At 40.9% G+C, this 288,358-nt stretch overlaps 2 protein-coding genes across 4 annotated transcripts; both read right to left on the minus strand.

Moving 5' to 3' along the window:
* Positions 1 to 10,826: 10,826 nt before the first annotated feature.
* CAMK4 (calcium/calmodulin dependent protein kinase IV) lies at positions 10,827 to 183,448 on the minus strand. 2 transcript variants are annotated; one of them, XM_054185910.1, is made up of 11 exons: positions 183,175 to 183,448; positions 107,695 to 107,773; positions 87,430 to 87,492; positions 86,697 to 86,779; positions 70,709 to 70,781; positions 29,349 to 29,439; positions 27,353 to 27,427; positions 22,169 to 22,244; positions 17,757 to 17,883; positions 15,606 to 15,758; positions 10,827 to 13,000 (listed from the first exon to the last, which is right to left on the minus strand). In XM_054185910.1, the coding sequence occupies exons 1-11, from the start codon at positions 183,351 to 183,353 to the stop codon at positions 12,836 to 12,838; spliced, it is 1,164 nt and encodes a 387-aa protein (XP_054041885.1). In that variant the 5' UTR covers positions 183,354 to 183,448; the 3' UTR covers positions 10,827 to 12,835. The 2 variants fall into 2 exon arrangements, with proteins under 2 accessions (XP_054041885.1, XP_054041886.1); XM_054185911.1 differs by lacking the exons at positions 107,695 to 107,773; positions 183,175 to 183,448 and adding an exon at positions 103,581 to 103,686.
* Positions 183,449 to 212,527: 29,079 nt separating this feature from the next.
* WDR36 (WD repeat domain 36) lies at positions 212,528 to 246,095 on the minus strand. 2 transcript variants are annotated; one of them, XM_054185870.1, is made up of 23 exons: positions 245,904 to 246,095; positions 243,888 to 243,915; positions 240,917 to 241,017; positions 240,305 to 240,422; positions 239,277 to 239,409; positions 237,585 to 237,639; positions 236,611 to 236,743; positions 234,786 to 234,961; positions 234,084 to 234,204; positions 232,527 to 232,592; positions 231,482 to 231,565; positions 229,522 to 229,676; positions 228,258 to 228,372; positions 226,805 to 226,970; positions 226,409 to 226,517; positions 225,533 to 225,612; positions 221,474 to 221,581; positions 220,207 to 220,304; positions 218,586 to 218,728; positions 217,819 to 217,935; positions 217,501 to 217,582; positions 214,950 to 215,137; positions 212,528 to 213,149 (listed from the first exon to the last, which is right to left on the minus strand). In XM_054185870.1, the coding sequence occupies exons 3-23, from the start codon at positions 240,971 to 240,973 to the stop codon at positions 213,000 to 213,002; spliced, it is 2,454 nt and encodes an 817-aa protein (XP_054041845.1). In that variant the 5' UTR covers positions 240,974 to 241,017; positions 243,888 to 243,915; positions 245,904 to 246,095; the 3' UTR covers positions 212,528 to 212,999. The 2 variants fall into 2 exon arrangements, with proteins under 2 accessions (XP_054041845.1, XP_054041844.1); XM_054185869.1 differs by lacking the exon at positions 245,904 to 246,095 and adding an exon at positions 244,966 to 245,165.
* Positions 246,096 to 288,358: the final 42,263 nt, after the last annotated feature.

Genomic DNA, 288,358 nt, shown 5'->3' on the forward strand with positions numbered 1-288,358 from the left:
AATCTATGCTAAAGATTAAATGTTCCCTAGGAAAGAATATGTCCTGAAGTCCTAGACCACAACTTAAACTCTGTAATATATTCTATTTTTTCCGATCCTCACCTAGCTGTGCTGGTGACAGGTTTACAGTACAGGTAGGGACTGATTATTGTGGAGTTAACCTCCCACAGGATTGTGCCACTAGCCAGGAGAAAATAGGCATAGATGATACCAGCATGTGACAGGAGATACCTGTGCCCGTTTCACAGCTGACCCACACAATACAAGATCTCACATCTGGGTTAAGGTGCCCCAAATCTCAACACGTTATCCAGAACAGCCTCTTCCAAAAGGGTTTTTCTCTTCCAGTGAAGCAAGTCAGTATGACTACCTAATGACCCTCGGAAAGGTTTTTTGATACAGGCAACATAGGTGGAGCTATTAGAAGACCAGTTACTGCCCAAAGCGTAATCAGAAACTGACTGTGCTCAGGTCTTCCGTGGACCAGTTTGGCTGTGCCCCAGGATGCCTGGAAGAAACTGTTTACTGAGCTCTGTCCCTGGCCCTGCCGACCTGTCAGCCAGCACAGACTGGGCTCTGAGGCAGGTTATGACCCTGGAGAGCAAATTACTATCCTAAATCAGATTCCCTGACTTTCTCGGCATGTCAATCTGAGTACTGCCTTTAATTCAGGTTACAATCAGACAGCATTATGGCTAGTGTGTTGGTGTTACTAATTCAAGCTCTGAGGCTCACTGGGGATGCAGGGCAATGCTCACGGTGGAGCATCTGAGCAGTTGCAAACATGAGCACTTTCTTATTTCGGTACCATATGACCCCTCCTTGTCCATATGCCTCACAGGATTTTGAGCTCCTCACAAGGTGGAGGAAGAAGGAAAGAAATGGCAACATACCTGTTCACTGGAGCATGAGCAATGTCCCTTCAAAACAGCATCTCTTACACATATAAGATTACGCATGGAAGCCCCATGTGCACAGCCATCTCCGCTGAATTTCATGGTCTCCCTGTCTCAAATGATCAGGCTAATTTAAAACATAACATCAAAGCATGAAGGTCTGTACAGCAATGCAGCCCGTTAGTGTTGAGATGCTGAAAGTTTCCCACAACCAGCAGGTGCAGGTCATCTTCACCAGAAGACGGTGGCACATCGAGGAGTTAGTGACCCACACAGCTGTTAACCTGAGCCGGGCCAGCCCCGCGCTGCGCCGCGCATGTCCCCTGGATGCAGGATAACTTCACCCTGCTAACAACGGCAGAGGAGCCCGCAAACAGCTGCCAGGCAGTTCCAGCCGTTACACCACCTGCCTCGCCTTCCCTGACGGTGCCCCAAGAAGTTGTGTGGACACCCTTCCTGCTTGATAGCAGAAATGATAGGTAGGCTGATGAATGAAGTGATGAATTGTTTTAGGAAAATCCCTTCCACAGGCAGGATGTGCACGGCATGCTGTGCCGGAGGCCCATTTGATGGCTTACAACTCAGGGTTCCCAGCATTTGAAGGGATGCAAAACTATCTGTACAACCCTTTGTTTCTTTATTGTGTTAACTCTAATAGGTAGCACCTTAAATGATTCTTTACAGAGGCTGATCACCTTTTTACTATAAGGAACCAACACTTCCTGGTGGAAAACAGCAGGCCAGATAAAGAATCCAGGGCAAAACATCTTTCTGTTCTGCCTCCCAGCCTGTATCATGGAAATTGAGCATTTGTGGAAGAGAAATTGAGGAAACCTGATGCCCACCACACGTTCTACCTGCTACTTTTCTTGCCTGAAGCAATGGAAGTATGGTAATGAAAAAGAAAAAAAAAAAAAGAAAAAAGTGAGGAAGAAGAAAGAGGCCTTTCATGCATTATTTTTTTTTAAAATGCCAATAAAAGTATAGAAAATCACAACGCATGTAAAAATATTGAATCTTTTCCCAAACCATGTCCATCCTTGCATATTTTAGACAAAAAGCTACTTGCACATGTACAACACGTTGAAGGAAAAACGTGTTTTGACTGCTCAGAAGGACATCAGAACTACAAAACCCCAGGGCTTTAGAAAGAAGCAGCCTGCACCGGGCATCAGCAGAAATGCAGATTTTTATTAGTTATGAGGCAGGATAGTTTTGTTTAACTCCCCAGCTACCCTAATTTATGGACAGTCCCTCTGAGTAGTTCTGTCAGGTTACAGACTTGTCAGTTCTTTCTTACATCCCATTTTCTTGTTCGTCTCAAGCCCGCTATAAAGCCAGTGTAATATTATGCTGTAACACAAGCTCCCACACTGCTGTTTCATGCGCTATTTTTAAGACGTCAGTCCAAAGCACAAAAATCTTGAGCTCCAGGGGGAACTCAAGGTCTGTAAGACCTGTCTCCTATATGTGCCCTCTTCTTTTGACTTTCCACTGCCCTTTTCCACTCTGTTGTGGAGAGGGGAAAAAGATTTCATGGAACTGTAGTAGTAACTTATGCCTTTCCTCAGCTTGGGAAAAGATTGAGCAGCATCCATGGAAGTGCCAAATTACACAGTTTTTCTGGAGCACTACTGCCATGTGGAATATCTTGCAGAGGTTTTCATCATTTATTTCTTATGTGCCCCATGGGTTTTGAAAAATCGTCTCCTACAAAGGGGTATGAAGGGACAAGGAGTCTGCAGGCCTAAGGAGTTGCAGGTGGCAGGAATAACAAGATGCACCAGTACAAGACAGTGGCCAACTGGCCAAGCAGCCCCTCTGCAGACCCGTGGCAGTTGTGACCCACAGTGAACTGATCAGGAGGGAACACCACTGAGGGTGCTAAGTGACAGATACAGAAACAGAGCAGAGAAACAAAAAATAACCCTTCTGACACCTCAGTCTTGCCAAGGCCTCCACTCAGGTACCACATACAGCTTTGGGCTTTTGGCTGCCATAGTTTAAGACAGAAACTGGTCAATTACAGGCAGAAAATCCGTATGCAAGCAAGAAGGGCAGTGAAAGACCTGTTGGGTGCGTGTGACCTGTGGGGAAGGACTTGGTTTGCGCCGCTGAGAGGGGAGGATGCTGAACAAAGGAGCATTTTAATAACCTTTGGATTCACCAGATATCGTTGCAGAAAACAGATCACCATGACAGACAAACCGTTAACAGCCACAAAAAGACTCAGAATTTTATAAAATACTTTCTAGTTATAAGAGTAGCAAAATGATTTTGTAGATTGCACAAGGAAGCGGCAGCGCCTTGATTGCTGTAGGTCTTTAAAACAAGTGAGACAAGTATCCACCTCACATCACCCTCCCCGGGGCACAGGGATAACCTGGACAACCTTACAAAGGCCTTTCCATCCCCCTACTTCTGTACTCCACCACTAATAAAAGATTTAGTTTGTTATCCAACTGCTAAGGTGTTGAGGGAAGAGGAGAAGAGGAAATGCTATGCCAAGTTGGAATATAAGACTGCGCTATATAAACAGATAACACCCATCAATACATCTCCCTATAATGATGACTATTGTTCCTTTCCCTACGCTGAGCATTAGCTGTCAGCAAATAATAGATGTAAGCATTTCTAGATGTACTAGTTTATTTAGCATCCGATCAGTCATGCAAGCTACTTATTAAAAATAGACTTCCCATCATCAAAGCATATTCTCATGGCTTATCAGCATTTCCATGCAAGCACACAAGCAGGTACATTGCTCCCAAATACAATACACTGAAACAACAAAACTGTCATTTTTTTTTTCTGGTTCAAATTTCTCTCTGGTTCATTTGCACAGTATCAGAAAAGGTACTACACAAACAGGCTTAGTCTGAAGTAAAAGTGTACAGTTAAACAAACAAGTGGTCCATAACTTCTATTTAGTCACTAACATCTTTGCTGGCACAAGCAAACAGTGTTGACAGTACAGGATTTCTTACACATCAAGCAGTAAAAGAAGGAGTCAGGTACACAGGACATGGAGCTAATTTGAGAAAGTCTAATAGATATATGACATTTTTGATTGTTATTGTTAAGACTCAAGCCGCCACTGCTCTGAGATCAACGAGCTTCTGTAACAGGCTTATAAAATACTTTGTGTTACAAGTCAATAGCACCATTTGTCTGTTTGCCTTGGAAGCATCAGCACTTACCCTAAACATGCAGCATATACTCCTCTTGAATTAACAGAAGCACAAAACTCCCTGCTGATGGTCTGGTCCTCATCCAGCCTCAAAGCCAAGAGCCACCAGGAGCGTCCAAACCAAGGCCCAGCCAGACACAAGCCCTTAATGTATCACATTTCTTTAGGTTAAAACCAGCATAAGCTGATGAGCTCCTTACTGTGGGTCTGGAGCAGCCAGCCAGACTCTGCTTGGTACCTCCCAGGCTTGCAAGGGCATGGTGGTATAGATCCTCAGGACTAACAAACTGCTTCCCCCAGGTGAGATGAAGTCAGTGACTCTTCCCCTCTTCTCCCACTCCCTCACAGGCTGGATCAGCCACCCTTGCTGTACTGAAAGACCATCCTTTCTATCTTAGTCTTTAGGGAGTAGGGTTCCTCCTCCACCTCTCCATCTTTCTTTCTCCCTGAGCACCTAATCACTTCAGAGTCAATTTTCTCACAAGCATAGGCCTCTCAACATTGTGTATTCTGGGGAAAAAAACCAACAAACCAAAACAATCAAACCCCAAAACAATGTCCCTTACAGAAAATTAAATGAAATTTCTGCTATTTAATCAGAAGCATTAGCATGACTTCTCATGAGCATGTGGTGTGAAGAAGGAAGTGGTTCCTGTTGTGCACAATAGCATGAAGACACAGATGGGCTTAGTTCTCAGCAGCTAGTGGTTTAACTGTTCTTCTTTCTAATTGCTTTTGGTAACAAACCTCTTTGTTTGTAATTACTGTTTCCCTGCAGCCAATATAGTAAAGATTTGAGCAGAGCAAACAAAGCACCCACCTCTAAATTGAGGGCAGGTTGTTAGCGGTGGCACCGGTCTGGGATCCTTTGCGGGGTACCATGGATCACTGTTATTCCCAAGGAAGATACTTCTCAGGGAGGTCACCACTGCAGCAGGATTTAGAAAATCCTTCAAAGGTATTTTTTTCTAAATACGCATGCAGTCCATTTGCTTAGTTTCAAGAATGTTTCTTGACAAACCCCTGCCCACCATTAAAGACTACTCCAGGCCCCATCGCAAGCTGAGGAAGAGGCTGCGAGCCATATTAATAATATGAACAAAACAGCTTTGATGTCTTACAAATGAAAAGTGGGGTCAGTGGTGAGGTTTTTCCATCGGGAGGAGGCTGGTGCTGATACATTTGTGCAGCTTTCAGAAACATGGCTGATGGTGATGTCTGGAAAATAACAGAATTCAGGGAACCTGAGACCTTGGAGGAAACACTATAGACACTTTTCACCTTACTCCTTGTCCAGACAAAGATAAGAAGGAACTCTCTTCGGTGTGCTCTGTAGCAAAATCCTCTGGTGTTTTTCTTGTGTGCATTTATCGCTTGACGTAGAGATTTGTGGTGGAGGTTGTGCTCATTCATGTACAGTTAGCATTTGTAAGTAACACAGTCATGCCTCGGGGTCTGGTTTTTCCTAGATACCCTGGTTCTTGCAGATATAGTAGCTATAATTTCTCACAGTGCAATGCAGCTATTTGGAGCTAACATTTGGAGGGGTTTGTGGTTAGCGCCTGTAAAAACCGTGTCTTAATCTGCAAAGATACTCTCTCACAGGTGCCTTTATTGCTGTGACTAGGTCAATTGATTTAAACAGGCCTAATCATTTTGGTTAACTTCAAGCAGAAGTGGAAGATGGAACTTAACAGCAATGTCTCAGATACATGGCTCTCCAACAGCCACGCGTCTCTGCACTTTCATCTTCATACACCCTGTTTGGTTAATTAAGTATGGTAATTTGACCACTGGACATTTGCAAAACCTACAGCTTGTCTGGCTTGTCCAAGGGGGAGAGAGAGAATTCCTGAGGCAGGATTAAAATAACATTACCTCATCACAACTCATGTGGTGCCCAACACCATTGCTTTGACAGGGGTTGGAAGCGAGCCTCCCTCGGGGCTGCAGTGTGAAGGAGACACGGATGAACAACTGTTGACTTTGCAGACAATTAATTTAAGTTTCCTACATAGATGAAAAAGATTTATTTTGGAAGGAGTACCTCAAAAGGACAAGGCAGATGATAGTGGGGGCTGATATGATAAAACAGACCCCTACACACAGTTATGTGGACGAATAAATGCGACTCAGCGGCTACCAGAGCATGTTCTCTCTGGGATATACCACATGCCATTTGCAGCCATAAATGATACCCAGTGGCTTGCCTTGGCTTTTGAGTTACCAGAATAACTGCCTAAAGTCTACGACAGAGTAATTTCAACTAGGAGAGCCATCCCAGATCCACCCAACATGGGGATAAGAATTACAGTCTTTTTTCTCTTTGATAGACTTTCCCTGTGTGTACATAGGCAGATGCAATGATTGGCTGCACACATTGTTGTATTATGAAGTAGATCGTTATCTGCAGTTCCAAACAACAAATGGGACCGAGTGTTATGAACTGACTTTGCTGTTTCTTCTGCCAACATTGCAAGTGGCAATGCTGGGTAACACTAAATACATCAACCAGTTTTAAGTAAATGGTATTAAGAAGGTCATTGGTCACAGCACACATGATATTTTTCAGAGTTCCTAAGCCTGATGTGCTTCTTTGGATTGACCACATCCCCCTGGAAGGAACAAGATGCCGTTGACGAAGGAGCTTCCCAGTGCTGCGGAGCAGAACCTGGCACGGTGCTGCTCTTGTGCCGCTTTGCTCTGAACCCCTCACCCCGACCGCCAGCAGCTCCTACAGCAACGCATCTACAGCTGCCCAGGCGCCTTCCTCTTCTACTGGGAAACTAACTCAAGCAGCTGAATTGTTTTCTGGTTCTGTCTGGCATTTGTTGCACAGCACTGGGCTATTCCTGTCAGTCTGGTACAGGCTCTTCAGAAAGGAAACGGGAGGTACCAGAAAACAACATGAGTCTAGAAAATGGGGAGGGAAAAGAGGAACACCTCTCCCTGGGTACTAACTGGCAATGACAAATCACACCATGGGTGGCTTACAGAGGAATATACTTATACTTGACCAGAAAAACCTAGACTCTTTTGGGAGCTCAAGCAACTCAAAGAGCAGGAGCGAAACCATCTGACAGACCCAAGGGAAACAGCAGATTTGCCCGGGCAGTGCTGCTGAAACCTGCCAAGCGTCAGATGGTTCTTCTCCCACTGACTGGCAGCTGACAGCTCTTCCTGGGTGCCCCATGGCATCCAGGGCCAGGAAAAAAGATGAAGCATGAAGGGGAAGAAAAACAACAAACCATTTGGCCGTGAATGCATGTTAACACTTGTTCTGGAAACCAGAGTTTCAAATGGAAAAACAGAAAAGATCCCTTTAAGCATTGCTCTTCATGTGTCGTCATGTAACACTGTGGAATGCTGTGATTTCTCAGGCGGACAGAAAAAAGTATCTGATACTGTGGTAGGAGCTCTACGCTACTTAACAGGAGCAAACACATGCTGTTTAATGTACCTTGGTCAGTAAGCATCTTCCTGATATACAAGTTAAAGGTTAGACTGTCAGCTCTTGGTCACACATGTTGTGGATGGAACATCGCTGGGCAGGGGCCTCTGGTGCAGCTTAGGGCAGCTCTAACCCATCGCAAAATGCTGTGCTTCCCTTGTGACACCGCTTCGTCCCATGTCCTGAGCACGCAAAAGGACGAGGGCACTGAAGCACTCGTTTCCCAGCTCTGTCTTGGTAAGAAGGAGCCAGACCTGGGGAAAACTCTGTACCACTGCATTTATTAATCTTTCATACCTTGATATCCATTACACTGAATTCCATCCAGCGATGATCCATGTATACAAGAACGTTAAACGCTATGGTTTCAGTTCCAGCTGAGTAATGCTGGCAAATGGCAAAAGATTGCAGATGGCTTAAAATGTTGCTGTGATTGTTAATGCAGACATGGCTCTTAGAGACTGTTAGGCACCCTCTTCCTCTCTTTTGATAAATTTATATATTTGTGGGTGCATGTACATACATATTTTAATATATAATTTTATTGGTAAGTTCAGAATTGGGCCACTTTGATGATTCCATTCTGTTCCTGCTTCTGTACTACGCCTATCCCCAAAACATCTGAAAGTGTTCCAATAATGACTAAGTTCATGACTCTGTTCATATTCTCTGCTCCGCTCTGAAGGGGTGGAAGAGCATGCGACATAGGGGGTTTTTTTTGGTTTTGACGGATTTTTAGTTATATGCATGTACATCATTCCATCCTTACACAAGTTAAAGGATTCACACGTCAAGGGATGCTCTCCATATTTGCACTGATCCTCCACCCGTCTTCACTGAATTACACTGGTCAGAAGTTTTACCTCCCAGACACAAAGCAAAATCTTTCTTATGTGGAGAATCTACAGTCTTGTCAGTAAAAGTTTATACATCTTCTGGAACTAAGATCCTTACATTCCTGATATAACTAGACTAGGTAATTATTTTATCCCTACTTTTCTCCTCTTTCTTCCTTATAATTTCTTTTTCTTGTTATTTCACAATGCAGCTGATGGGTTTTGTTGCAACTTGCAGCATGGTATTGTGCAGGGCTTATCAGGGAAGCTAAATTTCTTCATACAAAAGTGGAATTAACCCTCACTATTGTGGTTGTATGTTCTAACAGAAATTACCCTGAAAGGAAGCAAAGGACATTCTTTGAGTTATCATTGGTTTACATAGTAATTTTGAGGATGTTCTGAGCTGTCTCTCTTTGTTTACCTTTGGTATCTCCAGAACTTGCTTGTATCCCTGCCATTGTGCTCTATGTCTAACTGTGCATCTTGCTTGGTCAGCCTCATTCCTGCTTTTCTCCCATATAAGAAGATATTTTTGGTTACTTGAATGCCATGCCTACATCAGCGATGCACTCGTAACCTGCGCAGCAACAAGGTGGACTCAGTCACACGAAAATGATCTCTTCACCAGCAGAAACACACGGCCTCTGCACAAGCCAGGGGTCAAGGCACTGCGCTGAGACTCGTGAGGGTCCGTCACTCTGTTAAACAGGCGATACGCGGGACGCTGTGCACCCATCTGCTGGGAGTCCTCCACCCTACACTTTCATATGCCACTCTTAAAAAAATACCCCTTGGGAGCTGCACTGCAGGGCTTTGTGTAACAGCATCCCCCAGGATGTGCGGGAGCGGAGGGACAGTTGCCAATCATTATTTGGAAATGGGTGTTTATTCTCCAGAGTCCTGCATTTGCTGCTTAGCAGATACTGCTGTTCACCTGCTACGTTGGACGCTGACAACTCCCAGCATCTTCTTCCATTTCCCTGCTGCCGGGCTGCACAAAATGCAGTGTTGTCCTCACTTGCCCCACAGCTGCCAGCTGTGTTTCACCTGCAGCATGAGTTGTAGGAGAAGGATCTTTATCTGGTGATTGCCCCGTTGCCCGTGAGCCACGGCCTCCTCCAGCCTGGGACTCCCGGCTGATCTGAGCCCCTTCCAAGAACTTTCTTGTTGCCGCTTTTACACTGCTCTAGCACCACATGGCTTTTGAGAGCACTTTGCTTTATTCACCGAGTCAAACAGGTCCTTGCAAAGGGGATGCTGGGTGGTTTTTGTCACTCCTCTCTGCATGCCTGACAGCCTGCTCGCTCGCAGGGACAGGGCCCTTAGCGCCCTTCGTCTGAAGCACACGCTGTGTCACAAACTTTTGCCTGGATGCTCTTTTGCATTCAAAAGTTTGGTTACGGCGTGTCTGCGTCTCTACAGCATGCTTGCACAAAGCAAAGTACAAACTTCAGCTAACAAACCAGCACCGGGCTCGCGCAGTGCAATCTACCGTGTCATCCGCAAAATCGCTAGCAAGAGTTCTTGAAATGACAGGAAATCTGCTCTGTGCTGGAGTAAGTTTTTCAGAACTTGTAAAAAAACCTGTTGTTGTGCAAAGGCAGGGCATCGTTAGCCATTTAACAGCCATCGGATCCTCAGCCTAGCTCATAAATATTAGATTTTAATTGGCTAATACTACAATCTGCCTCTGAAGGAAAAACTTTGCTAAGTTCGAACGCTTCAAAAAGATGGAAAGGTTCCCCCTTTTGTACTTGAAGGATTTTACTAATATGTTGAAGATTTTAAAAACTTAAAGCTTAGGATTTCAACAGAAAAGAGCATCAGCAATTTTCTACTTAGTTTATAACCACAGATGTGGAACCGGTCCACCTCCAGTAGTTTTGGGGTGTGTTCATAGTTTTCAGCCACAGAGAGACACTGGTGTTGTACTCCCAAGTCTGAATTACAGCAGATGTCATTAGGACGTGATTTTTCAGAGAAAAATGATGCACGTAACACTCCTTTCTTCAGTTACATGCATACACCCCAGCGCTGCTCTTCCTTCTGTGTAGTACTGTCAGACATAAGACAGACATACTCCTTTACTGAGTATTGCTAATTCATTTAGCACAGACATCCTGATTGTTTCATATCAAGCATAATAGAAGAAAACTAAGCAAAACGAACAGAAGCCCAGAGCCTTTATGCGCAAGACAGAGCTGCCTCTGAGATTGTGCGGTCACAGAGAGATCTCCAGTTGCACGGCATCAGTTCATATTTATGATATGCTATGGTATAATTTAGCAAAGAATAACTTTAAGAATCATCTGGGACTACTTTTCAGCTCAACAAAGTGTGCCTCAGAAGAAGGTGCTTCTGCTCAAGCACTCACAGGTGCACAATGACTGTGCAGCCGGCTCCCCTCCCGCAGATGAGACGCGACTACCCCAAATGAAGGAGGGAAGGTTACAGAAATCCAGCCTCTCCCATCAAACCTCCCCCCGACCAAACTTGGATGGCTTCACCACTATATAACCAGGAGAGGCGACCTGTGGCTGAGAAATGCATTTGTCCTGCAGTCTCCTTGCAGGAGATAAAGAGACAGTAAAAAGTGAGACAGGTGGGTGCACTTGTCACCTTCTCCAAGTGGTCAGTCTAACTGTACTTGTTTTCAAGGGAAAATCTGCAATAAGTGTCTTGTTGGCCTGTTCACAGCTGCCATGCCCCCACCAGCTGTTTCAGCTGACCTCAAAGAGTGTCACCTGGGAAAAGGACAGATGCACGTACTTCCAATTTCAGCCACGCTTAATTAGCAAACCTTTTTGTACAAGTTCAAAGAGTTATAAGAAATGGATAAAAAATCTCAAGTACAGTACATTCATTAGCATGCATTCTCACCTAGTAAAGACAGTATCTTTAATCTTCCTTTTTATATTAATCTAGATTACATTTTATTTATCAAACCTACCATACGAATAACATTGTATTACCTTTTAATTTAACCAGGAAATGTAGCTACTGAATATTTTATTAATGACTTGTTTTTTCAGTAGCTGATGTATTTTTTCAAGGCAAGTTGTGCAAGGCCTAACTTAACATAAAAACAATTAAAGCAATAGAGGAATGTTGAGTGTATTAGGGTCTTAGGTAACTATCAGTATTCAAAAGTTTAACAAACACAAACGACATTATTGTACATCAGGTTCTTTTTGCCATTTCTGTAATATATCAATAACATTACGAAATTCACGTGCTATCAAAGTGATAACAAACAAATGTAAATGGTCAGACACACTGATGCATGTAAGTTTTTCAATTCCTATCGATTACATTCAACAAAAAAATCAAGATAGGTGAAGCGCCTGATCCTAATTTTGCAAGCTGATCCATGCACACAGCTTTTAACTTAAGACACAGGAGCTCTGAGTGGATGCAAGATCTGTGCTGGTGGATCACTGTACAGGAGGGGTCCTTTGTTAGGAACATCTGGACTAATTACGGTGACAAGTGGAAACTGGTTACTCATGAGGTTAAACTATCTGGGAAGCAACTAGATTACACTACTTGCTACCAGACCTTGTATAAGAGTGTTTCCCCAGAGCAAAATCATTAAGTTGTGGAATAGCTTCCTTCAAGCATTTACAACTTGTAAAACTGCAGATTATTCCCTTAGGCCCTATAAAAACATCTTCTAGCTGCACAGTTTAGAAATTAATGAATAAATATAATGGTATTTCAAAAATTTGCATCTACTCTAACCTTCTTTTAGTCTATCATTTTGGTTTGCTAACGCTTTACTAGAGAATGAAATGGCAGAAATCCGAGTGATTTTGGTTGTCATTAAAATACTGTATATAAACAGGAGAAGTCAGAATAAGGCATTCTCAACACAAGCTTGAGGAATGTACATTTTCATGCCTAGTTGAACTAACATTTCAATTTCTTCCCAGAAGTAGTGGAATGTTTTTTGCATATAAATCCCCAAATACTTTTTGAGTTTTACAGATAAAAAGCATTATTTCGTACATCAGTTTTAAAAGCATTGGCTTGGTATTTCCTTCCATTTCGTCTGCTGCAGCGCTATGAATCTGGAAGGAATCAGTTCAAAGAAACTCACGACATACAGAAGACACCTACTTCCATAAAACCAAATTAAATAGTATTTTGTTTCAAATGCCATCTAGAAACACTGGATAGATGTATATAAAGCATATGCATTATGGTAGGTAGTTATTTATCCCCATGTTTTCACCTGCCGGTATTACTGCAAATAACACTGTTTCCATGACATGCCTTATGGAACAGTTTACTATTTTCATAAGCAGTCACATGCATTGAAGGTAGGATCACCAGCCAGTGCATTTGGCACCCCAAAGCAGAACCAGAGAGGCCAAGCTTACGAATCTCTCTTGCTGAATGACAAGTTAGCTGGTGTATGAAATGATGGGTCTCAGCTGAAACAAGGAAGCACGTTGACTTAAGACATTTCTTCTGGAGCTGCTTCTGCTTCCTGAGTGGGTTTCTCTTCGGGTTTGCCATCATGGACAGGCGATGGGTTATGGCTGGGCTTGTTGCTGTCGTGCGTGCTGTGACCGCTGGCGCTGCCGAGGCGAGTTGACGCCACCACAGCTTTTACTGCAGCCTGAGAAAGAGAGGATCAAGCAAACATTCCTTAAAGGACACGGTCTGTCAGCACTGCAGCCTTAGCATCATCCTGTTAGGGAACGTAACCGCATTTAGTCTTCATGGTAATGTCACATTCAGATACCTGCATGGGCCTGGACAGATTTAGGCGGCCACCTGAAATATCTTATTGAGGTTTAAAATGTCTGCTTTCACAAGGTTACAAGTTGGCCAACATGAACAGATTTTTTTTTCATAAAGTTTAGAAACTATTTCAGATCTCCTGTGTTGAAGTTAGTAGAAGAAGTAAGTTATCTTCCGTCATAATAATAACAGTATTATCACTGATTATTCCATGAAAAGTTCACAAAGGGAAACAATATTTATCACCACTGCACTATTGGATATGCCACGCACAATGGTGCAGAGCATACGGGCAACTTCTTATGTATATACGTAAATACACATTGGGGATAGGCTCTCGTATCACATAAAATGTCACAAAGTGAAGACATGCATCAAGATGGTTATCTTAGCCTTTGCCTTGAAGAGTTTTATTGCCTGAAAAACCAGACATACAGAGGTGAGGAAAAGAAATACTAATCTCTGTAGCTTTTTTTTACTTGACTAGCTTTTTGCTTAGGCATCATGGAAAAAGCAGGTCTGCAGGAAGGGATGAGGAGTATAGCAAGTTTTGTGGATGGTTTGGAGAGGTAGCCATGAAGGAGAGGAGAGGAGAGGAGAGGAGAGGAGAGGAGAGGAGAGGAGAGGAGAGGAAAGGAAAGGAAAGGAAAGGAAAGGAAAGGAAAGGAAAGGAAAGGAAAGGAAAGGAAAGGAAAGGAAAGGAAAGGAAAGGAAAAAGGATGATGCTAATGAAAAAACAGCTAATATAGAATATGAAGTCAAAGTACGAGGCATGAGCCAATAAAAGTGGCAATAATTTTGGAAGTGAGAGTCTAGACCTCTTAAAGGAAAAATCAGACATCCACATTAGTGGTGAGAGGACTTTGGACAATAGATTACAAACAGAACAGGCCAGTCAGTGATATTATAACATATAAAGATACTTTTAATGTAATTTACTCTCACTAGCCATGTGGATATTTATGAAACAACTTCAGCACAATCTATGAAAAAACAAATCATGACTGAGAGCTTTAGAGTTACTGTATAAAAATATGTCTTTATGTAAAGAAAGCCTGCTGATGGATTTGTATTTTGGGAAAGAGGATAATTTTATATTATTCTTACTAATGAAACAACAACTAAAGCATGTATTCACTACCTGTTTTTTTACTTTGTTCTTATTTTTTGGACTGGAATTGTCTAAAAATTTATGGTTCATTTTATACATATATATGTGTAAAACAATGCTAACAGACGTGTTTAGTCAGTTCTGCGAGGGCAAAGCGTCACTGTGAATTATATCTACGCAGTCTGAGACTTTTGTAAATGACAAAACTTTTTCCTTTGCCCTGTGGAGATTCTCTGTCGCAGTTCCCTAAAAACACTGAAAAAAATGAGCAAAAACAAGTTTAAGGGTCATTGTTTGTGAAGCTGGTTTTGCATGGGCATTGTAAAGCTCTTGGACAAGATGATTTTTACTCTTATTCCCCAGGGCTACAAGGGCAGCTTCACTGTAGCTGTTGGTAATAATTTCTGTGCTGAAGTATCCCTGGAAGTCTCTCCCAAGCAGACACAAATCTTTAACAACTGAAGAAGGGATTAGGGGAGAAGAAAGTTTCCCAATGTTACGTCAGTTAGATGCCCATCTGGCTGCTATTTGCAGCTAAAAATATTTCCCTGCTTCTTCCTATGGTAGATATGTAGACTAGATGGTAAAGGAGCATACTGGTGACTCAAAACCTACTGTTATTTTCTGCGCAGGTCCCACCTGCACTCCTGCCTTGCAGCGTTTAACTTCTAGACAAAGAATGGTATTGCCATTTGCTCTCAGAGGTACTTGGAAATGCATGTTCTGGGCCTAGTAATCTCAACCCATCCATTTTATGGACCTACACGTCTGAAATGCTGACTCCAGATCATACAAAGGTATGGCTTAAGCTCCTGCTTTGTATTGATATGTATAGAAACTGAGCGTGACTTAGAGATCAAAATGTGCTATAGTAGATTAAATATCTTCCAGATTTCTGGATGTTCATGAAGAAACCACTTGGAATTTTGTTCCTTCTGGTCAGTACTCTACGGATGTGCAAGCAGTACAGGACAGACCAATGGACAGAAGCAAAGAAGGAAGGAGGAAGGGAGGGAGGGAGGGAAGGAAGGAAGGAAGGAAGGAAGGAAGGAAGGAAGGAAGGAAGGAAGGAAGGAAGGAAGGAAGGAAGGAAGGAAGGAAGGAAAGGAATTTGTGAAAGCTGTGTACATTCTCAGCAGTTCTGTCTGTGTAGATAGAGTTTTCAATTAGTCTCACACATTTTTATCTGTCTGGCTGCAAACATCAACTAAATCAGCTTCAACTTCTTCATCTTCAACAGTCATCTTAAATAAAAAGCTTCCATACCACTATGGAAGGTTGTCCTGAAAAGTGTCCAAGGTTTCTGTAAGGCTACTACTTTAGTTGCATGCTTTCATGGCCAAAACTGAGACTATCTACAGAGACTTGCCTTAAGTTTACGCCGGGCATTGAATTCTTGAAGTTTCTTTTGTGCATTGTCCATATGTGCAAAGTTTGCTGCCTTCCCTGTGACCCATGGGTGCTGCAAAGCCTGTAGAGTGGTGAGGCGTTTCTTGGGGTCTAAAACAATCAACTTTTTAACCTGCATCAGAGGGAAGAAATAGAGAGGAATGTTAACCCTATTCTTCATTTACATTTACTGAGCTTTGCATTTTTGGGAAACATCTTAGTGAAACACATTCTAAGAAACCAACAAGAATTTGCATTCAGGTCTTTGCATGTATTTTGTTTCTGGCATTTCCTGGTCCTCCATAAATAATATCTGAATTGGAAAACCACTAAGAGGGAAGAGAGAAGAATAATCCATGGTTACCGACATTTTTAAGAGTATGTACCAACGCTCCTGGCCTGTATCCACCATAGGCTGTTGTATGTCTGAATTGTCACATAAACTGTAAGAGATTCTCAAACTACCAGCAGCCAGGCAGTTCTTTTAGCAGTATCCCCACTTTTGGATTTGAACAACGTTTAAATTGGATTAGAAAGTTTAAATTCTAGTATATGTGACTCATGCAGACTTGTACCATGCAGTCACTGCCAGGTATATCACAAATGAAATTTTTCTTTCAGTCACGGTAAAACCTCATGTACACATGAACAAAAAATTATTGTACAAGTATTTCTCTCTTAGCCCACTCTGAAACTGATGCTGTTTACGCCATTGTTTCTGATACTGAGACCAGGGGAGCTGCATCTCTCCAAACACAACAGTAGGACATTTCTGGGAACAAAGCACTGCAGAGATACCCCTGGGAGTAGAGGTGGTACAAACTGCTGGGCACAAAGTGTGTCCAGTCAAGCTGGATTTCATGGGTTTTGCTGTTTCTCTGGACAAGGGGTGTTTAAAAAAAAAAAAAAAAAAGGAAGGTGAAGATGGAGTAAAGAAGTACATGAATGGTACTCAGCAGAGTCACACTTATGCAACCCTCCTGACTGCAGACGGTGGAGCACAGGGATCCACCACTGCTGTGTGTCCAAGTGTGAGGGGAGACACTTTAGGGGTCTCTCAGATTTCCCTACAAAGAGCTAGTAAAGAAAGACGGTGCCCTGAAGTGAGTGCAGGAGAACAGGCATCATGATGAACACTGGCTGTGTGTCCACAGAAGAGGTCAAGTTCAGCAAACCACTTCAACTGAACACCCCAGAACTGCACACAGCATGGGTTTTGAGAGCCATGGGCTTCATCCTTATTTACAACTTGCTATACAGTGTTCAAGCCTGAAACTCTGATCTTTACTGTAGCAAGAAGTCAGGGACCAGTCTGGACCAAAGCTGTCTACAATAAATCAGCAGCTTTGCTGCGGGCTGCTGTTTATCTTGGTTTTGATGACACAAGGCAGTAAATGATATGTTTTTGACCTTGGAAAAACGCCACATCTAATACAACAACAAAAAAGTACTTTGAATTTCTGCAGTCCTTTCTTCTTGCAAGTTATTGTTGACTAAAAATCAAACACAAGCATAACTATATTTTCAGATCAATATCTCCTGGATCCAATTTACTTTATCTCGTAATAAAAGAAAACAATTCAGATAGACAGCACGCCAGCCCTTGCATTTTGCTAATGGACTGTATTTAAAAGTAATGAGTCCTTACTCCTCTACTGAGAAAATCTTAAACAGACAGAAAAGGGACGTCAGCAAAAGTGGGGTGGGGGGTCATGGGGTTCACTGCTTTTTACATTCTTCCTCCAAAGTTCAGACTTGAACACTGCACAAAAATAAAAGGCTTGTTTCTATGTTCCCCTGAAGGTGGTTGCCCTGTAAAGAGGAATGGTGAAACACCTCAGAATTCTCATGAAAGGCAAGCACACATGAACACTGTGACAGCTTATTTCACAGAAGGACCTGAACATCCATGGTTCTGAGTGCAAAATTACAGCACTGGACTAACAGGAGATATTTATACAGGACCATAATATACCAGGGATAATAAAAAGAAAAGCAATGAGCCATATGAACAATCACTTAACCAATTATTCTTTCCCCACACCAACATGGACTCTCTTTCTCGGCGGAAATGACACTAGCCAAATACATACCAGCAAAGATACCTCAGTCTCATTTTTGCTTTACTTACTAAATCCTTGGCATTCAGAGAGACATCATCCCACCAGGGGGACACAAAGTCATATTCACAGTTCAGGATTCTCTTAAACATGTACTGATCTCCCCTTTCATCATAAAATGGTTCAAAGCCACAAAGTCTGCAAGGATAAAAAAGAAATAAATTTATCAAAAATTAATTAGTCTTGGGTTGTTACAAACAGTTCCTGGTATTATCTTTCCTTACTTTGTGTCTTGTGCACCACTTTGGGAAACCAGACCTGGACGTACTTACAAACTCCTAATTCTACAGAGCAGAGAAAAATGTGTAACTGTAAGAATGTTTAAATTCTACATGCCAATAAATATTTTCTATCAGCTCTTCGCTCTGCTGGTCTCAGGCCGAAGTCCCTTGCGCTGTTAGTCATTCCTCAGCCTGAAACCTTTGCTCATCCCTGCTCTCTGTGAGTTTCCTCCAGCTGTGTGCCTTTTTGAAGTGGGTGCAAACACCATTCAGTGTGGGCACACCATGGAGTTGCAAATTAGCGTAATGATGTCTGCTATGTTAATCTCCATTTCTTTGCTAACAATTCCTGACCCTGGATCTGCTTTTTTTGGATTATTTACAAGCACAGAGTTAACATTTTCATAGATCAATTATCTGAATCCCTGTAAGTCTTTTCTGAGGGATAGGAATTAGCTGAGGAACCACATTTCACCTGTGAAGTTAGAAGTTTTTATATTTCCAATTAGGACTGTTTTTTGGTTATGTTCCTCACTGTACATTCTTTCATCATATCATCCACAAAATGTAAAAATCTTCACCAGGTTTTAATAATCAGCCCTCATCTTCACTTAGGTAACCTACATGTTATCAAGAATTTTGAAATCTCATTAATGACTGCATTTATGAATATATTGAGTAACACGGATCCACACCCTGCCCTGGGGAACGCAAACTCATAGAAGTGTTTTCCATTTATATAATGTCCTTTTTTGTTGCTTCATTGCACTTTAATCATGCCTGCACACATAATCAGATGTTCTGAAGTGAATTTCCTATTCAACCAATAAGCATTCCGTGCTAAACAGAAAGCCTATCTGCTACTCTGCCTCCAGAAAATGCAACAAGCAACGAGATGATGACGAGAAAACAGCAGCAGACCATAAAGAAGTCAGCAACAAATCTAGAAAATTTAACCTTACGTTTTAACTTGGTTTTATGTTTTTAAACCCAATCAGTGTGCTTACTGTCCTGAAAAAGGAGACAGATGTTCAAGGAAGAAATGTGGTTTGGGGAGTGGTGTGTAGCCGCGGGTGGAACAGCTGCATCACTTCGCACTACTGAAGAGGAGAAAACCTCCACTGTAAGCACATTCTGGGCACGTTAGTGACTTCCAAGTCTGGCAGAGATGAATTAAAAACACATGGATCCAGCCTCCAAATACCATGTGCTTCAGTAGGTGGGAGAGGTCACAGTCCCTCTGCTGCTCCCCCCGCATTTGCCTGCTTCTCCCACCACCATTTCTGAGCTTGCTTCAGGTCGGACCAATCCCCATGGAGCACCTTTGCTGAGCAGGGCTGTTGGGCCACTAACTGGTTCAGCCAAAACTGGCTTCTGCATACCAGGTCACTGACGCCATACAGTGAGACCATGCTTAACGCTTGCTGTGAGTGTGTTGGAAGACTTCGAAGTGATTCTCTATTTACTCCTGAAAATGTTTTCATTGTAACTCACTACAGTCACCTATTGTTGTCTTATTAACAATTTCTATGGATACGCTTCTACCTAAAAAAGAAAAATTTCCTTTTCAGCAGACAGATATTTCGCTACATGCCAAATTAGATGAATAAAACCAGAGGTGTGATTTCAAATTAGATAAACCAGGGTAAGACCCAGCATGGCTGCTCTTGATTTCATTTTATTATGAAATTTCATTTTACTGTGCTGATCCATTTCAGATCAATTACCTACCAAACAAAGAAAAATCAGTGTAAACAGCTTCAAAATCAATTAGAAATGGCCAGACAGTGTTTTGTCCCCTTTTAAGTAAGTTAGGAAAAAAACACCTGTAACTAAATCCATGCAATTTTGACTACAGGCAAAGCCTCTGTTATTTGTTGACCACTATCTGCATCTCAGACGTGCAGCAGCATTTCTAACCTGCTGCAGGAATGCAAAAGGACCGGTCCTCTTTGCTGTTAAAACTGTAAATGTGGCTTCCCTGGAATTATGACAGTTATCATCAATAAGTCTTAATATAATTTGCCTCAGGAATAAGAGCTCCATTAAAATATGTGTCAAAGTTTTTCTTAATCATGTGGTAAGTCCACTTTGTATTGGTGAGAACACACAGTTTTATGCACATCTTCTGTAGCATGGTAGTTAACTCTTACATCCACTCTATTTTGGAGGCACATGCAGCAATGCATTTTTTTGACTGTACATATGTGCATTTCCTCTAGTAAACTATGAGACTGAAGACATGCAACACCATCCTTTAGGCTGCAGGATTAATGGACTAGTTACTGTACCTGTACCTTTCTGGTCTCAGCTTCTAACCCATCAGAAATGTTGTTCTACAAAGCTTTAGACTCAATAGAAGAGTTTTAAATGTGGAATATCATTAAAGCTAAATGGAAGACATGGCCAAGTGGATTCGACTAGCACCCTTTTTGCCTGGCTTGTTCCTGTAGGTCAAATTGCATTTCAAGAGGGGAGGAGGAGAGGAAGGACAGAGGAAGAAGTAGAGGAGTATCTGTACTTGTGGTGTCCCATCCAGACCAGAAGCTCTCACGCTTGTGGTTACACCAGTGCAGAGGCTTAATGTGGCTTGGGAGCATCTCCTGAACAGCTGGAAGGTATGAAAGGCTGCTTATAGCAAATGCCACTCCATATATTCAAAGAGGAATTTGCTGTACATTCTTGCTTGGAGCTTGCCTACACTTGAAAGCAAGTTCTGTGTTCAAGTTCTGCTTGCAAGCAAGGAAGGCACTCAGTCTGAAGTACAACAGCTATCCCTCAATCGTTGAAAAACTAGGCAAGCCCATAGCACCTCTCCAATTTCAGAGGCAACCCTGATGGCAAATTTCACACCTTCCTGCCTCGCAGGGACCGCTTGAACTGACAAGAAATGATCACCTGGCAGGCAACATCTGATCTTCTACAGACTTGGACCAGGCCTTGAGACAAAGGTTCACATTTTAAAAGGAGCAGATAACAAAATGGTAAATAGGAATATCGTGGCCTATTATTTATGGGCACCCGAAAAGAGAGCTGTGACTTATTTGAAGCGTATCTACAGAACAAAAAATATTTTCTGGTATTTCCATCAGACTGTACTTTTACTATAAACTCTAGAAAATATAATTCTTTCTTTGCAAAAGACATACAGAAAATAATTGCATTATTATACACTGTGCTTGCTGGACACAGTTAATGAGTCCTAGAAGCAGAAAGAAAATGGTCCAGATGTATAAAGTCCTCCTTATCTTTAATGTGTACGTGTAAAATCCCGTTTTCTTCCCATAAAAAGCATCCTGCCTCTATCGTATACAACCACACAAGCCAGCTTAGCATTGTTGTTGCCAAGGGAATAAATGAAGTTATTTATTCTCCCATAAAGAGAAGTGTCAATACATCAGATACAATTTTCCCTTCTCACTAATCTTCCTTTGGAAGATTCCATTGATACAAAAAAATAATTACAATGCTTACCAGTTGAATTAGGACTAGCCATACTAAGATGCAGGCACAAGTGCCTACCTTTAAACACAACTGTGTGAAAATTCTGGTCAATAGTTGCAACTTCAACTGTGTGAAATATGTATGGCCAGCATCACTCACACCCCCGCTGTCAACAGTGTCTCTGGTTACCCTGTAGGAAGTGGAACACTTCAACAGGAATCATTTAACCCATTGGACTGATTTGCAGACAGAGTCCAGGCAGTTCCCTGGCTTGAGATGCTGTGAGACACCAAGACTGATGTGCTGTCTGTGACTGACACAGAAGGGGCAGCTGCATTTGGGAATATTCACAGGCACTGTGAAACTACTGCAAGCACCTTGACTTCTCCTTCTGGAGCTGAAAAGCTACTTAGGATCATAGTATACCTCAGAGTTTGTGTGACTGAGAAAAAAGCCATATGATGCTTTCTGATGCTCCTATGCCTGCATTTTTGCTTTCAGCAACTTCGCTGCTATTCATTCACGTTAATAGCACAATTCTGCACAGACCTTGCTGCTGTTCAGGAAGAAGTGTTGCATTTATCACACATATAACCTGACTGTTTTGCCATGCTCTAGGATTTGACTTACTTAAATAAGATTGGGAATATCATAATTAAAGTTTGGGATCTCATGTTTTCCAACGGCACAGCTCATAATGTCATAAAAACCTGCAGGTGCTCACAAACGAACCACTCCGTGGCACTGTCTGCACTTACAGGATGTAGGTAATAATCCCCAGAGACCACATGTCCACCTCAGGCCCGTAGGCACATCCCCGTAGTATCTCTGGTGCTGCAAATGATAAAACACTGGTCAATAAGATGAAAGTTGAATGCAGAAGTAACAGTCACAAAGTCAGTTTAAACTCCGTGCACACTCGTAAGTGTCTGTTAAAAAGTTAGGGCCTGCTCCTTTAAGTCTTTAATTAAGCAAATTAGGCAAATGATTCCCTTCACTGAGTATAAAGCAACAGAAGTTGTGTCCAAGCACAGCCAGAATAAAACGAAAAAGCAGACTTTGGCTTCAAATCGCTTTTTAGGTTTGTGAAAGGAAGCACAGGAAGATGCAGCAGCACTGGAGCTGCAATGTGACAAAGGAGGTGCTACGCCTACTTCAGTGTTTTACTTATTTTCTTGGTACTTTATTTGGGCTTTATTTTTGGTATTTTGTTTTAAGGAAAGACAAGAGCATTCCAGGCAGCTGCTTTTGCTATAGCGCAGAGCAGGTGGAAAATACAGGCAGTCTCAGGGGACACGGTAAAGAGGAGTTAACCTCTGCCCAAGCAGCTGACAGACAGACCTCGAGGAAAGCTGAGCAGACCGCTGTACCCCTCAGACAGTCATCTCTTGCTGTTGTGTGTGACTGAAAACGCACAGGGTTGCACACTCAAACTGCGACGTGCCTACCTTCAAGCAACCCTGGCCCCGCAGCCCCAGAGCTCGTAGCTCCACGCACCCTGGAGGTTTGCCTCCCACGGGGCAAAACTCCCCGGCAAAGCTCCTGAGGTGGCAGGATGAAAACGCCACGTCTCCAGAGGAGGAAATGGAAGGGCTTGATACTGGGGAGGCGAGACCCTTCCCTCCCCTCGCCTTTCGGACACAGACAAAAATACCCAACTAATTTGGAAAAAAATAATTAAAAAGACACGGCTAAGCCACGTATGAGTAGCCCTTCTCAGCAGCCCTTGTATCTGTATTAATACCCATCAGATGTACGGGATGCAGCACAGCCCCCGAGCCCACCAGCTCTATGATGCACTTGGGATGGCTGCCACATTTCTGGTGCCCAGGGGACCTGCCGCACCTACGCGCACCACCGCTGCAGCACGTACCCATCTCTTCCCCTCCCCGCATGACACTTTCACAGCCATGAGCAGCAGGGCCAAGAAGGGCTGGGGCTTCCCTAAATGTGTGAGAGCTCCCTGCTCAGCCTGAAGCTTTGGTTGCCCCTCCGGACTGATTCAGGCTGCCGGCATGCTCCTGTTTTGCTCCCAGCCTCCACTGGGAGGTCTCCGTTGGGCAGCTAGCTCTCCCAAGGAATGTGCTGCCACATCCCGAGGGAGCGAGGGTCCCCCAAGCACGATTTTAATCAGAGTATACGCAACTTTCTAATGGCTGCCGGGCAGCTGGCTCAGACTTCTTCGACTTACCTGGAGGATTCACCATGCAGGAAACACATCAAGCTTTTTTACAAAGCATTAATATAGAAGGCAAAGGACATTAATCACTAGGTTTGCTACACACCACCGGTACTGCTAGCAGCTGGGCAAATGCTTGCCAGTCTAAGCACAGACTTCTCTGCCTCCTTATTCTTCTGCTTGGTAAACTGATGAACAGTGAGGGGCTGTTTTTGAGAAGGGACACTACATCCCATCTGATTTTAACACCGGCCAACCTGTAGCTAACAGGACAGCATACAGGAAAAGCGGCCAATGGCCTCAGAGAAGAGATGGAGATGGAACCACTGTTCTCCCTGCCATGTTTGTTAATGCCAGTGTGGGGTTCTAAAGCAAATAGGACAGTTTTTCTGTTTAATGGTCATTACGCTTCGCCTTCTAGAGAACGCAATGTTTTTTGGGATGTCTTCTTGCTCAGGATAAAGGCAGAAGACACTTTCTGCCCTTCTTTCGCTTTTCTCCTCCTTCCACCTCAGTATTGTAAAATGACCACAAAGGAGACCAGAGATTTGTATATACAGGTCTGTCTTGCTATCTGGACTGCAATTACACAGTTATACATCTTGTAAATATGACTTATTAATATTTCCAGAAGTTTGCTTTTGGTGAATGGATTTGACTGATGTGTTGGTGTTAGTTTAGATGTTGGCTGTAACAGACTGACCATGAATCACTGCTCTGCACTGGCTTATTTTTATGTGCGACTGTCAGAAATCCCGTATGCCCTTCTTGTTAAGTTCACTGAAAACACAATGTCTCAGCAAATTAAGTTGTTTGTGACCATCTTCTCGCTTTCAGTCCTCTGCATCACTTCACACGTTCCAGGGACTGTAGATTGGTATGTCTTGATGCCAAAGAATCCAGACTCCAGTATGGGTTTTTGCTGCTATGTCCTTTCTGGAGAGGCTGCTGATAGCTGGGTGGGCAGGATGTGGGAGTTGGCAGCCTATGGCTATCAATTATTCATAGTTTAATTTGGCATTTCAACTGTATTCCTCCTAGGTTTCCTCCACTTCTGAAACGTAATGCTTGAATATTTTCCAAGTACCAGGAATTCTGCATCGTCAGTTAACTCAGGCCATAAAGCAAGGATTGCAGGTCCATGTCTGTAGGCACAAAGCTCCTTTCTTCTCAGCACAGACATTCAGCCTCAACCCTCCGCACCAAATCATCCCTATGCTGAGGGCTCTTCTATGGGAATAACCCTATTTTTATAGTATACAACAACAGGCATAAAAAGGGCTAAGCACTAAGTACAGTTTTATGGCATTTGTAGTAAAACTGTCATGAGAGAAGACAAGCAGAACATTAATAGCTAATGCATGAAGTATGGTTTTATGACACTAAGCAGTCTGGATTCAGTGCTACTTTAAAGCAGACTTGGCATGTGTTTGTGAGCTTGGCAGAGAACGTCATACCAGGTAATGAAGATTCACTTGAATTGCATTATCAGCTGTGCTATGAGGTAACAGAGTAATCTTATGATCTTCTCCAATGTCCTCTTTCTTTTGCTTCTACAGTTATAAAAGCAAATGCCGAGTCTTTAGTTTCCACGTGGCTTGGCTCAGCTCTGTCCAAAACTACCTGAGATGTCTATCACCAAGCACACTGCTAGCAACTCACAGTCTCTTGTAAGAGCCCATTCAGGATCTAGAGTTCAGCAAGAATGGCAGAAATAGGTTTCTCCACAAGATCACAGTGGCTGCTGGAGGTAAGCATCCACCATGGGAAGCCCAGCAGGCTTGACCTGGTGTAAAAGAGATCACCAGCATCCCTGGCCATTATCAGGTTTGCTGAAGTGGAAGTGCCTCGCAATGAAGGGCAAGAAGTCTGCACAGGCAGCTGCAATCCTCTTTTGCTGGAGGGGCTCCTTCATTTGCTCCTTAATTTGAGGCCCCACCTCAAATACTGTGTCCAGTTCTGGGCACCTCACTACAGGAAAAACATTGAGGTGCTAGAGCAAGTCCAGAGAAGGGCAACAAAGCTGGTGAGGGGTCTGGAGCACAAGTCCTACGAGGAGCTGAGGGAACTGGGGTTATTTAGTCTGGAACAAAGGAGGCTGAGGAGAGACCTTATTGCTCTCTACAACTACTGAAAGGAGGCTTTAGAAAGGTGGGAGTTGGTCTCTTCTCCCAAGTAACAAGTGACAGGACAAGAGGAAATGGCCTCAAGTTATACCAGGGGAGATTTAGATTGGATATTAGGAAAAATTTCTTCACCAAAAGGGTTATCAAGCGTTGGAACAGGCTGCCCAGGGAAGTGGTGGAATCATCATCCGTGGAGGTATTTAAAAGACAGGTAGACGTGCTGCTTAGGGACATGGTTTAGTGGTTGTTTTGTCAGTGTTAGGTTGATGGTTGGACTTGATGATCTTAAAGGTCTTTTCCAACCTAGATGATTCTATGATTCCACGATTTCTGTCTCATTTTTTGGTTATGGGAGTCTAGATGAGCTTCTGCATGTGTCCATGAGCTAGCTGGACCTGCTCTGGCAGCGAAGCATTCGGTCAGTAAGGCATCTTGGCAGTGTTCCCCGGGATGCCCTGCTGAAAGCTGCCTGGCAGCCTGTGAGGCTCCATCCAGCTGCCGGCTGCTCCACCTCGCACGGCTTGGCACCACCACAGGGTAACTGAGCCAGAACCCATCAGGGGTCTGCCGTGCTCCACAGACCACCCGCCCCCGGGCAGGCTGGAGGCTCTCCACAGGGATGGAGCATCCTATAGGCCCATGTTGTCCCCTCCGACCTGGGGACGCTGCTGCTGAGGAAAGGTCTGCTGTGTGGAGGGGACGTCCAGGCTGGGCACGACCCCTCCTGCAGCAGGATGAGCTCCCGCTGCAACCCTGCAGGCAGAGCCAAATGCTCCAGACCCACGAGGGGATGGCCACTGGAGCTCCCCAGCATCTTTTCAGTTATTTTTTTTCAAGATCAGTTGTATGCTTGCTTTCTCCCTACTGTGGCAGGTTATGTGCTTGAACTCTGTTTTCAGATTTTGGACTTTTTGGGGCGTTGGTTTTAGTTATATCGTCTTTGGATTTCTGATATCTGACATACAGCACAGCTATAGCATTGTTTGCCAGATGTTATGTGTACAGTAATTGTACTGTTCACTCTCTGCTTCACTTATTTTCTTCCCAAAGCAATGGAGAAAAAATGCACATTCCTAATAATTCATGGACTGTTACCAGTACTGTATTTTTTTACTTGCTTATCAAAACCTCACTCTCCCATATGATAATGAGGGAACATATTTTTACCTAAATGTAACTCTATGAAAATTTGTTTTAATTTGAAGTATCAGTGGTGGCTTTCTTGTATTAAAATTTGATGCCTTACACTATTTACCTGGTCTAGTGGGGGGTGCCCCTGACCATGCAAGGAGGTTGGAACTAGATAATCTTTAAGATCCCTTCCAACCTAAGCCATTCTATGATTCTATGATTCTATTAAAATGTACAAGACTGAGAAGCAAGAACTAGCTGTGATTTTGGAAAAACCTGAAACATATAAGAACAGGACAACTGAGACAGAACACAGTTTCTAAACTTTCTGCACACCTTTCACAGTTAAACAAGTAGAAAGTGTCCTTACAGGCCACCAACTGAAAAATATTAACCCAATGTCATCAAATATATAATTTCCTAATGTCTAAATTACTAAAGGAATTAAAATTACCATCCTTGTGTAGTACAGTGCTAAGTTCACTATAAATAATAAAACAACGTACCACAGTAACCTGGAGTTCCACAAACTGTCTTCATGGTCACCTGATCTTCCACAATCTTGGAAAGTCCAAAGTCAGCTGTTAAGATTGTTTAGGAATATTAATGTTCTTACTTCCTTGTAAAATAACATTTTTTTTTTTTACATTGTGTATGTAATTAAATGAACATTTATGCATTAAATGAACTGTCATTTCCAGAGATGACAATCAATTTGAAGAATCTACTCAGACTGCAATCCAGAAGCAAAATTTCTCAGTACAAATGAGTATTCCTGGCTCTTCCTTGACAGAAATGTAGCTTGTATTTTATCCTGAAGACTGCACAAAGCCAATACAATAGGACGCCTAAGGGCACACAAGCAGCGATCCAGAAATGCATTTTAGGTATATATTCGGTTTTCACTCTGTGGGTTTTCACTCTGTGAGTAATTCAATAAAATTAACAGAACAATGTTGGGGTAAAAAATTGTGCATCAGTGATTTCTTGGATAAGGGTCAGAGTATGCAGTCCCTGCAAGACAAAATCCCAGCAGTATTTTGATAGGGGGCTTCCAGGGGCATGGAGGTTGTGCCAGAAGAAGTAGTGTTTTCACAGTGTTGCCACCCTTAATTACCACTCAGACAGCAAGAGCCTTCATGACGATACATGTCATACTTGCATGACTCATTTTCTAAAAGACATAAAAACTGAAATCTCATTTAGTTTTCACTGAGAATAAACTTCTTCAAATTTCAATTTAGATGATGACAATCTGGCCTTAAAAAGGTAAAATAAAAGTATTTTTGGTTTGTTATAGTGAATATAAAAGGGAATGTTTTGATGCCAGAGCAGGATAAAAATAGTTCATATTTTATTCTAGAAATGCAGTTAGGGTTCACTTGTACCTAAATGGCTATTATTATTTATCTAAACAGAAATATACTTTTATAAACACTGCCACTCATTGTAAATCAGATATTAATTTAAACAAGGCAATAATCTTAACCAGAAGATGAAGAATCACAGCATTTAGGAGAACACTTCAGAAGCCCCTACACCGCTCTGACCTTCAAACCAAGGATACTGGGTGCTGCATTAAACTACCACATTTAGAGCCCTTCCAGGAAAGTTAAGAACTAGGATAAATTGCAAAGTAAGATACCATCACCCCGAGATGCAAGGCTTTCCTTGAATTTTATATTACATTCCTTGACATCAGTTCGTGGAAATCTGGCTCCTGAAACCCACGATGAACACTGGCCTGACAAACATGGCAACACTCACTCCTGGCACGCTCCCACGCTCCCAGGCTCCCTGGTAAGGGAGCACAAGGTGGTATTTCCAAACTGGTTACCTACAGCTCACGAGTGTTGCACAGACCTACTCTTTGCTCAAGCAAAAACTGGGAATACACACCATTTTTGGAGGTCATGTCCTTTGAAACTGGCCACCATTCCCAAAAGAACTGGCATAATACATCCCAGTTCAGGAAAGCCTGGTCTCACCTTGTCCCTCCTCATCCCCCCATGGTGCTGACTCTGCTTCAGATAGCTTCCCTATGCTCTTTTTGAAAATCACTTCTTCTTATCCCTCAAATCTGCCTTCAAAACAGAAGTCAGCCTTGCTCAGTTTGCTTTCTACTGCTTACCTGCACATTTGTACATTCATGCCAATGAATCTCTCCTCTTAAAGTACCAGTTTAACAAAAAAAAAGGGCACAGAAGCAGTGTGCGCAGCTGAATGCTGATCTCATGATCCTTCTTGTTCCTCCTGAGCACTTTATTCTCTGCCACATTCTGCACAATTTTGGCAATAAATTCTCTGAGCAAGCATCTGGTTTTGTATTGAATTTAAAAACACCACGCACAGCTGTGCTGCGGAAGAAGTAACATGCTGTTCATTTGAGTATGAGCGTTAACTTCGAATAAAGTGGCGGTGAGATGTATATACTGTAAACATCAGTTAGCACATATTACCCGTACAAGGGAATTAGGGAAGCATGCATTTAATGCTGCTCACCAATTTTTAGTGGTGCATCTGGTGCTGGTGTTGCATAGAGTAGATTTTCTGGCTTCAAGTCACGGTGCACGATCCCATTTGCATGCAGGTACTAGAAAAAGAGAAAGTCAAAATACTTAATCACGGAATCATGGAATTTTTCAGAGTTGGAAGGGACCTCTAGAGATCATCTAGTCCAACCCCCCTGCTAAAGCAGGATTGCCTAGAACACATTACTCAGGACTGCATCCAGGCAGTTCTTGAAATTTCGTCTCCAGCGAAGGGGACTCCACAACCTCCCTGGGCAGCCTGTTCCAGTGCTCTGTCACCCTCACCAGAAAGAAGTTTTTTCTCGTATTTGATCAGAACTTCCTATGTTCCAGCTTGTGCCCGTTACCCCTCGTCCTGTTACTGGAACCACTGAAAAGAGTCTGGCTCCATCCTCCTTAAACCCACCCTGTAGGTACTCGTAAACGTTAATAAGGTCTCCCCTCAGCCTTCTCTTCTCCAGGCTAAAGAGTCCCAGCTCTCTCGGCCTTTCCTCATAAGGGAGATGCTCCAGTCCCTCAATCACCTTTGTTGCCCGATGCTGGACTCTCTCCAGTAGTTCCCTGTCTCTCTTGAACTGGGGAGCCCAGAACTGGACACAGTATTCCAGTTGTGGCCTCACCAGTGCAGAGGAGTGGGGGAGAATGACCTCCCTTGACCTGCTGGCCACACTCTTCCCTACGCAGCCCAGAATTCCGTTGGCCTTCTTGGTGACAAGGGCACACTGCTTGCTCAAGTGAGAATTAGATGTTATGGTAAAGCATGAGTTAACATCTTCCTAGTAATCTATAGCAGCAGAATAATAATCTGCTATGTGTGTGAGGTACACATTCACTAAACTAATTTTCAGCAGCTTTTTTTCTGGAAAACTGCTCAGCACAGGATCCTTGGATGCATATTGTAATCTGAGTAGGAAACTACAATTTGGGAAGACAAAGATAGCATCACATCCATTTGAGAAGAAAAACAACTCAGAAAGTATTATTGACTTTTTAAATACAATGGTAGCTTCTAGGAAGTAATCTAATAGATGTTGAGATATCAAAGTCTGTCTCAGAGGAAGGTAGTTTCTGTGCATTATAAAATTCTAAGAGATAAGAAAATGGTCATACAACTATTAAACTATTAAATAGACATCTTTGAGTAGTAAAATGTACTAAGTGTCTTGGGCCAACTATAAAATCCTTGAGGTCCCTGGAGCAGAATTCTCAAGGGTTTTAAAATCAATTGCAGAGTCTCAAAAATCCATCTGTCTTGCTGATGCGCGTGCAATCTATGTGAATTCACTCACCACGGAATTCCTTTAAAGATGCTATTCCTGCCTTCCACTAATGGAAAGAAGAATTTCTGGAATATATGTCTGCCTCTTACACTGTTACAGACAGACATAGAAAAAATATACAGAATGGTAGAATAGTTTGGGTTGGAAGGGACCTCTAAAGGTCATCTAGTCCGACTCCCTGCAATAAGCAGGGACATCTCCAACTAGATCAGACTGCTCAGAGCCCCGTCCAACCTGACCTTTAATGTTTCCAGGGATGGGGCATCTACCACCTCTCTGGGCAACCTGTTCCAGTGTTTCACCACCCTCATTGTAAAAAAAGTTACTTCTTATATCTAGATCTACCCTCTTTTAGTTTAAAACCATCAACCCTTGTCCTATTGCAACAGGCGCTGCTAATAAGTCTGTCCCCATCTTTCTTCGAAGTCCCCTTTAAGTCCTGAAGGGCCACAATGAGGTGTCCCCGGAGCCTTCTCTTCTCCAGGCTGAACAACCCCAACTCTCTCAGCCTGTCCTCATAGGAGAGGTGCTCCAGCCCTCGGATCATCTTCGTGGCCCTCCTCTGGACCCTCTCCAACAGGTCCATGCTTTTCCCGTGCTAAGGGCTCCAAAGAATTTAATATACTGATAGACAAAAAAGGATAAACTAGTGAAACAAATTCTGTATTTCTTGTTGGTAAAACATTCAGCAGAAACCTCTGAAGCCTTGGAAGAAAGATGCTTAAGGGTAGAATCACATTATCTCATTTGAAAGTCTCCTGGTCTACATTTCAGTAGTAACTCTCTCAGCTGTGCTTTCACTATTAAAAAACCACTGTGTGTGCACTGTCATGCAGCAAATGACAAATGGTTGAATGTTCATCTACAAAGCACAGCTACAGTGTGCACCTGAGTTAGCATCTGAGATGAATTCTTGACCGTGTTTCTCATTGGAATTGTAGTTTGTATAGGCTGCCAGTGATTAAATAACATTAAGTAACAATACACTGCTTTTTCCTTGGGCATTGTTTTAGTGGTACTGAGTGCTTTTTAAGTGTGTGTTTCTTACAGTGCAATAAATGCTTTGTTGACTTTCTCTAAAATCCTAAAGTCGCAGTATTTGTCATGACGTGGCTCATGGAGATCAGCCAAAGATTCTCATTTGCTTTACTTCACAGTGAAATCTAAGTGCTTGTGCCAGCTGCGCTTGCTACAATGCGATAGCTAATCAGTTATCCAAAGTAAAAGAGAGCAACAATATATGGAAACTGATGGATTGCACACTGCTACATCACTTAATGTGGTCACATCTGCCTGGCTGCACACAATCATGTCCAGCCTGGATGAAAATATATCTTCATCTGCCAATGAAGACATAACTGTAGCAAAGACGCTCCCACAGCATAGCACTGGTGTGTTTGACGTGCAGAGGTAACAGCGGCACACAGGGAGTGCACCAAAAGCAATCAAGCTGGAGTGGACAGAAGGAGATGTCTGAGCTGATCTGTGTTCATGTGCTGCAAACCCGTTTAGCTGGCTCCATAGGAGTGAGAAGGATCAGATGTTTCACCATCATTCAGTGGAAAGCAGACACTTCCGATTCATTCGTATGAAAAATCTTTGACCAAATTTGTGCAGAGAAATGTTCCAGCCAAGCCTGCAGTCTTTTAGCAGGTCCTTTTACACACTTGCCCATACTCTTAAAAACACTTTATAGTGTGAGGCTAAAAACAAGAAAATTTTCTTCTCTTCCCAGAGTCACATTTTTGTGGGAGGGAAATCTGTGAAAAACTTGGGGAGAAGCTGTTCAACTTTTCCTCCCTTTTAAGTCGTAAAGTAAGACTGGCTTGCAGGGCTCCTTCTCAGATATAGCAAGAACCATAACCAACAACACCTGCTAACCACGCTTGTGCCTCAAGACTGATTGACTTATTAACAGATTTCTATTGAACTTGTAGCGCGAACTTTTTTTTTATTACAAACTCATAAGACCCCATGTAGGAAAATTTCCCTCTGTCCATCTTCAGCATTGCTCCCTTACTTGGTTAATACCCTGGGACTTGTTTGCAAATTTTCACCAGTCTTAACAGCTCTGCTCCCCACAAAACGTAATAGTTCCTGGTATTGAAGACTGCTTGTAATTACCTTGTCTCGTATATATGTGAAGAGTATTCTGAGTTAAACTATCTTGATTTAGAAACAGATTTAGTTAAATTAGCACAATCCACTCTGTATAACACTTATTTCAATTTATATACACTTTGTTTTGATTGCGCTTTATTTCTCACATATTGATTTTAGTAAGCGTCATGTTCCTTGGCTGGCAGTGCCTCTGCAGCATTAGTTCAAAGTATCTCTGAGTCTGGAATACAGCTTTCGGCATTGCATACTCTCATCGTAAAACAGATAGCCTGTGCTCTGCTATTTATACGCTGTATCTCTTAATGACTAATGATGTGATTAAATGAGAAGATCAAGGCCCAGGTATCAAGCCAGAGCAAGCGTACTGACTCACTTTACAATCTAAGACATTGCTGCGTTACATCACTTTCCCCACCTATAAGATATGGATGAGACTTGAAAAACATCTGAATTCTATGGATGGATTTTTGATGCACAGTGCTGTACAACACTTCAACAGTTTTACATAGCATGCACAAAAAATGTGATCATGACATGATACTCTTATAGTAGCTAAAATGTCCTGTTTGCACTTTCTTCTGATTTTCAGTAGACAACGTGAACCACTATAAGGAAATAAAGGCATGGCAGTTCTCTGACTGCAGCTTTGCTAATCTGTGTTAGTGAAACAAGCTGGATACAGAAAATTTATATTTACACCAAAATGATGTATTTCCATGGCAACATTACACGGATATATTTAACTCTAGTTATGTCCTGTAACATCTACGGACTAAAATGTAAGATTTTCTTGTAGGATAACAGCACTTCATCTGGCCTGATGAGATGTAGATGGAAGAGAGGCCTCCAGGGGATCTCACAGCAAGGCCCACGGAAGAAGACCTAGTGGAAAGTCTTCTCCATGCACGGCAGTTTCATCCAAGCAGCTGTCCAAGGCATGGGGAAGAGAAATTATGCTTTCTCATCAACTTTCTCCTCTGATTATTATTTTTTTTTGAACAACACATCAAAGCAGGTGCTATAAACAAGGACAGTATTGATTTTAAGGAACATACGGCTACCTCATTTAGCGAAAGAGAATGAACCAGAAAAAGAAAAATGGAAACACTAGAGACCCTGAGCAGTCTGTATTAAATTAGTGAATTTAAATGCAAAGGAAATAAAATAAATAGTGCAAAAATATACTTGTGCATCCTATGATCACATTTTTTTTCAATTGCTTTGGCCCATGAGATGTAATTAGGCCAGGCGGGTGAATTGGCTGTGCTTCAGGCACACAGTGGGGTGCTGCGTTATTAGTGTAGAGCACCTCAGATAATCTGGAAGAAACGTATTCTAGCAAAATTGAGTATGATAGTCTTATTACTCTTCGATAAATGGTGAGGACAGACTCAGCATGACACTGAGATGGGAATAATATACAGGCCCTTTTCTAAAAGATTTATCAGTTAAAATAAAGGCAGTCTTCATCTTGGCCTTTATTCCCATGGTACTCAACAGCAACTCAAGACTGAACAAGTCCTGTGACTCTAATTGTGACTGCAGCAGCACGATTTTTTTTACTTTCTTTCTCTTTTTTCTTTTTTTCTTTCTTTTTTCCTTTATTTTTCTTTTTCTTTCTTTTTTTTTCTTTTTCTTGCTTCTTTCTAATTGCTGTGTGAGAGTTTCCTTTGCTGTTTATTTTATCCTTTAATAATTCACGTTCCTATATAACTTGAAAGATTTTATGACAAAAGAAAAAACGAAGACTGCTTAAAACTCTGGCCTTTTTCCTTAATTTTATTTATGGTACCTATTACGCAGAACTGTAGAAACGTAGGGCTGAAATGAACCTGAAACATCTATTCCTCTCTTTGCTCCTTGGCAGCATCAATTACATCTACAACAGTTGTTTCTCCAATTTACGCTTAAAGACCTCTGATTCTAGAGACTCCACAATTTCCCCAAGCAACTTATTACAGGGTTCTGCTACCTTGGCCATTACAAAGTACTTCCCTGTGACCTCCCTGGATCTTGACAGGGGCAGATGAAGTCCATTACTTTGTTTCTTATATACCATAGAGGCAGAAAACAGATTATTCCCTTTTTTTGCAATAGCCTTTTGAGTACTTGTTACCATTATTCTCTCTAAGACTAAAGGACTTCAGTTTGCTCAGCCTTTTCTTAGAGACCATCTTTTCTTGACCTGTGATCATTCTTGTTGCTCTCCTCCAGGCTGTATAGACTGACATCAATATGTTGAAAATGCAGAAATGTATTCCAGTTGTGGCCTGACAAATTTTACAGGATGTATTCATAAATCTATTTGCCTTTTTTGCAACATACCCCGCTCCTGTTTGCATTTTCAAGCAGTGTAACCTTCAGGTCCTTTCTGGTTTGTTCCCACTCTCATGTTCTCACTGTTGACTATTCAAGTTCATGTACAATTTTGTCCTTGACAGTACAGAAAGGTAATTGAATTTTACCAAAGTTATTTTATTTCTAATCCTACTGTCCAATACAGTTGCGGTTTTCCCCAATGTTGTCCAAAATTTTCATAAGTGTACCCTCTATTCCATCATCTGAGGTTGTCAACAAAAACACTAAAAAAGCAGACCAGAGAATATTTTTCCTGATCTTCCACTCCTGATCTTCAGATAAACTGATAGGCATTCTCTCAGTACAGACAACCAGTCTCCATCCAGCTTAAAATCACATCATCACGACCACATTTCCCTAATTTATTGCAAGACTGTCAGGTGAGACAAGTACCAAAAGCTTTACTCACGTGAAGTGTGATACCTTCTGCTGCTCCCCTACTAACAATGGCTCTTACCCTCCTTGAGAAAAAATCAGACTGATTTAGCATGACTTGATCTTCACCAAAACTTGCCTTGCTAGTGACCTCCCTGCTTTTTTATCTCCCAGGTGCCTCATATTCTTTTGCTTCATTATTTACTACAGATTTTTTCTGTGAAGTTGAGTTAAGGCATTTGGCCTATAATTCCTCACTTCTTCCTCTTGAAGTGAGTACTACATACATCTGCCTCTCTGCCCAGCCTCTATCAGAAGTGAGTGCTACCTGTTAAATCTATTTCAGCCTTAAAAAGCTTGCTCTTTAAAGACTGTACTATGAAGGTCACTGGGTATAACCAATTAAAAAAGATCTAAATGATCTCAATACACTCTGACTTAGTCTTTTCCTATTCTAGGCTTACATTTTACTGTTCAGTCACTGCTGTTAATTGTGCTAGGCATCTAGTTATAGCTGAACTTTTACTGAAAACTAGGGGGAAAAAAAAAGAAGACAAAAACACTGCTGCCTTCTCCTCGTCATCTTTCAGTAGGTCTCCTTCACCTGGGTTTCTTCTTATGAGGATGATTGATTTTGCTACCCTTCTCATCTCATACTAGATGCATCTCATTTTCTTCCCTGGCCTTTCTGACTTTGCCTTCAAACTCCTGCTATTCTTCCAACTCAGGCTTAAACAACCTGGCCTGTTTTCTGCTTTCTGTATACTTCGTGCCTGTGCTTAACTTCAGGATCATACAATCATAGAATCATAGAATGGTTTGGGTTGGAAGGGACCTTAAAGATCACCTAGTTCCAACCACCCTGCCACGGGCACAGACACCTCCCACTAGACCAGGCTGCTCAAAGCCTCATGCAGCCTGGCCTTGAACACTTCCAGGGATGGATATGCCGTCCCTGAGCACTGACCTTCGTTCAAGTGGACTGATGAGAAACCAGCTGACCCTCTGACCACACCGCTGTGCTGCGAGGGCCCTGCACTCTCTCTGGCAGGCAGAGGACCACTGCTGTCAGCGTTGCAACTTCCCTTCTGTCAGCAAGTAAGGGAAAAGTCCTAAAACACGTTTGTTTCCACTTGTAAGGGTGATTGTGAGCTGCACAGCCTTTGGGTTTCGTGATGTCTCCTCATTAACCAGGGTACTTTGATGTGAACTGGATCCCAACTCTGGACATGATCTCCAGCGTTGCAATGAACAGAGGCCATACAGCAGAGACAGCTCCGGCAGCAGCAAGTGTCCTCATGATTACTGTTGTGTGTCTGCCCTAACTCCTTTGTGAACCTGTCCTGTTCACCAGCCCTCGGTCTGGCTTACAGACCCTCCTGCCATGTATGAACCCAGCTCCTTCGTCAAGGTGCCTCAGATGATAAAAGAGTTGGTTAAGGGAGCTCCACCTGCACCTTATGTTCAGGGCCAGCTCACAGGTGCCATCCCGCGCAGCACTGCTTTGTGGAGTAGCACACAATACCTCTCAGGTTAGTGCCAAGCACTGCTGTGGAAATGCTCTGGGTCAAGGACCTAGCGCTCCTTTTTCTCCTCAGGCAAGATGACCGCTTTCTGTGTGCATTGACTTACTAGTGGGGAGAAACCTGTGGTCTGATGTGGCTGGGGCAGTGGTTTCATTACATGAATTTCTGTCCAGGATGCCTATAATATGGCTGCCACGTTCAGGAATACCAGATTCACTGATGTTTTCAAAAGGAACATTTCTACCAGTCTTATTACTCTCCAGAACATACGTAGGATGTGTATGTTGAATTTATTACGAAATCAAGCCTGTAGGATGCTGAAGGAAGAACCAAAGCCATACATCCCAATTCAGTAGTGGACATATTCAGCTATAAATGGAGTCACTACACCCTTCAGAAGATGAAAAGAGCATGGTTTTCTCTCCCTTTTTAGGCACGTCTAGACTTGTAATCAAGCGCTTTCTGTAATCCTTACAAAAGCCCTTACAAAAGTCTGTCATTGCATAATGAAAGCTACTGCACAGTAATTTAGTTTGATTACAGCTATATACTGTTTGATAGAGATGTGCTTAATTGATAAAGTTTCTAAAGAAGTCAAGAGAAAGTTTAAATAAACTTTTAACAATTTAACAGGACAAAGAAAAAAAATCCTGTTTTCTATTCCTAGGAAGGTAAGTGAGCTCACCTTCTATATGCAGAGTGGCAAAGCCCGTCTCCATATAATTTGTGTCTAAAATAATCACTCAGCTCAGATCTTATGGAGTACAGAGAAACAAATATGCATCATTCAAAATGTACACTTAGTCATACACTCCACATTGGTGTAGACTTTGGAAAACAAGACACATGCAGCTTGGGGGAATCAAGAGAAATTTAAAATTTCATAGTTAGCATCTATGCCCTATTATAATCTTCTGCATGTATCAGCCAATTTATAATTCACATGTCCAATAATTGCACAAAAATTACAGATTGATATGACGATATGACATGTGAGCTGGAGCTACTGTAGTCTTATCCTAGAGCAAATGATGCAGTTCCTCTGCACCTCAGGTTCCACATCTTTAAAACTGTTGTGACACATAAGCTGTGTTTTAGAAGTCTGAGTGACGAGCACAAAAGGGAAATGGGGATACTTAATAATCTGTTGTTGAAACTGTGCTGTCCCCACTGAAGTCCATGTAAAATTCCACTACTTCAACTGGTTCAGGCTTTATTTGAAAGCACAGTAATATGGCTACTATAAGCAGCCTGTTTCTGTGCTTCTATTTACCTCTCAGGCAGGACATAACTTGGAATGCAGAACAGGACCTGAAATCCTGTATGCTTTGGCTTTGGGAGTTGGATAGTTTGATTTCTGTTGATAACGGAAAAGTGCATTTTTATACTGTAAGCAAAAAGCTTACAGTATAAACAATTTATTTAGGGCTAAAATTATTTGTCTTAAAAAATAGAAAACAAAAAAATGAAATTATTTTGGAAATTCAGGGATTGTTTTGAAGAGTTGCAGAAGAGTATCTAAGAATTCTTGCTTAAAACCCTTTGAAAAAAAGACACTGTCAGTGAGAGTGTCAGAACCCAGCTCCACAGGAATCAACAAGGTTCCAGTAATAAAAGCGTGAAATCAAGTTATATACACAGCATAATCTTCCCTCTGCCACCATTCTCTTAATGCAGTCACATTGGCTTCAGGACTGAATGAAGGTAAAACCATTTTGTCATTGCAGAGGACAAAAATAACATCGATTTCTTTTCTGGATATATTTCAGCAAGTTTTGGATTTCTGTATCTGGATAACAACAAAACGGAGTCTTAGAAAGGCACCAAATAATGACAGCTTCTCCAAACATCTTGCAGAAAGCCTATTGTTGGCACTTGCTTTTACTCTGGGAAACTGCAGTATGCCATTATGTCTGCTACTTGATATACTGACTTCCAAACACTTCCGTAAAACTTCAATTAGTTTAGTTAAACTCATTTAACAGAATGCTGTTTTAGTGGAACAAAGAATATTTGCCTTTTTATTTTGTGTAAGTATGCATTAATGCAAGTAACTTGATTTATGATTTCAGATAATAAATTTGTGTATTATAAAAAGTATGAAGAAATGCATCAGCATAGATGCATAAATCCAAGTCTGTTTATTTTCTTTGCTGGCCTACTATATTAAAAGTTATGAGATAGCTCAGAAGGGAAGTTATAAATAAGCAATTAGGTTATGTAAAGTTTTAACTGCAATCTCCACAATTATTTTCTTTTACATTTGGAAACAGTTTTATCTTTTGAATGTTCCTGCTTTTAGAAGAGTGAAGCAGCCTTTGAGGATGACGACACTATACCAGGTGTGATCACAGCAAATCATGTACAGTCATTTCTGTACAAGCTGACACACGTAGGAGAGGATAACGCACACACCTTCCCACACAAATCCCGAACGAGCGGGCTTTGTGCAGAGTGCTAACTATTTGCAGTGGCATGAAATTCTCCTCTTAAACTGTAAGTAGGCCACAGCATCAGAGTAGGAAGAAGAGCTTTGCAATAGTGGCTTCTTCTTAGATCCATCCAGAAGAGCCGCCCACTTGCAGACTATCTGAATTCAGCGAAGAATTAACACACATTAACAATGTTCCTCCTGCAGCTTAAACACACATGCTTAAACTTTCTTTCTCTGCCTGGGGTGCAGGAAACAGACGTGGTTTCTCTTCCTGCAATCGCCCAGACCCCTTGTGCAGAAGAACCTTCCTGCTCCATTCTCCAGACCTATCGGGCACCTGCCGCGTCCCTGCCCTCTGTCCAGTTGGATAACGAAAAGGTAAAGGATATATGTTCTTTTGGGTAAAACTCAGTCATTTGTGATGAAATGATATTAGATGCAGGCTAATGCCACCAAATAACATGTGTGACTTGATCTGTTAGAGCTGCCGAGGTGCAGTACACCTTTTTTTCCCCTCCACAAAGAGGCATTGCAAAAAAAAAGAGGAGGGCTAAAAAACCCCACAAACAGTCCCCTCCCTAGAACAAACGCCAAAACCTAGCAATCCTGCCCTTGGTACCAGCACTGATTTTCTCTCTAGTTTAGCACAACTCATAGAACTTCTCTGCTTGACTTAACCTCACTTAAGAGTAGCTCTTATAACCCTCCAAAATGTGCTGAGGTTTTATTGTTTGTACAGTGGTCTGAAAACAAAAAGCATTACATGCACATTAAATAGCTACCACTTTGTTCTATTCACTCCCTGTCTTCAGCATTTTTTACTTTATTGAGCACAGCCACATTATAAACAAATAGGAAAAAAAATCCATAATAAGAAAGAGTTTTTAACTAGCTTCAAACTACGAAAAACATTTTATAAGTATTAGAGATGCAATTATTTTAAGACGAAGCTAAAAAAAGAACTCAAATGCTTCATAAATCCACTATATATGCCTTTGTAAATTAATGCCACTGTAGCAAACTTAAAAGGAAGCAGATTTTTGCAAAATCAGGCTTCTTCCTGTAAGCCAGCGGCATAAATCTGCAGTAGGTATTTGACCAATCTGCCATCCCTGTATAGACCACAAACTTCAGCAACATCACTGTAATTCCAGTGAATCTAAAAAAGAAGTATATTCTGTATTCTGAGCAGGGTACTAAAAAGCGAGTAATGTTTTTGCAAGTCAGTAATGTCTTTGGTTTTGCATTAGGAAATTATAAAAGACACAAATGAAAAACACCATACAGAATAGATCTAAAGCTGCTGTCGATGATACCTGGTGCTAGCTCAGGCCCCAATAACCTCCAGCATCGGAGAGCCGTTCAGCTAATGGAAAACTATTCCTGGAAGTGTTAGGTTTCACTAACCACAGAGATTTGCTAACTGTAGTTCTAGCACACCTGTAACGGGGCCATAATATAATGCCCTAATTAGCCACCGGTGCACATCTGTTCATTCTACACCAATATATTTTAGTTTTCTTGCAATAATGTAATTTTTTGTATTCTAATCAAAGCACTACATTTGATGGCTGTTGACTAACTTCTCTCCCTTTTTAAGAGGGATATTTCATAAAATAATGTATATCTTAAACGAGGAGTAGGTTAGAGTCTATACTACTTGCTTTTCAATAATAAGGTGATTTTGTCGTGCCCATACAGTACAGTTACACTAGTACATTAACCCATGGCAAGGAGTGTTCCTGGGCGCCAAAACTCAACTGTCTACCTGTCCAAATTTTTAGAACAGTCCTTTGCTAAATCAGCACTGATCAAAACAACTCTCTGTTAGTCAAGACAAAGATTCTTCCCACCAGGCAATTTGAAACTGGCCACTTGGTTCTGAAGGCTGGCACAATTTAATGGCATGGATATTGGCTGTTGCAAGCCACCTGGCATTGCTAACAGAGAGTGACCCCAACTAATTTACCAGCATGCACGGAGAGCTCATAATTAAAGTAGTGGGGTGCTCGTAAGACCAGACTGCTGGAATTGTGCATCGAGGGCGCACGCGACCACAGCAGGGCACAGAAAGCCTCACATGCGTGTTTCAGCAGAGTCAGAATTGTTATGAAGGTGAGATTTCAGAGTAATAAACCAATGAAGGAGGATGACGTTTCTCTTGCCCATCTGTGAAACTCTCTTCCCAAACTATGCGTATAAAAAGTCTATAATTTTTAATATGTCACTGTAGCTAATGAATACTTACATTTCTTCATTTGAATTCCTATTTATGCATAAATAACACACAGGTGATGTTCTGGGTTAATTTACTGCTCTCCTTGAATTGTGAAGCTTGACCTACACGTAAGAGTATCACTTGCTAAGCCTAATATTGATTTTACATTTAAGAAAGGACTGTCTAGATCATATTTTAAAAAAAAAAAAAGGAAAAAGGATTGCCTTTTTTACTTTTCTCACAGCCTTTTTACAAAACGTAATTCTAAACAGCACAGCCCTCACGGTCTACACACACAGAAGTGGGAAGTGTTTCCATTTGTTCATCTGCTAGAGGTGAGCCCTCTCCCCCTGCGATGCCAGGGCCCACCTACCTCCGTCTTCCAGGTGCCATTACATCAAACTACAGCGGTGGTGTAGCAAACTTGGACTGATCCCAGCCTCGCAGCACCGTGACACATGCACTCTCCTATTCTGAAGCAAGGAAGGAAAACAATATATTGTTTCTGGAGCAACGCCACACCTCAGGAACCTCCTCACTCAAGGGACACCTTGCAGGCTAGATCTGCCAACTATCCTGCCCCTTCATGCTTTTGCAACACAAAATCTACATTCAAAACCAGCAAAAGAAGTCTACTGCAGCTCTACCACAGTCACTCAGTGCCCTCTTAATCCGAAAAAAAAAGGATCCCCAGAACAGCTAGAATTCGTAAGATCCATTTCCATTCTACATTTCCAAGCCTGAGTTTGTCTCCAGGTGATGATATTAAGAATGATCATTTTTGTTATACATGACAAGGTATCAGCTATATTGTGAAGAAACCATATATTTAAAAAAAACAAAACCATAAAAATGAGCTACACCTGCAAGAACGTAACTGGAAGGAGTTAAAAAATTCTCATCTACTAGAAAGAGGAGGAGGTCAGAATGATTAGGCTGTGGATATCTCTATTATGTAGGTGACTGCTTCCTTTGAAAAGCTATCTCAGATTGCATATTAATGTAATTATGAGTTTTCTGGAAAGGAATATTACATGGTTTGTGCAGGCTCTTCAACGCAAAAGAACAATTCACATTCTGCTGGGAAATGTGATGACCTTATCAAGGCACCCGACATCTGTTTTTTGAACAACTGGAATTCTGAAATACCACGTACCACCAGAGAAATGCTGGATTGTAAATTTGAATTTGCTATCAGCTCGTCTGTTTTCAGAGAGATCAGCAACCGATCAAAATAGGATGTTTAATTTCTGTCTAACAAAGAAATCTCCCTGTGGATTTAGTGCTCTAGTCCAGAACTTTAAGCAGCACTGCTGATTTTTAAAACTCACGGTATTATTAATGTCTAATGTACATAAGACTAGAAATATTCTACTTTATGAGATCCGCTAATACTGGAAGACACAGTATTTTTTTCAGTGAAAAATTTTCAGAATCCTGTTTCCACACGTATTTTTCCTAGTTTCTACATGGATCTTTCTTAATTTAATTCCAAATTTTGCTATTATAATGGAGATCTCCGAAAGAACCTAAAAAAGTTAAATTTCTGTTTCTCAGTTATTGTGCCATACTCTTCCCAGGGTTCAGAAAAACCCTGTAAAAATATTTGAGTGGAACAAAACTGTTGTGCTAGGCAACATATTCTACCAAAACTCACAGCTATGGAACTGACAAGATAACCTTGGTATGTTGACTTTACTGTGCGGTCAGATTGTATTCCCAATGCAAATATGCCAGCTTTTTCCAAACTGCAACCCTCAGGGCTGTTTCTGTAGGAGAGTGACAAGAATTTGTGACAAACTCGTATAATACAAGCGCCTTCCGCAGTGAGCTGTGACAAAATACGGCTATGAATGTGTTGCCACCTCTGGCGTCCGCCTCAGGTTCTGTGGTCTGAAAAGCTGCTGATGGCAGAGGGCCTGGGGTGCAAAACCAGCTCAGGTGTGTGTCCTCGGGCCGCTGGTAAGTAGTAATTTCCAACTAGGACTTACAGCTAGAAAACCCATCAGCCACACATGACAAACTGCAACGAATCCTATGAAATCAGTGGAAATGTTTCTGTTATCTTCCAAGAAATCCAAGTGTGTGTGCTAGTTTGGGGTTTTGTACTGCACTACCATCATAAATCAAATATCTCTGCAGCCTCAATCAGCTTACAGTCAATGCTGTCCCCCTCAAACAGAGTTGAGGCCTCCTGTTTTAATTCTGTGGAATTCTGTGTGGAATTAAATGTAATGACCGTCACTCAGTCGCACGTTATCACAGCCCTCAGAGGGATGGAGGTAGGGTGGCAATGTATTTTTCTTTTTGTATTTTAATTTAGGATGTGCTTTTTATATCGTGTACAGGAGACTTAAAGATTAGGGAAAGGATTAAATTTATTCCCATACTAAAAAATTGCCCCAGGAAAATTAGGAATCTGTCTGGTCCACAGTTTGATCTTTATTGATTAGTCTGGCAATCATTATGAGATATAAAATGTATTTATTGTTACAGAGTAAATTCCAGATTGAGGGGATGATGGAATTAAAATCTTGTTTATAAATTTTTTCACTCCAAATCTCAGTAAATAAAATTAAAAGCATGTAATGAGAAAAAGGATGTCAACTAGGATGAAAAACTTTTTATCTCACACCTCTGAATCTAAAATTAAATCAGTGTTAAGAGGAATAAGCTATTTTGCCCTCATTCAAGTAAACAGCTAAATTCCTATTGATCAGAGTGAGAAAACAATCCGACTGAAGAACTATGAAGAGTCTGATCGAAAATTACATTCCCTCTTAACACCGCTGCCTTCACCACCTCATTCTGTATAATGCCATCATTCATGGGAGTTTCTAATCATAGAGGCTTCTGGCTTACTATGACCTGAATTATGAATGCAAAATATGATGAAGAGACATACAATTAAAAATTCATAGCCTTTCACTGTTTTGTATGGTATAAATAAGCAAGAGGAGCCCAAGCACCCTTTAGCCTCTGCAGGTTATGGTTGAACAGATTTGCTAGACTAAAAGGTGCTAATGGAAGATTAATAAATGTTATTTTTAACATACTTCAGAACATGGGGTGCCACTCATACCTAGATGAACCTCTTCCCATCAAACCACAACTGCACTGGGCACAACAGCAGATGTGAACGTAAACACTGATGCTGAAGGGGAAAACAACCCTCTGCCTATGGACTATTTACAGAGCACAAAATCCTCAATTTCAGAGGCTTTGATGACCTAAACTTCATGTGACAATCACAGACGTGAAGATGGCTGGATTTCAGTAAGGGATCTGATATTACTTCAGGTCAGTTACTGGTTTAGCTGATGGTTGCACTGAAGGAAACGGAGAAATGCAAAATGGGCAGGAAATTTAATCCAACGGCAAAGCAGGTAAAGTACTTCCAGGTGGGAGAGGAAAGTACTTGGTGCGGGGAAACCTCTGCTGGAGAACCAGCGATCAACGGGGAATGGAGAGGCTGACGTGCGATGAGGTGATGCCAAACTCGCCTTGTTCAGCAATGCAAAATAAAGGTTTGAAGGAGGATTTGACCGCTATAACTACATCACAGTAAACACCAGGCAGGGTGGAAGGAAGGTGTTTAAGCTAAGGGATTCTTGGCACATTAAAAAAAAAAAAAAAAAAAAAACAACCAACCAGAAACAAGCTATGAATATCTTTAGGCTAGAAATGAGGAAAAGGCTCCTAACTGTGAAAGCTGCAAGTATTTGGGGCAACCTTCCAAGAAGTCTGGGGAGGTCAAATCGTGAGCTGCTTCTAAGGTGATGCTCAGTACAGTTATAAAGAAGAATACAGGATACGGCTCCTGTAAGGGCAACGACTGGAGCAGAGAGCTAAGGGAATACGTCTTATCTGAGTTTGTGACTTTGTGACCCTGCAGAGAGAAACTCTTTCATCTTCCTTCAGGAGAGTTTGTGCGAATTGTCAAACCCAGCCAGATCATCTCTCTCAAAGCAGTCACCAGGGAAAACCACGCAACTTTCCCGTTCAGTCTCAGGGGCTCAGTGCTGGGCAGGTACCTCTGCTCTCTGCCAGCGCCGCAGTGATATAGACAGCCAGGTGCGCAGACCCCTGCTTGTGGGGCTAAGGAAGCAGACACCTGCATGAGCACAGCTGCCTATCCTCCTTCCTTTCCTCCTCCTCCCCATGGTGTCTCTGCTCCCCTGGCAGCCTGGCTGCCTGCCTGCTCTATAGCCATTGCTCCCATGGCCTGGGGCATCACCTGGGCACCTAGTGGTGGCTGCAAAGGGACAACAGGATGGGGCAGGGACGGGGGCACCAGGGAGTGGAAACGGTACATAAGGACGGGAGGCGGAGTGTTGCACTCTGCATGTCGACATGTTGCTGCAGCTCTGTTATCTACAAAAGGAAATTTGCCTTTAAGGTAGAGGTTAGGTTGCTGTAGTTCTCTGAAAATCATCATTTTCCTTTTTTCCACTTTAAAGATTAATTTTAGAGTGTAGTAGGTATTTTTCTTTCTCCTCCTTTTACACTATAGCTTTTGAATGTTTTTATAATTGCAGTTTCTAGTGGCTTCTGCGGGTTGTGCTGCTTAGCAGCAATAGCTCTGATGCATGGGGAATCTCAACCCATGCATCAAATCCTATTTCTTAGGTAAGAGCAGGCGGCAAGCATTTGTGCAGTGGGACTGGCGGAGGACACTCAGGCTGCAAGTAAGAAGGCCAAAAGAGAAACGATGAGCTAGGAGAACTTTGTTCCACCGATGAACTGGAAATGACAACTGCATCCTTATTTAAGTATTGATCTCAGTTCACGGTGAGCATCCTACTCAGAGACGGTCCCTGCTCAGCCATGGCAGCAGTACACAAAATGCTGCAAACAAGTAAGTGGAAATGACTTTCCTGTCTGCTCAGCGCTGCACTGGAAGAATTTCTGATGAGGAATGTCTTTTGTCAGGCAAGAACCGCTCGGGCTGCAAGACTGTTAACAACACGTCAAAGGGGAATGATTTAAGGGGCTGCTAGCTCCAGTTTAAGGGGGAACGTGGAGCAGAGAGATCTGGAAGCTCTGAGGAAGTGATAAAAAGGAAAGTTACTGCTGAAAATTGTCTTTCAATCTGTGAGACTCAGAGAAAACGGGCAAACATATGTTTCACTCTGACTTTTGGCAAACACCAAAGATAGCACTGCAGACTATGAGGCTGAGCTTCTGCATGGTCTCGTCTCTGACAAGGACTCCAGTTTATGTACATTCTTCTGCTTACATTTTAAATTTTGAATAATTAACCTTCTTTAACTTAGCCCTCATAATTCTGCGAACAGGTTGCCTATAATGCATCTTTGCTTCCATTGATGCCTTTTTTTTTTTAAGCTGGTTCCCAGGTAGCTTTTTTTCCGCTCACTCCTGTTCTTCATCCCACAGGGCTAAATAATCAAGCCATTTGTATTTTCTTGCCCATTTGGGGGCATGCCCCTCTTCTTTACTATCACACTGACTCTGTCTTAGCCTGTCCACCTCCTCCTGCTCAGGTCTCTCACGCTCCCTTGCACTGCTCCGGTTACACCAGATACTCTCTCACCGAGATCTGTGTTAAGCACCAGCTCCCATCCACCTTTATGCATCTTTCAGCATCCAGACAGCACACCCTGCAATACACACAGCTCTGCCATTTTCCTCGCTCAGCAAAGATAAACAGTTTCACGTGACTGCTGGAGACGAACAGCATTCAGTGTCGGCAGGTCCACTGCTGTCTGTAAAAGACCAACTTCCCTCAAGGGCAGCAATTATTCCTGTTACTGGATATCTGTACAGTGTTGCTGAGCACACAGATGGGGAGTCATCAGCTGGAAATGGAAGAGGAGAGAGACTTAGGTGCATTTATACACCACAAGATGTACTACTAGTACATCCCATGTGTACAAGGTGAATTCCTAGTGTACTGCTATTTTTGCAGCAGACAAATGCAGTCCTTGGATGTAGCAGGGGAGGTATTCCCACAGAGAGATGTGCTGCTGCACAAGGGTCTTGTTAGACCAGATGCCAAAACAGGCTGATTGCTGTGCTACCATATGCTGTAACACCAAACTTATATTTGAAGACTTTTATGAACTGAAGAACAAGGAGGGATTTTTGAAGAACATGAAAATTCTCATTTTGTCAAGGAAAAAAACACAACTGTGATGCAATATTTTAAATTTATAAGAGGATAGGCGTTAAAGATAAGGTCTAGCTGAGTGATCATGAGAATTTGTTCTGTTTTGAATTATTTTACCCTGAACATGGGTGCCTGCAATGGTATCTGGGATTGAAGTTCTCCCAGAATAGCTGAAATCAGGTTCAGATCTCCCAGTAAGAAATTTATTAACCCCGATGCCCATATCCTTATGAGCAGAGATTAAAGGTACAGGCTTATTTAGCTTAATAAAAGTTGCAGGCTGGGAGAGGAAACAACTGCTGTTTCTCAAGACAGCAGGTAAACATCTAGAGTAGAAGAGATGGAAGGAGGAATGAAAACCCACAGCTGTCCCCTAATCACTGGGACGAGAACAGGTTTCCAACAGGAATTCAGGAGCAAAAAGATGACTGGTCTATGATCGTGGCTCATCACTCTGTGAGAAGATATATCTACGATGGCGACACTGCCAACAAAAACTGGGACTGTGGAGAAGGAAAGAAAAAATTGAATTTCAGATTTGTGCATCCTTCCCAGGCTCCAAAAGGAAGCACACCTGTGAAGTCAGGGGTGCTTTTTTCCAAGCTGTGGGGCCAGCAAGGCCAAACTTAATGGCTGTGTTTGCTCCACTGACTTCAGTGCAGCATTGATAATCCACATGGATGGGGGACTGAATCATTGTAAAATTTGTACTTTTATGTACTGTATGCCTATATTTCAGTATGGGCATGTATTTTTTTTTTTCCCTGCTAAATCAGCAAACAGAAAGTTTGGGGCTTCAGCTGGTAGTTACATGCAGTCAGCATTCAGTTTCTGCGAGCTTGCAGAGATGAGAGTAACTGTGTTTAGACAAATATGATTAAACAAAGTCAGAATAGTTTCAGATAAACCAATGTTGTTTCCAAACAAGGAAAGAGACACTATCAGGCACACTGTCAAATGTAAGATTTAGCAGGAATAGCTCAAAAATATAACACCGATGAAAATGCCACATTTTCCACCATTAAAATGACATTTACTGCAGTTATTTCTTTGACAAACTTAATTATCTTAACTGCCACTGTGTTTAAGCTGTCTTATCCCAGGTTTTGGAAGCTTTTGTCACAGAATTGTAACAGTATGCATATAAACTGGGCAACAGCTGATTATTTTCCACACAAACAAATACTACAGAGCCTACTGAGAGCAGCCAATGTTAAGTTACAGACTATCACATTACATGGATGACATTATGTATATAAATATATACCAGCACAGAGTACACAAACTGAGTTAAACCAGACACATCCTGTTTAGGAAAAAAACCACATACATTTAAGCTGTTATAGATTAGTGCAAAATTAAGAATGCACATCACAGACATCGCTTCCGTGTGGAGCTGTGCATTTGTACCTGGTGCATCAGCCCCTGCTACAGATGATGGACAGCATCCTCCACCAGTATTAAGCTGTGACCATCTTGGAAGGGACACTATCATCTGGCTGCCTACCACATGGCTAGTCCATGCAGAGTTACGAAAGCAAAGGGAGAGGTGATGCAATGACCGATTCTCTGGCTGCCAGGACAGGATTATGTTTTAGCTGCTCCCTGCTGACATACCTCTTTTAAAAAACTATGAAAAAGAGATGTACAAAGATTTAAGCTGAGTCTTTGTTTGCTTTTAGTGGCTGGTGAGAGGGCACACACGTTTGTATTTCCCTATTCAGGGCATCTTCCTTCCCTGTGCATAAGATTTCATGAAACCCAGAGGGATTGATTCTGGCGGTACGATTACCCGCTGTGAACTAAGTATGCCACAATGAGTTAATAAAATCCCTAGGAAAAAGTGTAATTTTAGGAAAATGCTTGCCAAAACCGAAGTATTCTAAAATTCTGGAAATCTGTAGTCTAAAGGGCTTCAGTCTTTGAGACAGCTCTACCTGCTTCAGCCAAAGCCTATCGGTATATGACACTTGAGGCTATCATATTACATCCTAAAGACTGAATATACTTCTCTCTGTAATGCACATTAGAATAAGTGAATCTGCGACGTTTTAGTCGTTTCCTCAAGACAAGCTACTTCTTTCAGGAGAAATGCCAAAAGCAAAATACTAAAAAAACAAATACTAAAAAGAGGCTTTAATTTTAGCAGCCAAGAAGAACTGGGTTTTTTTGTAAATGGCTGCAGTACATTTGTATTTATTTTTTCCAGCCATATCTGAAGGCACCATTTTCTTTGCTTTAAGAACACTGTCTTCTCAAGGCAAATCCCAGGTAAAAAATTGCTGTTGCAATGGTGGTTGAAGGCAGGAATACGTAAGAAGAATTCAAACTAATATTCAGTCTTATTGTGCTGCTCTTTATTGCACGGCCTTTTAAAGTATTCCCTCTTCTGAGCTTCACTACATGGAGAGGAGACAGAAGCTCACACAGCTTGTGGTCAACAAATGCCTTTAATTCTACCAGTCAAGGCCAAAACAAGAGTTATACTCCCTAACAACATGGAAGGCACTATTAACCTTGCAGGGTTTTTTTTATTATTTATTTTATATCTGGGAAGATGGAAGTTTGAAGATTTCTTTCCTTCTTTTCTATTAACCAAAAGGGCACAACTGAGGCTCCAAACAACCCTCACTGCCCCAAGCAGGGCAGTGTGCATGGATGCTGCTCGTAGTACTCAGACCCTCTCTCTGGAACGGGCATATCCACCCCAGAATGATGCAGAAGCGGTCAGCGGGATGCTGTGGAGTAGCTGCTTGGTGGCACCTCATTTTTGCAACACAAGGTGCCTGGTGTGCACACCCTTCTTGTGGAGGAGTGTATTTTCCAGCCTCAGAAAGGGCTCCAGTAACCCAGCACGGCCTCAGCTTTTGTACCCAGATTTGATGCTGGGTTCATTCCAGTTTGTCCAGGTCATATCCCACAGCACACCCGTTTTCTAACACAGTCTTTTCCTCTTTATGTTGAAATAGGGCAAGAAAGCTTAATCAAATGCCATTTAAAAAAAATTTTAAATAAATTTGTTTCTAATATTGTATTTCAGTAGGCTGCATTTATTTAACATGCAGAATGCTTTGGTCTGAGCAGACTTCTTTGAAATACAAAATTGAGCTATATTGCTAATCACATTAAACAATTTTCTGAGTTAATTAAAACGTAAGTTCTGTACACTCAAAGTCACTGTTGATGCCTATGGAACAGAACAAGGCCACTAGCGTCATCAACAAAATCTGCAGCTAAATTCATCTACTTATTAAACTAAACCCACTACTTATCAGAAGGAACACTGGGGTATTGCCTGTTAGCAATGTTCCCCTGCTTAGAAAAAAGAAAATTAAAATGTGGGGGAAGCCCAATAAAGAAGACCTATGCTAGATCACCAGGAAGGGTGGCTAAACCAAGTTCGAAGTGCCTTTCCATGTGGTTAAAGTACATTCATTCACAAATATACTGCAACAGTTAGCTTTAAATACCATGACTATATTACATGTTAAGATGAACTCTGCCAATAAAGTGATTATCAGAGTTGCCTGCCCCAGTGAAAGATCCCAGGGGCAGAAAATCCTTTCAGTGTGACCTGAAAATATCTGCACCCTGCTCAGGCCACGGTCTTATGGTCAATGACAATCCTGCATTAAAGTGCAGTGGCACTCAGAAACTCCTTCTTGCCTAAACACAATGTGTGCTGTATTTACCACCTTCTCTAAAAAACCAAGCCCTTTAAAGCTTCTGTGATTTGAACTTGACACCTAATTGACTCTCGGTAGTCAGGATGGGAAAAGCAGAGCCTCTTCTTGTGGCCAAATAATAGCCTAGTGTAGAGACGTGAGTTTCAGTTCAAGCGTGTAACACTTGACTTACTGCAGCTTCTTTCTAGTCCACTGTGACAGGGATACCAGCTCTTGATTCAAAGCAAACATTACTAGGGCTAGAAGGCAACTAGGGAGTGAATCTCCCGACACTGGACAAAAAGCCACACAAATCAGTAAAGAAAGTCACAATATCTTTCACTTTGAAAAACACTACCTTCCCCATAAGTTGCAGCTGATGTGTGTGGTATTTTCCCGGGACAGATGTGCAGATAAGCATAGAACATTTCAGAGATATCACATTATCCTCTGGTCGCTAAATCATTACATTACTAAATTACTATTTACATTAGTAAATCATTATTTAGTAAAGCTACACAATGAAAATCAGCCAGTCATTCTTACTATAAGGTCCCATATGTCTATGTCATTACAGAAGCAGCAGTCCCTGAATGAAACTTTAAGTACGATTGCATGCATTGCCAAAGATCACAGAAAGAAATGTAACTTAACAGCTTCTCAAAAGCACAGATCTTGCTTGAATATTTCAGTCTTGTATACTTTGTTACTTTCAAATAAATTTCGCACATTTGGGTGTAAAATTAAGAGGAAATCAAATTGGTTAGCAGCTGCAGCTAAAGAAAACTACAGTATGTGAGGTGCTACAGCTTATTCTCAAATCTCATGCGGTTACTCCCACTGCAAATCTAAATATCTTAAAGGGCCTAATCCTGCAGGGGAAGGGAAGGACAACAGGCACAAAGCTAGATTCAGTTTTGTTTCAGTAGAAAACACTGCATCCAGAGAGGTGCTCAGAGCTGGGTCTTTGAGCATAGAGTCACCTAGGTTGGAAGGGACCTTTCAGATCATCTAGTCCAACCACCAACCTAACTCTGACAAAAACCATCACTAAACCATATCTCTAAGCACTGTGTCTACCTGCCTTTTAAATACCTCCAGGGATGGTGCCTCAACCACTTCCCTGGGCAGCCTGTTCCAGTGCTTAATAACCTTTTCAGTGCAAAAATTTTTCCTATCTAAATTTTCCAATCTAAACCTCCCCTGGTGCAACTTGAGGCCGTCTCCTCTTGTTCTATTGCCTGTTACTTGGGAGAAGAGACTGACCCCCACCTCGCTACAGCCTCCTTTCAGGTAGTTGTAGAGAGAGATAAGTCTCTCCTCAGCCTCCTTTTCTCCAGGTGAAACAACCCCAGCTCCCTCAGCCGCTCCTCATAAGACTTGTTCTCCAGACCCCTCACCAGCCTCATTGCCCTTCTCTGGACCTGCCCCAGCACCTCAATGTCTTTCCTGTGGTGAGGGGCCCAACGTTTTAGATGCATGCTTCTTTGCAGCTATCTGCTGGCCTGCTGGACTGTGTGAGGAAGGGTCCAGACTTGTAGGAACTGGAGAACATTTGCAGCTGTCCATCCAGCATTTTGTTTGCATTAATTGATCATCCCAAAAGCATGAATGCAGCTGCCCCCTCCTCAATATTACTGGAGGAATGAGAGAGAAGGTCCACAGGGCCTCTGATTATCTCCCTGCCCTGGCAGATAGCCTCTTTCCCCATGTGCAATTCAGAGCTCAGAATATTGATAAAATACAAACTACTTTTTCTAATCAGAAAAAAACTGTGCACTCCTCCTGAGTGCTGCAACATTAACAGAACAGCATTAAGCTACAGCAGGATAACAAGAAACACAGTCAAGAAGTCCAGTGACGAACACGTCTGCAGGCCCTGCTGGCAAGGGCACACTTCTGTGTACGCAATGCTTTTCTAATCATTTTTTTAATGAGCAGGCTTTTGTGGGCACTCTGGGATCTTAAGGGTCTCATGCTTGAAGGGCTGCCAGGCTCTTTTCATCACCACTGGCTGCAGATGAGACTTTTGGAAGAGGCTGTGTAAGGAATGTTTTTAGCTGATCTTTGGGGAAGGGCTATGAAAAAGGCTTTTCTTCTGTTCTTACGATCGCCAATGGGAGGGCCAGCAGTAAAGCATAAAGAGCTACCTTGTTTGGCTGGTGTCACTTCTTTTTACCTTTCCAAAGCTGCACGAAAGGATTACAGCCAAAGACCCTTGCGAAGCACGCAACATATTGGACACAGCTCTGAAACAAACTCCAACCCTCTGAGGAAGATCGTTAGCGTTTGAAAACAACAGTCCATTGAATTACTTATTTTCTTTGACTCAACTGTGCCCTACCATATTAAAGAATTGAATTTTCCTTGCCTAGATCAAACACATCAACTCTATGATTTTAAACATATCAATCAAATTGAAAATTGGCAGAAAGCTATGAACCACTCCATGATATTTCACTATTTAGATACATCAGTCTGTATTTCATGCGGAAGAAGACAATTCTAAGAAACAATAAAAAGAAAAGGTCACAACAGGAAAAGAAAAGTCCAGGAAAAACACTAATTAAAAGGTAACACAGAGGTGAATAATTTACTTTTAGAAAGTCACATGTCCATTCTGTGTAACAGTTTAACTCCATCAGATCGAGTACATCAAACCTGAAGGGCAGAAGAGCTTCGTGAATATTTGCTTTAATAGATTAAAGGTTTTCTGGGGAAGATAGAGTTATCCGAGTTACACGTCTAAGCCTATCTAAATCCATCAGGCGCTGGCATTTGTTTCGTGGGGAAGCTGGCAGCAGGCTGGAGCACGGGGAGCCACGCAGCCCAGGGTGGGGTATGTCTCGCACAACTGTGTGGTGGTGGGGACACCAGGAGCAGAGGTCCACCTGCCAAAGCCACGCGGCTGCCCATCGTCTCCACAGCCTGATGCGTGATGTGAGCCATAGAGCATGCTCAGAGCACCAGAAAAGAGCCCCAGCATCTGGTCCTTAATTTAGATTACTGGGTAATCTGCAACAGACCTTAAAAGGATCCCCCAAAGAGATACTATTAACTGGCTATTTCAATAGCTATTTCTCAACAAATTCTCTTGCAGCAATGTCAGCCCAACTATATCACTCTTCTGTTTACCTTGACTGATATTTTGGGAGGTACCTTTATTATATTATTTAAACATTTCTTCATATCACTAAAACACGATTATAAATATCTTCCATGCGTTCCTGTAACAGACACTCAAGGATCTGCTCAGACACATGCCTGCTTCAGTCTGCTGCTTCCTCCACAGCATTAGCAGAGATGGAGAAAAGGCAGCAAGTCTGAAAAGGAAGCAGGTCTGTATTCTGCCTAAACAGGGCATCCTTTGCAGACCCCTACTTTGAAATTTAGCTTAGGAAAGTGGCAGCTTGAACATCTCCACTGGTAGCACTTGTGATGGCCCAGCACAGGACAGCAGCAGTCTCACACCGACACAAGTGCAAAAACCTGCAGGGCTGGAAAAAAGGTTATTTTATATTCAAAAGTTACATACTGGAGATGATCCTTGCTGCAAGTTTCAGTGAGCACATGGGTATTTAAAGGCAAAACATACAAGATTTTGTCTTTGAGTTGGCTTTTCTGCATGTTATCAGATTTTTTCTTCACGCTATCCAACTACATAATTCAGAGTTTACTAGAGACTGGAGCTTTTTAATTTTATTTGCAGACTTAGTAATTTCTTTTGACTGGTTTGTCCTTCTAGACAACCACACATACATACAGATTATTGCGGGGACTCATGCTTGCACAGAAAACGAGATAAATCCTTCAAAATAGTGAGATCATCTCTTATTTGTTAAGAGTATTTTGTCTAAAACCATGCTGTTCTTATCAATAAAACTCAGCTTACGTTCACCTGTTTGATTTACCAATGGATAAGTGAACAGCAGAATTCATAATTTAGAAAATAAATACCGCCAAGATGTCAGTTTCTGGATGGACACTGAATGATGGCCCACGCTTTCAAACATATTTCAACCTTCTTGGAGAAGACAGACCTCTCTTTTACATTTCTCGCTCATCAGTTTTGCCACTGAATCCTTACATTCAAGCAAGGAAACAAGTGATGATAAATCGATTCCTCATGACAGACGGGTTACAAGCAGCATGAAGAGTTATGCCGTGTTGTTAGACAGAGCTGCGTCCCTTTTTTCTTTCTCTCATGTGAGTGCAGCCACCGTGGTTTGCTGCATTTGAATGGCACGCACGTGGCACTCATTACACAGGCACTGAAAGCAGCCTGCTGTGCTGCAACACCCAGGATGGCTCATCATGGCAGAGATCATTCTAACTGCTGGAGCATGAGCTAACCCTCACGTGAGCTACAGCAGTCCCTCCTGCCTGTTCCTCCGCGCTCTGCAAAAACCCAAAGCTGAGTATCGAGTACATGGCATCACTGTGCTGCATCGTTTGGAGAATGGGATTTCGGGAGAGCATCCAACGTGGAGGGGAACGACCCCTCCAGCAACCCCTGCAGAGAATCACAGAATGACAGAATGGCAGGGATTGGAAGGGATCTCTGGAGAGCATCTAGTCCAACCCCGCTGCCAGAGCAGGGTCACCTAGAGCAGGTTGCACAGGAACACATCCAAGCAGGTTTTGAATGTTTCCAAAGACAGAGACTCCACCACCTCTCTGGCCTCACTGTTCCAGTGCTCTGCCACCCTCAAAGTAAAGAAGTTCCTCCTCATGTTTAGATGGAACTTCCTATGCTCAAGTTTGTGCCCATTACCTCTTGTCCTGTCGCTGGGCACCACCAAAAAGAGCCTGGCCCCATCCTCCTGACACCCACCCTTTAAGTATTTATAAGCATTGATAAGATCCCCCCTCAGTCGTCTTTTTTCCAGACTAAAAAGACCCAAATCCCACAGTCTTTTTTCATAAGAGAGGTGTTCCAGCCCCCTAATCATCTTCATAGCCCTTTGCTGCACCCTCTCCAGCAGTTCCCTGTCCTTCTTGCACCAGTGAGCCCAGAACTGGACACAGTACTCCAGGTGCAGCCTCACCAGGGCAGAGTAGAGGGGGAGAATGACCTCCCTCGACCTGCTTGCCACACTCTTCTTGATGCACCCCAGGATGCCATTGGCCTTTTTGGCCACAAGGGCAAAGCCCAGCCATGCACAGGAATGGACAGGAGCTTCCCCTCTGCTGCTGCAGGGTGGTGGTGGGACCCCTGCACACCTGAAGCAGAAGCAGCGGCTGAGTGGTGGAAGCACCTCTCTGAGGGGACATCGGTGGCTCGCCACCAAGCAACTGCCAGTTCGTGGGGAGCTGCGGTGCTTTGGCTGCCTGCGGCAGTGAACCATCACTTATCTGCTTGTTGGTCCTCCCAACTTTGGATTTCCAGTGAGAAATTAAGTCAGAGGGAGGGTGTCAGAAGCAAAAACAAGGCTCAAGATGAAGATCTTAGGGAAGGGAAACCCCTGTTTCCACAGATCTGCTCTTCAGGACATTAGCGTCATCATATTTGTGTCTTCTAGCCTTTCTTTTTTGAGGAACAAGATTTAAAGAGCCTGTCTGCTCACTCTCACTAATAATTTTTCAGACAACGGACTAATTAACAGCCACATTTTAGAGGAAACTAACACCTTTGAGACTTTACCAACCATATCTCTCACTAGGTTGAAAAATTTAAGCAGCCAGGAAGAAAAAAAAGATCTTTTAATCCTGTCACCAAGGGAAGGACTACAAGACAAGATGCAACTTCAGTATACATCTGAGTGATCACGTGATGCTCAAATTAAAGACACTTCAATGAAGCGTGCTTGCAGGAAGAGAGAATTCTTATTTATGAGAGATATGGAGCTGTTAAGTTTCTAGTTTGTAAGTTTGTTCAATTATTCATCCTTCCAGACAGACACACATCCAAATTTATTCCAGGGTGTTATATCTGCACAGAAAACCATGTTGAATTTTTTGTTAGCAACAATGTTCCATAATACGTCTTATCACATCATAATGGAGTTTTAGATTAAATCTTGATTTTTAAATGAAGGACATAATTTTAAGGCTTTAAAACTGAGAGAGTTTTTTATTGCATGCCTTTCAAAGTTCTTTATAGCAACATAAAAACTTGCCTAAATGTGTCGCATAGAAAGATACAAAAACATCAGTGAAACAGGCACAGTCAGATGCAAGAAAAAGGACCGACTTGCAGACCTGATAGTTTATGGTACATAGCTCTGTAATTGCTAAATCTTGAACCCTAAAATAAAATCCAGAATTACCATATTTTATTACCATAAAGTATGATAATACTTTATAGATGGGGAACCACAACAGTACAAGAAAGTAATTTTAAACCCCAAGCAATAAAAGACGTGTATGTTTACTTCCTAACTGACAGCATACTGATTTTCTGCTATTCCTGCTTATCAAATGGACTCAGCTGAGCAGGTTATTTGGAAAAGCACATTCCAATAACAAAATATACTGTTTGTTTACACTCCATCTGCTGCCCATCATTACTATTGTACAAGGAGTTGTGTCACAAAATCCACCAAAAAACGCCACATCCAGCACTGTTTACCAAACAATCCAATTTCTCAGTGCCCAGAAACCAAACTACCATTGGCTGTGCACTACGTTCAGGCATCATGTAATAAATCTGGAAGGCCTACGCTCCTGAAAGCGCCCCTGACCACCCACTACCTGAATCAAGGAGACAGCCTGGTTCTCACATTTATCTTCTCTCATTATTTCTAGCTCATGAAGAAACATGCACCATCACACACTCCAAATCCACAGCAGTGAAGTGGCACTGACTCCCAAAAACATTAGCTTCACTATTCACCTCTATTAGAGTTTAGATCTTCAGACACAGGAGTCTATGAAAACCTCAACTGAAAAGCAGAGAGGGGTATGTGTGTAATTTAAAGCCAAGACATTCCCTGGTTTTCTTGATAGTCATTGAGAAACATTACAAATGGAGGTAAAAGAGTTCAGAAAGCAACTTGCATGTGCCAGCAAACCAGTATGAGAACATCATGTCACACAGGGACATAAAAAGTATCAGAAAAGAGTAAATGAAAAAGGAGAAAAACAGACTAATTACAAGTTCCAAAATATCCACAGTTGCTGGCATTTCAGGGGACCATTAAGGATTCTCAAGGGAATGAATAAGGAATCTTGTTTCACTCATGCTGTCAGGTCCACAGAAATGGAGCCACTTATCTGAAACAATGACTGATAAATTATTACACAGCCTGTTTAAGAGTGATCAATGTCACTCAGTCTTAGCTTATGCCACCCCCTTGGCACATCAGGAATCTCCCTCAAAGACAGCAGAAATTCTTTTAGTGTTTTTTCAAACCACAAGCATGGAGATTTAGGTAAGCTTCCGTATTACCTAATGAAAAAATGTAATTTTGTAAATAGCCATTTTGCTGAGAGCCTGCTATCTAGTCAGTCCGGTACAATAAAATTGGAGACTAAAAATTGCACAAGGCTGTAATAGTACTATTAAGCAATTTTTTTGCAAATGTCTTTTCTTTTTTTTTTTTTCCACAGGTTCACTTGCAATTTACTTCTGAATAATCAATGTATTTTTAAGATTACCATCATTACTGAGGAAGGAACAGCAAGACACAGGGAGACAAGCCTTTAGGTCTGCAGGCACGGCAGGCTTGGGAGACAGAAAACCACAGCCCTGTGGAGGGGAAGAGCTGAAGAAAGGGGCCTCCCTAGGCTTCAGCAAACCTTTTTGGGGTCAAAGCAGTGACTTCTGCAAAGCTGCAGAAGATGACAGCTCCTCGGGCACTTTCTGCCTGGCACCATACTGCAGGAACCGGGAATGCTCCTGCCCTCTGGCTGCGCAGGGGACGGGGGGGAAGCTCTCGTATACAGATGTGTTTAGGCCCTTCTCACTACACTGAATTCTCTAAAAGTCATTAATCCTCTATATGTTTCCTCGAACCTTAGAAAAGTTTTAGGGAATTCAATGTAGCATTTAACTAGATGCCTTTTAGCTTTTAGAGAAGTAATGCGATAATATCTGTCCACACAGCTATCACTTTATCCAGGCTGCACGGTTTGCATGAAGAGCAGTAGTTACTGGTGACGCTCCTGCAGTGCTAGTTAGCGTTTCTCCTCTATCTATTGATGCACACCTGAGTAGCTTTCTACTTTGATATTTCCCTGGGGCAATTTCTGAGGCAAAACCTCCTCAGTCTCTGTTGGGATCTGCCATGAATCCTTCCTGACCCTTTCTTTGGCATCCAATTGCTAGTTTTTTACTGTTTCTACACAGCATGTGGGGCTCTCAGGATGCTTTAGGAGCTTCTCCAGCTCAGAAGTTTCATGGCCTTGCCCAGCTCCTATATTTTGTATATTGTATATTTTGTAGATACAGCCTGTACACTATTTACATTCCCCAGGGACAGATATTTGGATGCCATGTCCCTGCATGACAGTTTGCACCATACATGCAATAAAAATTACAATAGAAAAGGAGTATTAGCAGGATAAACTTGAGATAAAGGCAGTCTTTTTCCTTTACTTGTGCTTTGTTAATTGCTAACAGGGTGCTTGCTAGCATACAGAAATGGCTGGCTGTCTAAAGCCAAGACTCAGACCCCATGTCAGCACAGAGCTTATTCCCTGTGCCAGGCGGTTCTCCCTTTAAAAGAGAAGGCCTGCCCATGGCCAAACGATTCCCCAAAGATCAGTTAATCAGGCAGACAGACCCAGCCTTTGCATTGGGTCAGCACTCTCCTCACATAGTATTTTCAACTACCCATCTTATAAATGAAGATACAGGCAAATTGCTCATCTGCCTGAGATGAACTGGGAAGAGGTCGAATCCTCGAGTCCTTAACCAGTTCTTAGACGACAACCTCCCTGTAAACGTCAGTCCCTTGGAATGAGAAACAACTGCAGGCACTGGCTCGAAAACAGCAGCATTTGGCACTGTGTTTGTGGTGTGTTGCGAGTTAAAACAAGAACTAACTAATCGCTTCCATTGCTATTTCCAAATATTTTTCAAAATTAATACTGTAGTAACTTGTTTCCAAAATGATTGAAGGACACCTTACCTAGATGAAAGCAAAATTTAAGATGATAACAACTTAGCGAATATGACCCTGACTTTTTGCTGCCCTGGACGTTAACTGTAATACAGTAGGTCTGCAGCATGATCATTAGTGCTTATTCCACTTCCTCTATTAGAGATAATAGCGAATACAATACCCTCATTTCCTTATTGCTGATGGCAGCATTGCCAGGCTCTTTTGACCGTAAATCTTTTCTGTGTCCTGGCAAAAAAAGCTTTGCACTCAGGTCTACAAAAATGCTTTTGACAAAATAATTCTGAATCAAGGTACTGATAAATCAGGCTGCTGTCATAACAAAACCCACCCTATTTCCCTTACAACAATTTAAATGCATCATTAACAGGAAAAACTAGTTTTAAATCTGTTTACAACAAACAGGAAAAAGGAATGAATGTAAGCTGGCAAAATGATGAAGCTACTCATTCAAAATCATCCTCTAAACAGATTATCCCATGTATGAAACCATTACTTAACGTTGCTTCAGAAATAGCACATTTAGGACACAAATGCAATCCTCTCCCAGGCAGTGGCAGCACTTCAATAGGTTTCCTACATAACCTGACAGTTTACCTACTTGCTTATTTATCTTGACAGCAATGTGCTAGAAAGGTCTCCCTGGGACACTCATGAAGCCCTTGTTAAAATGTTGTCACCAAATGGAAGAAAAGGCCGAGACGATTTCCCGGCTCCCATGGAGTCATCTCTGTATGTGATGTGTTAAATCACCCCTCTCTAAAAGGATTCACCTTCAAGCCTTAAAAAAATTTTTTTTAAGAAATAAACACTTTGTGCCTGGAATACATCAAATGGAAATTATTTTTTAATTAAAAAAATCCAACAATGCGTTAGGATGGACATTGTTAGTTCTTCCTACAAGTCATCCAGTTGCATGCCATGCCCATGGCAATGCAGTTCAGATTCAAGGGAAGAACGTATATAATTGCCCTGCAAAACACACCTTGATACCAACCCAACCATTGGTCCTGCTTGCCTACACTGACCGCGATTATAAGAAAGTATATGCACGCAAACGAAAAGACTCTCCCATTCTTTCATTCCTCCTCTCTGCCTGACACCTTGCCTCTATATATGCGGTTTATTATGCATATAAGGCATGTTTATTTAAAGAGGCTACAAGCAAGATCATATCAGACAGTATACGCTTCTCATTATGGAGACTAATCATGTTTTTTCTTGTGCTGTGATTTACCTACACAAATGGTTATAAACAGTATATTTATATATGTTCTCTTCCCTTACTGTGACTTCAAGTGCACTGTAAAACGCTTTGCAGTAAGCTATCCCTATAATAGGATCCTGTTTAGTCACTGTCTCATATCTTCCTTCAGGACAAGACTTCACAGGGAATTCAGAATACCTGTCAATTATCCAAATTTTGTTAAATCAGTTAGTACAACCAGTGTATCTGCTGTGACAGTCCTTGTATTAATTTGCGTAACAAAGAAATGTTGCTTTGAGACTTTTTGAAAGTGGCTTCACTTACATATTAATTTTCAAGCCAGGCATTTAACTCATGAAGTACAACTGTAATATACACAGTTAGTAATTATTATGACTACTGTCACATTGAATATAATATATTATAATAAGTATATATAATTTTGTCACATCCACAACATTAGCTTAATAGCAGTAGATAATACTGCCATTATGGAGGTTTACATATTAGAATATATTCTTCAGGACATCTGTTTGATCTGCAGTCAATCACACACAAGTTAAAAGGGATTAGCGTACTAGGTAAGCTGCTTTGAAGCTAAAAAAGATGTAAAATACAAAAGAAAGCATTTCTGTTGTGTTCCTTTATTAACTGAGTGAGGTAATAGGAAACGTATCATATGTTGATTTGTGTGGATGCAGGGTAGAAAGGAAATTTGTCATGTGACAGAGAAAAAGGCAGGCAGCCCACTGGAGGAACCCCTTTTGGGCACAGCCTTGATGGGAAGCAGAGGCAGGGGTCCCAAAACTGGCCAGCAGGGCTGATGTGGGACCTGCCAGTTCTCCTTCCACTCTTCCTCCAACAGCCTTTAGAATAATCAGGACTTCACAAAATAACATGCACGACATCGATTTCCGCGTACTTTGCCTAGAAAATATAACTATGCAACTATGCAGTTATGCCCTTGAATATAGGGAAGCCACTTGAGTGAAGTGAAGGTTGTTATCGTTTCCTAAGTCAGAGAGATGTACAAAGTTTTAAGCTCTATATTAATTTTTATTTTCAGAAAACAGAATATCTTTCAATTAAGCAAAAGAAAATATCAAAGACTAGTAATAATTTCAACACTTTAACAGATGACAGAGCCCAATTTGTAATTAGAGCTTTACATCTATTTTAGTAAATTTATTTGAATAAAAAGCGGATGCTCTCAGTATAATTTTCAAATTGCTCTTAGATTTATGTATGGCATGCTTGCATATCATGCAAGAATGTGCCAATCTCTTATCCACTTAAACATAATTCCAGCTAGGCATTTAACTGGAAATGGATAAAAGCATATATCTGATTTCTGCACAACTCTTCAGAGCTTCACATGCACAATTTGTGCAAGGCTTGCTGCCATGAGCCATGCAGATGCCCTTAACATGAAATTTTTGACATTTGCAATTTGTAACCAAAGACATTATTTTACAGAAACCCAGTTCTTCAAGCATGCTGCTGGGAGTTACCATAGCTGAAGATACTAGCTACAGGAAGTAATGAAACATGATGAATGAATGCACGAACAGTGCTGCAGTTAATGTTCAGATAGGAGCTCTTCAATTCTTGATCTAAATAGTTTCAAAACATTTGGTATCTAACCTAATTCTTACAATTAAAATTCAGAACCCTCCTGTATTTCTGTGTCAACGACTGAATATTTAGAAGCGGACTCTTTTTTTTTCCTGTAAATAAAGTGCAAAGTACCAGTAAAATATGTCAATAAAAGGAGGGGACTTGGAAAAAGTTGGATACCTTGTTACTTCAGGCCACATTTCTGAAATGAATGTCCCTACGACAAAATGGAAAACAGCTTATGTCCAAATACACATGGGTGGTTACACAGCACTCATGAATTCCCAAGATTAAAAGCCACCATGCTCTTCACCACATCACTACTGAACACTGTAAAGCAAGAATAAGTCCTAACCTTTTAATGGTATTTCAAAAAGCCTTTCCCCCGGTGTTTATCTTGAACAAGACAGGACAGGACCCACCAGTGCTCTGAAATTACGATGGCTTCGTGGATGAAGAGCACTCAGCAGTGTCAACACCACAGCTACTGCAACCTATCCCCGCAAGCCAGGCGGCATACGTGTCTGGTCACACAGAAGAGTATGTTTTCCTCTTTACCCTTCTCAACAAGCCAAGAAAAAATATTGCCCAGTCACAAAGGGTAGAAAGGGTGTTTTGGTTTGTTTTGTTTTTGCCTTATTCTTCCAGGTGACAGGACACCAAAGGAGGACACCTCCACGTGGAACAGGTTCTTCTCCTTTTCATGTGGTCCAGGGAAGTTCAGAGATTTTTGTCTCCCAGTCCTCTTCCTGAGAACAGGAGGATTATCTGAAATACCAGCACCTAACACTAACAGCTGCTATGAAGAAGCCCAGAAACACATACAGTTTTGTACCTATTCTTCTGGTCTTCCTTCACGGACCACAGCTCTGGGAGACCAGACGGACAGCTAGGGAGTGCACTGAACAAGGTCTGGTGACAGAAGAACATCGGACAGCAACGACTACTGCTGGGTAAATTTATGCTAGTAGGAGTTCTCCAGACACAGTTGCTGAACCGAGACCAAACGATCTGGCAAAGATGAAGACCACATTACAAGAAACTGGTCAGGAGACAGGGTGTCCATTACAGCCCCAGTCAAGACTTCACACGACGATAAGGCATTCCATAATCACATTCCATAATCACATCTTGCGTGTCATCCACCCGCAGCCCATTTGACATGACTGACGTGCAGAACCGCCCAACACATTTTAAGACAAAGTGTAAAACAAACAAAAAACAATAGCAAATATACAGGGAGAAATCTGGCAGGCAAAATAATGTATCCACATGGGAAGTTTTCCAGGATATTATACCTGATGATCTTATAAGGAAAAGGTATACTAAAGACTTCGTGTTTGTGTTTCACCCATGAAAAAGGGGTACCAAACACCCCAAGATCTGCCTCATTACGAAAATCAGAATGAACAGGACAGCTCTTGAACATTTTGGACCACCAGCACTAATTGCCCTGAACTGCCCCCAGCTTGGGGACATGGATATCAAATCGCATCGCCCTGAAGGTTCAAGTTCAGTTTCTGTGAACCAACCCTACCTCCCAGTACAGCTTAAGGTTAACAGTGCTCCACGCCACCTCAGCGACAGGAGATACAGGAAGAATTAGCACAAAGAAAGAAAACTGATTCAACAGCTAGGTTTTCTATGTTGAGTTTTTCCATGCATGGATTACCATAAAAGTAATACAGAATTTCTCCTGCATATTGAAACCCTTTTTTTTCCTAAAAGAAGACAACAGACGCAGGCGTCCTCGTTATACATTTCCCCAATTACATTGCAAACGGTGCTCTTAACTGAAGACAGATGCTGTGTCTCTTTTGAACTCAGTGTTCACCTGCCTCTTCTTCCAAAACGTCACTGTGCAAATTTCACAAAATGAAGAGTGTGACAGAGTGTAAGTGTTAAATGTGAAAACTAACAATCTCTGTGCTTTTCTTCCTGTTCCTGTTGGTGGGTTGGAAGGAGAATGGCAAAGCAGCCAAACGCTGTCAGCGAACACAATACGACATCATGATCCTTAGCACAGAATTGCAGCCAGAACAGCAAATTCCATCTTGTCTTGCAGTACCAAGCATTGGTCCTTTTATTAACAACTGTACTCAGTAAACACACTGAATCTGGCCTAAACCTGCAAGTTAATGAAATACCACTTGCAAGCAAGTATTCTGAAAATTTGACAAAATTTTACATTTCCCCTTCCTTCCTCCCCTACTGGAAAAGCAAAGATTGCTGGGTTTTGGTAGCTTTAGATCAGAACAACTGCTATTTCCTGACCGTACCCTGAACAACACTTATGCCAGGAACAGACTCAGAAAAGCACTCCCTGCTGCCGGAGGGAGAATGGAAAACACTCAGGATTCATCAGGGAATAGGGAAACATCTGAAGGTGCAAATGCCTCCTCTATTAAAATGGAAATCTTTTGCAAAACCTTCTAAAGAGAAGAAGTCAATGTTCTTCAATATCTATAATCATGCATTAGATTCCTCCTCTTACATACAGTATTCCCAAATTTTGGGGATTATTACTATTTTGCACAGGTCTGTATCCTGTGTTGTGATACCTATGCGTCCCTGCCATTTTCTTTTGTGGAATTTAACTTCATTTTCTACAGAATTGAGGCACAGGTTTCTTTCCTGTTTGTCTCAATACACTTACTCTTCTTCACTGTGTGCCTTCTTAGGCTTGGCTAAGTGTATATTGACAATATAACACATTTGCCGTGTTCAAATTTTCAGAACTCTGTGACATTAAATTCACCTCGTAACTGGCAGTGAAAACTAAAATCCCTTGGTCGCCACCATCTCCAGCACACACTAACTCAATGATTGTATAAAAAAAAAATGAAACCTTTTCTTCATCTTTATCCAATGTCCACTTTTCTTTGAATGCCAAAACCCCCAAATATTTTAATAAATTCATCTGGTTCTCAGCCAGTCTTTAAAAGTCTGATTACCTCATTTGGTCTAAGCTCTAATTGTTAGACACACCAGTGCCTCAGGGTCTGTAAAATACACTTGCAAGCTGCACATTCGTGGTAGGTTCTTACCTACTATCATACAGCTCATTATTGGACAGATCAAAGTTCACTGAAATGAATAGAATGTTTTAATCTAGACTTTCCCTCTCAAACCTGCAAGTGGCTAAGTGCCCTCAGTCTTTGAAATCGCAGCTGAGAATTCAGCATGCTGTCTGTGAATTTAAGCTGACAAGAACTGAATAGAAGTGCAGGCATACAATGATGCTTGAAGTGGTAGAAATCTGAAATAAAAAATAGAAATGAAAACTGAGGGGGTCCCACATATAGCTTCAGGAAAATGTTCCTATCTAGACAAGGTAATGGCCAGTCATAAGAAAACGACCTATTATAAAATGTGATGGGAAATTACTTAAAGACTACTGGATGGGTTCAAAACTACATATAGAAGGTAGTAACTAGTAACTACCCTAATTACAAAAAGTAAACTGTTAAAAATAATTTCAAATTTAAATATAATGAAAAGAGTAATTTAACCCTCAAGCAGAAACCTATCGCTTTGACACTAATGCAGAGTAGGCAAGAAGGAACATGGTTTATTTTTAGTGACAAATATAAGATTCTGAAAGTACACATTAAAAAAAAAAAATCAGTGTAATTTTCTTAAGTATGACCAGCTAAAAAGCAGATGTCTCTTACAGAAAAGTGTGTAAGTGTCTTTTTCTGACCGATATTTCAAGGATTCTTTGAATTGCGTAACATCAGTAAACTCATTCTGCAAGTCAGGCAGAGAATATCTGGCCTCAGGACCATTCATTAATTACACAAAATAGAAAAACTGCTACCAGAATAAGCATGCAAGAACACCTCACTGCATACAATTGATCCTCTGAGAAGAGAAAGAACAATGATGTGCCAAGGGAGACTGGCCTCGAATGCATCCTCTCTCAGGAACAAAATTCACTCTGTTCTGAGATATCGGGTCACAAAACCTCCCTACCTGTTCTGAAAAGCACAGCAAAAGCACTAAAAAGATGAACACTGGTTTGCCCTAGTTTTGTACAAGCCTTTTATCCTATGAATGACCCAGCTTGAAGAACGGAAGAATAATAGAAAAGGTGAAGGTGCGGAAGAGAGAAAAAAAGGTAATTCATTCCCACGAAGGGCAAATACAGTCATGGACTGGGAACACTGGATCAGATGTAACCAGCAGAAAGAAAAATAATGGAAACGGGAAAAATGGATGTGGTGGTCTTCAAAACAATACTGGTTTTGTTATTTTCTCTGTCCTTGGGAGGACAGATGTCTGATATATTTATGCTGGTTTGTGACCTGGAAGATTAAGATTCATATTCTGTGTGCTACTTTGCTTGCTTAATTCTTGGTAAGCCAGTTAGAGCTAGCCTTACAGGTACTCAGATATTACAAGAAACAGATATACCTCAAAGCTTTATGGGATTCTTTTTTTTAAAAAAGACTGTTAGTCCATTTCATTTAACAATTTCAAAAGGAATTGAACGAAACTGCATAGGTGCTTTGAAAATCCCACTTTACACTTTTGATTAAATCCTTTAGAAGTGTCTCAAAAAAACCCCCTTTGCTAAATGAAGACATAATGCCTCCTTAAGTCAATGATCCACTGTGAGGACAGATCCATTACTACAGTAACAGCCCTTAACAAGGGATTTATAAAACAAGTAGATAGACTAGTTCAAGAGAGTTCATCAAAGGGAAGGCTGAATGCTTCTCTTTCTAGGAGCAATTTCTAAAAATTGCAGAGGTCAAAATGCCTACCTGGTGCCAGGAGGGTATTCCTTGGCATGGTCTATTGAGGGGATTGTACAATTATTTCGTTTTAAGAATAATCTATGGATATATTTCCTTTCAATCTGGAAAGGCTACTCTGCTGCAGCAGTGTTTTCCTGTTTCTAACAATAACTCCTGTTCTGCTCACAAATGCCATTCTGTCAAGCTTACAGCCCCAATCTATCACAGCCTTTCAGCTGGCCTGCAAAGATCCGAAGTTGGGAACTGCCACTTCCATAGCTTTCCCAGCTTTGGCTTAGACATTCAGTGTCAGCTGTAAGAACAAAGGTCAATATGGTCCATCCTACCTAGGGATCTAGTACAAGGATCTACAAAAATCCAAATTATTGCATACTCATATAAAGGTCAGCTTTTTAGCTTACGTACATCACCCTTCCATTGATTTCAACCAAGCTATTACAATTCATAGAAGGTGGAGATCTTCAGTTGGTTCCTGGCTTTTATAATAAAGAGCTGAAACACCTTCTGAAATGTCTTTCAGCAAAACTTAATCATCATTTTTGCAAAAGAATGATAAATAATGTAGAACCGTCTTAACTGGGGCACTTCGATTGGAAGAAAAAATTGGTCATAAAATAATAATCTGACCCAATTTTAAGAAGTTTAAACACATGCATTATGCTGAGCACTAAACTTAGATGCATAATTTAGGTTACTTTGAATGAGAGTGACTCGGTAAGCGTCAGATCATTCAGAAAGTAGCATGAAAGGAACATGATGGTCTTGCAGTATGCCTGGTTACTGCAGTAAGCACCACTTCTCACATCTTATTTAGTGTGAACAGGTTTACAAATAACGCCAAACCATGATATATAGGAGTTCTTTACAATGGGGTGTTTCGTTACCATCCTAGTTAAATATGCCCAAATTGGCCTGTTCCTTCTGAGTAATCACATTACTGCTGTAACCACATCAACTCTTCCTCACCTCTAGGCACCTTCCACAGAGCTCAATCATCACCACCAGTCCCTTCCTCAGGACAGCTCTTTCGACAGTGCATCTCCGTGGATGATCTGTATAGATCCTGCCTCACCACTACCATCCTTCAAAAGAGCCCTTCAGGCTGACCTCTCTTTTTCCCATGTGATCGACAGTTGTTTTTTTGTTTGAAAAGTCTGACAGTCTGTAAATACACTCAAAGTCAGTCACGTCCCATCTGCACTATTTGCACACCTCTGGGCACTTGTGTCTGCTCCAAGATTTTTGCAGTCTTTCCGCTGCCTGGCTGCTTCACCCCAAACTTCTGCTGCAGACAACCACACAGTGCCACTGGATAAAATCCAAGGTATCTCCTGCTGACTCTGAAGCCAGACTGACAGGCACAGCAGAAGGCAAAATCTTTAGCACCTACCTCTCCTTAGGCCCTGCTAACATCTTAGTTCCACAAAGTAAAATCACCTCTATACTATTATTGGTCTGAAACACTCTGAGTGTCCCAGCTGGACCGTTTCTTTCTTGTCCAGCATGTCCCCTCTCTTCTGCAGTGGAAGTCATCAGTGTTAGCATATAGACTAGATGTTTGACAAATTAATTTCTTAAGTACTTTCCCAGCATCTGATTGCTGGTTTAGTGAACATCTGGTGTGAAATCGGATGGAAGAGCTACAAGTGACTGAGAAGCATGGAAAATGTACAGAAATAATACTGTATGTAGCCACTAGAAGCCTTCATCTTCTTGTCTCAAAAATCTTTATACCTTTCTTTAAGCAATAGAATGCGAAATAGTTGCACAAAAATTCACATTTGAAAACTGCATAAAAATATAGAGGAAGAAAGTATATTAGGAACTGCACAAAGTACTGGCACTAAACTTTATTCTATTGAGATATTACTGTCATTCTGTGTACGTACGTGCAATTTGAAGAGCAGTGAGAACTGATTTTTGGTTAGATATGTTGTAACATACACTATCTACTTTCCCAGAAGCCCACACTTCCTTGCAATAAGCCTTGTTTGTATAAATGCTCCTGCATTGTGGCAAAATCTGTAATGGGTGACCTTCAGGCAACAACTGCAAGTGAAACGTAACTATTTTCATGGCAATATTCTGCAGCAGTCTCTGACTCAAATTCTTCTAACTCTTTACACCAGCTAACATGTTCTGCCAATCTATTATCCTTTTAAGTTGAGAGGAAAAGTAATGCACTCTCTTTTGTTTAAGGTTCCAAATAAATTACGGTGACATACTCCACAAAAAATGAACGAGGGACTACACAAGTGCCACTGATCTCAAATTACTTTTGGGGCTAAAACCGATCAGTGCTGAACTCCACAGGTTTCTGAGACCGGACAGAGCACGCGCTCCACCGTAACAGATCACTCAGAGCATTAAATGTATTGCTACCTGCCATCCAAAGTCACTTCTTGCCCTTCAAAGTGCCACTACCTTAAAAAAATCAATACAAAATTAATTATAGGAGGGAAGTTGTGTGGACTGCCTCCATTGAACTCTGCTTCTTTCACACATAAGTATTTATTGACCCATTACAGGTGAAAGATTCGGTGCTGAGCACGTGATGGCAGGTAATACTCACAGCAACTGCCTCCAGGATTTGTTTAACAGCATCAGCAGCATCTCGTTCACTGTAGTAACCCTTTTCCACAATCCTACAGAAAAAGCAACAAGAGAAATTGTATTCAGGATTATGCATTAAGGTAAATAAACCGTGCCAGCAAAAGCTTCTTTTCAAAAATGAGCTAGAAAACAATCAAATTTAAATATGACCAGGACTCTGGAGTTCCCCCCTAAAAAATAGAAAATAACCCTTTTGCAATTTAAGTTACCTTTGATTCCCAGTTAAATGAAAACTTGGAGATAAAATGTCAACTAGGTCAGAAGCTCATAATATATACACATCCAGTTGAAAGGTTCTGGAATTTTCTAAAATTCAGGGAATCTTGAATCACTCTCAGATAAAACTAGGTATCCTTTAGGAACTGCTTTTTTGCTTTTACATATAACTTAAGCTTCCCCCCGCCCTTATTTAGTTAGTTAGTTATAAACAAAAGCACTGTGCTATGCACACACAGATTTGAATTATTCAAGTGAAAGGATTGGTGTAAAAATTTACTAGCTTCAAATTATCCCCCAAGCATAACGGGATGAACAATTTTCTTTTTTCCCCCATCAGTAGAAAACTGGGGGCTCTGTAGTTAAAGAAACACAATTTCATTAAAACTAAAAGTATGAGTTTTTTTCTTCTTAATGTAAATAGCCAGTAGGCCATATTTATTTTCTATACCTGACACGTAATAGCTTGATTTTGTAAATATGCTGACCATGTGCACCTTATGGTGAGTTTGGCAGCATTTATGAGTTCCGAAGATCCTGAAAATTTGGTTTTCTTTCTCCCTTTGCTTTTGCATCAGTTGAACCTTGTAAAAACAAACAAAACCTCAACTTCCCTCTTTAACACTGTTATCTCCCTGGAACCTTATCATGATAAAAACATTAAGAAAGACAATACTTTTCTGTGTTAAGATAATGTTCTGAAGTGGTGTATTTCAACATGTTGTATGCTACGCTGCATAGAAAGGGCAGAGAGTGTTAACACAGATTTCTGAGTTGGCCTCCCATAGCCCAGCTGTGCTACTGCAACTCTTTTGGAAGATGACCAGCAGTGGCACAGGGCCTGGGGACTGACTCCGGATTTGCACCACACGTTCTCCAAGAACTGCTATTACAGAATGAAACGTTATATAAATACATAGTTCAGCTAAACAGAGTCAGCAAAAGATACAGATTTGCACAATGACATATAAGAAGTTAATAAAAGAAGGATCTATCATTAACACATACTAAAGCTCCATTTAAGACACCCAACAGTCTTTACTACTGTATATAACTACACAGTGTATTTGTGAACTACAGTAACTCTCCCTCAGAGATTTACCTTAAAGGTCAGTTCTTTGACCCAACATTTTGATTTTTTTACAATATTCACTTTTCAAAGCTCAAGAAAATAAGAGACAGATGCTGTCTAGAAACAGAACCTGTGGTGCCTACGAGATATTTTATAAAATGACCTCCTGCAAGCACACAAGCCAGTTTGACCAAACAATGCTCTAAAAGCCCCATGAAGCAGGAGAGCAAGAAGCCTGTAATGTCTGAAGTCAAAAGTTGCTGGAAAGACTTTTGCCCCAGGGTCCAGAAACAGACTCTGCCTGTCACAAGAAGGGTATACTTCTTTCTCCCCATTTCCTCTGTTTTGTAGGATCTTTGAATCACTTCTCCAAAATAACATACTCACATTGAGCTACCATCAATTCAACTTCTTACAGCTTTACAAAAGCTGACAGGAAAGGTGTGGACTAATGTACATATGAAAAGCATTACTGCTTACTCATTAGAAGATTAAGCGGAGCAGGAAACAATGCAAAAATAATAATCCACCAGAAACAGATGTAACAAGCACGGCACTGCGGAAAATAGCCTGTACAGGGATATTCCAAACCAGCTGCAATGACTTTACCTTAACAGCCATTGTGTTCATGAATAACTAAGTCTATTCATGCGGCATCAGTAACAGTAAGCAATCCCTCTCAAGCAGGAGTTCTTCTATTTCACCATGATTTCTTGGCTGCATAATTATTTGTCCTTATTTCTAGAAGTTTTGTTGGTTTTTTTTTCTGGTAGCCCTTCAGCTACCATCCCATATGCAGTGCTTTACCTTCTTTGCATTTTTGTACTTCCAGCCCTTCCTCCGCTTTGGTCATCTGTTTAAACCATCAGGGAGAGCTTTACTTGAACTTACAACCACAAGGGTAAAACAAAGGAAATTTTACTCAATGGAACATTATGTTAGGCTTTTAGCCGCAAGTTTAGGAAAGAGGTTATGAAAAATCATAAATTAAACAATAAAATGCTACATTATGCTTGAAAGTAAGATTCTTCCTTAGCTATTTTAGGCTGAATCATCCTACTCCGGTAGATCACCATGGGAGACCTGAGCCCCACTGACCCTTCTTGCTTGGGTCTTTTTTCCCCCAAAGCTACTGCTTTGGCTTCCTCCTCCTTTTTAATTCCAATAAAGTATTTAGTGTCAGCCAGCAGGTTCCTGTCTGTAGCATTCACAAGCATTTCTGAGAATACAGACCTCGCCCTCATCCCACCTTCTGCCTTCCCTGCTGGTGTTTTGGGTGCTCACTTGCTCTTCTGACCATGGCACAAGAGAGATAGTAAAACACTGTCCTTTTACAGGATTCCATGTATTAAAGACATTCACATATTCATTCTGTCAAGCTTACAATCTTTAGTAGGTCACAGGAGATCGTAACAAAATTTCAAATTCGGTGACCAGTTAGTAAAACCAAAAAGTCTGCTGTGCTAGTTTGAGCCTCTGCTTTCAAACTGCCATACGTCTTAAAATATATTCCAGAATGCACCACAGGAAAAGGCATCGCGGGGCTGCTGCTGGGGAAGTGCTCCATGTAGGCCAAGCTCCGAGTGCGCTGTATTTAATTCCACCATCACTCAGGCAGGAACAGGCCACCCTGCCCCATGCCTTGAGCCTGACCTTGTGCACTTGACCTCAGAAATGCGTGAGGCAGAAGGTTTTACGGTTTCAACAGGATTTGAAATTCTCTGATTTTCCAATATATGTGACTAAGATCAGAGCAATATGCGTCAGTAGAGTTACAATTCAATTTACGTTTCTCCCTTCGTCCATCAAATTTCTAATTTTACAGTACGGTAACCCAGTATTTGTTCTATCCTTTCTTTTTCAAACAGATAAACCTGGGGGGCGGAAAAGGACATCTCTTAAATGCTCTTAAATACAGAACTTCTTTGTATTTTCCTCCACTCAACAAAATCAAAGAAAAGATGAGGTTCACAGGGTCCTGTTGATGCCCGAGAGGCAACGCAGGAAAGAAAGCCACCAATTACCTGACTGCTGGAAACAAGAGAAATCAAAGAGATGCTCAAGACTGCCCTATTGACCATGGCATGTAAAAACCAGCCCACCCTGACTTAGACAACTGTATGTTGGTAAGGACGGTATACTGCTCTCATTATTTACATTAAACATGTAACAGAAGCAGCGCATAGACACTGAGGATGAAGCCATTGTGAATTTGTGCTTTACAATAAATAAATGTAATGAAGTGTGGCCCCATATTTCAGGAGAGCAATAAAAAACAACTGTAGAGTTATTCTGCAACGCACATGACTCATCTGCTGATGTTGCATGTGAAGAACATGCACTGGCAAAGCCAATTACAGCTTATGTCACATGCAGTTAACTTTCTAGTTTTTCAGAAGTCTAGAATCTGACTTATTCAGAATACAAATCTAATTCTTAATTAATAATAATCTAGCAAGTAGGAAACCTAATCTTCTGTAACAGCAATAAATGGAAAAAGACATACTTCTTGCTAAAGACGAAAATTTATTTCTAAGGGCACTCTGTTTTAACACTACAACCTGGCTATTAGGCAGGAAGGAAGAGTACTGAAAGAAGATTATCCTGTAGTTTAGGTCCTGCAATAATGCTGAGGGATCGTTTGCATATCTATTTTTTGCATCCTCCCTGCAAGAGTTTTCATAAGACAAATGGTAGGTGTGCCAGTTTGCTTTATTATAACAACACTCCTACCTGAGACCAATGAAGCTTCTTTACAAAGATTTTTCAATTTCAGTCTGCAGATTAACAATGACTCATTGCCCTTTTTTCCATAATGGGAAAGAAACCTGCAGAAATGTCTTATTTTGTTATTATGGAAGGAAAACCAATTATTTATACCTAGTTTATAGAATGATCTTTAAGAAAAGCATGGATGAAAAAAGATTAAACCTTTGTTGAGAGGACATAAAGACAAGAAAAGCAACAATAAGGAACTAATTAAATACTCCCTTTGATATGCAAATGAAAAAGCCGTAGACCAAAAGAGAGCTGAGTGAAAAACTGTGAGGAAGACAGCAGGGAATCCAGAAGAAGGGATACAGAAATGCTTAAAGTCAAAGAACCAAAAAGCTTGAAAAAACACTGAATTTGGTGTTGCAAACATCCAGGAAATTCAAGACAGTGCTTCAAATCCAGGATGACATTCTCAAGCAAGCAAAAATGTGATGTGACGTGATGTGAAGAATTAAGATTCGTATTCTAAGTGATCGTAGAATCACTTTTTCATGCTTGTGTGTACGCATTTGTTGAAATACGCAGATTCAGTTGTTTACACTTGCACATGGCGAGACGCACATCTAACAGAGCATGCAGTCATGGACACCAAGCTACATGTCTCCCAAAACACCATCTGATTTAATCTTGTCTTTCCAAGCACACGTGAACCTATTTGGGACAAATTCACCTCTTTATAGAAAGAGAAGCAGGGAAGTTCCTTCCCACTGCCACCGGAGATGAAGATGCCCACTGGGAAGAGCCAGTGGTGCTCCCCATGGTGCCGAGACATGTCCCTGCCTGTCTGCTGGGTCCGGTCACCCGGCAGAGCCCACCCCACTGCGCATCCCCAACTAGAGCCCGCGGCCGCCCCACCAAAGCTGCTGCTGAAGCTCAGAGGTGGAGAAGCCTTGGGCTGCCGAGTGACGGAGCTATAAAAAATTTAGTACTGAGTGAAACCACCCTTAGCGTCACACCGCCCAGCAAGCCTGTGGAAATGGTATAATGTATTTCTTGTGATGCGTGCTCTCTTATACTCAATGGGTAGTTGAAATCTGGCAGCTTCCATGTGATCGTCAAACACACGTGTTTAATAATTTGCAGTAATGCTTGCCAGCTTCCACCCAGCACTTCTGCGCCCTCTGAGTACTGCAAGTTTTCTGGCAACATAAATCCTTTAGTTTTGCAGATGGTTTTCAGTGTAGCCTTTCTCTGCCACAGAAGTGGTAGAGACTTGCCATGTTGCTTACAGTGTTTCCATTATGCACATCTTCGTCAGAGATGAATAATCATCAGTAGATGCATAAACTCTTACCAGCGTCCATCATATTTCTGCAGCCTGCAGTGTAATTTGAGAAGACCATGCGCTCGATTTTACTGCTTTTGGGATGTTCTTAGGACTTGGAGCTATGCTTCAATTCACTACATCTGTATGAAGCCACTGAAAGCAGTGGGATATCACAGTAAAGGGAGGTAGGTAGTGGCCACACTTGCTCTGCAGAAACTTTATTACTGGTAGGAAAAAAATAAAAGGAAGAGCGCAGTCCTGCTAAACTAAATACTTCTGATCTGAAAATCAATGAGAAAGAGATAGGTAATCCCAACGTGTCATTTTAGAATCAATTTTCAGAGCAGTATTAAAATTATATTGACATACAATTTTACAGTTGACTGGAATACATGTATCTGGGGATTAATGACAAGCACGTTAGGCAGCAAGTGGAAACAATCAATCTTCTACAAAAACAAACAAGTGAACATTTCATCACAAAAGGAAAGGACTAGGCTTCGGGTTTGACTTTCCAATAAGTAACAAAAGAGAGGGCCAGATCTTTCCAAATCCAGCAAAAGAAACAACACTTGTACAGCTGCAGTGGTAAAAAAAGAATCAAAACAAAGAATCAAACACACCCAGCAACCCGCTGTGAACAAGCTCGTTCATTGCCAGGGGATGCTAGACTGGGATAGTCACTGATGGCACACACTTGATTAATTGATTGATTGCATGACTTGATTGGCAGTCAGTTGTACATCCTTCCCCGGGCAGAGCCACTCTAAGCCGTGCACAGCAACAGCTCCTGAAACTTGTAATCGAGAGTGCCAGGGGGCGAAAGAGGCAACATGGAAGAGGAACCAAATGATGGAAGAAATGGGTACTTTACCAGCTCCCTGACCCTGAAACCAAAGTCTCTTTCTCTTTTGTTTTTCTTGGGTATGGGAATCCAGTGCTATGACTATTCCTGCAATTTTAAACACAAGCTGTTCTCCTGCCTGGCTCCTTGTGATCAAGAAAATCTGAAATCTTACCCACTTTAACAAACTTACTTTTTCCTCCCCCACACTCTAAATGGCCTAGTTCCCCTATTTTTAGCTTTACTTCCCTGCTTCCCTCCCACATGGGCCACCCTACCCATCCTCCAGCCTCGCCTGAAATCTGAGCAGGTGAAGTCTGTTTCCTGCTTCCCTTAACTCAGACTGGTTTTATGCTGATCAATCTAAACAGTTACTCTAAGATTTGCAATATCTAGCCATCAGTTAATATTGCTACTACAAATACTATTTCTACACACTGTGGAGTTGGTTGCATTTCAGTATTAAGTGAATCTAGAAACATATCATGCAGCTTGCAAAAGGCTTGCTAAATCTATTTAGACATCCAAACAGTAAAATTTTTTATTACTTCATCAGTTTCCAACATTGTTTCTCTTTACTTTCTTCATGCTATTTCTGTGTTTGCTTTTTAGATCATTCTTTATAAATATCACAGTATCAAAAAAGACATCACTGTTTTTAGGGTCATTTCCATTCTGCCTCTAGCTAGAAGTTTTACCAGAAATTCTTGTATCACACCTTACCTGTGGGCTGCATCCTGTTACATCATGTACAGTCTCAGGCCCATATAAATACAAGATCTGTTCCAATGCCAGCATGTGCTAACAATTTTTTAAAATATTTGGTTCTGTATAATAAATGTTAATTTATCTAAAATTGTTTGGTTGTCATGGAGATTTTTCTGTACATATTTACTTAAGTCTTATGTAAACTCTTATATTTCATTAAAATGAAATTAAAATATTTCTACAAGGTACAGTGAGACTGAAAATTAGCAGGCACAGGGAAAGAAAATGACATCACTCTATTCAACAGCAAAAATGTTTCCACAAGGAACACTTTCTCAATGGATGATTCACAGATCTATTGGCTGATGCCTGTACTGAGGTGATTCCAATTCCTTGTTGCTTGGATGTATTTGTTTAGTTAAAAAGTAAGGTTTCTCTAAATATTTATGTATTTTCCATACTACAGCATTGATGAGTAATATGCATAAAAAGGTAGCTCTGATTCAGTTTGATGATTCTCCCTTATTTTACAACCATTTTCTAGTTCAGTGCAGACTAGCTGTTACTGTCACTAATGACTCAAACTGCCTGCCCATGATCTGAAGAAGGATAATGGGGAATACAGAACTGGGTTTGCATCTGACTCAAAGTCAAACAAACTAGACATTTTTCTTCGATACCTCGTTTAGAAATGAAATGTAGCATTGCAGTCATTCAGGAAAACTATTTTCCCTCCATTGTTACTAAGTACGAGGCAGTTTCTGATGAATGTGGCATGCAGGGGAATTTAGAGAAAGATTGCATATTTCTTATATCTCATTCTACGATTTGTTTTCCCCTCTCTAACTTTCTTTCTACTTCCTACTCAGCATTTCTGTAACACCCACAGAACCAGAAAAATCTTGTAGGAAAATCAGGAATTATAGATTAAAAGCCTGGGAAAGACTAAATAAATGGCTACAGCTTCAAAAGTAGCAATCACCCAGGTGTCTGCAGTGAAATTAGTAAGAACAGTTCAGTGCCCACCATTTTCAAAAAGACAGGTTCATCTTTCAGGAGCTTAATTTCAATAGACTTTTTTAAAAATAATAGTCTTTGTTTCTAGAGGCTGTGAAACCACAGTGCCCACGAACTAGCAGCTCCAACTTCTCTCTCAAACAAAAGCGTTGGTGTAACTGATTGTGCGAGGTAACGTGAAAAACTGAGGTATTTCAGCACCTCACAGCTCCTGTCTGGTGAGCAATAGCAAGGGCGCAAAGAGAAGGATCACCGGCAGCCGGCAAAGGAGGCAGTGGCCTGGGGAGCGGGAAAGAGCAGCACTGGAGGCACTGATGAAGCCGCCCTGCCAAGAACCGGTGAGGCTTTCGTTGGATTTCTTTGTCTAGCTAAGAGTCCCACTACATTATAAGAAAGATGTGGGAATGTGGAGGAAGTGCAACAGACAGTAATTGAGACGTAGGAAACATGACCAGGGACGAAAGATTGCAGGGACTGCGAAATTCATAGCTTTCTGCAGTCCTCCACTGCATGAAAATTTCCTACAAAGAAGGAAGTAATCACCTCCTCTCTACCTGCTGGGGTCAAGGCAAACTGATTTTGGCCAAATTTGCAGAAAGGAAGTTTTTCCCTGTATTGAAGCTGGATCTAATTACCAGGCTGGAAGAGCCACTGGAAGAGCCTACAAAAGGAGATTACAAAGGTGTTTAAAAAACAAAACTCAAAACCCTGGATCCCCCAAGGATGGCTGAAGGATACTGCCTGAACCTGCCTGCTCCAGCCCTCCATGCCAAACCAGCTGTAGCTGCCATGATGTTTTAAACACATTGCCCCCACGCTCACTCTGGCACATCGCTTACTGCCCAATAAGAGTGAAACAAACGGCCACCAAATTCTGAAACTTGGGGACTGCCTGCATAACATACGTTGTGCTTATATCCCTCTATGTCACAATTCGCAGGACTATTCACATTATCATTATCCAGTTCAGGATTATCTCAGGTTCATCTATTCCAGTCCGCCTTTTGTGCCTTGGCACCTCTTACAGTGTATGGATGTATGATACATTCCTTACTCCAGCAGCTAAAGCTCGACTTTGAACTGAGAAGTACATTATTTGAAAAGGATTTGCTTTCAGGCTTTCATCAAAAAAACATCATCAAGCATTTTGGTACTTTGAATACTAGGATTACTGTACTTTGCCCTAAAACATTTTTGCTTCCCTTCATGCTCTTGTCATAATGTACACAGAAAAAGCAATGAGAAACAAAATGTACAAAGCACTCACATCCTAAGTGACTTTATAATTTCAGGAAAGGTGTTGAATCAAGGCATAAACACACCATTAGTTCGTGGGTCAGTCAGAGACTTCCTGTATACAAATATTTAGGCTACAGCTATATAGGTTGTAGGTATATAGACCTCAACTTGTCACCTGAACAGAGCTGTTAAAACCCCTCTTCATTTCAAACAAATGTGAAAGCTAAATTTGTTAACAATTGAGGAAATCAGCTAAGGGCTTGATCAGTTTCCTAATTAATTTAACAGGCATGTCTCTCCTAGTTTGTCGGGCATCCAGACCATGTATGTCTATATTACTGCAGTGAGGCTGTGGCAGAGAACTGAGAATACGTGTGTCAGAGATGCTCTAATCACAAGAAGTCTTGGTATTAACAATACCTAACAAATGAAAAAGCTTCACAGGCACAGATGTGTCCTACCTCCAAAAGGCTTGCCCAGTTCCCAGAGTGGGCTAGCAGCGTACAGGCTGGTCCCAACTAGGACAAACCCATGCTAACAATTCCTGCGTTACCTCAAGCAAGAACAAAGAAAAGGCAAGAGGACATTTTAAATGAAAATGTTTTAAGTGAAAAGCCTTCCACAGTGGGGTTAAGAATCAGGCAAGCTTTAATGTCACATCAGTTCACATTTAGAGAGTGGCAGGACGCCAGACAGTATTACAACTGCACGATCATCATTGCTTGAGTTGTTCAGTCACTTATAAAGCTGTAAGCGTGTTCCCTCTGGCGCCTGGTGTTTCACCTAATTCTAAGTGCATACTTGACCACACCGTAAGTAGTATCTTATGCACAAACATTTACAAAAAATCATTCGTATCTTTCATCTTGAAGAGAATGTTGTAGCCGGTAGATACTGACTGACTTAAAGTAATTTTGTCCAGTGACAGAAAATAAGGCGCTGACCACAAAAAAGTGTAAAGGCATTATTACAACTCTGTACATGAAGGCAATACCAAATTACATTGGAAAGGCTACAAATGAGCATTAACGCACACATCTTTATTCTTAAATTACTGGTTTTTATCATTACTGCAGCTGAAATTGAGACGCTGAATGAGCTATTATGACATCAAGGAGCACTTTTACTAGAGCTAATTTGTGTGTTGTCTTCTCATTTCAGAGAATAGGGCACAGTTGGTGTAGTCAAGTCAGAACTCTTTGGTGTTTTGCTGGTCCTGAGTCAGGGGACTGTTACTTGCTGATGTGAAATAGAGAGTCCAAAGGACTACTCTCACCCCTTTCAGAAGACAGACCGCAACTGCATAATGAGACCAGAGCTCAGAAACAAATAAAAGATGCCACTAGTTTATAAAAAAGCCCCACTTTAGCGACTGATGACTGAGTCCTTGCCTCTTTTTGATGTCCCTTAGCAATTCTAACTTCCGTAAGCAGAAACAAGGTGTGCCTGAAGCCTGGAAAGGCTTCAGGAAATTTTGTCCGTAAAAGGCAATCATTCCCACATCTCTTAAAAAGGCAGGTTCTTTAGAACAAGTAATTCATATTTTTGTTAATGTACAATCCATAAAAGAAGACAGTATCAGCTTGAATCTATACTTCAGAGGAAATTACATGAAATCTGAAATGGAAGTGAGTCAAGAGACTCTCAGACATAAGCGGTATTTTTAGACAATGTTTGGCGCACTTAATAATAAGATGGAGGAACAAAAAGAAGAGTTTGTGGTCAAGAAGTCAAAGTACAGACAAGGAGAACGTATGGATTGACATTATCATTTGAATCTGAAAAAAGAAAGAGTCTAAAAAAAACTATTCTGATCAATCTGCAGGTATTCTGACTAAAATGAAGTAGAGCTGACATTTTTTGCTGAAATTAGTATTTGGAAAAGTGATATATTGGTGATTCAGCTGAAAGGCAATAGATATGAATAAAATCTGAATGGAAAAGACCAACTTCAAAAAAAAATGAGCCCATAAAAGACATGTATCAGACTTTACTGCACTGCAAGACTTATTACTGCCTGTAACAATAAAGAGGTTAATTGTTAGAAGCAAAGCCAGGTCAACAATGTGTCCAAGAATCTAATGAAATACACCATGTGACAGTAAAGAAAGTCAAAGTTAACAGTACCAAGAAATTGCATTGAAGTAAAGAGTGATGAAGGGACAGAAGGCAAAGGAAGAGGCAATAGAAAAATATAACTAAATCAAGCTTAAGAAGAGTCATAATTATTCCAAAAGGGAAGAACTATAAAGAAAACTGAAGAGTAATAATCAAAGGGGTTAACACAAAAATGTGAGACCACTGGCTACTTATCTAATCGAATCTTTGAACAGTCTAAGGTTTACTGATTACTAATAAAAATGTATTAAAAAAGCAAGTAGTTTGGCAAACGTTTTGTCTACATAAATGAGATGAGTCAATTTTTTTTCCAGGAAAACCACATCAATTTTTGTGGTGTTAATTTATTCTACATTCTCTTACGGTCACTGCATTTAAACTCTTTTTTTCCACTGTGATCTTCAATTCATATTAAAACATTTGATTCCATTTATTTGAGCTCAAATTCAGTCCCATCTATTTGAAACCGCTAGAGGGTTAATTCCATCAACTCCATCTCTATCTTTCTCCTGCTAAATGGAGAAGAGCTGAAATTGAGAGAAGCTTTCTGATTATAAATCTGCCTTTTAAAAGTACCCACATATGGTTTTTTATTCTGTATGCACAATATGATGTCATCCAAAAACCTAATAAAACCAAATTTCATCATGTCTTTCCATCACTCAAACTTCTCACATAAAAGGTGTGTAGTGGAAACACAGTCCTCTAGAGACTGTTCAAATGTTAGAGTGATCACCCTGCCACGCATTTGATCTGCTGTGCTGATTTCGGGTTTTTGTTTTTCACCTAGCTCCTGCCATGGTGAGGACCGGTGTGACAGCAGCCTGCCCCCAGTGTCATGGCAGCATGGGAAACACATCCACCTGCTGTTGGGCATATCACTGCTGGGACACTCAGAGCCATACCAGAGGGTGTAGCTCAGGACTTTGTCAAAACACTGCTGGTTTAAATGAACTTCAACCATGCATGTCTGTTTTAAACATTCAGGAATGAGTCAAAGAATCACAGAATGGTTTAGGTTGGAAGCAACCTTAAAGATCATCTAGTTCCAACCCCCCTGCCATGGGCAGGGACACCTCCCACCAGACCAGGCTGCTCAAAGCCCCATCCAGCCTGGCCTTGAACACCTCCAGGGATGAGGCATCCATAACTTATCTGATCAACCTGTTCCAGTGCCTCGCCACCCTTCATAATGAAAAATTTCTTCCTGATGTCCAATCTGAATCTACTCTCTTCCAGTTTGAGGCCATTACCCCTCATCCTATCACTACATGTCCTTATAAAAAGTCCCTCTCCAGCTTTCTTGTAGGCCTCCTTCAGATACTGGATGGCTGCTATAAGGTCTCCCTGGAGCCTTCACTTTTTCAGACTGAACAACCCCAATTCTCTCAGATTGTCTTCACAGGAGAGGTGCTCCAGCCCTCTGATCATCTTTGTGGCCTTCCTCTGGATCCTCTCCAACAGGTTCACATCCTTCTTGTGCTGAGGACTCCAAAGCTGGACGCAGTACTCCAAAAAGAATATTGAAAGAGTACATGAAAGAGGAGGGCCAAGCAAATGTCAGTCATGTGTCTGCACTGGGCTGGAGACACAGCATCTGGTAAGAACTAGAATATCAGTTAATTTAGATTTATTGCAGTTTTCTCTCTGACTTGGTCAGGTCATCCATCTGTCTGTCTTACTTCAAAAGCTCTTTGTCACTGCAAACTTACTGGGCTGGCAAAAACTATCATGCAAACTGGCAATAAATATTCTAATTTAAACAAACTTCTCCAATTTAGTGTAGAGTTATGTTTGTCGTGTTTGGGATGGCACAATATTGTATGTCAGGGTATGATCTACTATGTAATTTATGAAGTCTGGGAAACAGATTTCTTTTTAAAAACAACCAAAACCACACTGTTTTCAGCTGTATTAATTCAGATGTGTGTAACTGATACTTTTGTTTAAATTTATCTTATTTTGGGTAACATAACTGCATAATTATCATAATGAAAGTTCATTTTAGCAATAACGTGGATGACTTAACAGAAATATTAAATATGGCGAAAGAAGTGAAAACATTTATTGCCCAGAACTTTTATGTTAGACTGGCATGAAACCAGCAGCACATCAACAATACTAATAGGATTCTAGAAAACTAATTGAATCTTGGGTATTTATAAAATCATCTTCATGATAAGGGGAATGTGTACGTAAAAGAACTTACTCATCTGCAGCTCAAATGCTGTTCAAAATAAGATCGGACATCTGGGATGGCAGAAAACTAGAGCAATAAAAGAGTTGGTATAAAAACTACTGGCACATTACCAAAATTATCAGTAACAGTAACAGCAATGAAGATGTTTACAGTAAGAACAGATGCGTTTGTGTAACAGATCTAGTCATATCATTTGCTGACAGAGAATTTGGAAGAGGCATAAGAGCAACTCCTCCAGAGTACAGAAGTTGCTTTGCTGCCTGTGTATGGACAGTGGTTTACAAAGTCACGTAGCTGCGCAGCAAGCACATAAGGTCCTCCAAACCCTTGGGGTGGTCCCTGGCCACGCTGGGGTCCTGCTTGCCCACACACTCTCTGTACAGGGTCTTGTCTCGAGGACAACTGTAGGGTGGATCTCAAGACACGGTCACATCTCTCCCCCCACATCTGGCACAACCCCCTTGCCCAGCAGGAGATTTTCCAGGGTCATTTTGGTTTCTCCTGGGACGGGAGTCATGCAAGCGAAGAGGAAACAGTGCACAAGGCCTCTCTGTAAGTCAGGACATTTCCTTCATGCATGGTAAAAAGAGGTATGGATTGAAAAGATTAAGCATGAGGGGGGAAGTCTGCCCAAAGGCAGAAAGATAGATCTGCCCTCACTAAAACTCAGAGGGCAGCCATTGTATAGAAGAACACAAGTGTTAATCCTTCAGCCCAGCTGAAAGAGAGGAAAGGGAGAGATAACGCTGAATTGGAGTGACTAGCGCAAAACATCTTGGCTGCACATTTCCATTAAATTATTTTTGGTTTAAGGTCGAAGAGTGAAGTAATACTCCTATTGCTAGCTTAACAGCCGAAAATAGCTCTTTATGTTTTTTGTTTCATTGCTTGGGTCTTTTTTTTCCAAATCACAGATCAGAGAGGACTGTATTGTCAAAGTTTCCAGTTCTGTTGTATGTGGAGAAAAGGATGATGCTGAATTCAGAAGACCTCCATAGTATTAATGCTCATTCGTGGCATCACAAGGGGGCACCGCAATTCTATTAAGTGGCTAAACAGCTTTGCTTCTCATCAGGCAATGACAGACAGCTTGTCCTAGCCAAACTACTGGATTAAGCATACAATTTTGGGGAAAAATCAATCTGAGAGCTCAGATCCGATAATCACTGCTGAGTACAGATTACAGAATGTTGAAAATGTCGTAATATTAAATCCTAGTTCCACCAAATAATGCAGTTCTCCATCCTGGATCCCATGAAGTCTTTCGTCTTCAGTTCTTCTACCACACAGATGGTTCCTGCTCAGGAACCAACAATTTCAGTGGCATATTTGTGTTTTCCCTTTGCAAACTCTTCTCAAAGACTACTGCAGAGTATCCAGCCTGCCTGAAAACCTCCCAATCTGAAACCACGTGGAAATATAAAGGGCTACGTGAAAGGTAAGGCAACTTGCGCAGGGTCCTCTCTAGCTCAGGACTGGGCTCTCGCTGGTTGTCTGACTTGCAGCACATTTCTCCTGATTGCTTTGGCTGAGTCTTCAGAGAGTATGCACCTTTCTTCTGTCGAACTAAAGATGTTTCAGGAGGAGTTGCTTTTGTTGTTTTTGTTCAGAAAGAGTTCATCTCAAGGTTGTAGCTACGACCGCAGTACAAAAAAAAAGTATGCTTTTGTTTTTTCAAGTTAAAGATACTTTCAGACTGAGTCCTTGATGTGTATGTGTATAACAGTCCTCTAAAGTACTAAACTTTAATTACAGAAGAAGGAAGATCAAATAACCTGTCCTTACGTGAGCTGCAAATCGCCAATGCCAGTGAATTAATTGGTTTACTCAAACCAGTATCAAATGCTTTTTGTATCTTTGCTTGCTCTGAAAAAACAAATCCCTACCAGTAAAATATCACCCCAGCACTGTTGCAGAATTATTTTGCTTTATGCATATGCACCTACACCACAAGCACGTGCAGCCTTATAAACAATACCTTCAGAACTCAATAGTTGTTTTGCAGAACCTTTGTAATAAAACCAGAGATTTTATAAATAAAAAGATTACCAAAGATAATTTTTTTCTTCGTGTTCTGCTCACCAATTTCATATTTGAAATAATACTACCCTCCTGGCAGGCTGATTGCCACCTACCATATTTTATGATGATGTGTCAATGCAATTTTGCCAGGTCGTCCTTGCTTTTGTCTGCTCTAGTCCACTCTGATGCTATGCACCTGCTGAGCACCTTCCTTCAATACTGTGTGCTCTTCAGAATTTACTATTTCCTCCATTTTCAACTCATGTACCGTTTCAAAAAAATTTCACGATAATCACATTTCCAGACACATTTTTAAGCCAATTCCTACAGAAATTTACTCATGTGAATAAACCACATTCTGATGAAATAATTCCAATAGTTACTAACACAGGGATTATGTGCAGAGAAGGAATCTGGACTGTAACATCCTTGGGGAAGGTACTGAACGAGGTGTGTACAGGTAACTTACCTGTCAAATAGTTCTCCACCTGTGACCAGTTCCAGAACAAGACTGATTTCTGTAGGGGTCTCAAATATCTCCTTCAGTTTTATCTGGTAAAGATAACAAAAATGATTCGTTTTGCTTATCTGTCTTCTTGCTGAGCATATCCCAGGGCCAACAGCATGAAACAACACAGTCAATAAAGCAGAGGATGGTACCAACTGAAGCTGGTGCATCATTTACCTTGCAGTTGAGCAAGTTATTGCACATGTTCTCTCCCACCCATCCTTTTTTTTTTCGCTAGCCTTATCTCCTTTGCATTCCCTATTTTATATTTTTTTGTTATATTCATACTCTTCATACCTCAGCAACCTCTATACAACACAGGAGTTCAAGAAGCTGCTTTCATTAGTGTTTGTCAACACCTGTCTGACAACCTTTCTGAGTCACTGAATGCAAGACCTTCCCCACCCTCCAAGGGCTGACAACACCAAGCTTTCCTTTTATTTACAGAACTCCTTTTGCATAGTTTCTCAGTCAACTCTGTCAGAACCGCAATATTTTTTTTTAAAGTGTAAGTATAATTGAACAGTCTTCCATAATGAGCTGCTAATGAGCTCATGAGGAGAACCTGAAGTTTTAACCCAGGACTCTCCCAAGTCTGTACAGGCGAACCACACCAGTCATCTCTCAGGAACAGAAAGAACTTTTAAAAAAGCACAGGAACAAAGGTGGGCTGAAAGAACAAGGTGAAACTTACAATGTTTGGATGCGAAAGGCGAAGAAGGACTCCAATTTCTGTGCGGACAATTTTCTTGTCTACCTGGTTAAAAGTGGGGAGGGAAAAAGTGAAGAATTTATTTCTATGTTCATCACAGAAACTTCTAGCTGTATCACAGGAAAATATGTATGAACGGCATTTCTAGATCTCCTAGGAGAATAAGGTGATGTGAGACACACAAGTCAAATATACTGTAAGGAGAATTTTCCTTTAAGATGAGACAGCAACAGTAACAGAAAAACATCTGCATCTAGCAACATGACTACAAATGTACATGTTAGTCACACAAGAAGTAGAATATAGGAACGGCAACTGAAAAAAGGTGCAAAATTCCTATTTTTCCTCCAGTTCTGCCCTTGTCTGTCGCTACTTATGTTGGTTCAGTTTATGCCAGGATAAAGTGAACGAACTGAGCCAACTGAACTGCCAGGATAAATTCCTTTTGACATACTGTTCAGCAGCTGTACTGGAAAAAGGTTTCTGCACATAGGATGTGCGCACCAAAGCAGTGTAACATACTGTTTAGAACAAAAAAGTGATGCACAGGTCAAACACCCCCAAGCCACAGACAGGGTATAAGGTTTAACTTCCAACTTGCTTCAGATATATCTAAAGGTCTATTAATGAAAAAGACTATCTGTTTGGTTAAACCTCTGAGAGGATTAGCCCTTCCCTTTCCTTCCCTTCTCAAATTGCAGCCTTTAACAATCCAAGCAAAATCGATGTCCTGTTGGGGGACACGGATCATTTCTCACAAGAATGCAGACCTAGGGAATATTCCACTCAGAAAAGACAACGGCAGCTCTTCCAGAACTTGAATGCTTAAGCAAGCAAGAAGGAAAATGCTCAGAAGCAAATTATGCACAATTTTATGTTGCTAAGGTAATTAATACATTTATGATGAAACCATTTGGTTTGCAAATATTCTCACAAACCCTAGAGAAATCCTCCACTGATGGCAATTGCAAACATATTTCTTCTACAGCACTCTTCATCTCAGGGGTTACAAAATGAATGAGAGTCAGTGAGTTAAGTCACTACCTGTTTCCAAACTGATGACACAGATGACATCAAGCAGACTGTTTTGAGGGAGCTTGTGTGGGTTTTTTTAGCGGAGGCTTTTCATCAAACACAGGGTTTAGTCTTGGTTTTGTTTTTTTGCATCATATGGAAAATGAACAGTCCTAATACATAAATAAACCTTCAAAATGACATAAAACTACCTTCAAATTCCTAATGAGGAAGAGACATGCTTAAAAAATGATCCCTTTTTTTTTAAATCACCTGAAAGGAGAGATGTACTTCTCAGTATTTCATTTTTTCCAGTGACAACAAAATGCAAGTATCAGTCACATTGAGAACTACAGGATAGGCAGAATTTGATTCTCCCCTTGTGTCAATCAGGAATGATTCCAGGTTAGTAATGCCACAGTGCTCTGACAGGGGTACAAATGAGTGAACTACAGCCCTTGGGGATTTCTTGAAACTCATTGACATTTAACCTCTTTTAGTGGCTCTGCCAGAAAACAAAATGAAAGAAAGAAAAAAAAAACAACTTTGGACAGATTCAGTGTGTGTGAGAAGCACCAGAAAGCAAAAATCAGAGAGGAATGAAATATTCCATTACCTGAACATCTAACTGGAGGTAAAGAACATGGCCAGTAACTAAATCTTCACAGGCAAACACCTGCTCTAGAATCAAACACAGGAACCTTTAAGCTCCGCGACCATCACAGGCTTTCCAAAATTTATTGCTTTTTAATCCAAATGCAAGTGCTTCTTTGCTCTTGCCTGCTACATAAATACTGAGCGTCAGGTTTGAAGAATGGTCTCCTGTGCAGTTTTCCTAAAATGCTGTGAGCAGCAGCCCATGGTCTTACTTGATTTCAATGTCCCCTCGGCACCAGTGCTGTTACTCAGCTCTGGGTTACTTTTGTGGTGGGGCTCCAAAGCTCACTGCTGGGTAGCAAGGGGCTTTTGATGATTCAGAGAGTAATACGCGTCCGGACTGTTTTCATACACTTTGCACCTCAGATGGGATCAGAAAAAATAATGTACAATATTGCATGGACAGTCATTTCCCCAGGAGAGCGGTTCAGACTGAGCAATTTACCTTATCCAAAAGCACCACTACAAACTGAACAACCTACAGTTTGTTTTCTACACTTTTGAAAATGTTTGCGCATCAAGCATACCTGGCAACAAGCAAGGAAGAGGCTGTCCAAACTCTAAAGATGCTTCCTTTTGGCACTGAGTAGTTACAACTGAGAAACTATAGAAGCCACCTCTCATCTTGCACGTGGCAACAAATTAGGTGAAAAAAGTGAACTGAGACTCAGTTTCAGGTTCTTGCTTTCCTAGACGTTTACTCTAGTAAGTCCCTCTATCATTCATTTCCTGACCTGATACAAAACAGTAGACTTGCATCATACTTCCTCGGGTGACGGCATGAGGAAAAGGTACCTAAAAATTCAAGATGCTAAGATGCGATAGCAAAAAAGCCACAGAGAAACACTCAGGAGTGTTACATGTTTATAAGCATCTTGGAAAATGGCTATCGGGATAGATTTTACAACAGAAGCGTGCATGTAGAAGTCATATGAATCGTTCCAGAGTAAAAGCAGCAGCATATGCAGTCATGGCATTTTATTACAGACAGCCTGTTTTATCACTTTTATTTTCGTACCTTCTCCTACACTAAATATAGAGCTATATCAACACTTGTTTCAGCTCCTTCCAACAAAATGTACTTACTTATATCCGGGCCAAACTTGGCCTATTTTTAGTTTGGGCAGGAGTATCAGCAATTCAACTACTTATATTCCTGACAGAAATTATATGATATGATCACCGTCAGCATTTCACTGTACAGTGTATGTTGCTAGAGTAACAAATTTTAAAACTCAGATAATTTAACCAGAATAGCCTGTGACCACAAATGTTTGGTAAAATTAAGCATGTTTGGCTCCACAGTAAGCTTTAGTAAGCAAAAGAGGAGCTGTGACTGTAGCACAGGTAAGCATCTGCATGCTGGCTTTAATCTAACTAGACGAAGTACCTGCAGCAGCAAAGATCCAGAGACCTGAACTTGGGAGCAAGAGGCAGTCCAAGAACCCAGTGCGCTGAACCAAAACATCTATCTGTACTGCAGAAGAATGCCTGGCTTTGTGGTGTTACTCGAGATCACCAGACAAATGGTAGCATGCTGTGTGCACTTAAAACTGCAGTCATATGTCCTGTTTACAGACGGACAGACATAGGATCAACAGCATTAACAGAGTTATTTCACACAACCAAGGCCCAGGAAGTTAGGACAGCATTTGCAAGTGTGGGTGAATGAAAATATCCACCTCCTTAATTTATATTAAAGTATTTACATTAAAAAGCAACTGTTCCTGGATTATTCCTAGTATTTTGTCTCTCCAGTTATTTCACTTCTCTAGAATTAGGTATTTATCTATTTTATAGATATGTGCCTATGAACACCGTCTTTGAAATTTCATAATGGTCATGCAGGGAGGTAGGACTAGGTCTATAATCAATCCATTTCTGATTTATAAATTTCAAACTATTTTGACAAAGGAACGGTGTGGAAAAATCCTTAATGAAAGCTGAGATTCTTCCATGTTTTCATGCCCTGAGACGGTGTTGTGGAGCAATGTTACAGGCCCTTGATATGTGAAAGTGTTGCTTCTATCCAAATTAAATGAAATGAGATAAAATTAACTGTCACTGCAAACAGATTAATCCAGCTGCTGCCTTGCAATATGGTGTGCCATCCTGAAAACAGGTGGCCAACAGATGTACAGACCCCTCAAACTCAGTAGAGAGTAAGAAGAAGAGCACATTCCTCATCCTGCCAGTCCAGTCTCTGCTGCCCTCCTTCCCCGGGACCCTGTGGACATGGAGAGGCACATCTGGCCAAGTGCGTGACCACCACATGGCTTGGTTGACAACACTGTGCCTGGGCAAGTGGTATGAAGCAGCCCATGCAAATGGCTCTGGAAGAGCTTCACAGCACTGCCCACCTCAGGGAGAATGTTCACTACAGCTCTGCACAGCTCCTTATTTAATATCCCACTTATTGACTCACATGAACACCTCTAATTTGAACAACAAATGCTTTATTGAACCAGGAGGTCAGGCTCTGAGCATGTATTTCTCTGCACTTACAGGGAGCATGCTGCAAATCATTATTGGCTTGCTACCACACTCTATTAAAAGTGCTTCCAAGAAAAAATTTTTATGTTCATCTCAACTAAAGTAACTGCTCTGCAGCCTAACCCTTTCTGTATTTTATGGAGTTAATAGCTAATTACCATTTATAACTTTGCCATTATTGTGTCTTCCCACAGTTAAGCTGAAATATTAAAACCTATACAGATATAGACTACTCGCAAGCAGAGCTGCTGATTCCCTGGTAGTCTAAAAGGTGTATTCCCAATTGTCACAACTACACACAGGGCTGCTGGGTTACCCAGGTTCTCTTGAAAAGTTTCAAGAAAAAAAGAAATGAGCTTGAATTTAAAGCTTGAATTGAAATAAATCTTCACAAGAAGAAGATTCGAAGTACATATTTTCTATACAGTTTTAGGTTTTGCTTTTTAATTTCAGAATGTCCTGGGTAACAGGAATTCGAGTTTCTGCCCAGCTCATACATAGAAAACCTTCTCAGAATGTCTTTCAGTCGAGACTTCAAGATTAAGACACACTAAGGAAGACTTCTGAATGTGCTTCTTCACCTTTATAAAGCTGAGTAGTACTGCTGAAATCATGCACCTGAGCTGGTCTACATATCAATGCAAGAAACGGATGTCAGTTTTCACCATAAATGATAAAGAATCTTGGGGGATACAAAAAGTGGTATGACGGAAAAATCCCAGAACAAATGAAAATAGCTGCTTTATATGTGACCCAGTCTATGTCTCTGAGTTACTCTGGTGCAATTCAGTAACCAGCATGGCAGTGGACAGTGGGTAAAAGTAGAATTAAAAAAAGCTGACCCTTCTGAATAAAGGGTACTTCTTTGTTCCAAGTAGGGCATTTATTTAACACCTGTGATTTGATTCTTTGCATGACCTTTTTTTTTTTTTAATGAAAATAAGAATTTTTCAAATAAAGAATTCCTCCTATGTTTTAGGGGCTCTTCTTGCTGGGATGTTGCTTGACCTTCTCAGCAAGGTCAGCAACTCTTTCTTTGTATGGGAGGAACTTTGTACTCCCAGTGGACTAATATTATCTTTTTAGAAAAAAAAAAAGTTCAAAATCATCTTTTTTGTATTTTAAGCTTAGCAGACTATTCTGGCTCTATCTCCATTCAGGCTGAACATGAGGTCCCTGAAGAACACATCAAACAATACAATAAAGCACAGCGGTAATTGCACAGCCCTGTGGTATCTTCCATAAACCCAGCAGGGAGTTTTCACTCCGTAGGTTACTAAGGATTTTTATTTTGAGCCTACATAAGTAAACTTGTATTATTAATGTGAAGAAAATAGACTATTCATTATCAGAGCAACTATTTTCTGTGCACATGTCCACACTTGCAATTTGCAGCAATAATTCTTCAATTGATGTCTATTCTTCAGACTGAACACACCTGCACGGAGCTAGTACAGGTTACATCAACGTGCTTGCATTTGTCCTGTTATGTGCCTAAAAGTCTGCTTGTACACGCAAACCTGCTGGCTGCAAATACAGATTAGCTGGGCTTGTACAAGAATATGCTTTTAAAAAATGAAAGGGAAATGCACTATCTGCATATGACAGTACTGTTAATCTGTTAAATGTAAATCACTCCATCAAAAAAGCAACACTTCTATTTCTCAAAAAGCACAGTACATTTGCAGGCGAACCATCAGATGGATAGAGATGATTTGTGGAGTTGTAGAGACTTCAGCACAGTAAATCACATGCTGACATATCCGATTAACAGGCCCTTCATCTTGTAATATATGATTTCAGTGGTAAAGCTGACCAGATGCAGGTCATGTTCCCCAAAAACACACAAGCCTTTGTAAATGGGTTCTACTGCTCACCCACATTAACTTGGTGGTGTCACCAAAGGCTGAAGGATGGGTCCAACGGCACTTATAGCTTGCACAGCACTGGTCATTTGCAATAATACATTTTATGTCTGAGTTCAAAACAAGTTATATGTTCATTAGAACAGGCCTTATTATATGCTGTGGTCTAACTATCTGACTAATTTGGTTGTTATTTCTGTTCCTGACTCATTTATACACAGATTTCTGCAAATATGTTTCATAATTGTTGAATGGTTTATGCAAACAAATTTTAGGCTATTAGGTATTCATGAACTGCTCATTTCAGCTATTCACTATTTATAGTGTGTCACTGCCATTGCTGCTGTTCCCAAAGCTGGGTGGAGGAGGACACTTTTAAGATGCAAGAACAATGTGTAAAGCAAAAGGTAAGTACTTTTTCTTTTTTTTTTTTTTTTAGTTCAAAATAGTCGCATTTATCGGATTATTTAGAAAATTGTACTTGCCATTTTCTTGCCCATTCTTGCTTTTCACCTATAAAATTACAAATCCAAAAATTTCCTCTCTTCTCAGGGAAAATTTATTAATCCGGCTTTTATTCTAAGTGATGTAACCAGTTTTAGACATCTGGCATTCTGCAAAAGGCTTCGCATTCACACCATACCTCTGAATAAATAAATTGCCACATAACAGTAGTCCCTTAGAAATTGAGAGCTATTAGGTGATAGGATCTATCCTATCGTCCCACACAACATTTTATCTTAAAGCTACTCGAATTTCTTAGGAGTCCTCAGCTGCATGAAAAAGATCTGGAATATGTTATGTCTACTTGTATTATTAGCCAAGTGCAATGCTTGCTGCAATTTAAAAAATTGCACATAAAGAGTAAGCTAGTGTACGCATCCTTCTCTGAATCAACTCACGCTTACAAATCCATGTGAACTTTCACTGGTATCCAGCAAAGGTTTGATGCATCAGGGCTACCATTAGTAGGCTAATCCCCATCACAGATACCAAACTATTCCATGATGTGATCAATGTACTGGTTTGAGCTGTGACAGAGCTAATTTTCTTCATAGTAACTCGTATAGGGCTACGTTTTGTATATGTCATGAAAACATTGTTGATAACAGAGGGATGCTTTATCTATGGCTGAGCAGTGCCTACACAGCATCAGGGCCTTTTCTGCTCCTCACGCTGCCCCAGGCTGGGGCTGTACAAGAAGTTGGGAGGGGACAGAGACGTGACAGCTGACCACAAGGGATATCCCATACCATGTAACATGGTGCTCAACAATAAAAGTTGGGGGAAGAAGAAGGAAGGAGGGGGACGTTCGGAGTGAAGGCATTTGCATTCCCAAGAAACTCTTTCATGTGACGGAGCCCTGCTTTCCTGGAGACGGATGAACACCTGCCTGCTGATGGGAAGGAGTGAATTAATTCCTTATTTTGCTTCATTTGTGCATTTAACTATCAAACTGTCTTCATCTCAGCCCACGAGTTTTCTTCCGATTCTCTCCCCCATCCCACTGGGGGGGAGTGAGAGAGCAGCTGCATGGGGCTGAGCTGCTGGCTGGCGCTAAACCAGGACAATCGACTGTACGCTGCACCACTCCATTTTGTAAGCAATAACATAGGTGATGATTGGGGAAGACCTAGTTGTGAGTCTGATGATCAAATGAGACTATTTTGTTCAAAGTATTTCAGGTGGGATGAAATGACAATCTCAGGTGCAAATTAAGTCTTGCATGTTTTCTCTGATGAACCACCCTGAATGCCCGGACCTGCTGCTTAAGGCTACTTTCTAGTAGGTCATCCCCAACACTGATAATGAGGAGTCCTGAAAGTCACTTCAGTGTTGCTTGATAGTATATAGAACCTGTAACTCTACACTTACAGGAACCATACAAATGACCCCATGCCCTGAAACTGGTTAAAATTTACACATTGTATACTTTATAATCTGAGTAACACAGAAAACCAGTAGATCCTCAAAGGAAAGTTGAAACTTTTTAGGGACTGAAAATGAAAAATATTTGATATAGTTGGAAGAGGATACAGAGAAGCACGTAGAGATGGTGAGGTGGTTAAGAGACGTGGGCAGACATGTGAAAGCAAGGCCTTACAACTAATTTAGAGAGCTCACTTTATAGATTAGAAACTGTGAACCGAGTTTCTTGTTAACGCTATGTGTCAACAAATAACATTAGAAATCACAGGACCGTTGCTGTCTCTCCAATCCCTGTGGAGGATGTCTCAATTACATTAATGACAGCACATTAACTTGCCTCCTCTGCCAGGATCTATGAGCTGTGCTGGATAAAAAGGACAAGTGACTGAGCAGGCTGAGAGCAGCAGGAGCATACAGTGACTTCCATCTCCAACAGATCACCCCAACCTGTGAATTCTGCACAGAAGAGCCACAGGGTGCCTTCCATAATTTGATCCTGTGTTCCCTGACACTTCATACAATTTAGGAGTAAATGGAGGAGATGCTGAAAGGAGAGAATTGTAAGCTATGTGAACTTGAACGAGAACAGGTGAATATTTTAATTTCAGGAAGCTCATCTATGTCTCCCTTTGTGGACACTGAATTCACATGCAGATTTGGCAAATAACACAGAATCAGACCTAAAACCCACTTCTGATGCATAAAGTATGATTTGGGGTGCAATGTTGGTACTTAAAAAAATACACAGCCCCTGAAGACCTATGAAGGTTCTTATGCTACTGCAGGTAAAATCTGTGGCTACTTCAGCTTTTGGTGAGGTCTGTCTATTCACTGATGAGAAACAATTTGGGACCTTCAACCTAAGCTTTCTGAGGTCCTTATTGCAACTGTAATACTCTGACCATACTCTCATAAACTTTGGGATGAAGAAGTTTTATATGAAGCTCAGTAGTAATAAAGCCATCTCTCTTTGAATACATTTCACATATCCACTACGTGGGAGGAAGAAGACCTGGCTTATAACACACAAGTTCTTGGGTGACATAATGCACAAGTTAAAAGGTGACATTATAGTGTGTGCCTGCTACAGGCCACCTGACCAGGACGAACAAGTGGATGAGGCCCTCTACAGACAGATGGGAACAGTCTTATATTTGCAGGCCCTGGTCCTCATGGGGAACTTCAACCACTCTGATATGTGCTGGAAGGACAACACAGCAGGACGCAAGCAATCCAGGTACCCGGAATGCATTGATAATAACTTCCTCATCCAAGTGACAGAGGAGCCAGTGAGGTGGACTATATGATCTCCAGAGGTCCCTTCCAACCCTACCATTCTGTGATTCTGTGATCCTGTGAGACATGCTCTCCTGGACTTTATACTCACCAACAAGGAGGGGTTCACTGGGGATGTGAAGACCAAAGGCAGCCTTGGCTTCAGTGACCATGAGATGGTGGAATTCAGGATCCTGAGGTGCAGAGAGGAGAGTGAAAAGGAAGATCACAACCATGGACTTCATGACAGCAGACTTTGACCTCTTCAAAGGTCTCCTCGGGTCCCAGAAGGAAGGGGGGGTCTGAGAAAGCTAGTTAATATTCAAGGATCACGTCCTTCAATCTCCAGAGCAGATCATCCCAGTGAGTAGGAAGTCATGCAATAATCCCAGAAGGCCTGTGTGGATAAACAAGGAGCTCCTGGCCAAATTCAAACACAAAAGGGAAGCATACAGAGCATGGAAGTAAGGATGGGTGACCTGGAAAGAATACATAAAATTGACTGAGCACCCAGGGATGAAGTTAGGAATGCTAAAGCCCAAATGGAATTGAATCTGGTCAGGAATGCCAAAGGCAACAAGAAAGGCTTCTATAAGTAGACAGGTGACAAAAGGAAGGCTAGGGCCTCCTGCTGAATGAGGCAGATGACCTGGTGACATAGGGTTAGGCACTGAATGCTGCCTTCACCTCAGTCTTTACTAGCAAGACTTGCCTTCAGGAATCCCAGGTCCCAGAGATGAGGGGAAAAGGCTGGAGCAAGGAAGATGTACCCTTGGTGGAGGAGTATCAGGTCAGGGAATACTTACGCAAACTGGGCATATACAAGTCCATGGGCCCTGATGGGATGCATCCACAAGTGCTGAGGAAGCTGGTAGATGCCATTATGAGGCCATTCTCAATAGTCTTTGATCAATCATGATGACTGGGAGAAGTGCCTGAAGACTGGAGGAAAGCAAATGTCACTCATGTCTTCAAGAAGGGCAAGAAGGAGCACCCAGGGAACTACAGATAGTCAGCTTCTCTTCAGTCCCTGGGAAGGTGATGGGGCAGCTAATCCTGGAAACCATTTCCAGTCACACGAACGACAAGTGCCGTTCATCAGGATCATTTGCCAAAGGCAAATCATGCTTGACCAACTTGAGAAACTTCTCTGATGAAATAACTGGCTTCATAGACGAGGGGAGAGCAGTGGACATTGTCTAGCTGGACTTCAATAAGGCCTTTGACACTGTCTCCCATAAGATCCCCATAGACAAGCTGCTGCAGGATGGGCTGGATGAGAAGACAGTAAGATGGCTGAACGGCCAGACCCAGAGAGTCCTGATCAGCGGTGTAAGGTCTAATAGGAGGTCAGTAACTAATGGTGTACCCCAGGGGTCAATACTGGGGCCAGTCCTGTTTAACATCTTCATAAAGGATCTGGATGATGGGGCAGCGTGCACCCTTAGCAAATTTGCTGATGACACCAAACTGTGAGGAGGGGCTGATAGGCCACAGTGTCGTGCTATCATCCAGAGGGACCTGGACAGGCTGGAGAAATGGGCTGACAGGAACCTCATGCAGTTCAACAAGGGGAAGTGCAAAGTCCTGCACCTGGGGAGGTGCATACCCCAAGCATCAGTACATGCTGGGGGCTGCCCAGCTGGAAAGCAGCTTGGCAGAAAAGGCCCTGGGGGTCCTGGTGAACACCAAGTTGAACATGAGCCAGCAGTGTGGCCTTGTGACAAAAAATGCCAATGGTGTCCTGGGCAGCACTAAGAGAAGTGTTGTCAGCAGGTCAGGGGAGGTGATCCTTCCCCTCTACTCAGCACTGGTGAGGCCACATGTGGTCTATGGCAGGCAGTTCTGGGCTCCCCAGCACAGGAGAGACAAGGACATACTGGAGAGAGTCCAGTGAAGGGCCGTGAAGGTGATGAAGGGACTGGAGTGTTCCTCCTACGAGGAAAGGCTGAGAGACCTGGAGAGACCTAGCCTGGAGAAGAGAAAGCGGATTTTACCGGTGAAGTAAAGCTTGCAGGAGGTAGTTATTGATGTGTTATGAACTGTGGTACTAACTGCCTGGATACAAATACTTTACAGATCTAGCTCCTAGTCTCAGTTCCTCATGTACATTTCCATCCACAAAACATGGAAATGCTAACGTGTTTTCTCACTGTGGTGTTGTAGTTGTAACACAGTAACGGCCCAAAAAGAATAACTGAAATAAGTTATAATGGTGAAATTAATAATTTCTTGAAATTAATTTTCCCGGAATTCAGATTAATAGATTTTTGGCTTCTTATTTTCAGAAATTAGGGCTGTCATCTACAGGAATTAGGACTTTTCTCACGAGTTCCTGGAAGTCATGTCACGGAGTCCTTTTGACTTTGTATTTTTTCATATTTTTACATTCAAATACTATACCTACTATGTTTGCCACTCAGTCCAGAAACCTACAATTATTATTATGATATTTCTTCCTATAGCACTATTCTCTTATCGGTGTAGAAAGAGTTAAAATCTGTATGAATGTTATGTATCTTGCAGAAAAAAATCTTAATTTCTGCAGGCTGATATTCCTGCGAGTACTGCTTAGAGGTCCTCAGAAGTTAGCACATCATGTAATCTTTGCGATTCTAAAATAAATTTGACATCTCTCAAAAAACCCCTGTAAATGAAAGTGACTGTAATGCCACAGGACTGAAATACAAAACACTCTTATTTATGCTATTTCTTATTAGTTATGGAAATGCTTCCAGCTGGTTTCAACTGTATCTGCTGAAAACATGCCCAGCTGGGGTTTCAAATACGTGCTTATTCAATACACACAAAATATAATGGAACAGCTTATTGGAAACAAACAGTAGTATTCGAAGGCTGCTTAAAACAAAGGGGGAGGAATAACAAAGAAAGTGGGGTGGTTTTTTTTACATTTGTGGAAAACATGTTATTAGTAATTTTTTATTTATTCAGTTGTGGGTTGTTTTCTGGTTTTGGTTGGGTTTTTTTGTTTGTTTGTTTTGTTTTGTTTTTTTTAAGGAAGCCCTTATGTGATTCAAGCAGAGGGCAGGTTTAGTATGGCAAAGATTTGGGATGATCCTCACCCATAAACACTAGTCTTGCAGCCACCAATTGTCACAACATTCAGCTTAGAAAGTTGTACTGGACCTTAGTTCCAGTCCTAGGACATGCTCTGATGAGGCGACATATCTCATGGAGATCAGACAGCAGTGCTGGCTGGCTTCATGATTTCTCAAAGAAGCTTCTGTAACTGGAACCCACAGGTTGTGCCCCTTCCACAGATGTTGTGCTAATTTCCACCTTTGCTTTTCCATTCCTCCCTATATGTGGTCAGTCTTTCTCTTAAAGGACATAAGACGAAAGGAGACCAGCTCAGACAAAGAGGATATATTTTATCTTGATATTCACCAGTGTAACCAGTTTGTCAAGTGAGTACATGCTGATTACAGTGTCCTTGGTAAAATAAACCCTCTCTCTTATAGACCTCAGTTAGATTTGTCTCTCTGAGGGGCTACAGAGAGCTCAGCTTCAGGCCAGAGGAATAAACCCAGGATGTTACATCTTAAATTGTATACTGTTCCTGTTTTATTCCAACAGCTGAACTGCCAGCACTGGAGAAAATGCTCTGGCTTTTTATCTTTTGTCCTCTTCCCTTCATTTTTTTGTGCGTGGAGCCAGTTTTCCCTTAATTCTTTGCTTGACAGCATAGAACAAGCTCAATCTCTCTCCCCCAAAATGAGTAGCGGTCACAACTGTGATAATTGGATTGCAGCATACACTTCTTGAAAACAACAACTTCCCAAAACGCAGAGGGAGAAGACTTTCAGAGATCCCCAGCACAAGCCTCACAGACCATCCATCTATGCAGACTGCAGGTTTCTTCAACAGGCTGCAAATAATGAAGGGTTTCTGAAGAGGACTATAATCTCAGGATAGCCTAACACTTACCTCTGCACCTCCCCTCAGCCCTTTTGCAGGGTTGTGTCTTTGCTTTAGGCATTAAATATATCCTTGCACAGCAATACATTTCATTCCTATTCCCTGTCTTGCCTCTCTGCATTTATGTGCACCACAGTTTGCACCATAGACACACAAAGGTCCTCCAGGCTTGCTTAAAGTCATGGAGAAGACAAATCACCGCCTGCAGGAAGGGAGCAAAATGTGCATAAATGGGTCGATGGAAGAAAATGTGCAGCTCAGATCGTTTCGCAAAAGTTCCTGTTAAGTTATTCAAAGCTAAACGTGTGTCATTTATTTCTTTTTTACTGAATTAATCATCTAAGTGTTATTATTTAGTTTCTCAGAACTACTTGTTCAATAATGCCATGTATACAGTAGCTTGAGCTTCCTTGAACTGAATAACAATGAGTCGAGCTTTATGTTTTCCTCTTTTTACTTGCTGATCTTTGTGTTTCTGAAAAATAAGCTGCAAACACCAGAAATGAGTGTTAGCCAATTACCTATAAATTAAATGGAGTAAGGAAAAAAGAGACACAATACACGCTCTCTGTTCTTAAAATCTTAACCCAAGGTATGATTTACTTGGGAAGAGCATAGCAATTCAATCTAAATAGCGACAGGTAAAAAATATTGTCCTACCTTAAGTGGTTTTTACACATCATCTGCACTGCAATGTGATGTAATTCAATACATTGTAATGCAGATGACATGTTAAATACCTTTATGTATGCAGGACAGGCATTTTTCAATTGCAGAATGGGATTTTTTCCTTTTCTGAAGGATGTCCTGTCAATACAGAAAAAAGCCACCTCTTGCTTTCCAAGGACTATACCAGCATATTAGAAAGCTATTTTTCAATAAAATTTCCACTTTTACAAACTGGTGTCTGATTTCATAGCTTCTAAAGCAAAAACATATTGGTATCTTACTGCAGAAAAAAATAATCTCTCAGTTCTCTCTTCTTTTGTAGGGCATTTATGCAAAATAAATTTTCTTCTTCTTCTTTAGACATTTGATGGACTTAACTTTTACTTAAAAGCCCTTTCTTTTGAAAAGCAGTGAGTCAGACTGTGGAAGACAGATTCCCCTTACATATGAGGGAAAACTGGATTTAAGCAGTGCAAAACTCAAAGCTTTATTGCCTTATTTCTTTATTCAAAAGAATTTTGACTGAAATATTTTTTTCATCTTTCAGAAGAAACATAACAGTGTGAACTGCACATGAATGAGATGATGACATGGATGACTAAAAATGAGCAAACCAGGAAAAAATAAAGTAATCTACATATATAATAGCTAGTACTGCAGACGGAGTGGTAATTAAGAAATTACCATTTCCCAATAATTGCCAAGCAATACCATGCGTGGTGTGTGTGTCTATGTGTGTGTGTGAACGATTAACAGAGAAGAATGTGTGAGCTAGTTGAGAAAAATACACCTTTTTAATGGTGAGTACTGATGTGCACTTAGACTGTTTTCACACACTTACATATGACACTATTCTTTTTTCCTTTTTGAAAAATTTGAAAAAAAAATTACAACATTACAAATTAACACTATGTGTTAATTAATACCAGCTTTGTGAGGAAAAACTTGGCCTTAAATATACATAAATATGTAAATATATTCCAAACATTTGTAATCTGGCGAAAAAAGAATACTGTCGTAGCTCTTCAGACAAATTGAAGTATTGTGTCAGGTTCCCGCTTTCTCTGTGGACCAGGTACGTCTGCTAAACTTCAGCACTCTCAGATGTCAGTCCAAGAAGAGAACTGACAATTACTGCACCACAGGATAGAGATATATATAACTATATGTAGTCTCATCATAAAGCCTATAGAGAGACAGGCATATGCAGGCAGGAAGCACTCAAACTGTAAATCCTGTAAGGCCGCATGGCAGCAAATGGAATACAAACATACATCTTTTTCTCCACAAGTCAATAAAAGACCAATTTACTAACTATGACGATCTCCAAGATCTCCAAGTGCGACACACAGCCCCCACCCCCCGACTCTTGAGGCACTTGCCTTCTCAATCAACTGGGCAGGTTCAACCAAAAGCAGCACTCCTCCAAGAAAACAGATCAAACATTTGCATGAGCCTCACCTCTTGATTACTACTTAATACCCCCAATTCACTGCAACACAAAGTGGAAAACCCAGCCAACTATATTCCCTGTACAGTTGGGAATATATGTAATTTAAAATACATACGTATATATTATTTTGCGTGTGTGTATATATGTATACACACACACACACACATATATATATGTAAGTGCAAACATGAATGCAATTGTGACTTCATATATATGCCTTTATAGACCATTATAATTTCCTTCAGACTCTAACTCTAGATATCCAAGCCCACTTATCCAGAAGGGAAGCCTGTTACCTTTACACGTGTTCACAGTCCTCTCTGCTCCACAGACATAAACTATTTGTTGTTCTCAAACTGACTAACTGATTAGCATAATTAGATTAATCCCAGCACAACTATTTCCAGCATATGTGTTGCTTGAAAACTGTTGCTCTGTATCTGATCTGAGAAAAAGTTCATGTGCCTGAATGTCTGTCTGATTTTGAACATCAGCCAGTCTGCAAGAAGAATGCTGCTCCATAAATGCTCATTTTAATTAAAGTGCTGAGAAACTATTAGTTAAGCACCACAAACCCAGTGAGGGAGGATGCCCACACATGAAAAAAATGAAATAAAAATGAGAATTCTCCAAAATAAACTCTGTACCTGCATGCCTTATTGACTGAGACACAGAGGGCCTAATACTTCATAATAACTAATCATTCTTAGGGGACACTACCTATCAATTAAAACATAGGATTATTAACCAGGCTGTCCTTGAAAGCATTGCTGAGTAGCAAATCAAATAAGTGTTATCTCATTTTTAGGGATAAGAAAGTTGAAACCGAAAGAAAATACCTTGGCGAACGGCACAAGCTGAATTGGGAATACACCAAGACCCAGGCTCCAGACAACCCAGGTCAGCATCCCATTCTCTTTTCCGCAGAGCGCGTCGTTTTATTGCAATGGCAGCTCCCAAATTACCTCAGTTACAGTTGTTAGCACTTGGTAGACCTATAACGTAAGCAGGCACTCGGTGTCTTAATTTAGAAACCCTGGAACAGAGGCCATCTGTTCTCCTCACTATTTTTAAAGCAATTTGTCCAGACTCAGGTAGGAAATATAAGTCAGAGGCGGATCTAATTTCTTGGAAGGCATTCACCTGCCCAGACTCTGAGACAATCTTCAGGCTGGCCCTGGTTCATATGTTGCCTAACTTTCTCAAAACACACCAAAAGAAGGCAAAGGTCTGCAGATGAGAGGTTTCATTTCATAAATAGCAAAAAATATGTTTGCTTCCTTCAAGAATCCTGCGTTCTTCCCATATGATCCAGGTGCTACATGTTTGCAACAAAAGCTGTCCAGAACAACTGGTTGTAAATCTCACATAATTTTTAAGTTTTGGCTTAAGAGTAGTAACAATCATATTTGCAAAGCACATCTTAAAGATACTTCACTTTTCTTAAGGACTGAGTCATCAAGCAGAGGTTAATTGGATAGTGAAAAGCAAACCAATTTGCTTTTGAAATTGTAAGCGTAAAAGTTCATCACTGCACTTCGCTTATTTGATGATTTTTTCTGATGTGCTATATGATCTGCTTTTGCTTCTTTCTTTCTTCATGAAACGGATTTCCCCACAAAGAAATTACATTATTCAAACCTTTATATTTATCACCTGCATGCAATTTAAGTGATCTGCTAAACATAGCAAAAATCAAATAATGAGTATATAATACAATCCTACATTTCAATTATGATCAGGAACTGAGTGTAAAAGTTGGATGAGCAAATCAAAGGCATTAATTTAGCATGCTTATTCACCTGTCCCATACATGTTGTTTTATAATCATATTTCTTTTTGTATCTGTTAAGAACAATTCAAATTTAATTTCTTACACATTATCTGAGAGGTTTTTTCCCACTAATACATACATCAATATTTCTTTGGACCTCTTTAGCCCTTCTAACAGTTGTCTTTTAGCTGCTCTGGAAGTTATGGTCCTAATTTGCCTGTCAGTTGCCTAACTCTGACAGTCAGACACCTCAGGAGTAAGAATGAGAAGTGTTCTTTGGACTAAATTTTATCCATCAAAAGTGTAACTTAAAGGATTTAAAACTACTCCTAAACTTGAGCTGAATTTGACAAAACCAAACCAAAACAGGGAACTCATGCATCCTGTTTCAGTACTTTTGAACCAGCAAAAAAGCTTTTTTTTCCTCCTTTTGGAACTATATTAAATTTTAATTAATGATTAAGAAGGATTAAACCTCTAAATTGAAATAAAATATTCCCAAAATATTATTTAATTTTATTGACAAAAAAAGGTTTGTATAAACATGTTTTCTCCTGTTTCTCTTTGTTGGCTTATCTAGAAATCACAAAAAACCAAATAGAACTGAGCAAATAAGAATACTATTTTATTAAGCTAGATGGTGAAGAAATATTAATTACAGAATCTCCTAAGACCTCACATCTCTCCACAAGTGTGTATTCTCAGAATTGGCTGACATATCTTGCCCAAAATTTTATTTGCTCTTAAATAAGAATGCATTAGTCAGGCAAAATGAAAAATTAGTCTTATTATTTAAATGAAAAGAACACTGATAGGCATTTTATGTTTCCTGCAGTCTGTTCCTAGCACACTACTTCAATCCAAAAGGATCACCTGTTTCTTATCTGAGCTGTTCCCATGGGACAAAAGTAATAATTTCTAATGCTCTACTTGACATTACCGTACTGTAGTGATTAGCATTCACAAATCTGGAGCTGTCAGTCAGGCACCAGACTCCTAATCACACATCACTTGATAACCACTTCCAGAACAAGCTGGACCACCCTCTCCCTGACTCTCACCCTGTTTTTACAGACACTCCTCCTCAGCGAGTTAGTCTGGTTTGGTGCAGTGTTTAAAGTCAGTCAGTCTGAACGGAAAAATCAGAATATTTGCTCTTTCACCATCTTCCTTTGTCATCTTCTAATTTCCTGTGCTCTTCAGAGCTCCCTTATGTGCATTTATGAAAGGGAATTGAAGAAATGGGACTCTGCATCAGAAGCAGAGTCACAGGCTCTTCCTCGTTTTTCTCCCATCACTTTAACTCCACTATTGAACTGCCATCTGTTGTTTTTTTTTTTTTCTGTTTAAAAAAAGCCAACAGGAAACTTAAGCCGATCAACATTTTGGTATATGATTTGGCCCACACTTGGCTATTTTTACACTGAGATACTCTGAGCAAAGATCAGGCCTCCCGCTGTGGGAGCACTGTAACACACAGTTAGTTCTGTCTCTGTGATAATAATTACATCTCCAACTCGGAACGGAGCTAGAGTAGCTCATGGCACACAGACACAAGCAGCAGAACATCCTTACAGTATCGCCTCCCATGTTCTCAATTATACAAACAGGCTCAGTTGTGTAATAGAATCACTTGTTCTCATAACAAAACATCCCAAAGTGTATCAATTACACTGGGAAAATCTCAGTTGCGTGAACTGCTTCACCACACTGCTAATATCATCAAGGCTGCATTAAGCCAAGCTACTGCTGCTGTGCAAACAACTTATGTAACCATATTATTATATTCTTCTCACTTGCCACTTTTCCTACAGTTTTTATAAAAAATCTGTACTACAGTAAGTCCGCCAAAACTCTAAATCGAATAGTTTCAGACACAAATAGATGGATCTAGTATTAACGTTGCCATTCTGAACACGAATTAGTCTCCAAAAAAGCCCAAAAAAGGCGTAAAGAAATGTTTTAAAGTTATATCGTTATTCCTAGTGCATTTCAGAATGAGAACTATAAGAAAGACTACTCCTAAAGCATTATGGGAATCGTTGGCATAAAGGAATGATAAAAACGTAAAAATTAAGTTCTCCACACTTCCATTGGAAAGACAGAGTGTAGGCTGCAGCAATGCAAGCTCTTCACATGCCCTGCTTCCTCCAGTGCACCAGATGCAAATCAAATCCAAAAGCAGCACACACAACTGAATTTCTGTGCCAGTTTAAACTTTGGCTTACTTTCAAAGATGACAAATTAATGCGAACATTTTACTCATGTGGAACCCACTCATTGTGTCTTGCACAGAGACCACCAGTTAATTCAGCATTTAGACATGTTTACGCCTACCCACACATCACTGTGTTGCTACATGTGAACATCCCTGAACTTTGTGGAATAACGGATGATTTAACACTGGAATAAACTGAATCAAAACCACTCATGAATAAAAATCATGTCCATGCCCCACAGCTTGCTTGCTTCCTCTCAGATTTCTCTTCCCCTCTTAGGAACATGAACTGCTCTACCCTACCCCCCACACTCTCTTTCTGCTTGAAGTCTCTCAATCCATTACTAGCCTTTCCTCTCTAGTCCCTCTTCATGCTTTCCGCCGTCTATTTTGTAATACACACAAAAATAGCTGCGGTAGAAGTGTGACACACACGGAGCTCTAAAAATAAGTGGTGTCTCAAATGGGTCTCTTGCAATTTTGTAAGGGGGGAAAAACGTCCACGAAATATTTAATTTTACCTGAGTTTGAATTGGTGTTTTAATCAGTTTCTGAAAAAGATAAATCATGTGATGATATTTTTTGAGCAAAACAATGTATTAAAGCAAAATGAAATCACAGAACATTTAAATGATTCAGAACCTGCTTTTTTTTCCATAGTGAAAGAAAAAGACATTTCTGTCTAAAAAGTTTAGCCCAAATCTAAGTCTATACAGACAACACCGGATGAAAGTACAAGCAAGATTTGTGGGCATATGGCATTCCCAACAGAGTACTGTTACCTCTAAAAGCTGTTTTAATGACGAGGAGCAGAAGCAGCTCAGTCACAGAAAATACATGCTTAGCAGGGTCCTGAATCTAGCCCGTTTCCCCCACACAAAGAAACTGCACCGAAAAAAAAGCAGAAAATCCCAAACATGTCCCAAAGCAAAGCAAAGCAAAACAAACCAAAACAACTTACTGTCTTCTTCAACATTTTGACGGCGTAAGGTTTCTGGGTCCCTTTCTGCCTGCATCTGTAGACAATGGATGTAGCCCCACTAAATGTAAACAAAAAAAAAAAAAAAAAAGGAAAAATAGTTGTACATACGCCTCTTCAAATATGTCAATAAACAGAGTTGCCTATCTGAAACTACATTTTCTACTCCTTCCAGTTTGGGCAAAAATACCTCATTTTTCCCCTTAGGGTAGCCAGGAATGTAATCTTGCCCCAAACCTGGGACAACGTATCTTGTCTTTGTTAAGACAACTCATCTGCAACAATTAGTTGAATTGGGTTTTTTCACTAACTGCTGATGGCAGTAATGGGAAGTGAGACAGAAACAGTCATTGTGCTGTTCCCTGCCGAGTTGCCCAAACAGCCAAATTCGGCACCAGATGGAGAGAGCAGCACTTTTTGTTAATTTGGTGGAAACTGGTGGGGCTTGTTCATAGCAAGAATGAACTGGGCTTACATCTTCTGGTTGCCTTCAAGGTGTACTTACTTGAATGTGCTAAATCTGAGCACTCGTATCATAAAATTAGGGCTCTGCTGGTTGGAAGGCACTTCTGTGAGCGGGAGGTTGGGCTAGGGAGTCTCCAGAGGCAGGCTCAGCTGCTGAGGCTACTTGCTGTGCTCTCCTTGCTACTGTCAAGGAAGGGACCTGTACTCTATGAATTAGCTAGAGAGAGGAAAAACCTCTGGCAAAACCATAATGGTCACAAACAATTCAGGCTTTATATTCTTTATATCCTACCACATTTACTTTTAGACACCACTGAGCAACCCAGTGTCAGCCACCATCAAAATAGATGCCCTGAAGTGCTACATGTCAGTGCAGGATTTAAGGCATTTTTGGAAGTCTCCTGTCCTCAGGAGATTTGCCACCCACTGTAAGACTCGGTACTTCCAAATAACTGTAGATTTTTAAGCTAGATGGGACTCCCGTTATCATATACGACTTCCCAAATAACATACATTGCAGAACAGCACACAGCCCTTCTGCAGTGACAGGATTTCACATACACCACACACCAAACTGCACTGCAGATCTCTCTGAATCAGAAGAAACCCACCTCAGTGTGTCTACAGGAGACGACCACAAGCTGCAGAAGGACACAAGCGGCTTTCTTTTAAACAGTGGAAAGGCATAGCCATGTCTGACTATACGAATAAAGCTGTGACATGGGGTTTATTACTCTGGCTGCGCAAAACTGCCATGCATGCTCTGCATTTCTCCCACCTCAGCACGGGCACAGGTGCCAGATAATGTTCTGAGTAGGCATGTCATATTTTTATGAGTACATGAGTGAGCACAAGAATTGGCATTTGATTGAGAAGATTTATTTCAGAAAGACTTCTTCATCAGGAAAGGTCACCTATGGCAAGGGTTACACAGCTCAGTCATCTGAGGGCTTGTGTGCATCAAACACACATAAAGTAATCTCACTTCATCTCAAATGCTAAAATGATTTGTCTCTCATAAAAGTGTATTGATAAATGTGTGGGAGTACTGCAAGCCTCAGTGAGTCCCAGAATCATTACATGAATTTAATTAGATCTCCTCTCCTTGGCCAAGTCTCAAAAGGCTCCATTTAGCAAGCAGAAAAAAATACATCACATTAAAAAAACCCTCACATCTTTTAAGTACAACCAAAAAAATGTTAAAAGATAAAATTCTAAGGCCCTGCTGTGATAAGGTTTTTATCTCCAGTATTTCACTACAACACTGTGATGGGGAAGGCACTGCATAAACTGCAAATCATTCTTGTACCCTGCTTCACATACTCAGAATGCAATATAAACATTAAATTCATTAGTCTACATATGCTCTTACTAAGTAGGCAACAAGCATTCTAGAAATTATTTTACTTGGTTGAGGGCACAATTAGATAAGCTGTGCAGCTGATGATCCAAGTAAAGAGATGACCATTCCTGTGCACATCTCCAGGTGTTCACTGCTGCTGCGGCGACGGAGGGCAGTCACTGCCTCTCAGTGATGCTATTGTCAGTGTTTGCTTTATCAGCTCTGCAAAGTCTTCCACGTGAATAAAAACGCAGCCACTGGAACAGCTCTGATGATATAAACAGAACTGGCTTAGTGATGAGATGGACAGCTACACCAGCAGGGGTGGCACGGCACCACCTTTAACTGTTCATTTGGCTGCACCCAAAGCTGCAAGAGAGGCAGCATAACCCTCGAAAGAGGCATACGACAGCCTGGAGAGACGGGAATTCATAGAATCATAGAACCATAGGGTTGGAAGGGACCTCTGGAGACCATCTAGTCCAAGCCCCCTGCCAGAGCAGGGTCACCTAGAGCAGGTTGCACAGGAACGCGTCCAGGTGGGTTTTGAATGTCTCCAGAGTTGGAGACTCCACCACCTCACTGGACAGCCTGTTCCAGTGCTCTGCCACCCTCAAAGTAAAGAATTTCCTCCTCGTGTTTAGGTGGAACTTCCTGTGCTCAAGTTTGTGCCCATTACCTCTTGTCCTGTCGCTGGGCACCACTGAAAAAAGCCTGGCCCCATCCTCCTGACACCCATCCTTTAAGTATTTATAAGTGTTGATAAGATCCCGCCTCAGTCGTCTTTTTTCCAGAATGAAGAGACCCAAATCCCTCAGTCTTTCTTCATGAGAGAGGTGTTTGATTCCCATAATCATTTTGGTAGCTCTCTGCTGCACCCTCTCCAGCAGTTCCCTGTCCCTCTTGAACCGGGGAGCCCAGAACTGGACACAGTACTCCAGGTGCGGCCTCACTAGGGCAGAGTAGAGGGGGAGGATGACCTCCCTCGACCTGCTGGCCACACTCTTCTTGATGCACCCCAGGATGTCATTGGCCTTTTTGGCCACAAGGGCACATTGCTGGCTCATGGTCATCCTGTTGTCCACCAGGACTCCCAGGTCTCTTTCAGCTGAGCTGCTCTCCAGCAGGTCAGCCCCCAACCTGTACTGTTGCATGGGGTTATTCCTCCCCAGGTGCAGCACCCTACACTTGCCCTTACTGAATTTCATAAGGTTCCTCTTTGCCCAACTCTCCAGCCTGTCCAGGTCTCTCTGTATGGCAGCACACCCTTCCGGTGTGTCAGCCACGCCCCGCCCCCCCAGCTTTGTGTCATCAGCAAAGTTGTTGACTTGTTGAGGGTGCACTCTATCCCCTTGTCCAGGTCATTGATGAATATATTGAAGAGGACTGGGCCCAGTACTGACCCCTGGGGATCACCACTCGTCACTGACCTCCAACTAGACTCTGTGCCCCTAATCACAACCCTCTGAGCTCTGTCTTTCAACCAGTTTTCTATCCACCCTACTGTCCATTCATCAAGCCCACTCTTCCTAAGCTTCCCTATGAGGATGCCATGGGAGACTGTGTCGAATGTCTTGCTTAAGTCAAGGTAGACCACATCTACCGCCCTCCCCTCATCTATCCATCCAGTCATGCCACCACAGAAGGCTATCAGATCAGTCAGACATGATTTCCCCTTGGTGAATCCATGTTGAGTACTTCTGATAGCTTTCTTTTCCTCCACGTGCCTTGAGATGACACCCAGAACAAGCTGTTTCATCATCTTTCCAGGGATGGAGGTGAGGCTGACTAGCCTGTAGTTCCCCGGCTCCTCCTTCTTGCCCTTTTTGAAGACTGGAGTGACATTGGCTTTCCTCCATCCCTCAGGCACCTCGCCTGTTCTCCAGGACCTTTCAAAGATGATGGAGAGCGGCCCGGCAATGACTTCCGCCAGCTCCCTCAGCACTCTCGGGTGCATCCTATCGGGGCCCATGGACTTGTGAATATCTAATTGATCTAATTGATCCCTCACTCGATCCTCCTCAACCCAAGGGAAGTCTTCTTCTTTCCCCGTTACTTCCGCCAATGCCTGGGACTCCTGAGGGCTGGGCCGAGCAGTAAAGACCAAAGCAAAGAAGGCATTCAGTAACTCCGCCTTCTCCGTATCCTCCGTCACCATGGCTCCTGTTTCATTCAACAGTGGGCCCACAACTTCTCTGGTCTTCCTTTTGCTTCCAATATACTTGTAGAAGCCCTTCCTGTTGAGCTTGACATCCCTAGCCAGGTTTAATTCCAGGGCAGCCTTGGCTTTCCTTGTTTCATCCCTGCATGCTCTGGTGGCATTCTTGTAATCCCCTCAAGGGGTCAGTCCCTTCTTCCACTTATTGTAAACTTCCTTCTTCCACTTGAGCTTTTTCAGAAGCTCCTTGCTCAACCATGGAGGTCTCCTGTGTCCCTTGACCGATTTCTTTCTCTTAGGGATGCACTGATCCTGAGCTTGGAGGAAGTGGTCTTTGAATATCAACCAGCTTTCTTGAGCCCCTTTGCCTTCCAGAGCCCTAGCCCACGGGATCTCTCCAAGCAGTTTCTTGAAGAGGTTGAAGTTAGCCCTCCTGAAATCCAAGGTTGTAATTTTACTTCTTGATGTTTTGTGCGTGGTACCCATGATCCTGAACTCTATCATTTCATGATCACTACAACCTAGGGTGCCCCAACCTTAATGTCCTCCACCAGTCCCTTTGTGTTTGTCAGTACCAGGTCCAGAAGTGCTCCTCTCCTTGTTGGCTCCTGTACCACCTGTGTCAAGAAGTTATCATCAATGCACTGGAGGAGCCTCCCGGACTGTGCATGCCTGGCTGTGTCATCTTCCCAGCACATATGGGGGTGATTGAAGTCCCCCATGAGAACCAAGGCCTGTGATTGCGAGGCTACATTCAGCTGTCTGTAGAAAGCCTCATCAGCTTCCCCATCCTGATCAGGTGGCCTGTAATAAACACCCACAACAGTGTCCCTCATATTTGCCTGCCCCTTAATCCTTACGCATAAGCTCTCAACCCTCTCGTCATCTGCCCCTAGTGAGAGCTCGATGCATTCCAACCTCTCTCTCACATGGAGTGCAATTCCACCACCACGCCTCGCTGGTCTGTCTTTCCTGGAAAGGACATAGCCATCCATGACAGCATTCCCGTCATGTGAGCTGTCCCACCACGTCTCAGTAATTGCAATGAGATCGTGGCCCTGCGACCGCACACAGATCTCCAGCTCTTCCTGCTTATTCCCCATGCTGCGTGCATTGGTGTGTAAGCATTTCAGAGGGGGCGTCGTGTGTGTAGTTTTGACCCTTGAGATGTGGTATGCCTTCTGGCTTTCAGAAATACTGGCCCACGAGCGCTGAGCAACTATGCCCTGGCACCTCACCAGCAAGCCCAGTACCGTCCCCACCCCCTTTCAATTTATGAAGGCATGTCCAGATGAGCAGTCTGCCATCAGGCTCATTAGTCACTGTTCAAAACACACGGAGGGGCTAGTTTAGAAATTATTCCCTATTGTAAAGATTTCTGATACCACATCCCTGGAGTCCTAATTTGGGGTAAAAATGATGACAAGTATCACAAGACTCAGGAACGCTTTCAGTGAGTTCTCTTTTGGTTTGTGTGCCTACGCCCAGCTCTGACAGGCATGCTGCCACCAGCCAGGAAAGAGATCACGGAGCTACCAGCTAACACTGCCTTCCCTTCTGTGCCAAAAACCGGCACCTGGGATTTGGGAACAGGATGGCAACCTGCTTACACCATGCCTGCTGCAAAGCTTAGCAGACAACCATTACTAGTACAGACGTGACTCCTTGTCTCTTTTGCCATAACTGGATGTCTTTCTTTCTTCCCATTAAAACGAAAAAAAAAAGGCAGCAGGGGGGAGGGGGGAAGGAAGGAAGCAGCCCACAGGCCTTAATGTAAATGTGCAAACAGAACTGCCTTGTGCAAATAAGGGCATTTTTCTTTGCTTATTTTGGCTTCCTTCTGTGGCTCTGCGAGCCTTCTGCTGAATCAGCACATGCAGTTTTCCTGAGCCTGTATGATTTGGAAGGTCACCAATATAACTGGAGCGATTCAAGCTTTCACCACTAAAGAGCAGTGGGAAGCTTCAGCGGCAAAAATCTCATGTGCAACCCAAAAGCTCAGAGAGCTGCTAATTGTAACCTCCTGCCCTTAAGTTCTTTCTACATCAAACCTTGACTGCCATTCAACCAGGCTCTCAGAACCTGGCCTGGAATTTGCAACAACTAAACATTTCATTGATACATTTGGTCAGAAAACACAAATATGCAGGAACGAAAAATTCTTGTGGCAACATGCCACTTTCTACAGGCTTGACATTTATGGTCAGGTAGACAGACTGTGAGCCCCTCAACGTCCCGTTCTCTGCAGGTGGTGTTCCACTTCATCTGAATGATAAATAGTAATGGTGCTATTGAAAGAGATCACCTATACTCAATGGTTAAGGCACTTATTTGATAAGCAGCAGATACAAACACTAGGGAATATTTAAACCTACAGCATGAACAGTTTCAACAGAAGAAACTGAGAGGCCCCTAAGCCCGGGCAGCTAATAAATCACTTGCTGAACTACACTACAGTCTGTGATTCACAAGCAACCCATTCCCAATTCAGACTAGAAACCAGAAATGAAAGTCTCCCATACTCCAGATGAGTTCAACCACAAGATTACTCACTATATTGTGTTGGCATATTTAGAATTGATCCTGCCAGCTCTTCCATCTTTGTAGTTGGTGAATACATACATACATACACACATATATATCTATCTTTGCATATATACATACACTTATATTTATATGAAATATATTACTATACATATTTGCATATGTAAGTGTTTACTTATCTACTTCTAAAGAAAATTAGGTTTAAAGGAGCATCCAGCTGTTGCTTTTTTGCATCTCTGCCTAGAACAGGCTGCCTGAACTCAAAACATAAATTTTTTTAAATTGGTTGGAACAATATAAAAAAAAGGCATATTCTTGGAATATATAGTTGGCCAAGTCAGAGAATAGTAAAAACTAGAATTACTATACTGTTGAAAACATTGTCATTCTCTTTTACTGACATATGTGTTTCTGTCTGGAAAGCTGCTTAAAAATTCTGTTAAAGATGTAGTTTTAAAACCCAATGTACAACCGAACATGCTAAAGAACAAAAAAGAAAAACAAACCGCTTAACTAAGTATGCTATATGCTTTACTACAAAAATATGTTTCTATACCCAGTTTTGAACTTACAAATACCCTGAAAGTAACGCATACATCTTAACTATGTAGTCATTACGGACAGTAAAATACACTCACGTCCACATGATGCTTTCTACAACAAGGACAACGGCAACTCACGAGAAACCTCATGACATCCTGTGCATGGAACGTATCACCACTGCTACACACGCAACTCATTATTAGCACAGGCCTAGTCCTCCTGCAGTACAAATACTTGAGCTACATGATAAACTTGCTCAGCCGTTAGTCCAATGATTGCATGAAAAATTTAAAGTATTAAAAGTACCACTTAAAAACTGAAAGTAGACTAAAATCCAGTGACTGGTCCCTGTATGTGTGTTGTTTTCCACACAAATTAGAAAGATGTTTTAAAAATATTAAAAATGTATGCGTAAAACTTTTTTGCCCACCTAATACACACTTTGTTGATCATTCTGGATTATATTTCTTATTATTATCCTGAGGTGTAGGATTGTAGAAGGACAGTTATTTTAGAGATCGGGTGACAGCACCATAGCTCTCTGCCTGTACTAGGGAGTCCAGACTGCGAAGCCAAGAGGAAAGTCATGGTCACACTTCAAGTATGTGCAGTCAAAAATAGTGGTGTCAGCACAGATGGAAAGAAGGCAGGGACGCCCAGGAGGGGTGTTAAGGAGGTGGAAGTGATCAGCAGAATTTGCACATAAAGGAGAAAATGGAATTTGCAGGATCAGGCTGGACCTGCGGTGGAGATTGGCAGAAAGAGAGAAAAGCCAAGGAAAGAAAACACACAGAACTAGAGCCAGGTTGGAAAAAACCTTTTCTTCCCCACACCCACAAAAACCTTCTGCCTCTGAAACAGGAACGGGAACCAAAATGAAACACAGTCAGATGTTTATTTGGTCACAGGTAGGTAGGAAAAGTGAATTCCTAGAGCTGCAGTTTTTATAATAAAATAAACAAACAGTCACTGACAGTATTTTCACTGGAAGTAGGAAAATTGGTCCTTTCAAAAGTAGGTCAGCATCTCCATACCATGCCTGCTCACCCCAGGTTTTATACTGCATTTTTAATCAACTCCGTACAAATACAGTGCTCAATGTAATCGCCTGTAAATTTCATTTGGATTAAATTCCTTAAATTCTGAATTGATTTTTGAAAAATAAATTAGTTTGTGCTTCATGTAGTCAAAGAACAATTACACAACCTAGTTTGTCCAAACAAATCAGGTAAAAGAATGAACGGTCCCAAGAAAACTGTACCTACTACAGAGCCATGGAAATGTGTGCTGCCAAAACTGCATTAACAGATTACAGTCCAGTACTGGTTTCCATAAATAATACAGATCATTTTGTACAGTTTACAGAGGCATAAAGTTAAAATACATTAATTCACTCTTTCTTATATATATACTAGAAGGACAAAATGGATTTATAGGAATAAAATTATTATTCTTAGACTTCAAAATTAAATGCGCTGTTTAAAGTTAAAGACTGGACAGAACCAAAAATGATTGACGAAGCTACTGAAATACATACAAATGAAAATATTTTAAAAATGCATATTCTATGGCATTACTACTGCTATTAAAAAAGCACATACATGTAAATTTGGAAATTCTTACAACTTGCATTTCATTTCATGTGAAAGTGTATCAAAACAAACTTTCCTTCTACAGTGAACTTAGAAGCAATTATTAAATTATTCAAATCTGATCTAAAAACCTCTTCTAAACATCAGTATCTACATATACAGGACTTGCAGGCAATTGTGCGCAACTGCAGCCCTTTGTTTCCCCTCATTACTTCACAACTTGTAAAGAGAATGGAAAATTTCCAAAACTAACATAATGTAGGGAAAGAAAAAAAACCAAACTTGAACTTTTTTTTAGAAAAAAAGTTCATTTTAGAAGGAATAGAACTAACTTTTGAAAAAGGTAAGGCTGGTGGAAAAAACATACACAGGTCTGGAAAGGAAAGCTAATTCCATTGCGTTCCAGAGCTCTGCCTGGTTTGATTTTGACAAGAAAAACATCCATGCCTTTTCAGATTTTGATTCTATAACTTTCAACTGCTGTGCTGATTTTCTAATATTTGAGGTGAAAGGACTTTTTAGTAATTGATTCCTGTTCAGTCTGGCCTGCAAAGGCAATGCAATAGACCAAGATGTTTTCAATATTCGGCCTTCACTGCATTCAGCAGACAAACAAAAGGAGCCTTACATAAGCACATTCCCAAAAAAAGACATATGCTGTTTTTAAATAAAAGGGTAATCAAACTAGTGCTTGCCAATATTCTTGAACCTGTAACTTCCACAGATAACTATTTGTAGAACTGCAAGCCTTTAGATGTGGGCTAGGCTGGCTGGTGACACACTAATTAAAATGCAGTGTCCAAGCCATCCCTGCTGTGGTGGCTGGACCAGTAGCTGCTAATTCCTGCTGGGACTGCAGCAGCATATTTCTCACAAGCCTCCAGTGGGTCTCCTCCCTCAAGTATTGCAGGAAATTTATAGAAAAATACGTCTATCCTACAGTAAGTTTAAACACTTTATTACACCTAGCATTACCGCCTTTTAAAACAGTGGGCATTCAGATAGGGGTTAAATTAGCTGCATTCTGTAATACTCATGTTAACATTAGATTATTTCCCCTGCCTCAAATATGACTTCTGAACTCTCTGGTGGGTAAACATCAAGGACCAGAAACAGGTCACCAACACTGCACATCTGAAAGCATTTTGACGCATCTCGCTTCCCTGCCTTTTGTTGAGTGGAAGAATACAGCTGACCCAAACTTACTAAAAAAGCAAGAATCATTACATTATCTCAGACCTTAATTTGAAAACATGGAAGCAAAATTCAAACTACATTGTATTTCAGAGGTTACTGCTTTACTGTGCATACATTGCTCTCCTAGGTGTAACTCAACTTTCAGAAAGTTGGTTCCCGAACAAAGCTTCAAGTAAGAGTGCTGAAATGCAGACAGGAGGTGAAGATCATAGCACTTCATACAGCACTGTGGAAGAAAAATGTATAGAAAATACATTCACTCTTTCTTCCTTTTCCTTTAGGCCCTTTAAAAAATTGGGTTAGACCACACATAAGAACACCTGTATTTCTAAAACAGCAGGAGAGTTCTCAATGGGAAAACCAGTTTCCTTCCTACCAAGCCTGAAAAAAACTTGCAGCTGAAAGTTGGCTGAAAATCAACTTGTAGTAACATCAGGTTGATTTTTTTGACATGAAGCTCTTGCAGTCCGACAGATCCAGTAACTGATTTTGAATATTTTATTTAGAATGGAGTTTCCTTTGAGACGGCTCTTCTCTTTTCCAGGACAGGACAGTACTCACCTTCTCTCATTTAGACAGTTCAATTAAACAGGAAGAGCAAAGAAAAGGAGTAGAAGAGTGGACGGAGTGAACTCCTACTGCTTCCAGCGGGATGCAGATTTTTGTCCTTGGTACTGAACTTTGGAAACACTGGGTCAAATTTTCAAACCCAGGTACTTAGACTACTTGCGCAAGATGCAGACCCAAATCCTTGGATTTGCAGTCTCAGGCATATTCTCATGGCCACAGACTCTGTGCACCCGCCTTCTGTCTGTGTGACATGCTGTGTGGCTACCGTCCCCCCCTAAGCAGCACACAAAGCCTGACGACTAAAACAGTTCAGTGAAAGTAGCTCCCCTGGAAACACCCATGCCTTATTTTAAGTACCATTTAAACCATTACCTCATAAGCAGCACTTTTTCCCTCCCATCCTCTTAAGAGATACTAATGAAGAATAAACATTGTTTATTTAATCTTAATGAAGAGTACATGAGAGGAGAAAGTGTTGAGCAGTAAAAACTTGTAGAAAACTTCGAAAGCGTGGTGTGAGACCTTCCTTCCCGGGTCACTGCAGAACTGCCTGCCTGTTTTTCCTCTGGTGACACAATCCTTCACCAGGAAGTGTTTTAAGCAGTCTGTAGGTTGAGCGGATGTCAACATCACTGATTGCTGCTCTTCATGACAGTCCCCAGGTGCAAAGGCCAGTTTCACACATCACCGTAATGACCTTCACACGTCCCGTAATGACTCTTGGTTTTCCTTGTCAAGGGAAGTGACAAAGAAGGGAGTTTATGGAAGTTTGACTACTACCAGCTTGCCCTGTGTAGAAAAAAGTTACCTTTTAAAATCAGGCAGGGAAAATTTAATGGCTATTTGTGTCTGCATATGTAAGCCAAGCTTTGAACTACATTCACTACCAGCTAATTTAGGCCAAGTCATTTCTGGGTTTCTGCAAGCTCTTGTGCCCGTGCTTATCCTGAATAGCCCTCATTTTGGTAAGCTATACAACTTTCTCCTTGTATGTTCATATTGTGCTGAATCATCAACTCCAATGCAATGGCTTCTCTGAAATAAGTTGATTTTCCCAAGAAGTTTATCTGCAGTGTCAACCCAGGATCTCTTACCACAAGACAACAAAAAAAAATATTAATATATTGCAGTTTTAAAAGTTCTTTGGCTTTTTTCTAGTTACTCTGCATATTTTCTTCTTCAATTTAGGTGGAACAGCCATTGCTAATCATAAGAGGTAAGTCAGGCAATGCAAAAGAGCATGGAGAAGTGTACTATATTTTGCCAATGCTCCCTAAATAAACACTTTTTGTAATGATTTGCAAATTCTGATCATACTGACATATATTCTCCATTAAGGACACTATATTTTTCAAGTAAAAAGATAAACTGAAATAGCTGATTTTTCATACCAGGGAGCACTTTTAATCTGCCATTTCTAATATTTTTGTAACAGTCAGAAAACCTAATTTGCCATCATCACAACAATAACCTGCAGACTTACACTTGGTTGTAATTTCATTGGAATAAAAAAGCTACAGTAGAAAGAGGAAGCTGCAGCAGGGAGCACACTGATACTATACAAAAAAACAGAAAAACAAATTTCCTGAGAAACCGAAGATAGCATTAAGGCAATATATTCTGCTGCAGGTTGTGTCAGTAGGGGGTTATTTCCATCAGAGCGATAAGTTTTGCAGTCTTGGTTAAGTCTGATGACCAAACGCCAACTTACTGCAAGCACAGGGGTGATACCAAGTCAGGTCTAATTTTCCAAAAGTATAAAGTCCAGCCTTTCAAGCTGGGCAGACTTTGGTTCTGGTGGCTGGGAAAGACCTAAGTAGGTCTAGCCCTCCCCTAAATGTTGGATTTCCTCCATATGCACACAGGAACGGCACTGCATCAGTCCTGAGCTACCCCTGCCACGAGGAGGCAGCCAGCCTGGAGCACTCCCTGGAGCACCCACCCTGGTGCCACCTCCCACTCTCCCCAAGGGACAAAGTGGGCAGGAGGCTGGGGTCACCACACCTTCCTTCTCAGAGTTAAAAGAATGCCATGCATGACTGTGGTGGGTTGACCTTGTCTGGCTGCCAGGTGCCCACCAAGCTGCTCTGTCACTTCTCCTCTATCAGCCTACAGACTGTTTAAAATGCTTCCTGGTGAAGGAATGCATCACTGGAGAAAAACAGGCAGGCAGTTCTGCAATGACCCAGGAAGGAAGGTCTCACACCACACTTTGGAAGGTTTCTAAAAGGTTTTACCGGAGGGGAGAAAGTATAATGGAGAAGTTCTTTGGTTGAGATAAGGACGGGGAGATCTCTTACCAGTTACTGTCATGGGCAAAACAGATTCAGCTTGGAGAAATTAATTTTAATTATTGCCAATTAATAACAGAACAGGATGGTGAGAATTAAGAACATCCCTCCCATCATCCAAGACTCAACTTCACTCCCAACTCCCCTACCTCCTCCCCTTGAGTGGTGCAGAGTGGTGGGGAATGAGGGCTGCTGTCAGTTCGTTGCACTTTGTCTCTGCCACTCCTTCCTCCTCATGCTTTTCCCCTGCTCCAGCATGGAGTTGCTCCCACAGGATACAGGCCTTCACGGACTGCTCCAGTGTGGGTCCGACAGAGTACAGTCATTCAGGAACAGACTGCCCCAGCATGGGCTCCTCTCCACAGGGCCACAGCTCCTGCTAGGAACCTGCTCCAGTGTGGACTCTCCGCAGGGTCACAGCCTCCTTCGGGGCATGTCCGTCTGCTCTGGTGTGCGGTCCTCCACAGTCTGCAGGTGGATATCTGTTTTCACCATTAACCTCCATGGGCTGCAGGGAGGCAACGTGCCTCACCATGGTCTTCACCATGGGCTGCAGGGAAATCTCTGGTCCGGTGCCTGGAGCACCTCATCCCTCCCCTTCTTCACCAACCTTGGTGTCTGCACAGCTGTTTCTCTCATGTTCTTCTCACTTCTCTCTCACACTGCTGCTGTATTTTTCACCCTTTCTTAAATATGTTATCACAGAGGGACCACCAACATCAACATTGGGCTCAGCTTTGGCCAGTGGCGGGTCCATCTTGGAGTCAGCTGCAACCAAGCTACTGTGTCTGATGTGGAGGAAGCTTCTGGTGGCTTCTCACAGAAGCCACCCCTGCAGCCCCATGCCACCAAAACCTTGCCAGGTAAACCCAATACAACAACCCTGCGGGAATCAGACCAGAAATCAAGGTACACCGTATTTACCACGTCCACCTTATTCCCTAGGCCATGGACACTGCAAAAAAAGCCAAACCATACAAAAGGCATTCACTGAGTCACACACAGACTCAAGCCATGCCAGTATTGCCTGCCTCTCTCTTACCACTCTCTAAGCTCTTACAAATGAATAATTTAATAACTTGTTTCCAGGTATTGATGTAAGCCTTACTAAACTACAATCTATGGACTCAATAACCCTCCACCCTTTTTTCACTCACCACTATTTTGCTTTTTTCTAGACTTTTGGGACTTCAACTGCCTGGAGTTACTTCTCAAGGATAACAGCTGAAGACACAGGTTTTGCTCACGAGAGCTTCCTTTTTCAGTATTGTGGGATGGACATCACCAGCTCCCCACCAACATTACCACTCTGACTTACCTAAGTATTCTCACTGTAATTCTCTCTGCTGTAATTGGGCCTTTAATATTCTATTAACCTTTTACAAAGACCCCAGCTTTCTCTACACAATGTCTTATTTGCTTGTCTTCCCTATTAAATAAAGGACTAAACTTTTCCTTCTTTTTCCTCTTCCCTCTAGCACATTTCTCAAATCTCTTCCTTGGTAAATTTAATCAACGATGCACCTTCAGCTTTCTCCCTTCCCAGCACTACTGCTGTGTTCTCTGTTCTGTGTTGCTTTCTCTGGTTTTTGTGAAATTCCGTTTTTTACCTTCCTATCATTTGACAGTTCCTGATGCAGATATTTATACCTACAGGAACTTCAACAGGATGTTCAGAATGTCACAGAAACCATCCTCAGTGACGGTGATCACAGACCATTCTAGTAACTAATGACATACATATGCAAGCAAGTGCATGTACAGTAAATTATGTTTTCCAGAAACTGTCACTACTATTCAATGCTTGAGATGAAGGAGCTCTTTTCTGTAGTTATGAGAGTGAAATTACTGTTCTTCAGGAGAATATTCCAGATCTTCTAGTCCATGAACATCTTTTTATCTTTTCTTGAAGCTCTCTATACCAGCCGCTGACCAAGCCACTTTTTAATCAGCTATGTTAGAGAAAGACTGCAGTTTCCAATGACTGCAATTTCCATTTTTAAAGGACTGAGGCTTTTTAGCTATCAGAGCTGCTCTGTAATCCAGGATAATGATTCTAATCTAATCTATGTCAGTCTGTACTCCTGTACATAAAGGATTCAGCACAATGGTGTATTACATATTTAAAAACAAATTAATTCTTTCACATTCTCCCCATCGTACTGAAACTTCAATCACAGCATACTCCAGTGACACATCTGAAGACTGGCATTTCCAGTCTTTATTAGAATGTAAAATAGAATCACAGTTAAGTAATATTTGCAGCATAGTCTGTATAGGATTTACAGATTCACAATTTATTTTTTAAACATGTTATAAAAAAGTTCCCCGTGTACTTTCAGAGAGAGACTTGGAATAAAAAGTGTGGTCAGTTATGCCCGTGCCTGGTTCATGCGCTTATAAGCACTAATTGGGTTACAGCCATACAACTGGCTGTCGATGTAAGCAAATAGGCTGGTGCCTGCCCTGCGCAGCAGATGTCCTCCGCAGGCATGGGCTTCAGCATCCACATCAGCCACAGCCTGATGCCACCAGACCTGTGCAAAGAGCTGTGATGCACAAGCAGGGAGGAAGGCTTGGAGGCACACCTCCAGAGATCTTCATGAAGCTGGTGACAGACCAGAGGTTCTTCGAGAGGACTGACCAGCCACGCTGCGCAACACTTTGGGTCCCACAGAGAGACCATCAAGCGTTGCGTTTGTATGCAGAGCATTTTCCTCTGAATAAAACCCAAACCGTGAAAGGTGTCACGTACTCCTGCCACTCCCTCCCACCATTTATTTTCTTGATGTTTAAAGAGAATATACCCTTGATGAGACTTTATGTGCTGCCAACTACTGAAGTCAAACTCTGCAAGCTTAGTGAGCTTTACACGTGTTGAAATGCTGCTTCTGGGCTGGGACTTTCTGAGTTTGATTTACCAAAAACTCATCCAAAATTGAACAACAATTCTTTTTTGAAGATTTAACAGAGCATGTACTGTACTCATTGTGATCAATAGCCCATCCATCCAGATTGCTTAATTATGTATTTACAGTATTTTCATATGCAGTGCAAGTATCTAACGTTTTTTATCCTGCAAAAGATATATCACAAAATTTTAGCATATGTCAATTATATAAAGAACTTTAGTAAGGTCTGGCTCTCTAAAGCTTTGGCTTCAAAAGAAAAGGAAAGTACACATAAATTTAAATTATGTGTTACATCTTGGAAAAAAAAAAACAACATAATTTCTTGGGCTTCACTACAATGCTGAGAAGTTTATCCAGGCTTTTATTCAGAGATTCTTTCCTTATGCCTCCATCTGTAATCTTTGTAATCTTTTTCCCACACTGCCTTACTAAAAAACCTGTTAGCAATGGCAAATTTGGGAATCCAGTCAGGAAACTAATGTTTTTAAAGAAGCAACACTAATGCTTTTTAAACACTGAATGCACTGAGAAACTTGAAAAACTGTTGCAAGTACACAGATCACAGAAATTCATGGAGGACTATGTCCTATCTTGACAATAAAGCCAAGTGGTTATGGCTGACAAAATATTAATGATCGTGGCTAAACGCAGCCCTCGCCCTTTAGTGTGAGCAGCTATATACATCTTCTATAAATGCCCAAAGATCCCGAAAGTGTTGTGCACAATGCAGACTGCAGTCTCAAGGACACTGGAGGCTCTGTCCCACTTTTTGTCCCTCTGTCCCTGCAGTCTTCCGCTTCCTCCACCTGCCTGCTAGAGCTATCAGCAGTTCTGTAATTTACTACCCACAACTCGCATTGCTCTTCCCTAAGCACCTCCATATTTTGGGAAGACTGCGCACCATTTAACTCAGCAACTCTCCCAAAACTGTTCAGGGTCAGTTAGTAAACTCAGTAGGCAGGATGTAAACTAAAATGCCTCATAGTAAAAATGTTACAGCCTTAAGTTACAGCTAAATATCTATCCTTTCTGTAGCTGTATAAAAAATGTGGTTAAGACTGATGGAAACTAGGGTTTATCTACAAACTCATTCAGGTACTTTAAAATGTTTAGCCACAGAAGAGAAAGCAATGAACATAACATCAATATGACTTGAGGGAGGTGGTGGGACTACACAGACAGCCACGTGGCTGTGATTTTATCACAGGACACTGTAACATGCACAACATATATGCTCTGGTGCTAATGAGGCTTTAAACCCACTTCACCCATCTTTCTTCCCCTGGTAAACCCTTATTGGAAGAAGACAACTGATTGAGAGCTAGCTTGCGTAACACCATACCACACTGAAACCCCTTCACAGCGGTACAGCCAAGAGCAGCAAACACAACAGTGAACTCCAAACACTGCAAGGAGCTTAATCCGCTCTTCACTGCAGCACGGAAATTAAAACATCTCACCAGCACACAAGGACTGGAGGCAGCGCTTTGACATCTAGGTGCACGACTCTTACCAGAGATTCTTTGATCCTGCTTTTAACAGAAAGCAGTGCATGTTACATCGCATCACTGGACTGCAAGGGAAACAAAAATGCTAGTGGGGGCCACAAGAGGGTCAGAGAACAGAAGAGTACTACTTAAAGGAAGTAGAAGTAAGTTCACCATACCCAGTCAAAGTGCATTTCTTCTTTTAATTATTTCATTTGCACTTCTAAATACTGAATTATCCCCCCAAAAATGTAATCTAAAGAAAAGCTTCTTTCGCTTTGTTTAGTGGTAGTATTTTTCCATCATCATAATTTCTAGATGTTTTCTTGATTTGCTGAACATTCGCATTTACTGCAGCCTACTGTCTCCTAGTAAACATACATGAATTTCTGATGGAGAATGTCCCTTTTCATCTCAGATAACATCTTACAGCTTCACAACACCTCATGGATAACTCCTCAACCTCTGGTAATATCCTTATGCCACAATATTAAAGTACTGTAAAAGAATGCATGTTATGCATAAAAGAGTTTGCTCTGAATGCAGTTTATAATCAGTTGTATTATTTCTCTTGCAGGCAAAACAGAATCATCAGCCATATCACATCACCACCTTTTATTTGCCCAGTATTTGAAATTCAAAGGAGAAACAAATTGCCAAACCTAGGCTACCCTCAGGACCAGAAATCATGCTAGCAGAGGGCATGGCACAGCCAAGCTGATGTGTCTGCTGACGAACAGAGGATCTCTGAGGCTCGAAGACCTGCCCACACTCGGGCATGATACCGTTCTGAGGGAAAAGCACACCGTGCCCACACTGGCTCTTGAGGTTACTTGTTCAGAGTTGACTCAACCTAGCCAGTAAGTTTTTGACTATTAAGAAAACTGGGCAAACAGGAGGTTGTCTTAAAAGACAACTTAAGAGGCATTCAGACAATACTCAGCCGGTATCGAGCTACCAAATGTTGCACTAAGCCATGGATGGCAAAAGGGAAAAACGCATGGCATGCTCATTGCTATTTACAAGGTAGCAGAGATAGAGACTGTGCCTACCTTTAGGAAAAATGAAAGTCTAAACAGAGGAAATGCCAACCATTCAAATCTGAAGAAATATATATTTGCTCCTTGTTTGAAGGCACCATGACGAAGATAAATGATCAGAGTAATCAACCTTTCATAATACTGTTAATGCTATTCAGGATCTTAATGAGCTCCAAGCTTGTACTTTAGGCTATAATTGCACCATACATACGAAATATTTTTTACACAGTTACTGGTAACAATAATTACAGAAGTTATCCTAGATTAGTACACTATGGCTTAATATATGAGTTAGTTGAGTATATACCTTCACTGCAGTCATACTACAATAACATAGGCAGCAAAAGTAATTCCCAGTTATGGGGAACTTCTAGACTCACTTGTTGATTTCAGTAAAATAGCATAGATTTTGTGAGAGGGGACACAGAAAATGTCATCATTCTAATATTATTTTTTTTAAGCAAACTGTGGTTGGAAAAGACTCCAATTTCCAATGTCTCAACAAATGTGCTTAGCTTCCTGCTGAAACTAACAACTATTGCAAACCTACCACTCAACATAATTAAGAAAAACTAAAGTAAAAGCACAAACTTCCCATTTAGTATGTCACACAACTAACCACCCGAGTTCCATCTTCATTCCCCTTCTCCCACCACGGGCCTATGCAATTTTTTAAGAGCATCACATTTTGTTCCTAAAGGAGGAACACAGCACTCAGCACATTTTCTACAGTTGTCAGAAAGGTCTAGTGGCACTAGCATTAACAAAATTAAGAGTTCACGTGTTTCCTCCCAGTTTGCTCTATTAATCTCCCTGATTAGAATTTAAAGATGTGAAATTATTCCCTGAAGTTTCAAACCTGCTCCTATCAACTGCAATGGTAGAAAGTCAGAGCTTCATAGTTTGTCCATCAGAGGGAATTTAATTTGCAAAGAGTTAACAGTAATTACCCATAAGCAAAGATTTATGGGTAATTAGTTTAGGTGCCTAGTTTATAGCCGTGTAGTTTGTCCAATAATGAAAAACACTGGCTGTGATAAATGAAAGCCCCTTGCCTCTACTAAAGTAAAAGAAAGGAGGAGATTACGAAAAAGAGAAGTCTGGTTTTGTAATTTCATTACTCCACGATCAGAATGATGCATCCATTAGTCCGAGACAGGAGCGCTGCCCTCAGAGGCGGCATCCAAAGAGGGGCAGGCTCTGCCAACTCCCAGAGTTGCAGAGAAGAGGAGAGGCGATGGCGCAGCAGGCCAGCCCCGGGGAGGAGGACGGCATGGGACCACAGCGGGCAGCATCCTGCCGATGGAAGGACTGGAACTGCAGGGCCACCGCTGCCACCGGCAATGACGAGGGGCAGCCTTCCCATCCTGCGGACACCACTGTATTCGCAGTCCCAAAAGGGGACCTGCTTGGTCTTACTAAAAGCTCACCATCACACGGAACATTTCTAAGCACAATCACCTCAGTTACAGAAAACTGCAGAAGATACAGCTATTTATTTATTAGTAGTAGTTGTTTAGTGTAAATAAATATGTTTTAATTAGAATAAATCACTTAGGATTACTTATGGTGTAATTCGAGCTGTTTGCCTAGCTTTACTTAGCATGAGTAACTAGATTTGCTGAAGCCTGTGGATCACAATAGAGTTATTTTTCTTAGTCATTTTCCTAGCAGCTGGTATAGCGTTGTGTTTGGTCTTTTAGTATGGGGAAGATGTTGATATCACACTGATGTTTTGGTAGTGTTTTTCCCAAATCTGGGACTCTTCAGTTCTCCATGTTCTGCCAGTGAGTGCAGGTGCACAAGGAGAGTAAACCAAAAGATAAGGAGGTGACAGCCCTCGGCTAAAACTGCAGATCAACAAGATCTGTGCCTGCTTGGACACAGAAAAAGATCCAGTAAGATGTTAGAAGACCCCAGACCAAAAATCACCATTGGTCTAAAAGACACGTGGACAGCGAGTGAATAGCACGTGAGGGGTGGGTGTACAAATCACAAGCGTATAATTGCCCAAGGATTTCTTTGTTCGGGGTCCCTCTTTCTGGAGGCACCCAGTCCAGGCTGTCCTTGCTGATGGACCTTTCAATTAAATTACTTATTTTATAAAATCTAACGCCTGAGACTCTGCTGCGGAAAACCTAGGGTCGACCCTGAAGAAGGAGGGAGCGCGCCTGAGAGTGTGCATGTGCGTGCGCGGCACCATGAATGGTGTGTGAATGCTCGGGCAACAGCTTCTGCTTTAACACAGTCTTTTGGCTGAAGTAATATTTTTTTTACTCTTTTTTTTTTTTGCTTTGGGTTACTTTTGAAGTTTTGTTTTGGACGTTTTTTGTCGGTTTGGTTTTTTTTCCAATTTATCTGCAAAAACTTTATTTTTTTAAGGGCTATTACAAATGAACTCACAAAGTTATTTTTGTACTCCACAGTACTAGGACTGGTCACTACAGAGCAGTAATTTGAAATTATTTCCATTTACTCAAATACTCCTGCAGTGCTACACAGCACTAGAATGAAAATTGCTGTTCTGGTTCCATTTCAGAAATTTATGCATGAGTCAAAAAAAGGAAAAAAAGAAAGAAAACTCCATAGTTATTTCAAGCAATGTTTATATAATAAAGTGAACATCATATTCCGTATGGTAATTGTAAGAGGAATAATATTACTTTAGCCACGACAATCTAAAATGGCAAACTTTGCAGGCAGAGGTAGTATCTTATTAAATATACTGACATTGTTGAAAAAAACAGATAATCTCTTAGTTCTTTCTTCAGATGCTACATCAGTTAACATGATATTCGCGTACGATGAAAATGCCTGAGGTTTCCTTGTAAAGACCATTTCACTGAGCACTAGAAAAAGTTTAGCATATGGCAACACTTTCAAAATTGGCTGTCCTACTGATTTTTTAAAGCCTGTACTTCTCTAGTACATCTTAGTCTTAGAACAAACTGACTCTTTGCCTTCTCGTTGAGTTAAAGGGATTGAAGAGGTTATACAATCAGGACGAATTTGGCCAAAGCACGTAAGATGTCAGCACAATGTGTTCTGACAGACCAGTTAAAACCTTCACGAGCATCAGCAGAATAGCCTCAAAGTTAGCTGCATTCTTTTCAGATAAATCTTCTTCCCAGCCTAACACAGACTAAAATTCTCAAGTGCACCCAGGGAATTAGTTCTCTTCAGAGAGGAAAAAAAAAGACTGAAAATCAAACAATGTCAGTTCAAGGGAATTTACAAAGATGTGCTATTGCAAAGTAAGATCAGTAGCTGAGACATTAAGTATTAAACCTCTCTGTCTAATTTTAACTCCCCACAATATTTACATCAGCTCTTCTTAAAACACAGGACTTTGAGTAATTCTTCTTTATTAGCGGACTCATCAGATGCCTCATTAGCACAAACAGTCTTGCTCTACCTTGGTTTTATCTCCGCATTTGTGCAACTGTCTGCGATGCTACAAGAAGTGCTGAATACCTTTTCTGAACCACCAAATTACTTGTCTGACTCAATACAATTTTCTTATTTCTGTCTGAGTCTGTACAAAAACAGTGAGCAAAACTCATTTGATCCAATGTTGGTATTTACTTCCCCAATAATCATCTAAATTCCCTTTGCAGTTAACAGTGAGAAATGGACAATTCTGGTCATTCCATTCTATGGACATTTGGAACAGGTCAGGTGAGACGTGCTGAAAGTCATTTATTTTAACTCTGATCACCAAGGAAGCCTTATATAGGCAACTACAATAGTAACTGTCTGTGGTTAGGAGAAATTACTCCCACCCTTTCTAAGTATTGCAGCCCATATAGCAATGACTTGGTGAGTGGAGATCACGGCAGTCTCTTCTAGACACCATCACCAGCAGCAGAAACGTCACCCATGATGCCATTCCCTCTTGAAACACAGGCTTTCCACATCTCTATCAGAGAACAGTCAATAAAGCCAATACCAAAAAATTCATGGACCTCTCGATCCTCTGCCTCCTCATGTCCCGTCCCAATGAACGCAGACCAACATGTGTGATGAAACCATCCTGAGAAAGTGGTTACCTTGTGTTGGTGGGGCATACACCAGGGAAGGTCCCCATAGCATACCACCACTCAAATCAGAAGAAGAAAGAACACATGGAGGACCAACCTTTGAAAAAAAAGAGAAGCCATCCCAGATGGGGAAATGGAGAAGGACATGTATACATTTATCTATATCTATCCATATATCTGGAATTGAGATAGGCAGAGACAGCGAGACGCAGAGGGAAGCTGAGAAGCGAAGCATGTTGAAGTGAGAAGACAGGCAAATGAAGACAAGGTGGTGAGAGAAGCAGGCGGTGGGAGCACGCAGAGTGGGCCAGCAGACATGTCAAGTGAAGAGCTGGATAGTAAGAAAAAAGTGAGAAAAAGGACTTCAGAATAGAAAGAGCAGCAAATAGAAAATACGTGGATAGGCTTATGGTTTCAGAGTTTGGGGAAACAGAATATGTAACGACAAACACGTACAGCAGAGAACAAGAGCCGGAAAGCAAACTACAAGCAAAGTTTGAGGGGAACAACTGTAGTGCTTTTCAAGCTTTGAAAATGAAGAACAGCACAAGGAAGAAATGAAGAATAGGTAATAGCTTAAGTTCCCCTTTTTTCTTTCTTTTTTTCCAGCTTAGGTCAATCAATAATATCTCAGAGAAAACTTGCAGAACAGAATTAACTATGATGCCAATTTTTTAAAGCTCAATGGAGCATCAAAAGTGGTACGTGTGAAAAAACAGTGCTATAGACTTGTTACACCTGATGCCATTTCAAATGTTACACATTCAGCAATTGAGGGACAAAATCCACACAAAATACGTGATCTGTGGCACCTGCACCAAGCTAAAGCACCAACCCCCACACTTGCACATGAGCATAACTCATGACACGTTCACTAAAATACAGTCTAAATGGGACGGTGCCAATTGTACACTGCTCTGTTGTGCAACCCAGCAGTCTGTGGTCTGACGGGTGCTACTGTGGCTAACTTAAAGTGAACAAATTTATTTAAATCAGGTATGCCTGAACAAACCTGAAAAAATCACCATCCTTAAAGAACGTCAGCCTGCTTTTCATATAAAAGTGAACACATTCTGTAAGCTGAAAAAACCCCAACTTTTAAAGAAGAATGTAAAAAGTAACAATATCAATCTACCTTTAACAGGTTGCCTATAATCTTCCCCCTCAAGCCCCTCCTCTCTTGTACAAGCATAGAAATTCCCTTGTGCTGCCATACATAAATGTAAGTAAAAAATAAATGATCTTCTACTACCAACAACACATTTAGTAAGCAAATTTTTCCCTCTTGCACTGTCTTTACCTACTTACCTACTGCCGTTCTGTAAATGTCAGCTATTTATGCCAACCGTACCATTTAGTTTCAAGCACACTTGCAGCATGTCACTTAACATTTAAATAAAAAGGGAACTGCTTTTATTATTGCTTTTGTTATTATTGATCAACTACGGCTTTCTGGCCATGGTAATCAAAGAATAAATCTTACAGTAGCTATCAGTCACTCACAGCACGATGAGAACACAGGAGGATCTAATGGTTCTAAACCAAGCCTGGCTGCACACGACAGGGGTTCTACAGGCAATGGCTCAAATAAAGCAAATCCAGTCACTAAAAAAAAACAAAAAAAAAAACAGAAAAAAACCCAAACAAACAAAAAAACCCAAATGAAAACAAATCCAGTTGATTTTTACAGTAGAAGACTCACTACTGATTGCCACGAATTGTGAAAAATGGCAATGACATTACACAACAATTGGATAAAGCATAATAGCTTTCAGTTTTTATGGAGTGAATATACAAAGCACTGGGTGGTTTTACTCTAATTACATTCCACTGGTTTATTAATAAGCTGTCCATTCATCGCTGAATTGGGCAGGTACTTTTGGAAGCACTTTCATGCTTTCCTAGCGGGCGAGCGGTGGATGTGACGGCTGAAACACAGTGAGCAGGAAGCCTAGTGAGGGTTCTGCCATTTGTAACACTAAAATGTACACTGCACACACTAACGTTTATTGAACAGTGCTAAGAAAGCTTATCCAGAACTCAGTGACAGGTAAGGGACACTGTACCTTTTTCTACCACTGGATTTGGAAAGAGATGTCTGTACCAGCTTGCTCACTCCTTTTACTCTGTGGGTTATAAAAAATTGTAACATTCTAGTAAATGTACACATTTCTTTTAAAGGCTGCCAGTTCAGGAAGCTCATTACACAAGGGAAGAGTGGATACAGCAAGAGTGTTGCAGCTGATTTCTAAATAGCCAGCATCTGCGCCAAATGGGTTCAGTGACCTAACACTGACATGAAACAAATGTAGCAAAGGAAAGAAAAAAAAAAAGGAAAGAAATTCCAGAAAAGCGATGTGCCAAACACTTCAAAAAAAACCCTGTGTAAACGGGAAGTGATTTTAAAATACTAGATTTGAAATACCTATACAGTCATACAGCACATCACCAGTACTATCTGAATACACAAATGCAAAGCCAAAATACACCAGTATTTTCTTTCTATTTGCTATATTAATGCAGCATGATGACAAGTATGATGTTAATAGCAAAATTATCTCTATTTGTATTGTTTTCCCCTACCCTCGCATTTTCAAAAACAAAGGTAAAATAACCTTGCTTGAAAGCACAATGTATCCACTATCTCCAGTTATTTCATTAATGGATGACCTCAGGGGAATACACTAAGTATCCAGCACTCATGCTTTGAAAAAAAAATAATCACAACTCCATAAATACAGATTTAGCTTTAAGCACAAAATTGCAAAAACACACTTTGATCTTCCATATTAGTTGCAGAAACTGCTTCCTGATAATATATCTTCTAAGATATCTGTGATTACAGCTAATTGGGACTGATAAAATTTACTGGACATATCAGCAAGCCATTTGAATAGATTCCTGACAGTCTTTGTTCATTGTAGGTTAACACAACATACTAACAAACTGATAAAGAGTACAAATACCCAATTTCAAAAGCACGACAGAAAACTGTTGTTTGATAAACATCATAAACTAGACCTAGATAAGACTAATCTGATTTTAGAAGAACAGATTTGCACGTATAAAAATAGTCTGTTAAGATACTAACGGACATTACAACCTGTTGCACAGAAACCTTCAAAATTCCTTCAACTCTTTCTCAACCAGGTATTACAATTTACGCCATATCAGAAATAGGAATGTAAATGTAATTTAATAATGTAATGTAATACAATGTAATTCATGATTAATGTTCTTGTTATGCCACCTAAACTCCATGTAACCACTTTCTGGGAAAAGGGGATGACTGTGTTTTTTTCTGACAAACTATTTTACTTTTTTATCTCTAGTTATCCTACATATGCTATAAAACAAAGCTTTTGACTTGAGCAACATACCATTTTCCCCAGGCTACATAAGGAGAAAAACATGAGAGTTCTTTAAAATGCTTTCCGTGCATACATCATTTCACCGGGTACGTATGAATCAAACTAATAGATACTACCACTAGTATTTGTTTTTCATACTCTGCTTATGGGTAAGTCCTTGTTACCTGAGTAGACACAGGATTATTTTGCCAGCCACTTAAGTCTTTTCTGCAACTGAATTCACAGACTTGAGTCACCTCCTCATTTCTCCCCACGCACCACTTGAAGGGAAAAAGCATTCTATTTTACCAAACTTCTCCTTCCCAAACCACTTTCTCTTAGGAACAAATATTCTTTTAACAAGCTTTTGTTACTAAACTGAACTGATGTGTGAAAAAGGCTACAGAAAAGATTTTGGTAGAGTGCACACTTTTGCTGCTTACCAAATTCCTCATGATAACCATGACAACAAAATGTAAAAGGATGGCAAGACACCAGCCTTTTAAGAAATTAATGGGCTTGGGGATGTCTTATATGAAGACGTGTGTTTCCTTTCCGTATAGGAAAGCCGCCTTGTTATATTTCTTTCTTACCTCTGTAAAAGGTATCCTCTAAACATTTCCTGTCTTTTTCAAATTTGACACCATTTAAATGCATGTTTCTGTCTTTAGTAAATCATCAGGACTGCAGAGGTTAGCTGTCAGACTGTTTTCCCTGTTGTTTCTGGGTTCATTTTAAAAAGAAAATAGTGTTCCACGTGGCAATCAATTGTACCCAATTGTCTTATTCATGTTTTTCTTATTACGACAACAACAAAAGGTGTTTAACTTGAATTGCAGTAGCTACCACTTCAAAGGGTTTCTCTTACAACCATTCTCTTATATCTGAGAGCAGAAATGCATCAGATCATCAGAAAGCATTTTTTTAATTAATGCTGTTCACCACTAATTAGGTGACTGATTAGACTCAGCAACCTTTTATCTACCATGTTTTAAATTCTGTGCATGTCTCAGGCAGACAGGCAGGGGTGTTAGGTGAAAATTCCAGCAGGGACATACACTTATGTGGGTTGGCAGAAGACCATGAAAATTTGGATGGAAAACTCCCCAGCCTCGCACTACAGCTCTACTTCAGACAAGAATTTGCAAAACAATTGGAAAATGTATCTGAAATGGTGATCAACGAACTCATGAATTTAGGACATGTGGCATACATTTTCCATTTTTCTCTGCACTGTATAGATTGAAAGAAGAGAAAACTGAGAATCCAGCACTTGGCTCTGCATTTCTAAGTTAAATCCGAGCATGTGTTTCTGATCATTCTTCAGTCACAAGGATACTGAGACTCCAGAATAAATACCTATTTTTAAATCATGCCAAGGGGGTAAAAAAACGACCAACCTTCCCATGGATCATTTACATTCCAGTACAATACATAACTTTTTTTTTTTTCAAAACATATTTGAGGTTATTTTATCTTTTACTGAACTGTATTTAATTTATTATGACAATTTCTTGTTGATGCTATCAGGCAGCCAAGAAACAAAGGGAGAGTTAATCTTTTAATTCGGTGACTTATATGAATCATTAATTCTGTTTCAAACATAATAAATTCATAAAAAGTAGACTTATTTAAATTGCTTGCATTTCTTATCACTGGGGGAAGATTCTGATTGTGCAGCAACTCATCAGGTGAGGCCTCAGTTCTGCTGTGTTTTCAGGCAAAGGTCAAATGTTTCTTTTGTTTCTATACACTCTGCAATTCTGGAAGCTTTTTTTCTAGGTCAATAACAAAGAAAATTAAATTTCTTGGCATCGGTAGAAAGCTGACATTTATTTTCAGGCTCTTTTCTTTTAAATAGTGCTACCTAAGAAAGAAGAAATAGACCTCTAGTATGGCCTAAGGTCTGTGCCGCGCAGTAACTCTTGTTCACTGGAAGTACAAACATACCTTCAATTATGTTAGGGTCAGTCACTACAGTAATAGCTTTTTTTGCACTATTATTTTGTGGTATTTCCATAATGACTATTTACTTTCGGAATCTAAAAGTTTGAATCAAATTATTGACTCAATGTACAAATGAACACAAAATACTGCGTTCATTGCATATATGTCATTAAAAGGCAGTTATCATCCATCATTCCAAATAGGAAGTTTCAAGATATTTTACTGATGTGCTAAACACATCTTACTCTCTGTAGTTCTATATTTTTGACAGTCTAGACATTTCTCCATGCACCTTGTGTTTTTCCAGCAACCAAACAGAGGCGAAGGACACATAGTCACATTCTTGTTTGGTTTTGGTTTGCTAAAGGCTTATTTTCTTATTTTTTAAACTTTGTCTCACAGGAAGAAACACTTGTCCAGAAACTATTCTGATCAGCCAGACTGGTTCTTCAAAAAGAGGAGAAATCAAAGCTCAAGCTCAGTGAAGAAGCAGAGGGAGGAGGTGCTCCAGGCACCAGAGCAGAGATTCCCTTGCAGCCCGTGGTGAAGATCATGGTGAGGCAGGTTGTCCCCCTGCAGCCCATGGAGGTTAATGGTGGAGCAAACATCCACCTGCAGCCTATGGAGGACCCCACACTGGAGCAGGTGGATGCCCAAAGGAGGCTGTGACCCCATGGGAAGCCCACGCTGGAGCACGTTCCTGGCAGGACTTGTGACCCCGTGGGGGATCCACGCTGGAGTAGTCTGTTCCTGAAGGACTGCACCCCATGGAAGGGACCCATGCTGGTGCAGTTTGTGAACAACTGCAGCCTGTGGGAAGGACTCACGTTGGAGAAGGTTGTGAACGACTCTCTCCTTCGCAACACCAGAGCAGGGGAAGAGGTGAGGAGGAGGAAGTGGCAGAGACAAGGTGTTATAAACTGACCGTAACCCCTTGAGCCTGGGAAGATGGGAAGGATGGGAGGAAGACATTTTTTGGATTTGTTCTTATTTCTCAACATCCTGCTGTGTTATTAATTGGCATTAAATAAAATTCATTTTCCCAAGTTGCGTCTGTTTTGTCCATGAAGGTAATTGGTGAGTGATCTCCCTGTCCTTATCTCTACCGATGAGCTTTTTATTATATTTTGATTCCCCCAATTCTGTTGAGGAATAAGACAGATAGAGCAGGTTGGCAGGCGCATGGCACCTAGCCAAGGTCAGCTCATCCCATCTGCAAGGACTGGTTTTCAGTTTCTTACACCATGGTCAAGAGAACCATTTGAGATAAGCCCGGGGTCTGGTTCAAAATCCAAGGTGTACAATTACATTTACACCAGAAATTAGGCAGATTTAACCACCAGAGGAATCAGATTTTGATTAGGCTTCTAATAGAAACAAATAACACACAAAGCTGAACCCATTTTAAAATGCAACATGACTGAAATATGAAAAGGTTGTAAAATGACACTGCTAAAAACAGTAAGAGTATTGGACTGAGACACAGGAAGTCTCTTCAGAAACAAATGTTTTAGCACTTCTTTTATGATATAGCTTATTGCTCCAGATAACAGCTGATGAACAAAAAACTGAGTTTCAGGTTTGGAAATTAATCTTGGACTTGAAGTTAGAAAGGACAGGGAGCTTCACTTCACTTGTGAAAGTCAAAACTTCTATATTGATGTTACAGAAAGATCTGAAGAAGATGAGATGATCCTAAATCTCCAATTAGACAAATGCTTTTCATGAGGGAATGTGCAAAAGTCAGCCAAAACCGCTAACTCTAAGCACAGACCTATTAACATTAATAGTTCTAGAACTAAGACTCCCTGATGCCATTTACTCTTTTTAATATGGAACATAAGAATGGATTGCAAGAGACTTTCCTTTAACTTAGAACTGAAGCTGCTGAATAACATGTCAGAGGTCCCTTACAACTGAATTTTACTGAAGAATATAAATACATGGTTTCTGGTTTTAAAACACTGTGCTGTCTTATGATCTTAAGATTAAATTTGCATATTGATTTTAAAAACTTTCAAAATTAGGTTTGGCTGACATTGATGGCAGTGTAGGTGAAAGCATCCAGAAATTGAAGAGATATGAACTGGCACTAGGACTAACCAGGAAATTAGCTGTAGATAGGGTCTGGAGAAATTCGGGGACATTCCATGCAAAAGACAGTACCATGTGGAAGAGACTGCTGAAAATCATGACTGGGAAGAAAAAAAAAAAAGAAGAACAACAAGGAAAAAAACCCCTTAAGTCAGTCATTCAGTCCAAGGCATGCTAAAGATTATTTCCACAGATTAACACTGTAAAAACAAAAATGAGGTTTAAGAACAGACCAGGTAAGACACTTGTGCTGGGCTGTATTCTTTCCACAATCCTAACATCACCAAGACAGGTTTTCTGACAGCTATGCAGCTGGCATATGCGTTTCATCTTCTTGGCACTGGAATCCTTGAATTTAAATGGTTCTCCACCACACCTTTACAGCAGATGATGCATATTTTGAGGTAACCATAAATATCCAGTAATGTCACCTATTGGAGATGCTCTAGTAATAATGTTAGACTATTTAACCTAGCTTAACATTAAGTCATTGGCCACATGAGCCACCATATTAGATGACAAATGTGGCTTGGAGTCTGTCACCTTTGCTCCTTTCTCCATCTTCTCCTCCTACAGTCCTAAGGCCAGAGGAGCTCAGTGAAGTCAAGTGCACATAATATACTACTACAACTACAGGAAACAAAAACTCAAAGTGAAAACTAAGAACAGGCAATGGCTTTATGATGAAATTCATTTTATAATATTGTTCCTGTTTTTCCTTTCTTCTAACATCTATTTGTTTCACAAAATACGTCCCAATGGCTACTGCCTTAGTACCTACGGCCTTTGTCGTGCATGCTGCCTTCCATCTCATAGAAGCAGCAAAACACATTATTTTCAAATTCCCTGTTCTATGGCGGTGAAGTTATAAAACACCAAAACCAAAAGGAGCAGCAACACAACAGGAAAACATACGAGCAGGACTATCACTGTTCAGCAGAAACACACAACTTCTGAAAATGAATACGCAAGCTGTATGTATTATTTTTTTTCCTGAAATGCATTAGGGAGATCCCAGCTGACTTGTATTCAGAGCTTATGGCCTCAAACCACCCACACTCTGCCTGTTTGATCTATGTGCCTGTGGGTTCTCCCTTTCCAGTGGACCCGGAGTTTCCTTGGTGAAGAGACTGTCTTCCTTGTTACACGCCTTTTTGTACAGCATTTATGTTCTTGGATGTACTTCACAGCACATCCACGTGAAGTAAATAAATAATTACCCCCATGAAAGGCACATGAAGATAGTCCCATCCAAGCACGAAACTAATTTGCCTAACAGCCTATCGTGATGTAAGACTTTTCCTTCCCGTTCGAAGAAACCCCGCTCCTCCATGCCACTTCCACTGCAGAATATTTTATTTCCACCTTTCTAGGAGATACTCAATAGTTCATTGACATGTTATTGCATTAAATAAAGGACAGCCTTAGTGAAACTCCATGACCTATCCTACACTGGTGGTTAGATTCAAATAGTACATCAACAGCTTCTGACTTTAAGAACACAATGAATCTCTCTTATCGCTAAAAGGAATTGTAGCAAATATTTCCACACATACCTAAGCTCTACATAATCATCTTGGATGCTAACAGAGCTTGCAAACAAAATACAATACAGACGTGCTCAGATATAAATTCTGACTTCATGTTTATGTAAAATATAAATCTGTTCAGATATGCTGAGTCCCACAGGCACATATCATCATCTAAACTGTCTGGCTACGTTTCATATGCAATACTACAATTGGAAACCACGAACACCCTACAGAATTCTGTTCAGCTCCTCCAACTTGTGTAGCCAAGAGAAAAAAATTTGGATTTTATGGGGGGAAAAAAGAGTAGCATTGAATTCACTGTTAAGACGTACTATGAAAAAGTGTAATGATATATAGTGAAACAGTGTAATAAATAGCGAAATGCAGTGGCATGTCACATCCCTATTTTGAAAGCCAGAAAAATTCATGACTGAATTACATGACACCTGGGAAGCAACATTCCTATATTCCTATTGAGAACACCAAGCAATGAAAGTCTGAACCAGCTTTAACATTTACTTGTTATTTTCTGCTTATTGGTATGGTAGTTTCTCCTTCCTCCCTGTGGTCACCCATTGTAGTTTCAACCATCTGTAGCATTCCTACTTTATTTCAGATGAGATTTTCAGTCTGTAACACATCATGTGCGCTTACACCACTAGGTAAAAGCTGTGGCTACACCAGGCAAATTTTGTTTGGGCAAAACGTCTCCTTGAATTTACAAATACACATTTCCAGCAGGCCAAGAGAGGTGTTACATCCTCTCTTTCCAGCACTGGTGAGACACATCTGAAATGCTGGGTCCAGTTCTAGAGTCCCATCAAAAGCCATGAACTTACTGGCCTGAGTCCAGCAAACCATTTAGTCCAGCCCCGAAGATGAATTAGGGGTTGGACCATCTGGCATACAAAGAGAGACTGAGAGAGCTGGGGCTGTTTAGCATTGAGAAGAGAAGGCTCAGAGGGATCTCATTGATGTGTGAGAATACATGATTGAGGTGGGGCTAGGGTAGTTAAGAAAACAGAGCTAGACTCTTTTCAGTGTTGCCCAGTGACAGGACAAAAAGCAATTGATATAACACGAAATACAGTAAATGCCACCTAAGCGTAAGAAAAAAAAATCACTGCGAAGTTGCTCAAACACTAGGACAGATTGCCTAGAGAGGCTGCTCGAATTTCCATCCTTGGAGATACTCAAAACCCATCTGGACATGGTCCTGGACAACCTGCTGTAGCTGCACCTGCTTTGAGCACAGGGGTAGGACTAGACAATCTTCAGAAGGCCCTTGCCACCCTCAGCCACACTGCAATTGTGCAATCCACAGTTGTCAGCATATTCTTAACATTTATGAAACTCTCATCTGTCGTACTTGTCTCAGTAGAACCACTAAGCTCTGGTCCAAAGGAGTCAATGCTTTCTGGATGCAAGTGGAGTTGTTATAAAATCATTCCTCTGCTTCCTCAATATTTTCTTACCACTTTCTAGCTTGGAGATCTGCTAAGAAAAGCTCTCGACTGGTAATGACTCTTAAAGAGAAACTCCCTAGACAGCTTCTGTGAGACAGCATCAGAGGTCCTGATTTCAACGGAGTAACTTTTATGAGGCTGTTTGAATAGAGGAATCTACTTTTTAAGTACCTCTTCCTTCAAATTCATAGCCTCTCTCCTATTTACACTTAGTTTCCAGTAAAGTCAAGTCCCGCTTACTGTCATTATCACAAATCAATTCCAGTCAGGTTTCTCATTGAAGCTATCCAGCACACTTAATAAGGAGCAAATCAGGTAGCCTCTGAAATTGAGATAGGATGCCAAAATTTAGGGAGTAGGCAATAACTGACAATTTGTTAAATATTTGGTTGATGTGCATCATCATAAGAAACATAAATGAAAAAAAAAGAATGGTTTGATTGTGAAAGGCTTTGAGATTAACTTTTAGTAAGAGTTCATTTTTTAATAGGGACTCACAAGTAAGAAGATAGCATTCTGATGCCAGAAGCTCAGCTGTCACTTCACTGAAACCCATAAAGTTAAGTAACTTCACCTAAGCTGAGTTTTGATTCATCAAACCTGATTTTTAATGTATTTAATGTTTGCCATTGAAGTTTAGCTGTCATGGACAACAGACTGAAAAAGCAGAATATGCAATCAAAAGCACCAGCTGATTAGCATTTTAACACACTCCCAGAGCTCAGCAGGATTTAATTAAGAAGTTAAAGGTAACAGGACTGATACCACATTGCCAGTTCTCTGCGCCAACTACTTTCCAGCCACCTTTGTAAAGCTTTAAAGCACTCTAAATTTGTTTCACCAAGAAGATGGACAATATGTGGTTGTACATCTATCAGAGACTAATAATAGTATATGGATAAAATATGATTAATAACGGATTTTTAGAGATGCTAAATGCTTTCATGTGTTTCGCACATCAGTCTTCCAGAAGTTCGTATCTCTCATGGGCTTTTAAAGGTTCAAAACATCTTCTTATTTTTCCTTTCTCAAAAATCTATCTATATTTTTTTAATCACGGGTTGATCTGACGATACATTTTTGGCCAACGTCTTCTAACATGGTGACATGAAATAAATGTATAACAGAAAGTTAAGACATATTTTGGCAATCAGAAAGATTCTGCTTAGCAACCACTCAAAACACAGAAAACATGGTCCTGATCAGCATTAAGATCGTATGAACTCATTGTACATTTAAATCTACCAAGTGTCAACCTACACTGCATCAGATCACATAACTGCAATGCAGTATTTAGAAAAAGGAGATATGCATCCATAGGAAAACTTGATAGCTTTATGCAGCAGAAAACCAGGCAATACAGGGAGCCATGGGGTTAATTATCATGTTCTGCAGTTTCAAAAGCTGTGAACAGTGATATTTTGCAAGGATCCAAACTGCCATGACAGCCTGCATGGAAAAAAAAAAGTAAATTAAAATCAACAAAGCCAACAGTGTGCAAAATCATCATAGAAAAAAAAATAATCTCAAAAATCAACTTCATTTTTCATAAAATGCAACGTTTATGGAAATAAGATCATCAGGCAGTGACAAAAATGAGAATGGCAGGGTATGATACTTCCTACCAACAGGATATGGGTTAACTTAACTTTACCTCAAGACTATTTTTATCCTGTGAGGTTGTCTAAGAAGGCAGATAGTGGACATTTTATTGTATTATTTCTGATTCATCTATTATAGATTTGCACACACAGAGATAGCAATAAACAGAGAAAATTAAAAACACTGAGAAAATAAACAAATCAGATATACTTTGGATTGTAATACAGACCAGTAACAATCCTTAGATTATCTTTCAGGCTTATGCAAATACAAATGCATTGGCATCAGAAGTAGTTGTGTCAACCTAGCAGTTGGCAAGTCTCAGAAGAGAGATCAGAAGAGACAATATATATCCTAAAATGGAAAGAATGAAAGTTCTTTGAATGCACAGAGAGGTATTAATAATCAACAGTAGAGCAACTGACACTGCAAGCTCTCAGTGTGCAAGAACAAAATAAACATTCAGGGGAGAAGAAAATACAAGATGTCCCAGATGCAAAATATGCTTGAAAAACAACAGAACTCACCCCAATTTCAGAGTCACACATTAAGTCCCCTAGGGGCACAGACATGTTTCTTCCCCCCTAGTATTAACGGAGTATACCCAAACTATCAACAAACAAATTCTTTTCCTCTCTTGACAGCTACCCTAGCTTGCCAATAAAAGTTTTTGCTCAGATACCAATACACAGATATTCAGATCACAAAGATTCTGCCATGTAAGTGCTGTAAATAACTATTTTAGAATGACATAAACAACTTTGAAGATTACATTTCTCTGTCAACACTTTGAGATTTCCTCTCTGCATCATCTGCATATGCAAAAGCAAGAAGCATTTAGTGTTTATGTTATGGGTACTTGAAGGATTTCACACCTCTAGGATGATGTTCCCATTTTTACTGCTAGCAAAAGGCAAAATGGGACTTAGTTTGATGTGTAAAAATATATTTCTGAAGACAAGGTGCTTTTAATCTTGCAGTGCCCGGCATATTGGATCTGGAAACAGTAATTGACTTTGCTGCTGCCAGATGAAACTGAACATTTGGACATCAGCAATCATGTTTGCAATCAGATAAGTGTTAAGAGAAAGAAAGCAGATTTTATTCCAGTGAGTGCTCTGAAAATGTTAGCTCTGAGTGAAAATGGATAGAGGTAAGGAACTCCAGTGGACAAAGAGCTCCAAAGCCATCTCACATTGCTACCATTTGTGTAAGAACGCCTTGCTATATTTTGCTTAACAGTTAAGAAGTACATGTGAAAAATTTGTCTCTAACCTCCCGCCCACTCAAGCCAACCTCAGATTTAAGATGCAAGATGTTGTGTGAAGTTAGAAGGAAATATTGCACAGCTGAGAAACCAATCTGGAACGCTCCTTCTCAGCTAGCATCCCCTCTTTCAGATTTCTTTCCCCAATACACTAAAAGGTGCATTTTTGCAATGAACTTCAGGGGTGGTTGATTTCATCCTTCCTTTATCATCACTTACTGTCCTGAGGGTCTTTTCAAAGGTTGCAACACAGGTAATATGTTTTCATACATTCTAACTCTAAAAGCAAGAAGATGTTGTTCTTTGTATTGCTATATACATACTGCCTTAGACTGCACCATACACAGCCTGACAGTCCCTACCCCACAGGGGGTGAATTCACCCAGCTAATGTGCAGTGGGCCACTGCAGAAGACACCGTAATGAGGACATAGTAATTTCAAGCAGAATCTAGGGAGAGTTTAACTATAAGCCTTGCTTATGGAGACACGTGTGTTAGCATGAGTGACCACTATAACCTCATCACATACCCTGGCACTAGTATGTGCTGACTTTAACAATGCTACTTCCATGTACTGCTTGTAAGAGCTTGTTCCTATGGAGAAGTGTAAAAGCATAATGCAGTCAGTGAACCTTGGCATACTACCTAGCATGTTCGGTATTGTACAGGTAAAAACACTTATAGCTTTGCTTACTCAGTGTGCTGCATAAAGATGTGAAGAACCGTGAAGCTGTTGAACCACAACACAGGCAGGATCAGCATACCATAATCAACCTGAAGTTTCCTCCCTGATGCTGCCTACACCAGGTTACTCAATATCAGAAGGGACATAAGATAGCAAACACTGTTTCTACCATTTCTCTTCTACATCAGCTTTGAGTGTCTGTGCCTTTTGTACTGACATCTCAGAAGAACTGACACCTCGTCAATGCAAAACACCATGAGATACAAAAAGGTGAGCAAGATGATAATGCAATTAAGAGCTCATGAGGAAGAATAACAAAATGGCTGGAAGCCAGTCTCAGATCAATAGCAATTTGGCCACACAAGAAAGAAACTGAGAGAGACGTTAGAACTGTTTTTGTATCATTTCGTTTTAAGATAGAAAACCACCAGGGTAACTGACTAGATGACAAACAGGCAAAGAAGTTTGGTGTTACATGGCAATCAGAAGTATCAAGTTAACATCCTGCTAGCTAAGATGAAGCAACGAAAGTTCTTAGAAGTAAAAACAAGCCAACAAAAGCAGACATAAAAGAAGGATAACATGATCACCTGTTTGGTCTTTTGCTTTAACCATTACAATAGCATTCTGTGTAGAAATATAAAAAATAACGTTGACTACTAATTTGTTCATGTGGGAGAAATTAAGTGCAGGTTTAGCAAGTGCAGACACATTGCTAGAGGAGGTACTTCCAAAATGTTCAAACCTGTCTTTTCCATCTAGCATCTTCATATGCAATGAGATGGGACTTCTTTTAAAAACAGTTTTGCCAGGCTGGAAGTGGGGAAACAATAGTAGAAAGAATTTATGTTCTCTTGAAGGGAAAAAAAAATTGTTTATCATTGACATATTTGCCACTCACCGATGTTACAAAGGTATAAAAAAAGCTGCCTATGACCTAAAACCAGAGCAGGTTTCCTTATAAGACTTCAAATGTTTCTAGGGTGACAGGGAATTAAAGTACTCAGGTATGCCATTTTACTTTTTAACTCAAGCAAACTGTATAAAAAATGTTCTCTCACTTAAAAGCAAGCACAAGACTAGAGATATTTCACAGAATCACAGGATGGTAGGGGTTGGAAGGGATCTTCAGAGATCATCTAGTCCAACCCACTCTGCCAAAGCAGGTTCACATAGAGCAGGCTGCATCGAGGTGGGTTTTGAATATCTCCAGAGAACGAGACTCCACAACCTCTCCGGACAGCCTGTTCCAGTGCTCTGGCATCCTCAAAGTTAGGAAGTTTTTCCGCTTGTTGAGATTGAATTTCCTGTGTTCCAGTTTGTGCCCATTGCCCCTTATCCCGTTGCTGGGCACCACTGAAAAGAGTCTGACCTCATTCTCCTGACACCTGCCCTTTAAATATTTATAAGCATTGATGAGATCCCCTCTCAGTCTTCTCCAGGCGAAACAGACCTAGGCCTCTCAGCCTTTCCTCATAAAAGACGTGCTCCATTCCCTTTCAGAAGGGGACTAGCTGTAATTCTTTGTTCTTTCTCATTTTCTCCTACTACTTATAACCACTAACTCCCACCAGCTTCTACCATAAGTAGCCATGCAGCTCATAGTTGAAATTGTTATAGCAGCAATTCTGTAATAAACCTGATCAAAAGAGTGCTTAAATTCAACTAAAGGTATTTACCCAAAAAGTTTAACCAAGTTTTCACAGTTTTCTGACTTCTTCTGCATAGCACTGCTATCCTTACTTACAAGGAAAAGAAAGCCATGGAACCAAGTGGCAATCCTCATTTTGTGAGTTCCTCTATTAGAAACACCTGCCGCTTTCCTCTTTTTTTCGCTAGCAACAGCTGTGACTTTTTTGTTTGCTCCAGCATAAGGGTCCCACGCTCCCCGAGCCCCGCTGTCGCTAGCCCCGCTGGCCGCGCTCAGCACCCTGGACAGAGCCCGCCCGCCCGCCCGCCGCCGCCGCCGCCGCCGAAGAAGGTGACGGAAGGAGGGCAGCCCTAACGCAACCGTGACGTCACACGGCAACCCTGTATCTCCGTCCTCACTTTTCTTTGCTGGTAGATCAGACACGTTAGTAATAACATACGGGGGTCCTGATGCTGTGCTGTTTCGAAGCAGCTGTTGTTAATGAAACTGCACTACGTAGTAAAAAACAAAATAAAATTCCAGGGTAAATGTTTGCAAGCAAGAACTGGTTATAATTTTTACAATTTCTGTTGCAATGGTGGTGAAAGGATGCGGGGTGGACTGTGTGTAAATCATCAACCTTTGTCAGTGTTGTGGGGATGTTACTTTCACTTTGGATGGGGAATTCTTGTTCGTATATGGGACGTGTGTGAAGACTGTGTAATGAATGTATATTTTAATGACAATTCTGGTTTATTCTGATAAAGACAATAACTGGTTTATAAAATGATGCAGCAGAGAAGCAACTACTGACTTGGGTTTTACACAGCTGTAATTATTCACTATCCCTGTTTCTCCAGTTTACGCTCAAATTTCATTACGCTCAAAACAATGCCCTTGGGAAAAGCATCTGGAGAGTCCAGAACACATCTGTTCCAGTTCTGCTTCATAAATGCACATACATTGTTACATAAACACACAATGCTGTAGAAATAACTAAGACTAATCTCACCCTTTGGTTCAAAAACAGTTTGCTGACATCGCTTTTTATGGAGGGCAGCCTTACTTCTCAAAACACTAAAACTGATTTTGCATAAGTACAGTTAGGAACGACTTATCAACACATCTTACTCACTCTTCTTTTATTAAAAGAAAAACGTAGGCAACCTCACCAGTTCGTTTTGATCCCACATCCAAATCTGGTAGACTTATAAGGTTTCTGAATGACAGGTATGTAAATGCTGCTGTGCTTCAGATCAGACATTTGCTGGACCTCTACTGGTACTCAGCCTCCACCCCTTCTCCCTGCAGCCTTCTAAAATAACTGCTGTTCTGTCAGTTACTGACAGAACACACATCTGCAGTTACTCTGACTTTTTAATTTTCCTGCCTATTTAAAGATCTTGGAATTGAGTTCATAAATCATTGAAATTATCTTTCTTCTTAGGAAAAAAAATAATGCACAGAAGCAAACAGTTAAATTTCAAGTCAGCAAAATCACAGGTTGTGGTGAAAAGCTCCAGATGACGCCCATTTAAAAGATACCCATGCAAAGCTGTTTAGTAATTAAAAATATCTCACTTCTGAAATAAAATGTGCTTTAGGTTACATGAAAGTACCTTTTCCCACAGTAGAGGAATGGAATCTACCAACTTCGCTCTCTGATCAGATGACTACATTAGCAACTGCTTCAGTGGCACTGTAATCTGTAGGAGTCGTGCACAAGTCATGTGAGCTGCATCTGCCCCCAGTAAAATCCAAGTAAATATGCTGTATTATACTGTTATGAAAGACAGACTTAATTCACTACATTTTACTAATCATTGCAGCACCTTACAGACTAAAATTAAACGTACAGCAGACAACTGTGGCCATTTATCTTACACAAGAATAATTTTACTCAACATATCCAGGGGCCGACATTGGAAATTGTGCTTGTTTTATGGACTTGGAGAAAGCATGGTAAATTTTCACACAGAGTGAACAGAAAGGAGAGCGAGCTGATACTATTTTATTTGAACATCCTCAGTTACACTGTATTATGTGGCCCTGACCTGTTACAACTTTTTAAACCCATGCTTAATTTTAATCATAAGAGTAATATCATTGACTTCAGTTCTCAAGTGCCTTCACAAGTTGAGGCTTCAGCTCAGACCGAAGAATCATTACTATTGGTCATGCACTATTAGAAGGAGTAGAAAAAAAAAATCTCTTTTATAAAAATCAGGAGATTTAATCCAGGACTCAACAAAATACAAAAAGAATTTTTATCTGTCTGCACAAACTCTACAATGCTATTCACAGTATTTCTTTTCAGAGCAGAACCACATCTTTTTGTTCTCTCTTCTTGCAGGTTTCTATTTTTATACTACCCTCCTATCCGCAAAGCCTTTCACTCTTAAAAATAAGCTTATTTTGTCATTTAAATCCCCCAAATCTCCATAATTTCCTCAAGTAAATAGTATTGGTTCACAGCAAACCAGTAATTTTCACGACTATGATCAATCTGAAAAAAGCTTTTCCTTTTGTTGCAAATTTAGAGCAGATAAGTACACTTACGTAAACTTCTAATAAATAAAATGGGTTTTAAGGGAAGGCAGAAAAAAGATCCATTTTGAAGAAAAAGATTTTTGAGCCTGCTCCAAAGATTAATTTAGGAAAAGTTCCATAAGAGCCATACAACTAATCAGGAAAAAAAGGAAGAGATGCATTTCCTACAATGTTTCCTTGGTAGTGCTGGAACATCTAGAGCCTCCAAAAGACCTCAGTCTTTTCCTGTGATCCATCCCTTTTCAGGTGAAGCTCAAAATTTCTTTGAAAGTAAATTTGGACAACTTTGACAGCATGAACATGAATGGCCTTAGGCTCTAAGCATATTCCTAAATAATCCTTTGCCATCTGGGGGTTACTCTGCTCCATGCATTTTTAGGACCTCAGTCAGCATTTCAAGACATTATGAGGAAAGTACAAGCTGAGGACACTTACAATCTCACTAAAAATATGTTCAATGTAAGAGGCCAAAGAAAGAAATTTATTCGGAAAGTAGATGTTTGACATCTACTAACTCACTCACCTATTTGCTGTCTGTACTCTCTCAAGTGTTTGTATTTGCCCTCTTCCTGCGCTTTAATATTAAAGGACTATATATCTCCTCACAGTTAAAAATCAGACACTCATTGAGTGGACTGTTGTAATTGCAGAGAATTTTGTAGCTTCAAGTGACAGATTTATTTCAAATGCTGTTCAATAGAAATATTTATATAGAATCATATAGTTAAGCATACGTGCTCCTGATAAATCTTTTAAGGTAATCTTGATTGTGCGACTGCCTGCTCTTCATGTCAAGAAAACTGGACAGCCACCCGGGGACTGCTCCTAACTTTTATTTATAATTTGAATGAATGAACTCTTTCACTTCACTGTCTGTTTTACTGAAATGTTTGAAATCCACCTCTCACCTTCTTGATGCTTATTCTGGTTTTAGCCAGGATAGAATTAATTTTGTTTTTTTCTAGTAGCTGCTGTGTTTCGGACTTAGAATGAGAATAATACTGATAATACATATTGGATTTGTTGTTGCTAAGCAATGTTCACATTAGTCAAGGACTTTTTCGGCTTCCAATAGAAGCTGAGAGGGAGCATAGACAGGACAAGCTGTCCAAAGGAATATTCCATACCATAGATGTCATGCTCAGTGTATAAATGGGGGTTGGCTGGGGGGCAGGAATCCACAATCACTGCTTATGATGGGTTGGGCAACTGATCATCGGGTGGTTAGAGCAACTTGCATTGTATCACTTTATTTTGTATATTCTTTACCATCGTTGTTGTTGATGTTGTTGTTGTTATTATTATCATTTTTTTTTCCTCCTCCATTACTGTTCTATCAAACTGTCTTTATCTCAACCCAGGAGGTTTTTTCCCCCCTTTTCTCTGTCTTCTCCCTACCCTACTGGCGGACAGTCAGCGAGCAGCCGTGTGGCCCTAGTTACCGGCTGGGGTTAAACCACGACAATACTATACTTTTATAAAACCATATGAAAACCCCAATGTGTTGTTATCAACAGCCCTAAATGTTTTTCACTGCATAGCATAACCTTTCTTTCATCCAACACTGCTGTTGGACTACTAGCCTCTATCTGTATATAGGCCAGCAGGAGACTCCGCAACAGATGCTAGCTTTACACTGAGTTTATTCCACGCATGCTTGACAGCTGCATCATAGCAACTGGCACTGCAGACCAGTTAATGGGGAAGAAGAGAAAGCAACTTTCGCAGCTTGTCATAGCTGCCATTTTTTACTTACTTGCATTCCTAACTAAAGAAAGAAGTTAATTTCTTGAGTAAAAGGACACAAACACACATAGGTTGAGTGAAGTTACCTCACAACACACCATACTAGCTTACGAAATTGCAATTGAAACTAAACAGTAAGGTTACACTATAGGAGCTCACTGTTTGAAAACAGATTTAGACAGACAATTACTCAGATCTCCATGATACGACTAAAAAAGAAGCCTACTATTGTGAACCACTTAGGGTTTATTTTATATCACCTATATAGCCAGGTATTTCTAAAGGTAAAAGTTGATGTAATTGAAGGATTCAGCAGTGGCTTGCAGAAAGAGAGGTTACTTTGGGATGTGCATGGATAAATGCCATTATCCACAGGACTAAGAATCAGCTCTTAAAAGTGAGTAGAAGCAGAAGCTTATGTTGGACTAATTATTGGTGGAACCTGAATGCCTGAAACATGTGAACCAATAAATCTACATTGAACAAGTCAAGATGCTCTCTATACTTCTTTTGCGTAGCACTTTCTGCGAAAGAAACCCAACATAGTTATTGTAAAGCAGTGATATAAATTGGAAAACTTTGCCCTTAACCTGCAAGTGCTAAAGATATAACGGTATTTTAGAAGGAGCAACCACTGCATTAGCAACTTCAGAAAGTGGAAGTAACTTTGTAGATATCATAGCACTGACAAAGCTGTGGCACCACGTTAGGATCCCCTGTACACGTATTTCACAGCATTCCTCCAGAAGCGTCTCTTCCTTTAAAAACTGAAGATAACACAGCCCTCTTTTTCTGGTTTCTTTGTTAAGAATTTTTCCTCTCATTTAGATTTCTTACAAAAATACTACTTTTTTTCTTTCTTAATAGTTAGAGCAGAAAAAGCTCAATAAAGACTAACTTTCTCTGAATTACAGACAGTAAAGTTTGTTTCTATATTCATGGAACTAGAACTCAGGAAATTGACTCAGGAAAAGCCCTATTAAAAGTTCAAGAAATTTAAATCTTATATTCACAGTGTAGGGCAAAACCACCACCTTAAACCTAATTAAAAGCTTCTAAAACAACCATCGTAAAAGGATTAAATCATATTTTGAAGGATATTGCTTTTTAGAAGAGCAAGTCTTCTCACAATCCGGAATTTTCCCTACCTTTAGAAATGCAAACAAGATAACTTTTTATTATTTTTCCCCTCCCCCAAAAGTTTAGGGAAAAAAACCACAGCAACCCATAAATTAAGGCCTTAAAAAGGACCTTAAAGGTCTTTTCCTACCTAATTGACTGTATGATTCTATACACATGTTTTTAATCAAAATTACTGAAGAATATTCTGAAAGACATGGTAAATTTGCATTTGAACTCATAATAACAGACATTGTTGTAAACCTGCAATGGTATAGTTGTGTCTCATCTAAAAAGTGTGAACTTGGCGTTTATAACATGAGCTCTCCTACAGAGCTGAATAGAAGTGCCTACTTAAAAAAGACTCCCAAACATTGAAACGGACAGACTTTGAGCTAGCAAAATGAGCAGAAGTTAAATCATTTTTTAGAAAGATCAGAAGTACACACAGAAGTACTGTCAGTTTTATAAGGATCCAAAAATCTAGTATTCAGAAGCACCTGGTATAGTGAAAAATTTTATGTTACTAATGCTATGACTATTCAGAAGTTACAGGTTTTTGCTTTTTCTTCAAAATATGTGGTTGCTATCAGATGTAGATACTATCACCATTTCACTCTTGGGTTTCAACCTGTCACAAATGAAACATCAAACAGAAATGGTTATGTGAATTTTTAAGAGTTTCTGACATCTCACAGGACCTGGAATTCTTCCCTGTGAAATCAAAATTATTAGTCTATACTGCTTAATAAATTACTTATATTACCCCTGTGCATCTCCCCATTCAGACAAGAAGTACAACTGCACCAAATATCCAGTGGAAAAGAAACATAAGGCTGTTAAGATTGAACAAAACTGACAGCACACTCTATGTAAAAGATGCTGACAATGTGTTTTACTTTTTTATGTTTATATATAGTTGCTATATAATCTCAGTTTCTTTTTATGGAAACTAGGTCCCTGAATCTATCTTAGAAAACTCATCTGAATGAGTGTAGGTACACAAGATATCTAGCATAATTACTAACAGACTGCTCAGGAACAGAGGAAGATCTCCACTTCTCTGAATGGTATATTCTGCCATTTGTGAACAAGTATGTCCACAAAGTCTCCATTTGTTCAGTCTGAAAAAAAAATCATAGTAACTCTTCACTAGACATTACAATCAAAAGTAATCATTCCCACTGACTGAATTAATCCAATTAGCTAATATTTACACAATTTGCAGTTGACAGTTCTACTGCATGGAGGACCAAATCTATAAAGCAATCAGTGTCATGACAGCTTCAAAGAGAAGGTACTGTTTGATACATCACTAAATAAAAGCCTTTTCAACATTACATTTCCTGTAATAGCCACAGATTTGCAACATACCTCAGCTGTGTGAGGAATCTTTGCCTTATCAGCAAACTACAATGAATAATAAAAATGGCATTTTAATGAAAGAAGTCAAATCCCAATAGCCTAACTTTGTGCGTATTAATAGTTCCAAGTATTTAGAGGTGGAGCAGCCAGATCCCATCGGGACTAAACAACAGAATCAGAAGTCAAGAAACCCAAGGGCTTTTCTCAGCCCTAACGCTTTATTTCTGCTCCTCACTGTCCCTTGAGAATGATAAATACAAATTATAAATACAAATGATATCTCAGACTGTTCACTATAAAAACCGCTATGTATATGTGCTGTGACTTAAATACTACTACATGCAGTGTTTCAGATATGAAGGCTATACCAAAAAGGTTAAGCATGTGGCTTCAAGGAAGAGTGCAAAGAGATAAATAAAATTAAAAAGGAAAGAAAATTAAAAAACCGAGCAGTTTGTCTATAACCTACATTTGTTCACTGCTGAATATGATGTGGTTTTGAAAAACCACTAGAAAATTATTATGGAGTTGCAGGGTACAGGCTATAATAGATAACAAGCTGAATATTGGATTTGCTGGTTTGAAGTCAAACTCGGAACTGGTAAGTTAGATCTCAGGCAGACAAATGTAAGGCAAAAGAGCATTTAGGAGAGCCGACAAAAAACACAGCTATGAACAGCAGTGCAACCATTCCTGCAAACTATTCCAATGCAGCACAGGGATGGGGAAGTATAGTAAAAGACCAACATGGCAAATTTGACTCTTCCTCAACCACAACGAAGAAAAAGCAGGACAGAAAAAAACCTAATCAAAACAACAACCAACCAAGCACACACAGACATGAAATAAAATAGGTCATATTAATAAAAATGATTGCAAAGAAAACAAGGGCTTGCACAGGCAACCTCTGAAAAAGAAGGGCAAACAGTGGGAGTTGTTTGAAAGGCAAGCGGGAGTTACGAGGAACACTGAAAGCAATGTTGGTCAGTTACTTGGTCCAGAGGGAAAACAACCAACCATAAAACCTCTTCAAGGAACAAGTTCAATGCCTTTCTTCCACTAAAGGATCAGCTTCGTTCAGGTGAGCAGAACAATCATAACAGCCTTGTAATAGCTTAAGACTGGGGAGAGAATATATCAAAGAGTACCTAGATAAATTACTTGTTAACGAATTTGCTGGCCTTCGTAAGTTTTATCTCAGAATGTTAAAAGAGTGATCTGAAGAAACTTCAAAGCCACAAGTGGTAATATTTGATAACTCAGGGGAAATAAGTGAAGAAGTAGAAGACTAGAAGAAAGCCAAACTGTCACGGTCTCTAAAAGAAAAAAGAATATGAGAGAAAAACAGAGTCCAGATAGCTTCACACCCTGGAGAAATACCAGGGTGTGAAAAAAAAAAGTCAGAAAAACTATTTGTCAGCACCAGAGAATGAGGAGAAGATGACTGGCAACCAACCTCCATTTTTCAAGAACAAATCATTATCAAACCGAAAATTTTCTCCCACGCTGTAATAGCCCTCATTACTGGTAGAGGCAGCAGATGTCACACACTTTCACTTCCATGGAGCTTACGACATTGTCTCGCAGGACCTTCTCAGAAATAATACAGGGAGACAGTCCAGAAGGAAATGCTATAGGGTCAGTGAAGCACTGGGTAAATACACTGAAATAATAGTTATAAATGGTTTGATAGTTAAAAATAGTTATAATTTGTTCAAATGGACAGATGTGTCATCAGTCCTGTGTCTGCTCTTGTGCCTGATGCTGCTCAGTGTTTTCATGAATTACCTAAATAAAAGAGGTCATTAACAGACAGGTCGTTAAGTGGTTTAGCAGGATAAAAATATCTTTTTTTTAACACGGACACCATAAAGCTGGGAATGTACACTGGAGGTCCAACAAGAATTAACACTGATCTTGACAAACTAGAGAAACTAGCCCTCAACTAACTCTAAAAGACATAAATACCTTCCTGAGCCAAAGTGAACCTTTGTTCTCCAGATGGAGCTACACCACTCGATCAGTCTCTCTACACCCACATGCCCTCTTCAATTCAGAGGTGAGTCTTGGCAAATCTGGAGACAGCTAAACACATTTTCTGTTATATCATATTTAGAGAGAAATTTGCCGTTGTCTCAACAGTTTCCTGCAAACTATTGCTCGTACAAGGAGACACTTGATGCTGTAGCCTAGTGCACTTTGAGCTGGTCCTGGCATTCTGGAATGTCCTTCGTTATTCACCATTCTTTAGAAATTGGATTTGTTAGTCTTTCAGGCATAGAGTAACATGCTCTTCCTTCCTTCTATGCAAGCATTTGGTAAGGGTACCAGAGACGACTGCTGCACATTGTTTATTAGTGGTGTCAGAAATGCATTCTGAAAAGGAAATTAAAGACTTAAATACAAAGTAAAAAGAAAGTCTTTCCTCCCTGTCTAAAGCAAGGCACAGCTGAAGAGCTGAAGGCAGATATTAGTGTTTTTAAAGAACAGAGCTCAGCTGTGGTCACTGGCACACTTTCAGCTCTTGTATAAGCAAGCCGGTGAGCCACAGGAGTCACAGCACAGAAGAATCTGACTCACTAGAGTGAACTGGCCAGCAAAAAATATAGTTCTCAATTAATGCAAGATAGCATAGCTCCAATATGATTTCTGTTTGATGAAAGCCAAATGCTTTTTCTTCTGTAAAAACCTTGCTTCCAAACAGACCCATATGCCTGTCTGAGGATATAGTTTATCACTTCAGCTTTTGTTCCTATCTATAAACAGACGTTAGCAACTCATACAAAATGACTGCTCAAGAGCTAAGGGACAATGTCATAAAGATTTGAGTATACGCAAACACCACCTTAGAGACAGCAATAATAGAAAGCAGTACCATATGGAAACGTCTGGAAATAGTTTCCTTGCAACAACAGAGCACAAATGCCAGGAGGAAATCCAGATAATAGCATAAAGAACAACAGGTAGAAATGGACTACGCATTTCAGAGCTACCTATAAATATCTTAAAGGGTTCAGTACAAGCCCTGTATGAACACTTTCTCAAACATCACACTGCAAGCTACACTAAGAAAAAAACCCACAATCTTATGGGCCTGAACTACTTCAAGGAGAATTACCACACCTAAGTACAAAATTAAATACCTCTTTCAGCCATAGGAGTACAATAGCATGAAGCATCCCTGATGTATCAGGCTTTCAGTATTTTACCGCAGAACATGCCCATATGTTGCAGTTTCACTCAAAAGGAATTATTCAAACTAATGTAATTACCACAAAAGTAAATCAAGAATTTATTTCAGTCTTTTTTTACCATGGGAGTTATTCTTGCAGCATACCAGATCAATAGCTTAAAGAAATTGATTTCTGCCACTTCCTGGCAAATGCACAATATTCAGAAACTGTATTTCACACAGACCAGGTCACATAACTACACTGGGAATGCACGGTTACAGTTGATCTCATAAAAATCTTTTGTAATGGAACTTTAAGAAGCAGGCAGGGAACAGACTGGAAACTTTCTGGGTTGTCATAATGAGACATAAATAACTTGCATTTGACATAGTAGAGTTTATTCACTAACTGGGTGAGGAAAAAAAAAAAACCTTGCAAAATTTTAATTTTTTGGTCTGGAACACAGCTAGAGGGCCATGAAGACGCCTCAGTGTTGGACGACAACAATGTACTCCTAACACTTTAAGAGTGTTAGCCAATAGGTTTGTCTTTTTTAAAAGGCGTGAGAGGGGATGGATGACGACAACACACAGTAGAGCTCCCTACTGGCTTTTTGGGGAAACAATCTCAGTTCTGAAAGAAAAAGGTTTTACAGCTTCAATTCTCACCAAGCCAGCTTCCACAGCTCAGCTTCAGCATAGGAGATTTGGCCCCACCATTCCATCCCAAGCTGCTGCTTTTTTGTCAGTATGAGAATAACTAGACTAGGACTTTCACTGCCTTTATGTTTCCTAATTTACTCAAGGGATGTGAAAAAGTCCCAGCCTTGGCTGATCAATGTAATCATTTGTTGTGAAAACTAAATAACTGTTGTACGGACAAAAAGTTGATACAGGTTATCTTAATGCATGCATGCCTACAAAGCACTCGGGCATCTGCAGCCACTAGAGACACAGAATGGTGCTGACAGAGGCAATGACAGATCACATCTCTCGTTACCAGCCTGTGCAAAACATCACTAGACCACAGAAACTCTCCACTGACTACATCATTAAAAGCCAAGATTGTGAAGCTTTATTAAACAGAGCAGAGGATCTTTTCATCCTCGACATTAGTGAATTTAGTTTTGACATTTAGTTATGCAAAACAGATTGCAAGAGGTTTATCCATGCACCTGTGCAGCTACTGTAGCCTCAATGAAAACTAAAATCATTGAAACCCACAAGTGCTTTCCAGAATCAAAAAAAAAAAAAAAGTCTCTGAATTTGCAATGGTATATATAGCATTTCTTATGGTATTTTCTCATTACTTATTTCAGCTCCCTGAAACAGACATCATGCCCAACTATTCCCAAGAGGGAAGGCACACCACCATCCTGGATGAGGTTCAAAGCAGAAGACAAACCCATCACGTCTCTTTGGATTGAGTGCTGGCTGCACAATGGGGCCAGCACTGCTGCAGGGTTACAGAAAGTAGACCTGAAAAGGGGCAGAAGCACCTTCTGCTTGGGCCTCTGATTCCTCAGTCCTCCAGGGCTCCTGAGCCCCTTGCTGAAGGGAAGAGACAGAGGAGAGCAGCAATAAAAGCAAGCAGAAGCATGCACAGGGCGGAATCCGAGTATTAGGGAACTGACCAAGGAGACAAAGGTTGAGGGGCGTGGGGACAGTGGAGATGAAAAAAAGATGAGCAACCAAGAGGCCCGCTGGTATAGAACCAATCAACAGAGATGTGCCAACTGCATTCCTGGACTACCCTACTAAATCCATGCTGAGCTTTCCCAGTAGCTCATATAAATCATCCTTACTGCAAGTCAAGCCAATAACTTGTCCTACTTCCTGTCATGGGTTGTTATGTACTTTCACATCTTTAGGGATTGTACAGAGCAATTATAAAGAGTCATCTCTGTAAGTACGATAACAAAACCTGTAGATTCTAACACCCGATCACAACTAAAATGAATACATTTTGCAAAAGAGATTAAAAGTGTTTTCTCACAAGATTCTGAAAACTCACTCATCTTTTTGAAAGTTAATGGAAAAACAACAAAAAAGCGGGAAGGGGGAGGGAGGGTGTTTGTGTGTGTGTGCACACACTCCATATGTGCCTATATTCCTGATGGTCTACTGTTTTCTGAAAGTTTCTTCCCCAAGATATTTGAAATGATGGAATGAAATTGCTGTTAGTGATATTTGGAAAGATACTTTCAAGATAATATATTTCTGGCTGCAGAAATGAGCATGAAGACTGAGAATCTATTTGATCCTTATCAAATCAAGCCATTTGGAATAAACAAAGCTGTGATATATTCCACATGCATTCTTAAATTCAAGTCTGTAAAAAAGACAGTTTTGCAAATTTGAAGCTAGACAAATTTCCAAGTTTCAATTATGTTTCAGGGTGCTGTTTAGATGTAGATATGTTTAATGGCAGATCTGCCATAAGAAAAAAGTTGATAAAAACTCTCTATTGTAAAATCAGTCTAATGCATCAGTATTTTTATATTTTTCTAATTTGGATTTCAGAAGCTGTTCCTAAGAAACTCTGGCAGAAGTGTAATCACCTGCAATGCTTAGATGTTCAGCCTCACCCACACTTAAGTGCTTTACTGAAGCAGCTCTCCCACTTCTTCCCTTACTGCAGACAATTTTTTGATCTATTAAAAAAGAAAAACAAACCAACAAAACTTGTATTTAATTAAAAATAATTAGAGAACAAAACAGCTCATTAAAAACAGATCCAGTGAAAGACTCTTCCAGTCAGATTTAAACGATACAACATTGTTCTATAAACAGAATTCCATCTGTCTGGTGGCAAGACAGTCCACACAATCTGCATCCAGAACATTACGAATGCTCTGTTATTCAATAATTTCATGCCAATGCTTCATTTTCAACTCTAATAGCTAATTTAGGTCTTTTATCCTATTACGTATAATATTACTCAAGTTGCAATGACAAGCCAGGTGAGTTGGCCTGACTTGATTTATTGATATTCTTGGATGCACAAAACTGCATTCACACACTCAACATAGCCAGGCAGACAGAACTCATCCAGCAGGAAACAGTCTACAGCAGAGCCCAGGAAAAGGTGCTGCAAAATTTCTTTAGACATGAATCTCTTAATGTTAGCTGTGCAAAAGTATTTGGTTTAATCCTGCTGTCAAAGCATCTTCTTACAGTCAACGGAGGCACTTTCAGAATGTGACCTATCTATTTGTAAAACATGTCTGCAACACAGGCAGGATGAATTAGTGTTTGCTTCCTTCTAGTGATAACAGCAGGGGCCTACATAGCTTGAGAAGCTAAGCATCTTCTCAAGGCATGAGGTAATTAGCTAGATAAAATCTTGGATCTCCTAACTTTGATACAACTCTCAGAGATTAAAGCCACACTGGCATATATAAAAAAAATAAAATAAAATATTTATGTTTTCTGCCAGGGTCTTCACTAACCATCTTTTCTTTTGACTTACTTTACATTCAAAACCTACAATGAATGGTCAGTACTAAAGATACGCTGAAGATCTAATGTCAGTCAGCGCCATACGAATGACATCATGTACTTGTTTACTTCAAAACCACTACCGTTATCACAAACAAAACCAACAAAACAAAACCAAATTCTTGTGTGGCCTCATGCATGCAACTTTGTACCTCTGTGACTATGGTATGGATGGGAACACTGATGACAGCTTTATTTTAGCTTGAGAAGGTGGCTATTGTGGTGGCAAATTAACAGGAAGAACTTCAGTGAATGGTAAGTATCCATGCAGCCGTTCAGGGATTGCAGGAGGGTGGTACCTCTGTGCCTTCCCTTTGCCAAAGGCAAAACAATGGGAGTTTCACAGCAGCTTATATGCATTTTGTCTTCCCTAAGATTATCACTGGTAGCCTTGTTGTGCATGTTCACTTGTAACTACCTTTGCACTTCTAAACGCTGAGGGTACATGCCAGGTGTCTGAATATTTTCAGAATAATTATTTGGGCTTCCCACATAACTTGTATGGTGGTGTGTAGCAGAAATGATCACCATTCCCCTACAAGAAATCTGCTAAGTAGGAGGAAGAGAATGATAGAACCAATGCACAGAAGGAGTCATCATCATTTATTGCATCATCATGCAGATGGTGCAATAAAGTTCTTGCTTCCTCAAGTGGTGAGCAATGAATTTACTGTAGAGTAGCAGGCAGACAAGAAAAGTCTGTTTTCCAAGTATTCTGATTCCGCTTAACTATCTGCTTTTAACAAGAACAACTGTGCCTACCCAAGACATCATTTGAATGAACTGAAGACAGCTTTCAAGCTAACATTTTACTTCACTGACTGATGATAAGAAAGGATAAGAACAGGCTGAAGCAAGTTTTTAAAGCTGAACTTTAGGAAATTTTAGGAAAGTTTACGTTATGTGAAAGCATATTTTGTGTTATTTTCGCTGTGTACCAAACATTGCATATGCTATTACAGGCAAAATTTCCTAAATACAGAAAAAAGGTACTTTATAATACAAGGTTCACGTTTGTCATTTAAAATAAATCACTTTTTATGTTAAATCTATTTTAAATGTAAAACAAACCAGCTTTGTTTCATCATTTAGATGTGGTGTTGGGGGATATGGTGTAGGGGAGAACTTTGTAGAGTGGGGCTGATGGTTGGACTCGAGGATCGCAAGGGTCTTTTCCAACCTGAATGATTCTATGATTCTGTGATTGTAATGACAGTCTGACCTGAAGAGCACTCTCTATGGGGATGAACGAGTACTCCCCTATCCACAGCTTTTCAGAATTAAAAGTCAGAAAATAACAGTTCCAGTGGTAGATTTGGCTCATACTTGGGAGGGGAGGAATAAAATTAATGAACAGCAATCACACTAGTCATCTCAATCCTGTCGGAGTTCAGTTCTATGAAACTCAGAGGCAAAAGTCTGCATGGCCAACTAATAATTTTCATACCTGATGTTAGTCTTCCACGATCAGTTTAAACAGCTTCGATAGAGAGCCTGAGAGCATATGAGATTCTATGAAAGAAAGGTACATTTAAAACATATATTTTGCATTGGGATTTGAATTTAAATCATTGCCAAGATGGCATACCATTATCTCACTTCAACAACACGGCAGGACAAATCCTTACATGACTCCCAGTTCAAGCTAGAGCCTTCCATGAAGTCCTACACTACACAATACACAAACAGTTTCTGAGTTATGTAATGCTTGTTTCATTTTCCAGTGTCCTCTTCAAATTTTTGAGGTCATTTCATTTTACAGGAATAACTCTTCTTTTGGAGTGAATGAAAATGTTCATTTCTGAATGACTGAGGGATCAGATTAAAATGTATTGCTTTCCAGCAGCAGTTCTAACAAAATTCAAGGTTGTGGAAAAGGCAAAATCAGGCATAACAGACTTTGGCATTTTCTTTGAAAAACTTAAAAGTAAGGAAGAATATTCTCACAGTGGCTTTCCTCTCTGCACTGCTTAGAGCAGTGCAATGTGGCAGCTGGGACAGAAAGGAGGATTTTTCTTCTATGTCATGTTATTAGAAGGATGACCCTAAGAAGAGGCACAAAAGGAGAGTTTAGATGGAGAAAGATGAGAAATTGTTAAGTGACTTGTAGCTACTACTAGACATTTACCAGCAATTATGGACTGCAGCTGTTGGCAAATGTTTGACAGTCTGAGATGTAGAGTCAGCAAAACAGAGGCATCAAAGGAGTGGATTCAATCCCAAGCACCTCTTCTGAGCACCTCTGTACTATGTGGGAAAGGAGGGCAACACCAGTAGGGGTGCTGACGGTGCCTGAGAAATTTCTGATGCCTGAGGTACGGGGAAGCACACGCAGTCCATGAGAGGCTGCTGTGCACAGCCATTGGAGCTCAACATACCTTCATAATCTTTTGTCTGATTAGGCACAAAAAAAAGCTGTGCATCCCCCGCACCTGCTGGCTAGTGTCAGGAGCACTTGCATCAGATGAGTCATCTAAGGGTACCGAGCCCGCTGAGCAGAATGAAGCCCCCATAGTTCAAGGGGAAATGATTAGTGACCTGCTACATGGCTTAGACACACACAAGTCTTTGGGGCCAGATGGGATGCACCCACGGGTACTGAGGGAGCTACCAGAAGCGCTCATCACACCACTTTCAACCGTTTAACAGCAGTCCTCGCTAACCAGGGAAGTCCCAGTCGACTGGAGGTTAGCAAATGTGACACCCATCTACAAGAAAGGCCATAAGGAGAATTGGGGAACTACAGGCCTGTCAGTCTGATGTCAGTGCCAGGGAAGGTTATGGGGCAGATCATCTTGAGTGACATCACATCGCACACACAGGACAACCAGGTGATCAGGCCCATGGGTTTACGAAAGGCAGGTGCTGCTTGACTAACAAGGTGGCCTGCTTAATAGATGAGGAAAAGGCTGTGGATGTTGTTTAACTGGACTTTAGTAAAGCCTTTGACGCCATTTCCCACAGCATTCTCCTGGACATGCCAGCTGATCGTGGCTTAGATGGGTGTACTCTTCGCTGGGTAAAAAACTGGCTGGATGGCCAGGCCCAAAGAGTTATGGTGAATGGCGTTAAATCCAGTTGGTGGCCGGTCACGAGTGGCATTCCTCAGGGCTCAGTATTGGGGCAGCTCTGTAATACCTTTATGAACGACCTGGATGAGGGGATTGAGTGCACCCTCAGACAGCTTGCAGATGACAATGAGTTGGGCGGGAGTGTGGATCTGCTTGAGGGTAGAAAGGCTCTACAGAGGGATCTGGACAGGCTGGATCAATGGGCCAAGGCCAGCTGTATGAGGTTAAATAAGGCCAAGTGCCGGGTCACACACCTGGGTCACAACAACCCCATGCGGCATTACAGGCTTGGGGAAGAGTGTCTGGAAAGCTGCCTGGTGGAAAAGGACCCAGGGGTGTTGGTCAACAGCCATCTGAATATAAGCCAGCAGTATGCCCAGGTGGCCAAGAACGTTAATAGCATTCTGGCCTGTATCAGAAATAGTGTGGCCAGCAGAACTAGGGCAGTGATCGTTCCCCTGTACTCCGCACCGGTGAGGCCCCACCTCAAATACTGTGTTCAGTTTTGGGCCCCTCACTACAAGAAAGACATTGAGGTGCTGGAGTGAGTCCAGAGAAGGGCAACAAAGTTGGCGAAGGCTCTAGAGCACAAGTCTTATGAGGAGCAGTTGCGGGAACATGGGTTATTTAGCTAAGCACAATTAGTTTCCGTCAACACTGTCACTTACCTGTTTTACTTCCAAGCAGTTAAATAACACTGAGTTTTTCTACAACAAAACTGATATTGTAATGTTGTCTATTGTAATAGATGAACACTGATAGAATGAAATCTGGCAGAAAGGACTAACAAGCCAAGGAGCCAGCGTTCAAATTATTGATTAGTCGATACTGAAACACTCCTTATATAGCTTAGTCAGGCTAAATGGAGGTAATTTAGGCACAAATTTCGCTGCAAATAATAACAATATTTCTTCCAGCCATTCAGTCACGTGCACTTCTCTTACAAGCTATACATACAAATTTGTTACCTGAATCATTTTCAGCAACACTGGAAAACAGTAGATCTGATGCAAGACTTGGAAACCTCATTCACCATTTCTATACCAAAAACTATGCCTATAACAGCAAATAAATTTTCTCAATCTGCCTATTAGCTAGGAATTCAACTTCTATCTCTCAGCTTCCCAAACTGCTCTGTCCCTTGCACAGTTCATCAAAAATACAAATGAACTGATTTGTCACAGCATGGGGATGCTGAATGATTTCACAAAATTTTTGTTTATCTTTAGTCATACAGGTTTCTCCTCGGCTGGACTTAAAGTAGCTAACACCATGTGAATAGACATAAAAACCACTAAAAATATGTGAAGACCTTCACCTTGCCCAAACTGTGCTAAAGTACAGTAAAATGAAAGCATAGGATGAAATCTCACAAAGATGAATAGCAGTCATCTGCTTCTGCCTCACTCTTCCCTCAGATCTACTATTTACACGCATTTGCCTCAAGGGGCAGGAGCGCAACTTCTTTCTTGTTTTTCACCAAATGAAAAATATTCTGCATTGAAGGCAATCTCTGCAGCACATAATGGCCATAATACAGTGAAGACTGGCTGCACTGTGATTTTAAAATTTTAATTCTATAAGGAGTTTGTGTATACTGAACAACCTGTGATAAATCTGTTGTTGAACAAACTGAAGTTTTTCCAGTGCTAGAACCTTTCTTTTCTCAGAAGATATATAGGAAAAAAAGTCTTCAAACCTCCCAAAATTAAGAGAGAGCAAGCAGAAGAGATTGTGGAACAAATAGATAAAATGACCAATGGCGTACTATGGGCACCAGTAAGTAACTTAATGGGTTAACTTGAACTCATGAATGAAATAGCTCAAATTAAGGTAATATGTAATCTCTCATACAACACTTACTCAGCTTTTTTAAACTGTAAAGAAACAAATGTGACAAAAAATTTTAAAAACGGTTATGAGAGACATCTGGGGAACTGGAGGACTGTACACTTGCTCTGTATTGCTGAAGTCATTTAAAGTCCTAAGAATGAGATCCGTGGATATATGGATACATATGATAGCCTGGGGAAGAATCAGTGTGGCTTCTGTAAAAGAGAGTCATGGCTCAAAACCCAGAACTCTTTGAAAGATTCAGCAAGCATTTGAATAAAGAAAATTTGATTAGTCTACGTGGATTTCCAAAAGTTACTTGACCCTCACCAAAGGTTCTTGAGGAAGCCACAGAAGGCAGAAGTGAATTAGTAGTTGATTAAAAGACACAGAACAGGGAACTAATAAGTGCTCAGTTTTCACAGTGCACAGAGGTAATCAGTGAGTCTCACAGACCAGAACTGTTGTCTGCTACTCAACAAGCCAGTACAGGAGCTGAGATGAGAAATTAGGTGACACTAGTTGGTTGGGGTTTTTTTTAATAATCAAAGTTCTTCATAATACTATGTTTCTGCCCAACTGAGGAGCTGCAAGAGGATTCTACTGAGATTGAATGACAGGGTATAAAATGGGAGATCAAATTCCATGTAAATAAATACAAAACGATGAATATTGAACACAATCCTAATTTCATATATTAAACAGACTTAAGTGGCCTATTATCACAAGAAAGAAACCTTGAAATCTAAGCAAAAGTTCCACAAGTCATCAGCTCCATGCCCAACTGTAATAAAACAACAACAACAAAAAAGTATTAAGCATTATCCCCTGTATAAATTCACTCTATAAATTCACTCTGTGACTACCTCCATCCGTGGAGATATTCAAAACTCCACTGGACACATTCCTGGAAAACCTTCTCTAGCTCACCCTGCTTAAGCAGGGAAGTTGGACTAGATGATCTTACGAGGTCCCTGCCAACTTCATCCATTTTGTAACTCTGTGTTTTCTCTTGAGTGCTGCATGTAAATCTGCATTACTATTCTGATAAGAGGAAAAGAGCTGAAGCTTAGATTTCTGAAGGTTGAGGGACTGCTCTGGGCAAGTATCCTTAGATGCTTACCTTGTTCTTCCACTCCTTTCTAGGTAGTGCTTCTCACTGCAGATGGAGACAGGGTATTGACCTAAACAGACTTTTGATCTGACCCAGCACAGCCATCCTTTCACTATAAAGGCTCAAATAATTTAGGATGACCAGTTAATTTTAAATTTATATTGCAAACATATATGCATACACTAGTCACTAAAGAGAAAAAAAAGGATTTTCAGATGTGATTTTTTTCCCCCAGATTTTGAAATGGCTGAAAGTTCTGAAAACAAATGCTTAGTGTTTCCAAACAAGATGTTTCCACAGGCGGAATGGAAAACATATCCATGCCATCATTAGAGATGATTCTTACTGAAAGGCAAATTTAAGTTTCATTTAAACAAAATAATGCACATATTCAGTGCACTATCTGCTCACCTCTGAGCACAACAGCTCAGTTTAGATACATTTTCCACTAGCCAGGCATTAAGGACGTAGAAGACCACACCATCGTCCCCCAAAGAGATTTTGATTTGAATTTGAGATAAGAATGTGACTAGGAGAATTTGGCTGATCCCCTGGTGATGTCAACAGATCAATACTGAACTTACTGCTACCAACAAGTGGACACTGAAAATCAATGCAGTTATTCTGAAGATACAAAGGAATAACCCTCCTGAGCCATCAAGACAGCTTCTGGTAATATGGGCAACCATATCGTACAGGCTCTTTCACAAAATGATCACGCACCAATTTTAGGCACATTTCTTGTTTGTCCTGCTTATATTGAAAATGCTGTTACAGAACTACAGATGGTTAGATACTTTCTTCTGAATTACAATTTTTATTGTAGTCTTGGTCAAGTCACTTCTCTCCTCCTCTGCATGCAGATGGGAGTCCTTAAATTTAAGTGAATTATTCTACCTCACAGGTGTGGTTCTCCATTGGAGAACTATTATCATCTTTCCCCAGCACCCTGTTGGACTAAAGAAACCCAATTCCTCCAAAGTACATTTTCACACGAAAAATTTACAAATAAGTTCAAATGGTATTTTTCATAATACATATGAAGGCAAGCATGTTATGCCACTGTTGCAGTCACTTTTCACAACTGCAGTTATTATTGGTTGGCTGAATAAAAACTGAGGGCAAATCAGATCCTATTAACTCACAGACCCACATAATTTTCAAGTACCATTTAAAAACATGCTATTTTTCATTTTTGCTTGACAGAGTTACTGGAGCTGAGTCCTTCTACATTCAGGAATTATTAAATTTATCCACACTTAATCCACATTCCAAAGATGGGAGGAGGAGAGTGGGATGGTGGTAGAAACCTGCCTGCATAATGAAATCTAATCCCTCACTTCCCCTGAAACAGCAAGATTTGTCAGTTTTCTGACTAGCATACCAGTTATACCCTGTTTGGCACTTATCGCAAGAAGACAGGTGTAGAATGCCCAATTTTTCAGCTCTGAAGTTGCACCCATTAAATACAGTGGAGAGTATTTCTTCCTCTTTGCATAAAGACGATTGAGAGCGCTTACTAAAGAAAGCACTAGGAGCTGGGGGGAAGGAAGGTGACAACAGCCCTAGACATCCGTAGCTAAAGGAGCAAGGAGTCACCACAAGAATGTAAAGAAACAGATTCATCCTTGCTATGGGCAATGCTGCAAGAATTCAGAATTTTTTGGTTTCAGTTGGCAGTGGGATAATGGTATAAAGAGGAACAGTTTTACAAACCATTTGCATTTAGGATTTTTTTTCTCCCCTTCAAGAAAATTTCCCTATGCAATCTGACCTCCATCAAAAGCCTGCCAGAAACACACTGCTCTTTCTTTACTTCAGTTTTTCTATTTTTTTTCTGACATGAATGTTTGAGCAATATTCCTTTGGTTTGTTATAGATCTTATTTAATATTTTAATTACTGACTTTGGCATAAGCTTAGAAGTATGCTGATCCAGTTTGCTGATGATAAAGGTGGGGAGGCATTGGCTATACAGGAGAGGGCTGTACTATCAGAAAAGAAAAACTGTACTTACACCCCAGGGAGTGGGAGCAAGAGAAAAGGGATAAAATTTAGCTGCATTAACTCCAAGGTTATGCATTACAGACAAATAACAAAAACTTTGCTATAAAATACACATCTCATCAACTGCAAACAGACAAGGAAAATGGAAGACATACAGTTTGAGCATCAAACAACGGGACAGCTACAAGCTGCCAAGATAGCAACTGTGAGAAAGGCAAATGTGATCCCATCCCATTCAATAATGTTTATTGTTCTTATTAGAAAATTCTGAGACTTTTATAATTGGAGTCAGCAGATAAACACAGCTTCTGCAACCTTCCTACGTTCGAGTAGGGAAATATATCATATGAAAGCTGCACCACTTTTGGTGTAACATGTAAAACACAGTCCAAGCAGCAACCAAAGACAGAAGGTTAAAACAGTTAATAGAGGGACCTGCATCAAAACTCTCATAAGGCACCACAGTACAAGAGATAAACATAGCTTGTTCTTGCAATCTGGTTACTTTATGAGTCAAGAATGTCTTTAATTAACACAAAATGTAAAATGTGAAAGTGTTTGTAAATTTTAATTTGAAATTGTTGAAAAATTCCATGCTGTGAAATTGTCCCTTATCCACATCATGCCAATACTTCAATTACTCATCCTAACTCAAAACAAAAACAAATGCCAAAATACTGAGATTTATCATGGGATGGAAACTCTGGAGTTTCTCAAATCTGCCAGTTCACTATTGCAAAGATTTTAATATATGGATAGAACAAACTTTGGCATGACTCTCAAGTATGAAATATGGTCTTTCAATGACCACATGCTATTGTGGGTGACTAACACATCTTGCTAATAATAATTATTCTGTTTCAGCTGTGACTAGGGAAAAACAATAAGATGCTCTTACTAGGTATTCAATGCAGTTGATAAGTTGATTCAATACAGTTCATAAGAAGCACTGTGGCAGACTATTTAAACAGGCTATATGGTAAATATTTATTAGAATCATAGAATCATCTAGGTTGGAAAAGACCTTTAAGATCATAGAGTCTGACCATGAATCCAACGCTGCCAAGTCCACCTCTAAACCATGTCCCTGAGCAGCACGTCTACACATCTTTTTAATACCTCCAGGGACACTGAGTCAACCACTTCGCTGGGCAACCTGTTCCAATGTTTGATAGCCCTTTCAGTGAAGAAATTTTTCCTAATATCCAATCTAAACCTCTCCTGGTGCAACTTAAGGCTGCTTCCTCTAGTGCTATCACTTGTTACTTGGGGTAAGAGACTGACCCCCACCTCGCTACAACCTCCTTTCAGGTAGTTGTAGGGAGCAGTAACATCTTTCTTCAGCCTCCTTTTCTTCAGACTAAACAACCCCAGTTCCCGCAACTGCTCCTCATAAGACTTGTGCTCTAGAGCCTTCGCCAACTTTGTTGCCCTTCTCTGGACTCACTCCAGCACCTCAATGTCTTTCTTGTAGTGAGGGGCCCAAAACTGAACACAGTATTTGAGGTGGGGCCTCACTGGTGCGGAGTACAGGGGAATGATCACTGCCCTAGTTCTGCTGGCCACACTATTTCTCATACAGGCCAGAATGCTATTAACGTTCTTGGCCACCTGGGCATACTGCTGGCTTATATGCAGATGGCTGTTGACCAACACCCCTGGGTCCTTTTCCACCAGGCAGCTTTCCAGACACTCTTCCCCAAGCCTGTGTGGGGTTGTTGTGACCCAGGTGTGTGACCCGGCACTTGGCCTTATTTAACCTCATACAGTTGGCCTTGGCCCATTGATCCAGCCTGTCCAGATCCCTCTGTAGAGCCTTTCTACCCTCAAGCAGATCCACACTCCCGCCCAACTCGTTGTCATCTGCAAGCTGTCTGAGGGTGCACTCAATCCCCTCATCCAGGTCGTTCATAAAGCTATTACAGAGCTGCCCCAATACTGAGCCCTGAGGAATGCCACTCGTGACCGGCCACCAACTGGATTTAACGCCATTCACCATAACTCTTTGGGCCTGGCCATCCAGCCAGTTTTTTACCCAGCGAAGAGTACACCCATCCAATCCACGAGCAGCCAGTTTCTCCATGAGGATGCTGTGGGATTGTATTCATTCACAAAAAGCAAACATAACCAGTTCACAAAATAGGGACTTACAGGAGAAAGAAAGTAAGAGTTGTTGGGCTATTTATTTAAAAAATAAATTTCACCAGCTCTAATTTAGATGGTCGTCTGCAAGGGAAATACATCTACTATGATTGCTTCCATGACAAATTACATTTCATCTTTTCTAAAGTCATGCTGAAAAAGAATGTGAAAAGGTTAAAGTATTTTGGGTTGTTGTTTTTTTTTTTTAATACATAAATGTTGCAAGAACAATAGAAATAGACTAGGATAGATCAAACCATCTGAAATCACTTTACAGTAACATGGGCTCTTGTCTTTTAACTAGGCAAGCTGAATATTCATATGGTCAAAAAGATCCTGTTGTGCTGAGGAGGAGGAGAAGGTGGAGGAGGAGATGACCAAGATTGTTTTGTCATTTGAAATAAATTATTCTCTGGAAATAGAAGAGTATTCTCTTTATGCTACTGCCAATCAAATCAACTCTGTGAGCAAGTTTTTATAGTAATGAATAAAACTGCCTTTTTCACTCAGTTTTAGACCCATTCCACCTACTTTTGAACACCTATCATATGAATTATGCATAGAGATGGGATTTAAATTCAAAAAATAATTTAACTACATATTTATTATGGAGATGGAGATGAATTTCACCTCTATGACAGTCAAAGCAGAAAACATGCGAGTGAATTTTAGGGTATCTCTTTCATTGCAGATTTTCCATTACACATTGACCCAATCTGGCAGCTGATTACTGATCTTACTTAGCATTCATTGATTAATATTTTTAACTACTAATCCAAACTCTGTTCTTGTTTGCAGTTAAGATAGTCTTGAATTAAATTGCTGTGAAGGGAGAATCAGATGAAATAAATTTACCAGCCTTCCTCTCCCTCGCAGCAAACAAAATGAACTGATTTTTGCCTTTTTAGTGTCAGAAGTGTTGCTCCAATATTACCAGTTACTTGCTGTTCTAACAGCATTTTGTTAAGACTAGACCTGGCTTCCTCTTTCAACTCAAGTTAATCCCCTGTCACTTAGCTAAGAAACCTCTGTGTAGTGAACAGTGCGCTCCGCAGCATTTGCAGCTTCCATCAGTCTGCAAAGAATCCCAGAAAAAAACAAAGGGGGGGAGGGGGGAAAAAATCACCCACCTTTATTATGGTTCTTCATCCCTCTAACTCGTGTCAACTCTCCTAAATGCTCTTTTGCCTTACATTTGCCTGCCTGAGATCTAATTTACCGGTTCTGAGTTTGACTTCAAAACAGCAAATCCGATATTCAGCTTGTTATCTCTTATAGCCTGTACCTCAGTTCTTACCCAAAACCTAAAATCACTAAACAAAATCATTAGCCATTTCCTAAATGAGCATCAGTATGTACACCATAAAGTGTTGCTTCCCATTACAAGATCAACTTTGCAGCCCTTCCCTTTTTAATTTTACTAAGCTAATCAGCCAAAAAATCATGAAGGTTTGAAGAGAATCTGTAGAGATGGATCACTTGCTGCCCTACAGCACAAGGCAGGGCAGCGGGGGGGCATCCAATGAAGCTAGCAGGTAAAAACATTCATGCACAGGCATCTTACAGGTCTCTGAACTTAGATTATGATAATGATGTCAGAGTTCTCAACGTGTTTTCTGTTCAATTTTAGCAAATCATTATTGCACAATATGGAAAGCTGACAAGCAAACGTTTTCCATTGGGAAAACAAACATCTGTAGAGCACTGTATACCAGATCAGATTTGTGGTTCATTAATCTATAAAACTTGTCAATAGGTTAAAATAAAATAAAGAAAAAATCAGTATTCATCCATGGCAGGCTTTACCTTGAGGCCTTATAAGCCTTACCAAGAAATCCATTTACTCTGAAAAAGTGTAAAACTATGTAATACCACCACATAAAAAAAAAAAAAAAAAAAAAACAGTGTGTGCCAAAGGAATTGAAATAATTTCCAGCCCAAAGCATGTTCTTAAAACACTTTCTTTCATTCACAATGTTAGACTGGTGCAGGACACCTAATAAATCAGAAACAGCAAACATCACCTAGCATATATAGAGAATCTGAAAGAGCTACTTTCTCAAGTTTGAATAAAATTGAAACAACTAATCTCCAAAGAATATAAGCAACTAGAAAGTCTCATTATTAACTGAAGGCTGCACAGTTTATGGTCAGCCTTACACAGAAGGGGTATGGAAGTCCACTCCTTTCAACACAGTATTAAATTTTTTTTGCAGCTAAGCACAAAATAAAATCACATAGCACCTTCTTTGGTACTGGCAGCGTGCCTCTGTTAACAAGTATTATTTAAAGAAAAATCAATATGAATATTATTTCAGAAGTACATTAAGATAATACCAGACTTCTTATTCCATGGATATTCATTAAGATCTCGCACACTTTTTTATTTCCATTCATTCATGAGTGAAAAATTGTTCATTGCAAGTAATTTATTTAGATTAAATTGGAATTCCTGCTTTTCATTTCTGAGCTAATCCAAAATTCTTTTCATGAATTTGTTATCTACTCATGTCAGCGTTTAAGCTTTTTATTAAATGAACAAATGTCAACAAGCAATTCACAATTTGTGGCAATTGATCTGATTGACTGACGCCCCTCAGCCACACTGCTTCATTAGAAAACATAAAATCAAGACATTTGTAGAACATTTCTGTTTATGCAGTATTCAGTTCTGCTAAAGTCTGTGGAGAAATCAGGGTTATCTTCATGAATAAAACCACAATCAACTGAGTATTTTAAGATGTAGTATCAGTTCCCAAACGCAGTGAACCTGGCAGACATGGATATGCTATAAAGATCAAAAGACTATAAATATGTAACAATATTGGCGTGTTTACGACAATCTGAATTGAGAAGAAACTACGAATACTTGCAAGAAGGAAAAAATACTGCAAGGCGGGGGGAAACCCTGGTTTAGAACAATGCCTCTTCCTTAAACCAAGAAGCTGCTTTTTTTGACGATGCCTGGAGAGACGCCAGAGTGGAGAAGCATCACATGTTTCTAGTGAGGAGAGTTTGGGGAAAAGGACTGTGGAGATGACATCAATTCTGAGGTAAAGTTGCAGTTCTGGCATCTTATCTGTGGCATATGGATGCTCACAGTGAGGTATGCATCGGCGCACAGACTATGCATGTGTTGAAGGGCTTTAATTTTAATGTCGTTGGTTTTGAGGTTGGGCATTATAAATCTTAGACTTGCTTTTACCACTGTTTTACACTCCCCCCCCCCAAAAAAAAAAAAAAAGCCATGATGAATAGATAGTAAACTGTCAAAGGTCACCATGTTTCATAATTTTTTTTTCCCCTTTTATTTTACATTTTATGGTTCTTGACTTCTAGCACAGATAACTGTATGTGAAAGGAGGACAACTTATAAGTTACAGCATTATGTCGTTCAGCCGATTACTTCACTCATGTCAGAATTAGCATACAGGTCCAACCATGTATTTTGGTGGTTTATGCCATATAATTTCTCTCCTGTTATCCCCTGCAGGTGAAATTCAAAGAGACAAAAGCTTTGGTTTCTACAGATTGAATGGTCCCTTTCAAAGTCATGTTGTTGCAGGGTTTCCTAACCTAGAATTACTTTACAAGGACAGCAACAACACCTCAGCAATCTATTCTCTGGGCAACAGATGCAAATATTGATGGTCCCCAGTTGTCTGTGTGTTTTAAGTGATAGTAACCTATGACAGTAATGACACCATTTTTACATTCCTTCCTTAACCAAAAGATACATTTGCAAGGTGTATTGGTATAGTATTATATCCCCATTACTCCATCTTTCTGTTTTGAACATTTTATAGTCTAAGAAATCGAGCATATAAAACACATATGTTGATCAAAACCCCCACATTTGAAAAATGGTCTCAGAGAGCTCATTTTCAATGATCTTTCCCACTGCATCGTGCTAATAGATCTTAAAAAAACACAGATAACTAGGAAAAAAAAAAGCCGGCTTCCACGTGCATGACCACAACCTTTCTACAGTAAAGGAAGGTGAAACTCAAGGGAAATGTCAATCTGTCCTTAAGACACATAATCCTCAGCAGTTACGGTACGTCTGGGCTGCTCCAAAGCATGCCGCTAGCCGAGATATCATTCTGAGCAGAACCTTCCCTACTAAGCCTGTCAAACTCAACATGCATTTACCTTCCAAAACAGATTGTTTCCTAGGTCAGAAAGAGCTGGGAAAGGGTCATAGGCAACAAACTGCAGTCTTGGAACAGGGGAGGGAAGAAGTGTGCTTTTCTTGCCTTGTTCAGATGAGTTTCTAGAGGTTTAAAAGCTAACCCAGATAGACTCCAGGAAAACACACCCTGTGCAGTTTTGCAAAAAGAGGCGTCACTCTGAAAGACCTTTCTTAACACTGAGGTACAAAAGCGAGGCAAAGGTGAAAACAGGAAAACATGCTTCCACAACACAAAAATTCCTAAATTAAATTCTTAATGATTCGCCAGCTCAGATTTCACAGAGCTGCTAGCTCAGACTCCAAAGAACAAGGAAGCAAAAAAAAAGATCCTCATAAAGTGGAGACAAGTTTAGTTTTTAAGAGCAGTAACCTCTAAGTTTAAATGCATTTTCTGGTGATTACCAACTGGCTGAGGACACTGAGGACAATGCAAGAAAAATGAAGGATCACTAACAACAAATGTAAGAGTATTTCCAAGGTATCAATGACGAGTTGTAAAAGCTGTCATTCTTACCCATTTTTTTTAATGGAGGAGACAGGGAAACCATAAATATTGAAAAAGGTATTAGACAAACCAAGAATGAAAAGCAGCATCACCATTTGGAAATACACGGAACACTTGGTTACCCTTTCTCAGAATAAGCCATCACTGTACTGCAAAAAGAACATCCCTTGTGAAATTAGTGATTGTTCAAACAATAAAGGTCTGCTTATTGTGAAGAGAGGAAGCATCATAAAAATGCCTAAATGAAGAAGTCAACAGCAAATATGCAAGTTTATATGTTTATATTCTGCTTCACTGTGAAAGCACAAGGAAGTACATGTTCTTCCTTTTTATGCAATCTCAACTCCCACTAACGGTTCAGATGTTTTGTGCATACACAGATGAAAATAATATTCAAATCTTTGCAATTTTTCCCACACAACGTGCAGTGTCAGAAGATCACTTTCCCAAAGCCCGGCCAACCTTCTGACTAGCAGAAGAGCACAGAAGAATCATTTGGGTTTACTGCGATAAAGTCAGCTCAATTTGTTGGGACTGTAAACAAAACTAGGGTAGGGGATGACTATCTTTTTTATTTCCTGATTGACCTTTTCGGACAATATTCAGGAGGATAAAACTTCTTTTATCTGGGTGACTGAAGAGGAGGGGTAGTCCTTCCTAGCAAGTACTTGGACTTCCACAGATGGCGTACATGGAAACTGAGTATTTTTTCACTGGCTGCCATTCATAATTGGTGGTCTTTTCAAATGTGGCTATTTACTATGTGAGCAAGCATTTAAACATCTGTTACTGGCAGAATTCTGCCTGTGAAACTGCATCCATCACAATCGCTTACACAATACAACGTACACTTGGACACACACCTAAAGGCGCAGTGGAATGAACACGTATTTGCTTCTCGCACCACAGGGCTTCGGTAAATTTACTTGCCCTCCATCCAGAATCACTGAACTTGAAAATACTCTACTTAATTTCAGATGTACTGTCTCTGCAACAAGCTAAAAGGATGACTTTGTTATATCTGACCCCTTGCAGACTACTGCAATATTTCTCAAATATGACAATTCTCGTATTAACACAAATGACGCCGTTGCTTTCAACTCCTACAAGGTCTATGTGCAAAAAAATTTTTCAGTATTCTTAAGAGTACTTACTTCAAGAGCTATTCATTTCCTCCGTTAGAAATATATTTCACAGAATCACAGAATTTCCCGGGTTGGAAGGGACCTTTCAGATCATCGAGTCCAACCATCAATCTAACTCTGACAAAACCATCGCTAAACCATGTCTCTAAGCACTACGTCTACCTGGCTTTTAAATACCTCCAGGGATGGTGCCTCAACCACTTCCCTGGGCAGCCTGTTCTCACACAATAGCTAAATCTAGGGCACCCTGCATTGCATTTGAAGGTGCCCAAACTGGTTTAAAATGTTCTAGCTCACACACTAGAAGCTTAACTTAATATAAACTCTTACTATAATTCATGCTACTTTCTACTTCAGATATGTTCCCAGTAATTTAGAGCCAAATCCTTAATATAATCTGCAAACCTAGAGAGGCCTAAAGGCATCTAGGCACCTGAAACCAAGAGGAAAATCCTCAAGATTTTCACTGACTCTGCCAGCTTTGTTCCCTTTCTGAAAAGAGCAATTGCAGTGCCAGCATCCAAAAGAGACTTGCTGCATGTGGGCCCCCACTCTTCTCCAGTGCACTCCTTGCAGTCAGGGCTGAGGTACCTAAGCCATCGAGAAGGATATCATTTCAGATACAGCTCTTTCCAGTGCTGTGTTTTGACCGATGAGACAGTTCCTTGCTCTGTGTGTTGATTACGATACAACCATCCCCAGGCAGCCAGCTGTCCAAAACCTGCATTTACAAGGCAGTACAGGGGCTGCCAATTCCTCTCCGCTGGTCAGGAACAGAGAGAAGTGTAGCCTTACTTTTAGTAGTAGTTTACTCCAGTGGAAGTTAAAATGATCTATCTACATAAGGACTACAAAATTTATGAAGGACTACAAAATTTATGGTTAAATTAACCAGATTTTTTAACAAATACCTCCCCTGTAAAGGCATTTCATAGAATCATAGAATCTTCTGGTTGGAAAGGACCTTTGAGATCATAGAGACCAATGATACACACAAAAAAAAAACCACAAACCACCCCTACAATCTCTGCGACTAGAGCATGCCCTGAGGTGCCACAGCTAGATGTTTCTTAAACACCTCTAGGGATGGTGACTCAACCACCTTCCTAGGCAGGCTGTTCCAGCATCTGACCACTCTTTCAGTAAAGTAATTCTTCCTAATATCTAATCTAACCCCTCCCTGCCGCAGCTTCAGACCATTTCCTCTGGTCCTGTCATTATTCACCTGGGAGAAGAGGCCAACACCCACCTCTCTCCAACCTCCTTTCAGGTAGTTGTAGAGGGCAATGAGGTCTCCCCTCAGCCTCCTCTTCTCCAAGCTTTAAAAAGATAACCAAAACCAATGACAAAAATGTACAGTGGCCGACAGAAAAAATAACTGGAAAATAAAGAAATAACAATCCTCTAATATAATCTTTCAGTATTAATAGCTCTTTTTTAAGTACAAGAAACCTGTGAAAATTACACAGAATGATCATCTATTCATTCCAGCTATTCAAAACTGCTCCAGCACTCCTTTTATAGAAAAAAAAATGTAACGACTCAATTTATTGACAGAACAATCCATTAAGTACATAGAATAATAAAGAGTACAGAGATAACGCAATACTCTGCAATGACTTCTCTTTCGCTGCCCACTCTAAGTACTGAATTTTGATTCATATAATATACATTCCCTTTAGCTTCCAAGTTAATTAAAACTTGAGCAGACGGACATTGACCTGTGCATATGATATCACAAGCATCCTATTAATCAACTTGCAGATTAACTACAGATAGATTCAAATACAGTATCACTAGGACATATAATCTAGGTATGCACTAGCATGTAGCGCCATGCAGTAGGAGCACACCAGTGTAACACATGGTGGCAACGTGCCGATACCATCACACAAACTTTTTGCAGGTTTTACGTCAGATGAGCCCTGATCTGGCCCTGTGAACTGAACGTCCACAAAAGGTTAGAGTGGATTAAGTGCTCCTGAACCGCATCTTCTGGTTCAGCGACACTCAGCCTGCTCTCTGCTCTCCAAGAACGCCCCTTGATGCAAAGCAAAGCACAGTGAGAGGGGATCACTGGGACGCTTGTTCCACGAAAGTCACTCCCGATCCAAGTTAAAACTTCAGTGTGTAGACAGACACACCTACAAATTGCCTTTTAAAAATAGGAATGGCGCACTACAATGTTATGAATAAAATATCAGTGCTTCTGTAATTGGAAATATGTAAACGTGTGCCATTATCAGTAGTCTACTTAAGTTCATATTTAGAAGAAGAAAAGCTTGTTTCAGACTAATTTTTAGGTAATACAGTTATGACTTAGATATCACTGATTGTACTAAAAGCCAAGTAATCTGTTTACTTACAGATGTAGCAGGCCAGTGTTAGTTCTCTGACGTGACAGTCTACAAGCGTTGACAGCTAAACACCTTGTCCATAGCTGACTGAATCAACAAACTTATTTTCCATCATGGATGACGGAAACAAAGCCTCAGTCACAGTATTAACAGGAATCAGATAAACACATAAGCTATTGTGAAAAATGCGTATTTTATCATCTATTTTCTGAGACCTGGTGAAGCAGGTGTTAAGTTTGCAGTTCAATGCAAAACTCCTGGCTGCAGCAGAACAATGGTTTTGCCACAAATTCCAATGTAAATGGATTTGAACAACTGTAAAACTTAAAACTCAAAACTCATTTTCTAACAAGAACGGAATGTCAACGGTGACAGTGAATACTAAAAAAACAGCTTTCTTCTTTTCTAACTAAGAAATGTGCAGGGAGAGCAAGTAACTTAGTGCCTAAGATAGGCATTTGGACAACAGAGTCACTAACAATCTCCCATGGCAAGGTTCAAAATATCTACCCTAAGAGCACATTTCTCTCCATGTTTAGAGAGCCTCAAGTGAAAGGGTATATCTACTCTCAATTGTTTTCTATTTACAGAGGAATGGTAGAGGAAATTTTCTTTGCTTGCTTTTGCAACACCCAGTTTTTTAATTCTGAACCAACCAATTGTTGAACTGAAACAGACAAAAATGAAGAAAATACTCTCCCGACACTGAGTAAAGAATTTTAGCTGTCAAAACCCAGGTTATACATTGCAAGTTCTGGTTAGTGGTACCCAAGTGAGGAATTTCATCCAGAACACTGGATTTAGAAGCTATAGAGCTTCCACAGAAAACATTCACTGCTTGGTATTGGTATTTATTTATGACTCTCTGTAGATCAACATGCATTTTGATAGGGACTGACTTCCCCCCTTTTAGAGCAGTGTCTTGCTTAACAAAAATCTGACATCGTCTTTCTGGCCAATTTAGTATTGGATTGTCTTCTTCACAACAGCACTGCCTCAGCAGAAGGAGCAAGATGCTTGTTCACCCTAGAAGAGCCTGCGGTCAAATGCTTAGGACATCTTTTAAGGGGAAAGAGGAGGTGGTGGACTGAACCCCTTCAAGATGAAAAGGAAGCAAAAATCTTCAACTGGGGCTACGCTGGCTGGTGCAACGCCTGAAGACGACCATTCTCCACATCCACCTGCCCCCTTGGCCAGCACCAAAAGGACACCATGCCCTCTGTATCTCCTATCTTCCTACCTCAAAGGAAGGTCCAACGTACCTACCACAACAGTCTCAAATGAGGTCTCAGACCCACCTCTTCAACAACCTTCCCTATCAGCAGGAACTGTCTCCACATGAAAATGCTTGCTGCTTGCCTGAAGGTGTGAGGCTAACAAGCAAGTTGCAGTTTGTGGCACAATGTGACCTGGAGGACAGTCAAATCTACGCAGGCAGTTTCTGCTCAAAGATAATTCTCATCCTAGTTCAGCTAAGCACCCCACGCTCATGTTCAGGCAGCTGGCACCACGTGCTGTCAGCAGCATGCCTGCATCTCTTTGGAAAATCCTCAGGTCCGGTACTAAAAGTCACAGGCAAGTAAGCAAAAGTGCAACTGAAAGAGGGACTGACCTACTTTAAATGCACCCCAAAGCAAAATGAGCAAGTGATTTTCAAAATAAACATGGCAAGCAGTCTGTGTAACAAATGACATCTGAGATGAACGGAGAAAAGGCCCTTTTTTTTTTTAATGAAGGAATGGAAGGGAAAATAATTGGCATATTTTCAAAGCAAAAACTGTTTGAACTTCAAAGCATCAAGTGCAAATAAAATGATGCTTATACAAAGGAATTACCTGATTCCATCTACTACTGCCATTACAAAAGTAGATGCTACTATGAGAGCACTCAGAAATAGGATTGACTGAGTAAGACGTCATTCTGCACGCTGAAGTCTTGAGTTCAAACCACACACTGGATGTGCGAAGAACTCAAGGACAGAAACCACCTATGATTCATCTCACACTGTCAATTCAAGGTAAGTTGCAAGTACTGAGCTCCTTTCAGTTTCAGGTCCTCAGCAAGGATCACACAATTGACAGACTGCCCGTGAAGGAAAAGGTAACCTTGGAAGATTCTAATTTATCATTCTTACACAAAGAAAAATGCCTGTAAGTTTTCTTTTTTTTTTTTCTTTTTAATATTATTATGTTATTTAACCTTTTAAACTGAAAGAAAGCCTTAGGGATTTGGTTGAAAATACTTCCAGCTGCTCTTGACCATTTAATAGATCTGCAATATGCCTACAATAATAACATTAGACAGTTTCAACTCCAATAGCTACATAGTGTGGTGCAGTTAGGCCAGAGTGTGCACGCTAAGTAAAATTCTGTTAACTAAAATTCCAAAAAAGAGAAATTCCTTTTTTATAATATTGCTGAGTATCAAAAGAATTGTTACTGAATTTTGTCTTCACTCAAATACCATCTTTAGACTAATCCTCAATTCAGAAACTCTGTGCCAAAAGATACAGCATAGGTTATATAAGGCTAACAAAAGGTTTTAGTCTTTAAGAAACATACAAGTTTAGCACCTAAAATTATTAAAATCTTTTTCCAGTGGAGTGTGGAAAATATGGTTTCAGATTAAATACACTCAGAACAAAATTCCAATGCTGACAATTGACCAATGTTGCAACCTCAGAAAAGGAACAGATACTTCCTGTAAAACAAAGGCCAAAATTTAATCCTTACGGCATTCTGAACTTCAGTTACGTGGTACACACAAAATCCCTTGTCAGAAATGGCCTAAAAGGAAGGTGAACTAGCCAGGCACTCGATTGAACATGAAAATAGCTGTCCTGGGTCAGAATAAAAGCCTGCCTAGCCCAGGATACTGTCTCTAACAGTGGCCAAACACAGACGCCTCGAGAAGAATAAAAGAATAGAAAAAACCTGTATCAATACTGTGAAGAATATTCTCCTAACATTCAACAATTTACAGTTCAATAGTTAGTATCTTCATGTTTAATCAGTCTGACTGCATTTCCTGAACGCAGACTTGCCCAGTTGCCCATTAAACCCATGTGCACTGTCAGTGTCCATGGCATCCAGTGGCCAGGAGTTCCACCACTTAGCTACACACTGCAGCGAAATGGCCTTACCTCTTGTGGTTCATTTTTACTCTCTAGCTTTGTCAGATGGTCTGCAGAGCTTGCAGCAAACAAGAAGAAAACAGCAAACAGGCACCTCTAACCAGGTGTTCCATTCACACCACTTGTGGGCCCAGAGATCTCTGTCTTCGTCTCACTACAGGATTTGCTACGGAAAGCAACCAACCAAGCGGTTTCTCCTCCACCCCCATTTTAATTATCTAAACTGAACTTCATCCACCATTTAAAGGTCCTATCAGACCACTAAGGGCTTTCTGCAACTCTTCACAGGCAACGCTGTCTTTAAAACCCTTAATAATTTAGTGAAACCAGCAAATATCACTGTTCAACCCCTTTATTTATGAGCGTGTTGAGCAGCACAGACACCTGAACTGATGCGTGTGGAACTCAGCTCTTGAAAGATGGCTGCTTGCTCCTACCCAAGCTTTTAGGCATTTATTATTTTTCTTGGTGGCAGGACCTTCCCCATCTTCTCCCGTGACTCCTTAGTTGGTCTTACAAGCAAGAATTACCGACTATGATGGCTTAGGGATTTGCCAGACATACTTTGCAGAAAGGGCACTCCTTCCAAAGGGGAACTCCCATACTTGGCAACCGCTGTCCAAATGGAGGTCTTTGCAGTCTGACAAAAGACATCTCCAATTCCTGCATTTGTTAGAGATATTTTAGGGTCGTGTCTCATGTTGTTTATTTTAGTGTATTGTTTTGATCTACTGCATCTAAAGGGATCACATACCTATGTTTTTCAGCCTCACCTGATATTCTTTCACCACCACTAACTTAAGCAATGAATATTTTTTGTAGACGCACTCAAAGTCACCTCCAAAATTAAAAGGTTGGAGACAAGGTTACCAAGATAAAACAAAATGGTTTTATGTTACACTTAGGAACCAAGAGGGATTGTTGGATCTCCCTTACAGATTTGCTAAAACAGACCTGGGGGAGTCTGAGATAAGCATCAGCGCTCTGGATGCTGGCTCTGAATGGATCTCAAGGCTAGCCTTGGGACCTAAGGACCGAGATCTTGCTGCCATACCCCTCCGAGTTCTTCCCTCTCCCTTCCCTACCTCATGGTCTTTGATTAAGGCGGTTCTTATCTCCTGTTTTCTTTCTGCTTTTGTTTTAAATCTTATTTCCTAGTTCTGTCCAACATCAAAGCAGACTTCGTTGCTCACATCTCTACACTAGTTGGGTGTGGTTACCTTCCTTATTCAAACCTTTTGTTAGGGTTTCAGCATCTACTGTCTCACCTTGCAAGGTAGAAAAACCCACTACACCTCAGCTTTCATTAACTCCCCCCTTCTCAGACAGGAGAATTCACGTTTTAAAACCCCTTCCCAAGCTACGCAATAAACCCATCATGTATCACTGATACAGACTATTCTTAAACGAAGCTCACAGTCACTAGCACACATGCTGAAAGGATTCTAGGCAGACCACACATGACAGTATTAATTCAGGTGACAGAGCTGGTATTAACTGCCGTTACTCAGCAGCACACACTTTTTTTGTCAATTCTGGACACAAAACTGACACAACAGTATTTCCTGCTTTATATGTTTCTGCATAGCTGTACAGTGAAGTCAAGTACAAATGTGGTAAGCGTACATAAACCTATGCCTATTTAAATCTGGCGAGCATGAAGAGCAATAGTTGCAAAAAGGTAGCAGCAGATGCTTAAGACGTAGCCAGCAAGCCAAGGATGATCCTATATTGTATTTTTACAGCCGCTCCTGCCCCTATCAGTTACAGTACAGGTATGCTTGGTAGCAGTAACTTTCAATGCATTCCTTTTCTGCAAAAATACTGTACCAAGGCAACCATGTTATTACCTGCAAATTTCCCATGGTCATCCAGGATTTTAATACTCTATCACTGGCAAAATTAACAATTGCTATTTGTTACCTACTGATTTACAGACTGAAGTCATCTACAGCAAACCCTTAAAAAAGCTGTCACTTTCCGCTTTTTTTTTTTTTAATGGTATTTTCTACCCACAAATTCAACATGAACTGACAACTGTATTTAGGGAGTAAAAATTGCACACTAGATACAGGCAACAGCATTTTGCACTGGACTTCAGTTTTAAAAAAAAAACAAACACTTGGGACCTCTAAGTTGCCAGGCAGAAGCATCAGGGCAGTAGTGCAGAATTCATGAATGAACACATACCAGCTCACTCGTCTGCACTGCACTCCAATGGAAAGAGTCTGCTTACAGAGGCCTATTCACGGACTCCTGTCTCGGGTGGGAGTTTTGTCAGCACAAGGTCTAAAGGTGCTGATAATGGCGATAACGTTAAAAGGTCTCGCATGAAGCGAGGCTGCGAAGACGCTGGCATTTTAGCGCTCTCGAAGTGATGCCTACCATTCAGCTCATACAGCATCAGGTCTCGAGTCTGCAAATACACAGGTAACCTGACTAACGTAAGGGTGCTCAAGTGGACCAGCCTTTACCGAGATGGACTGATGCCCTCTCCTGAAAATCACTCGTTTCTCTGGGGGACGTGCACAGCTGGGCTCCCGGGAGGTGTCAGTTTTCCTTCGAAAGCCGACATGCCGGGGACAGCCAGCACGCTCTCCCGACGGCGTTCACACAAACCAAAGTTTTGCCGCTCTCGCCAGCCACGGCGACGCAGCGCCGGCGGGGAGCGGGGACCTGCCCCGGCCCCGACACCCCCCGGCCCCGCCGGCCCCCCGCCGCCCCGCCCCGCCCCGTCCCGTCCCGCCGCCGCCTCACCGTCCCAGCTCCGACTCCAGCTCGAAATAGTGGGCCAGGGTGTCCTTGTTGGAGCCGTCGATCCAGTAGTCGGGCGCGGCGGACGCGGGGCGGCCGGCGGCCGAGGAGCCGGAGGAGGATGAGGACGAGGAGGATGAGGACGACGATGATGAGGAAGAGGGCATGGTGACTTTCAGCATGCCGGGACGCCTGCCGGGGGCTGCCGCCTCCTCCGCGCCGGCTGCAGAAAGCAGAGCGACAAGGCGGCTGGCGGCGGCACCTCACCTCCCTTGCTTCCTTCCTTCCTCCCTCCCTCTCTCCTTCCTTTCCTCCCTCCCTTCCTCCCTCCCTCTCTTTCTCTCTCCCCTCCTCCTCTTCCCCCCCCCCGCCGCGCCGGGCCGGGCCGGGCTGGAGCGGCGGCGGCGGCGGCTCCCCCCAGCCCGGTGGGGCGGCGGGGGCTCCTCCGGCGGGGCGGGCCGGGAGCTGCCGGCGGGGCGGAGCGGGGGGACGGGCACGGCGCAGGGAGCCGCCCCGGGCGGGGGTCGCACCGCCCCCGGACCCCCCTTTCCCCGGCCCCGCTGAGCCGAGGGTGGCCGCAGCCGTCCGCTCCGGCGCCCGGCGATGGTCCCCGCCGGCAGGGAGCGATCCCCGGGGCCGGGCGGCGGGGGCGGGGGCCCTGCCGTTCGCTAAGAGCATCCTGCCACAAGCGGTCACCGGGAGCGCAGCCGCCCTCAGCCCCACGAACGGCGGGACCGGGCTCCGCGGGGGTGGGGGGGAGACAACTTCACGGAGGGAGGAGCGGCGTCCCGGTGTGGAGGGGCCGCTGCGGGATTCGGCCGGGAGCGGGCGGACCGAGGTGGAGCGGGAAGGATGCGTGGCCCCTAGCGAGGTGGGCGCCAGCCCATTACGCTGCACCATTTTTTGCATTTCCAGCTCTGGAATCGGTTATCAGGGTGCACCACGGGAGCTCAGGATTTCTCTCTCGGCGTTTGCCGTGATTTTTGGGGAGGAAGGTGTGGAGGCAGGGGCTGAACAAGACAAATGGCAGTGGGAAAGAGACCGACAAATGCTCAAACATGACTGCAAAAAAAACCCAAAAACATAGCTTCCCTTCCCACCACAACACTAAAAGAAGCCGTAAAGAAATAAAATTGCCATGCTGCAATGCCACTTTTAGCGGGTTATGAAATCTGCAGGTTATGAAATGCATACCGTTATAATAAAGTATATTGTATGCCTGACTGTAAAAAACCTTAGCCAGAAGTGTCTATATAAGGGCAGTTTCTGTTGGTGTAGTGGTGAAATAAAACAGCAGCAGTTGCGTGTGCCTCGCATGCATAGTATGCCAGATCAATCCCACTCACATCCTCTCCATGCTATTACACCCACTCATACTGTCAGGCAAGCACAGGCAGGAGGTAAATGGACCATGTGCAAGCCCGTACAGCAGAAGTGACAGAAGTATTGTCCTCTAATTTCCAACCACAATCCACTACCCTGTTTCTAAACATTGTGTTCCTTGCTCAGATAAAGCACGGTATCCTTCTCAGTGTTGTGTTAATTCAGGTGTATTAATGTCTTCCAGGATCTTTTGTTTCTGCCCATAAACAAGTCTGTCTTTTACTGTTCCTTAGCTCCCTTACAGTACCCCGAGGGGGCAAGTAATCTTAGCTCTGAATCTCTTAATTTGTCAAAGACCTTAAAAAAGAAATGCTCCTCTCTGCTTAACCAGATAATAGAAGAAATATCTGCTAATCTGGTCTTTGTTAGTGGTAGGAAAGGATAAAAGAGATAAATGAGAGAGATAAAGGAGAGATAATGCCCTTTCCTCTCAAGTTTACTTTTTGCCATTATAAATTAAAATGTAGATCCCCATCATGATTTGAGATTTTATCATTTTCAAATCCGTATTTGAAAGTCAGGAATAAGCAACCCGAAGTCCTGTTTTGCAAACCAAGTTCGATGCAAGCCAGTTTGACAGAAACTCCAGATTTCTAACTTTGTGCCCAGAGCACCTGCTGTAAGAGGGCTGAGGTCAGCACCAGAGCAGCAGACAAGCAGCCTTGTCCCGGTCGTTCATGCCTCCTCCCAGCTCCCCAGCTCGCTCTGTCTCAGCTGGTCAGCGTGGAACTTTTTTTCATAAAGCTTTGGTTGCTAGGTGACACTTTTTTCCTCTTTTCACATGACATTTTCTGACAGCATCTCCTTGGGAGAAGAAATGGTCACTGGTGGTTGAAAGCACACACACATGAAAAGGCCAATCAGCACACTTAGAAGACAGTGGTATTCCACATCATATTTTTGTTTAGTCAAATACCTAACATATTCTGTAACCCAAAGGCCACATATATTTCTGTTGTGTTGGGGGCTTTGTAACAATTATTTTAGAAAGATCATGTTTATCCAGGTACCTGCAACTGGATTCACATCTCAGATGATCTAGATATGCTATATGATAGTATATGATATGAGCCTTTATGTGTGATAGTATATGATATGAGCCTTTATGTGCTTCTTGCTAAAAGACATAGCACCAAGGGATAGTTAGGGGTTTTTTTGGTAATGGGCTATATATGTGAGAGGCATTTGACTTTCCTTAAAACTGTGTGTGAAAGTGAGCTGGATTGCACCAGGCTGACAACCTAGTACTTGAAAACTGACTGGACCTTACTCTCCAGGAGCTCCACTTCCTTAAAATATTAAAATAACAATATCCAAATATGTCCGTATGGAATTAAAGTCTTCAGGTTGCACACTGCATGTAACCAGCACATGAATACCTCTCTCAGTCTCCAGGAAACCAAAGGCAGCATTTCAGACGTGCTGTTCCCTACTTGTATCAGATCTATATGAACAATGGGAAGATTTGCACTGTCATTATTGGACATGAAACTAAACCACTGATGAAACTTCATTTGTGCATTTGTGACATACTATGTGTGAAATTTTATTATGGAGCTACAAATACCATAATTTTCCTGCTGGCAAACCCAGGTTACAAACTCAGAGGAAAAATGCAGGTCAAGGAGGCATGCATCTTTTGCAAGAGATGTCCAGCCTCCTGCCCCTTTCCTGCAACCCAGGAAGTTAATTTGGTGTCCTGGCGGAGGTGGGATCAGTAACATTTCTGCCCTCCTAGGTGCTGTGGTTCTGTTCTGTGAATGCGCTTGTCCCTTTGTATAGACATCACTGCATCAGGTATAAGCAGTCCATGCTTTCCAGGGTTAACTTCAAAAACAAGTACAGGATAAGAACCTTTTAAACTTGACTTCTGAAATTTTCATACAATTCTAGCAGCTAGACTTTGGGTAGAAACTTGAGAACAAGCAAATTCTATCCAGAGTTTTGAATAAGTAGTTCCCATTTTTGGGGCATCATTTGAAAGAGTAGCATAGTAGTCCATTGCCAGCCTAGGCTAATATTTCTTCCTGGACAAACTGCAGCATATATCTTCAAGATACTAAATAAAAATTATTTCTTTGTGTTATACTGCTATCTTTAAAAAAAAAAAAAAAACGCATCTTCTTATTGAAGGTAGAAGAGGTCCACACCTGTAGTAGTAAAGGTAGTGTCACCTATAGGTGATACTGCCCTCATTAAGGAAAACAGGTGATCCAGTATGGATTTCACATTTGCAGCCGTGCTAGACCGAATGATTAGATCTTCTGAAACAAAAGTTGCTCAACATGTCACATATAAGTCAGAGAAGTTCAGATCAGGGTAAATCCCAAAAGCTTTCTCTTCCCTTTCCTGTCCCTGGTTTTTCATCCTGAATACAAAGCCTTGCATGGCATTTTATTTTCTACAGCATCTTTCATCTTGCACTCAGCTTCCAGTACCTCTGGATGACTATGCAAGCTTCCGCTGAATGCCCATCAGTTAGGAATGCCAAAACGTTTTGCTAATTTCCTTATTTTTATTTATGTAGAGGAAGCCTTATGACTTGTGTCGAACAAGTTCATCACAGCCTCTTAACTTATCATCTTTCATGCTGTTTTATATGTAAATCTAAGCTTACTTAATGATTTATAGAGCTGCTGGAGGAAGACGGACTCTTTCATCAGCTATGTATGTGAAGAGATTAAATCAGGTAAGAAGGAACACAGTGCAGGGAGAGGCCAGCAGAAGAGTGGTGGCAGTGAGGAGATGTGTTTATGCAAGAAAACAAAAAGACAAATAGAGAGATCCTATGCAGAGTGGCAATAGGGGAGAAGGACAGCAGCAACATGCCCTTTTGCCTCAACCCCTGCTCGTCAAGACCATTTTTTTCCAATGTCTGGGAAAAGCAAACATGTGAGTGGGGATAAAAAAAGTGATTGCCTGAAGGTGAACTGTTAGAAAACAATGTGATTCAGCCATCCCTGAACGACGTTATGTGGGCCCCAGGTATCAATAGGGTCATTTTATAGTTATTGCAGGAGGACACACAGAACAGTTATCTTCGCTCGCAACATAGCCACGGCACTTACCTTTCCTGTCCCTCTTTACGTGATTCAATCAAGCCTTTGATTTCTAAAATGTAGAAGGGTACTTGAAGCATTCCCTTTCATTTTGCAGGATCAAATAGCATCCTTTGGTTCACTAAAGAAAATAAAGCTGATCCACAAGCCTACATGAGTCATTAAATCCAAATAAACCAACCCCTTGAGGGCAGGCTTCACAAACCAAAAGTTACCTAATAGGACCCACAGAAGTTACACATAGCCCTTCCTGAGTGAAGCCCACTTGGCGGCTTCTGCCTCTCTAATCCCTGCTCAAACAAAATCCAGATGGAGGTCCTCTGCCATTATTAAGAGCTCAGGAAATTTCTCTAGGATAAAATGCTTCCTTGTTTCTAATGCAGAACTTTTTTTTTTTTTTTATTTCCTCTTGTCTCCCCCTCCCCTCGCAGAATGCTATTATGCAATTTAAATTCACTTCATCACAGGGTGAAGGAAAAAGAACCCCTTCCTTGCCCCACCCCCCAAAAAAAAAATAACCCATGAAGTAAACTCTAAAATGTACATGTAAGAATACAAACTTTCTGCCAGGGTTAAGATGATGCCAACCGCACAGAAAGTTGAAAAAACAGAAAATATTACAAAAACAGACATGAAGAGTCCTAGTGGCTGTAGCCAAGCTCTCTTAATATAAAAAAGTTGACAATGTTTAATGTTGATGTTTAATGATGTTGTTTCTTTCCCTTTCAAGAAGGAAAAGACAATTTCATCATTGGTTTGGTATTTGGAAAAAGACATCTACATACAGGAAGTTATATAAAAACTGTAAGAGGAAGGCAAATTTAGCAGTTTCTGAGAAATAGTCATTTGTATGAAGCAAACTCACTTTCTCAGGGTAGGCTGGAATCCAACCTCAATTCAGTAGTGAATCAGTCATTTTGGAGGAAGTTTAGAAGGAGGTTTAGGCATGAGAGCATTAGCAGCTTGGGTGGATATGCAAGGAACTGAAGAACTAGGAAACCGTATTTAAAAAACTTATTTTTTTCTAATTCCTGCAATTTATATGTTGTCCAGTGTCAAAGCAAACATTAAAGAATCATGCGAAGAGAAACCGCTGCTACTCACCTCATTTTAAAAGTTACTCAGTGCTTCTGCAGGTCTTTTTGCTAATTTGTGAACAAAAGCCAGCCAAAAATTCGGAAGATCCCTCTGTGTTACGTTGCCCAGCAGAGAGAAGCAGCCTGAGCTTTTTGCTTGATTTTCCTGTATAACTATGCCCAGATTCAGCAGTACAAGATTTCTTACCATGGATGTAAAGCAAACTCTTCACTGCCAGCATCTCAGCACCTTATCTGGCAGTAAAGTGGATTCGGTAGCTGGTCCAATAACAGAGAAGATAATAGCCATGGCTATAGTCATAGAGCTAGAATTCAAGGTTCATCCCTACTGCCATGCCATAAGGCAGCTAGTTTACTATCTAGACCAGCTATAGTAGTTCTTGCCTTTCCATTTGCATTATTTTGCAACTTCCCCTCATCCCAAACAAAAAACCAGTTGTGTTTTGAAGAGCTGTTGTGTTGTGTTGTGTTGTGAAAAACAATTACAACCATCAGTTCTGACTGTTGCTGTCCAGTATGATCCATTTCACTCATTTGCCTTGTATTTGAGTGGGTTGAGAGGGTTCTAGCTGTAGCATAATTTTAACTGTGTTTCCTGTGACTTGAGTGCCAGTGAAAACAGTGGGAACCAAAATGGTACAGAAGAGGAAAAATAGCTATCGTCATTTACTTCAGTGATTTCTGATTGGATTGCTGCCAGCTCTGCAAATTCTGGAAAACTGCAGCTTTTATGAGCAAGGAAATGGCTGTGGTTTGTTGATATTGTTTTGTACGTCTTTCTGATTAAACATCCAGATATGGCTTTTCTCAACTGCAATCTAATCTCTTTGAGTGCCCTGCCTGATATTGATGATAACAGACTTGCTATGTGTTAGCAAAATGGTTTTTAGAAAAGATCAAACTGCAGAAATAAACCCCAGATGTTACAACATCATCCGATTTAAAAGTAAAGGTTAACTCTTTATCTACGTATTTAGTCCAGGAGTAGACCTCATCTTTGGTCTTCACGAGGACAATCATTTCAAGCGGCAGACCTGATGCTTCTGTTGATGGATCTCACAATGAGACAGCAGTCATGGGGAAAATCTTATGCAAAAAATCCAGAGGACTCAAAATGCCTGCACTTGAGTATTTTAAAGAATAATTCCTCCATTTACTCCCCTCTGGACAGAATGTTTACGTTCTTTTTTTTTTTAACAAGTCCCTTCACTCTTTGGATCCACATGGCCTTAGTCATCACTACTGATATCTTTCTGACACAGGTTGACCGGAGACACAGCAGAAGAGCATCCTTGTCCCAAGAAGTAATGTTTATAAGCTTATCTGCAGACAAATGCAGAGGAAAGGATTAGGGAAACACCGTCTTAAACTCATATCGTCTCACCTAAATGTGGTGCTGATTTTAAGCCTGCTTGAGGTTACCTCCACTTTGTCTCCTCAGACATGTAACGCTTACCTAACTGCTCAGCTCTTCCACAGTTCTTGTACAAAAGCCCTGGAGCTCCAGGATAAAACTGTGGTCACTCTGATCATATTTCTCCATCTCATCCCTGGATTTGTCCACAACCATACATTTTTGATTCTTGAAAATTTACTGCAACTAATTTAACTCTCAGGAGCAAAAACAGGTTAGTTAGGCACCACATCTGCTCTCTGATAAGCATCCACATAAAGACTTTTACCCTGTATTTATTACAATTCAAGAGTATTTACTGTAAGTCAAGAGTGTGCACAGGGATACCTTACACTAAGCTGCTGATGAACTGCAAGGTCTTATTATTCAGCAGCTCAGAATCATTAAACCTGCTGATAGAGGTGCAGGGTTATATACATATAGCATAGATAAATTCTGCAGTTTTCATAAAAAAATGACTTTTTTGGAAATACCTAACAAATTCAGTCATGATTCAAGATCATAGGAGATTATACTTCCATAGAAGGTATGCTACGTCCTGTAAAACAAAAAAATCTGAATCCCTCCAAGGCAAAACAGAGCTTAGCATTTCCCAGTCATAGCACTGTAGTTTCTTCTCTAGATGATATATGTTTATATTCTAACAAGTTACACCAATAAAATTGTGCATTTCTAAGCACAAGAGATGAGTTTTATTTGCACTTTGTGAAAATCAGCTGCAGTTCATTTCGTAGAAATTCTCATTTAGCTAAATTTTTAAAATCTGTCCCCCTTATTTAATTACAGTAGTGGGAATCAACAATGATGATCACATTTGCAGACTGAACAGATGTATTATTTTATTACTATTTTTGCCCCTTCAACTACTGTTTTTCCAATAAAATTGGACAAGGATTAAAGGAAGAATTATAAAGCAATCTGGTAGAATTTCCAGTGGAGCTAGGTGAATATCATGTATAGAGACTGTATTTCAGAATCTCCATCTTCATGTCCCAGCATGACCTTCCTAAGTCAAAAGCAAAGCAAAAAGCAGAACAGTTTCATTGCTTATGTAAACAGTTCTCCTTGTTTATTTCCCACTCAGTAGTTTGCTACTGTATATACCCTTACCATAGCTTAAACCCTTGATTTATGTAATGTATCTAAAAGCTTTGGTAACATTTGACTTGTACAATGCATTTTGCTGGACTTATAAATTCCTTTTATTGCCATTAAAATTTTTAGACGCACAATTAGGGGCATTCTTGTTTCCTCAAGTAGTATTTACGATTTTATTTTTTTTAATCTGAACTGAAATGCAATCAGTGAAATACTGAACATTGAATTCAGTGAAGAACTCTTCACTAAATCAAAACACTATGATCACAAATTAGTATATTGTTCAAATGAGTCGGTCCATTTTTTTGCTTAAATATTCATTGATGTTCAAAATATTAAAAATAAATTAAAGCTGCACCAGGCCAGTCTTCATGGCAAAGCTGAGTTCACCCAGAGGATATAAATGATCTTTCAGTAAATGACAAGATATATATGTATGTAAAAAATCATGCATAATTTAGATGCACGTAATTATTATAGGTGTACAGAAAGCTTTTGTACTTACAAAACAATTCCTCCAGCTTCCGTAGAGCTCCTGTGCAGCAAGGCAATATTAAAATCAGTAATCAGTATATGGAAACAAACCAAAATATTAAGCACTCTCCAGGCTTATCCTTGCTGCATGTTTCTCAATGCTTCTTGCCTTCTGTCTCCTAGATAGAATAGAGGCTTTTGATACTATTTTTTTTGTCTTGTTAAGGGTTAAACAATTATTTGTGTGATTCAATAATACATGAGAAACTGCTGTTGGTTTTGTTTATACTTATGCAATGTCAATGAGCTCTAAGCATATCAGCAGATATAAGTGAAAGACATATTTGGCCAGACACTTTGCAGGAAGTTTAAGAGTGCCAGCAGTTCCCTTCCAGTGTCATCAGTTCTACAACAGATCTCGAAAAGGACGGGATTTTTTGCAACATCAGATGAACGGTGCACTGATATTCCTATATCTGTCTGCTAACCAGCTCGTCTTGCCTTTTCCTACACAAAGTTTCCAGAAAATAATCACACAAGACTGCTTCCATTTTACTTGCCACTTTCACATTTCTCTAGGAGCTGTAGAAGACATGTTACGAAAATGTCAGCAGTTACGTAGATAAGCATCTTAACTCATATGGGGAAGGAAATGTGAGCTATCTAAAGTGAGCTGAGGAATAGCAGAGCTCATTATGTTTCACTGGCTGCATTTGGAAAGAAGTGCTTTCAATCTGAAATGAGAGAAAACAACAAAGAGTCTCTTCGCTCTTCAGCAGAGTGAAGACACTGTGTGTGTGTGTGTGTGTGTTTGTTCTTTGAGACTCGGTCTGCAAGAGACTTCCTGGTTGGTTGGCCAAATCCCACACAAACTTATTCAGGGCAACTCGAAATTAGTATTGTTGGGTCTTGCAGCAAAATGCAAATGACTTATTTCAAGTAATCAAAATACTTCATCTGACTCAGTTCTGGTTGTCTCTTTCAATAGAACTTTTATAACAGTGAAAGTTAGTTTTGAAGCAAAATGTTTAACTTCAGAAGTACCAACGCAAAACACTTGACTGTTTCCAGCATTTTTTTTTAATACAAAATTATTTACTGAGCTTAGCTCAAAGAGTACGCTGGGTTCCTCCCAAGGCTTCTTTTCTGTGGAGAAGCTGTTGGTTAAAAAAGTCCCCGTTTCTATGACAGACAAGCAGCAGCAGCACACACAACTAAAAGAAACTTCGTTCCCAGCAATGTAGAGCTTAAAAGACAGGAAAGTGAAGAACCATCTGTTTGGTAGATTTATCTTGGCTGGCTGTGGCTTTTTACATCTTTCAGAGTCATGCAGCTTAACATGGCAAAACACAAGACGCTTCTCGGTAGCACTCGCTGCCATTTTCTTGCGTAGTTCTTCCCTGTTGGGAAGTCAGTGGGAAAACTGTTCAGCGGGTCATGAGAAGAGAGACCAAGGAAGCCTGCATCAGCCACTGCAACATTCAAGCAAGTGGAAGTAATAAAAAGAAACGTGAGTGCAAGTGCTGTGAAGGTGTGAAGGTTTTCCAGGCGTGATGGTATTTAGAGTTTAAGGGTAATCCAGTTGGGTTAGCACCTTGTCATGAGAAGGACTGAGTGAAGTGGATGCTGTAGCATCAACATAAATACTACATCCCCAAATAGTATTTCTCTCAATAGATCTACAGTTATTAAGTAAGAGACTGATTTAATACTTTGGAAACCACACAGGTCATCTATATCTTGATCCATTAGTTAGCCTTCCTCTGACCCTAAAATTGTGCAATATTTCTGAGCAAAATCTTTAAGTTCTTACAGGCAAGTTAACTTGGAGGCCACCTCAGTCATCCTGTTGTTAGAGGATAAAGTTAGGCAAATAGAATACTGAAATTCAAGGTATTCTTGGCTTTACAGCAATTGACTTAATTCTATATGGGATGCTTTTCTCAAACCCCCAAACTTACATCTGGGCTTATATCTAACCTACCAAAACCAGAATTTTCCTGTGAAAGTCACTGTGACATGTGTAAAATGTTTAAAACAAAGCAAAGAAGCTAGGTCTGAAGAACAGCAGACCAACCAGGAAGACAGGTAATATTGTCTTTATTCTAACTGGACCATGACAATAAGCAAGCTTAAGATACAGTTTTAAACGTGTACGTTGTGTTTATGATCAGCTTCTCTTAAAGAATCTAGTTTTCCTGTTGCACTATTGTCAGATTTGTAAATCCTCAGCAATTTGGTCAAGAAACTTAGCAATTTTGTAGAGCAACATGGCAGTTTATACACCTAGAATGACACGCTTATACAGAACTCTAATACTGTTATTATATCTTGGCAAACCCCAACAATTTCAACACAAACTTTGTTCTCAATTAAAAAAAAAAATACCAGGGTCAACTCTTGATTTAAGACCACTTAAAGAAGTGTTTTTCCTCTAGAATTCCCACTCACCATGACTTAGGTATTTTCAAGGATGCAGGTTATACCACTGATACTAGACTAGGGATAGATTGTCAGAGCAAAAACCTTTTATTTTTCTCTAACTGAACACAAAAATCACTCTCTCAGCAAAAATATAAATTTTCTACTATGGTGATGCATGTAGAAAAAGACAGCGCCAAAGGCTGCAAATGAGAAGAGAAAAGTGGAATGAAGTTGTGATAGCCAGACTAGAAAGACAGAACAGAAAAGAGACAAAGAGCACTTCTGGAACACCCTGTATGCAACGTGTGCCTGTGACAAATTAGAGCCAGGCAAACGGGAGGCTGAATGCCTGGTCCCACTCACGTCAGTGGAGTTTGTTGCCATGCACTAAGACTAAAATGACAGGTGTAGATGGTATCCGAACAGACCATGCATAGTTTCATAAATACAGGCGCAGGTGACCAGCTCTTGTAAACAAGCTAATCTGCTTTTGGTTTGGCCAGGGCAGCACAGAAGACTGTGCTAATCTGCTGAAACGACGTGCGTTGGTTTCAGTTGAAATTGGATCATGACCCAATCTGTGGGATTCTGGGAGCGCGCCTGCGTTATCAGATCCCCTCCCTTGTAATCACAGGCAATTTTTTCAGGATACGTTCTTCCCAGAAATGCTTCTTTAAAGTTTTTACCACAGGAACAGACAATCAGGTTCTTCAATTCCTTCTGACTGATTATAGGTGTCTAATTAGCATGTACCACACCAGGAATAGGGCGGGTTCCCCTCTTTTCAGCTCCAGTTCACTTCCACTCCATACACGTCCTGGAAAACAGGCTCTCATTCTAGATCTAGTATCTTTATTTAGCAAGGCATCAAAAATGGGCTTCAATTCATGACATTGATTTTATTGGAACTTGAGCACAAGTGTAAGCACGTACATCTTGCTGAACAAAGTCAAAGGCTAAGTAAGTGGATTGGTGAATACAAATTTAGGTCCTGACCTGCCCAGTATCAACATTTTCAAATTTTAAAGAAACAGATTTAGGCTGTTCAAACAGCCTCCCCCATCAACTTCCTAAAAAATGCAGATACTTTAAAACAGCAGCTACATGAACTGCAAACGTTTTTTATAGACTACAGAAACTTTCACCCACAACCAGCAGTCTCTACCATGTTTTCTTAGATTAAAAAAAGTGAGCAAATATATATACATATATATTTTTAAAAAAAACCAGAAGCCAAGAAAACAAAAAGGCCTCTGCCTAAGTAATATGTACGTATTACAATTTTCTGAAACAATCATGTTTACATACTGAATTCTTAAAAATGCTGATTTAAAAATGGAAGCACCGTCAACCCCTAAACAGGGCAGAAGCAGCAGGAGCTCATATCAATTTCAGTGTGGAGAGACTCCAGGGACTGGCTCTACAACTTACTGTACACATTTGCTGGATAGATGTTCTCCATCTCCGAGATTTAATTACTTCATAGTAGTTCTAATTCATTAAAATACATCTATGAACAATCAGCCATAGTTCACAGACTTGAAGTACAGGCAGGTTCAATTTTTCCATGAAAAGGATAACTGACATACAAATAGAAAGCTGCTTCTGGAGCTGAGTCATTTATATTTATTATTGAAAACAAGGAGTCCTGTGCGATGATGCCAAATTTATTATGGTGTATTCAGCACATCAATACAAGACAACTATTTTTCTCTGCAGTCTGATATGGCAGTGATGCAATATATTGTGCAGGCCACGCTGGCTACATTTTAATTTAGAAGGCTAGTAGTTTGCAGACTGAAGAGGTACAAATTGGAAACCGGCCGAAAAGGCAGGAGGAACAGACCATTGCAAGTGACAGAAACCCATTCCCAGGCCCTGCCCTTGCTGCTGATGTCCTCTGGCTGCCGCACCAGAATGAGCATCCGCAGCTCAGAAAGGCAAGCACGATGTGGCCAGCCCCACCACCCCCACAGGGCCATGAGTGCCCCAGCCGTGCCTGGCTCTCAGGAAAGAAAAGGGGAAAGAGGCCACCTCGGATGGGAGCTAATCCTGGCAGCGGGAAGGAGAGGTTTTTTGGTGGAGGACAAAGAGGCTGTGGAGGGACACAGGTGCTGAGACTGCTGTGACGCTCCATGGGGTAGGGGAGAAATGTTCATCAGGGACCTCATTTGGGAAACAAAACAGACACTACGACAGACCAAATCTAAACTTCTTGGCCCTCAGTGTGGCTTTGGGTAACTTCCAGTGGCTGAGAGTCTGTTCCCCGTGCTGGTCTCCCCCACGTGCTCTTAAACTGCTTACAGTATACCCGAGAGTTTTATAATCAGAATGCAAACTAGCAGATGAAAGCAGAAGGATACTAGCGGATACATGTGAGTTACAAAATTATCTTCAAGTGGTATCTCGTTTTCTCATTAAATGGTAGGTCAAAAATATCTGTTGCCTCCTGGCAATGTAAGGAGAGTACCACCAGTTAGATGCTATCGACATGCTCTTTTTTCCCCCCCCCTTCCCCACCCGGAGCTTCCTGATCAATTTATCACATATATGGTTTATCATTAAAATCTGGCAATCATCAGTGAATTTACATTTTTGCATTGCAAGCCTGCTTAACTCCCTGAAAAACTGTAACACTCGCACTTAGTGCTCACGTCGTTGCTATTACCGACACAGCACACGCTCCTTTTGTAACAGCGTTAGCTAGCATGGAATTTTATTCCCAGCAGGGGTCAAATAATTTATCGTGTGAAATTACCAAATATTGTTTGAGACTATGAGATAGCAGAGTTGCTGAAAATGTTTTGTAAACTAAAAAAGATAGAGGCAGAAAACATAATGAGTTAACATGGCTGCCAATCTTTGCTGCCTTGCAGCAGGTGAGGTTCCCTTAATTTGCAGACCCAAAGATTTTAAATGAGTGACGCTCTTCTCCAGTTTAAAAACAAATCCTGAAAAGATTTTAGTCTGTGAACACATAACAAGAATTATCTAACACATGGCAGACAGCACACAGAGCATTATTAAAAACTGACTAGGTACACAAGCTTGTCATTACCAGCATGACTGACTCTTGCGATATTTTGTCTTTTCCCTACAGCTCCAGAAGCTGCCACTGGACTCTAACCGAACTCAACTTTCAATTTCAAAGAGAAATTAAAAAAAGGAAATTTTTATGGTTGTGAGTGACATTTATAGGAGAAAAAATTGAAAAGTTAGCATCTTGAATGCAAGAAAGAAAAAAAAAATCAAGTTGTTTTATAAATCTCAAATGTTTTATAAATCCCAAATGTTTTATAAATCTCAGGAGCCTTCACTGAGGATATGCTCCCACCTCCCCTCCGTCTGCCACCTCCAATTGAAATGAACGACAATCCCCTATTGAGTGATACGTCTTGGGTTAGGTATCCAAGCACGAAGTTGGCTGCTAAAGAGACCACATTTTCTTGTTCAAGCACTACAGACTTCCTTCTGCTATTATTAAGTCACTTTCTAACACCAAATTCATGACGGATTAGGTTTTTTGCATTCAGTATCACAGACAATGCCTGACCTCCAGCTCCACTATATCCTACGTCAGATTTTCCTTTTCTTTCTCAGGCAGTATCTCAGCAATGGTGAAGTCATTGGCTTTTGCAAAGTAATCCAATTCCTTCACGCAGCTATAAAGTGCCATAAAAATATCATTCTTAAAGCACGATGATGCTTACAACACTGGAAGAATGTCTGGACTTTTTTTAAACTAAGAAATTAGTCCTGGACAGACTGACCACATCTCCACCAAAGTTAATGACTTTTGTCCCTGAGGATCTCCTGGACTGGATGTACCAACGGTGGAAGAAACTGCACAGTGATTCAGTGCTGTGGGCAAATACATAACAAGAACTTGTCTTAATCATCAGAAGTTCCAGATGTAAAGGGGAAATGGGTAGGATGACAGCAAGGTGTTACTTGAAAGGCCTAGGACCTTCAGAGCAGATGGGGAAGCAGGAGAGCTGCCTGCCACCTTGTGTGTCAAGAAGAAGGAGCAGAGCTTACAGCAAGTCATTTTAGCAGATGGCTTAGGAACTGAATGTGTTTTTTAACGCCTGATTTCTTTGGATCAAAGCACTTTCAGACCAGTCCTCCTTGTAGATACCTTCTGAAAGACAGAAAAGCCAGAAAAACAACACCACGTCTACTACCTGCTACCTGCTGCTAGATGGCTACCACATCTGCCTGCCGTCTGGGTCTTATCTATGACCCTGATCTCCCTGGCTGCAAAACACACTGTGTCTGTCTCGCAGATTCTTCCCAGATAGTATTTTTGGACATGTTTTTTCCTACCTATGCATATAACCCAAACTATTCATATCTCAATTAATTCAATTTCTGTTCTGGGCTTCAACAAATGCAATGTAGCCCTACTCAGAATGGTGCTGGTAGAAATCATTTCCATCCCAGACTGTTGGTTTATTATATAACTCCTCTAGTTCAAGCCATCACAAATCAAAATTACTTGCTTGTGCCTCTGGGTCCCTTCAGAGCCTATGACCACACTCTTCACACCTCTCACTCACCATAAAAATGACAAGTCCCCCCCTAGCTAGAGAGGATCAGGCATCGACATTCACTGATTACGTCCATGTAGAATTTCAGCACTCTCTCATGTTCTGCCCACATGCATGGGGTGGCAGTCTTTTAACCACCTGCCATCAGAAGATTATTTCACTGTCCATAATGCAAAAGGCCAAACATTAAAACGATTCATAAATCTTAATATGCCTAAATTCGACACTTATGATCAAGAGCTGCCACTATGAATTTGTAGCAAACTATATGCTTGTCTGGTTTGAGTCAGGTCCAGTGATGTTTCCACTAGTTCCTGTAAAAGAAATTCCTGGCAAATGTTTTTCTCCACAACACACTCAATCTGAAACAATCCAGGTTATTGGGAAAAGAAGGAGCCTTGGAAGGCATCCAAATTACTCAATCATTCTGACAGTTATGGGAGGCCAACTGCTGGAAAGATTTTGTGAGAACGAAATGAAACTGTTCTAACAAGACATGTATAAGCACAATATGATACGCCGGCATAGAGGAGGCCACAACCTTTAGGTGCCAAAGTATTACTTGCATGTTGAGCAGGATGTTCCCTTTTAGTCTGCCGCTTTGTTTTGCTCATTTTTTTAAAATTCCCTTGAATTCCTGTTAACAGTAACACACCGAGCATTGCTTCACTGATGAAGGAACTCAGGAATACATTACTGGTTTATTTATAGGCACTGAGAGATGGTGACAGATCTGAGAAAAGAACTTACAAGTTTCTGTTCCAGTTTTGCATGCATCACAAGAAAATTCTGCTTTTCCACAATGCCAGTCTTAACTGCAAGTTTTTACCCCCTTTCAGCTTGCTCCTTCTTGTGGTGCCGGCCTCGTGTACTTGTCCTTACAGGAGTGGAACTGATCATGGGAATTAGAAAGACTTTAGGTAGCTCCAACCGCTAAACAGATAAAAAGATCAGACAAGAGCAGCCTGAAGTGCTACTGAGAACAAGTACCCTTAATGGGAACAAATACAGACCATACTCTGTAATTTCCATTAGCTTTGGGTCAGCACAGAATCTAGCATAATAAATGTCACATATAATTTACCAATACCCAGCATTCACTTTACAGCACTTGAACATTAACATTGAATATGATTTTTAAAGTTCGTACAGAGCCTCAAAGAAGTTAGTGGGTTCTCAAATACCGTAAGTGATCCCATTAAATAATAAAAACATTTAAACACGTATGCAAAAGAGAGAACACAATAAACTGTATTCTCAGTGATTTTTCTACCTGTTTAAGTGTTAAACACCAGGTCCTACTTTGCAACACGGGTGCTTTGAGTTAACAGTCCATGCCAAAACATGCTTCACCAGCTGCCAGCTCATTCCTCTACAGTGATGGAGAGAAAGCGTGCATTGATCGTGGCATCCCAAATGGCACCCTCCACCATTTCTGCTAATGGCTCCATACATGGCAGAGAACCTGCAAAAGCACAGTCTCCGTCTTTGCGAGGCTCTGAGCAAGGTGAAGACCTGCCCTCTTGGGCCAGGATCTCATCCAAGGCATTGTTTACAATAAAACTTCCAAGGAAAACTACTGTTATTGTGAAATGGTCTTCCCTGCAATGAAATGAAATGGAGACTTTGGAGTTTGACAAGCTAGGGCATATTACTGACGAAAATGTTGATACATTCTGAATGAGGTGTTTTGGTTTTTTGCTTGGTGGTTTTTATTTATTTTTTTTTTTATTCCAGAAGCGATAATTGTTAGTTCATGAAGTACCTGAAAAAAAACAGTTTAAGTTTGTTATGCGCAGTTTGTCTCTCATTTGCTCCTTTGTGAACTTTTTTTTAAGATACATCTGAAAACCAGGATACAGATTCCGAAAGGTTTGCCTGTGTTTTCCTTCCAGATTAATACACTGCCAGCTAAGAGGATGATGCAGCCAGTGACTTACTCTCTGATGTTATCCCAAGCTGCCTACAACTCAAGAAATAATCAGCCTTCGTGACTGTTTATCAAAGCATTTAAACCATGAAGTCATATAAAAATTATTTTTCATTTTCTAAATAAGATTGTCTACACTGCTCAGTGTTCGTACATACTTATATCTACACTGCTTAGGTAGAAGTTTTTTCCTCCCCATTACAAGGTCATCTTTGCAACCGTTTACTTTTTAATTTTACCCAAACTAAATACCTAGGAAGTCAAGGGGGTGGAAAACCCAGGAGAGATAAGATTAGTTGTTTGCTGCTTTTTTTTAGTAAAAGAACTAAGGGGAATAAGAGTTAGCAAGCAGCCAGCCTCAAAGCAAGCAGGAGGAGGTAGCTGTGAGCAGGCGAGCTGTGGAACTCCTTGCCATGGGATACTGCAGATGCCAAAAATGTAGATGGATTCAAAAGAGTCCAGGCAGATTAGTGAAAGACAAATCCACCGTTCAATGTCCCAGAGCAGTTAGAAATCACCTTTGCCTCAGATAGATAGTCTGTTGATTTCAAATTGGTAAAGGCTGAGAAAGTATTTCAGAGGAAGTATTGGATATGCTTGCTGTCTTTCACTGTTCTTCGGCATCTGCTTTATGCCACTTTGGTCATATTTAACAGAGCCGTTATTATTGGTACATAAAAGTTTCACATTTTTTATCTCAGCATAAAGCAAAACTTAAGACAGCAGGTCGGATAAATATATGATCTTACTGAAGCGATTTTTCCTATAGGCTATTTTCCTAAATAACTTTTCAGTTCATTGCAACGCACAAAAACTTTGTCCAAGAAAATCTCCTGCTGTGTGGGCACTTTCTGAAGACTGATGAGTTTGAGTCACAGTGAGGCATTTGCACAGCTAATTAGTTAGTTACTAATTGTTTATGTATATATCCTGAAGCCCACCAAATTTGGAACTCCATATGGTGCCTCAGTGTGGCCTAAGAGTCGCAAAGAAGTCTGCCATGGCGTTTTGGATGCCGCATGTTACATGTGTGATTGAAGTTACATGCAACTAAACCCAGACGCTTAGGGGAAATGTTAGGCCGCTTTAATAATGCATCACACTACAAGATTCACAGATAATAAATACCCTGAACACCAAGCACACTAAAAAACTCAGGGCATGTGACAAAAGCATATCTTCTCCCTTTTTTTTTTTTGCTCCTCCATGTACATTTACAACCCTTCATTATATGAACTCTGGGGATATGACTTGTGGTGTCTAAAGTGAATAGTCAGGGCCCCACAGCACAGAAAGGGAAGTACATGCATGGCTACATTTCATCTTCAGCTCTTTGTCCCCATCACTTAAATGTAAACTTCCTTTCATCATATGTAAAAAGAGTGAAATGGCTGAGGGGCAGGGACACACTCTTTACTGTCACTTTGGCTATCCAGATAGCAATCTTTGTAGGGGAAAAGGAGAAAAGAGAGGGGACAGCTTTTAACAACATTATGACTAGATTTGTCAGCACTCACATGACAACACGATGACTCACATGGCTGAAGTTATTTGGATTCAGAGGGCAATTCCGCATTCATTGCATTTCTGGCAGAGTCAAACCCAGAGGTTGCTACCTATCCGCCTATGAATATGAACACTACTACATGAACCAGTCTTACTAGGAGCCAGACTTGACCATTTAGTGTTCTTTTATTCTTGCTAGAAAGAAGTTGGCTTGAATTGAAGTAGAGTAAAGCTGTAAGCCTTTGACTGGATGGGTAACTGATTTTGCATAATGGTGATCTATCACTCTATTTTCCCTATAAACCTAGAAGTGCTTTTTGGAGTTAATACGGCACGGAAGTCTTTTGCCAGAGATGGAGAAGATAGGCTGAGTTATTAGGAACTCCTAGGTAAAATGCTTGAGCAGTGGATATTCACAAGAACACCATTGGTCAGATCTCAAAACCACAGGTCACAACTTGGAAACTAAAAGACGGGGTTTCCTCTTGTTCAGTTTACCATGAACACAGAAAGCTTCATTTTCACCACTCCTCTTTCTCTACCCCCAATTTTCTCAAGACAGGACTAATACTGAACGATAACACAAGGAACCGAGAGTTGGAATTCCTCTGTTCTGTTCCTGGTCATTCTGATGACTTGTTAGAGGACATTCAATCAAGACTGCAGGATGAAAAAAGCAAGAGATAGCCAAGCTAGCACCGAACTATTTAGGCCTGGAAGCCACAACTGCGAATCCAACCTCTAGCTAACACTCCTACATGACAACATACAGCTATTTCTACATGGTACTATGCTACATGGTCCATTTTCCTACATATCACACAGTTCTGACAACACTTACCTATATTGATGGGTTGCTGTCAAGCTAAATTTATCCAAATCAAGCGCTGTAAGTCTTTGGATGAAAGGACCTCCCATTCAGCAAGTGGAAATTATTACCAATATTATAAAATGCGTGGGTGCTGCTTAGACTGAGAATTAGCTCTTCATAACGTGGTTGCTAACGAAATAACAATGGGAAAAGAAGCACTTGCCTTTCAAGTTAGTCTCTAACAGGAATAGAAGCAGACTTAACAAAGGATAATTGTTACAGTTTGAATCCTAGAGTGGAAATTAAAGAGATTAATGGAACAAATAAGATTTTTTCCTTTATTTTAGTATAATCTGAGGAACAATCTTGTCATTTTAGTAAGACACCCTCCATTTTAGTTGAAGGAGAAAAGTATAACTAAGCAGTGTAAAGAGAGAATGTTGCTTATGAATATGGAACATAGATGAGAAAAGGCTGAATTGACCAGATGTGTCCACAATGTTTTGTTCAGCTCTTAAAATTTCTGTAGATGATACATGGAAGCAGTGGGGTGAATACTGCAAGAACAATTTCACAGAAATTGAGAGAGGATTGGCAGAAATAATTGGAAAGTTCACCAATTAATGCTAGTAAATCTTTGCTTTTCTGGTTTGGGGAGGATGATAGTTATAGCTAAGAAGAAGATCGCGAGAGTGTCTTTTGGGAAAAAAAGGTAAAAACAGATTGGAAGAGGAGGAAAATTATATAATTCTCTTAAGAACAGAATTTTAATACTTTATTAGATTTAAAATCTGTTTTCGTCTGTTGCTATCTATACGTATTTCCAATACATAGTTAGGTTAATATTTGCGAGAGGCAAAAAGCCTATGTCCATGTAGACTCATTTAAACAGAACAACAGAGACTGGAACATCATTCAAAGCTATCACTTGTCCTTTTCTATTTAAAGGCAATGGATTATTTCATTTAATATTCTCCAATGTACAGTTACTTAGATTTTCTGAATGTGGTTCTCAATCATGATTAATTAAGATTCAAGGACTTTATTTAGCAATCTTGTCTTCATAAGCTTTGCAAAAGTCTCTCCTATTTAAAGCTTTTACCCCAATCCCTTTTCAAAATAACATACTATTTTGTTATGGAAAGACAGCAGAAAGTTCATTTATGGCTTATTATAAAAAATATTATTTTCCCCTGTTATTACAGCAGACTGTCTTGTAGCACAGACACCTGTTTCTTGTCAGTGGCTAGAGATTCACTGTAGATATCTCTAATCAACAGGAATCTGTCATTTTAATTGACAATTCACTTAGGGATGCGAGTTATTAAAAGAGGAGAGCTAACACAGCCTAACAGCTACCTGGACTATGGCACCTCTTTTAGGATTGTAACCAGTATTTAAAAGAGCATTTAAATCAGAAGAACAAAAAATCTGGACTAGCATATAAAGCTGTACTTCAGAGAGGCTGTTGTAACCACCCTCTTGCTGGTGGAACACACTGAGATGATAAGAATATTCTACCGCCACAGTTTGGATTTGGCTCCCTCACATCAGCATTAGCATCAACACTCCACTCCCAGGCACCAGCCCACAGCTCTTGCTAGATTCATTCAAATGAGGTTAGACTCATCTTATCTGAACCATTTTCAGCTGACGCCACAGTCACTGCATTATGTTTCTATTTGGGCTGACCAGGCATATCAAGGAGCTTGCGGTCCATGTTTACGTTGCGTATCAACCTACAGCGTTCTGCTAATCACAGAGCTCCAGCTCTGTTTCTTGGTCCAGAGACTTAAGTGGAGTTGGGCTGATAAAGGCAGGTTACTTTGAGATTACTGGTAGCATCTGTAATGATCTAGGGCTCCAGGATTTCCTCCCCCAACACATCAAGATCATAAATAAGCTGAGGAATGACTATCTGAGCTCTGCTGTGGTTCTGCTTGAAAAAAATTCACAAGATTTTTCAAAGCCTCTCCTTTCTGCATGAAAGGAAATGGCATGTGCCAGAAGAACAGCACCTCCTCAGTCGTGTCAAAATAGTCTGATTTATACGTGTATGCTATAATCAAGATTTATTCTTTAACTGCCAGGCACTAGGCTCAGTTAAGAAATATTCTCATACACATGGAGCAGAGAATCTAACATGGTTAAACTTTCATTAGCACATACTGTTTTCAGTGTCATTATCCCTTAGGATTAAAGTTTACTTCATCATTTTACCTCAAATATTTAATTGATTTTTTTTCTTTCAGTTTGACAATTTCAGGATTTTCTTTCTTTACAAAGTAGATTAATCAAATACTTATAAAGGAGGTTAACAAATTTTCCAAACTCACAGAAACAGATATTTTCATGAAAAAATACATCTTATCTTAACCTCTACTTTGTAAAGACAAACCTGTTCGGGTCTTGACAACCCTTAGAAACATTCAGTATATCTCACTAATAGCTTCCTGAAAGGGAAAAATCGGTACATTTTCCTCATAATTTCATCAAGTAAATGCTTTGACAATATCTTTGTATTTACCTGCTACATCATTTCTTTCTGTCACCCTTTAAGATCTTGACATTGGCTATCACAATACCCAGATACGAATCCCAGTTTATATAGAAAACCAGCTACAGTTCTCCGACAGGCTGAATTCCAGCTTTGGCTCCTCTGTTTACGAGGAAATCATTCCTCTCTGGTCCCCTAAGGAAGGCCAGGAGACATCTTGCAACTTGTATATGATGTCCTCCATGTTTAACGTTAGCCAGCTGGGGCCACTTTTGGAGTCTGCGACCATGTCTAAGCAGAATTCCCCCTAGGAACTATGTAAGGCAAAGGGGCAAGCTCTTGCAGTCACCTTGCTGTGAAGGAAAAGAGGGCTTCAACAGCATGGCCACAACGCTAGGCAGGGAAGGGGAGGAATATGTGGATGCCTGTCTCTACCCACTGTGGGCTTTCAGCAATCAGATCCTTACTCTCCTGCAGGGTCACTGCTATTTACTTCACTGCCTCCCATTCCTCCTGTGTGAAAAGAGACTCTGCGCTCCTCTCGACCAAGCAGGCTTTTTTGTCCTAACTCCTGCTCTAGTATTCAGGTATCTGTTCCGATATTTTCACTCATTATTGTGGAAGATGCTGCAAAAGGGACAGCATCACCAGACAGGACATCCTCTCCTGGGCCAAGTACCACTGTCCATCCTGACAGCTTTCTGAGCGCACAGGTTCTTTACACCACCTCAGGCGTTTTCCTTGCTAAGGAGTGACATTTAATTGTAATAAGTCCCCAGCTCCTGAAAAGACATATCCCAGCCTGTTTCTTTTACAATTTTGAGATTCCTACTGTCTCCAAGGCTAAGCAGCAGAGTCTTGCTCCACAAATACATTTCTAGACACTACCTTTTCCCTCAGACAACAGCACTTTGTGTCTCTCTCTCAGCAGGCTACGTGCTTTTACAGTCTCTCTTAACAGCCTTTCTTGGACCTCTCACCATTCCCAGACTAAGTGCCTTGTACCCTAGGAGCCCTTGTCTTTGCTCAAGCACAAATTGTGTTACCAAATGGTTACAAAATAGTCAGGCTGTAGAAGCTGTTATAAAAAGAAGAAAGATCTATAGCTGCAGCAGGGGACATAATACAGTAGTGATACAGGAGAATGAAACCTCCTGTGATAAAAGGCAAGAACTTGTAAAATGGTCAAATGTGTTGTGGCACCCACCAATTTTAGAATAATTTTTATTATTATACATTCACTTGAAATACTTTCAACCCGTTTGGCAGTATAATTCTTCTACGCCTCGCTGCAAATCTCTCGAATGCCAGTGGCGTTATTCAACATTACTGCATCTAATTTATTGAGCTTCTTTGATATGGGATATTTAACAAAATAATAATGCATTAGGCATAATTAGAACGTGACTAAATTAATTTCTGTAATGGCAATTATACTGGATTACTGTAAAAGTAATTCCCACCTCTATGCTGTAGACCTAATATCATCCATAAGGCAGCTCACTGTATAAAAGATACATGGTGCACAGAATGCAATGAACCAACACCAGAATTTGCAAAATCTTAACTGAGAGCACGCCTGTTGACTTTAACAGTAGCAATTTGCAATGTTTAATAATAGACTATTAGTAATTACATACTGTTGTACTTGCAATTAATTTTATCATTAAATTCACGTCTCTTCCTTTGTCCACCTAACCAGTCATTTCATCCTAGAAGGCAACCAGCTTGCCTAGAAGACAACAAGCATGGCTTGCCCTCATGACTCTCTGCTGGTTGTTGTCATCATTTTGCCCTTTGTGCACTGCAGATGGATTGCAAAAGCACATGCAGCACGTGCTCCACGATTGTTTTGCAGACTGAGATAAGTTTGATCAACCAATAGTTCCCTGGATCCTCCACTTCACCTTTTTTAAAAATGGGCACAATAGCCTCAATCCAGTTGTCAGGGACCTCCTCAATCAACAATGCTTTTTTATAGCTGGTAGGCAATGCTATTGGGTTGGACAGAATTTATGGTACGCCCTGTGAAGTCTCATGGTTGTAAGGTGACCTCAGAGCACAAACTCTAAAGTCTTTCTTTCTAACCCACTGCTCCCCCATTGTTGGCGTCGCCTCTCCTTCAGAAAGGATGCTGGTACATGCAGAAAATGGAAGCAGGCTTTACCTGTGAAGACTGAAGCAAAAAAAGGAATCAAGTATTTCTGCCCTTTCCATATACATCAGTAGGATGCCATCCTCAGTCGCCAACACGAAGGGAGCTTACTGATGTAAGCACTGCTGAAATAGCTTACGTTTATTTTGATGTTGTTGAAATGGAATTTTTCAAAGAGAATTGGGCAGTCACCCCTCACCCTTTCATCAACCCAAAGCAACAGGCAAATATAAAAGTTAATCTCAAACGTGAACAACAACCATCTGCACAGCCCTCTGTGATCAAACCCTATGTTCAACAAAAAAATGTAACCAGACACACTCTGAGAAGACTTTTAACTGGGCTTTAGACTTTGCCCCACATGACAGGAAGGATCACGTTGCGATACAACAGGCTGATGACTTTTCAGTTCCAACCACGCCAAAGCAATGCTAACATTTCCAAAGCAGTAGCATCACTGGTTGCAAGAGAGGAAAGTCATAACCACTTTTTAGTGAGCCAAGTTTACAAAATCCTTTTGAGACATGTGAATCTCAATAACCCTTAAGGAGAGTTCAGGGTGATAATGGATGGGATAAGTTACTAAATTCACATCTTATTATGAGAGCAACATTGGGCAAGTCAAGAGACAGTGCCAGATCTTCAGCTACGTAGGCTGTAAGGCAACTAGCAATTTGGCTACAGGCTAACACAGGATGAAGGAATCCTCTGGACCTAATTTAAGTCGGTTTCTTTTTATTTTCGTAGCCTTTACAAACATAGCAACTGAGTGAGGATTCTACAAATACATTATTTTATTCTACCTTATTCTGATTTATTCAATGGGTGATTTCAGGTAGTTGCTGATCACCGAGCTGGATCTGATCCTTCAAGGGGATGACCCTTCACACTGGCACACTCTAACACTCCCAGAGCCAGCACATAGGCCTTTTAACACACTGGAGAGTCAGGGCAAGAGCACGTACCTCCACTTAGCCACATGGACTGTTCTGTGAACCAGCAGTACACACACCAGTGGAGAAAAGGTTATCTTCCAGAGACTGCCATTAACTGGCAAAGCTCAGTGATGCGCAACAGTGTCAGAGAGATCACTCAGTCCTTCTGGGGAACATGTAACAACCAGGGTAGAAGGATCTTAGATATTTTGTCCTTCATTTTTCTTTCCTTAATTTACCACTGCTTCCTAAAAAGAAAAGCAGAGGTGCTAAGGACCTTTAACAGCAGCATTTTTTTCTCCTCTAACACGTACTGCAAACTCATTGAAAAAGTAAAGCAGACTCCTTGCATTGACATCAAGTAAGGCACTGATTGTATTCCTCATCTCTAAAAAGTTAAACTGTTGAAAAAAAAAATTTTGATCAAACAAGTCATTCTTAAGAAGCACAAGTTTTACAACCAGTGATGTGCTGAAAAGAGTGATATGCTAACATACCATGCTCAGGAAACATCTGCTGATGTCAACAGTCAAAAGGAGAAACTACTTACATAATGGCGATCTTCAAACAATGCTAAACTCCTTCAACTCGGATCGTCAACAGAGCTCAAATATGCCAACAAATACTTCAGCTTTTCTACTTCACAGAATGCAAATTCATATCTTCTGGTTTCCTTACTCTGGGTCAATGACACTTGCATTATGACAATTTGCACCGACTTGAAACCTTCCCTAACATTTCTTTTGGAGGAGCAAGAGTTAAATTTGAAACATACAAAGTGTTCAAGTGCTTCAAGTCAGTGGTCTATGCTGGCTGCTGAATAACATGTAAACACTTGCATCTGTTTACTCTCACTTCATATTTGCATATTTTTTCTCATAATACCTCTATTTTTACTTAAAAATTAAAAAAAAGGAAAATAAAGATTGCAGTGAAGGCTTATCATGGCTCGGAGAAGAGCCAGCTTCACTTCAGAGTTTGAATCCAGCCAGCAACAAACTCAGGGAACAAGGTCCATCTAACCGGTTTGGTGTCAAAACAACCGTGAATACCAAATCAGTCTGGAAAGCACAGCACAGTCAAAGAAAACAGTGGAAGTACTGAGACCTAACTTCAGCACTGCTGCGCACAGGAGTTGCTAAGAGGAGCTGCTATGCTCAGAAGCCAAAAAAGCAGAGAAAATCACAATGGAAACGGAGCACAGGAACCCAGGCAGGCACAGGCGAGTAACAGACCTGGGAGGAGTGCTGTGGCACACAGTAACGGGGGAGAATAGCAACAGCAAGCAGCTAGTCAGAGCTAGCCTAAAACAGGCTTGGCATTGTGGAAGAATGGTACAAATTTCAGCAGTTGCCCTGCTTGGAAGCAAACCTAGAGTTAACAACGGCTATATCCCTTAACCCAGATAATGATTTTTCCTCACAGCCTATTGCATGTGCCATTACAATCCCAATAGGCTACAGCAAGTTCTTATGGATAACGTGAAGCCCAATCTATCAAATTCAATTTTAATGTCTTGCCACGTATAATCAACAACTTTTGACTAATATCACAAGATACTGTCCTTGACGTCTTGGGTGAAGGAAAAATACAGGAAGTAGCAGGTGAAATATCCACTTGCATCCACTAGCAAATGGAAATTATTTTTTATTTCTGATGAAGTTATTAATGGCAAAAAGTTGCTCACCATTTTGATGGAGGGGGGAAGGCCAAAAGAAAAGTCTAAAACCAAGAAGCAATCAGAGCTACTGCTGTAAGACTGGAACGAGCTTTAAGAATAGTCAAACGCTCCTGAAATAGCAGTGCTGTCTAGGAACGTTAAGGAAAAGACAAAAGAATAAAGGAGGTGGGATATCAATAACATCTAAAGGAAAAAACTGAAGTGTTCTAGGTAGACTGTATAGATATAAGAAACCACATTAACATGTTTAATGAGATCATCCAGACTGCAAATACTGTATCAACAATGTTACACATAAATTGTTTGCAAAATATCTTGCTTGTTCTGCTTTCAGAAGAACAGCCTGTTTGGCAAAAATTATGTCCTTTTTTCTCCCGATTAAATCAAGTAGTTCAGAAAAAAAAAAAAAAAGAAAAAAACTTCCTCTACAAATCTTACAAGTTTTGTACACAAATCTTATACAGATTTAAACACCTGTGCCCAAAAAAAGTTCTTCTATGTCAGTGAAAAAACATATATGTGCACTCAGTAAAATGAAGTATCTCCTTCACAAGTACTCCCCTTTCACAACTGCTCAGTGGCTGTGAAGCAGTGAAGCATGAAGACTAGAGCACAATTATTCTCTCTCACATTCAAGAAGTAGGAGGGGCATACAACATTAGAAGATAGCAGGTCTGGAGAACACAAACAGAAATACATTATTTCCCTCAGTATTTAATTAAATTGTAGGTCCCATTACTACAGGATGTTGTGAAGGATAAATGGGTTCTAAAAGAGATTACAGGAACTCACAGAGAACAAACAGGTCTGTCACAGAATATTAAGCGCAACTGTTAGATACATCTGGGTCATGAATTACCTAAGTAGCTGCCTGCTGAAAGCTGGTGTGATGTGCTCGAGAAAGGATCACGTTATACATGACCTGCCTGCTAGACCCTTTGTAGCTACTCCTTGCTCCATCTGGAGACACAACACGAGACTTGACAGACCTTTGTTGTGATCCAACAGTAAAGTTCTTTATTCACTGTTCCTTCTTCTACTAAGGCTGATCTGCAAGCACTGACTTACTCATCTTTCAATATTCTAATGTCTTGGTTCCAAAAAAAAAAGATTCTTTAAAATCTTCTAAATTAGTTTCAGTAACGCCTATAAGCTCAGAGGTTTATCATATATTACACTGAAGTTTACAGGACTTGGACTGCTTCAGATCCATTCAGGAAATTGGGAGTAATGGGTTCTTGAGAAGCGCATAACCAGAAGCTCATAATTCTATGGTACAAAGGATTTTCTTAAATCTCAGTAGTAAACTTCATAAAAAACCCTCAGGTGTACATCATTCCCATGGACTACACATTCTCAGTCCTAACTGGCGAGAATGCCACAGTCGTAAACTTCCATAATATTTCTCTCTTCTCTTCAAGCTTTAACATGAGTCCAAGTTACAGATAAAGAACAGCCAGAACAACACAGAAAAACTGTAAAAGCTGACTTCCCATCACCTCTGCAGTCCTTTGATAACTTTTCTTGCAAATTTGAGCAGCCAGGAGGATGCTGATCTCATGATACATGTGGAACTGTCGCTTGTTTTAAGCGGTATTCCATACTCTACACTACATGTACATGTTTGCAGATAATTTGTTCCAGGAGACATGACTAAGAAGAGCTCCATAATGTGATGGCATTAAAAAAAAACACCAAAAAAATATCACATATACAGAACAAAGTCACACTGTTATTTCAGTCTTATGCCAAAGGCAATGAACTCCTATTTTAACTTTTCTCATCAAAATTGCACAGATTTGTATTAGTTACTCTGTGTTTGTAGCCGTAGCATGTGAAATACAGCAAAGGCCTTGTTCAGGAGATTCTTCTGCTGTGAGGCAGTAATCTCAAACAGCAAAGTTTTTTTAAAATAATCCCATTCATGAAGTCCCAAACTCTGCCCAAACATTATTTGAAAACTAAATATCAATTCATAAAAATAACATCTGATTCAATTAAAATTTCCCCACAACTCAAACCTTTTGATCTAGTAATCTTTATCTTGTTAAAAAAAGAATCCTAATGCCTCCAAAATTAAGAGCAAGAAACCTGGTTATAAGAGAGGGTGGGTTTTTTTGGATTAGTTTTGGTTTTTTTCAAGGTACATCATTTGTAGCGCAGCTAGAAATCTTAGCTTTCAGAAATCGGTGTCTGAGGCAGAATAGTGAACACAGCTTTCCAAAGTGAGAAGAAAACTACTTTCACAAACTTTATAGGAAAAGCACTCTACTTGCAGAAGAAAGCAATTTTTATATTCGTTTGCCTTAAGCTAATGTAAATAAACTGTTAATAATTCAGACTTTTTATTTTTGCATGAACAATAATTGTTTATTAAGCACAATATAGGTTTTGGTCTCCTGCACAGACATTACATTCCCACTTGTTTGGGTTTTTTTTTGTTTGGTTGGTTTTTTTGGTTTTTTTTGCAAGTCATTTCTTCATTCTGATTTACATTTTTGGCCATGAAAGCATAAGGTAATTAGCTATATTACCTATAGCTGCGCAACTGTTTGTTAACTGACTGCACAAACTAATACAACATGAATATTTAAACTGCACGTATTAATTTTTTGTTCCGACTAATGTGAGTAAAAATACTCAGTTATGCACATTCTAAAATACTTTCCCATACAGAGATGTATAAAATATAGTATAATATACAGATGTATAAAATCAGAAGTCACAGTATAATTCTTGGAATCCACTATTTTTGGTAATAAATTGTACTATCATTCTGAGGGGAATTTTATGCAGACAAAACCCTGGAGTATTTTACAGCAAAGCACTTTTCATATATGTTAACACACACAGACTCTGATTGAAGAGAGTCTGCAAATGAATCCAAGTTTCCTCAAGTTGTGTTGACAATCTGGATACTTCTTCCAGTAGGTTTGGCTCTGATGAGAGAACCTTAAGATGTAACTGAAAATGAAAACAAGCAGTTAGTGAAACAAATACAGATAATAAAAAAAAATAAATTAAGAGATGAGTTTCCTCATTCAATTCCAATACTTTGCTTTCAGGAATGTCCCAAGTAAGAGACGGACTCTTTTCCTTCAATTAATTGCCTCTGTTTAATGCTGCCTCCCTTTTCTAGTCTTTTACAAGCCATTTTACTCCCACATATGTATTAGATGGAATAAGGCAGCAAAATGTCTTAAATATGTTATTGCTTTACAAGATCTCCTGCTGCTGCTGAATCTATCCTTATCACACACTTCTCTAGAGGGTAATTTTCTCCTCTTTGCAACCTGCATCACAAATTCCTCTTTAGGCTAGTACGGCTAAATAGATGCCTTGAGGTCAATCAGGATTATTATTTTAATTATCCATGTTGCATAAAGCAAGAAGAATGATGGTGGCACACTTTATACTGATACAGGGAGATGATGTCTCTCTCTGTAATAAACAGCAACCTTGGTAAAGATAAAGAAAAGAAACCTCTCAATCTTGTAGAAAAGCAATACATTATTACCACTTAATGGTATGGAATACTTATTTTCCTGGCTACAACTTCACTCTAGGAGTCTTGCTAACCTCAGAGCTGTTTTAGTTGGAACCTACAAAAAAAGATACTGGTGTTCATGTGTCACAAGCTAAGTTTATATTATTCTACTGTAGTTCACATCAGGGGTACATTTCTGAGTCAAATTTCCTAGCTGTTCCTAACCTACCCTGCAAGACCTAAATTTCTTTTGTATGAAACTAAACATAAAGACAAATTCTAACATCTAATATTGCAGCTATTAATCATATCCAATCCATGAGACCAGACTAATAATAAATAGACTGGATCAAAAGCCACTGGTGAATGAATATCAGGACCTCAAGCCTAAATGTTTTACTCTACAGATCTACTCCTATTCGTCTGCACTGCTTGTTCCTGTGGAAGCTGCCTCATGCGTTCCATTTAACCTCAACAAAAGGAAAAGAGCAAGTCATATTTCTCCAGCATTACACTCTAACTTTAAAACAAATCCCTTCAATATTGCTATTAAGAAATATTTAGTTAGATAGTATTACGTGTCTGAATGTTTATAACAACTTTTTCCTAGTAAACTGTAATTAATTGCTTTCTCAGAGTTTCACAAATCAGAGTATCTTGACAAGGTAAGCACTTGTACATCAAAAGGGTTTCAATTTCTGCAGAACCACTTTCTCTCTGAGAGTAACTGCTACTATATTTTAATCACAACAAGTTTCTAACCTCCACACACCTGGGAATCATTTCATTAGCTCTGTGATGCTTAGCAGGTAACAGAAGAAAGGCAGCCCACTGACATGGGAAGTAAAAGTCAGTCAGCCTTGCAATGTCTAGTGATAAGTCCAACAAAATACTCATTTTACTTCCCCAAACATTGTGCACTGAATTATTTTCTTACTTAAGACATAGCATATCTCATCTTAGCAATTAACAACCATTAAGAAGTTAGGCACATTACAAAAAATACCAACAATTCTAAGTAGCAAATAGTAGAATAAAACCTGTCTGGCACGGTCCTCATCACTATCTGGTTTTTGCAAGTTTCTCTCGACTGTGACCAGATGAGTTGTCAAATTATCCAGTGCATTCAGTTAGTAATTTTAAAACCATCCCCAAGAAAAAAATCACTTAAGATAATTCTTTTGAGCAGACAATTTACATTCTTTTACTGGACAACGATCATGGACAACCATCATTTTAAACAGGACTAACATAAAATTTTATAAGAAAATTGTTACCTTTAAAAATAGCGCAAGGTATGCCTGAGCAAGTTCAAAGTTGTACTTCTTGTTCAGCATCATCCCAATCATTCTCAAAAAGCTTAGCATCACCTCCATTGAGCCACCACTTTCAGGGGCCAAACCCCTTAGTTCTATCTCAATATGAGACGGTCCCAAGGTTTTCAGTAAGTTAAGTGGAGATGTATCTGTGTTAAAGCATTGAGGGATACATTATCAGGAACATTTGAAGAAAACAATCTTACAAATCCTTCCAAAATTATTTTGGTATATTCCGAAATTCTTGGGCAGTGACTGTATGTTTCAAGTTTCTACTGTTCCCTTACTTTTTTGTTTTACACAAAATGCCATCCTGCCTTTAATTTACCCTCCCATCACATACTACAGAGAAGTACATCTCTAAAAAGACAGTTGCATTTTATTTCTAAGTTCACCTTGAAAAATACAAGTAACAACTTTGTATTTGTATAACTTTGTTTTCCCATTTCTGTCTTTTAAGCTGAACAAAATTTTTTATTAACGGCATTAACGTTGTCATTTTACACCTCTTGGCAAAAAGAACATATATACTTGGGACTTCAAGCTGTTACTGCAAATATATCCTAGAAGAGACAAGGTATTGGTTTTACTAGAAATCTTTACAGTGTTTACTCTTATCGAAATTATGCTAAATTGAGGATCGTCTGGTGCACCTAAGGTAATTATTACTTTAAAGTCAATTCTTCCTGCTTTTCCTGGGACATGGTGCGTGGTAGAGTGGGGGAAATCTTTTCCCTGATGGAAACACTTGCCATTTACAAACTCTTTCCTCCTCTTCATGAATGTTCTTCCTCAAGATTTTTACAATCCTACCTGATCTTTAAGAATTCCATTTGCTTTAAAAATGCAGAAATAAAAATATGTATGGTTGCAAACACAGCTGTTGGTAAAAATATTTTTAAAAAGTCTTCCAATTAATATTTATTTTGCTAAGAAGAGCAACTTCTTAAAGTCTTATATCATGGTAACTAATGGTATCAGGCTTTGGCTATTGTTCCTTAGGTGGTATAAATCTGTTTCCATCTGTATTTGATTCCTGTGAAAATCATTAGCTAGTTTTAAATATAATTGTGATACTAACAGTACTAAACAGATGCATTAAATCATTTTTATGCCGTGACATTAAAAAGCCAAGCTTGGAACATACTATGAAGTTGGCATCCATACGATATGGAAAAGATGCCCAGCTCAATCTATGTTCCACAGTCCTAATCTGAGATACCAATCCCTGTCTCCATGCCAATGGCAAAAAAGCCATCCCAGGATGGCTTCTAGTATACTACTCTATTTGCAAAGCCTAGTCACCTTTAGAAGAGATGCCTGCAAACTAGCAAGCACAGAGCTGTGTTACACATCAGAGGCTTCACGAGTCAGGATCAACAGGCTCCCTGGACTGGGATCACAGCACACAGTGTGGAGCACACCTGCCTTACAGCAGAGAGGTGGCCTGAGGAAGGCCCACTATTGCCCACTACTGCAATGCATCACAGAGTGTACTTGCTCCCTGGTATGCCCAACCTCTAGGTGCTTCATTAGGTTTTTAAATATTCACCTGATGTTTCACTCTTCTCTGAGCACCTCTGAAGCAGCTTAATAGAATACTATCAATCAAAATACTAAAAACACAGCATAAAAACACACCTTGTTTGTGATGAACAATAAGGTTCTGCACACAATATGTTTGAAGTGCAGTTGACTACGCTGGTCATCTCAAAAGCGTTTAAGAAGGTGTAGAAAAATTCCCAGCAGAACTGCCTTGTGGTCAAGCTACCAGTGACTGTCTGTTTACACTTCCAAGCCAGCTACATTGGCAATCATTTACAAAAATCTAAATTTCAATGATTCTGTAGCAGCGCAAGTTAAACAGGGAAAACAGCAGGTACATTCCACAGGCAATTTAAGTGACTGAATTTCAAAGTGAAATTAATGTTAAAAGAAATCCAACAGCTTATTTTCATATAAATTATTTCTTTTCAAGCTTTAAATTGTAAAGCAATCAACAAAAGCTCTAAGTTTGCTGAATGTTTTGTGAAGTAGCCCTTGAAAATAGAACTTGTTATGCAAATTACTTTTTTCATGTTTCCATGAATCACTCGAGTATTCCTTACCAGACCATTCCCTTCCTTTCTTACCTTACAAATAACACATAGCACCTTTTCTGGGTGAGATCATCACAATCTCCAAGAAAGTCTAACCATCTTATGAATGTTACCTTCTTTCTCTATATGGCTTTTAGCCTGAACTAGGCTCCATGCTGCAGGCAAGCTGGAATGCCAATGGATCTTTGATCTAGATTGGCTATCTATGATTAGTCAGCTTTATAGCTGACTATATAAATATATCTATATGTGTGTATCTATCTATCTCTATCTAACTAGAAAGGCTCTTTGCCTTTGCTACTGTAATACACATATTTTTTTCCTCAGACATTACAATTCTGGCATTAGAAATCCAACCCATATCAAAACGGTATTAGCACCTACATTTGTAGTGAAATGTCTTGTCAACTTACATTCATTAGTGCTCAGGGCTTCTTCAAGACGAATGTAGAAATCTGATTTCTGTGCCAGAACTCCAAGGTTTACTACCTTTGACTAGACCACAAAAATATAAGAGAGTGTGCATGAATACACAAACATATTTTTACATCTCAATTAGATTCTTTTCCTATTGACAGAATAAAAGACTTTAAGAAAAAAACATTAATGCAAATGTGTTAAAACGGCTACTTTAAAGTCTTTAGCAAGATTTCACTCAGCACTAAAAAGCACTCAAGATTTTCTTGTAAAATACACTAGATAAAAACTATTGTATTGATTCTTGGGTTTACCTGTGTATCATTTTCTTCCTCTGGAGCAACGTATCTGGGTATAAGTCCAGGAACCGTTGGGATGAAGAAAGGGGCTGATTTGGGAACTTTTGGTGGCTCTCTTGGTTTATTTTTTTTCTGTTAATTAGATGATGATTATTTTAATTCAAATATAGTAACAACATGTGGGGATTTTCTTTGTCAAGAGTTTTTTTTTTTAAAATACTATGAAAACTGTAAGGACTAACTGAAAACTAAATATATAGGTAAAATGTTTTACCACTGAATATGAAGCTACTATTTAGAAGAAAAAACAGCCGCTCTCCCAAATCCCAGAAATTGTGAAAAGCACCATATAGTCTTCTACTGCAAAATCTTGAAAAATACCTGAAAAGTGGGATCAAGTTTTGTGATTTAAGTAAATGCAGCTCATAGAACAAGGGCAAATATATCTGGCTGTATACTACTATGTTTTGCACATTCCGTCTTGTTCCAGTTATGGGAATGCCCAACAATGATTTGGAGACACAACCTAGGAACAGCTTTACAGGCACTTCTCAGCTGCGTTGACATGGAAATATCTGCCCTCAGGCAGCTATTTTGCATGTTGCAGAAACAGTAATGTCAAAAGTTATGAAACACTTCCTCCTTCTCAAGATTTCTCGAACATCCAAGTTAACACAACTGTCTGCTTTACACTACAGGAGAAATAGCCCTTATTTTGCCTTCTTAAAAACTACAACCCAAATACTACAATAGATAAGCAATGGTGTGCCTAATATCGTTACCTTGATAACATCAAGACTGAGGAGATTTTTCCACCTTGATTCTGGTAATAAGGAAAGGGTCACTAGCTGCTCTCCCAGCTGCTCAGGTGAGACATATTCTATCATTTCATCACAGGTTTCTTCATCTCCTGACACATCCACATCTTTCAAGAACAGATATCTTATGAACATACATACTTCACATTTATTTTTTTAAAAATCAAAACATGATAATTTCTTTTGCAATTTTTGAAAAAAACCCATGCATAACAGCTAGCATAACATATACCTCAAAAGCTACAGAAACAATTTTTATTAACCCTATTAAATATTAAAATGACAAACAATTATAGCTAAAACATAGAATTGGATAAATAAAATTTTAAAGACTAACAAGATTTATCCACTTTGGCTGAAATGATATAAATGCAATTTATAGAAGTCCTAAAGGAAGAACAATGGATTACTTTTAAACTGTTAACTGCTGTAAAATATATACACAGCAATTTTAGTTCCAAGTTACAAATCTGTAAAATCCTTGCATTTAAATACGTACAATGTTCACAATCTGTTCATAGGTATGACTGATGTGGCACATGAAGATGAAGAAAATCTCAACATTAAAGCACAACATCACACAACAAAAGATATGCAGTTTGTCATTAGGTTATCTCTAGACTTCCTATCTGGTCTTGACCAAACACCTTGACTTTCCCTTTCTTTTTGCAAAATATTACATGGCTGAAGACATGAATATGATAGAAGTCAAAAGAAACAAAAAAATGTAAAACCATTTAAAACTCTGAGCATCTAAACAGGAACTTTACATTTGCTGAAGACAGAAAGCGTATTAAAGTGTTCAGCCGAAATCAGTTTATAGGATTAAAGCATTCAAAGTTTTGGGATGAAATCCTGTCTCCCTAACTTAAGTATCTAAAATAAGTATGTGCTTAATAAAGCAGTCATCATTAAGCACGTTCCTCACTCTTCTATACGGTCAATAGCTATGTGTGTTTCTCCTCCAGATGGAGATCAAAATGCAGGCACTGCTAAACTTGGGCAGACAAGATCTCCATCTAGAGGCTCAACCATTTCTATTAAATGTATCAAAAACGCAATTTAGGCCTTTCTTTCACTGGCAATCTAGCACACGTACGTAGCAGGTCAACTGAACCCAATTCTGTTGCAAACAAGACAATATACAGCAGAGAAACTACCATGGCATACAAGCAGACAAAAAAAGTTGGAGGGAAGTGGAACAAAGAACAATTCTCTTCCCACCACCAAACAGTAATGTTAATTTCAAACTGGCCTCCCAGATGTCACAACAGAAGGCATTTACGCAAGTCTGGGATTAAAGAAAGCCAGCAAATAGCACAGATGTTTTTATTACCTACAAAATCTCCTTGAAGATGTGGAGATCACCACAATGTAATTCTTTATGTCTGAACATAGAAACATGACTAGATTTTAGTAAATAATATTAGCATATGAGTAACTATGCCAAAAATGGTTGAAGCAATAGAACAGTTCAGAGAAAGACTGCCAAGACACAATGAGTTTTCACTGAGGATGCAAACCATCTTCTACTTAAAATATAATACCAAACTGAACATAAAATACTCTTTCATCTGAAGATTACCTTGCACAGGGCAGGTGCTAGGGAGTGTCACCACAGAAGGTTCATAATCTGCCGGAAGGGGCCGTAAAGAGACAAGTGAATATAGAGAACGGTTTGACCTGAAAAATAAGACAGGCATTTTAAAACCACTTGTCAGGAGAATGGGAACAAGTATTTTAGACAATTTTTACTGCAATCTAATACTACTGCATTACAGCAGTTCACCAGATTCTATTCAAGATTAGTTTTCCTCATCTACCAGATAAACAACAAACGAAATGTGGCAATATACATAACCTGGAAGTCTGAAACATAAAAGTTATGCTGAAGTACTATTGCCAAGAGCATTTAATACATATGGCACTACCCGGTATGATTACTTTAATCATTGCCATTTACTATATTTACTCGAAATTGCAAAATTGCCTACCTAAAAAGTTTGCTTTATACTTAATATGTACAATATGTTATGCAAACATAAATGATTCACCCTGCTTTCACAGAATTTCAGAGTAGTACTCAGCAAGTTTTCCTGAGGTCTGGAATACACACACGAGTCATTCTGGCAAATTATTTTTTCTGTCAATATGAAATAGGGCTAGGTAAAAACCTTTGTCATTACTTACAATGAAGCACTTTTACTTAAGCATAGAAAAGTCTAACAATTGAACACCCCTCAGCCAAAACTACAGGCTACAAATGTAACCTGAAAGATCGATCTATCTATCAAAACGGAAAAAAACCCCACCAAATCACTTAAAAGGTGTGTTACTTCAGTACTGGACCTTAGCAGTCATTTGTTTTAAAGCTGTATCAGTAAGAAATCGAACCAAAACAGATTTTACATCTGTGCTGATCTATCATTAATAAGCAGAAATAATTGCACCTTCTAAATTCTACTCAGAAGTCTTAGACAATATTGTATACCAGAACAAGAAGAAAAGATCTTCAGAAGTAGCACTATACAAGCACTGACACTTCAAAAGGGGTAAAACAAAAATAGTAGAGTCAAAGAAAAACTTTAGGAATGACACAGAGAGAATTCTTTAACATAGAAACATTTAGAAAAAAAGAGTTCATTTAATTATCAGAATAATTTTTTAACTGTGAGAGATTTCAAAGTTTATGAATCACAGCAATACAGAATATTTGCCTTAATTAGAACCAGAGAACACAAAACCCTGGAGATGATATTTTGCAGAACAACTCTCTATTTGCGATAAAAGTGATTAAAAGAATTCTTCCCCATCTGAAATTCTGTGTAGAAACAGATGTAACACATACTCACCACAAATAAATTCCAAGATCATCCACATGTGTTGAAGCTAGAAAATCTCCTGTAGGAGACATAGTAAGGCTCACAGCTGCAGAGTCTACCAAAAAACAATCTATGAGGCTAAGTAGAGAAAAAACAACAGAGAAATTCTCAGGAAGATCAACTTGTTTATCTGTGCATATCTGAACAGCAGCACAAATACAACTGAAACCAAGCACAACCCTGGAAGCATGTATACAAACTATCGTATTAGAAGTATTCAAATACGACATATAAACTTAGCAAATGACAAATAAACTTAAAAAATGACACTATGCAACAAACCACTCACCTCTATAAAATTCTCTAAAATCGACTAAAGCTGGTACATTTATCCTAGACATCCACATTCTGTGGAAAATATGATGAAACACCTATCCGCATTCAACTCCTTATGCCTAACACTAACCATTTTAGTGGCCATGTATTTTGTACTTTCAATCAGCTCCATGGTGCTCTGACCTCATCTTTTAGTTCTCTGCCATAATTGTCAATTCCCTTTCTAAGAATACTTCATATACACCTGGTTAATACTAGGACCTAATGTTCCTGAAGTAAAGAATGAACCATACACTGCAAAATTTGGTTATCTGCAACAGTTTGTTTTGACATTACCGTATCTTCAGCCTGATATAACATTCCTTCATCATTCCTTTTACTATTGCAGAGAACTGAAAAAATTAAAATATTCAGTAGTATGTGACTATTTTAGTAATAAGCCACTTTTGAGTTCTGGATGATGCCACAAGTCCTGTATGATGCACACCCTTGTAGACATGCACTCAAGCCCACATCATGGCACTAACTTGTCACTTGTTGAGGTACAAATTTCAGTTATTTCAAATTGCAAGAAACAGTAAGTTTGACAACTAGTTAAGAGAAACAAAAAATGGAGACCTTAAATAATTTGTTATTGTTTACAGACCAAAATCAAAAGCAAAGTGAGAAGTGATGAGAGCAGCTACTTCTACCACTCTGTTCTGTTCAGTACACATAGAAAAAAAACACTGATGTAACAAAGCAGTCCAAAAAGTAAAATCTTGTGGCCAATGTATTTTCTTAGGTACCGAGCACTCCTGTGATTATCTGACAAACCACATTAAAAATAAAAGCTGTTTTTTCCCCTGAATGGAATGGTTTTTTCCTTCTGCACGCTGTTAGATGCATATTACAAGTCATCAGGTAAGAGCCACATCATTCATCACTCTCAACATAAAACATACAAACACGAAATCCACAAATGCCAGAACATGTATCAGTTACACTGATTTTTGCACACAGAGCACAATGGCTAGAAAACTTAAATACAGGTTCTAGTTTCAAATCCATCCTTTTACCACAGTCTTTATCAGTAACTGAGAAACACTGCTCAAGGAAACAACCATAAGGAACAACTGCAAAACAAACTTTAAATTTTTCTAGTTATGGAATTTAAATCATGATTAAAAATACAGACTTGGGGGAGGAGAGGAAATCAATCCACTATAGGACAATGAGAGACATGCCTGTAGTTTTTACACAAAATGTATAGTAATTGCTAAATTAATCCTGCCTGGGGGCTGAAAGCATTCATCTTTACACTTTTCATCCAACTGCAGAAGTGAGACAATGGAAAAGTATAAAATTGCTGAGCTCACAACACCAAGAAGTTTCTTTCACCATTGTGTCTCAAGTATCCTGTCCAAACTACAAACAGTCAGCTTGTGCCCTTGATTCCTTAGTTTGTCTAAAGAAGCTGCACTGCAGAAAGAAAAACTTGCATAATGCCAAGGTTTCTGCTTGTAACTCTCTCTACATAAATTGGTAATTTTTTTCCCAATTCTCAAAAAGCCCTACATAAAAAACCATATGCTAGGAATACTTGCATTATATAAGGACAGTTAAGCAGCATTCCCGTTTATAAACAAATGTTCTCTAAGTAAATGGTATGACATCTATTAAAGTCAGTTGGTATTTTTTGTAAGATAGTACTCAGTCATATAAAAAACATGTTTTCCATCCTTCTCTAAGGACAATATCAAAGCTGAGTCTTTAGAATACACAGTTTATAATTCAGTTCTTCTATTTATGAGCAAATATACCACAGCAAAAGTAAAACAAGCATCTGGCTTTTTATTAAAAGCTGTTCTTCCTTTTCAATACAATCCTCTGCATATGGTTATGGAAAAACCTTTCCTTTAAGTTCTAGAAGAACTTAGCCTCATTACTTTCAAAAACAGGGTTTGTCATGTACCTGCCTAGATTTGAGCTTGACTGGAATTTCTTGCAGTTACTTAGAGAGAAGAGACAAAATATTTACTTACGTGTTACATGCAGACAAGAACTATTGTTAGATTACTTTTAAAGAACAGTATGAATGGATTCTTACTACAAAGTGTTATGTTACTAAGGAAATGAAAGATACAAGTAACATTTCTGAAGTGTTATAATTAATGCCGTAAGTTTTTGTAGGCATATCATTTGGGAAGGGAAAGAGGGTTAGAAAGATGTAGTCCAAACAGAGTGTTAATTTCCCTCCCCTTTATACTGGAAAGATGACAGTTACTGTTCATCCTGTCCCCTTTTAGACTAGTGTCATTCATCATGTAAGAATAGGTCAATTATTTGTTGAGATTCAACACACTTTTCATAGTAAATTGAAAACTTTTACTGTATACAAAATTATTTACCAAACCACATCAACAAAAGTAATCAATTGAAATGCAACCATTCAGTGCCAGGTATAACCAGAGCTGCACAGTGCACAGGACTACTTTAAATTACTAAAAATCTATCTGATGTGCTGCTAAAAGAATGCACTGGCAGAACTCCAAGTTACTTTTTCACCTTTTTTTTCTGGGCTCCTGAACCTCTTGCATGTACTTCTCCAAATTTCATTCTGGGAAAAGACTACTCACAGTGGATCATAAAAGCGTATTTTTGGCAGTTGCAAGGATGCCTAAGTAAAAAATATAACTGAAGTAAAGCCTTATTGTGCTGCTAAAATTAATGTAAGCGAGAACAGGTTTCTACTTAAAAAACCAACTGGAGTAGTGCATCCAACTCTGGGGCAACCAGCACAAGATAGGCATGAAGTTTGAGCAGGTCCAGGAAAATAATCAGAGGGCTGGAACACGTTTCCTGTGAGGACAGGCTGAAAGAGTTGGGACTGTACACCCTGGAGAACAGAAGGCTCCAGGGAAACTTCCTTGTGGCCTTTCAATATTTAAAGGGGACTTATAAGAAAGACTGAGAGAGACTTTTTAACAGGGCCTATAGTGACAGGAATCATAGAATGTGTTGGGTTGGAAGGGACCTCTACAGGTCATCTAGTCCAAGCCCCCTCCATCAAGCAGGGACATCTTCAACTCGATCAGGTTGCTCAGAGCCTCATCAAGCCTGGCCTTGAATGTCTCCAGGGATGAGGCCTCCACTGCCTCTCTGGGCAACCCAGGAAAAGGGGCAGCAATTTTGAACTGAGAGGAGGCAGGTTTAGACTGGATACAAGGAAGAAATTTTTTACTATAAGGACGGTGAGACACTGGAACAGGTTGCCAAGAGAAGCTGTGGACAGCGCCTCACTGGAAGGTCAGGTTGGACTGGGCTTCGAGCAACCTGATCTAGTGAAAAACGTCCCTGTCCATGGCAGGGGGGTTGGACTAGACCTTTGAAGGTCACTTCTAAATCAAACCATTCTATGAATACTTCAGCATATCATAAAGCAATTCACCTTAAGCAATCTCTTTTTGTTTAGGTTAGAGTGCTACTTCCAGACAACAAACTCACACTCATTCACACCACATGAGAACTCCAGGATTCACCATTAGATCTTCAGGGCATCGTTATTTTGTATACACATAAAAAGGCACACATTGGTAGCATCACATTCAACTGAAATACTGCGTACTTGTTTGTTATACCATGTACAACTTTGAATACCACATAGTACAGGTTGGTGACAGATACTCAAGCTAGAAGGCTTTTTGCCACTTAACAGACAGAAAGGGGATTATAATAAATTTCTTGCTGCTGTATAGTTTTTAAATTACTCACCATCCAGAGGGAAGGTCCCAAGTCTTAATGGTACAGTCCATCGACGAAGTTATTAGCCAACGGCCATCAGGACTGAAAGTCTAAAATAAAATAATCAATCCAATGGCACAACTGACAAGTCAGTCCGTACAGGAGGTCCCCTTTTACACATTTCAAGAATAGATTGCTCCCTAACATCAGGACGAAGTGGTCTGGCCACAAAACAAAAATTGACCTTATTGCCCACCTTATTGAAAGCGATAAAAGGACAAAAACGGAAGCTATTTCAGAACATGTTTAAATACATGATGCAGGACACATCTCATTGTTAGTAAAAGCACTTCGGTCCTCACTTTTATGTTAATGATGAAAACCACTGAGCATAAAATTGAAGAAACTGAACAAATACTCCTTTACTAGCACTTAGAATTAAATCAGAAGCTAAAAAGTATTTCAGTGAACACTACAAAGCACTATTACACAAAATGTAAAACAAGGAATTATCAGTCCATTGCATGATCTCAGAACTGCTTATACCTTTATCTCCCTGTAGCATCTTTTCAGTATATACAGTTAAGAGCATTGCACAATTTCGCCCCTCAACATGCTTTTGGTTATTCTTAATGCTTTATTTTGTTAAACCCAAAATTAGATTGTTGCAAATTTATATATAGTAAAATCCCAAAGCACATCAAAAATACATGGCCATTCAAACACTATACACTTTAAGTTGAAAACTATCATGGCGAAAACTGCTGTAGAGCTGAACTACAACTTTACTATTCGTAGCTGAATGTAATACTCAGTGACTTAGTAGACACAGAGAAATACACCTTCTTTAAAATTAATTAGGTATTTGTACACATCATCTGTTACAGAAAATGAGTTAACAATTACCATGTCATTAATCCGTCCATGGTGTCCTGGGAACGTCCTGACAATCTTCCTGGTTTCTATATCCAGAACACTAATACGGAAGTCATCAAAGGCAATTCCCAGAATACCACTGCCAAAAATCATTAGCACATATGATAGTGAATATTTGGAGATAAGAAATAAAAACAACACCCTAACATTGCTCCAAAAATCTTTTATCCTGACATAATCTCAGAAAAACAGTTACATTCCTTCAGTCTAATAAAATAGCTCGTGGTCACTTTGTTTTGTCAACTAGTAGTCAGTTGTATTTCAATGCATCAAAAATTTAAACTTCATTACAATATTTGGTTGCCACCCTACTCTTACGTACTTGCAGCAAAAGAAAATCCACATGAAATAGCTTCAGTTTCTTACCTGTCCCTGTGAAGCAGAATTCCACTCGGCGAAGAAGAAAGCTCAGTGCAGTAAACGAGATCTTTAGTTTTGAATTTCCAAAATTTAATTAATCCTTCACTACCAGCTGTGATTATCAGCTGATTTAATCCATCCACTGCTACCCCCCTAATGGCCCCCTCATGTGCTGCAAATAAAAGGAAAAGAAAGTTGTATTTCAGAATTTGAACATAGCATAGAAATCAGCAGAATGCCACACACTATTCTGTGTGTCTTCACCTAAATGAGCAGTAAGCATGTGACAAACAATTCTAAAGCCACCTGGCAAGGCGGCTTGAATATTATAAGTTTCTTTACTAGTACAGAGCCAAACTGCTTTCAAGTAAGCACCTAGAATACAATACAAAAGCTGTGAGTAATTCCAGGTGAATATTAGCTTTTATTTCTGCTTTAAAATCTGGGGGGCTTTTTTTTGAATGTGAAATTTGAGGGACTTTTTGAATCACTTATGGAATACCTCCAGGAGGCCCAACTACTCCACACAAAATTTACAGCCTCAGTTTTGGCACAAAGACTGGGAGTTTTCCTAGGATGCTTTACACTGCAGTGTAAAGATGATAAGGCATAGCTCCTCTGGTTTTGGATCAATTTTATATCAATTTTATTTCTTACTATATGCCTAGGGCTACTGACCAGTAACCAAACTGATAAAATTCATCCCACTATCAAGCAATGATGTCATTAGGAGACCACTTCACATTTACTATGCTAGATGGCTTTTAGGAACCCATTAAGGTTTAGAGGTTCATCAAGACTCTTTCCTTATTTCTATAACAACAAAAAGAAAAATAAATCAGATCACAAGGTCCTTATTATAAATTGCAGACTTACAAAGCAACAGCAAACATACATGAGGATACATGACATGAAATATATATGTACGCAACCATTGAAAGAAGTCTGAACATTGACACTTACATTAAGACTTAAGTTTGCAGCTGGGTTATTGAAAATAATAGCATACGCAAAGAACTGGACTTGCTTAGGATTTCAATTTCCCATGCATGTAAAGTATTCTTTCAGTTTTAAGCAGAGAGCACAAAACAGATGGCCAAATTTATCTCAGAGATAAAACCCTATAACATAAAGCTAAGTACTGGAAATGTGATTATCTCAGAAAGAGCTGAGGCCAGAGGATCTCATTTTAGTGCTAACCATTTTGGTAACTGACAATTTTGTGTTAATTAAAACCAAACGTATGCTAACATCGGAGCTGTTAAAACTAGCAGGGATCCTGTCCTTCAGAGTATGTTTCAAATTACTTCTGATTACAATACAAGATAGGACAATGTAAGGTAATTAGAGAAACTGAAGACATTCCCAAATTCAACTCAGAAGCTATGTTAAATGACAGAACACCAGTTTGTCACTGTTCTGTTAAGAGTCAGTATTTTAAAAGTGTAGCAATTCTTACCTCTTTCTTTGCCGTAACACCCTCTGTGAATACCAGACTGCATGTTATATACATCTACCTGTCCAGTTGACAGCCCAACTACAGCAAAGTTCCCACATGAGGTGATGTCAACTGCCTTTCAAGGGGAAAAAAACCACAAATATCTATGAAAACAATTTTTTAAGTGTATATCTAATTAGCAAAGTTGTTAGAAGATATATAACGTATCAGGAATACAAAATATCAGTGTGTTTTTATTAAACTTCTTCAAGGAAAACTGTACAGAACAAACAACAGTTTACACCTGAAAAAAGTAGAGGAAGGAGCTCTTAAAATAAGCAAGTAATCAACAAATAACAAATATGGCACTGCATGCTTATGAAGCATAATGAAATACTGACTTGGTGATATCCATCAGATTTCATATCTAATAATATCAACACTGTAACCTAAATGACTAACCTATATAATCAAGACATCCACAAGTTTAATCCCTAACAAAAGTCCAAGCATGCCAACTGCACGCCTCTTTCAATGCCCGTATTGGCAACAGCACCCTAAAACAGGGTAAATTCACACAGACTTTAAACAGTAGAGAAACAAAGATCTAGATGTATTGGGAAAGATTAAATCCAAAGAATGCAGTACTTAAAGCCACCTTTACAACTGAACTGATCTCATCTACCACTTAACTACTAAGCATAAGGTCAGAAAAATGATGTATCACAAGATACAGTAGTAGTATTAATGCCTAGCACATGAAGTATGCCATGGTAGCTACTTGTCTTGCCAGCTCGTAAGCCTCAGGAAACATTTATACCTCTTTCATCGAGCGTTAGACTTTCATTGTGTCCAGATCAAGTTGTAAAGCATTTTAGAGGGAATATCCTGGCTGCAATTTGGAAATGCATTTTTCTGTATTGCCAAAAGGAAGTATCTTCCACAATTTGCATTCACACAGCAAGTTTATCATCACAAGCATATAGTCAACTCTAGATCATTATGACAGATTAAAGGAAACACCAACTACCTATGTGAATCAGAAAATAAAATCTGCGCTTAACCTGGATGTTTAAGGAAAAAATGCATAGGCAGCATTTTTCTTAAGACCATATACATTACAGAACAGCTACGTGGACACACTGAGCTGGCAGAAAGCACATTGCAAAGCATCTAAAACACGTCTAGATAGTGCTTTTGCATTCTAAACATTGCTTCTGTACAAACAGAAATTCAAATACCATATACTGTAAGGGTAAAGAAACATTATCTTAAATAAACTTACTGTTGCATATATATCAATAGGCTTATGTTTGCCAAATTCTTCTGGCCTCAGTTTATGAGCTCCCATGGAAGTTTTCTGATAGTTCCAGGTTGTACAGGTTATATACCCTTGATGGCAGGCAACAATACCATCCCAGTCACTCTGATGTGCTATTTCTGCAATGTAACACATAATCCTTTTAGAAACATCATTGTAAAATCAAATAAGCTCTTCTGATTTCATAAGAAAGAGTACTTTGAAATACCTTTAGGCAGAACAGTTCATATTTAGTGTTCTTGTTGGACACTCAAAAACCTACCATTCAGAAAAAACACCTGGCAAACCGTTGTGCATTTGATAGCGTAACTGAAATGCCACCAAAACCACGAGCACTTTTTTGGTATGTTATATACATATATGTGTATATATACATATATGTGTGTGTGTGTGTCTTTGTGTATTTGAGGATATGCGGTTTGAAAAGCATATTTAAACTTAAATGGTTTAAGGGGACAGGATCTTTTCCATGGTGCCCGGGGACAGGACAAGAGGTAATGGGCACAAACTTGAGCACAGGAAGTTCCACCTAAACATGAGGAGGAACTTCTTTACTTTGAGGGTGGCAGAGCACTGGAACAGGCTGCCCAGAGGTGGTGGTCTCTCCATCTCTGGAGACATTCAAAACCTGCCTGGAGGCGTTCCTCGTGTAACCTGCTCTAGGTGACCCTGCTCTGGCAGGGGGGTTGGACTAGATGATCGCCAGAGGTCCCTTCCAACCCTATGATTCTATGAAACTGCTCAATCTGTACACATTTCCAGCTGAGTCTCTTAACTGTTTCTTCAGCTGCTGAAGCAGCAGCAGCCACTAGTTTAACAACTTAAAGCAGAGTTTAAGAGCTAAGTCCGCTTCACATAGCAAAAGACTTTTCTGCATTTGCAGGAAAATCGTTCCTCAAAAGCTCAGTATCCAAACTTTGCAGGAAAAATATGATATGCAGGGATGTAAATAATGGGCAAGTCTACTTTTTTCCCCCTGGGATTTACACATCAAAAAAATTTGAGAGCACGAAATTAGGTGTTTATAGAACTTCAAAGAATAAAACAACTACATACAAACCGGTTCACTTCACAAACAAGGACAATATAGCAAAAATGAAACAACTCTAATTAAAATGTACTTAAATAAACATTTTCTTCTGTCACAAAACATACTTAAGGTAGTTCTACCTTAATTCAATCAGGCAGGTCTAATATTAATTTAAAAAATGCATCTATACGTATATACACACACATTTGCGACAAGTATGTACAGATGGTCTCCATCACTGAAGTCTGCCGATATAAATAGTCAAAATGGCTACATAAAATTGTTAATTCAAACCTTTCAACAAATGAAACAATCAACCATCCTCAGGAGGCAAAAGAAGAGCTACACTTCAGACAAAACCCATTTAAAGTCTGAAGAAAAGGTCATTAATTTAAAGAAACACATTTTGATGAAGCAAAGATAATCGCAATTCTGCTTCAAAAAGGTAGGTTCGCTGTTGCATACTGAATTACAAATTAACAGAGTAATTGAAATTTGACTTTGAAAAGTGACTCAAATAAAGGAAATGGGGAATCAAAATCCACCACTATAACCAAGATTTCCTTAGCTGACAAAAGATATTCATCCCTGCTAATTGCTGGTTCTCCAGACTGGGATAATATGTATTATTATCCAGAAGATTCTGGCTCCCATGATGGAGATTTTAAAGCCAAAAGCCAGTTAAAGACGTTTGAAATGAAATGCTCTTTTTTGAAATAATAGAAAAGTTTACCAGGTGAAACATAATTTTCAGCTGTCACTCAACAGCTCATGAAGGGCCACAGAATCTCAATAATCTCATCTTGATACAGCATGGGCTTTCAAAACAGTAGTGTCTCAAGCGTTAAAAGGAAAACCTGATGAGTTCTGTAACGTATCTCAAAGACTACTTACCTGAAGCAAAGACTGTAATTGGTGGAAGTGCCATCGTATCAAGCTTAAGACCTTTCTTTTTCGATTTCTTTTTGTTAATTGAACCTTAAAAAAAAGACATTAAGTGTCTCAATCTCATGGCTAAATCTGAGAATGCTTTTAAAAGGATTGTTTACTAAGTGTAAAGTTCCTATTAAACTTAGAAAAATTTGGTTTACGTTAACACAGCATTGCTGTTACCTAGGGTTAAAAGAGCTAAGAATATTATATAGAGAGTTTCTGTAAAAATTCATGTGATGCTGAGCAAATCTCTAGCCAGTACAGTTGTACCACTAAACCCATTTGTTCCAAGACCTTGTGCTGACATCCTGAGGCAGAGGTCGCCCCATTACAGCTAAAACCATGGTCATACAGACATGGCTACATAAGTAATACACAACACTCTTTCAATAACCAAAGAGTCAGGAATTTCAAATTTATGACCAAAGGATATATATAATCAATTAACCTATGTTGGTCTATTCAAATCTATCTAAATACATATCTATCAATTTATAGATACAGATATTTAAAAATAAGGATTATCTTAGTCTTTCTGATTCTTGCTCTCTGAACTGTCCCTTAACCACAGCATTGCGTGGAAGATTTGTTTTTTAAATTAAATTGTACATTAAATCAAAGGAACTAAAGTCAAGAAATACAAATAAACTAATGATTTAGTCAACCAAATAAAGGGAAGTGGGGTAAAAAGTTGTAATTACCTATGCTCAAATGTCAGCTACTGCTTTACACATTTGTAATACAAAAATCATACCCAAAGTTTCCCATGGCAAAATAACACACACTGCCAGGCTAGAGAAATTATGTTTCTTACGTACAAACAAATCTGACAGTACACTTTATATACATCAGGAAGGACTGAGTTTACAGAACAGCTGAGGTGAATAGTTTTCATACAACAGTTGAAAGTGAATATAAGGCCTACCTAATGTTTTAGCTCCTGTTTACATAAATGCTTTTCAGGGCTTTTTTTCACCAATATTTGTACTTTCATTGAAATACTTACCACGTCCTAAACTTTTATTGAACTTTTCATGCACTGTTGAAAAAGACTGCAATGTTCCATCTTGACCTGACAAAATATTAGCAGAGAGCAGTGAAAGGCAAAGATCAACTTCTGTTTACTTATAAGCTATCTGAGCAAGAAAAGCAGAAGATTAGCACTAAGAAACCTCAAGCACCATAAATAAAGCATTTACTAAAAATTCTGATCCAAGAAAAAAAAAAAAAAAATCACTATGAGGCTGGTGAGGCACTGGCGCAGGTTGCCCAGGGAAGCTGTGGATGCCCCATCCCTGGAAGCGTTCAAGGCCAGGCTGGATGGGGCTTTGAGCAGCCTGGTCTAGTGGGAGGTGTCCCTGCCCATGGCAAGGGGGTTGGAACTAGATGATCTTTAAGTTCCTTTCCAACTCTAACCATTCTATGAGACAGCTTTGTAGGGGAGACATGGGCAAGGCAGAAACAAAAAGAAAATGAAACTGCATAACACATGTAAAATTAAAGGCATTGACATGATTTTTAAAAATCCAAAGAACCACAAAACATTTTTTCTAGGCCACTTTAGTGGTTGCCTCTGTGCCCTCTCCATACGTTTCAGTACAGTTAACAAAGCAGTAAACTGCAAAAGCAAACGTGAGGATTTGTTAAGCAACTCCTGGTTGTTACTGTGGTTCATCTGGTGTGAGCTGAATTACTGTCAAGTAATTAGTTACTTAAATCCAAGTTACCAGTTGGAAGACCAGCAAGAGATTTCAGCACAGGTGGGTTTATCACAGTGTACTGCTGTGCCATATTGGGTGTAACATTCATCAAAATGTAGTGTGATGTTTTCAAACATTACCCATGTAGACAATTTCATTACTGCAGAGTAATTAAAGATGAGGTGAAGAGTCTCCATTATTCCATTACTGAAGTGTTCTGGGCCGCAAAATGTTCTGACCTAGTACTTAATTTCCTAATTGATAGACTTCTAAATATGCAAGTCTTTAAGGAAGGATAGTCACTTAAGCATTTTTACACTTTTAGATTAGTATCTTGGTAAAAAGTGACCTCGGGAATATACGCTACAGACACAACTGAGCTTTAACTACTTAAAAAGACGTTGTAACTCACAAAGCTTGCTCAAACTAGTGGAAAAAGTGGATCGGCTCCTCTAAGCTACTAAATGCATTATGCTGCTTATTTTTTCTCTGTCACAACAGAATTTCCCTAGTTGTTACAGGTTTTCATTTTGACCAGCTGATAGCTCCTTAGGAGATAATGAAACAATTTTTATTCATCAAACATATAAATAAGGATGACAAAAGCAGCTCCTAAGCTCTTCTGCCTGTAACTACTTTTCAGCCTACTCACTGACACATGTTCCTCTAGGGAAACTGTAAAACAGTTTAATACAGTACGAAATTATACTGTCTACCCTATCACTTACTATGCTTCATAAATACACATACGTAACACAGGAAATATAATCTACTGTATTAATAAAATAAAGACATTTAGCTCTGCACGCTTTCTTTACCACAGCAGGAAACCAGACTGAAGAATAAGAATGAGAATTTCATACCTGCACTAAGAATTTGCTCTCCATTTTGCCCATGGTATCTGATCTTTGTTGGTGGTGCACTATGTCCCATACGACTTCTCAGAACACGTCCTGTACCGCCAGGTCCATCAAAAATCCACACCTGCCTCCCAAGCAAAAGCAGAAAAATGAAAATGATAAACATTGCTCTGCCAATAATTACAGCTCTTGGCAGTGAAACAGGCTCAGCTGGGAGTTCGTGCAGCAAACTACATGCATTGGCTTTCATCCTTGATCCTAAAACCCTGGAAGTTTCCACCACAGCTGATTGTTTCTCGCTGTTCATTCCGCCCCTCCACCAAAGGCTAATGGCATCGCAGGACACACAGCACAAGGGACTTTTATCAAGAGAAACTGCTCATGATCCAGAACATTATAAAAATACATCAAGATTTAAGAGAGTGCACGAGGATACAAAGTGTGATTCTGCAAAAGTGGATACAAAGCTTTGGTCTTCAAGGCTACCATGAAATGACACATGAAGCAATGACACCACGGCAGCAAATCCTTAAACTGCCTCACTACAGATTAACTCAGAGCCAGCAACATCATGAACTTGAAATTTGTTGTATTTGTTTCATTTGAGAACTGCTACTTCAATCAACTAAACATTTACAACTGGGAGGACTACAAGAGGAAAAACAAAAAACATAAGAGCAGACAGCAGTGGCTATTGTAACTTACCCGTATAGCGTTATCAGCTCCATTAGTAATAAGCAGTGGCTCTCCAGGGACAAATGACATACCAGCTATTGCTGTGGAATGGGCATCTTGCATCTGACACAGTACTTTCTTCTCTTCTAGATCCCACAAAGCAATGTGTCCAATTGGGCTACCAGCTGCCATTACTGGGTGCCCATCTGCTCCAAAGACAAAAAAAAGTTCAAAAGGTTTGCGTATTGACATTCAGTTCATCTTTACTGACTTCTCACTTCTTAAAATTGATGCGAGAAAAGCCTGCAATCACAAGAAAAAAATATTCTCAAGCTGATTCTAAAAATAGGGTATTTTTTAACTGAAATATTCTAGTATTTCAAATAGAAAAGGAGCAAAATTCAGACAATAAAAAAACAGGATTTTTTTCGTATCAGATCGTAACAAATGTATCTACATCTGACACTAGAGGTTTTGCTTGAAAGCGCAAGAGATATTGTACCTGTACCATTTTCAAAAGTTACTCTATACTCCAGATTCTTCCCCAAACTTATTAGGCTTCACACTTCAGGATGCTATAGCTGATGTATCACCACTCTAGAAGTTATCAGTCATTTTTTTAAATGCTCTTAAATTTTTGGCCAAGCAACTTGCAAAAATAAATTCCAGAAGTTGATTACGTGTTTATTCAATCATCCTAACCAATAATTAAACCTCAATTCACAGAATTTCTGATTTTGTTCTATTTGCTCTATCCTGTCTAATATTAAGGAGATAAATGCATCACACTAACTTCTAATAACATCCTACAAATAATATGGTAAGTTTTAAAACTTATTATAGTAAGATAAAATTCCACCGAATATCCTGCATAATTGGTAATTAATCTTTTCGCTACAACAAAAGAAAAAGTCAGCTTCCAGTTTGCAATTACACATATCATAGATAACTAAACCAGACAGGGCTAGGGTTTTCTTTTTCAGTACAGCTTCACAGATATGGTAATTTGCCAAGTTCATTTTAATTTAAAGACCACTTTGCTCAAAGGCTGAATTAAGTAAATGAGATCAAAACAGCTAGGTTACATTTACACTACATTTTCTAACTATAAAGACAGAAAGAGAGAGAGATGAGAGAATGTCTGAAAGCCACGCATTCAAGCAGGCAATGGAAGTTATTTCACTTTATTATCATTTTGACTTAAACAGCTGACACAAAAAGGCGCTCTTTCGACTTCTCACAAGTCTTTCCACCAAGTCTCTCCAGTAGCATTCTTCCTCAATAGGGTCTGCATCAATCTATATTAAGATTTGCAAGTTTGGCTATTCAAATGAGATACTAGATTCAGTATCAACAGTATCCTATGCAGGCAGGATGAACATTAAAGTAACTAGCTTTAGTAATCATTACATGCTTGTTAGAGAAAAAAAAAGCTCTGAATATAAATAGTGTTCCCCTGTAACAGTCAACTATTAACACGCTAAATTTGTTCTGGATACTAACACTATAACATACTGATTACTCTGCATTAACTCTGATAACTGTGTACTGTGTTAGCTCTTGGCACATTGTAAATATAAATTGTCTAACTTTTCTTTGCAAAAGGAGTACTGTACGTAACACTTCCTGTGCACTGAGTCAGTACACAGGAAAATGCAATAAAACAGCCAGTATGATGAAGATGCATGATCTCCCTTATTTACTGGTAACTTTTCTAGATTATCTGCAGCCTTTGAAGACAAAAACTCTCAGCCCGAATTTTGATTCTCAAACGACTTATCAAAACATATTTTCCTACCTTCCACTTAGCGTTAGTGATTTTATACGTATTTTCACTAAGAATTCTAAGACTTACCTGTACGAAAAGATATTGCTGTGATGGGACCCCAGTCTTGTTGAAACTTCATCAGAGTTTCATCAAACTTAATATTATGTACAATGATATGACCAGACACAAGACCAACTGCAACAACATCCACTGCTGGAGCCTGCAAGATAATTGAACAGCAACTGAATAAAGAAAAGCTTGTTGCTACACTACTAAAACCAATACGTACAAGACAATGTATCTAAGACCAGGAAAAATACTAAAGAAACAAATAAGGCATCTTGCATGAAATCTTTGGTCTATATTACCAAACACATGACTGAACATCTGATTAATCTAAACAAAAAAATGAAAGATGCGAGATTTTGTGCTTAGTCTCCATTGGATTAAATAATTCTGCTTCCAGAAGCTGGAACTCCTTTAAAAAAACACCTCACTAAGTTTTCAGTAGTTCTGGTAAACCATTATACACCCTGCCACACACCCCGATATTTACAGATTTTATCTATGACAACTGTAGACCATTTTCAAAGCTGTCATAAATGCTACCAAGAAGTTTTAATTAATTTTTATATCTACACAAATACAGCAAATACAATTACAAAATCTTTTATTGAATCAGAAAAATCTACGTTTTATTAACCTCCAAAGCAAAATAGATTTTGCAAAAAGCTACCAGTGTAACAGAAGTTACACGATACACATGCATCTTGCAAATGAACTGTTTCTGTGAATTCATTATATCATTCAGTGAATAAAACTACAGACATGATGAACACAAACCAGCTAAGATGCTAAATGCAACAGAACTAGGACTAGAGGGAAGGGTAGACAAAGAAGCCTTCAAGTCTACCTCTCTTCAATGTCTAAAATGCCCAAGAGAGGGTTATTAAAATTACTTGAGAGAATACACATCGTCTTTATTGATGTAATTTTAAACAATATTTTGCCTGTTATTCTTGACCAGTTATATAAGAAAATAAGATAACGAAAATACTAACTTGTTCAAGAGTTGTGACCGCTGAGTGCCATCCTGGAAACGAGTATAAGAGTTTGCTGGAAAACAAACAAACAAAAACCATAAATCAATTAACCCTTGGGGATTTTCCACAATAAAATGGATGCTTTATAGGCACTTACACAGAAAAGTACACTGGCTTTCCACCCTTCTAAATTAGTTATAAGGGAAAAAACCCCGTGACACTAATAAGTTAGGTTACGAATAAAACTTATGGTTCATTTTTATGAAGAAGTTAGTGTTGTGCATTAATACTGCAAAGGTGACATAATTCCACAGCATGAATAGGGAGGAAGACTCCTTCTACACCAGCTGCTCCCCATACATTTCTGCTCTGAACGCAACTCTTCAGAGCTCTTTACACTAACATAAAAAGCCATTCTTGGTCTAACTTCTAATAAAAATCCTTCATTTGCAGAGTAACTTCCCTACATGAAGACCCTAATGCATATTACAAGCACAGCCCATCTTGTTTCCTTCACAAATAGTAACAGCCAAAATGTGAAGCAGGACTGTCAGTGACAACGCAATCATGCAGTACTTATTAAGGGTGCAATTATGAAGACCATATTTAAGAACAGACACGAATAAAAAGCTATTCCTTCACCACAGACTGCTGGCAGCCATGTGTTACCACCTCTCACTTTCCTCTCTTGCCAGAGACCATTAAACTTTTCCCTCACTTCTTCCAGTTCTCTTGTCTAATTGTGCCCATACCTATCTACAAAATAATCCACTTAGGGAACAAACATACTGCTTAACACAGCAACATTGCTGAAAGAGCAGTAACAGTCCATAAGTTTTTACACAATTAAAAGAGAAACTAAGGAAGACTTTTTGCCATCTAGGATGTATTGCATCTCAGATGCTGCAAGAGGCATCAAAGAGACATAAGAGTACTATGAGTAGAGACCCTTACTTTTTCTGTATTTTTAGGTTATTCCTACGTCCTGATTTATATACCATATACGGCATATCCAAAACTTTAGCATATGAAACAAAAAAATTAGCAGTGACATGACTGAAATTATACAGTAGTTACAAGAATAAAACACTGATCTATGCAAGCTGAGCTAACACCTATTTGCAGTAGGTACATTAACATGCACGGAAGTTCACTGTAGCTGTAACTTCTATGAGCTAGAAAAGCGGCTGATCATGGTAGGCATGAAATACCATTATAGGTGGTGCTCTACTGGGACATGCTCAGAGACAACTACATGTCTACACATCTCTTATTTGAGTAGAAGGATCAAACGCTAGTAATTACCTCCACACTACCTGCCAGCACTTCCACAACAACGAAAAAATTTAGCTTGGAAGAAGGGAGGCAGAGGGCCTCAACATGCATTTACTATTAATTATTTTCATGGGAAACCTATGGGATTCCAAGAAATAATAAAAATAACAACGTAATTATAAAAAACATTCCTGAACAATTCCTGACACTTTGCAGGGAGAGTAAACAACACGCAACTTGAAAGGCATCAGCATTCAGGGAGCAGCAACATTCTTTGTTCCTGGAGACAGACCAACTGAAAACTTTTGCCAAAGGAGTCAGTAAAAGATTCCATGTTCAAAACCTACTGTACTGAAAAGTATTATTTGTTGCATATAAAATTGCTTATGAAACTACTTGGAGCATGAAGTATAACCGAGTTATTAAGAATCTTACTTGGATTTTATATTCCATAGTTGCAAGCTCCCTTGTTCACTCCCAAGGAGAATTTTATTCAAATAGGTGCTGGGATGCAGAACTGCAGAAACTGCAAAAGTGGCCTTATCAAAATCCACTTGAAGATACTGCTCTGCAAAAAGTAAGAAACAATGTTAGTGTGGCTACCCCTACAAATCTGCAGGCTCATCATCCTTTCGCAAATGTAAAGGCAGAACTGATGTTTACTCTGTACAAATCCCATAATGGGTATTTCTTGCATTAAAGGATTAGTTAATGTGTAACAGTACAGGCTAAACTTGTCTGCGTTATAACATCTGTTGGCTTGAAGGTATATTTTTTTCCCTATAAGCATACCTAGCACAACAACAATGCTGGCAAAACTGTAGTGATTTCTATCTTTCTGAAGGATTCCTGCTCCTGCCTGAGCAAAACACCTCATCTGATTAGCATGCCTTTTGTTTGTTATAGCAACTTCAAATCTCTAAAGCCTGAATGTAGCCACTTTTGAGATCCAGCATCCAGGGAATGACATTGGTCATACCAATGAGAATACTTTCTAAAGAAAAAAATTCAGGGCACTGAGGCAGGATTTCATAAGGCACTTTACAATGGCATGAGAAGATGTCGACACAATCAAAAGATTATTCATAAGAATTTATTCGTACCCAGACTGGTAAGTATCAAGGAACTACAGGATGTCAGAGATGGTGCCAAAACTGCTGTACCACAGTCTTTACCAGAATGGTAAACACTAAAATGGAATTTCTGTAAAAGCATCTCTCTTTACACCTATCTGTAACCTTACTGGGTCTCCGCATGTGGAGCAGGATCCATTCATGAAAAATTACTGCAGGATTAGGACTTCAGATCACCATTTACGTAGCACTACCATTTAAGGATTTTTTCTTTTTAAAGAATAAACTACTTCTGAACACACATTTAAAAAATCCCTTTTTTTAAATTACTGAATGTTTAACACTGCTATCCCATAAAGCAATAAAAAAATAAAATAAAGTGTCTCTCACCTTCTGACTGTATATTCCAAACAATAAGAACATTATCAACATCCACAGAGATGACATGATCACCAAAAGGCAGCAGAAGGTGTATCCTTGCCTTGTGACCTTCATAGGTATGAACCACCTATAATTTCAAAATAGAAGTGTTTTCAATATAAGCTGTTCAGGTGGCATATCATGTTAACATAACACCCAAGGACAGCTCAACACGTCAGCAACAAGTTTAAATAAAATACAGGGAAAGGCCACACAACTTTAAGTGGAAGATACACAATTTTCCCCAATATTTAAAAATGTTGGCAAAAAACATTTTAACTAAATATTTTTAATTATTTAGTTTCATTTAAATTCATTTATGTGAATTAACTATTTTTTTATCTTTAAGTAACTACTTAATTATTATAATTAATACATAAAACACAGGTCAGCCATTACAGAATTTGCTCTTACATTCCCCTATTTTAAGCTTTTTATTCCTCCTTCCAGTTTTTGTTTCCCTAAAATTGAAGTTATTAAACATCTATGGAAATAAATGTTCACAGAAAATTAACTGTCTTGAAAACACAAACACTACACAAGTGGTTTGTACTACTAAGCAGTAAGTAAACTGATAAAAACCTCTTTGTTCCTGGCAAAAGCATGGAGAATATTGTCGTATGAAGCAAATATCAACATGCGATCTGCTGCCAAACATGTAATGTCTTGTGGCAACGCATTACCTGTTAATCAAACAGAAGAAAAGTTTAACCAGTTTCAGGCTCATAACAAGAGTAAGCCCGACAGAGTACTTTTTTTAGCGTGGTGACCCACCAAGAAAGCTCTCCTGTTGAATTTCTTAGAGAAATGCACTCATTTCAGATGAGTGCAAATACTACCATAAATAATATCACACCCGTAACAACAACATAAGTAACATCAGATTGATAGATCACAAGACGGTTCTTTTGAAAAACACTTAATAATAAATTACTGAATTGTCACTGTAAGTAAAGGCACACGTTAGCTTTGTGAGGGCTTATAAAGAAGTTATCCCAAGATAACACTTCTGTGGACAATGAGAGCCCCACAGCCCACCGGACTGGAAACACAGATGATAAATCAAAGTCTCAGCATTAGCAACGCCTATTAGGTTAAGCCATTCTGCAGACCTGGAAGCTAGTGACCCACTCCTGCACCCATTTTCTAATTACACCTAAAGACACCAAGAATTTACTGTTCTAACAATACACCTCACTCCCCACCTTGTGACTGGTGCAGAAAGAGTATCTACTATTGTGATCTGCTGCTTTACTACCCCAAACGGTAAGAGAGCCAAAGCTCCAGATCACAATTAGAAGCTCCTGGTGTGGTCCCAAATGGTGGAAAGCTGAAAAAAACACTCCAGGGAAAAATACTATCTACGAAAATATAAAAATGCAAATGACAGCGCTTAAAGATTGTACAGAGAAACACCAGATCAAAAATCTGTCACTGTAAGAGTGCGCCTGTGATACAAACTTACATGATCACACAGCAGCCTTCTCTACAGTGTTGCTTTGTATTATGAATTACTATCAGACACAAGGAATCCTGTACTCTTTGCTGTACGGCAGCACAGCTTCAACGGGAAGAACTAAACTAAGAAATTAAAAGAGGTTGCACTTTATGAGAGGTTTGATTTGTTTGAACACATTAGACATCTTCCCATAGAGCCCCTGAAGTGACTTAGGCCCACAATCAGGTTACAGATACCTCGTTCTCCGCATGACCTCTATGCAAGTCTGCTTAGGCCAAGACAGTGTTTGAGGCACACCCCAATTAAAAAGTTCAAAGCACTAACCCCATCACATCAATAAACCAACAACACTGCACATCGTTCATCAATCACAAGTTTATATGTAAGCATCTCAGTTTCTCAAAAAGCTTAAATGATGACATCACTAAAAATATGTAGCCCACGGAAAAGGATTTCACAGAATATGCCATGTTTTTATGATTTTGTAAGCTGAAAACAGAAGTTACATCAATGGGTTTACAGCTGCAACTATTCACCGCTGATCTTCTAAATCTAGTCCTAGTTGTGTGACAGCTATTCCCAAGTTTACAAGTGCTCTGTTAATGACAAATATTTTGCTTTATGAGTTGTGTGTAAAAACTTTGTGGTATACAGAAGTAAAATACTTTTCAAGACTGTGTGCATCTCACTGAATCATCTAAATGTCAGTTGGAAGGGACCTTTGGAAATCATCTAGTTCAACCTCCCACCCAGCTCTTCCCAAAGCTGAATCATCACCAGTACTAGATCGGGTTAACTGCAGCTATGCCCAGCTGAGTCTCAAAAGCTTCTGGGGAAGGAGCTTGCTCAAGCTCTACACTTTACTACAGTTACCTCTTAGTCAGGGCCATTTTCCCTAAGTCCCACTGTGACCCTCTCAAGCTGCAGTCTGTTGCTGCTGCCCCTTCTTACTCTGTCTACCACAAATTCAGCTCTGCCATCTTTGTAACTGCTCTTCAAGTATGATGCTGCCTTCAGGTCACCCTGCATTCTTCCCTTTGCAAGACTACACAAACCCATTTACTTCAATGTTTCTTCTCATACTGTAGGCCCTTGACACTCAACAGTTCCTCAGCATCCCCCCCTGAAATAAAAAGGGGAGGGGTGGGAGGGGATGAACCACACTAACTGGGTATCGCAGTCCTCACCGGCATGAAGTACAGGAGAATAACAGCGTTCCCTGATCTGCTGGCCGCGTTCCTAACGTAGCTCAGTACACGGCTTGCTTCACTCACAGTTACTGCATTGTTGGTCCACGTTCAACCTGGCACCAGCACAGTCCCGGCTCCTTTTTAGCAGGATGCCACGCAGCCCATCAGTTCCTGGCTTGTTCTGTCCCAGGTGCAGGATTTTGCACTTGCCCTCACTGAACTTGGCAAGGTTTCTGTTGGCCCAGGCCTAGCGTTTCGTAACACCTCCGCGGACTGATGCTCTGCCATTCTGGTTGTCAGCTGCTACTCCTCCTAACATATTCTGCAGATTTTATTAAGACTGCACACTGCCTCATCACCCAGGCTTGTTGGTAAAAGTGATGAACATGGGCCCTGCTGTTGACATCTGGGGCACTATGCTTTGTTACCAGCTGCCAACTGGATGTCAAGCCATTGATTCACACCCTTTGTATCCAGCAGTCCAGCCGATTTTTAACACTCCCTGAAGACTTTTAGTCCCATCCTCACCTATTCTGTTCCTGTAATATTTTCCTCCTATAACACTGCCTTCTAGTAACCCCAAAAACAACAAACCAGGCATCTGGAATTAACAGCTTTATTCACCACTCACTCCTTAAGGCCTTGGGGTGCTCTTGGAAGAACAAGATGACAAGAATGGGAGTTTCATAAGCTATATCCCCAAGAGAATTAAATTACAGTTGCAACAGCTGTCTTATTTCCAAACTTATACCTGATATTTCCGAGACTCCTTTCAACGTATTTCAGTGCAAATATTAGTACACAGAATTAATTTTCCATTTTTGAGTTGAGAATAAAGTGCAGATGTCAGATGTGTTAAAAAAAAACCCAAACAAACAGGAGGGAACAATCTGTGCATACTTACTCACAGCAACAAGACCAAGCTTATTCACCTGCAATGAAAATGTTAAAAAGGCATTTTTAGTGACTGGTTGCAATGAACTTGATATAAACAGAAATTCAAAATTCTAGGAACCAACCTAGATAAGGAATCTGCATGCCTCACAAGACAGAAAACTTATTCTTTTTAGTTTACAACAATATCTACAGCAAAATCCACAGATAGCAGGTCAAAAAGGAATGGGACAATGTATTTGCCAAAAGAAAATCATTCAGCAAGACAGAGTTGTGCTTCTTGATATACTCCACCCTAATGTACAGAAAGCTAAGCACCTGTTTAGACACCTTGCAGAGCAAATTTGTTTTCACATCACCCGCATTCACACCACATGATTCCCACTACAACCACACAATCTTATCTCCGTTCACACAGAATTTGCTTCAGGTACAGTCATCTTTACCCAGCGATGATCATTACTAATTTAGTTCAAAGTCTGCGGAAAAGATTGACAGCAGTCAACACTGAAAGACTACCATAAAGGCACAGGAAGATCTATGCTAGCAGCACTCTGCTGTTCACTATAATCACTTGATGCAGTTCTGGTTTGTAAATGTTTCTATGTGCTGAAAATGCTTTTATCATAGAGCAAAAAGTAGGTCAATATTACACGTTTTCATCTTGCAGAACTGGATTACCCTCACCTGTTTCCCTACAAGAGAAGTTTTAATACGATCTAAGGAATTACACTCCGCCTCCCCCCCCCCCCCAACCCTGTAGCCCCCAGAGGCTAAGCCGCAGCCATCCAACCTGCAGGTGAGTTTTGGTTTATCTACCAACAAGGGGAAAGCTTCAGCACCCGGCGGCTCCTCCGCCCGACGGACGGGGCTGCCCTCCCACCCGCCGGGGCTCCTTAATCACCGGCCTCACTCTTCCCTCACAGCCACCCGCCACGGCCTTGACACCGGGATGCCGCGGCCCTCCTCACGGGATCCCGCCTCACCACGGGGTGGGGGTTCGGAGGGCAGGCGGCGGCCCCTGCGCCCACGAGGCCCAACGCCGGCCCGGCGGCGGGGTGGAGGCCGGGGGAAGGCCGCGTACTCACATTGTAGGTGTGGACGCTACATCCGACGGCCACGGCCAAGTAGAACTGGCGGTGGCGGCCGTGGTAGCGGAGGACGTGCGGGACCGGCCCGCTGAACCGGCCGAGCACGCGGAAGCCGGCGAACAACCCGTCCCGCGCCATCGCCGCCCCACGCGCCTGCCGGCAGGAAGCCTGAGTGTGTGTGTGCGCGCGTGTGTCCCCGCCCGCTTCCGGCTCACGCGCACGGCACTTCCTCCTCCCTCCCTCCCACCGCACCGCCCGGCGTCCGGCGCCGAAAGCGGTCCCCGCCGCCGCCGCGCGGTTCCGCCGTCTGCCGGGCTGACCCCCGCCGCGACCGAGGACCGTCACCCACGGGCGCCTCTACAAATACCCACCACACAGCCACGACTGCTCAGTTTTTTGTTTTTGTTTTTTTCCTTTTATTCTTCTTTTTTACCCCCCCTCCCCACAAACCGGCAGCCCCCGCCGCAGAGGCGCGCAGCGGGGGTAGCGCAGCGCTCGGCGGAGCGGTTTCCAGCGGCGCATCCCGGTGGGGGCCCACCGGAGGTGTTCGTTGGTTGATTGGGGTTTTTTTGGGGTGTATTTTTTAAAATAAATTATATATATATATAAAAGCCAGACGACCCGCAGGATGATTTCTTTGCGATGACTGCACGGCGGACAATAAATACTCAGCAAAGTCCGGGGAGGGGGGGGGGGGGGGGGCTGGGGGAAGCCACCCCCCGCAAGCCCCCTATCCCAAATTCATGTAGCTCCTCCACACCGCCATCAGCTCCCGGGCCTTGCTCTCGTCGCACGGGCCACGGCTCGCCTTCCCGGCGGCGGCACCCTGCCACCGCACACGCGTTAGCCGGTGGCGGCGGGGCTGCCCGCGGCAGAGCAGGGCTGCCCCGCCGCCCCGGCACCGGACTCGGCCCCAGCCCCGGTCCCGCACCCACCTTTGGCGGCTGGTACCCGGGGCAGTGCCGCTGTAGGACGGAGAGAGTGCTGCGCCAGCGCGGTGGCCGCCGGCCGCAGCCCCGCGCCCGCTCCAGGACGCACTCCAGCAGCCGGCCCGCCCGCCGGGAACCCTGCGGGCAGGGGGCCGGTCACGGCTCCGGTCCCGGTCCCGGCCACGGGCCGCGACCCCAGCCCCGCCGAAGACACCAGCGCCCTTTCCCTTCAGCGCCTCCCCACGCATCCTTAAGAAAAATTTGCCCACCCATCCCTCCTCCCCGCTCGGTCCCCATCCCCGCCCCCTTCTCTCCGCTTTCCCCCCTTTTTCTCCCTCCCGTTTTTTCCTTCCTCCCCCCTTTTCCCCCCTTCGCCCCTTTTCCCCTCTTCCCCCCTTTTCCCTCCCTTTTCCGTCCCTCTTTTTCCACCTTTTTTCACTTTATTCCACCCCTCCTTCTCATCCCACCCAACCCGACCCTTTTTTTTTTTTTTTTTCATGGAAAGGAGTGCCACCTAGCCGCCGGGGGATGCGTGCACCCGAGCAAACCTCGGACTGCTGCGGGCCCGCCGGCGGGAAGGGCGCGTCCTCGCAGGTGTGAAAATCGAGTTGTAGCTCCTGGAGGGAAAAAAAAAAACAAACAGGGGATGCTCGTTAAAGCCACGGCCCCTGGCGTCGCCGTCGCCGGCTTCCAGCTCGCCTCGGACACCCCGTGACAGATGTCCCTACCGCCCCGACGCGCCGCCGCACCCCCCCGGGGCCGCGCAGGTTGCGGGCGGCCGCGGGAGCCGGGCGGCGGCGGTGCGGGGCAGACGGTGCTGGGCTGGGCTGTGCTGGGCTGCGGTGCTGGGCTGCGGTGCTGGGCTGTACTGTGCTGCGCTGGGCTGCTCGCACGGTGCATCTCCCCGAAAGCCGCCGCCTGATTTTTTGCCGCTGAGCGCCGGAACTACCCGCGTAGCTTCTAAACCGCTCATCACCTTTGCAACCGTGACACCGTCTTCATCTTTCAGTCCTACGGGTCTGCAAGGCGCCGGGAAGTGTCGGGTAGCGCTCCGGCAGCAGCCGCCCGGCCTCCCGCTCTCCGTCCCTGCCAGTCCCCGGCTTTGGCGAAGCACATTTTAGGAAGGTCGCCGGAGGAGAGTACGCAATAACTTTCCCGTCCTGTTTCACAGGCACCGGTTTACTAAACTAGCCAACTCCCGGCTTGCTAATCGGCACTTTCCGAAAGTAGCTGCTGGCGGTCAAGGGTAAAATCGTGAAGGCAGTGCCGTCCCGACAGTTTCCCTCCGATGCCACCAGACAATCCACCAACCTCGTTTGTAAAGATCCGCTTTAGATCCAAAGCGTTTAGGAGATAGTCTTGTATCTGGTCGTGGTTACAGAGGCTGAAATCGTAGGTGGAACCCCGCGGGAGGTCGGCGATCTGAAGAAAGATGATCAAGCCACAAAAGACTGTGTAAGAAAAAGCCAAAGGTTAATTCTCCTGCACCGCTATGTGACCCGACAAGGCACGGAGGACAGATCTGAAGAGAGGGATGCCGGTGCTTCGGGAGCACTAGAAAAACTAGTTGGTTACCCTTCTGATTATCCATGGTGTCTTTACAAGTTGTTTTTCTCCTGCCGGCTTCAGATCGTTGCTGGCTTCATATATGTACCTGTACGCCTACGGAAAGGAAGGTTTCCAATTCCATAACCGGGGCTCATTTGGACGTCTCATGCACCACTTTCCAGAACAGTAAATAATAATTATTCAGACTTGAAGTTGTGTCACTGATTCGAAAAGAAACCCGGGATAATGAATAATAATCAAACGCAGCATCCAAACCCTAAACAAACCAGACCAAAAAAAAAAAAACAAAAAAACAACCAAAAAATCACAACAGCCAATCTTGCACGAAACAAGTGTGAGTAGCCCTCCCAATCACGACGTGGGGTCCACCTTCAGCGCGGACTAGTGCAGCAATATGCGATTTTCTCTCGAAGACGAGACAAAGCGCTTCAGGGTACCTGCAGAGGGACTGCCCAGGGGTGGACAATCCTGTGTCCTGCCTCCACCCCGATGCCGCAGGGGCATTCCTGGTGCATCGTTTTAAGACGGTAGCGCGGGAGCGGGTGGAGGGTAGTGGTCATTTCCCTGTGCCACCTACAGTGTTTTGTTGTGTTTTGTTTTTTCTCGAAGGTGAATGTTTTACCTCATAAACCACTTTCCACCGGGGATCCCCTTCGCTTGTGCAGGCTGCAGGGAGTGCAGCCGAGGGGCACTTGCCCTGTCTGGGCACAGCCTAGCTGATAGGGCAGCCGGCTGCCCCGGCTACAGGCGCCCAGGATGCTCGGGACGTCCGGGGTCGGGCTGCCTCCGGCACTGGCGCCCAGGATGCTCGGGACGTCCGGGGTCGGGCTGCCTCCGGCACTGGCGCCCAGGATGCTCGGGATGTCGGGGACCAGGCTGCCCCGGGCACTGGCGACCAGGATGGTCGGGACGTCGGGCGTCGGGGTCCGGGCTGCCCCGGGGACCGGCCACCAGGCTGGTCACCACTGGCGACCAGAATGCCTGGGATGCCAGGGCAGGCTGGCAAGAGGAGGCATGTCCCCCCTACGTCCCTCGACCCAAGGAGCCCCCAGAGCCCTTTCTTCGAGGGCGGCCGGCACCGACGCCTCTGCCACGGTCCCTACCAGCTATTCCCAGGTCCCGGGAAAGCGGTTCACGGAAAGTGCCCCGAAAGCCGCTGCGGGAGTCCCGGCCGGGCCGGCGCGGCGGGGCAGGGGCGCGGGGCTCGCACTGCAGAGACCATCAGAGCCCAAACGAGCCCCCCGCCCCGCCGCGGGCACGGCTGCCAAGGCTTTAAGCCCAGCCTCAGCTCAGTTTCAGAGAAAATTCCTGTTCATTTACGGGGAATGCTTCTCCAGCTTGAGTTATCAGGGAAACCCAGGAGGACTGCCACCGCCGCGGGGGAAAGGGCATTTTTTGGCCAGCTGAGCTGGGCACGGGCCAAAGCAGATTAGTCAACGCTGCATGCCCGTCCGCCTCAGTGGGTTCCCCGCCGCGCCACTCCCGGATCTCTTCCTTCGCTCTCTCTTTTTTTTTTTTTTTTTTTTTTTTTTTTTTTTTTTTTTTTTCCCTTCCCGTCCCTCGTCCCGTAGCCCCGGGAGCGTCTCCGGCTCCGCCGCGGGGAGCTGCCGGTGGGGGGTTCAAAGGGTGGCATCAGCCGTGTAGCTCCGTGTATGCGTATGTGTGTGTGTGCCTGTGTGGATATAAATCTAATTCCAGTCAAACCGATGTTTTGAAATCTATGCCTTAAAAGCTGTTGCACGGATTGAGATGCAGTTGCAGAGCAGGTGCGCTAAGCTTTAGCCCAGCTCGGGTAGCCCTTAGCACTTGATAGAGTCTTGTCAGGGTGCTTCCCTTCATCACTCCCACAGTGTTGCCAAATCAACCAATAAAATCCCAGTTTCCTAAAGAATATCTTCTCCTATTCCAGAAGCAGTTGGGATTTTCTTAACTTGCAAAGTCGTGCGCATTCATCTTTCTCCAGGGCTTTTTGTCTGAAGTTGCTAATGGGCTTCTTAAAAGTTAGGAAGTTAATAAAAACACAATTCTTCTAAATAGCTTTGTGTTTCTCATTTTACAGCTGCATAAACAAAGGTGCACCCCAACATAAAGGAAGTAACTTCAGGTGAGTTATATTGTACTCCTGAAAACTAGCCCCATAATTGATGACAAGCTTGCTCCTGCCATGAATTCGGTGTAATACTGACCTAAGGAAGGAATTCAGGACCAGGAACACATTATTTTTTACTTTCCGTTGTTCATTTGTCTTTACTAAATGGGACACAACAACCCTGTGAATTGTTAAATAAAGGTGTTTATTTGTCCTCACTAAACAGGACATGTTTAGTAACATCCCGTTTATAGGTAAAGGGTACAACTTGTTTTAATGCAAATAACACTGGGTTGAAATTCTTTTCCATCACTACTAATATGCACGTGTTTTTATTTCCAAAGTGTCTCTGAAGTTAGCAGTAGAACGAAGTTGCAGCAGGCACTGGCAATATAATCAGATCAGAAAATGAAAAATGTGGGTTTTTTTAGAGGAAGCACAAATGTACACAGCTATAAAAGAAAATTTTGTTGTTCAAATCATGCTTTTAAGTAAGGTTAAATGAAAGATTAATAAGAAAAGAGGAATTAACTTACTTTTTCTTTAATCACTTTTTTGTATGTGAAAAGTTCTGTGAATAAACAGTATGTGTCAAAAACTTTGCTAGTCTCTTATTTTGACCTACGAGTAACCGCAGAAACGGCTAATAATGAACATGTTTTAAAGATTGTTTTCTATTTTAACCTCTCCAGAGATACAGGTTCAATTACTGAGAGGCAAGAGAGGAAAAAGCGGAATTTAGAAAAATCTGCCATTTTTTATAACTATAGCAATACAAAACATTTAATTTTTTTCTTGCTCCAGCCATAAGAATGCTGAGGCCTCACTTCTGACAGCAGCTTTGACCTGAGCAGTTGGCCAAGTTTGGGGCATTTGGAAGTCATTTCCATTAAGAGAAATAACTTGTGACAAGAAGTATTTTTCTGATGGAGCTTTACACTTACAGCACATTTGCTTTCTTCTCTAATCCCTGCTGGCTGGTTGCCTTGAAGACCTCACATTTGTGACTGTGCAGCAGAAAGAAGGGATTGAGAAATAGCTGTTGCTATTTCGCTGCAGGTTGAGATGGTATCTGTGTGGGTGGGACTGCTGCCAGCCCTCACTGGGAGAGGAAGAGTTCAAAGCTAAGAAGAAGCTGGTAGGCATTTCTGATCAATATGATTATATTACTGGCATTATAATTTGTCAGTTTGACTTGTATTAGCCGAGCCAGTTTTTGATTGTTACATCTTGGTACATGTGGCTGAAAGGCAAACCTTAGACTTTTTTTTTTTGTACCCATGAGCAACATATTCCTTTCTAAAATACCTCACTGGTACAGAAATGCCATCGTATCCAGGACGTTTAACATAATTATACTTTGGTCATGTAGGATTTGGGAATTTCTTAAATTATGAAATTATGTACTTGGAAAGGAGAGGTGGGGGAGAAGGTGATTACCTGAGGTAGGCTGGGGAGGTGGGAAGGAAGTGGGTCGGTGCTTGAGGACATGCACGGTGTATGTCACAGCCTGAGTGCCCAGCACAGGCTGCCCTGGGGCGATGCAGATGCACACAGCTTGTCTGTGACCTGCCCACCCTTCCCAGCAGGCACACAAGAGGGAGACCCTCCTTCTGCCTGGGCAAGCGCTGCTCAGGTTTTCACGTTCATGGATCAGGCTGTGGCTGAAAAGTTCCCTGATGACCCCTCTGCAGGTGCAGAAGGCACCGCACGCCTCAGTGGTGCCCCGCACCGTCTAATCGCTGGTGACAGCATCCAGCCAGCTATCCAAAAACACCCTGCCTGTAGCAGCTTCGGTGTGTGCATGTCACCATCAAGAAACCTGTACTTAAGCAAAGATGAAGATGATGTTAGAGATACCCTTCATGCACACAGCATGGGAGTGAAAGCTCAACGGCTTCACATTTTTTCATATGTTTTTATTAAAAAAAATTATTTCAGAAAATGATGTACATTTTTTTTTGAAGTATCATAATTTCCAACATAATGTAAATTCAAAGTGTTGGTCACATTTTTTTTCCATATTCCCACCTGATGCCTGTACCCTGCTCTTCCTGGTCCCAGACATACAAGCCTGGCTGGTTGTCGCTACGCGTGTTTAGGAGCTTACCCTCTTGAACACAGGCAGCAGCTGAATGCTTGTGATGACCTCCACAGGACACTTGGAAGAGGTGTGTGCATCCCCACCAGGAGCACCTGAGGTTGGCTTGTGGCTGACAATGAATAAAACAACACTGAGAGAGTGCAGCAGCTGTTGCTTTTGGTACTCCTTAGCTTCCCCCAGAGATCAAAAGGCATGTCCACAAAACACAGAAGTATGCCTGCATTATTGGAAAAAAGCCTAACCCTTTTGATCTAAATAGGCCGTGATGATGGCAAGCTCAGGAATGATAGGTCCCAACAAAGAGGAAGTTGGGCAAAAATGCCAGGAGGCCTGCATGGATGAACAAGGAGCTCCTGGAGAAACTCAAACACAAAAAGGAAGCCTACAGAGGGTGGAAGCAAGGACAGGTAACCTGCGAGGAATACAGAGAAATTGTCTGAGCCGCCAGGGATTGGGTTAGGAAAGCTAAAGCCCTGGTAAAATTAAGTCTGTCCAGGGATGTCAAGGGCAACAAGAAAAGCCTCTATAAGTATGTAGGTGATAAAAGGAAAACTATGTAAAGTGTGGGCCTTCTCTGGAAGGAAATGGGAGACCTGGTTACCCAGGATATGGAGAAGGCTGAGATACTGAATGACATTTTTGCATTGATCTTCAGCGGCAAGTGCTTTAGCCACACCACCCAAGTTGCAGAAGGCAAAGGCAGGGACTAAGGAACAACTCACTGTAGGAGAGGATCAGATTTGAGGCCATCTAAAGAACATGAAAGTGCACAAGTCCATGGGACCTGATGAGATTCATCCACAGGTCCTGAGGGAACTGGTGGATGGCGTTGCTAAGCCGCTAGCTATCATATTTGAGAAGTCATGGCAGTCTGGTGAAGTTCCTGCTGACTGGAAAAGCAGGAACATAACCCCCATTTTTAAAAAGGGTAAAAAAGAAGACCTGGGGAACTACAGGCTCGTCAGCCTCACCTCTGTGTCCATCAAGATCATGGAACAGATCCTCCTGTAAACTATGCAAAGGCACATAGAAAAAAGAGAAGGTACTGGTGACAGACAATATGGCTTCACTAAGGGCAAGTCGTGCCTGACAAATTTGGTGGCCTTCTGTGACAGTGTTACAGTGCCGGTGGATAAGGGAAGAGCAACCGACATCATCTACCTGGACTTCTGCAAAGCATTTGACACTGACCCACACAACATCCTTGTCTCTAAATTGGAGAAACATGGATTTGATGGATGGACCACTTGTTGGCTAAAGAATTGTCTAGAGGGCTGCACTCAAAGAGTTGTGGTCAATGGCTCAATGTCCAAGCAGCAACCAGTGACGAGCGGTGTTCCTCAGGGGTCAGTACAGGAACCGGTGCAGTTTAACTGCCCAGTCGTTGTTGGCAACACGGGCAGTGGGATTGAGTGCACCCTCAGCAAGTTTGCTGATGGCATCAAGTTGTGTGGTGTGGTTGACACACTGGAGGGGAGGGATGCCATCCAGAGGGACCCTGACAGGCTTGAGAGGTGGGCCCATGCAAACCTCATATAGTTCAACAGCCAAGTGCAAGGTCCTGCATCTGGATTGGGGCAATCCAAGCACAAACACAGGCTGGGCAGAGAGTGGATAGAGAGCAGCCCTGAGGAGAAGAACCTGGGCGTGCTGGTTAATGAGAAGTTCAACGTGAGCTGGCAACATACACTTGCAGCCCAGAAAGCCAACTGCATCCGTTACGAGGGGTAACAGTTTTAAACTGAAAGAGGGTAGATTCAGATCAGATATTAAGACGAAATTCTTTTCTGTGAGGGTGGTGAGACACTGGAACAGGTTGTCCAGAGAAGTTGTTGAGACCCGATCCCTGGAAGTGTTCAAGGATAGGTTGGATGGGCTTTGAGCAACCAGGTCTAGTGGGAGGTGTCCCTACCCATGGCAGAGAGGTTGGAGCTAGGTGATCTTTAAGGTCCCTTCCAACTCTAACCATTGTATTATTCTATGGTATTTATTTGTGTAGCTGCCAAGTAGACCATCGGCATATCAGCAGAACTCAGGCATGTGGGTCCCGAGATGAATACAAAATATCTTCCTCTGAAACTTCCCAATGCTGGTGGCTTCTACATGGCACATAGAAAAGCCCAGGTTTGAGCAAGGTGTCTAAGTCCCACAATGTCAACAGCTGGCACATCCTTTCTTTTAAGAACTTCATACAGATCTTAACATTATTCTCATGACTATTTGTTTCTAAAATCAACTTCATGGCTCTTTAGGAAAGCCAACACCCATCAGGAAGAGAAGCTTCAGCACCAAGATCCAAACTGATGGTCACCTTGCTTTGGCAGGATCCAGACTCTCAGCTGAGGTTCTTTCCATTCAGGCTGACTAATCATAGCAGAGGGGATCTGTTAGGCTCTGTGTAGGTTGGTTGCTAGAAGAAAAAAAATACATTCCTGGGAGGAGTCACACTGATTCATTGCCGGAAGAAGACTGCAAAGACTCAGCACACTTATTAAGGCCCTTAAGGAATTGTGGTCTGTGGGTTAAACACGTCTGTCCCTACTGTCCTACCCACTGTTTTTCCCTGTTCTCTTGCAATCTCCATTTCATCTGTCCAAGCATCTCTGCCTCCACATCTCCAAAAGACTGAGTCTTTTACCCTTCCATTTTTATCCAATCTCAACCGTTTTCCAAGTCCACCCTTACATGCTTATTTTTAAGCTTTTATCTTTCCTAGGTAGTGAAAAATCTACCTGCTGTCAGACTCCTCCCTTGCTTTCTCCTACTCCTTATCTTTTGAGATCCCACGAGAAATTATAAACAAATGTCTTAAGAGACCAGCTGCATGTAGTCTGACCCCAAAAATGCTAAAATACCAGAATTGTAACCTTGTCATGATTTTGGGTATTCTCAGCGCATCTAAGTTAAGACTGTTGAGATACTTTAGTCTCGCATGTTGTGGTGGGTTGACTCTGATAGGACGCCAGGTGGCCACCAAAGCTGCTCTGTCACTCCCCATCCTCAGTTATACAGGGGAGAGAAAATATAATGAAAGGCTTCTGGGCTGAGATAAGGACAGGAAGAGATCATTCAGCAATTACAGTCACGAACAATTAATTTAATTTATTACTAATCAAATCAGAGTAGGATAATGAGAAAACAAAAACTAAATCTTAAAACACTTTCCCCCCACCCTTCCCTTCTTCCCAGGTTCAACTTCACTTATGAATTCTCTGCCTCCTCCTCTGCAGTGGCTCAGTTGTTCAGTTTGGTTATGGTCAGTTCACCACATGTTGTCTCTGCCACTTCTTCCTCTTCAGAGGGAGGACTCCTCATATTCTTCCATGGGAGACAGTCCACCATGAACTTTTCCAACATGAGTCCTTCCCACAGCCAGCACAGGCTTCCCATGGGGTTACAGCCTCCTTAGAGCGCACTCACCTGCTCTAACGTGGGGTCCTCTATGGGCTGCAGGTGGGTATCTGCTCCACTGTTAACCTCCATGAGCTGCCAGGGGACAACGTGCCTCACCATTGTCTTCACCATGGGCTGCAGGGGAACCTCTGCTCCAGAGCCTGGAGAATCTCCTCCCTCTTCTTCACTGACCTTGGTGTCTGCAGAGTTGTTTCTCTCATGTATTCTCACTACTCTGTCCATATGCAATTGCTGTTGTGCAGCAGCTTTTCCCTCTTCTTAAATATCTTATCACAGAGGTGCTACCACCATTGCGGATGGGCTCAGCCTTGGCCAGCTGGCCAGCTGTAGGTCCATCTTGGAGCTGGCTGGCATTTGCTCTGTTGGACATGGGGAAAGCTTCTGGCATCTTATCACAGAAGGCACACCTGCAACCCCCCTGCTATCAAAATCTTGCCACGCAAACCAAATACATTCCACCCCTTGCCTCTGTGAACCATGTGTTTAAGAATTATCATTGAAATCCACATTCATGACGCAATCTTCAAAAACTTTGCTCATATCAACAAAAAAATTCCCCACACCAAAATCAATATAACATCATCACAGCACTGGATGAAAGTGGACATTTTACATAAAATTCACCCCTTGTCCGTTCACCACAATTACAACAACTGAAATTCCCCACATTCATTCCACTCAGTTCTCTAGCTGTGTTCAGGCCATGTTTTACTATCCTTATCTTGAATTCCTCATGCCCTATGTTGGGCACCAAAAAAGACTGTGGTGGGTTGACCAGGGGCCCACCAAGCTGCTCTATTACTCCCCTCTTCAGAAGGACGGGGAGGGAGAAAAAAGAAGGAAAAATTTGTGGGTCAAGATAAAGGCGAAAGCGAAGGCCGTGCATGGAAGCAAAGGAAAAAAAATAAATTATTCTCTACTTCCCATCAGCAGGCGATGTCCAGGCACTTCGCAGGAAGTAGGACTTCAGTATACGGAGTGGTTGCTCAAGAAGACAAATGTCGTAATAACGAATGCTTCCCCCCGCCTCCTCTCTCAGAGCAGACATCATATGATATGGAATATCCCTTTGGTCAGGAATATCCCAGGATCAGCTGTCCTGGCTGTGTTCCCTCCCAAGATCTTCCCCACCCCCACCCTACCGGTAAGGGGGGAATGTTGGAGAGACAGCCTTGATGCAGTAGCCAAAAACATCAGTTCCCTACATTTGAAATATTTCACCAAATATCTGAAGTTTGCCTCATCCAAGAATTATTTCAGTAGAAAACTACTTGAACTATTGACATGGTTTGTCAAGGGAGAAACCCTGAGGCCCTTATTCATCAAGGTGAATTAAAAACTGAATTTTTGAGAAAGTCAGTTTCACTGCTGTTGAAAGCAGTAAAAGCAAAAGGACGTCCTTGTCCTTGATCAGTCACTGGATCCACAACTTCCGGAGAAGCTGAAGAATTATATATCTAACCAGAAACATTGATTGCTTGATAACATTTCATATTTCTAATACACAACTGATAACCTTTAAAGAAACAGCAGTTGCCTGTTTCTTCTCCTATATTTGCTCTTCCATGCATGTTGTTGCTTACTTTAACTATGCAATGGCCACGTTACAAAACTTTTTTGAACATTTCAGTTGCACACCTTTTATCAGGAATATAATCAGACAAACACCACTGTGAATTTGACATTATCGATGTAATTAAAGGGTACTCCAAAGAAAATGATGCATTTGTAAGATTTTTTTCTCAAGGATATTAGTAAAGTAAGTAAACGATTTTAATCACATGTGACTGAATGAGAAGGTAAGCTCTAAATGAAGTAGTAATAATACTGTGATATCACGTTCTCTATGGGGAACATCATAACCTTAATATTACAAGCAGCTCGCTACAAAACAGTTTCTTATATTGCCGTTCCTGACTGAAGCGCAGTGTTGACAAGCTTGTGCCTTTGTATTTCTAGGGCTATGGAAATGATCATAATTAAGCTTCTTCATAATCAGCTGATCAGTTTTGTACCCAACTACAATATGCTCTTCTTTATATTAAAGGAACTCGGCACGTAGCTGAACTTTCTCTACCCCTACCCTGAAAAAGAGCAATGTGCCATAAATCTTGTTTATGTAAATAGTGCTGAATTATATTTTACGCAGAAAGATTGCCAAGTAGAGTAATGGATAGATGTAGTACAGCCTCAGGGAAAGCAAATGGAAATTCCTGCTAACTAGAACCATGAGGATGTCTAACTCATTTTACTCCTGGTTTAAAGTACTTTCACTAAGAACCGCAATCCTCAATGTAGCTGCTCAGCTGTTGCATATCCCAGGGATATTCAGTCCCTATAGGAAGCCCTCTATGCAGAAGTCTTCCTTAATAACATCCCAAATAATGTCAAGGACTCCCTGCATCTCATGGCCTTGGATTTGCACCTGGTGCTGTAAACGACCCATGGTTTCAAGACAGCCCAGGGAAGCTACAGCACATGGCAGCACCTTACAGGACACTGTTTTGAGCTGCACTACTTGTGAGCCTGAGAGACTTGGAGGAATATTTGCACTGAAAGCACAGCAGTTCATTTATTCCTGTGCTCATAGCTGCCTCCCTCTGTCACCAGACAAAGACTAGAGAGAGAGGCAGGCTGCCTGCCCCCACCTGGTGAGGGCAGTGGCATTTCCCACCCACCCTGGAGCCTGGAGCAGCAATGTGAGGAGCAGCTGCCTCACCTCCAGAGGTGGAGGCTTCTTTGGCATTGCTCCTGGGGGGACTGGACTCTGGAAATGGAGCTTTTGCCTCCTGCCAGAACCACTCCCTCTTGCTGCTACTTCCTTCACTAGCTGATAGCATGCTCCAAGATACACCTGTCCCAAAAGCTACTGGAGTATTACCTTGGATAAGGTAACCTGTAGCTCGTGTGAGGTTGGCAAAGCTGGAGTCTGGGTAAAACGTGTATCCATTTCACCTTATTCACGTACTGTGTCCTGTTGGAAGTTTCACATCCCTGCTGATCCCTGGGCACATGCCACATCTCCGCGCAGTCCCCGCCTGCTGTCCCTGAGCTACTCCCTATGTCCCAGCCCGGCCCCGGGCAGCCGTGTGCTCTCTCAGCCCTGCTGCTACCCCTGCTTGCTCTCCCCAAAAGTCTGCTTTCAGATAACCCAAATGTCTCCCACCTGTCTGTCTTTAACTTTCCTCTTACTTTGCTGCTCATGCCATCTGTTAGCAGAAGCCAGGCTGGGTGAAGGTTAGAGGGTAGGGGATGTGGTGGCTTTCGCACCTGTTCCTGGGCAGGAAGCATCAGTTCAGACCTGGTGTGGGTTGGTTGCAGTCGTGGCTTGAATGCAGCAAAACATTTCCCGCATGAGTTCAGTGTGATTAGGAAACACGGCGTGTGGTAGAGTCATGGAAACAGAGCTTGAGCCCAAGACAAGGTCAATTTGGCAGAGGGGGTGAACCCCAGGCTCAGGCAAAAAAAAAGCTCAGGTCTCTGCACAGTCCTGACAGCTGCAGGGCGGAGGTGCCCACCTTTCAAAGCAGGGTGTGAAGTAAGTGGGATGGACAGGAAAATGAGACTTTGAATTTAGACCTGTGCTTAAGCAGTGCTAGGTAGAAGGTTCTTCCCTGCTGAGAGACAGAAGCCTCATCCCTGGGAACACACGGGAAGCACATTACCTCTTAGTGAAATGGCATCCTTTGCTGTCACAGTGCTGGGGCTCTTTTACTCCAAATGAAGCAGGAAAGAGGGAGGTCATAGGTAGAGGGAAGGGAAACAGAAGGCTTGGGGCCTAGTGGCTGGAAAGCTGCCCGGCAGAAAAGGACCTGGGGGTGTTAGTGGACAGCCGGCTTAACATGAGCCAGCAGTGTGCCCAGGTGGCCAAGAAGGCCAACAGCATTCTGGCTTGTATCAGGAATAGCGTGGCCAGCAGGAGCAGGGAAGTCATCGTGCCTCTGTACTTGGCACTGGTGAGGCCTCACCTCGAGTCCTGTGTTCAGTTTTGGGCCCCTCACTACAGGAAAGACATTGAAGTGCTGGAGCGTGTCCGGAGCAGAGCCACCAAGCTGGTGAGGGGTCTGGAGACCAGGTCATATGAGAAGAGGCTGAGTGAGCTGGGCATGTTTAGCTTGGAGAAGAGGAGGCTGAGGGGAGACCTCATTGCCCTCTACAACTACCTGAAAGGAAACTGTAGAGAGGCAGGGGTTGGCCTCTTCTCCCAAGGGAATAACGACAGGACCAGAGGAAATGGTGTGAAGCTGCGGCAGGGGAGATTTAGATTAGATATTAGGAAGAATTACTTTACTGAAAAAGTGGTCAGGCACTGGAACAGCCTGCCCAGGGAGGTGGTGGAGTCACCATCCCTGGAGGTATTTAAGAAACGTGTAGACATGGCTCTTCAGAGCATGCTCTAGTGCCCAAGATTATTGGTTTGTGGTGGGGTGTTGTGTGTGGGGTTGTGGGTGTGGAGTTTAGTTGGTGGGTGCTTTTTTTTTTTTTTTTTTTTTATGTGGTTGGACTCGATGATCTCAGAGGTCCCTTCCAACCACTAAGATTCTGTGATTCTGTGAAATCATGGGGATCTTTTCTGTCTCCTTCCCCATGGCATAGGAGACGCAGGATGCCTTACTGGGAATTCCCCTTGGGTGGCAGGGCCCTGACACCAAGGAAATTAAAAGCCAAATATTTGTTCAATTGCAGGTGCTCTGTGCCAGCTCATAGGCAGCAGGGACTAAGAGGAAACTGGTAGCCAGTCCCTGCTGCAGGCGGGAGTGGGGTCTGGTAGGTTAAACTAAACTGGCGGATGTTGTTCCTACAGCCTAGATGAGCAGGTTCAAAAATGCTGCTGCTGGGAAATGTCTGCTTACTCATGCAAGTATATCTCTGTTTAATGTCTCTTGACGAAAATTATAAGCAGCTGGAGCCAACTCATTTTGGCATTTTAAAGTTATAACTATTTGTGAGTTGGCAACCAATATCTTAATCACACTTTTACAGGCTGTTCTGAAAAGGATGTAAAGTCCTCTGGCATTGACATTTGTGTAAAAATAGCCATTTTTGTGACTCGTGAGTTGAAAGATTGAGCCAAGCTTTTTCCTGGTCTTGTGGGTCTTGATTCACTATGTGCTATGCCAAGTGAAATAAATCAAAGCTTCTGCTTTCAGCTCCAGCATCATTTTAAGAGAGCCGCACTCTGATTTTCCAGTTGTGGGAGGAAGATGGAGAAACAGCAAAGCCATGATTTGTGGAACGGGGAGGGACCCTGTGGTCTGAGACTCCACATCAAGCAGGTACTTCACATGATGTGTGCCAGCTTTCAGTGTGTGCCACACACACATTCGCACACAAATAAGTTGGTCAGAGACTGATTGACAACAGGTCTTTTGCTTTTGCAGTTCAAAATGCTCTTTTAAAACAAAAAAACAAATACCAAGAAAAAAGAAGAAAAGATGATAGAAACTGAAACTCACCCTGAGTCTGTTCTATTCTATACGCACACATGGTTTTAAAATAGCTACTGAAAACCAGGCAATAGTCAGGAATATCTGTCTGACAAATATCTAGAAAGATAATTGCAAAGTTTAGCATCATGTTGTATAGGGTTGAATTGCGCAAAAGAAACATTAATAAACAGAAGTACTGCATCTAGATTTAATAACTTAACTTCAAAGCAAGAGATACTAGAAATGTTAACAAATGTTGCCCAGAAAGTAACATATTTTACTGAGAAAAATATACTGCAGAGTATAAACTTAAGTGCATTGTTTCTGGTAAAATAGAGTGATATATATTACTTCAAGAATAAAAACCTAGGAGGCATTAGGGAATTCAGATGTGGTAAACTTCTCAGATAAACGTATTTTTTAAAAAGTTAAGTTTTTTGAAGGAAGAGCCATCATTTTCTATGAGTATTTTCTAATTTCTCAGTTTACAAGTTATTACCTTCGTGCTGCAGCTGACCAGTATATAAGTCTTATTTAGATGAAAACATTTAGAAGTTAATTGCCAAGAAATGTTTACAACAGATATTTTGCATATTGAAATGCAGTATTTCTCATTTATATAATAACATGGTAATGGTAAGATTTGTTTCTCTTTAGAGAAGAAACATAGGTGGCACGAATGAATTACTCCTTTTGTGCAGCTCTATTTAGTTCCAAGAAATGTATGCACAAACTCATTTTCCTGGAGGCTGTGCAAAGAAGGTGTGGAAAGAACAAAAGAAAAGCTTGTGCCTCTGCTCTTATCTCATGATAAGGGTTAGAGCAGGAGCCTGAACGTGCTAGTTTTCCATCTGCCTCAGAACTTCCTTTTTTTCTCTTGAATCTTGGAGAAAGATGCTTAAGTATGTCTCCCTCTGGTTTTGTACTAAGAACCAACCCTTTGGCAGACATGACTATATGGTTGTTATAATATCATACCTTACTCCAACTCTATCCATATTTTCCTGTTAAAGTATAAAGTTGACATCCCATCTGGTTTGCAGATCTGAAATTTTTTTGAAACATAAGTATGTGCAGATTTAGATTTGATGTCCTGATAGGCTATTCCTACCAACTTGGAACTTTGAAAATCACCTCATCCTGCTCAGTTTCCTTTAGAAATACAAGTATTAAGCTAAGAGTAATTGCCAAGACTATTTTCAGTTTTTGAAATAGTAAAATCAAAAATAGTCAGAGGCATTAAAGCAGTTATTGAGACCCTGTGCAAAGGTTTTGAAGCAGGACCAGACATTATGAATGGGCCCCTATAAAAACCCTATTTCAGGAGTGCCTGGAAAGCTGGCAAGTCATGCACAGCCTCAATCTTCTTTTTATTAATGGGCAGACATTCTCTCCTCAGTATTTACACATCAGAGTTTATTCTGGAACCATTACCATAGATACTGAAATCTGTTGTTGGTCCTTCTCTCCCTTATAATCTTTTATGATATCTTTTATCATCTTCATCTTTTTTTTTCCTCCTCAATATTTTCCAATTGTCAGAAAGACTCAAGAGATTAATGACAGTCTGGTTCAGGTACACAAGAATGTTGATAGCTAAAGCTTCCCAAACCAGAAGTTGTAAAGTGGGTTTTAAGTACCTCACTCCTCTTCTTTCCGGAGTGATGAGGATGCCATCCTTTGTATTCAGTATTAGAGCAATTTTCTCGCTGTGAACCAGCTGCTTCTAAACTATTTAATTCATTCATGGTTGCAGAGAAAATAGCTATAAACTTCATTTATAAAACACCTTTCCTGGTATTTAATACGTTATCTATCATCTGTACTTAAGTCCAGATAGTTATTAGTTCAAGTAGCATAAACTCTTGGCATTTTGTAAAAGTTCCAGGGGGCCAAGTTTTGCATACAACTTTCCCATAATGAAAAGGTACAAATGCTCAGTCATGGGGAATCCCTGCATAAGAGCTATTGGCAGGTCACTGTCAAAAACCCGATTTTCAAACCATTTCAAATTTTTTCCAAACCATTTTGGCATATTTGAACTATGTGTGTACCTTGTAGTCTTGTGAATTTTATAAATCTAACTACTCTTTTAGTAATTGGCCTGTGTTTAACCAAAAAGTCTAATGCAAATAAAGCGGGCCAACTGTTTTACTCTCAAACTTAGATGATTTGGTTTGCTATTGCTGGTTTAGAGTGCTTTGTTCCTGCTTCTTCTTAAGTTTGTTCATCTTGTGGTTTCTTGTGGCCTTTTCTGGCCAGCATTGCATTTATCTAAACTACTCTTCCTATGTCTGCATGGTTCTCAGATTCCCAAACCATGTTTAATATTTTTAAAGTTCCAACAAGACCATGAGCAAAAAAAATTAAATCACTCTTTTTAGCCCATGTTTTGAACACAAACCTGGATTTTCAGGGTTCAGAGCAGCCACCTTCCATCACATGCATTGGAAAGTACTTCTTTCTCTTCCTGACTGGTAGGAGGAAGAGCTTTATGTTCCATGACAGGTCTCATAGCCCTCCAAAAGGATTTTGTCGCTTATCTTTCTCAACATCCCAGCATCGTACTTTGCAAGTGACAATTTTCTTTTAAATATTTGCTGAAATTTGGAAAAAAACCAGAATCACATGTTTTCTCATACCCTCAAATATGATATGTAGTTAGATTTATTTTATTTCTCCAATTAGTCATCGGAGAAGTCAGATGGCTCATGGATCCCAAGATGTTTCTCATGTTCTTAATGCAAATGTAAGGGTTAGTCTTCTTTTGATGGTTCACCAGCATGTAGATTTATCGTCTGGACTTCTACAGTCTTTTAATGACCCATTCATGTCGGTTTTCTTGCACTTGTGGAGGACGTGTGAAATATATGCATGGTCTGTTTCTAGGACACAAACTGAATAAAGACATTAGCATGTTAGTGAGGCATGTCAAGCATGATCTATCACAAATGTACCCTTGTGGCAAAGGCAGACAATTGTATCCTGGGCTGCATTGGAATGAGTGCTGCCAGAAGGTCTGAGGAGGTGGTCGTTCCCCTCTTTTCAGCACTGGTGAGGCCATGCCTGGAGTACTGTGTCCAGTGCTGGGCTCCCCAGTACAAGAGACATGGACATGCTGGAGAGAGTCCAGTAAAGGCTCCTGAAGTTGATGAAGGGACTGGAGCATCTGTCATAGAAGGAAGAGTGAGCTGGGACTCTTCAGCCTGGAGAAGAGAAGGCTCAGGAGGATCTCATCAATGTATATAAATATCTAAAGGACTGTACAAAAAGGAAAAAGCCAGGGTCTTCTCATTGGTGCCCAGTGACAAGACCAGAGGCAATGGGCACACACTGAAACAGAGCAGGTTCCCTCTGAACATCATGAAACACATTTTCACTGTGAGGGTGACCAACCATTGGCACAGGTTGCCTAGAGAGGTTATGGAGTCTCCATACTTAGAGTCATAAAACCATAGAATAGGATGTTACTGGCCTTCTTGGCCACCTGGGCACACTGCTGGCTCATATTCAGATGGCTGCTGACGACCAAGGAAAAGGATCCCATGTCCTTTTCCTCCAGGCAGCTTTCCAGCCACTCTTCCCTAAGCCTGTAGTGTTGCATGGGGTTACTGTGACCCAAGTGCAGGACCTGGCATTTGAATTTGATGAATCTCATGCGGTTGTTTTTGGCCCATCAATCCAGCATGTCCAGGTCCCCTTGTAGGCTGTTTCTACTCATAACCAGATCAACACTCCTGCCCAACTTGGTATCTTTTGCAAACTGTCTGAGGGTACACTCAATCCCCTCATCCAGGTGGCTGATAAAGATATTACACAGAACTGACCCCAATACCGAGACCTGGGAATAACACCTGTGACCAGCTGCCAACTGGATTTAACTCCATTCACCACAGCTCTTTGGGCCTGGCCATCCAGCCAGTTTTTTACACAGAAAATAGTACACCCGTCCAAGCCATGAGCAGTCAGTGTGTCCAAGAGAATGCTGTGGGAAATGGCGTCAAAGGCTCTACTAAAGTCCAAGTAGCCAACATCCACAGCCTTTCCTTCATTCACTAAGTGGGTCATCTTGTCATAGAAGATCAGGTTAGTGAAGCAGGATTTGCCTTTCATAAACCCATACTGGATGATCACCTGGTTGTCCTGTATGTGCTGCATGATGGCGCTCAAGATGATCTGCTCCAGAACCTTCCTTGGCACCGAGGTCAGACTGACAGGCCTGTACTTCCTGGGATCCTCCTTCTGGCCCTTCTTGTAGATGAGTGTCACATTTCCTAATCTCCAGTCAACTGTGACCTTCCTGGTTATCCATGACTGTTGTTACATGATTGAAAATGTCTCAGTGAGCACTTCTACTGGCTCCCGCAGTACCCGTGGGTGGATCCCATCTGGCCCCATAGACATGTGTGTGTCTAAGTAGCGCAGCCGGTCACTAATCATTTCCCCTTGGACTACGGGGGCTTCATTCTGCTCCCCGCCTCTGCCTTCCAGCTCAGGGGCCTGGGTACCCAGAGAATAATTGGTCTTACTATTAAATACTGAGGCAAAGAAGACGTTAAGTACCCCAGCCTTTTCCTCATCCTTTGTCACTATCTTTCCCCCTGCATTCGATAATGGATGGAGATTCTCCATAGTCATCCTTTTGTTGTTAATGTATTTATAGAAACATTTTTAATTGCCTTTTTCTTCAGTAGCCAAATTAAGTTCTAGTTGGGCTTTTGCCCTTCTAATTTTTTCATTGACATGACATCCTTTCAGTCCTCCTGAAAGAGCCCCTTCTTCCAAAGGTCATAAATTCTGTTTTTTCCTGAGTTCCAGCCAAATCTCTGTGTTCAGCCAGAATGTTCGTCTTCCCTACTAGCTCATCTTTTGGCACATGGGGAGAGCCTGCTCCTGCACCTTTAGGATTTCCTTCTTGAAGAATGTGCAGCCTTCCTAGACTCCTTTGCCCTTCAGGACTGGCTCCCAAGGGCCCCTAACCAGGCCAGAGTCTGTCCTCCAGAAGTTCAAGGTAGTAGTTCTGCTAAGCATCCTCCTTACTTCTCCAGGAATTGAAAATTCTATAATTCCATGATCAATGTGCCCAAGATGGCCTCCAACCATCACATCACCCACAACTACTTCCTGTTTGCAAATAACAGGTCCAGCGGGGCACCTTCTCTAGTTGGCTCATTCACCAACTGTGGCAGGAACTTATCTTCCACACACTCCAGGAACCTCCTAGGCTGTTTCTTTTCTGCTGTATTGTATTTCCAGGAGACATCTGGTAAATTGAACTCCATATAGAAACATTTATTAGCTTCTCAAAATGATTAGTATAGGTCTTAACAAGACCACGATAATTGGTTAGGTATATGACAAATTATGGCAAGTGGTGAGGTACGCATTGTGTTACTTAACAACAGGTAAACAACAACGTATGGCAAGCGGTACTTAAGGTCATACTTAAGGTTGTTACTTAACAACTCTAACCATTACTCAACAACTCTAACCCTTACTTAACAACTCTAAGACAAAAGGGAAACTGAGGGACAGGGAAAGGAAAAGACAGAGACAAAGAAATCACCAGTCCTGGTTCCAGCATCTTTTTCAGGGAATCTTCCCAGGCATAAACTTCTCTTTCTTGGAAAAACCTTCCCAGGCACGGTCTTCTTCCTTGGGAAGAATCTTCCCAGGCACTATCTTCTTCTATTGTCTCTTCTTTGTTCCCCCTCTAGGGGCACTTATTTTCCCCTTTTATGTTTGCTGAATTAGCATGGTCCACCCCCCTTGCCGAGGACAGCCTCATCTCAGGTTTCTCCCTCCTCCCAGGTGACATGTAGCATGATTTGGGTAGAGAAACAAGTGCCATAGTCATACATGTTTAGCATGATCTCTATAATCTTCATTAGCATATGCAGGGGTGTGCGCTTTCCTATGCATTTCGTGGATAATGAAGCAACGGTCACTCATTGGACACAATGGCCTCAAGAACTGAGAACTAGCAAGCTCACCACATGAGTGGCAGAACTATCTTGTCTTCACAAGACTGTTCTCCCACACTTTCAGGCACCGGAAGTGTTAGCCTTATCAGTTCTTTGAAGGCCAGGCCTGCATTATTTATTTCCTTGCGAGTGTTTGAGGCATTCCATTGAAGGCTTGGAGGGTCTTCTGCCCCTCGTCAGGTAATTTACGGCCTGTGTCTTACACCTTTTCATCATCATCGTCAAGCTCCAGACACTAAAAAGACTCCCTAACATATAGAGCTACTCCATTGCCACTCCTTCCATGTCTATCCCTACTGAAGAGTTCATAGCCATCCATTGTGGCACTCCAGTTGTGTGAGTCATGCTACCATGTTTCCATGATTGCAATTACATCAAATTTCACAGCTGTACAATGGCTTCCAGCTCCTCCATGTTTGTTGCCCATGCTGCATGTATTGGTGTAGATGCACTTCAGTTGGGCTATTGATCCTGCCATCTTTTTTAAGGGAGAAACCCTAATTTATATGTAGCTGTTTTCAGGTGCTTTTGTGGTTTCTGATGCATCAATGACCTTTAATGTCTTTGCTGCCGTCTCCATCCCCCACCTCCACTGAAAAGGGCTAGGGTGCTGAGCACAGGGACATTTCAAATGTGCTCCAGTGTACTCAGCATATTGTGGAGCGCATTGAAGAACCTCGCTAAACACTGTCACTCTAACATTGGCATGCCACACCCAGGCTTATCTCTGGTGAGCCTATTTTCATTCTTTTCCCCTTTCAAATCTTATTTAAAGCTCTTGCAACGACTCCTGCTAAATGCAAAAATCCTTTTTCCCCTTTGAGGTGGATGTACCCCATCTGTTGTCAACAGGTTGGTGTTATGTAGCTCCACCCATGATAAAAAACTGTAAAATTCTGCTATTGATACCAGTCACAGAGCCAGGTATTGACCTGCTGTGTCTTAAAAACCTCCATTGGTCTCTAGAAAGGACTTCATTATAGACTATACCTTTCTGACAGAGAAAGTATTTGTTGTGGTTTTGGTAAATGCTTTGTTAAGTTTGATAAAAGCTGGCAAAACCACTTTAAGTGTATGCAGGTTATGTTTATACAGTGAAACGCTAATTATCATAGTAAACGAAAAAAATTAATATACACTATTTTAACATGTAACTGACCACAGATGTGTTTTGGGTAAACTGGATAGGATGAAAAAATATCTTCTGGGATACTTTTCCCCACTCAGATTATACAACTAAATGCACTTAACTGAAAGTATAATTTCTCAGCCTTCCTCTAGCTTTTAATTTTGACAAAAAAATTGTGTCTGAGCAACCACTGGCCTGAATGCAGCTATATGGGAAAGAAAGCACGGATGTTAAATGATTAGACATTTTCCAACTCCTACGTTGGGACAGACTTCCAAGCATATCATGCCAAATATTGGAAATAAGTAAGGAATTTAAGAAGTCTAGTCATTGCAGCCAGACACAGCGGCTTTTATCAGAAATAAGATTACGGGTATCACAACTCTTGGATCAGGACAAGACAGCTCATCTGTGAGGTTGTGAAGTCCATGATACAATGTTGCTTCATGGTTTTTTTTAAAGTAATTGAGAAGTTTGAATTTCCTAGATCTAATGTTTAAATTCTGCATCCTATGTGTTGGGTTAACAACTTCTGAGGGAAACTTGTACTTTCTTACTTGAAGGGATCAAATCTAATGGGGAATAACTTTAGTTAAGCAAAGAGGACTTAATTACATTTTTACAGATAACTCCTGATAAGATTCTTATGATACTTTCACTTTGCAGTTGCACAGAAATGGGAATAAAATGTTGATGACACCATAAAATTAGAAATAAGAAGGTACCTTACAACCCAGCCACTAAATCACTCAAAGGACTGTGTTCAACCCTGCTTGCTAATACCACACAACAGATAAATCAGCTCTTTGGAAGGAGAGTTAGGTCTTAAAAATTTTATCGGAAAGGCATTACAGAAGAAAGCATACCATTCTCAAGCTATCATTTGTTAGGAACAGGAAAAAAACTAGCCCCTAATGGGTCCAGATTATGAAATAGCTCTGATTACACATCTTACAAAGGTTGTTGCGCAGAAATTGCAAAAGAAAGCATGTGATTTGAACTCTAATGTTTGTTACGACCATAAACCAAATGGGTTCTAAAGTAACTGAGATTATAAAACAGCTCAGGCTACCTGTAATAAAGAGGTATTGGGAAGGCATTCACTAATTTCTTCAAAAAGTTGTTTTCAGGGTAAGATACATATATGATTAATTGAAAACGTTCTTCATGATATTACTTTCCTTTATATCTTTAATTCTATGTGAATTTGCCATACCTTTTCAATTTAGAAAAGAATTTATCCCATACATGGTCTAAAGCCATAGTACTCTCTCTCCTTGTCACCAGCAAGAATGAGACCAGTGGCAAGTGCCCTGTTCCTATCCTAATAACAGCTATTGGACTTTAGAAAGTGTCAGAATAAGGCAAACTTCTTATCCAGTGGAAATCAGCAGAAGTAGTAGCGTAAGGAAGTACAAACAAGCCATTCCCACTCCCTCATGACTTATTTCTTGTATTCTGGGGTTAATACATAATTTTTCAGTCATGTTTGACTAACCATCTGAGCCGCATGTTATTATACTTGGCATATATGGATGAATGTCAGTGTGTAAAGAGGAATGGCTCAAATGCACAAAGCTTTGCTACAGAGTGACTGGTTGAGACCTTAGAAATCATGACCAAAGGGAAGGACAGCATGTTGGGTGTCCCTTCCAGACTACCCCATCAAGAAGAAGTGTTGCATGAAACCTTCCATAAACATCTGGAAGAAGCTTCAAGATTGCAGGCCTTGGTCCTCATGGGAGACCTGAACTGTCATAACATCTTCTGGAAGACACTCACATATGTCATGTCCAATGCATACATATGCAACATATGAGGTGGTTGTTCCGGTGGGCTGCAAAATGTCTGTATTCGGTGCTGCTTGCAGTGCTATTATGTAAGCAGTGTTTCATCTGTTAACTTATAGCTGACTTGGGTGTAGTCATCCAGACTATAGTGAACCCAGTGTAGCTGCAGCCTACTAACACATGTATTACACTTCCAGTCTTAGTCAAAAATAGTCCCTGTGTGTTTTGCTTTATTTCTGTTGTTTACCACAGAGGTCAAGAAGCCAAGCCCTAAAAGTAATTCTTTGAAATTGAATTTGCCCCTAAGACACATCTGAGGATACAGCTATGGCACTGGTGGATGAGTACAAAAAGGAGAGAAGACAGCTTACCCCACATAGTCTCTGAGGTCGTTATTGACTACATGTTAAGAAAAGATGAGCAACAAAGAGGAAACCATAGATTGAACAGCACAAATCTTCCAATGATCACTGTCTCATGTAATTCCCCAAGGCAACACCACCTCACCTGTTTTCCAGTTGGGGATGAGCACATTTGAGGGGATCAGAGGAAAACCCTGGACAGGTCTAGAGCCAAAGCCGTATTCAACACAGCATTAACATGAATTGTCTGAAAGTCTTTGATTAAACCAACATAATCTTTAGCGTCCAAAAAAATAATCAAACCCAGAAAGCTATTAGGTAGTTTGCTCATGATAGTCTCCCTCTGTAAATATTTGTCCTATTAGGAGAGTGATTTTCAGGGAAATCCCTTGAGACTGCTGTCCCATTCTGAGAAAGCCTTTTCCCCCATTGCTGAGTCCTGGTAGAGAATAAAATATTTACCTAGAAAAAAGACAGTTAACTTTTGTCAAAGAAGATTTTAAAGTAGGAGTTGGGATACAAGATCTCTGGAGAGGAAAAGTCAATAGCGAGTGAGAACAGTAGTGTGGTTATCTTCTCTCCTTTTGTGATATTACTTACAGCAAGAGCTCTGCCTTGGTCTCTCTGTAGCTGATACTTATCATAACTAAGGGCAAGTATAAAAGAATCAGGTTATTCTTAAAAATTAAATCTTAATGGGTGAGGTTCCAAATGAATTACATCTGGCAGGGATTACACCAGGCAAAGGCAGCTGTTTCTACAAATCTATTAGCAGCTAGTGAACGAGGGAAGGAAGCACATACCTAGTACTGAAGAAGGGAATATAAACAATGGTGACACTTCATTATCGATAAAAACAAATAGAGCTAGAACAGATGTCAAGAGATGGTCTTTTAAACCCTTCCTCAAGGCATAATCAACTGTATCTACACTATTTCTGACAGAAGGCCTGTCAGCATGCACTTGATGACGTCAAGCTATGAAAATAGCATGACTATTCAAGACAAGCTTCTGTAGCGCTACTATTCCAACAATGTTTCCTAATGTCTGCGCTATTGCACCCATAGCAAGGCCATTAATCATTATCTTGCCTACTTGGGAGAAAGAGAATGCACCACTCCTTTGCTCTTCACAGATGTTTTCTGTACGCTTGAGGGACGTTATTTCCCCTCAGGGTTCTTGTATTTGGACTCAACAACCAAAATTTGCTCAAACTACTTTTAAAGGTCAGTTAGACTTCTGATCATTCATGGTCAACATTTTTCTTCAATAGAAACTAGACTCAACTTTGCAGCTGAGAGATTAGCAGTTTCATTTGCCTTTGAAAATGACGTTTGAGTTTACACATCACATTATGCTGTTTGCTTTTTCTTGTTCCTGCAGTCTTGCATTGGTGAATCATGCTCAGTTTTAATAGCATTTTTTGCTTCAGCCTTAAAAATAAAAACTGAAACTGTGGCTAGATGTTTAATTTAATTGAAATGAATTGAATTGAAGATAGTACCAAAGGCCAAAATAAGGAAGGTAATTTCCAGCGTTCTGTAAAAATGAGTATTATGCTTATCATTTTCCTTCCCTCCAATGCCAAGGATGTTAGAGGAGAGATGTTTCAATGCCTTAGAAAAAATGAAATAAATTTTGGGGACTTCACAAATTTCATAAACGTTTCTCTGTTTCCTTTATGAATGATCCACTTTTTCCCCATCTGAATCTTGGGGCTTTTCCCTCTTGTTGTCTTATTTTCAAAATGGGTGTTTGATTTGACATTTTCACCTTCAAACTCAAAATAATTCCATCATTAAAATGGAAGCGTAAGAAGCTTTGATACTGCATGAAAATGCCTCCAGAATCAGAAAGTACAAAAAAGACAAATTTATAAATGCCATTGATCAGTATGAGCAGAAAGATAATGTTTAGTATAACAAGACCCAAACAGTAAGGTGTGTGGAAAGCAGAATGGTCAAGAGAAGCTATGTGTGAAGATAACACTCTATAACGCTGATATTCCTCTTGTGAATTACGATTATACACTTTTAATTATGGTATATAATTTGCTTAGGGAAGGAACCAAAGTCATATGGCCATATCTGAATTTTGAGCCTGCTTCCATGGTCCTGGAAGACTGGTTGTACTGAGGGTTGCTTTACTTCTTACTTGGATCAGCCCTTTTGTGCTTTTGTGTATCCTCATGCCTGTTGCTGCTTTGAGAGCTCATTTTGTGTAGCAAGGCAAGCTACTGTTTCTGGAAGGTACTCCATGGGTTGTACACCCTTCTAAGCACCGAGTCAGCCAGGATTTGTTTTTCCCAGTGGAAAAATCCTGGGATTCCTAGGCATTTGGGAGAGTGCAAGGCCTGGTCCTGTCTTAGCAGAGCTACATACCTGCCAATCTGGAGAGGCTGGGAAGGGCAAGTTCCTTTAATGGGAGGAGCTCCAGAGAAGTAGGTGAAAGGACAGCAGTGAGACCCCCAGAAATAATCCCTCTATATCCATCATGAGCTAAACTATGGTCTTCCAAGAGACTTACTACCAACCTCCAACATCTGATGAATTTTGCAACCAATGATGAGGAGAAGGCTGAGATTGCAACCAATGACGAGGAGAAGGCTGAGATACTTAATGCCTTCTTTGCCTCCGTCTTCAATAGTCAGACCAGCTATCCCCAGGGTGCTCAGCCTCCTGAGCTGGAAGATAAGGATGGAGAGCAGAACAACCCACCCATAATCCAGGAGGAAGTAGCCAATGATCTGCTTCTGCACCTAGACGCACATAAGTCTATGGGGCCGGATGGGATTCACCCAAGAGTACTCAGGGAGCTGGCGGGAGAGCTCACCAAGCCTCTCTCCATCATTTATCAACAATCCTGGTCAACAGGGCAGGTACCAGATGACTGTAGGGTGGCTGATGTGACGCCCATCTACAAGAAGGGTCGGAAGGAAGATCTGGGGAACTACAGGCCTGTCAGCCTGACCTCGGTACCAGGAAAGATCACGGAGAGGATCATCTTGAGTGAGCTCTCATGGCAAGTGCAGGGCAGCCAAGGGATCAGGGCCAGCCAGCATGGGTTTAGGAAAGGGAGATCCTGCTTAACCAACCTGATCTCCTTCTATGACCATGTGACCCGCCTTCTGGATGCAGGGAAGGCTGTGGACGTTGTCTCTCTGGACTTTGGTAAGGCCTTTGACACCGTCCCCCACAGCATTCTCCTGGAGAAGCTGGCAAATCATGGCATAGACAAGTGTACTCCTCGCTGGGTTAAAAACTGGCTGGATGGCCATGCCCAGAGAGTTGTGATTAATGGGGTGAAATCCTCTTGGCGGCCGGTCACCAGTGGTGTCCCTCGGGGCTCAGTTTTGGGGCCAGTTTTGTTTAATATCTTTACCAATGATCTGGATGAGGGGATTGAGTGCACCCTCAGTAAGTTTGCAGACGACACCAAACTAGGTGGGAGTGTGGATCTGCTTGAGGGTAGGAAGGCTCTACAGAGGGACCTGGACAGGCTGGATCGATGGGTCAAGGCCAACTGTATGAGGTTTAATAAGGCCAAGTGCTGGGTCCTGCATTTCGGTCACAACAACCCCAAGCAGCGCTACAGGCTTGGGGAAGAGTGGCTGGAAAGCTGCCCAGCAGAAAAGGACCTGGGGGTGCTGGTGGACGGCCAGCTTCACATGAGCCAGCAGTGTGCCCAGGTGGCCAAGAGGGCCAACAGCATTCTGGCTTGTATCAGGAATAGCGTGTCCAGCAGGAGCAGGGAAGTCATCGTGCCTCTGTACTTGGCACTGGTGAGGCCTCACCTCGAGTCCTGTGTTCAGTTCTGGGCCCCGCTGTACAAGAGGGAGATTGAAGTGCTGGAGCGTGTCCAGAGGAGAGCTACCAGGCTGGTGAGGGGTCTGGAGACCAGGTCATACGAGGAGAGGCTGAGTGAGCTGGGCATGTTTAGCTTGAAGAAGAGGAGACTGAGGGGAGACCTCATTGCCCTCTACAACTACCTGAAAGGAGATTGTGGAGAGGTGGATGTTGGCCTCTTCTCCCAGGTGAATAATGACAGGACCAGAGGAAATGGACTGAAGATTAGATATTAGGAAGAATTACTTTACTGAAGGAGTGGTCAGGCCCTGGAACAGCCTGCCCAGGGAGGTGGTGGAGTCACCATCCCTAGAGGTATTTAAGAAACGTCTAGATGTGGTGCTTCAGGGTATGCTCCAGTGGCAGAGATTGTAGGTTGTTTGGTTGGACTCGATGATCTTAAGGGTCCTTTCCAACCATGAAGATTCTGTGATTCTGTGAATGGTAGCAAGGGGCTCAAGACTGAATCTAATATCTGAGGGTGTTTTTGCCAAGCATGGGCCTGAAACAGACCCAGGACAACAAGAAAGCAAGATAGAGATCCGTAATTCTGCAATTAATCTATTATTCTGTCTCAAGGAATTAATACTTTGGAAAGGGTACCAGAAACAGGTCATGCAGAAAATGGGTGCTGCCTAGGCTTACTAACTCAGTTTCTGACAGTCAGTGATTCAAGGACTTCCTCAGCTGGAGGCTTCTTTCAGGCAGTGACATACAATAGCCCTCAGTGGACCTACCCAGCACAAATTGCTCTAAGTCCTGCCTGATTTCATTCCTATGTTTGGTTTCCATGGCTCCTAAGGCAATTTATGCCACAACTTGACTATGTGTTTTGTAATAAAACCACTTCCATTGCCTTTTTTAAATCATGCCTGAGACTTTCATGTCCCTTTTGTTATAAGAAACAGTGCATATTCATTCCCTAGTCACCTCTTTTCCTGTCCCTTGGGAATTTTAAGGGTCACCCTCTGCAGTTGCCTCTTACTGATGGAAGACCTGTTAAGTCTCCTGTCACAGAGACTCCATCCTCTGCTCTTTTCCCATCTGTCTTTTTTCAGATGAGGGAACCAGAACTAGACTTGGTATTCATGATGCAGTTTGTGAATCTATGCAATTGCAGAATCATATTTTTGTTTTGGTTTCAGTTCTTTTCCAACTCACATTACTGTATCAATAATACCGTGGCCAACAGCACTGAGGGAGAGCTTTATGTTAAAACCAGATGACCTATTGAAACCTTGCCTTCTTAATGGGTCCCAGTATTTTATTTGCCTTTTCAAATCCTTCTGCGTGTTGAACTAATGGCTCTAACATATACGATCTGAACAATTATACCTAACAAACAATTATACCTAACCTAGAAAACGCAGGTAGGGCAGTTTCTTCACATATACTTCGTGTTTCATTTATCACTGTTGAATGGCACATGCTATTTTAGCACTCTATCACTCCAAACTGTGCAAACCTTAGTCAAGCACAAGAGGAGTTGCCAGCAGTTGCTCTGAAAAATGTCAGTTACTATTATACCATTTGCAAAAGTTGTCATCATACCATTCAACCCTTTCTCATAGATCATGTATGAGTGGGTCAACATGGGAGACCTTATTGAAAATGTCCTTTCATTGTGAAACCTCACAGTTTATTCCTGGCATTTATTTCTCAACATTTAGCCGGTTGTTAGTCATCCTTACTCTCCAACAACAACTTAATTTCTTTAAGAGACTTTCACAGGAGACCTTGTCAAAAGCTTTTTGTAAATGTAACCACGCTGTATGGGCTGACTCACCTTATATACATGCTTGCTTCAGAGTAAACTGAAGCATGGTGAAGCATGATTCCTCTTACAAAAGCCAGGCTGTTTCTTCCCGAGTATAAAATTTACTCGTGCTATCTACAGATTATCTTCTTTATTATTGTAGTTACAAATTTCCCTGGCACTGCAATTAAACTTACTTGTATTTCGATTTCTTGTCTGCTCCCGGAGCCCCATTTGGGAATCTGGTGTCGTGCTTGCCACCTGCCAGTCCTTCTGTGCCAGGGCTTATTGGAGCAGAAGTTGCACACTGCTGCTGCTATCTCAGCTATTTCACATCTTGGTCCTTTCAGACTCTTGGGTGAATACCAGCCGGACCTGACTGTTTGTTGCTCTTCAGTTTTTCATTCAAAGCAGTTTTTTTTGAAACTGAAATTTTATTTTGAGCCAAGACTTCAGACTTTTCTTCTGCCAAAAATGGCTCTGGTGTATGAATCTGCATTAGACAACAACACAATTATTAACTGCTATGTTTTTTTTCACTAGAGCATTCCTTTATACCTTTTTTTTTTGTGTGTGTGTGTGTTAACGCCACAGCTTCCTTGGCATGCTTTCAGCTTCCAGAATAAATGAAAATACATTAGTTATCTTGTTTTTGTGTCCTTAAGCAGTTGTTCTGCTCTTTGTTTGCCTTACAGTGTTTTTGTGTCTAATTTTTCAAGAGTTTACTGGTGCCTCTGCCTCTCATTTGAGTTTAATTCCTGTGTTAAAAAATTCCATGTCTTACAACTGATAACCACCCTTCAGCTGTTGAACCCAGTTGCTTTTGTGTGTGCATGCATGTGTTGTCTTTACAGTCCTTCTTGATCTGCTGTGGTTTACTGCTGTGGTTACTAAACACATTTACGTGGTTTAGTAAATAACATATATCCATGATGCTTGTCAGTGTTTTATATTTTGACCTGTTATTTCCAATTTCCCTCTAACAAGTTTCATTATTTTTATGTTGAGCAATGCATGCACACCCAGGCCATTTAAATAAAATATCAGTTCGGCAGATTATTTCCCTCCCTGTAAGAATACTTGAGCATCTTCTGGTAAATTCTATGGGAGTCCAAGATTTATATATTGAGTAAGGTTGCTTGCGTTTTTTATAGCTAAGCCAACTTTATTCCTCCTCTTGTGAGTTCTCTGACAAGTTGATTCAAGGTATAGCAAATTACAGTGTCTAAAATTTCAGTTCCTGCATCATAATCCCATGTGATATTTCCATTGTTCATACAGTGGCACAGGAACAATTGAAGTATCCCATTGCTAGAGTATTTTCTCAATAGTACGAAACTTCATGAGAAGCAAATCATTCAGTAAGTGGCCTATAATAACTTGCTCAGACATTCTGCTTTATCAACTACCTCATCTGCTAGTTCTCTTCTTGGTGAATCACAGTGTGTAGCTTCAAAAGAGGGTATGGACAAAACTGGGATCTCAGAAACTCTAAGGAGTGGAGTCATCATGAAACCATAAAGGTAGGTCCCAAACTACCCAGAGCTGGTAGACTGTGCCATACTCTTCGAGCAACTGCTTTCCCTCATGTTAGGAAACAAACCACAGAGAGGTATACCAGATTGATAATGATGGATCCCAGTGGACTGAAATCCCACGCCTCAGCAGGAAGGGAATGACATTAGGACTGTAGTACTGCCCACCCAACAAGGATGGAAAGAGTAACCGAAACATGTTAAGAAAGAGTAGAAAGGCTGCTGATGAAAAAAGATGAAAAAACACGTGTAAAGTAGAGAAAGGCAAGCAAACAAATTTTTATGCTGGTTAAACCACTTGAAAGCATTCTAAAAACACTAAGTATTCTTGAGCTGCAAAAATACTTTTTGCTTAAATCTCCAAATCTATTGAAGAATTATATGACACTCTAAAAACTTTGATTTTTGCAACATTTTGTGGCTGCTGACATTAAAATTAAATGAAAAGGAAATGAACACTTTTGAAAATTCTTATTTCATGAAAAGAACAACATTATATTGGACTTGACTGTTTATAGCCAAGCAGCTATGATTATACTGCGGCTTACACTGATGTTTTATGTGCAGGTCTCCAAGTTATTGGAGGTGAGAGCCAGAAAGCCAACTCTGTGCAAAGCTATGTGACTCTGTGCAGACTTCTAGCAGACTTCTAGAAACAGCATCACCGTGTCACATTTTGGGATGCTTGCTAGGATAGGCACAATGCCAGACTGACACAGCTGTGCTTTTTTTTAGTCCACATAGCCTTAGTATAGCCATACATGAAATATACCCAACAGGAAATACTGAGGGCGTCTTTATGCTTTTCAGGCCTTGGATGCTTTACCTTCATTTATGTGAACTGACCATTCATTTTATCACTTAATGCTCAGGTCCTTGGTCTGCTTAATCATTGGCTTCTTTTGCAAAAAGCTGAACAACTGAGAGACATTCATAGCCATACAGTAAAAATCTAACATTAGCTATGTACAGATAGTAATCCATGATCTGTGAAAGAAGGAATAGGCATAGTGTTAATATTTCCTACTAGGCCTTTATGTGAGCATGTTTGTGGGCCAGTGAAGGCCATCTTTACTCACAGAACTTTGAATTATTCTCACTGAGGACCTAGTGGTGTTTATAGGCTACTCCAGAGTAATGGCTCTGGTGGGAACTATAAGTCAAACGGAAAAATTGAGGCAATGTTTCACATAAGTTTAGAAACAATAGCAGTTCTGGGCATAAATCTGCAGTTGGAGTTTGAAGCCCATTTGATCACAGTATCAACAAATTTAAAGTCTTGGTTCTCTTGCTTTGTGGGTTTTTCTTCCAAACATCCTACCTGGAGAGGGATACTCCTGATAATTTGCTAATAGTTCCCAGACAGTTGATTTTAAAGTTAGCTTAATTAGTAGAACACAATCAACGTAGCTACTTAGGAACCAGACAAACAAGGGTCCAAATTTCAAGAAAGGAGAAAATTAGACAACCCAATTTCCAAGTCAACCATCAACATCACGGTTACGCAGCATATGGTTTCTGTGGAAACTCAAGTGCAAAATTATACAAAACATAAGAATACATAACGCAAATTTTATACCACAGAGAGTGACAAGAGAAAAGTTATTGTAGTGCATATCATGGTCTGGAAAGGAGAAAGTCAGTCAATTTGCTCTGAGCCGTGCTCTCCAGCAGGAGCTCCTGACTGATGGTCATCATCTCGTCATCTTGGTTTTGCTGTTTGGAAGCACTGCTTAATACTAAATTATCATAAGTGATGTATACACATTATAAGTGCATAGGAGGGACCCAGGAATCAGGAAGGATTCAGTCTTTCTTTTAGGTCTCACTGTTTTTGGCAATTAGGAATATAGGGTACAACCATGAAAAAGTAAATATTTGCCTTGAACCAAAGATAAAAATTCTGACTCAAGTAAAATTCCCGGTCAAAGAAATACAGCAAGAGAGCCAGCATATTCTGAGTTTGATTCAGAAGAAACCATAGACACATATTTTATCAAAATTTGTCTGAATATAAGAAAATATTTTAATATCTTGAAAAAACTTCTGCCATTTGTCCCACTGGTGAGTCAGTATTTCACTGTAAAGTCTAATTGTGAAAACATAGCTGTGTGATGTGTGTGCCTTTCTGCTAGGCTGTGAGTCAGTCAGAGAGGGAGATAGACCACACAGTCACATCAGCAGGGAACAATTCAACAAACACAAGAAACAAACACATCTGTGCCTCTTTGAAAAGAAAATGCCAGCAAATGTCACCAATGTGCACTAAACTCCCACCAGGAAACTGCCAGACAAGGAGAGTTAAAGGCTGCTGCCATCTCCCCATTGCAGAGGACTGCTGGTGACACTGTGTTTTGCTGTGGTCAAGCAGGAAACCTGGTAAAGCTGGAGGGTTTCATGCACAATATAGTTCTGTAACATCAGCCTTATATCTACAGTGACTTTTTCTGACTTTTGCATTATAAGCAAAGGTTTAATTTATTTGATTTGTTACCTGGTGGCCCAGGACACCTAAGCTTTCTTTGTTACACAACAAAGCTATTTTTTCCCCACAGAACAGGTCTTCTTTCTTGATTGCATTTTCTTAGAATGTTAATATACAAAGAATATTTGATTATTTTCCTCTCTTGAAATGAGCTGCTATAATAAATTCTGTCTAGTATTACCCCAATAACTGTCTCTGAGAAGCAATTATGGAAATCAGTAAAAAAAAAATCATTATACATGTTGCATAAGAGGTGAGGATTAGAAGACTAAGTGTGTGAACTTGCTGGAGGCAGCTGTAGTTGTCTGGGACAGATGAAGAAAACTTTGTCTAATTAAATTTGTCAACAAGAAAATAAAGCATAAGCATATTAGCATTTGCATAAGCATTTCTGTAATGGAAGATAACTTAGTTGATATAAAGTTGATAGTCATTATGTATGTGCTTTGAGGCATTGTCCATGTGATAACAGCTCCACCAAAAAGTATTAATGACTATTAGGGACAATAATACATATCTAAAAACATGTGAACATGAGCAACGAAACATAAGGTTTGCAGACCTTTCTAGACTACACTTGTAATTAGACTGTGTTTTATACGGTTGCATAGGGCTGAATGCAGCCTAACCATGACAGCGTGTCAGTCTTCTGTGGACCAGTTTCCATGAATAAGCAGCAGCTCATGCAGGACTTCTGGTAGACTGGCTCCAATACAACCAGAAATCATAACCAGTCATAACCAATTCAGGTAGCTCCATGCCACATGGATCAGGCTGAAGGTTACTTCTTAACAGTGTTGGTAAGAGTTTGCAAACTTTAAACACAATACAGATGGAAGGCCCTACAGAGAGGCCATGGGCAGAGAGAACCACATAGCCATAGTCTCAAGTGTCAGACAAAACTTTGCTGATGTTTCCAGCTGTGAGGAAAAAAGGCATTGAGAAGAGCTTCAGTAGACAGTCTTGAGTGGCTTTTTAGCCATGTCAATTGAAGGTCGTGGCTGGTTATCTACAGGGAGCCATCAGAGAAACAGGAAAAGAGTATCACTGGGACCAAAAGGCATTGGAAGCAGAAAGCGGATCTGTGAGCTGTAGGTGCACACATGGGAGATGAGTTTATGGTTACAGGTAAGATGCAGTTCAAATGCAGAAGACAAGAGAACATCGGATGAACTCCTGCAGGGAGGAATGATATCATCTTTCAAGGTAAATCGCGTGTCACTACGGGCAAGTTAATATTCTTTGTTTGATAATACACAGCAAGGTATCTTTGTGTATCATTGCTTTCTCTATGGAGACACTGACTGGAAAGGTTAACAGAAGTCTGAACAAAGAAGTACTTGTGTCGTTTACAGCAAAAAGAGACCTTGCAATTTCCTACTATGCGTCATTTCTGCATAGTAGATTTTGAACATCCTGACTCATATTTGGCTAGGGTATGGTATCTCTGGTGTTCAGGAAACTTGTCTTTTTTCCATGATGGTGGTTCTTAAGGGAATATTTTTCTCAATGATCTAATTAATCTGATTTAATGACATTTTCTTGCAGACTAAATATCTTGGATGCAGTTCTTACTGACAGTTCTATCCCATCAGAATGATGAATGTTAACAGGTGTCATTCTGCTTGATCTTGAATTCTCCCTGGCTGAGCTATTGTTCATGTGTTTTAAATGTTTACAGGGAGTCAGACTCTTCCCAGTAGTGCCCACTGACAGGGTAAGAGGCAATGGACAAAAATTAGAACTTACGATATTCCATCTGAACACAGAAACCTCGCTTTTTCACTGCGAGGGTAGTCAAGCACTAGCACAGGTTTCCCAGAGAGATTGCAGAGTGTCCGTTCACAGAGATATTCAGAACCCTACTGGACAGGCAACCTGCTCGAGGTGACCCTGCTTGAGCAGGGGTTGGACTATATGATCTCGAGAAGTCCCTTCCAACCTAAGCCATCCTGTGAACCTGTGAGATTTCATTTGAAACCTTGCTACCATGCTGTAACATACCCAATTAATCTTACCCCCACATCTTTAGTATTTCATGAAGAGTGAGAAGCTTCTAGAGGCATATGTTGACATAATGTTGGGAAAGCCATGTCTGTATGGCTTATTTTTTGGGTAATGGCCTCTGAGATGTTTTCCTACACATCTGGGAGATTTGAAAGAGATACTGTCAGATAGTTTAAGTCCCATTAGTATCTAAGTTGCTTCATCATCATTAGATGTGTGGTAATCTTCCCTCCTAGGGGCTAGATCTCTTGTGACATCAGTAGGTGGTCAGGTACCCTACTGAATCTGTTGTCATTTCACTGTGTTTTGTCAATTTTAGGTCTAGTCTCATTCTTTCTTCTAGCAGATAGCAGAAGATTCAGGTTATTATCTGCAGAGGTTTTGCTTTTGGAGCAACTCAAGCATTGATTTCACTTGGGCATACTTGCCTCTAGAATAAGATGCAAACTTGACTCCTTACCTTTAGTTAATGCCTCGTAAGTTTTTATTACTATTTATTTATTAACTTCAAGAGCTTTTGTGTTTATTCTTTTCAGTGAAAAGCATATCCTGTTGCTGCTTAGGAATATGAAAACAGACATATTTCCTCCCCTGCTCTAATTTTTTTCTTTAAAATTCTTAGCTTCTGCATTTACCACCCTGCAGGAGCTGACTCACTGCAGGGAATTTTTCAGTACATGATTGTTCACAGAGAGTGCATATTTCAGGCTATCCTCCTACCTTCAAATTTCCTTTCTGTTGAGCACTTTTTGAAAGCCATGTTCTTGACATTGTTATGTGTCACTCTAGATATAACCATTTGGTTCTGCATCCTCTGCCTGGAATCCATGTGCTGGTTAGGTAGCCTTGGCGGAAGGACCGTGCCCACCTCACAAAATTTAAAGCATAGAAAAGACTGGGAACAATGGAGACCCTCACACAAAAATACTGACCTGCACAACGAAGTCTGTCCAATGCCTGCAAGTGCAGGGATTAGGACATTGCTTAGCCATGCTGTGCGTTTTGAGGCAGAAAGATGACAGGGAGAACATAAGCAAAACGTCTTAGACAGAGAATGTGCTGCTGTGGCAGACCAAGGATTGCTGAGTAAAGAAAATGCCTGCTCTGCCTTCCTACCACACTGGGAAAGCTTGGCTTGTATATATTATCTATAAAAAATGCAAGGCCATGCAGAGGAGACCATGGGTTACATCACTGATTTTCTTTTCTAGTGCAAATCACCCTGCGAGGTCCCCAGAGCTAGGCTAAACTTTTTAGGGTCACACTTTGACTCTGCAGAAATTTTCATAGCTCATAGTATCTAGTATTTTATTAGACAGTATCATACTGCCACATCAGCCTTTCTAAATAGTGTCTTAAGTAATTGAAATAAGTCTCCAGACAGAGAGCATAAGACATAAGCTAGCACATTACCATGGCATCATTCTCACTTTAAAGCTACCAAGGCCAGATTCAGCCCTTTTGAAACATCAGCAGAGGTGCTTGAGCACAGTGCTCTCTCCCCACAAAATGCCTCCAGATAAGCAAAGCGAAACATTCCTGGGGTCACTGGTACCTCCGGTGACCCTCTACCTCAAAACGTTCTATGACTTGACCAGCAGCAAGATATATGTTTTCATAACTTTTTATAAAAAGATACTCAGTGAAACTTGAATTGGAAATTTCTCTGATTTACCTTGGACTCATTAGCCCTTTGGAAACTGATTGCCAGTCATCTGTAAAGTCCTGAACACGCAATTAGGGTTACAGCATGCAGGAGCATTTTCAGAGGGGACATGTGGAGTTCTTCAGATGTATGAGAGTGCTTGACGCTGTGCCCCTTTCTTCAGAAGATGCAGAATAAACAGGAGACACAGGCTGAAGGGAACCAAATCCCTGAGCTTGCAGGACTTTCATCAATTGGTCTCACAGACACTATTATTCACGGGCACAGGCACAATTTACTTCACCACCCTGGCTAGCCACACGTACTGACAGTCTTCATGAAGTTGGACTACTTTACCCACAAATATTGTTCAACACTGAAATCTTGGCACAGGACAAAACATAATATTTCAAAATGCTTCTAGAAATGTCATTAAGTGATCCTGCAGCATAGTGTGTGTGAGAATTGAGGATGAACTTCTGCTGATGCCTTCTACTCCTGTGTCTCTGTGTTTTCTAAATACTATGCATGCGTATTTGTTTTAGTTTCTGTGCATGCATTTAGTTGTGGCCTTTTTATTTGTGTTTTGCAGATTTTTTTTGGGGGGGGGAAGTTGTGTGGCTGGGGTTCTTTGTTTTTTTTTAATTCAATAATGATAAACGGATAGTATCATTTTGTATTCATTTACCCAAGATACTTTTTTTTTTTTGCTGTACCTCACGAATGTAATGCAAACTTTTTGGCATGAGGCTGGCTGGACACTGGAGCAGGTGGTCCAGACACTGAAAAACTTGTGAATTTTCAAAACTCACCCGGGCTAAGCCCTTAGCAACCTGGTCTAACTTGAAAGCTAGTTGGACTTCATGGCCTCCAGGGGTCCCTTTTACCTTAATCTTTCTCTGAGTCTGTGCTCTCAAGCTGTTCTCTGTAGCCATGAGCACTGCTCCAATAGTGAAAAACAAGTATTACAATTCCAGAATCTCATTCTTTAATTATAAAAAATACAGCAAATATTATAGGAATTAAAAAAATAGTAAAAATTTCAGGTATCGTCTATAGTGTGTGTTCTTTGTAAATAGAAACTGCACTTCTGTGCGTAAGCTTGTTTTATCAGATAACATCAAGACAATATACACCATCCTTAAATACCTGTATTTTCTTGTGTTTGATTTGCCCAGAAAATATCAGAACATTTAACAAAACTATTATTAGTTTTGACTCACTAGTTCATTCTGGTAGAAAAGTAATCATAATACACCAAGTAGTAGATGAATCACTCCTTGTCTGGTCATCTTCATATCAGTTTCAGAAGTGCTCCAGAGGCTGTCTTTGGGTCAGGTTTTCATGTTTTGATCTCCTTAAATGAGCATTAACAGTTACCAAAACTAAGCCTGCAAAAAAATTGTCTTACAGTAAAAATAACACCAAACTGTGTGTAGGATATGCAATTATAATACTTAGGATTAACCTGTAAGGTTGCAAACTTTAAACAGAATTAGTATGTTGATAATTCTAGCACAAATATTTTAACAAATATTTGTATAAAGGTGTTTCTGGAAGTTTGGACTGTTTAAAGGCATGGCTAAAGATAGAACTCAATTTCCCTTCATTGCAGGGTAAGACTGGACTAATACTGAAATACAAACTGTGTTCTAGCACAGCCTGAGACATAAAATGAGACACAGGAAGAATATAAATGCCTAAAGTCAAGATTGCGAAATAGAAAACACCTGTCACTTTACCCTTGAGATACTTCAGCTCCGTTAGACCCTCACTTTTACCGAAGACTCTCCACAAGCCCTGTGAGTGGTGCCTCTGTGCAGACCTCCCTGTTATCTCAGGCTTAGCTGCACTTGGCAGCTGTGGACTGAACTCGTGCCTAACCCTCATCTCAATCCAGACACAAGATGTTCTCTTAGACAAATCCCTTGAGACGTGTAGAACAATTAGAATCATGGAATTGTTTAGGTTGGAAAAGACCCTTAAGATAATCAAGTCCAATCTTTAACCTAGTGCTGCCAAGCTCACCTTTAAACCTTGCCTCCAAGAACCACATCTGCACATCTTCTAGAGATGTTCAAGGATGGTGACTCAACAACTTCCCTGGGCAGCCTGTTCCAATGCTTGGCAACTCTTTCAGTGAAGGAATTTTTCCTAATATTTAATCTAAACCTCCCCTGGTGCAACTTGAGGCCATTTCCTCTTGTCCTATCGCTTGTTACTTGGGAGAAGAGACCGACCTCCACCTTGCCACAGCCTCCTTTCAGGTAGTTGTAGAGAGCAATAAGGTATCCCCTCGGCCTCCTTTTCTCCAGGCTAAACAATCCCAGTTCCCTCAGCCTCTCCTCACAGGACTTGTGCTCCAGACCCTTCAACAGCTTCATTGCTCTTCTCTGGACACGCTCCCAGCACCTCAATGGCTAGTGTACATGTACCACATTTAAAACTGACTGAGAATCTCAGCTCCTCATAGATTATAGGTGGGATGGCAACTTTTTAAAGCTGAAAGAATGATCATGGGAAATTTTATCTTCTAACTGTTTTCATAAAAGATGTCTACTATTGCTCAGTAAGTTGGGTTTGGGGAACAAGTCACTCAACTCATTCTCTCCCAAATGAAATTGATGTAAATTAGAGCCATGGTCCTTTGTCTCTGTCTTTCAGGAGTCTGCTGAATCTTTCCTTCTTTGCACATATCTATGGCTTTACCATGAGGCACAGGAAGCAACCTCTATTGAGTTCTTAAAAGGTCAAATTAATATTTTTCTGAGGAAAGAGGAGTTTTACCTTTCCTTGGAAGAGGGGAAAATAAACCTGCATTTATGACTCCCTCAGCTACTGCTCCAAAAACTGAACTGCAGTTTTAAACAGCATGACAGCGAGAGGGAGAGTGGGGTCATGTGGTTCACTTGCTGTGTTTTTAAGAAGTGCCTTCTGCTCAGCTCAGACCTGGGTTGCAGGTAGCGAGCATCCACTTGAGATGAGGTGTCTCAGAGGTTTTGGGAATGGGATTTATAATTATTCCATTCTCAGTGTTTCCCTGATTGGTAGCTCTGAGCAGGCTCTTGCTGACTCTCTTTTCTGATGTCTTCTGGTGTAGGGTCCCATTCTGCTGTGCCTGGCACCATGGGCTGTCCATTCCACAGCATGCAGAAAAGACAGACAGGAAGGAGTCGTGGCAATGTCTTTTGCCTATCTGTTCGGTTTTGTTGAAGCATAAGAAGAGCTTATGGCTCTTAGCATATCATGGCTGTGAAGGGCCCTGCTTTTCCTCCTGGCGCTTTGTAACAGAGAGACATTTTAATTCATGGTAACGTTAATGCACACCCAAACCATTTTTTCACCTCCCAACTTAAAATCGGTTTCTAATAGATAAGCAAAATACATAAGCAAATAATACAGTGCTTGAAATTTCACTTTTAAAACAAATGATTGTGCCTTAACCTACACCAAGTGGCAACACGTACCGGAATGAAAATTAACAAACAATACTTGCAGTACTTTGAAGTTCTTTCTAGAAGAAATACAAAGCCAATACACAGACCTCGCTCAGTGTACATCTGCAAGACGCGTAAGAGCACAACATTTCACCGAAGCGTTATTGATACGACAGTTTCCTTTTTTTCCATGGCCAGATTTGACCACATGGATAGGACACAGCTCATCAGAAGCCTATGTATATGCTTTGTTTAATATCCATGCACCAATCCTAATCTACGCCTACTCCTTAATAGGAGCCTTTGTTGGGCAACATCCCCAGAAGTCACAGATATATATCTATCCCAGTACACCTTTAGTTGCTTAATTTTTGAGCTTTGAAAATTAGAGCAACATATCTATCTGACAGGCTGTGTGAAAAAGCTTCCTCACAGCATAATATGTAGCAGCCCTTACTTCTTTTCCCTCCTGCTTCCCTCAAAGAAAAAAAAAAAGCCCTGTGTTTTGTCTGTAAAAGGTATCTGTTGCTACCACTGTAAACAAGAAGCAAGGACATAACACATGCAGACTAAGGAAACAGCCCATATTAGACAGTAGTTAAAGTGCTGAGAGACTTAACTTTCTGCTTGACGCATGAAACAAATTATAATTATACAACAGGGATATGTTTGAAATGAAGATGGGAAAAAGAAAAATTGCCTTGAGGAACATATGGTGCTCACCCTACATGTGTTAACTCTTCACAGCACTAATTTAAAAGGAGAGACACTAATTATCCTATTTGAATTCTCATGTGGAATTTAGATAGGAAGCTTGTAATTACCTATGTGTGAGTTTGCCAGGACTTAATATTTTGTCAGTGCAAAGCTCAAAACTGTTGACAACTGAAATAAATAATTGCATAGAGACTATTACATCTTAGCCATAATATCTTCTAAATGCTTCTAACAGTCTTCTGGGCAGCATGCGATTCAAAAGTATGTTCCAAGCATCATGGGGTGTAAGAGTGACGATCAAACTACCTTCACATGAGATCAACAGTATCAAGAGAGTAGCTTACAAGCGGAGATAATAAAAGGTTTTCAGAACAAATGTTCCCTGGCACTAAGGAACACCAAAACCTGCAAGTTAAGAAAAGCATAATTGAGAGCGAATTTTAGCTGAGCAATACTGATGAACACAACAAGTCATAACAGCATATAAACAAAAATAAGTTGGAGGGAGGATTGTGACTGATTTTGCAGCTGATGAGAAGCAAATTATTTATCCTATCAGTTAGCATGCAAAAACGGCATAGAATGATGAAAAATAAACAAATTGAGAGCAGAGAAATTCAGACAACTACAGTTAGGGCGAAATAATCTTACCAGGTAAAGTGAAGTGAGCCTGTGATCATCCAGTTATTCACTCCAGTAACTACCAAATTTACGCCAACAGCCTCCAAGGTCTGCCATTAAACACAAAAATAACAGTGAGCTCACTAGGAAGCCAATATCTGCTTTAGTCTGTTCTCCCTGTTCCAAATGCCCACTGTCACCATAAACTCTCCTGTGTTTGGTGCCTCTTCAACATTTCAACATCTCTTCCAGTGTGAGCATCGCCTGTGCTGCAGACCTGCATTGATTTACTATTTCCCCCCATGTTTCTGAATTGGTTTCTTGATTTTTTCTGGCTGTCTTTTCTTTTCTTATGCTACAGCTGTAAACTCTTGGGGAAGACACACTTTTTACTCTATGTTTGTAGAGCGGCCAGTCCAGAAAAGCCCTCTGCTTGACCAGGGCAGCAGAATACTCCCATAATACAAACTAACAGTAACAACAACATGAAAGTTGACTGACCTGAAGCAGCCGCTGTTTAACACACAGCTGGAATCAGCTCTC

This window comes from Rissa tridactyla, chromosome Z (assembly GCF_028500815.1).
Source record: "Rissa tridactyla isolate bRisTri1 chromosome Z, bRisTri1.patW.cur.20221130, whole genome shotgun sequence".
NCBI lineage: Eukaryota > Metazoa > Chordata > Aves > Charadriiformes > Laridae > Rissa > Rissa tridactyla.

Bases quoted from the DNA above. Each gene is read 5' to 3' on its own strand.
- WDR36 (XM_054185869.1), bottom strand. From the start codon at position 245,106: ATGGCGCGGGACGGGTTGTTCGCCGGCTTCCGCGTGCTCGGCCGGTTC. The intron at 229,677-231,481 runs GTAAGTAGTCTT...GTTACATTGCAG, and splicing joins AATTACAGTCTTTGCTTCAG to AAATAGCACATCAGAGTGAC. The intron at 221,582-225,532 runs GTGAGTAATTTA...TTCTCTACTTAG, and splicing joins TGGGACCTTCCCTCTGGATG to CCTCATAGATTGTTTTTTGG.
- CAMK4 (XM_054185910.1), bottom strand. From the start codon at position 183,353: ATGCTGAAAGTCACCATGCCCTCTTCCTCATCATCGTCGTCCTCATCC. The intron at 87,493-107,694 runs GTAAGTTGTTTT...ACTTTTAACCAG, and splicing joins TCAAAATGTTGAAGAAGACA to GTAGACAAGAAAATTGTCCG. The intron at 86,780-87,429 runs GTAAGTTTCACC...TATCTTTACCAG, and splicing joins GCCTTTCGCATCCAAACATT to ATAAAACTGAAGGAGATATT.